Below are 288,358 nucleotides of genomic sequence, written 5' to 3'. Positions count from 1 at the left end.
TCACACATTACAGAGTAATCACACATTACAGAGTATCATCACACATTACTGAGCATTCACACATTACAGCGCAATCACAAAATACAGAGCAATCACACATTACAGAGCATTCACACATTACAGAGTAATCGCACATTACAGAACATTCACACATTACTGAGCAATCACACATTACAGAGCAATCACACATTACAGAATAATCAAATATTATAGAATATTCAGACATTACAGAGTATAATCACACATTAAAGAGGATTCATACATGACAGAGCAATCACACGTTACAGAGCAATCATACATTACAGAGCATTCACATGTTACAGAGCAAATATTACAGAGTATTTACACATTAAAGACCAATCACACATTACAGAATATAAACACACATTACAGAGCATACACACATTACAGAGCAATCACGCATTACAGACTATTAACACACATTACAGAGTATAATCACACATTACAGAGTATAATCACACATTACAGAACATTCACACATTACAGAATATTCACTCATTACAGAATAATCACACATTACAGTGCATTCACACATTATAGAGTATTCACACATTACAGAGCATTCACACATTACAGAGCAATCACACATTACAGAGCAATCACACATTACAGAGCATTCACACATTACAGAGCATTCATACATTGCAGAGTAATGAGATATTACAGAGTATTCTCACATTACAGAGCAATCACAAGTTACAGAGCATTCACACATTACAGAGCAATCAAACATTACGGAGCATTCACACATTACAGAGTAATCACACATTACAGAGTATCATCACACATTAAAGAGCATTCACACATTGCAGAGTAATCAGATATTACAGTGAATTAACACATTACAGAGTTTTCACACATTAGAGAGCATTCACACATTACTGATTAATCAAATATTACAGAGCATTCACACATAATCACACATTACAGAGCAATCACACATTACAGAGCATTCACAAATTAAAGAGCATTCACACATTGCAGAGTAATGAGATATTACAGAGTATTCACACATTAAAGAGCAATCAAATATTACAGAGCATTCACACTTTACAAAGCATTCACACATAACAGAGCAATTACACGTTACAGAGCATTCACACAGAATCACACATTACAGAGCAATCACACATTACAGAGCATTCACACATTACCAAATATTCAGACATTACAGAGTAATAACAAATTACAGAGTAATCACGCATTACAGAGCAATCACAAAATACAGAGCAATCACACATTACAGAGCATTCACACATTGCTGATTAATCAAATATTACAGAGCATTGACACATTACAAAGCATTCACACATTACGGAGTAATCCAATATTACAGAGTATTCACACATTAAAGAGCAATCAAATATTACAGAGCATTCACACTTTACAAAGCATTCACACATAACAGAGCAATTACACGTTACAGAGCATTCACACATTACAGAGTAATGAGATATTACAGAGTATTCACACATTATCGAGCAATCACACATTACAGAGCAATCACACATTACAGAGCATTCACACATTACTGATTAATCAAATATTACAGAGCATTGATACATTACAAAGCATTCACACACTTCAGAGTAATCATTCATCAGATTATTCGCATATTACAGAGCAATCACACATTACAGAACAATCACACAATAGAGAGCATTGACATATTACAGAGCATTCACACATTATGGAGTAATCAATAATTACAGAGTATTCACACATTAAAGAGCAATCAAATATTAAAGAGCATTCACACTTTACAAAGCATTCACACATAACAGAGCAATTATACGTTACAGAGCATTCACACAGAATCACACATTACAGAGCAATCACACATTACAGAGTATTCACACATTACTGAGCCTTCACACATTACAGCGCAATCACAAAATACAGAGCAATCACACATTACAGAGCATTCACACATTACAGAGTAATCGCACATTACAGAACATTCACACATTACTGAGCAATCACACATTACAGAGCAATCACACATTACAGAATAATCAAATATTATAGAATATTCAGACATTACAGAGTATAATCACACAGTACAGAGGATTCATACATGACAGAGCAATCACACGTTACAGAGCAATCATACATTACAGAGCAAATATTACAGAGTATTTACACATTAAAGACCAATCACACATTACAGAATATAAACACACATTACAGAGCATTCACACATTACAGAGCAATCACACATTACAGACTATAAACACACATTACAGAGTATAATCACACATTACAGAGTATAATCACACATTACAGAACATTCACACATTACAGAATATTCACTCATTACAGAATAATCACACATTACAGTGCATTCACACATTATAGAATAATCACACGTTACAGAGCATTCACACATTAAAGAGCATTCACACATTGCAGAGTAATCAAATGTTACAGAGTATTCACACATTACAGAGCATTCACACATTACTGATTAATCACTCATTAGATTATTTGCATATTACAGAGCAATCACACAATTCAGAGCAATCACACATTATAGAGCAATCACACATTACAGAGTAATCAAATATTACAGAATATTCACACATTACAGAGGATTCATACATGACAGTGCAATCACACATTACAGAACAATCACACATTACAGATCATTCACACATTGCAGAGTAATCAAATGTTACAGAGTATTCACACATTACAGAGCAATCACACATTACAGAGCATTCACACATTACAGAGCATTCACACATTACAGATCATTCACACATTGCAGAGTAATGAGATATTACAGAGTATTCTCACATTACAGAGCAATCACAAGTTACAGAGCATTCACACATTACAGAGCAATCAAACATTACGGAGCATTCACACATTACAGAGTAATCACACATTACAGAGTATCATCACACATTAAAGAGCATTCACACATTGCAGAGTAATCAGATATTACAGTGAATTAACACATTACAGAGTTTTCACACATTACAGAGCATTCACACACTACAGAGTATTCACACATTACCGAGCATTCATACATTACTGAAAAGTAACACATTACATAGCATTCACACTTTAGAGAGTAATCACACATTACAGAGCATTCACACATTACAGAGCAATCACACATTACAGAGTATCATCACACATTACAGAGCATTCACACATTAAAGGGAATTCACATATTGCAGAGTAATGAGATATTACAGAGTATTCACACATTATGGAGCAATCACACATTACAGAGCAATCACACATTACAGAGTAATCATACATTACAGAACAATAACGCATTACAAAGCCTTCACAAATTATACAGCATTCAAACATTACAGAGCAATCACAAATTACAGAGTATCATCACACATTACAGAACATTCACACATAACAGAACATTCACACATTACAGAACATTCACATATTACTGAGCAATCACTCATTACAGAGCATTCACACATAATCACACATTACAGAGCATTCACACAATACTGATTAATCAAATATTACAGAGCATTGACACATTACAAAGCATTCACACACTTCAGAGTAATCATTCATTAGATTATTCACATATTACAGAGCAATCACACATTACAGAACAATCACACAATAGAGAGCATTGACATATTACAGAGCATTCACACATTATGGAGTAATCAAATATTACAGAGTATTCACACATTAAAGAGCAATCAAATATTACAGAGCATTCACACTTTACAAAGCATTCACACATAACAGAGCAATTACACGTTACAGAGCATTCACACAGAATCACACATTACAGAGCAATCACACATTACAGAGCATTCACACATTACTGATTAATCACTCATTAGATTATTTGCATATTACAGAGCAATCACACAATACAGAGCAATCACACATTATAGAGCAATCACACATTACAGAGTAATCAAATATTACAGAATATTCACACATTACAGAGGATTCATACATGACAGTGCAATCACACATTACAGAACATTCACACATTACAGATCATTCACACATTGCAGAGTAATCAAATGTTACAGAGTATTCACACATTACAGAGCATTCATACATTACAGAGCATTCACACATTATAGAGTAATCACACATTACAGAGTATCATCACACATTACAGAGCATTCACAAATTAAAGAGCATTCACACATTGCAGAGTAATGAGATATTACAGAGTATTCACACATTAAAGAGCAATCAAATATTACAGAGCATTCACACTTTACAAAGCATTCACACATAACAGAGCAATTACACGTTACAGAGCATTCACACAGAATCACACATTACAGAGCAATCACACATTACAGAGCATTCACACATTACTGATTAATCACTCATTAGATTATTTGCATATTACAGAGCAATCACACAATTCAGAGCAATCACACATTATAGAGCAATCACACATTACAGAGTAATCAAATATTACAGAATATTCACACATTACAGAGGATTCATACATGACAGTGCAATCACACATTACAGAACAATCACACATTACAGATCATTCACACATTGCAGAGTAATCAAATGTTACAGAGTATTCACACATTACAGAGCATTCACACATTACAGAGCATTCACACATTACAGAGTAATCACACATTACAGAGTATCATCACACATTACTGAGCATTCACACATTACAGCGCAATCACAAAATACAGAGCAATCACACATTACAGAGCATTCACACATTACAGAGTAATCGCACATTACAGAACATTCACACATTACTGAGCAATCACACATTACAGAGCAATCACACATTACAGAATAATCAAATATTATAGAATATTCAGACATTACAGAGTATAATCACACATTAAAGAGGATTCATACATGACAGAGCAATCACACGTTACAGAGCAATCATACATTACAGAGCATTCACATGTTACAGAGCAAATATTACAGAGTATTTACACATTAAAGACCAATCACACATTACAGAATATAAACACACATTACAGAGCATACACACATTACAGAGCAATCACGCATTACAGACTATTAACACACATTACAGAGTATAATCACACATTACAGAGTATAATCACACATTACAGAACATTCACACATTACAGAATATTCACTCATTACAGAATAATCACACATTACAGTGCATTCACACATTATAGAGTATTCACACATTACAGAGCATTCACACATTACAGAGCAATCACACATTACAGAGCAATCACACATTACAGAGCATTCACACATTACAGAGCATTCATACATTGCAGAGTAATGAGATATTACAGAGTATTCTCACATTACAGAGCAATCACAAGTTACAGAGCATTCACACATTACAGAGCAATCAAACATTACGGAGCATTCACACATTACAGAGTAATCACACATTACAGAGTATCATCACACATTAAAGAGCATTCACACATTGCAGAGTAATCAGATATTACAGTGAATTAACACATTACAGAGTTTTCACACATTAGAGAGCATTCACACATTACTGATTAATCAAATATTACAGAGCATTCACACATAATCACACATTACAGAGCAATCACACATTACAGAGCATTCACAAATTAAAGAGCATTCACACATTGCAGAGTAATGAGATATTACAGAGTATTCACACATTAAAGAGCAATCAAATATTACAGAGCATTCACACTTTACAAAGCATTCACACATAACAGAGCAATTACACGTTACAGAGCATTCACACAGAATCACACATTACAGAGCAATCACACATTACAGAGCATTCACACATTACCAAATATTCAGACATTACAGAGTAATAACAAATTACAGAGTAATCACGCATTACAGAGCAATCACAAAATACAGAGCAATCACACATTACAGAGCATTCACACATTGCTGATTAATCAAATATTACAGAGCATTGACACATTACAAAGCATTCACACATTACGGAGTAATCCAATATTACAGAGTATTCACACATTAAAGAGCAATCAAATATTACAGAGCATTCACACTTTACAAAGCATTCACACATAACAGAGCAATTACACGTTACAGAGCATTCACACATTACAGAGTAATGAGATATTACAGAGTATTCACACATTATCGAGCAATCACACATTACAGAGCAATCACACATTACAGAGCATTCACACATTACTGATTAATCAAATATTACAGAGCATTGATACATTACAAAGCATTCACACACTTCAGAGTAATCATTCATCAGATTATTCGCATATTACAGAGCAATCACACATTACAGAACAATCACACAATAGAGAGCATTGACATATTACAGAGCATTCACACATTATGGAGTAATCAAATATTACAGAGTATTCACACATTAAAGAGCAATCAAATATTAAAGAGCATTCACACTTTACAAAGCATTCACACATAACAGAGCAATTATACGTTACAGAGCATTCACACAGAATCACACATTACAGAGCAATCACACATTACAGAGTATTCACACATTACTGAGCCTTCACACATTACAGCGCAATCACAAAATACAGAGCAATCACACATTACAGAGCATTCACACATTACAGAGTAATCGCACATTACAGAACATTCACACATTACTGAGCAATCACACATTACAGAGCAATCACACATTACAGAATAATCAAATATTATAGAATATTCAGACATTACAGAGTATAATCACACATTACAGAGGATTCATACATGACAGAGCAATCACACGTTACAGAGCAATCATACATTACAGAGCAAATATTACAGAGTATTTACACATTAAAGACCAATCACACATTACAGAATATAAACACACATTACAGAGCATTCACACATTACAGAGCAATCACGCATTACAGACTATAAACACACATTACAGAGTATAATCACACATTACAGAGTATAATCACACATTACAGAACATTCACACATTACAGAATATTCACTCATTACAGAATAATCACACATTACAGTGCATTCACACATTATAGAATAATCACACGTTACAGAGCATTCACACATTAAAGAGCATTCACACATTGCAGAGTAATCAAATGTTACAGAGTATTCACACATTACAGAGCATTCACACATTACTGATTAATCACTCATTAGATTATTTGCATATTACAGAGCAATCACACAATTCAGAGCAATCACACATTATAGAGCAATCACACATTACAGAGTAATCAAATATTACAGAATATTCACACATTACAGAGGATTCATACATGACAGTGCAATCACACATTACAGAACAATCACACATTACAGATCATTCACACATTGCAGAGTAATCAAATGTTACAGAGTATTCACACATTACAGAGCATTCACACATTACAGAGCATTCACACATTACAGAGTAATCACACATTACAGAGTATCATCACACATTACTGAGCATTCACACATTACAGCGCAATCACAAAATACAGAGCAATCACACATTACAGAGCATTCACACATTACAGAGTAATCGCACATTACAGAACATTCACACATTACTGAGCAATCACACATTACAGAGCAATCACACATTACAGAATAATCAAATATTATAGAATATTCAGACATTACAGAGTATAATCACACATTAAAGAGGATTCATACATGACAGAGCAATCACACGTTACAGAGCAATCATACATTACAGAGCATTCACATGTTACAGAGCAAATATTACAGAGTATTTACACATTAAAGACCAATCACACATTACAGAATATAAACACACATTACAGAGCAATCACGCATTACAGACTATTAACACACATTACAGAGTATAATCACACATTACAGAGTATAATCACACATTACAGAACATTCACACATTACAGAATATTCACTCATTACAGAATAATCACACATTACAGTGCATTCACACATTATAGAGTATTCACACATTACAGAGCATTCACACATTACAGAGCAATCACACATTACAGAGCAATCACACATTACAGAGCATTCACACATTACAGAGCATTCATACATTGCAGAGTAATGAGATATTACAGAGTATTCTCACATTACAGAGCAATCACAAGTTACAGAGCATTCACACATTACAGAGCAATCAAACATTACGGAGCATTCACACATTGCAGAGTAATCAGATATTACAGTGAATTAACACATTACAGAGTTTTCACACATTAGAGAGCATTCACACATTACTGATTAATCAAATATTACAGAGCATTCACACATAATCACACATTACAGAGCAATCACACATTACAGAGCATTCACAAATTAAAGAGCATTCACACATTGCAGAGTAATGAGATATTACAGAGTATTCACACATTAAAGAGCAATCAAATATTACAGAGCATTCACACTTTACAAAGCATTCACACATAACAGAGCAATTACACGTTACAGAGCATTCACACAGAATCACACATTACAGAGCAATCACACATTACAGAGCATTCACACATTACCAAATATTCAGACATTACAGAGTAATAACAAATTACAGAGTAATCACGCATTACAGAGCAATCACAAAATACAGAGCAATCACACATTACAGAGCATTCACACATTGCTGATTAATCAAATATTACAGAGCATTGACACATTACAAAGCATTCACACATTACGGAGTAATCCAATATTACAGAGTATTCACACATTAAAGAGCAATCAAATATTACAGAGCATTCACACTTTACAAAGCATTCACACATAACAGAGCAATTACACGTTACAGAGCATTCACACATTACAGAGTAATGAGATATTACAGAGTATTCACACATTATCGAGCAATCACACATTACAGAGCAATCACACATTACAGAGCATTCACACATTACTGATTAATCAAATATTACAGAGCATTGACACATTACAAAGCATTCACACACTTCAGAGTAATCATTCATCAGATTATTCGCATATTACAGAGCAATCACACATTACAGAACAATCACACAATAGAGAGCATTGACATATTACAGAGCATTCACACATTATGGAGTAATCAAATATTACAGAGTATTCACACATTAAAGAGCAATCAAATATTAAAGAGCATTCACACTTTACAAAGCATTCACACATAACAGAGCAATTATACGTTACAGAGCATTCACACAGAATCACACATTACAGAGCAATCACACATTACAGAGTATTCACACATTACTGAGCCTTCACACATTACAGCGCAATCACAAAATACAGAGCAATCACACATTACAGAGCATTCACACATTACAGAGTAATCGCACATTACAGAACATTCACACATTACTGAGCAATCACACATTACAGAGCAATCACACATTACAGAATAATCAAATATTATAGAATATTCAGACATTACAGAGTATAATCACACATTACAGAGGATTCATACATGACAGAGCAATCACACGTTACAGAGCAATCATACATTACAGAGCAAATATTACAGAGTATTTACACATTAAAGACCAATCACACATTACAGAATATAAACACACATTACAGAGCATTCACACATTACAGAGCAATCACGCATTACAGACTATAAACACACATTACAGAGTATAATCACACATTACAGAGTATAATCACACATTACAGAACATTCACACATTACAGAATATTCACTCATTACAGAATAATCACACATTACAGTGCATTCACACATTATAGAGTAATCACACGTTACAGAGCATTCACACATTAAAGAGCATTGACACATTGCAGAGTAATCAAATGTTACAGAGTATTCACACATTACAGAGCAATCACACATTACAGAGCATTCACACATTACAGAGCAATCACACATTACAGAGTATCATCACACATTACAGAGCATTCACACATTAAAGGGAATTCACATATTGCAGAGTAATGAGATATTACAGAGTATTCACACATTATGGAGCAATCACACATTACAGAGCAATCACACATTACAGAGTAATCATACATTACAGAACAATAACGCATTACAAAGCCTTCACAAATTATACAGCATTCAAACATTACAGAGCAATCACAAATTACAGAGTATCATCACACATTACAGAACATTCACACATAACAGAACATTCACACATTACAGAACATTCACATATTACTGAGCAATCACTCATTACAGAGCATTCACACATAATCACACATTACAGAGCATTCACACAATACTGATTAATCAAATATTACAGAGCATTGACACATTACAAAGCATTCACACACTTCAGAGTAATCATTCATTAGATTATTCACATATTACAGAGCAATCACACATTACAGAACAATCACACAATAGAGAGCATTGACATATTACAGAGCATTCACACATTATGGAGTAATCAAATATTACAGAGTATTCACACATTAAAGAGCAATCAAATATTACAGAGCATTCACACTTTACAAAGCATTCACACATAACAGAGCAATTACACGTTACAGAGCATTCACACAGAATCACACATTACAGAGCAATCACACATTACAGAGCATTCACACATTACTGATTAATCACTCATTAGATTATTTGCATATTACAGAGCAATCACACAATACAGAGCAATCACACATTATAGAGGAATCACACATTACAGAGTAATCAAATATTACAGAATATTCACACATTACAGAGGATTCATACATGACAGTGCAATCACACATTACAGAACATTCACACATTACAGATCATTCACACATTGCAGAGTAATCAAATGTTACAGAGTATTCACACATTACAGAGCATTCACACATTACAGAGCATTCACACATTACAGAGTAATCACACATTACAGAGTATCATCACACATTACAGAGCATTCACAAATTAAAGAGCATTCACACATTGCAGAGTAATGAGATATTACAGAGTATACACACATTAAAGAGCAATCAAATATTACAGAGCATTCACACTTTACAAAGCATTCACACATAACAGAGCAATTACACGTTACAGAGCATTCACACAGAATCACACATTACAGAGCAATCACACATTACAGAGCATTCACATATTACTGATTAATCACTCATTAGATTATTTGCATATTACAGAGCAATCACACAATACAGAGCAATCACACATTATAGAGCAATCACACATTACAGAGTAATCAAATATTACAGAATATTCACACATTACAGAGGATTCATACATGACAGTGCAATCACACATTACAGAACAATCACACATTACAGATCATTCACACATTGCAGAGTAATCAAATGTTACAGAGTATTCACACATTACAGAGCATTCACACATTACAGAGCATTCACACATTACAGAGTAATCACACATTACAGAGTATCATCACACATTACAGAGCATTCACACATTAAAGAGCATTCACACATTGCAGAGTAATGAGATATTACAGAGTATTCACACATTAAAGAGCAATCAAATATTACAGAGCATTCACACATTACCAAATATTCAGACATTACAGAGTAATAACAAATTACAGAGTAATCACGCATTACAGAGCAATCACAAAATACAGAGCAATCACACATTACAGAGCATTCACACATTGCTGATTAATCAAATATTACAGAGCATTGACACATTACAAAGCATTCACACATTACGGAGTAATCCAATATTACAGAGTATTCACACATTAAAGAGCAATCAAATATTACAGAGCATTCACACTTTACAAAGCATTCACACATAACAGAGCAATTACACGTTACAGAGCATTCACACATTACAGAGTAATGAGATATTACAGAGTATTCACACATTATCGAGCAATCACACATTACAGAGCAATCACACATTACAGAGCATTCACACATTACTGATTAATCAAATATTACAGAGCATTGACACATTACAAAGCATTCACACACTTCAGAGTAATCATTCATCAGATTATTCGCATATTACAGAGCAATCACACATTACAGAACAATCACACAATAGAGAGCATTGACATATTACAGAGCATTCACACATTATGGAGTAATCAAATATTACAGAGTATTCACACATTAAAGAGCAATCAAATATTAAAGAGCATTCACACTTTACAAAGCATTCACACATAACAGAGCAATTACACGTTACAGAGCATTCACACAGAATCACACATTACAGAGCAATCACACATTACAGAGCATTCACATATTACTGATTAATCACTCATTAGATTATTTGCATATTACAGAGCAATCACACAATACAGAGCAATCACACATTACAGAGTAATCAAATATTACAGAATATTCACACATTACAGAGGATTCATACATGACAGTGCAATCACACATTACAGAACATTCACACATTACAGAGCATTCACACATTACAGAGCATTCACACATTACAGAGTAATCACACATTACAGAGTATCATCACACATTACAGAGCATTCACAAATTAAAGAGCATTCACACATTGCAGAGTAATGAGATATTACAGAGTATTCACACATTAAAGAGCAATCAAATATTACAGAGCATTCACACTTTACAAAGCATTCACACATAACAGAGCAATTACACGTTACAGAGCATTCACACAGAATCACACATTACAGAGCAATCACACATTACAGAGCATTCACACATTACTGATTAATGACTCATTGGATTATTTGCATATTACAGAGCAATCACACAATACAGAGCAATCACACATTATAGAGCAATAACACATTACAGAGTAATCAAATATTACAGAATATTCACACATTACAGAGGATTCATACATGACAGTGCAATCACACATTACAGAACAATCACACATTACAGATCATTCACACATTGCAGTGTAATCAAATGTTACAGAGTATTCACACATTACAGAGCATTCACACATTAAAGAGCAATCAAATATTACAGAGCATTCACACTTTACAAAGCATTCACACATAACAGAGCAATTACACGTTACAGAGCATTCACACAGAATCACACATTACAGAGCATTCACACATTACTGATTAATCACTCATTAGATTATTTGCATATTACAGAGCAATCACATAATACAGAGCAATCACACATTATAGAGTAATCACACATTACTGAGTAATCAAATATTACAGAGCATTCACACATTAAAGAGCATTCACACATTGCAGAGTAATCAGATATTACAGTGAATTAACACATTACAGAGTTTTCACACATTACAGAGGATTCATACATGACAGTGCAATCACACATTACAGAAAATTCACACATTACAGATCATTCAGACATTGCAGAGTAATCAAATGTTACAGAGTATTCACATATTACAGAGCATTCACACATTACAGAGCATTCACACATTACAGAGTAATCACACATTACAGAGTATCATCACACATTACAGAGCATTCACAAATTAAAGAGCATTCACACATTGCAGAGTAATGAGATATTACAGAGTATTCACACATTAAAGAGCAATCAAATATTACAGAGCATTCACACTTTACAAAGCATTCACACATAACAGAGCAATTACACGTTACAGAGCATTCACACAGAATCACACATTACAGAGCAATCACACATTACAGAGCATTCACACATTACTGATTAATCACTCATTGGATTATTTGCATATTACAGAGCAATCACACAATACAGAGCAATCACACATTATAGAGCAATCACACATTACAGAGTAATCAAATATTACAGAATATTCACACAATACAGAGCAATCACACATTATAGAGCAATCACACATTACAGAGTAATCAAATATTACAGAATATTCACACATGACAGAGGATTCATACATGACAGTGCAATCACACATTACAGAACATTCACACATTACAGATCATTCACACATTGCAGAGTAATCAAATGTTACAGAGTATTCACACATTACAGAGCATTCACACATTACAGAGCATTCACACATTACAGAGTAATCACACATTACAGAGTATCATCACACATTACAGAGCATTCACAAATTAAAGAGCATTCACACATTGCAGAGTAATGAGATATTACAGAGTATTCACACATTAAAGAGCAATCAAATATTACAGAGCATTCACACTTTACAAAGCATTCACACATAACAGAGCAATTACACGTTACAGAGCATTCACACAGAATCACACATTACAGAGCAATCACACATTACAGAGCATTCAAACACATTACTTATTAATCACTCATTGGATTATTTGCATATTACAGAGCAATCACACAATACAGAGCAATCACACATTATAGAGCAATCACACATTACAGAGTAATCAAATATTACAGAATATTCACACAATACAGAGCAATCACACATTATAGAGCAATCACACATTACAGAGTAATCAAATATTACAGAATATTCACACATTACAGAGGATTCATACATGACAGTGCAATCACACATTACAGAACAATCACACATTACAGATCATTCACACATTGCAGAGTAATCAAATGTTACAGAGTATTCACACATTACAGAGCATTCACACATTAAAGAGCAATCAAATATTACAGAGCATTCACACTTTACAAAGCATTCACACATAACAGAGCAATTACACGTTACAGAGCATTCACACAGAATCAAACATTACAGAGCATTCACACATTACTGATTAATCACTCATTAGATTATTTGCATATTACAGAGCAATCACACAATACAGAGCAATCACACATTACAGAGCATTCACACTTTACAGAGCAATCACACATTACAGAGTATCATCACACATTACAGAGCATTCATACATTAAAGGGCATTCACATATTGCAGAGTAATCAGATATAATAGAGAATTCACACATTACAGAGTATTCACACATTACAGACCAATCACACATTACAGAGCATTCACACATTACAGAGCATTCACACACTACAGAATATTCACACATTTCTAAGCATTCATACATAGAACAATCAAACATTACAGAGCATTCAAACTTTACAGAGCAATCACACATTACAGAGTATCATCACACATTACAGAGCATTCACACATTACAGAGCAATCACACATTGCACAGTAATCAGATTTTACAGAGTATTCACACATTACAGAGTATTCATATATTACAGGGCAATCACACATTACAGACCATTCACACATCACAGAGTAATCACACATTACAGAGCATTCACACACTACAGAGTATTCATGCATTACAGAGCATTTATACATTACTGAACAATCACACATTACAGAGCATTCACACATTACAGAGCATTCACACATTACAGAGCAATCACACATTACAGAGTATAATCTCACATTACAGAGCATTCAAATCTGATGGAGCAATCACACATAACAGAACATTCACACATTACAGAGTATTCACTCATTACTGAATAATCACAAATTACAGAGCATTCACACATTACTGAGCATTCACACATTACAGAGCATACACACATTACAGAGCAATCACACATTACAGAGCATACACACATTATAGAGCAATCACACATTACAGAGTATTCACACATTATAGAGCAATCACACATTACAGAGCATTCACAAATTACAGAGCATTCACACATTGCAGAGTAATCAGATATTACAGAGTATCATCACACATTACAGAGCATTCACACATTAAAGGGCATTCACATATTGCAGAGTAATCAGATATAATAGAGAATTCACACATTACAGAGTATTCACACATTACAGACCAATCACACATTACAGAGCATTCACACATTACAGAGCATTCACACACTACAGAATATTCACACATTTCTAAGCATTCATACATAGAACAATCAAACATTACAGAGCATTCAAACTTTACAGAGCAATCACACATTACAGAGTATCATCACACATTACAGAGCATTCACACATTACAGAGCAATCACACATTGCACAGTAATCAGATTTTACAGAGTATTCACACATTACAGAGTATTCATATATTACAGGGCAATCACACATTACAGACCATTCACACATCACAGAGTAATCACACATTACAGAGCATTCACACACTACAGAGTATTCATGCATTACAGAGCATTTATACATTACTGAACAATCACACATTACAGAGCATTCACACATTACAGAGCATTCACACATTACAGAGCAATCACACATTACAGAGTATAATCTCACATTACAGAGCATTCAAATCTGATGGAGCAATCACACATAACAGAACATTCACACATTACAGAGTATTCACTCATTACTGAATAATCACAAATTACAGAGCATTCACACATTACTGAGCATTCACACATTACAGAGCATACACACATTACAGAGCAATCACACATTACAGAGCATACACACATTATAGAGCAATCACACATTACAGAGTATTCACACATTATAGAGCAATCACACATTACAGAGCATTCACAAATTACAGAGCATTCACACATTGCAGAGTAATCAGATATTACAGAGTATCATCACACATTACAGAGCATTCACACATTAAAGGGCATTCACATATTGCAGAGTAATCAGATATAACAGAGAATTCACACATTACAGAGCATTCACACTTTACAGAACATTCACACATTACAGAACATTCACACATTACAGATTATAATCACACATTACAGAGCATTCCCACATTACAGAGTAATCATATATTACAGAGTATTTACACATTACAGACCAATCACACAGTACAAGTAATCAAATATTACAGAGTATTCACACATAACAGAGCAATTACACGTTACAGAGCATTCACACATTACAGAGTAATGAGATATTACAGAGTATTCACACATTATCGAGCAATCACACATTACAGAGCAATCACACATTACAGAGCATTCACACATTACTGATTAATCAAATATTACAGAGCATTGACACATTACAAAGCATTCACACACTTCAGAGTAATCATTCATCAGATTATTCGCATATTACAGAGCAATCACACATTACAGAACAATCACACAATAGAGAGCATTGACATATTACAGAGCATTCACACATTATGGAGTAATCAAATATTACAGAGTATTCACACATTAAAGAGCAATCAAATATTAAAGAGCATTCACACTTTACAAAGCATTCACACATAACAGAGCAATTACACGTTACAGAGCATTCACACAGAATCACACATTACAGAGCAATCACACATTACAGAGCATTCACATATTACTGATTAATCACTCATTAGATTATTTGCATATTACAGAGCAATCACACAATACAGAGCAATCACACATTACAGAGTAATCAAATATTACAGAATATTCACACATTACAGAGGATTCATACATGACAGTGCAATCACACATTACAGAACATTCACACATTACAGAGCATTCACACATTACAGAGCATTCACACATTACAGAGTAATCACACATTACAGAGTATCATCACACATTACAGAGCATTCACAAATTAAAGAGCATTCACACATTGCAGAGTAATGAGATATTACAGAGTATTCACACATTAAAGAGCAATCAAATATTACAGAGCATTCACACTTTACAAAGCATTCACACATAACAGAGCAATTACACGTTACAGAGCATTCACACAGAATCACACATTACAGAGCAATCACACATTACAGAGCATTCACACATTACTGATTAATGACTCATTGGATTATTTGCATATTACAGAGCAATCACACAATACAGAGCAATCACACATTATAGAGCAATAACACATTACAGAGTAATCAAATATTACAGAATATTCACACATTACAGAGGATTCATACATGACAGTGCAATCACACATTACAGAACAATCACACATTACAGATCATTCACACATTGCAGTGTAATCAAATGTTACAGAGTATTCACACATTACAGAGCATTCACACATTAAAGAGCAATCAAATATTACAGAGCATTCACACTTTACAAAGCATTCACACATAACAGAGCAATTACACGTTACAGAGCATTCACACAGAATCACACATTACAGAGCATTCACACATTACTGATTAATCACTCATTAGATTATTTGCATATTACAGAGCAATCACATAATACAGAGCAATCACACATTATAGAGTAATCACACATTACTGAGTAATCAAATATTACAGAGCATTCACACATTAAAGAGCATTCACACATTGCAGAGTAATCAGATATTACAGTGAATTAACACATTACAGAGTTTTCACACATTACAGAGGATTCATACATGACAGTGCAATCACACATTACAGAAAATTCACACATTACAGATCATTCAGACATTGCAGAGTAATCAAATGTTACAGAGTATTCACATATTACAGAGCATTCACACATTACAGAGCATTCACACATTACAGAGTAATCACACATTACAGAGTATCATCACACATTACAGAGCATTCACAAATTAAAGAGCATTCACACATTGCAGAGTAATGAGATATTACAGAGTATTCACACATTAAAGAGCAATCAAATATTACAGAGCATTCACACTTTACAAAGCATTCACACATAACAGAGCAATTACACGTTACAGAGCATTCACACAGAATCACACATTACAGAGCAATCACACATTACAGAGCATTCACACATTACTGATTAATCACTCATTGGATTATTTGCATATTACAGAGCAATCACACAATACAGAGCAATCACACATTATAGAGCAATCACACATTACAGAGTAATCAAATATTACAGAATATTCACACAATACAGAGCAATCACACATTATAGAGCAATCACACATTACAGAGTAATCAAATATTACAGAATATTCACACATGACAGAGGATTCATACATGACAGTGCAATCACACATTACAGAACATTCACACATTACAGATCATTCACACATTGCAGAGTAATCAAATGTTACAGAGTATTCACACATTACAGAGCATTCACACATTACAGAGCATTCACACATTACAGAGTAATCACACATTACAGAGTATCATCACACATTACAGAGCATTCACAAATTAAAGAGCATTCACACATTGCAGAGTAATGAGATATTACAGAGTATTCACACATTAAAGAGCAATCAAATATTACAGAGCATTCACACTTTACAAAGCATTCACACATAACAGAGCAATTACACGTTACAGAGCATTCACACAGAATCACACATTACAGAGCAATCACACATTACAGAGCATTCAAACACATTACTTATTAATCACTCATTGGATTATTTGCATATTACAGAGCAATCACACAATACAGAGCAATCACACATTATAGAGCAATCACACATTACAGAGTAATCAAATATTACAGAATATTCACACAATACAGAGCAATCACACATTATAGAGCAATCACACATTACAGAGTAATCAAATATTACAGAATATTCACACATTACAGAGGATTCATACATGACAGTGCAATCACACATTACAGAACAATCACACATTACAGATCATTCACACATTGCAGAGTAATCAAATGTTACAGAGTATTCACACATTACAGAGCATTCACACATTAAAGAGCAATCAAATATTACAGAGCATTCACACTTTACAAAGCATTCACACATAACAGAGCAATTACACGTTACAGAGCATTCACACAGAATCAAACATTACAGAGCATTCACACATTACTGATTAATCACTCATTAGATTATTTGCATATTACAGAGCAATCACACAATACAGAGCAATCACACATTATAGAGTAATCACACATTACAGAGTAATCAAATATTACAGAGCATTCACACATTAAAGAGCATTCACACATTGCAGAGTAATCAGATATTACAGTGAATTAACACATTACAGAGTTTTCACACATTACAGAGCAATCACACATTACAGAGCATTCACACTTTACAGAGCAATCACACATTACAGAGTATCATCACACATTACAGAGCATTCATACATTAAAGGGCATTCACATATTGCAGAGTAATCAGATATAATAGAGAATTCACACATTACAGAGTATTCACACATTACAGACCAATCACACATTACAGAGCATTCACACATTACAGAGCATTCACACACTACAGAATATTCACACATTTCTAAGCATTCATACATAGAACAATCAAACATTACAGAGCATTCAAACTTTACAGAGCAATCACACATTACAGAGTATCATCACACATTACAGAGCATTCACACATTACAGAGCAATCACACATTGCACAGTAATCAGATTTTACAGAGTATTCACACATTACAGAGTATTCATATATTACAGGGCAATCACACATTACAGACCATTCACACATCACAGAGTAATCACACATTACAGAGCATTCACACACTACAGAGTATTCATGCATTACAGAGCATTTATACATTACTGAACAATCACACATTACAGAGCATTCACACATTACAGAGCATTCACACATTACAGAGCAATCACACATTACAGAGTATAATCTCACATTACAGAGCATTCAAATCTGATGGAGCAATCACACATAACAGAACATTCACACATTACAGAGTATTCACTCATTACTGAATAATCACAAATTACAGAGCATTCACACATTACTGAGCATTCACACATTACAGAGCATACACACATTACAGAGCAATCACACATTACAGAGCATACACACATTATAGAGCAATCATACATTACAGAGTATTCACACATTATAGAGCAATCACACATTACAGAGCATTCACAAATTACAGAGCATTCACACATTGCAGAGTAATCAGATATTACAGAGTATCATCACACATTACAGAGCATTCACACATTAAAGGGCATTCACATATTGCAGAGTAATCAGATATAATAGAGAATTCACACATTACAGAGTATTCACACATTACAGACCAATCACACATTACAGAGCATTCACACATTACAGAGCATTCACACACTACAGAATATTCACACATTTCTAAGCATTCATACATAGAACAATCAAACATTACAGAGCATTCAAACTTTACAGAGCAATCACACATTACAGAGTATCATCACACATTACAGAGCATTCACACATTACAGAGCAATCACACATTGCACAGTAATCAGATTTTACAGAGTATTCACACATTACAGAGTATTCATATATTACAGGGCAATCACACATTACAGACCATTCACACATCACAGAGTAATCACACATTACAGAGCATTCACACACTACAGAGTATTCATGCATTACAGAGCATTTATACATTACTGAACAATCACACATTACAGAGCATTCACACATTACAGAGCATTCACACATTACAGAGCAATCACACATTACAGAGTATAATCTCACATTACAGAGCATTCAAATCTGATGGAGCAATCACACATAACAGAACATTCACACATTACAGAGTATTCACTCATTACTGAATAATCACAAATTACAGAGCATTCACACATTACTGAGCATTCACACATTACAGAGCATACACACATTACAGAGCAATCACACATTACAGAGCATACACACATTATAGAGCAATCACACATTACAGAGTATTCACACATTATAGAGCAATCACACATTACAGAGCATTCACAAATTACAGAGCATTCACACATTGCAGAGTAATCAGATATTACAGAGTATCATCACACATTACAGAGCATTCACACATTAAAGGGCATTCACATATTGCAGAGTAATCAGATATAACAGAGAATTCACACATTACAGAGCATTCACACTTTACAGAACATTCACACATTACAGAACATTCACACATTACAGATTATAATCACACATTACAGAGCATTCCCACATTACAGAGTAATCATATATTACAGAGTATTTACACATTACAGACCAATCACACAGTACAAGTAATCAAATATTACAGAGTATTCACACATTACAGAGCAATCACACATTACCAAATATTCCGACATTACAGAGTAATAACAAATTACAGAGTAATCACACATTACAGAGCAATCACAAAATACAGAGCAATCACACATTACTGAGTAATCAAATATTACAGATAATTCACACATTACAGAGTACTCACACATTACAGAGCAATCATCCATTAATGAGCATTGACACATTGCAGAGCAATAACACATTACAGAGTAATCACACATTACAGAGCATTCACAAATTACGGAGTACTCACACATTGCAGAGCAATCACAAATTACAGAGTAATCACACATTACAGAGCAATCACACATTATAGAGTAATCAAATATTACAGAATATTCACACATTACAGAGTATAATCACACATTACAGAGGATTCATACATGACAGAGCAATCACACATTACAGAACAATCACACTTTACAGAGCATTCACACTTTACAGAGTAATCAAATATTGCAGAGAATTCACACATTAAAGAACATTCACATATTACAGAGTAATCACACATTACCGAGTAATCAAATATTACATATTATTCACACATTACAGAGTAATCACACAGTACAGAGCATTCACACATTACAGAGCATTCACACATTACAGATCATTCACACATTGCAGAGTAATGAGATATTACAGAGTATTCTCACATTACAGAGCAATCACAAGTTACAGAGCATTCACACATTACAGAGCAATCAAACATTACGGAGCATTCACACATTACAGAGTAATCACACATTACAGAGTATCATCACACATTAAAGAGCATTCACACATTGCAGAGTAATCAGATATTACAGTGAATTAACACATTACAGAGTTTTCACACATTACAGAGCATTCACACACTACAGAGTATTCACACATTACCGAGCATTCATACATTACTGAAAAGTAACACATTACATAGCATTCACACTTTAGAGAGTAATCACACATTACAGAGCATTCACACATTACAGAGCAATCACACATTACAGAGTATCATCACACATTACAGAGCATTCACACATTAAAGGGAATTCACATATTGCAGAGTAATGAGATATTACAGAGTATTCACACATTATGGAGCAATCACACATTACAGAGCAATCACACATTACAGAGTAATCATACATTACAGAACAATAACGCATTACAAAGCCTTCACAAATTATACAGCATTCAAACATTACAGAGCAATCACAAATTACAGAGTATCATCACACATTACAGAACATTCACACATAACAGAACATTCACACATTACAGAACATTCACATATTACTGAGCAATCACTCATTACAGAGCATTCACACATAATCACACATTACAGAGCATTCACACAATACTGATTAATCAAATATTACAGAGCATTGACACATTACAAAGCATTCACACACTTCAGAGTAATCATTCATTAGATTATTCACATATTACAGAGCAATCACACATTACAGAACAATCACACAATAGAGAGCATTGACATATTACAGAGCATTCACACATTATGGAGTAATCAAATATTACAGAGTATTCACACATTAAAGAGCAATCAAATATTACAGAGCATTCACACTTTACAAAGCATTCACACATAACAGAGCAATTACACGTTACAGAGCATTCACACAGAATCACACATTACAGAGCAATCACACATTACAGAGCATTCACACATTACTGATTAATCACTCATTAGATTATTTGCATATTACAGAGCAATCACACAATACAGAGCAATCACACATTATAGAGCAATCACACATTACAGAGTAATCAAATATTACAGAATATTCACACATTACAGAGGATTCATACATGACAGTGCAATCACACATTACAGAACATTCACACATTACAGATCATTCACACATTGCAGAGTAATCAAATGTTACAGAGTATTCACACATTACAGAGCATTCATACATTACAGAGCATTCACACATTATAGAGTAATCACACATTACAGAGTATCATCACACATTACAGAGCATTCACAAATTAAAGAGCATTCACACATTGCAGAGTAATGAGATATTACAGAGTATTCACACATTAAAGAGCAATCAAATATTACAGAGCATTCACACTTTACAAAGCATTCACACATAACAGAGCAATTACACGTTACAGAGCATTCACACAGAATCACACATTACAGAGCAATCACACATTACAGAGCATTCACACATTACTGATTAATCACTCATTAGATTATTTGCATATTACAGAGCAATCACACAATTCAGAGCAATCACACATTATAGAGCAATCACACATTACAGAGTAATCAAATATTACAGAATATTCACACATTACAGAGGATTCATACATGACAGTGCAATCACACATTACAGAACAATCACACATTACAGATCATTCACACATTGCAGAGTAATCAAATGTTACAGAGTATTCACACATTACAGAGCATTCACACATTACAGAGCATTCACACATTACAGAGTAATCACACATTACAGAGTATCATCACACATTACTGAGCATTCACACATTACAGCGCAATCACAAAATACAGAGCAATCACACATTACAGAGCATTCACACATTACAGAGTAATCGCACATTACAGAACATTCACACATTACTGAGCAATCACACATTACAGAGCAATCACACATTACAGAATAATCAAATATTATAGAATATTCAGACATTACAGAGTATAATCACACATTAAAGAGGATTCATACATGACAGAGCAATCACACGTTACAGAGCAATCATACATTACAGAGCATTCACATGTTACAGAGCAAATATTACAGAGTATTTACACATTAAAGACCAATCACACATTACAGAATATAAACACACATTACAGAGCATACACACATTACAGAGCAATCACGCATTACAGACTATTAACACACATTACAGAGTATAATCACACATTACAGAGTATAATCACACATTACAGAACATTCACACATTACAGAATATTCACTCATTACAGAATAATCACACATTACAGTGCATTCACACATTATAGAGTATTCACACATTACAGAGCATTCACACATTACAGAGCAATCACACATTACAGAGCAATCACACATTACAGAGCATTCACACATTACAGAGCATTCATACATTGCAGAGTAATGAGATATTACAGAGTATTCTCACATTACAGAGCAATCACAAGTTACAGAGCATTCACACATTACAGAGCAATCAAACATTACGGAGCATTCACACATTACAGAGTAATCACACATTACAGAGTATCATCACACATTAAAGAGCATTCACACATTGCAGAGTAATCAGATATTACAGTGAATTAACACATTACAGAGTTTTCACACATTAGAGAGCATTCACACATTACTGATTAATCAAATATTACAGAGCATTCACACATAATCACACATTACAGAGCAATCACACATTACAGAGCATTCACAAATTAAAGAGCATTCACACATTGCAGAGTAATGAGATATTACAGAGTATTCACACATTAAAGAGCAATCAAATATTACAGAGCATTCACACTTTACAAAGCATTCACACATAACAGAGCAATTACACGTTACAGAGCATTCACACAGAATCACACATTACAGAGCAATCACACATTACAGAGCATTCACACATTACCAAATATTCAGACATTACAGAGTAATAACAAATTACAGAGTAATCACGCATTACAGAGCAATCACAAAATACAGAGCAATCACACATTACAGAGCATTCACACATTGCTGATTAATCAAATATTACAGAGCATTGACACATTACAAAGCATTCACACATTACGGAGTAATCCAATATTACAGAGTATTCACACATTAAAGAGCAATCAAATATTACAGAGCATTCACACTTTACAAAGCATTCACACATAACAGAGCAATTACACGTTACAGAGCATTCACACATTACAGAGTAATGAGATATTACAGAGTATTCACACATTATCGAGCAATCACACATTACAGAGCAATCACACATTACAGAGCATTCACACATTACTGATTAATCAAATATTACAGAGCATTGATACATTACAAAGCATTCACACACTTCAGAGTAATCATTCATCAGATTATTCGCATATTACAGAGCAATCACACATTACAGAACAATCACACAATAGAGAGCATTGACATATTACAGAGCATTCACACATTATGGAGTAATCAAATATTACAGAGTATTCACACATTAAAGAGCAATCAAATATTAAAGAGCATTCACACTTTACAAAGCATTCACACATAACAGAGCAATTATACGTTACAGAGCATTCACACAGAATCACACATTACAGAGCAATCACACATTACAGAGTATTCACACATTACTGAGCCTTCACACATTACAGCGCAATCACAAAATACAGAGCAATCACACATTACAGAGCATTCACACATTACAGAGTAATCGCACATTACAGAACATTCACACATTACTGAGCAATCACACATTACAGAGCAATCACACATTACAGAATAATCAAATATTATAGAATATTCAGACATTACAGAGTATAATCACACAGTACAGAGGATTCATACATGACAGAGCAATCACACGTTACAGAGCAATCATACATTACAGAGCAAATATTACAGAGTATTTACACATTAAAGACCAATCACACATTACAGAATATAAACACACATTACAGAGCATTCACACATTACAGAGCAATCACGCATTACAGACTATAAACACACATTACAGAGTATAATCACACATTACAGAGTATAATCACACATTACAGAACATTCACACATTACAGAATATTCACTCATTACAGAATAATCACACATTACAGTGCATTCACACATTATAGAATAATCACACGTTACAGAGCATTCACACATTAAAGAGCATTCACACATTGCAGAGTAATCAAATGTTACAGAGTATTCACACATTACAGAGCATTCACACATTACTGATTAATCACTCATTAGATTATTTGCATATTACAGAGCAATCACACAATTCAGAGCAATCACACATTATAGAGCAATCACACATTACAGAGTAATCAAATATTACAGAATATTCACACATTACAGAGGATTCATACATGACAGTGCAATCACACATTACAGAACAATCACACATTACAGATCATTCACACATTGCAGAGTAATCAAATGTTACAGAGTATTCACACATTACAGAGCAATCACACATTACAGAGCATTCACACATTACAGAGCATTCACACATTACAGATCATTCACACATTGCAGAGTAATGAGATATTACAGAGTATTCTCACATTACAGAGCAATCACAAGTTACAGAGCATTCACACATTACAGAGCAATCAAACATTACGGAGCATTCACACATTACAGAGTAATCACACATTACAGAGTATCATCACACATTAAAGAGCATTCACACATTGCAGAGTAATCAGATATTACAGTGAATTAACACATTACAGAGTTTTCACACATTACAGAGCATTCACACACTACAGAGTATTCACACATTACCGAGCATTCATACATTACTGAAAAGTAACACATTACATAGCATTCACACTTTAGAGAGTAATCACACATTACAGAGCATTCACACATTACAGAGCAATCACACATTACAGAGTATCATCACACATTACAGAGCATTCACACATTAAAGGGAATTCACATATTGCAGAGTAATGAGATATTACAGAGTATTCACACATTATGGAGCAATCACACATTACAGAGCAATCACACATTACAGAGTAATCATACATTACAGAACAATAACGCATTACAAAGCCTTCACAAATTATACAGCATTCAAACATTACAGAGCAATCACAAATTACAGAGTATCATCACACATTACAGAACATTCACACATAACAGAACATTCACACATTACAGAACATTCACATATTACTGAGCAATCACTCATTACAGAGCATTCACACATAATCACACATTACAGAGCATTCACACAATACTGATTAATCAAATATTACAGAGCATTGACACATTACAAAGCATTCACACACTTCAGAGTAATCATTCATTAGATTATTCACATATTACAGAGCAATCACACATTACAGAACAATCACACAATAGAGAGCATTGACATATTACAGAGCATTCACACATTATGGAGTAATCAAATATTACAGAGTATTCACACATTAAAGAGCAATCAAATATTACAGAGCATTCACACTTTACAAAGCATTCACACATAACAGAGCAATTACACGTTACAGAGCATTCACACAGAATCACACATTACAGAGCAATCACACATTACAGAGCATTCACACATTACTGATTAATCACTCATTAGATTATTTGCATATTACAGAGCAATCACACAATACAGAGCAATCACACATTATAGAGCAATCACACATTACAGAGTAATCAAATATTACAGAATATTCACACATTACAGAGGATTCATACATGACAGTGCAATCACACATTACAGAACATTCACACATTACAGATCATTCACACATTGCAGAGTAATCAAATGTTACAGAGTATTCACACATTACAGAGCATTCATACATTACAGAGCATTCACACATTATAGAGTAATCACACATTACAGAGTATCATCACACATTACAGAGCATTCACAAATTAAAGAGCATTCACACATTGCAGAGTAATGAGATATTACAGAGTATTCACACATTAAAGAGCAATCAAATATTACAGAGCATTCACACTTTACAAAGCATTCACACATAACAGAGCAATTACACGTTACAGAGCATTCACACAGAATCACACATTACAGAGCAATCACACATTACAGAGCATTCACACATTACTGATTAATCACTCATTAGATTATTTGCATATTACAGAGCAATCACACAATTCAGAGCAATCACACATTATAGAGCAATCACACATTACAGAGTAATCAAATATTACAGAATATTCACACATTACAGAGGATTCATACATGACAGTGCAATCACACATTACAGAACAATCACACATTACAGATCATTCACACATTGCAGAGTAATCAAATGTTACAGAGTATTCACACATTACAGAGCATTCACACATTACAGAGCATTCACACATTACAGAGTAATCACACATTACAGAGTATCATCACACATTACTGAGCATTCACACATTACAGCGCAATCACAAAATACAGAGCAATCACACATTACAGAGCATTCACACATTACAGAGTAATCGCACATTACAGAACATTCACACATTACTGAGCAATCACACATTACAGAGCAATCACACATTACAGAATAATCAAATATTATAGAATATTCAGACATTACAGAGTATAATCACACATTAAAGAGGATTCATACATGACAGAGCAATCACACGTTACAGAGCAATCATACATTACAGAGCATTCACATGTTACAGAGCAAATATTACAGAGTATTTACACATTAAAGACCAATCACACATTACAGAATATAAACACACATTACAGAGCATACACACATTACAGAGCAATCACGCATTACAGACTATTAACACACATTACAGAGTATAATCACACATTACAGAGTATAATCACACATTACAGAACATTCACACATTACAGAATATTCACTCATTACAGAATAATCACACATTACAGTGCATTCACACATTATAGAGTATTCACACATTACAGAGCATTCACACATTACAGAGCAATCACACATTACAGAGCAATCACACATTACAGAGCATTCACACATTACAGAGCATTCATACATTGCAGAGTAATGAGATATTACAGAGTATTCTCACATTACAGAGCAATCACAAGTTACAGAGCATTCACACATTACAGAGCAATCAAACATTACGGAGCATTCACACATTACAGAGTAATCACACATTACAGAGTATCATCACACATTAAAGAGCATTCACACATTGCAGAGTAATCAGATATTACAGTGAATTAACACATTACAGAGTTTTCACACATTAGAGAGCATTCACACATTACTGATTAATCAAATATTACAGAGCATTCACACATAATCACACATTACAGAGCAATCACACATTACAGAGCATTCACAAATTAAAGAGCATTCACACATTGCAGAGTAATGAGATATTACAGAGTATTCACACATTAAAGAGCAATCAAATATTACAGAGCATTCACACTTTACAAAGCATTCACACATAACAGAGCAATTACACGTTACAGAGCATTCACACAGAATCACACATTACAGAGCAATCACACATTACAGAGCATTCACACATTACCAAATATTCAGACATTACAGAGTAATAACAAATTACAGAGTAATCACGCATTACAGAGCAATCACAAAATACAGAGCAATCACACATTACAGAGCATTCACACATTGCTGATTAATCAAATATTACAGAGCATTGACACATTACAAAGCATTCACACATTACGGAGTAATCCAATATTACAGAGTATTCACACATTAAAGAGCAATCAAATATTACAGAGCATTCACACTTTACAAAGCATTCACACATAACAGAGCAATTACACGTTACAGAGCATTCACACATTACAGAGTAATGAGATATTACAGAGTATTCACACATTATCGAGCAATCACACATTACAGAGCAATCACACATTACAGAGCATTCACACATTACTGATTAATCAAATATTACAGAGCATTGATACATTACAAAGCATTCACACACTTCAGAGTAATCATTCATCAGATTATTCGCATATTACAGAGCAATCACACATTACAGAACAATCACACAATAGAGAGCATTGACATATTACAGAGCATTCACACATTATGGAGTAATCAAATATTACAGAGTATTCACACATTAAAGAGCAATCAAATATTAAAGAGCATTCACACTTTACAAAGCATTCACACATAACAGAGCAATTATACGTTACAGAGCATTCACACAGAATCACACATTACAGAGCAATCACACATTACAGAGTATTCACACATTACTGAGCCTTCACACATTACAGCGCAATCACAAAATACAGAGCAATCACACATTACAGAGCATTCACACATTACAGAGTAATCGCACATTACAGAACATTCACACATTACTGAGCAATCACACATTACAGAGCAATCACACATTACAGAATAATCAAATATTATAGAATATTCAGACATTACAGAGTATAATCACACATTACAGAGGATTCATACATGACAGAGCAATCACACGTTACAGAGCAATCATACATTACAGAGCAAATATTACAGAGTATTTACACATTAAAGACCAATCACACATTACAGAATATAAACACACATTACAGAGCATTCACACATTACAGAGCAATCACGCATTACAGACTATAAACACACATTACAGAGTATAATCACACATTACAGAGTATAATCACACATTACAGAACATTCACACATTACAGAATATTCACTCATTACAGAATAATCACACATTACAGTGCATTCACACATTATAGAATAATCACACGTTACAGAGCATTCACACATTAAAGAGCATTCACACATTGCAGAGTAATCAAATGTTACAGAGTATTCACACATTACAGAGCATTCACACATTACTGATTAATCACTCATTAGATTATTTGCATATTACAGAGCAATCACACAATTCAGAGCAATCACACATTATAGAGCAATCACACATTACAGAGTAATCAAATATTACAGAATATTCACACATTACAGAGGATTCATACATGACAGTGCAATCACACATTACAGAACAATCACACATTACAGATCATTCACACATTGCAGAGTAATCAAATGTTACAGAGTATTCACACATTACAGAGCATTCACACATTACAGAGCATTCACACATTACAGAGTAATCACACATTACAGAGTATCATCACACATTACTGAGCATTCACACATTACAGCGCAATCACAAAATACAGAGCAATCACACATTACAGAGCATTCACACATTACAGAGTAATCGCACATTACAGAACATTCACACATTACTGAGCAATCACACATTACAGAGCAATCACACATTACAGAATAATCAAATATTATAGAATATTCAGACATTACAGAGTATAATCACACATTAAAGAGGATTCATACATGACAGAGCAATCACACGTTACAGAGCAATCATACATTACAGAGCATTCACATGTTACAGAGCAAATATTACAGAGTATTTACACATTAAAGACCAATCACACATTACAGAATATAAACACACATTACAGAGCAATCACGCATTACAGACTATTAACACACATTACAGAGTATAATCACACATTACAGAGTATAATCACACATTACAGAACATTCACACATTACAGAATATTCACTCATTACAGAATAATCACACATTACAGTGCATTCACACATTATAGAGTATTCACACATTACAGAGCATTCACACATTACAGAGCAATCACACATTACAGAGCAATCACACATTACAGAGCATTCACACATTACAGAGCATTCATACATTGCAGAGTAATGAGATATTACAGAGTATTCTCACATTACAGAGCAATCACAAGTTACAGAGCATTCACACATTACAGAGCAATCAAACATTACGGAGCATTCACACATTGCAGAGTAATCAGATATTACAGTGAATTAACACATTACAGAGTTTTCACACATTAGAGAGCATTCACACATTACTGATTAATCAAATATTACAGAGCATTCACACATAATCACACATTACAGAGCAATCACACATTACAGAGCATTCACAAATTAAAGAGCATTCACACATTGCAGAGTAATGAGATATTACAGAGTATTCACACATTAAAGAGCAATCAAATATTACAGAGCATTCACACTTTACAAAGCATTCACACATAACAGAGCAATTACACGTTACAGAGCATTCACACAGAATCACACATTACAGAGCAATCACACATTACAGAGCATTCACACATTACCAAATATTCAGACATTACAGAGTAATAACAAATTACAGAGTAATCACGCATTACAGAGCAATCACAAAATACAGAGCAATCACACATTACAGAGCATTCACACATTGCTGATTAATCAAATATTACAGAGCATTGACACATTACAAAGCATTCACACATTACGGAGTAATCCAATATTACAGAGTATTCACACATTAAAGAGCAATCAAATATTACAGAGCATTCACACTTTACAAAGCATTCACACATAACAGAGCAATTACACGTTACAGAGCATTCACACATTACAGAGTAATGAGATATTACAGAGTATTCACACATTATCGAGCAATCACACATTACAGAGCAATCACACATTACAGAGCATTCACACATTACTGATTAATCAAATATTACAGAGCATTGACACATTACAAAGCATTCACACACTTCAGAGTAATCATTCATCAGATTATTCGCATATTACAGAGCAATCACACATTACAGAACAATCACACAATAGAGAGCATTGACATATTACAGAGCATTCACACATTATGGAGTAATCAAATATTACAGAGTATTCACACATTAAAGAGCAATCAAATATTAAAGAGCATTCACACTTTACAAAGCATTCACACATAACAGAGCAATTATACGTTACAGAGCATTCACACAGAATCACACATTACAGAGCAATCACACATTACAGAGTATTCACACATTACTGAGCCTTCACACATTACAGCGCAATCACAAAATACAGAGCAATCACACATTACAGAGCATTCACACATTACAGAGTAATCGCACATTACAGAACATTCACACATTACTGAGCAATCACACATTACAGAGCAATCACACATTACAGAATAATCAAATATTATAGAATATTCAGACATTACAGAGTATAATCACACATTACAGAGGATTCATACATGACAGAGCAATCACACGTTACAGAGCAATCATACATTACAGAGCAAATATTACAGAGTATTTACACATTAAAGACCAATCACACATTACAGAATATAAACACACATTACAGAGCATTCACACATTACAGAGCAATCACGCATTACAGACTATAAACACACATTACAGAGTATAATCACACATTACAGAGTATAATCACACATTACAGAACATTCACACATTACAGAATATTCACTCATTACAGAATAATCACACATTACAGTGCATTCACACATTATAGAGTAATCACACGTTACAGAGCATTCACACATTAAAGAGCATTCACACATTGCAGAGTAATCAAATGTTACAGAGTATTCACACATTACAGAGCAATCACACATTACAGAGCATTCACACATTACAGAGCAATCACACATTACAGAGTATCATCACACATTACAGAGCATTCACACATTAAAGGGAATTCACATATTGCAGAGTAATGAGATATTACAGAGTATTCACACATTATGGAGCAATCACACATTACAGAGCAATCACACATTACAGAGTAATCATACATTACAGAACAATAACGCATTACAAAGCCTTCACAAATTATACAGCATTCAAACATTACAGAGCAATCACAAATTACAGAGTATCATCACACATTACAGAACATTCACACATAACAGAACATTCACACATTACAGAACATTCACATATTACTGAGCAATCACTCATTACAGAGCATTCACACATAATCACACATTACAGAGCATTCACACAATACTGATTAATCAAATATTACAGAGCATTGACACATTACAAAGCATTCACACACTTCAGAGTAATCATTCATTAGATTATTCACATATTACAGAGCAATCACACATTACAGAACAATCACACAATAGAGAGCATTGACATATTACAGAGCATTCACACATTATGGAGTAATCAAATATTACAGAGTATTCACACATTAAAGAGCAATCAAATATTACAGAGCATTCACACTTTACAAAGCATTCACACATAACAGAGCAATTACACGTTACAGAGCATTCACACAGAATCACACATTACAGAGCAATCACACATTACAGAGCATTCACACATTACTGATTAATCACTCATTAGATTATTTGCATATTACAGAGCAATCACACAATACAGAGCAATCACACATTATAGAGGAATCACACATTACAGAGTAATCAAATATTACAGAATATTCACACATTACAGAGGATTCATACATGACAGTGCAATCACACATTACAGAACATTCACACATTACAGATCATTCACACATTGCAGAGTAATCAAATGTTACAGAGTATTCACACATTACAGAGCATTCACACATTACAGAGCATTCACACATTACAGAGTAATCACACATTACAGAGTATCATCACACATTACAGAGCATTCACAAATTAAAGAGCATTCACACATTGCAGAGTAATGAGATATTACAGAGTATACACACATTAAAGAGCAATCAAATATTACAGAGCATTCACACTTTACAAAGCATTCACACATAACAGAGCAATTACACGTTACAGAGCATTCACACAGAATCACACATTACAGAGCAATCACACATTACAGAGCATTCACATATTACTGATTAATCACTCATTAGATTATTTGCATATTACAGAGCAATCACACAATACAGAGCAATCACACATTATAGAGCAATCACACATTACAGAGTAATCAAATATTACAGAATATTCACACATTACAGAGGATTCATACATGACAGTGCAATCACACATTACAGAACAATCACACATTACAGATCATTCACACATTGCAGAGTAATCAAATGTTACAGAGTATTCACACATTACAGAGCATTCACACATTACAGAGCATTCACACATTACAGAGTAATCACACATTACAGAGTATCATCACACATTACAGAGCATTCACACATTAAAGAGCATTCACACATTGCAGAGTAATGAGATATTACAGAGTATTCACACATTAAAGAGCAATCAAATATTACAGAGCATTCACACATTACCAAATATTCAGACATTACAGAGTAATAACAAATTACAGAGTAATCACGCATTACAGAGCAATCACAAAATACAGAGCAATCACACATTACAGAGCATTCACACATTGCTGATTAATCAAATATTACAGAGCATTGACACATTACAAAGCATTCACACATTACGGAGTAATCCAATATTACAGAGTATTCACACATTAAAGAGCAATCAAATATTACAGAGCATTCACACTTTACAAAGCATTCACACATAACAGAGCAATTACACGTTACAGAGCATTCACACATTACAGAGTAATGAGATATTACAGAGTATTCACACATTATCGAGCAATCACACATTACAGAGCAATCACACATTACAGAGCATTCACACATTACTGATTAATCAAATATTACAGAGCATTGACACATTACAAAGCATTCACACACTTCAGAGTAATCATTCATCAGATTATTCGCATATTACAGAGCAATCACACATTACAGAACAATCACACAATAGAGAGCATTGACATATTACAGAGCATTCACACATTATGGAGTAATCAAATATTACAGAGTATTCACACATTAAAGAGCAATCAAATATTAAAGAGCATTCACACTTTACAAAGCATTCACACATAACAGAGCAATTACACGTTACAGAGCATTCACACAGAATCACACATTACAGAGCAATCACACATTACAGAGCATTCACATATTACTGATTAATCACTCATTAGATTATTTGCATATTACAGAGCAATCACACAATACAGAGCAATCACACATTACAGAGTAATCAAATATTACAGAATATTCACACATTACAGAGGATTCATACATGACAGTGCAATCACACATTACAGAACATTCACACATTACAGAGCATTCACACATTACAGAGCATTCACACATTACAGAGTAATCACACATTACAGAGTATCATCACACATTACAGAGCATTCACAAATTAAAGAGCATTCACACATTGCAGAGTAATGAGATATTACAGAGTATTCACACATTAAAGAGCAATCAAATATTACAGAGCATTCACACTTTACAAAGCATTCACACATAACAGAGCAATTACACGTTACAGAGCATTCACACAGAATCACACATTACAGAGCAATCACACATTACAGAGCATTCACACATTACTGATTAATGACTCATTGGATTATTTGCATATTACAGAGCAATCACACAATACAGAGCAATCACACATTATAGAGCAATAACACATTACAGAGTAATCAAATATTACAGAATATTCACACATTACAGAGGATTCATACATGACAGTGCAATCACACATTACAGAACAATCACACATTACAGATCATTCACACATTGCAGTGTAATCAAATGTTACAGAGTATTCACACATTACAGAGCATTCACACATTAAAGAGCAATCAAATATTACAGAGCATTCACACTTTACAAAGCATTCACACATAACAGAGCAATTACACGTTACAGAGCATTCACACAGAATCACACATTACAGAGCATTCACACATTACTGATTAATCACTCATTAGATTATTTGCATATTACAGAGCAATCACATAATACAGAGCAATCACACATTATAGAGTAATCACACATTACTGAGTAATCAAATATTACAGAGCATTCACACATTAAAGAGCATTCACACATTGCAGAGTAATCAGATATTACAGTGAATTAACACATTACAGAGTTTTCACACATTACAGAGGATTCATACATGACAGTGCAATCACACATTACAGAAAATTCACACATTACAGATCATTCAGACATTGCAGAGTAATCAAATGTTACAGAGTATTCACATATTACAGAGCATTCACACATTACAGAGCATTCACACATTACAGAGTAATCACACATTACAGAGTATCATCACACATTACAGAGCATTCACAAATTAAAGAGCATTCACACATTGCAGAGTAATGAGATATTACAGAGTATTCACACATTAAAGAGCAATCAAATATTACAGAGCATTCACACTTTACAAAGCATTCACACATAACAGAGCAATTACACGTTACAGAGCATTCACACAGAATCACACATTACAGAGCAATCACACATTACAGAGCATTCACACATTACTGATTAATCACTCATTGGATTATTTGCATATTACAGAGCAATCACACAATACAGAGCAATCACACATTATAGAGCAATCACACATTACAGAGTAATCAAATATTACAGAATATTCACACAATACAGAGCAATCACACATTATAGAGCAATCACACATTACAGAGTAATCAAATATTACAGAATATTCACACATGACAGAGGATTCATACATGACAGTGCAATCACACATTACAGAACATTCACACATTACAGATCATTCACACATTGCAGAGTAATCAAATGTTACAGAGTATTCACACATTACAGAGCATTCACACATTACAGAGCATTCACACATTACAGAGTAATCACACATTACAGAGTATCATCACACATTACAGAGCATTCACAAATTAAAGAGCATTCACACATTGCAGAGTAATGAGATATTACAGAGTATTCACACATTAAAGAGCAATCAAATATTACAGAGCATTCACACTTTACAAAGCATTCACACATAACAGAGCAATTACACGTTACAGAGCATTCACACAGAATCACACATTACAGAGCAATCACACATTACAGAGCATTCAAACACATTACTTATTAATCACTCATTGGATTATTTGCATATTACAGAGCAATCACACAATACAGAGCAATCACACATTATAGAGCAATCACACATTACAGAGTAATCAAATATTACAGAATATTCACACAATACAGAGCAATCACACATTATAGAGCAATCACACATTACAGAGTAATCAAATATTACAGAATATTCACACATTACAGAGGATTCATACATGACAGTGCAATCACACATTACAGAACAATCACACATTACAGATCATTCACACATTGCAGAGTAATCAAATGTTACAGAGTATTCACACATTACAGAGCATTCACACATTAAAGAGCAATCAAATATTACAGAGCATTCACACTTTACAAAGCATTCACACATAACAGAGCAATTACACGTTACAGAGCATTCACACAGAATCAAACATTACAGAGCATTCACACATTACTGATTAATCACTCATTAGATTATTTGCATATTACAGAGCAATCACACAATACAGAGCAATCACACATTATAGAGTAATCACACATTACAGAGTAATCAAATATTACAGAGCATTCACACATTAAAGAGCATTCACACATTGCAGAGTAATCAGATATTACAGTGAATTAACACATTACAGAGTTTTCACACATTACAGAGCAATCACACATTACAGAGCATTCACACTTTACAGAGCAATCACACATTACAGAGTATCATCACACATTACAGAGCATTCATACATTAAAGGGCATTCACATATTGCAGAGTAATCAGATATAATAGAGAATTCACACATTACAGAGTATTCACACATTACAGACCAATCACACATTACAGAGCATTCACACATTACAGAGCATTCACACACTACAGAATATTCACACATTTCTAAGCATTCATACATAGAACAATCAAACATTACAGAGCATTCAAACTTTACAGAGCAATCACACATTACAGAGTATCATCACACATTACAGAGCATTCACACATTACAGAGCAATCACACATTGCACAGTAATCAGATTTTACAGAGTATTCACACATTACAGAGTATTCATATATTACAGGGCAATCACACATTACAGACCATTCACACATCACAGAGTAATCACACATTACAGAGCATTCACACACTACAGAGTATTCATGCATTACAGAGCATTTATACATTACTGAACAATCACACATTACAGAGCATTCACACATTACAGAGCATTCACACATTACAGAGCAATCACACATTACAGAGTATAATCTCACATTACAGAGCATTCAAATCTGATGGAGCAATCACACATAACAGAACATTCACACATTACAGAGTATTCACTCATTACTGAATAATCACAAATTACAGAGCATTCACACATTACTGAGCATTCACACATTACAGAGCATACACACATTACAGAGCAATCACACATTACAGAGCATACACACATTATAGAGCAATCACACATTACAGAGTATTCACACATTATAGAGCAATCACACATTACAGAGCATTCACAAATTACAGAGCATTCACACATTGCAGAGTAATCAGATATTACAGAGTATCATCACACATTACAGAGCATTCACACATTAAAGGGCATTCACATATTGCAGAGTAATCAGATATAATAGAGAATTCACACATTACAGAGTATTCACACATTACAGACCAATCACACATTACAGAGCATTCACACATTACAGAGCATTCACACACTACAGAATATTCACACATTTCTAAGCATTCATACATAGAACAATCAAACATTACAGAGCATTCAAACTTTACAGAGCAATCACACATTACAGAGTATCATCACACATTACAGAGCATTCACACATTACAGAGCAATCACACATTGCACAGTAATCAGATTTTACAGAGTATTCACACATTACAGAGTATTCATATATTACAGGGCAATCACACATTACAGACCATTCACACATCACAGAGTAATCACACATTACAGAGCATTCACACACTACAGAGTATTCATGCATTACAGAGCATTTATACATTACTGAACAATCACACATTACAGAGCATTCACACATTACAGAGCATTCACACATTACAGAGCAATCACACATTACAGAGTATAATCTCACATTACAGAGCATTCAAATCTGATGGAGCAATCACACATAACAGAACATTCACACATTACAGAGTATTCACTCATTACTGAATAATCACAAATTACAGAGCATTCACACATTACTGAGCATTCACACATTACAGAGCATACACACATTACAGAGCAATCACACATTACAGAGCATACACACATTATAGAGCAATCACACATTACAGAGTATTCACACATTATAGAGCAATCACACATTACAGAGCATTCACAAATTACAGAGCATTCACACATTGCAGAGTAATCAGATATTACAGAGTATCATCACACATTACAGAGCATTCACACATTAAAGGGCATTCACATATTGCAGAGTAATCAGATATAACAGAGAATTCACACATTACAGAGCATTCACACTTTACAGAACATTCACACATTACAGAACATTCACACATTACAGATTATAATCACACATTACAGAGCATTCCCACATTACAGAGTAATCATATATTACAGAGTATTTACACATTACAGACCAATCACACAGTACAAGTAATCAAATATTACAGAGTATTCACACATAACAGAGCAATTACACGTTACAGAGCATTCACACATTACAGAGTAATGAGATATTACAGAGTATTCACACATTATCGAGCAATCACACATTACAGAGCAATCACACATTACAGAGCATTCACACATTACTGATTAATCAAATATTACAGAGCATTGACACATTACAAAGCATTCACACACTTCAGAGTAATCATTCATCAGATTATTCGCATATTACAGAGCAATCACACATTACAGAACAATCACACAATAGAGAGCATTGACATATTACAGAGCATTCACACATTATGGAGTAATCAAATATTACAGAGTATTCACACATTAAAGAGCAATCAAATATTAAAGAGCATTCACACTTTACAAAGCATTCACACATAACAGAGCAATTACACGTTACAGAGCATTCACACAGAATCACACATTACAGAGCAATCACACATTACAGAGCATTCACATATTACTGATTAATCACTCATTAGATTATTTGCATATTACAGAGCAATCACACAATACAGAGCAATCACACATTACAGAGTAATCAAATATTACAGAATATTCACACATTACAGAGGATTCATACATGACAGTGCAATCACACATTACAGAACATTCACACATTACAGAGCATTCACACATTACAGAGCATTCACACATTACAGAGTAATCACACATTACAGAGTATCATCACACATTACAGAGCATTCACAAATTAAAGAGCATTCACACATTGCAGAGTAATGAGATATTACAGAGTATTCACACATTAAAGAGCAATCAAATATTACAGAGCATTCACACTTTACAAAGCATTCACACATAACAGAGCAATTACACGTTACAGAGCATTCACACAGAATCACACATTACAGAGCAATCACACATTACAGAGCATTCACACATTACTGATTAATGACTCATTGGATTATTTGCATATTACAGAGCAATCACACAATACAGAGCAATCACACATTATAGAGCAATAACACATTACAGAGTAATCAAATATTACAGAATATTCACACATTACAGAGGATTCATACATGACAGTGCAATCACACATTACAGAACAATCACACATTACAGATCATTCACACATTGCAGTGTAATCAAATGTTACAGAGTATTCACACATTACAGAGCATTCACACATTAAAGAGCAATCAAATATTACAGAGCATTCACACTTTACAAAGCATTCACACATAACAGAGCAATTACACGTTACAGAGCATTCACACAGAATCACACATTACAGAGCATTCACACATTACTGATTAATCACTCATTAGATTATTTGCATATTACAGAGCAATCACATAATACAGAGCAATCACACATTATAGAGTAATCACACATTACTGAGTAATCAAATATTACAGAGCATTCACACATTAAAGAGCATTCACACATTGCAGAGTAATCAGATATTACAGTGAATTAACACATTACAGAGTTTTCACACATTACAGAGGATTCATACATGACAGTGCAATCACACATTACAGAAAATTCACACATTACAGATCATTCAGACATTGCAGAGTAATCAAATGTTACAGAGTATTCACATATTACAGAGCATTCACACATTACAGAGCATTCACACATTACAGAGTAATCACACATTACAGAGTATCATCACACATTACAGAGCATTCACAAATTAAAGAGCATTCACACATTGCAGAGTAATGAGATATTACAGAGTATTCACACATTAAAGAGCAATCAAATATTACAGAGCATTCACACTTTACAAAGCATTCACACATAACAGAGCAATTACACGTTACAGAGCATTCACACAGAATCACACATTACAGAGCAATCACACATTACAGAGCATTCACACATTACTGATTAATCACTCATTGGATTATTTGCATATTACAGAGCAATCACACAATACAGAGCAATCACACATTATAGAGCAATCACACATTACAGAGTAATCAAATATTACAGAATATTCACACAATACAGAGCAATCACACATTATAGAGCAATCACACATTACAGAGTAATCAAATATTACAGAATATTCACACATGACAGAGGATTCATACATGACAGTGCAATCACACATTACAGAACATTCACACATTACAGATCATTCACACATTGCAGAGTAATCAAATGTTACAGAGTATTCACACATTACAGAGCATTCACACATTACAGAGCATTCACACATTACAGAGTAATCACACATTACAGAGTATCATCACACATTACAGAGCATTCACAAATTAAAGAGCATTCACACATTGCAGAGTAATGAGATATTACAGAGTATTCACACATTAAAGAGCAATCAAATATTACAGAGCATTCACACTTTACAAAGCATTCACACATAACAGAGCAATTACACGTTACAGAGCATTCACACAGAATCACACATTACAGAGCAATCACACATTACAGAGCATTCAAACACATTACTTATTAATCACTCATTGGATTATTTGCATATTACAGAGCAATCACACAATACAGAGCAATCACACATTATAGAGCAATCACACATTACAGAGTAATCAAATATTACAGAATATTCACACAATACAGAGCAATCACACATTATAGAGCAATCACACATTACAGAGTAATCAAATATTACAGAATATTCACACATTACAGAGGATTCATACATGACAGTGCAATCACACATTACAGAACAATCACACATTACAGATCATTCACACATTGCAGAGTAATCAAATGTTACAGAGTATTCACACATTACAGAGCATTCACACATTAAAGAGCAATCAAATATTACAGAGCATTCACACTTTACAAAGCATTCACACATAACAGAGCAATTACACGTTACAGAGCATTCACACAGAATCAAACATTACAGAGCATTCACACATTACTGATTAATCACTCATTAGATTATTTGCATATTACAGAGCAATCACACAATACAGAGCAATCACACATTATAGAGTAATCACACATTACAGAGTAATCAAATATTACAGAGCATTCACACATTAAAGAGCATTCACACATTGCAGAGTAATCAGATATTACAGTGAATTAACACATTACAGAGTTTTCACACATTACAGAGCAATCACACATTACAGAGCATTCACACTTTACAGAGCAATCACACATTACAGAGTATCATCACACATTACAGAGCATTCATACATTAAAGGGCATTCACATATTGCAGAGTAATCAGATATAATAGAGAATTCACACATTACAGAGTATTCACACATTACAGACCAATCACACATTACAGAGCATTCACACATTACAGAGCATTCACACACTACAGAATATTCACACATTTCTAAGCATTCATACATAGAACAATCAAACATTACAGAGCATTCAAACTTTACAGAGCAATCACACATTACAGAGTATCATCACACATTACAGAGCATTCACACATTACAGAGCAATCACACATTGCACAGTAATCAGATTTTACAGAGTATTCACACATTACAGAGTATTCATATATTACAGGGCAATCACACATTACAGACCATTCACACATCACAGAGTAATCACACATTACAGAGCATTCACACACTACAGAGTATTCATGCATTACAGAGCATTTATACATTACTGAACAATCACACATTACAGAGCATTCACACATTACAGAGCATTCACACATTACAGAGCAATCACACATTACAGAGTATAATCTCACATTACAGAGCATTCAAATCTGATGGAGCAATCACACATAACAGAACATTCACACATTACAGAGTATTCACTCATTACTGAATAATCACAAATTACAGAGCATTCACACATTACTGAGCATTCACACATTACAGAGCATACACACATTACAGAGCAATCACACATTACAGAGCATACACACATTATAGAGCAATCACACATTACAGAGTATTCACACATTATAGAGCAATCACACATTACAGAGCATTCACAAATTACAGAGCATTCACACATTGCAGAGTAATCAGATATTACAGAGTATCATCACACATTACAGAGCATTCACACATTAAAGGGCATTCACATATTGCAGAGTAATCAGATATAATAGAGAATTCACACATTACAGAGTATTCACACATTACAGACCAATCACACATTACAGAGCATTCACACATTACAGAGCATTCACACACTACAGAATATTCACACATTTCTAAGCATTCATACATAGAACAATCAAACATTACAGAGCATTCAAACTTTACAGAGCAATCACACATTACAGAGTATCATCACACATTACAGAGCATTCACACATTACAGAGCAATCACACATTGCTCAGTAATCAGATTTTACAGAGTATTCACACATTACAGAGTATTCATATATTACAGGGCAATCACACATTACAGACCATTCACACATCACAGAGTAATCACACATTACAGAGCATTCACACACTACAGAGTATTCATGCATTACAGAGCATTTATACATTACTGAACAATCACACATTACAGAGCATTCACACATTACAGAGCATTCACACATTACAGAGCAATCACACATTACAGAGTATAATCTCACATTACAGAGCATTCAAATCTGATGGAGCAATCACACATAACAGAACATTCACACATTACAGAGTATTCACTCATTACTGAATAATCACAAATTACAGAGCATTCACACATTACTGAGCATTCACACATTACAGAGCATACACACATTACAGAGCAATCACACATTACAGAGCATACACACATTATAGAGCAATCACACATTACAGAGTATTCACACATTATAGAGCAATCACACATTACAGAGCATTCACAAATTACAGAGCATTCACACATTGCAGAGTAATCAGATATTACAGAGTATCATCACACATTACAGAGCATTCACACATTAAAGGGCATTCACATATTGCAGAGTAATCAGATATAACAGAGAATTCACACATTACAGAGCATTCACACTTTACAGAACATTCACACATTACAGAACATTCACACATTACAGATTATAATCACACATTACAGAGCATTCCCACATTACAGAGTAATCATATATTACAGAGTATTTACACATTACAGACCAATCACACAGTACAAGTAATCAAATATTACAGAGTATTCACACATTACAGAGCAATCACACATTACCAAATATTCCGACATTACAGAGTAATAACAAATTACAGAGTAATCACACATTACAGAGCAATCACAAAATACAGAGCAATCACACATTACTGAGTAATCAAATATTACAGATAATTCACACATTACAGAGTACTCACACATTACAGAGCAATCATCCATTAATGAGCATTGACACATTGCAGAGCAATAACACATTACAGAGTAATCACACATTACAGAGCATTCACAAATTACGGAGTACTCACACATTGCAGAGCAATCACAAATTACAGAGTAATCACACATTACAGAGCAATCACACATTATAGAGTAATCAAATATTACAGAATATTCACACATTACAGAGTATAATCACACATTACAGAGGATTCATACATGACAGAGCAATCACACATTACAGAACAATCACACTTTACAGAGCATTCACACTTTACAGAGTAATCAAATATTGCAGAGAATTCACACATTAAAGAACATTCACATATTACAGAGTAATCACACATTACCGAGTAATCAAATATTACATATTATTCACACATTACAGAGTAATCACACAGTACAGAGCATTCACACATTACAGAGCATTCACACATTACAATGCAATCACACATTACAGAGCAATCACACATCACAGAGCATTCAGACATTACAGAGTAATCACATATTACAGAGCATTAAAACATTAGAGAGTAATCAAATATTACAGAATATTCTCACATGACAGGGTATAATCACACATTACAGAGGATTCATACATGACAGAGCAATCACACATTACAGTGCAATCACACATTACAGACCATTCACACATTACAGAGTAATTTTATTTTACAGAGTATTTACACATTACAAACCAATCACACATTACAGAGTATAATCTCACATTACAGAGCATTCAAACCTGATGGAGCAATCACACATAACAGAACATTCACACATTACAGAACATTCACACATTCCTGAGCAATCACATTACAGAGCATTCACACATAATCACACATTACAGAACATTCACACATTGCAGAGCAATCACACAATTCAGAGCATTCATAACTTACAGAGCAATCACACATTACAAAGCAATCACACATAACAGAGCATTCAGACATTACAGTGCAATCACAAATTACAGAGTATTCACACATTACAAAGCATACACACATTACAGAGTAATCAAACTCATTAGATTATTCACATATTACAGAGCAATCACACATTACAGAGCATTCGGACATTACAGAGCATTGACACATTACAGAGCATTCACACATTACAGAGTATTCACACATTACAGAGCAATCATCCATTACTGAGTATTTACACATTACAGAGCAATAACAAATTACAGAGTAATCACACATTACAGAGCATTCACAAATTACGGAGAACTCACACATTGCAGAGCAATCACACATTACAGAGCAATCACACATTATAGAGTAATCAAATATTACAGAATATTCATTCACACATTACAAAGCATACAAACATTACAGCATAATCACTAATTAGATTATTTGCATATTACAGAGCAATCACACATTACAGAACATTCAGACATTACAGAGCAATCACAAATTACAGAGTAATCACAAATTACAGAGCAATCACACAATACAGAGCAATCACACATTACTGAGTAATCAAATATTACAGATAATTCACACATTACAGAGTACTCACACATTACAGAGCAATCATCCATTACAGAGCATTGACACATTATAGAGCAATCACACATTGCAGAGCAATCACACATTAGAGAGCAATCACACATTACAGAGCATTAACAAATTACAGAGCATTCACACATTACGGAGTAATCAAATATTACAGAGTATTCACACATTACAGAGCAATCACACATTACAGAGCAATCACACATTACAGAGCAATCACACATTATAGAGTAATCAAATATTACAGAATATTCACACATTACAGAGTATAATCACACATTACAGAGGATTCATACATGACAGAGCAATCACACATTACAGAACAATCACACTTTACAGAGCATTCACACTTTACAGAGTAATCAAATATTACAGAGAATTCACACATTAAAGAACATTCACATATTACAGAGTAATCACACATTACCGAGTAATCAAATATTACATATTATTCACACATTACAAAGCACAAAACAATCACACATTACAGAGTATAATCTCACATTACAGAGCATTCAAACCTGATGGAGCAATCACACATTACAGAGCATTCACACATAATCACACAATACAGAGCATTCATAACTTACAGAGCAATCACACATTACAAAGCAATCACACATAACAGAGCATTCAGACATTACAGTGCAATCACAAATTACAGAGTAATCACACATTACAAAGCATTCACACATAACAGAGAAATGACACATTAAAGAGCATTCACACATAATCACACATTACAGAGCAATCACACAATACAGAGCAATCACTCATTACTGAGTAATCAAATATTACAGATTATTAACACATTACAGAGTAATTACACATTACAGAGCAATCTCCCATTACAGAGTATTCACAAATTACCGAGCAATCACACATTACAAAGCATTAACACATTACAGAGCATTAACACATTATAGAGAATCAACAAATTACAGAGAGATCACACATTATAGAGCATTCACACATTGCAGAGACATCACATATGACAGAGCATTCACACATTTCAGAGCAATCACACATTACAGAGCATTCACACATTACAGAGCAATCACACATTACAGAGCATTCACACATTACAGAGCAATCAAACATTACGAAGCATTAACACATAACAGATTATAATCACACATTACAGAGAATACATACATGACAGAGCATTCATAACTTACAGAGCAATGAGACATTAAAGAACTTTCACACATTACAGAGCAATAACACATTACTGAGCATTCACACATTACAGAGCATTCACACATTACAGAGTAATCACACATTACAGAGCATTCACACACTACAGAGTATTCACATATTACCGAGCATTCATACAAAGAACAATCACACATTACAGAGCAATCACACATAACAGAGCTTTCAGACATTACAGTGCAATCACAAATTACAGAGTAATCACACATTACTGATTAATCAAATATTACAGAGTATTCACACTTTACGGAACAATCACACATTACAGACTATCATCACACATTACAGAGCATTCGCACATTACAGAACAATCACACATTACAGAGCATTCAGACATTACAGAGCAATTGCAAATTACAGAGTAATCACACTTTACAGAGCAATCACACAATACAGATCAATCACACATTACTGAGTAATCAAATATTACAGAATATTCACACATTACAGAGTAATTACACATTACAGAGCAATCATCCATTACAGAGCATTCACACATTACAGAGCATTCACACATTACAGAACAATCACACATTACAGAGCATTCACACTTTACAGAGCAATCACACATGACAGAGCAATCACAAATTACAGAGTAATCACACATTACAGAGCAATCACACAATACAGAACAATCACACATTACTGATTAATCAAATATTCCAGTGTATTCACACAATACAAAGCATTCACACATTACAGTGTAATCACTCATTAGATTATTCGCATATTACAGAGCAATCACACATTACAGAGCATTCAGACATTACAGAGCAATTGCAAATTACAGAGTAATCACACTTTACAGAGCAATCACACAATACAGATCAATCGCACATTACTGAGTAATCAAATATTACAGAATATTCACACATTACAGAGTAATCATCCATTACAGAGCATTCACACATTACAGAGCATTCACACATTACAGAGCATTCACACATGACAGAGTATTCACACATTAGAGAGTAATCACACATTACAGAGCATTCACACATTACAGAGCAACCACACATTACAGAGCATTCAGGCATTACAGAGCATTCAGGCATTACAGTGAAGTCATGCATTACAGAGTATAATCACATATTACAGTGTATAAGCACACATTACAGAGCATTCACAGATTACAGAGCATTCACACTTTACGGATCAATCACACATTACAGAGTATCATCACACATTACAGAGCATTCACACATTACTGATTAATCAAATACTACAGAGTATTCACACATTACGAAACATTCACGTATTACAGAGTAATCATTCATTAGATTATTCGCATATTACAGAGCAATCACAGAATACAGAGCAATCACACATTACAGAACAATCACACATTACAGAGCATTGACACATTACAGAGCATTCACACATTACAGAGTAATCAAATATTACAGAGCATTCACACATTACAGAGCGATCACACATTACAGAGCAATCACACATTACAGAGTAATCAAATATTACAGAATATTCACACATTACAGAGGATTCATACATGACAAAGCAATCACACATTACAGAACGATCACAAATTACAGAGTATAATCACACATTACTGAGCATTCACACTTTACGGAGCAATCACACATTACAGACTATCATCACACATTACAGAGCATTCGCACATTACAGAACAATCACACATTACAGAGTATCATCACATATTACAGAGCATTCACACATTAAAGAGTATTGACACATTGCAGAGTAATCAGATATTACAGAGTATTCACACATTACAGAGTATTCACACATTACAGACAATTCATGCATTACAGAGTAATCACACATTACACAGCATTCACACACTACAGAGTATTCACATATTACCGAGCATTCATACATTACAGAACAATCACACATTACAGAGCATTCACACTTTACAGAGCAATCACACATTACAGAGCAATCACAAATTACAGAGTAATCACACATTACAGAGCAATCACACAATACAGAACAATATCACATTACTGATTAATCAAATATTCCAGTGTATTCACACATTACAGAGCATTCACACATTTCAGAGCATTCATAACTTAAAGAGCAGTCACACATTACAGACTATCATCACACATTACAGAGCATTCGCACATTACAGAACAATCACACATTACAGAGTATCATCACATGTTACAGAGCATTCACACATTAAAGAGTATTGACACATTGCACAGTAATCAGATATTACAAAGTATTCACACATTACAGAGCATTCACACATTACAGATCATTCATGCATTACAGAGTAATCACACATTACAGAGCATTCACACACTACAGAGTATTCACACATTACCGAGCATTCATACATTACAGAACAATCACACATTACAGAGCTTTCACACTTTAAAGAGCAATCACACATTACAGAGCATTCAGACATTACAGAGCAATTGCAAATTACAGAGTAATCACACTTTACAGAGCAATCACACAATACAGATCAATCACACATTACTGAGTAATCAAATATTACAGAATATTCACACATTACAGAGTAATCACACATTACAGAGCAATCATCCATTACAGAGCATTCACACATTACAGAGCATTCACACATTACAGAGCATTCACACATGACAGAGTATTCACACATTAGAGAGTAATCACACATTACAGAGCATTCACACATTACAGAGCATTCACAAATTACAGAGCATTCACACATTACAGAGCAACCACACATTACAGAGCATTCAGGCATTACAGAGCATTCAGGCATTACAGAGAAATCATGCATTACAGAGTATAATCACATATTACAGTGTATAAGCACACATTACAGAGCATTCACAGATTACAGAGCATTCACACTTTACGGATCAATCACACATTACAGAGTATCATCACACATTACAGAGCATTCACACATTACTGATTAATCAAATACTACAGAGTATTCACACATTACAGAGCATTCACACACTACAGAGTATTCACACATTACCGAGCATTCATACATTACAGAACAATCACACATTACAGAGCTTTCACACTTTACAGAGCAATCACACATTACAGAGCATTCAGACATTACAGAGCAATTGCAAATTACAGAGCAATCACACAATACAGATCAATCACACATTACTGAGTAATCAAATATTACAGAATATTCACACATTACAGAGTAATCACACATTACAGAGCAATCATCCATTACAGAGCATTCACACATTACAGAGCATTCACACATTACAGAGCATTCACACATGACAGAGTATTCACACATTAGAGAGTAATCACACATTACAGAGCATTCACACATTACAGAGCATTCACAAATTACAGAGCATTCACACATTACAGAGCAACCACACATTACAGAGCATTCAGGCATTACAGAGCATTCAGGCATTACAGAGAAATCATGCATTACAGAGTATAATCACATATTACAGTGTATAAGCACACATTACAGAGCATTCACAGATTACAGAGCATTCACACTTTACGGATCAATCACACATTACAGAGTATCATCACACATTACAGAGCATTCACACATTACTGATTAATCAAATACTACAGAGTATTCACACATTACGAAGCATTCACATATTACAGAGTAATAATTCATTAGATTATTCGCATATTACAGAGCAATCACACAATACAGAGCAATCACACATTACAGAACAATCACACATTACAGAGCATTGACACATTACAGAGCATTCACACATTACAGAGTAATCAAATATTACAGAGTATTCACACATTACAGAGCAATCACACATTACAGAGCAATCACACATTACAGAGTAATCAAATATTACAGAATATTCACACATTACAGAGGATTCATACATGACAAAGCAATCACACATTACAGAACGATCACAAATTACAGAGTATAATCTCACATTACAGAGCATTCACACATTACTGAGCATTCACACATTACAGAGCATTCACACATTACTGAGTAATCACACATTACTGAGCAATCACACTTTACGGAGCAATCACACATTACAGACTATCATCACACATTACAGAGCATTCGCACATTACAGAGCATTGACACATTACAGAGCATTCACACATTACGGAGCAATCATAAATTACAGAGGAATCACACATTACAGAGCAATCACACATTACAGAGCAATCATAAATTACGGAGTAATCACACATTACAGAGCAATCACACAATACAGAACAATATCACATTACTGATTAATCAAATATTCCAGTGTATTCACACATTACAAAGCATTCACACATTACATAGTAATCACTTATTAGATTATTCGCATATTACAGAGCAATCACACATTACAGAGCATTCAGACATTACAGAGCAATCACACATTACAGAGCAATCATCCATTACAGAGCATTCACATATTACCGAGCATTCATACATTACAGAACAATCACACATTACAGATCATTCGCACTTTACAGAGCAATCACACATTACAGAGCAATCATAAATTACAGAGTAATCACACATTACAGAGCAATCACACAATACAGAACAATATCACATTACTGATTAATCAAATATTCCAGTGTATTCACACATTACAAAGCATTCACACATTACATAGTAATCACTCATTAGATTATTCGCATATTACAGAGCAATCACACATTAAAGAGCATTCAGACATTACAGAGCAATCACACATTACAGAGCAATCATCCATTACAGAGCATTCACACATGACAGAGTATTCACACATTAGAGAGTAATCACACATTACAAAGCATTCATACATTACAGAGCATTCACAAATTACAGAGCATTCACAAATTACAGAGAAATCACACATTATATAACCTTCACACATTACACAGCAATCACACATTACAGAGCATTCACACATTACAGAGCAACCACACATTACAGAGCATTCATGCATTACAGAGCATTCAGGCATTACATAGAAATCATGCATTACAGAGTATAATCACATATTACAGTGTATAAGCACACATTACAGAGCATTCACAGATTACAGAGCATTCACACTTTACGGATCAATCACACATTACAGAGTATCATCACACATTACAAAGCATTCACACATTACAGAGCAATCACACATTACAGAGTATCATCACACATTACAGAGCATTCACACATTACAGAGCATTCACACATTACAGAACAATCACACAGTACAGAGCATTCACACTTTACGGAGCAATCACACATTACAGAGCAATCACAAATTACAGACCAATCACACATTACAGAGCAATCACAAATTACAGAGCAATCACACATTACAGAGCAATCATCCATTACAGAGCATTCACATATTACCGAGCATTCATACATTACAGAACAATCACACATTACAGATCATTCGCACTTTACAGAGCAATCACACATTACAGAGCAATCATAAATTACAGAGTAATCACACATTACAGAGCAATCACACAATACAGAACAATATCACATTACTGATTAATCAAATATTCCAGTGTATTCACACATTACAAAGCATTCACACATTACATAGTAATCACTCATTAGATTATTCGCATATTACAGAGCAATCACACATTAAAGAGCATTCAGACATTACAGAGCAATCACACATTACAGAGCAATCATCCATTACAGAGCATTCACACATGACAGAGTATTCACACATTAGAGAGTAATCACACATTACAAAGCATTCATACATTACAGAGCATTCACAAATTACAGAGCATTCACAAATTACAGAGAAATCACACATTATATAACCTTCACACATTACACAGCAATCACACATTACAGAGCATTCACACATTACAGAGCAACCACACATTACAGAGCATTCATGCATTACAGAGCATTCAGGCATTACATAGAAATCATGCATTACAGAGTATAATCACATATTACAGTGTATAAGCACACATTACAGAGCATTCACAGATTACAGAGCATTCACACTTTACGGATCAATCACACATTACAGAGTATCATCACACATTACAAAGCATTCACACATTACAGAGCAATCACACATTACAGAGTATCATCACACATTACAGAGCATTCACACATTACAGAGCATTCACACATTACAGAACAATCACACAGTACAGAGCATTCACACTTTACGGAGCAATCACACATTACAGAGCAATCACAAATTACAGACCAATCACACATTACAGAGCAATCACAAATTACAGAGTAATCACACATTACAGAGCAATCACACATTACAGAACAATCACACATTACAGAACATTCACACATTACAGAGTAATCACTCATTAGATTATTCGCATATTACAGAGCATTCACACATTACAGAGCATTCAGACATTACAGAGCATTCACACATTACAGAGTGTTCATCCATGACAGAGTATTCACACATGACCCAGCATTCACACATGACAGAGTATTCACATATCCACAGTAATCCTCTTTCCCAGAGTAATCACTAGTCCACTGTATATTCATTCACCAGAGTATTTGCACCTCTGCTGATTCATCACACAATGGCAGAATACACTACTCTCCATAAAGTTTGGGACGAAGACACTTTTATCTTTATTTGCCCCCTCTTCTTCACAGTTTTAAAACTATAATCAAACAATTCACACATAATTAGAGTGCATTTAAGATTTTTTTCAAGGTTATTTGTATACTGTTTGGTTTGACTATGCATAAATTATGCATTGAAACACTAAATTCTGCAGACACTAGTAAAAACACACCAAAATGCTGGATGAACTCACCTGGTCTTTTCAGCATCCATAAAAATCAAAGATATATTGCCGACTTTTTGGTCCTGAGTTGCAAGCTCTCCACTGGCCACCGTGACAGAGGTGCACCAAAGAAAAGGTACAAGGACTGCCTAAAGAAATCTCTTGGTGCCTGTCACATTGACCACCGCCAGTGGGCTGATCTCACCTCAAACCGTGCATCTTGGCGCCTCACAGTTTGGCGGGCAGCAACCTCCTTTGAAGAAGACCGCAGAGCCCACCTCACTGACAAAAGGCAAAGGAGGAAAAACCCAACACCCAACCCCAACCAACCAATTTTCCCCTGCAACCGCTGCAACCGTGTCTTCCTGTCCCGCATCGGACTTGTCAGCCACAAACGAGCCTGCAGCTGACGTGGACATTTACCCCCTCCATAAATCTTCGTCCGCGAAGCCAAGCCAAAGAAAGAAAGAAAGCACCTATTACACAGTTCCCCTATTTCAAGGCACCGTAATGTTTGGGGACATTTGGCTTCACAGGTGTTTGTGCATACTCAGGTATGTTTGATTGCTTTGTTTGTGCAGGTATAAGAGAGTGAACCTTCAAAGATTTTGATCACCTTTGGCGTCTGTAGCTATCGTTTTTCAACATGAAGACCAGAGTTGCGCCAATGAAAGTCGAAGAAACCTTTGGGTGACCTAGTAAGCTCAGTAACTGCAAAAAGACTGGTAGGCCAGGGAAGACCTTCACTGTTGATGACAGAAGAATTCTCATAATGAATAAAATTCCCCAACCCTCTTCAGAAAGCAGGTTTGGATACATCAGTGACTACTGCTCACAGAAAACTTCATAAACAGAAATACAGAGGCTCCATACAGTATGCAAACCACTGGTTCGCCACAAAAACAGGGTGGCCAGATTACAGTTTGCCAAGAAGTATTTAAAGGCCCTGAAGAATTCTAGAAAAAGGTCCTGTGGATGGATGAGACCATGATTAACGTGTATCGGAGTGATGGCAAGAGCAAAGCGTGGAGGCGTAAAGCAACTCCCCAAGATACAATGTGCACCACCTCATCTGTGAAACATGATGGTGGGAGGGTTATGGCCCGGGCATGTATTGCTGCCACATGTACTAGCACCCTTATGTTCATTGATGAATTCTGAGGTACATAGAAACATCTTATCTGCTCTAGTCCGAGTAAATGCCCCCAAACTCATTGGACGGCGCTTTATCCTACAGCAAGACAATGATCCTAAACACTCTGCTAAAGCAACAGAGGAGTTTTTTTAAACCTAAAAATGGGAAAATTCTTGAATGGCCAAGTCAGTCACCTAATCTAAATCTAATTGAGCAGATGAGTATTTCATCTGCTGAAGAGAAAACCTAATGGGACAAACTCTTGAAACAAGCAGAAATTAAAGATGTTGTAGTTGAGGCCGGGCAGAGCTCTGGGAAGATACTCAGCACCTGGTGATGTCAATGAATCACAGACTTCAAGCCATCATTGCCTGAAAGGGGTATGCAACAAAGTAGTGAACATGATGACTTTAATAGGCATCCCATCGCTATGTCCTAGACATCATGGTGCCCTAAAATGAGGGGACGATGTATTGAAAAGTGCTGTAATTTCTACATGGTCAAACCAAAATGTCTACAAATAACCTTTAATAAAATTTGGAATGTTCACTTTATTCACATGCGGATTGTTTGATTAGAAATTTAAAACCGTGGAGCACAGGGGCAAATAAAGGAAAAAAATGTATTATGGAGGTCAGTGTACCTGTCCATCCGCTGAGTAATGGTGCTGGAGTGAAAGCATTCGGCAGCTATCACGCAGGCTGAGTTATCACGTTCTCTAGAGAAGTCACACCACCCTGATCGAACATCCTGATTAATCATCTTTCACAGAGAAATCATATTCACAAGAGTTGTCGAAACTCTACCGAATAATTACCCTTCCATAATCATTCCATTCCCCAGAACAATCCTACGTCCCCTGAATAATCACTTTGTGCCGAATCATCACATCTACTGATGATAATCTTACTCCTTAGAACAAGAGGATTTGCTGAATGATCACACATTGACCTGGGTTATGTAAGGTAAAACATCATGAGATGGGAATGTGTAGGGAGTTACCCTGTACAGGGCAGTAACAAGAAGGGGAGGTGTCCTTGTACTCCTGTTAGGTAAAACATCATGAGATGGGACCGGAGAAGGAGTCACCCAGTACTAAGGAGTAACAGAATGCATCCTTGTACTTACAAGATAAGAGAGACATTGATGGATTGAGAGGCAGGAAGCTAGCAGGGAAAGGATAGCAACAGTTTAAGAGAGACATTGATGGATTGAGAGGCAGGAAGCTAGCAGGGAAAGGATAGCAACAGTTTTAGTCATTGGACAAGTAATGATATGATGATGTTCTAAGCATGTATCCAAGGGTATAAAAAATCACCATTTTGCTGATAACGGCAGAATGCATTCTCCGACTAACCTGGTTGGTCGCAAGTGTTACAATCCGGTAATAAAGAACAAAGAACCCTGATTTCGACTCAGTCTGGTGTTTGTCTCACTCATTCATGAACAATGCAGACCTAACAGTTATCAGGATGATAATGTACAGCACATTATTGACATGTCCCCAGAATAGATATATTAGACAGAATAATCAAATATGCCAGAATAATCATGTTACCCCAACACATCCGCATGAGTACTGACGTTCCACAGAGCAGGGAACATCGGCAAAGTGTTCACATTTGTCAAATGGATCACATATAGAGTAATCACTTTTGCTCAATAATCACAGAATTTTTCACATTCCACGGTTCTCACAAATCTGAGCGATCAGATCGAGAGTAATAAACATCCCAAGATTAATCATGTCAATCAATCAACATTCCTCAGTGTACTGCATCATTCACAGAGTCAGCACTTTCTCTGCAGAGTTCACTTTTCACACAGTAATTAAAAATCCTCAGAGCACTTACAAGAGAAATCACCGGTTCACCAATTCACATTTCTCAAAATAATTGCACAAGCAGGGTAATCATGTGAACGTTAAGAAATCCCACAGCAAGTAATTGTGTCCCCTGGAGTAATCATCTCCAGAGTACTCAAACTCAGTTGAGAAACTTCAAATCTAGAGTCATCACATTCGCTGGAGTATCACATCTCAGATAAATCACATCTCCCCGATTAATCACACTTTCAAGTCCTCTCATGGCCAGAGTATTTACACATCAACAGGGGAATTATATTCAGCAGAATGATCCCATTTTTCTGATGCAGATTTCCAGAGCATTCACACGATCCAGAGAAACACCTTCCCAGAGCAATCACACGATCCAGCGTAATCACACCCCCAGAGTAATCACACCACCAGTAATCACATCCCCATGAGTGATCACACCTCCCAGATTAATCACATTCCCAGAATAATTACATGCCCAGAGTAATCACATCTCCCAGAGTAATCACACACCCAGAGAAAAAAACATTCCCCAGAGTAATCACACCCGAGTAATCACATCCCCCCAGAGTAATCACACCCCAGAGTAATCACATCCCCCCAGAGTAATCACATTCCCCTGAGTAATTACATCCCCCAGAGTAATCACATCCCCAGAGTAATCACACACCCAGAGAAAAAAACATTTCCCAGAGTAATCACACCCAAGTAATCACATCCCCCCCAGAGTTATCACACACCCCCAGAATAATCACACATCCTATGAGTGATCACACCTCCCAGAGTAATCACATCCCCAGAATAAATACATGCCCAGAGTAATCACACCCAAGAGTAATCACATCCCCAGAGTAATAACATCCCCAGAGTGATCACATCTCCCAGAGTTATCACATGCCCAGAGTAATCACATCCACAGAGTAATGGCACCTCCAGAGAAATAACATTCCCTAGAGTAATTACACCCCAGAGTAATCACATCCCCCATAGTAATTACATCCCTAGAGTAATTACACCCCAGAGTAATCACATCCCCCATAGTAATTACATCCCCAGAGTAATTACACCCCAGAGTAATCACATCCCCCATAGTAATTACATCCCTAGAGTAATTACACCCCAGAGTAATCACATCCCCCATAGTAATTACATCCCCAGAGTAATTACACCCCAGAGTAATCACATCCCCCATAGTAATTACATCCCCAGAGTAATTACGCCCCCAGAGTAATCACATCCCCCATAGTAATTACATCCCTAGAGTAATTACACCCCAGAGTAATCACATCCCCCATAGTAATTACATCCCCAGAGTAATTACGCCCCAGAGTAATCACATCCCCCATAGTAATTACACCCCTAGAGTAATTACACCCCAGAGTAATCACATCCCCCATAGTAATTACATCCCCAGAGTAATTACGCCCCCAGAGTAATCACATCCCCCATAGTAATTACACCCCTAGAGTAATTACACCCCAGAGTAATCACATCCCCCATAGTAATTACATCCCCAGAGTAATTACGCCCCCAGAGTAATCACATCCCCCATAGTAATTACATCCCCAGAGAAATTACGCCCCAAGAGTAATCACATCCCCCATAGTAATTACATCCCCAGAGTAATTACACCCCAGAGTAATCACATCCCCCATAGTAATTACATCCCCAGAGTAATTACACCCCAGAGTAATCACATCCCCCATAGTAATTACATCCCCAGAGTAATTACACCCCAGAGTAATCACATCCCGCATAGTAATTACATCCCCAGAGTAATTACGCCCCCAGAGTAATCACATCCCCCATAGTAATTACATCCGCAGAGTAATTACACCCCAGAGGAATCACATCCCCAGAGTAATTACACCCCAGAGTAATCACATCCCCCATAGTAATTACATCCCCAGAGTAATTACACCCCAGAGTAATCACATCCCCCATAGTAATTACATCCCCAGAGTAATTACGCCCCCAGAGTAATCACATCCCCCATAGTAATTACACCCCTAGAGTAATTACACCCCAGAGTAATCACATCCCCCATAGTAATTACATCCCCAGAGTAATTACACCCCAGAGTAATCACATCCCCCATAGTAATTACATCCCCAGAGTAATTACGCCCCCAGAGTAATCACATCCCCCATAGTAATTACACTCCTAGAGTAATTACACCCCAGAGTAATCACATCCCCCATAGTAATTACATCCCCAGAGTAATTACGCCCCCAGAGTAATCACATCCCCCATAGTAATTACATCCCCAGAGTAATTACACCCGAGTAATCACATCCCGCATAGTAATTACATCCCCAGAGTAATTACGCCCCCAGAGTAATCACATCCCCCATAGTAATTACATCCCCAGAGTAATTACACCCCAGAGGAATCACATCCCCAGAGTAATTACACCCCCAGAGTAATCACATCCCCTGAGTAATTACACCCCAGAGTAATCACATCCCCTGAGTAATTACACCCCAGAGTAATCACATCCACCAATGTAATCACATCCCCCAGAGTAATCACATCCCCCCCCCCCAGAGTAAGCACATTGCCCAGAGTAAGCACATCCCATAGAGCTATCACTCGTCCCCAGAGTAACTGTACTTTCCCTGATCCATCACCTTCCCCATAGTGATCTTATTCCACAGCCATCACATTTCCTAGAGTTAATTGCTAATGGGCAAATAATCAAAACCCCGGTCCACTGTCCCCTGCTGAGTATTGATTTAGTCTCCAGGGTCATTCGATCATCACACTGGAATTCAGAATGTAATCACGCATCACAGATTAGGCGTCACCAACTGTGAGTCGTCATACTTCCACAATGGCACCGCCTTGGGCTTAGTTATCTTTGATCCCATTACAGAAAAACACACATCAATGCGATGTTTCAGTGCCTGATCTCCTGTATTACGTGTCTCTCTGGACATGACAGTCATGCCGCTGGGAGAGTTGCTGCCTCTCAGCTCCAGGCATTCTGATCATTGACCAGAGTAATTGCATTGATCCCTGCCGCTGCCCAAGAGGAGTTTGCATGTTCTCCCTGTAAACCCCACCCTGCATTCCCCACTTTTGGGTGCTCTGTTTTTATCCAACAGCCCAAACACTAGTGGGCTGCTGGGTTAATTGGTCATTGTTAATGACTCTCCATGGGTGGGTGAGGGTTTGAATCTGTGGGGGGAAACTGGTGGGAACATGGGTCAGTGTGACTCAGTGGGGTTGTTTCCTTCCCATATGATTCGGAAAAGGTCACGAAGGGAATGCCCATTGTAGAGAGGATGCCACTTCAGAGGTTGATTGGAGATATTGCAAGAGTAATTGCACTGTCCCACCAAACGTAGCCCAATTTAGAGTATTGCGCGCAGTTCTGGTCACCTCATTACAGGAAGGATGTAGAAGCTGTGGAGAGGGGGCAGAGGAGATTCACCAAGTTGTTGCCTGGATTATGAGGCAAGGTTATCAGAGCTGGGACCTTTCTCTTTGGAGGAAAGAATATTGAGAGGTCTACAAAATTCTGAGAGGCATAGATAAGGTAGACTGACAATGCCTGTTTCCCAAGGCAGGTGCAGCAAACACCAGAGGACATCTGTACAAAGTGAAGGGAAGGAAGTTTAGGGAAATGCCAGGGGTAAATTTTTTCACAAAGAATTGTGGGGGCCTGGAATGCATTGCCAGGGGTGGTGGTGGAGGCTGAACATTAGGGACATTTAAGAGACTCTTAGACAGGCACATGGATGGAAGAGAAGAGGGTTACGAGATAGGAAGAGCTTGGATTTTTATTTGGAGGAATGTATAGTTCAACACAACATCGAGGGCTAGAGAGCCTGTACTATGCTGTAATGTTCTATGAACCATGTCATATACAGCAATCCATCCCATTAGTGTAATCACCTAACCCAGAGTTAAAGCCATGAAGCACACCACCACACACTGGCTAATTAATAACCTCACACACCAGAGGGACTGCATATCCCATGGTGTACAGACAATACAGATTCTGTTGGTAGCATATTTCACAAGGCAGTCACATATCTCCTCAATTGGATGTCTAATCTGGCAACGATTACATCCCCAGGGAATTACATACTTCATAGACTAACATGTATCCCACAGAGTAATCAGAAATGCTCAAAAAGTAATTTCTAATGAGTGCAAATAAATTCAAGATTCCTTTTTTTGTCATATAATAGTACAGGTTATGTGATATTACACAAAATCACCTTCTGCCTGCCACAAAGTGTTGCCCAGCATCCCTTACAGTATGAGAGAAAGAAAGCCCCTTCTGTCTTCCACTGAGTCACATAGTGGAACAAGGACATATCGTTTACGGGAGATAATCCAAATCCCACAGGGTACCAAACACCAAGTTACCCTCGAACCCGGCAGGGTACCAGATCAGAAAATCACTCAATATTCTCTAGAATAACCACATTTTCCAGGGGAATCTCCAGGATACACAGACAACTCACCGTGTATCTTTACACCAGACAATAATCAGAAACCCATTGGTGACCTGCACGGACAAATCCAAAGCCCATTATTTCACAGAATAATCACATTGTACACTTCCCTTGGAGAAGCATCAAGAAGATAAGATCTTACAGCAAAAGATATAGAACTTCAGAATGGTCAAATGCCTCAGATGGTATAAATAATTGTTCCAAAGATCTGTCACAAACTCAATAAATATTCTGTGGAGTGTACTCACACCCCAAGGTCAGAGTAATAACGTATCTCTAAAAGTTATATAAAGTACTGTACTTTTGGGGTAAATTCTGCTGACCAGACCAAACCTGGAGTCATTATGGAACTTCAGAATAATTGTGCACTTCCACAGAGCCACTACACATAACCCCAAAATAATTATATTTCCCTAAACATTCACAGAATCACCACATGAATTATACAGTTCTTAAGTAATTACATGCCACTAAATAGCCATCAGGTTACTCCAGAATTCACTCAACCAAGAAATTCACAGGTTAATGATTTCACTCTGCAACCAAGCACAACATCCATTGCCATTGGAGTAGAATTGGACAGCACAAATCCTAACCTTGTCCTGGGCAACAATTCGATTTCAGGTTTATTGTCAGAGTACATACACAACATCACATACATCACAACGTCACATGAGATTCTTTCTCCTGAGGGCCAGGCAGAATGACCACTTATTGCTAGTTCAAAAAAAAATCAACGCACACATGTAAAGAAATGTAAACAAACTGACTGCAATATATAGAGAAAAAAAATCAATAAAGTGCAAGAGTGCAATAAAGTGCAGGAGTCTGGTGGTGGAGGGGGGACGGCTGTTCCTGAGCCTGGTGGTGCGAGTCTTGTGGCACCGATACCTCTTTCCTGACGGCAGCAGCGAGAACCTTCCCTTCAAACCCTCCCAGATTCTACCCCTCACCCACACATGAGAGGGCAATTTCCAATGGCCACCCTGCTAGAGAAAGGAACTAATTACATTGGAATGGGTTCCAAAAAATACATGAGGATACTGCAGGAACTGGAAAGCTTAAGTTATAAGGAGGTGGGTATGTTGATTCTTCGTTTCCCAGAGCGCAAGGGACTGAGGGGGTGAACTTCTCAAAGTTTATAAAATCATGAGGGGCATACATAAAGTGACTCTCTTCCCCCCAGTAGAGAGTCCAACATGTCAGGATATCGGTTGAAGGTGAGGGGAGTGAGATTTAATTGAGTTCTAAAGAGTAACTTCAAACAGAGGGTATTGGGTACATGGAGGAACTCAGCCAGACTTGCAGCATCCTTGGGAGGTAAAGGTATATCACCCATGTTTCGGACCTGAGGTCTTTTTCAACGTGCAAAGAACAGCAAGGCATCTGAATAAAGACTGGGTGGGGGGGACGAGTCCAGACCAATTAAAGGTGTTAATTGGATATGATAAAAGGAGAGGTGAGAATTGACTTTGGGTCTGTGAAAGGAGACCGAGGGAAAAGGAAAGGGGAGTGAGAGCGTGTGCGCTGGGGGAAAGGGGATGGGAGATTAACAGAAACCGAGTACCCATCCAGATGGAAGATGAGGTATTGTTCCTCCAATTTGCACAGTCTCAGTCTGGCAGTGCATGACGACATGGACAGATATATCAGCATGAGAATGGGGCAGGGTTGGTCTAGCTCTGGATTCCTCTCCTGGCCAGTCTTCAGTCTCTATTCTGACACCTATCTAATCTTCGCTTATACCTTGAGGAAGGGCTCAGGCCCAACATGTTGGTAATATATCTTTACCTCCTGTGGACGCTGTGAGGCCGGCTGAGATCCTCCAGCATTTGTGTATTTTTACTACAAGCACAGCATCTGCAGACTTCTATAGCCCCTTTCACACATACATCCCACTAACTGGCCGTTCAGTGTCCTGGAATACACTTTCGCTGTTCGCACTTGACCACTCTTAACTGGGACGCTGCACACGTTCACATTTGCAAGGAGCCATCCCCGGGGTTAGAACTGTTCTACCTTCTACTGGTGAAGTCATGAAGCATTAAGCAATGGTGGACCTGCCCTAAATCCTGATCAATGTATTAAGATCTTATTTTTGAACAAAATTAATCATGCCTATTTATATAATTAAGCTTTATGCTCAGCACAGAAGGAGCCCTTCAGGCCCTGTTGTTGTTGCGCTGACCTATTAAATCTTTCTAAGGGACCGTGAGAAAGTGCTTGCAATAAACAGCACTAGTGGACAATTTTTAACCAGCATGGGAAAGTTGGTAGTGTTATTGCGTACAATTTAAACAGTGTGGGAAAGTTGGCTGCGTTATAGCACACAATATAGAAATACCGTGGGAAAAAACCGATGGCAGACCTGCCCTCCCAGAATGCCATGCGGCAGAGAAAGGGCTGTATGCACAGCTGCACGCTTGGAGCATTCATGGAGGGGGTTTCTCTGCTGCACGGCATTCTGGGAAGTCAGGTCCACCATCGCTTTTTCCCCCAGTCTTTATAAATTGTGCACTATGGCACTACCAACTATCCCACACGATGTTTATAAATTGTCTGCTATTAGTATTTATTGCTATTTATTTCCTCTCTCTCACTGCGGCAAAGTTTACACCTTCATTTTAATCTTTTCTTCCCTCACGTTCCTGCACTCCTGCAAAAAACAGGTAATTTCTATCCCAGAATGCATTTGCCCATTCTACACTTGCCTGATTGCAACGCTGGCATCTGGAGATGGCGGGGCTTGTACTAACGGTACTAATGTCATCTCATGCCAGCACTGAGAAGATTTTGCTTTCACACTAGACTCTCTTTCGGCCAATTGGCCGTTAATTCCTGGGACCACTTGCAAGTGTGAAAAGGGTTTATTTTTCACCGGTGGGTATATGGAACAAGCTGCCAGAGGAATTGGTAGAGGAGGGGACATTTCTAACATTCAAAAGACATTCAGACAGGTGCATGGAAAGGTTTAGAGGGATACGGGCAGATCGCAGGCAAATGGGGCTCACTCAGTAAGCTCAGGTCATCAGCACTTGGTTGAGACGTGCCAAAGGGATTTCTAATTGTGGAACGTAGCCACTGATCTCTGTGGGAGAAGCTTGAAACAATGACCCTGCGATGAATAGAAATGCTTCTTGCCCCCACACCCCAAACAAAGTCATCATTGATGGAGTGAAAGGTGGAGGCAGAGGACGACAGGGAGAAAGTTTCAGGGAATGATTCTACTGGGAGTGAGAGAAACACTGGCTTCATTAATGGACTGTAAGCATAAGTCAGAGGCATGGTCTGGGTGGATGGGGGAATTATTCTGCGTCTGACCTGTGCTGGCCCTGCCCTCAGATTGCGTGATAGGTACATACATTCCCGACAACAGTGACGATCTTACTGGAGCAAGATCAAGAGGCAGTTAGCCTACCCCTGCTTTTAATTCTCATGTTCTTATAAGCAAGGGGGTGAAACTAAGAGGGAGTAGGGAAGGCAGAATTGAGGTACAGGGCTCAATATTTTAGCAGTCAAGGGGGAGGGTAGAGTTGTAAAAACACCAGGCTGGGGAAACTCAGCAGGTCAAACAGTGAACTTGATGGAGCAAAGATAAAGATACAGAACCAACGTTTTGGGCTTGAGCCCTTCATTGAGAGATGAGCAAAATGTCAGCAGGCACCCGAACAAAATGGGGAGGGATGGAGGAGCAGGGTCCCATAGGGAGGAGGTAAAAGGTGGATAAGGGAGGGAGGGCACAGCAGCAAACATGGGGAGGGGGGATAGATGTGAATGGAGAAGGAAGGGGTGATTTTTTATTGAATGACAACATTGTTTGACTGGTTTAATGTATCCTAGATTTTGTACTTTAAATGGATGGGAGGGGGGAAGTAGGGAGGGTGGGATGGGAGGAGGGAGGGGGGAAAATGGCACTGTATATATTTGAAAAGGAAAAAGTATGTATCATGGTTAATGTGGTTTATGGTGTGAAAAATAAAAAAATTTTAAAAAAAAGAGAAGGAAGGGGTGGAGGGCTGGAGGAAAGGAGACAGGGGGAAGGGGAACGGGAAGGAGTCCGGTGAAGTCAATGTTAATCCCCACACGGAATATGAGGTGTTGCTCCTCCAATTTATGGGTGGCCTTGATTTGGCGGTGCACGAGGCTACAGAGAGACATGTCGGTGTGAGAGTGAGGTGCAGAATTGAAATGGTTAGCCACTAGGAGATCCCGGTTACTGATGTACAGTTGATCCCTGTTACTGATGTACAGTTGATCCAGAGAGGTTCGATCCAATACACTCACACCTTTAGGTTGTAATCACATACAGCGATATCTGTGACATACAAATTCAACTTGCAATGCAGGATCCTAGCCAATGGATCCGTAACTTCAACTCCAGATTTCCACCAAGCCAGGTAACCTTTCACCCCCTTCCTCTCTCTCTCTCCCCTCTGCCTGAGAAAGACTCTGCTTCCAGAAGAAGAGAGTTCTAAAGATTCTTTGACATCTCAGAGAAAAAGTGTCTTTCTTGTGGGCCAGCCCTTCTTTTTAAGAGGTGAGATTTCTCCCTCCCTGTCCCTCTCACCCCTTCTCTCTCTCCTGTCCCCCTCTCTTTCACTCTCCTCCTCTTTTCTCTCTGGCCTTCATCCATTCTGAAATTTTGCAGCCCGTCTTTATCAAACTGGAGGAACAACACCTCATCTTCCATTTGGGCTCCCTCCAACTGGATGGCATTAACATCAACTTCATTGTTTTCTGTTAACCTCCTCCCCTCTGTCACATTTCCCCCTGCTCTCTCTCCCCTTTTTCCCTGGGTCCCCTTTTACAGACCCAAAATCAATTCTCACCCTTCCTCTTAACATATCCAATAAACACCTTTAGTTGGTCTGGACTCCTGCCCCATCCAGTCTTCAGCCTTTATCCTGACACCTTCCTGTTCTTTGCTTATCCCTTGAAGAAGGGCTCAGGCCTGAAACGTCAGTAATATATCTATCCCTCCCACAGATGCTGCGTGGCCGGCTGAGTTCCTTCAGCATTTCTATGTATTTTTATTCAGTGAATAGACAAACAGCCAACCCCTGTGTGAATGAGTAAATAGGACTGCTCGGAAGTCTATCTGCGATCAGAACCAATGATACTCCTTCATCATGATCTCTTCTTTGCTCCCCACATTGTAGTCTGGCTGCCTTGGATCAGTCTCCTTGGCTACCACTCGCCCAGCTATACTTCCCCATTTCACTCCACTCTCTGCCCACTGGTCCATCGATGGCAGGAGAGTTACACAGTGAGACACAGAGAGCTGGGAAGTATACATGAGGATTACATTCCACTGATGCATGGGATGTGATACAATATTGACCACGATTATCTCACTGTTCAGGAATAGAGAGGTCATATTGCAGCTCCACATATCTCTGGTGAGTGTTCATTTCTGGTCGCTTCATTACAGGAAGGATGTGGAAGCTACGGAGAGGGGGCAGAGGAGATTCACCAGGATGTTCCTGGATTGGAAAATGTATCTTATGAGGCAAGATTAGCAGAGCTCAGACTTTTCTCTTTGGAGCAAAGAAGGATGAGAGGTGAATTCATAGAGGTCCACAGGATTCTGAGAGGCACAGATAGAGTGGACGGCCAGCACCTTTCTCCCAGGGCAGGAGTGGAAAATACCAGAGGACAAAGTGAATGGGAGGAAAGTTTAGGGGAGACATCAGGGGTAAGTAAGTTTTTTCTTTACACAGAGCTGTGGGTGCCTGGAATGCATGGCCACGAGTGATGGTGGTGGGGGCTTGTACAATGGAGACATTTAAAAGAAGCTTAGAAAGAAAAATAGATTATAGGTGTGAGGGAGGGAAGATTTAGATTGTTGAGTAGGTTTACATAGGTCGCCACAACATCAAGGGGCAAAAGGCAGACCTCATGTAGGAGCCTTAAGGGAAACTTGCAGGTTTGGTCGGTGGTGAAGAAGGCAAATGTAAAGCTGGCATTCATTTCAGGAGGAATAGAATCTAAGAGCAGGGATGCGCTGTTGCTGGAGAGGGTTCAAAGTTTTGTTGAACTCGGTGTTACAATCCCTGAAGTTTCAGTATTGTTTACACTGATCCTCTCTCATCGAGTTAGTACGGTCGATTGCCTCAATTACAATCACGGAGTTTGAACTCAAGGGAATATTATCTGGTATCGGACACATCTTCAGATGGATTCCTTGATGTCATTGGGTGTTTCGGCCTTTTAAATACCAGACATCCTCTGCCTACCACAGGCTGATCAGACCTAGGCAGGTGTCCCATATCCGTTTCTCCTTGTGGTCATTGGGAGCCCAGATAGGACCCCTCCTTATTAGCCAGAGTCAGTGACTGCTTGGTTCAGCTGAATCAGAGAGGGATTTAATTCCACGTCGGCTCCTTTAACGGGCCGTTCAAAGCTTGTGCAGACCTGATGGAAGTTGACTGGGTGGTTGGACCCCATGGGAGCACTGTATCTCCGCTCCTCACACCCCGCGGATCCGCACCAGCGTCAGCGCTGCCATCACAGCGGCTCCGGCAATGCTGCCACTTTCTTACTACTGGCAAGAGGGCCCTCAGCCAGCCGCTCTGTTACAGGCTTATGGTCATCAGTGCAACAGGAGCGTCCAATTTCAGCAGAGAATGTGTAATTCCAACGAGCACAGGCCAAGAGCCATCAAACGCTCCTCGTACAATAACCCTTTCATTCCCATAATCCTCCTTGTGAGCCTCCTCTGAACCCTCTCCAACGTCAGCACATCCTTTCTTAAACAAGGAGCCCAAAACTGCTCAAAATTCTCCAAGTGAGGTCTCTCCAGGGCCTTAGAAAGCCTCAACATCACATCCCTGCCCTTAGATTCTATTCCTCTTGAAATGAACGGCAGCTTTGCATTTGCCTTCTTAATCACTGACTGAAGCCGCAAGTTTACCTTCAGGCCATCCTGAACGAGGACTCCCAGGTCCCTTTGCACCTGGGGATTTTAAATATTCTCCCCATTAAAAAAATAGCCTGCAATCTACACAGGAATACTGTCCCCTGTAACAAACTGAGTGTTATATCATACATAGACGGATGCAAAACAGGGGGTCACAACTCCATAATACTCCTGTAATGAAGTGTGACCCTAATACTCCTGTAGTAATAATTATACATGTAACAATAATATACACACATACGATACACACAGGTCTTTAATAATAAAGTAAAAATAGTGGTTGCTTAGAATACTCAGCAGGTCAGGTCAAATCTGTGGGAAGAGAAATGGTCGTTTCAGTTTGAAGACACTTCGTTGGAACTCCATGGAAACGGTATCTTGGGATCATACTATCAATCACGCATTTACACAAATCCCATTTCAATCTCCTCACATTCCTACATTCTACCACTCACCTTCACACCAGGGGCAGTTTACAGCAGCCAATTAGCCCTCCGAGCCTTTGGGAGGCAGGAAAAAACAGCACAGGGAGGACCAAAGCAGTCACGGGGGAAGGTGCTGACACTACGCGGTCTTCACCCAAAGTCAGGATTGAATCCGGCTCTCTGGCCTTTCTCCCACCGGTCCCGCCAGCCTCTTACCTTGTTTCAGTCCCTCATCTACTTTGTAGCCCGGTTACGGGCCCTATTGGCCCATGAGTCCATGTCACCCAATTACACCCAAATGACCAACAACCCCCACAGGTTTTGAAGGATGGGAGGAAACCAGAACATCCGGGGAGAATGTGCAAACTCCTTACAGACAGCGCAGGAATCAAAAGCTGGCCGCTACTGCTGTAACAGCGTTGCGCTAACTGTTACGCTAGCCGTGCAGCCCCACGGTTTCATCTGTCCTACTTTCAATGAAATGTTTCTTTCCCAATGTCATCAGGCTCTTGAATAGAGGTCACTCTGGCAAAAGATGATGCCCTTACCCTGTCATTTTTTCCACTTCCCTCCTCTGTTTTGGTTCTTTTCTCCACACCCATCACGACTTGACCACTGCAGCGCTACTCCTCGCGCCCAGCAATACTCCCCGCGCCCAGCACTACTCCCCATGCCCAGCGCTACTCCCCGTGCCCAATGCTACTCCCTGTACCCAGCGGTACTCCCTGCACCCAGCGCTACTCCCTGCGCCCAGCACTACTCTCCGCGCCAAGCACTACTCCCCGCACCCAGTGCTACTCCCCGCACCAAGTGCTACCCCTGCGCCCTGCGCTACCCCCTGCACCCAGCGCTACCCCAGCACTACCCCCCGCGCCCAGTGCTACACCCCGCGCCCAGCGCTACTCCCCGCACCCAGCACTACCCCCGCCCCCAGCGCTACCCCCCGCACCCAGCGCTACTCCCCTTGTCCAGTGCTACTCCCCGCGCCCAATGTTACCCCTGCGCCCAATGCTACTCCTGTGCCCAGCGCTACTCCCCGCACCCAATGCTTCTCCCCACACCCAGCGTTACTCCTGCACCCAGCGCTACCCCCTGCGCCCAGCGCTACCCCCAGTGCTACCCTCCGCGCCCAGTGCTACCCCCATGCCCATCGCTACTCCCCGCGCCCAGTGCTACCCCTGCGCCCAGCGCTACCCCCCGCACCCAGTGCTACTCCCCGCGCCCAGCGCTACCTGACCATTTCATCACTACTATCTCTACCTTTCTGTTACTTATTATTGCACATCCTGATCTGCACGTTAGATTTGCTGGATAGCACACAAAACAAAGCTCTCACTCTCTTTTTGTGCACGAGACAATATAACAGTGTAATTCCACAACCAGAAGATGTAGGAGAATTAGGCCATTTTGTCCATTGTCCATGGGGTCTGCACTCAAGATCGGCAGTAGCCATGAGGGTCTGCAGACTTCAGGGTAATGGAGGACTGACGTAGGGCAGCAGAAAAAGGGGAAAACACTCCCACGTGAGGGGACTCTGTGGCTGAAAGACCAACACATGCAGCAGGTTGCCGGCAACTTGAGGCGAGGAACTCACAGAGGCTGTGGGAGACTGCTGTTGGGGGTCTTGCGCTGGACCGTGGACTGCTGGAGTCTGGCTCAAAACTGGCTGAAGGGGAACCATTTATTGGAACTGGGATGTGAGAGGGTGCCAAGGAATTCTGAAGGGTTCCTGACCATGTTGGAGGTTTGGATCTGGAGCTCAGGTGCCAATGGTTTAGACTGGACTCTGTGTGGCTGCAGAACTGCTGGAGGTGAATTTACGGGCACTCAGTGACTCTGGGAGGACTCTCTTTTACTAACCCATTTCACATATCCCACTAAATTGGTGTTCAGTGTCCTTGGATAGGAATGGAGGTTTGGGTTTTCACACTTGACCACTCATAACTGGAGACTTACACATTTGCAAAGAGCCATCCCCAGGGTTAGGACTGTTCTATCTTCTACCGGTGACATCATGACTTATCGAGCGATGGTGGACCTGCCCAATGTATTATCATGCCTAATTATAACATAATTAAGCTTTAGATACAGCCCATAGCCGATGAGCCGACCTATATAAACATTTATAAGGGACTGTGCTAGCAATAAATAGCAGTAGCGGACAATTTTTAAACAAGGTGGAAAAGCTGGTAGCGCTGTAGCGCACAATTTATATAGCGTGTGGAAGTTGCATACAATTTATAAATACCTGTCCTCCCAGAATGCCTTGTGGCAGAGAAAGTGCTGTATGCCTGGCTGCATGCTTGGAGCATTCATAGATGGGTTTCTCTGCCACATGGCATTCTGGGAGGCAGGTCCACCATTGCTTTATCCCCCACAGCCTTTATAAATTGTGCAATATAGTATGACCAATTTAAATTGTCCATCTCTCTCCCCCTACGACTTTCGCACGGCAAAGTTTATACCTTCATTTTAATCTTTTCTTCCTTTGTGTTCCTGCACTCATGTAAAAACTTGGGTCATTTCAATCCTACAATCCAATTACCCGTTTCACACTTGCCTGATGCAACGCTGGCATCTGCAGACACCGACCGGGCACTGTACTAAGGGTTGAGGCTGTCAATCCCCGGCGGGGATGACATAATCTGACGCCGGCATTGAGCTGATTTTGCTTTCACACTAGACACTTTAAAGACCAATTGGCGTTTGATTCCTGGGATCACTTGCAAGCGTGAAAGGGACTTCTAACTGTAAGAGACGTTTCAGGAAATTACTGCCAATGGTGAATCTGTCTGCCTTTCAACAGACAAAAGCAATTTCGTGTAATATGACCGTTTGTTTACATGACAATAAATTGAATCTTCAATCTTGATTCTGCTCCACCATTTGAATCATGTAATTTTCCTCTCAAACACATTTTCCTGCCAAAGCCTTTGACACCCTCACTACTCAAGAACCTATCAACCTCCGGTTTTAATTGACCCAGTGACTTGACCTTCATAGCCGTCTGCAACATTGAATTCCAAAGGTTTGATATAGTATTGGAGACCCTGGCAAATTTCTACACATGTGACCGGCTGCATCATGGTCTGGTACAGGGACACCAATACCCTTGACTATAAACCCCTGCAAAAGATAGTGGACACAGCCCAGAACATCACAGGCAAAACCCTCCCCACCTACATCTATAGGGAATGCTGCTGTCAGAGAGCAGCTCCAGTCATCAAGGGTCCACTCCACACCATCCAGCACATGCTCTGTTTCACAGGGAAGAGGTTTAGGGGACACAAGACTCGCACCACCAGGTTCAGGAACAGCTGCTACCCCTCCACCATCAGACCACTCAATGACAAACTCAATCAGGGACTCATTTAAGGACTCTGACTTGCACACTTTATTGATTTCTTTTCTCTGTATTGCAGTTTGTTTACAGTTCTTTATTTGTTTACATGTACACTGTGAACATTTTTTTTCCACTCCCAATAAGAGGTAATTCTGCCTGGCCCCCAGGAAAAGGAATCTCAGGGTTGTAGGTGATGTCATGTACGTACTCTGGCAATAAATCTGAACTGAAATCCTCTGGCTTAAGAAATTTCTCCACATCTCTGTTCGAAAGAGTTTCTGAGGCCATGTCCTCTGGTGCCAGACTCTCTCAATTCAATTAGAATCATATCCAGTAACCAGGGCCTGAGCCCAACACTGCTCACATCCAAGCTCCTTTCCCCTCAAACTGAATGAAAATGGTCAGCTTCCCATTTAAATATTTGTCATTGTGTTTCTCCGGTGCCATAAATTAAATCTGTTTTTGGATGAGGCTCTTAATATTAATGAGCTCTGTGAATGGGTGCTTTGTAATTGTGTAACAGCAGAATAAAGGAGTGAATTGGGTAACTTGGGGAAGGGGGTATGAATTCTGTTACCATGGCAGCACAAAAAAACCATGTAAATAGCTTTTAGTGCTGTTTCCATGGTTATTGCAGGCTGGGAAGATAAGGTAGGTTGATAACATGAAAGGGAGTTGGTTAGATTTGAACTGCTGAAAAAATGGTTGATTTTGATGACAATATTGTTGGGTTTATGCTGCCAATAAGTTTTGATACCTGGGCAGCACAATAACATCCTCAAGCTTCTCTAGATGTCAAGACGGAGTCAAGGATCAGAAAGACCTGCTTTGCCTTTGGCAGGCTGAAAGAGTGGGTTGGGTCACAGAACATCAGGTTGGCCACCAAGTGTAAGGTGTACAGCGCTGTTGTCACGTCATCCTTGCTCTATGGATGAGAGATGTGGTGCCCATATCAGAATCCCATACGTCAGCTTGACCGACTGTGGCAGAGTCACCTGCATTCCCTGATGAAGATCACCTGGCGAGACAAGGTCTCCAATGTCAAGGTATTTTCTCGAGATGGAACGCCAGCAGTTTTAACCTTGGGGATGCAGCCCCACTGCACTGGGCAGGACATGTCAGAAAGACTGAAGAAAGACTGCCCATGGACATCTCGTATGGCCAACTGTCCAGTGTAACAAGGATATTCTGCACAGGAGCCGACATTGCCCCATCGACGCAGGAGGATCCGGCTCAAGATTGGTCACAGTGGAGGGACACCATCAGAAAAGGTGTGGACGCTGCTGAGAACAAGCTCAAAGAGGAAACAGAGGAAAAGTACAGGAAGCCCCACAACAGAACTTCTGCCCCTGCTGCCCCTCCAGGTCTCACCTGCCAAGTCTGTGGCAAACAGTGCCAGTCAAGAATCGGCCTGTACAGCCACTCCAGGACGCAAATATCAAACCCCACAAACTGACTGAAAGGAACCATCATCATCCTTCGGGATGGAGAGTCAGAAGAAGAAGGGATCAGCAAGTGTGCAGATGACACTAAGATTGGGGGTTTAGGGGCAATGAGGAAGGCTTTCAAAGCTCGCAAAGGGATCTGGACCAGCTGGAGAAAAAGGGCTGAAAAATGGCAGATGGAATTTCATGCAGACAAGTGTGAGGTGTTGCATTTTGGAAGGACAAACCAAGAAACGGACATATTTGGTAAACACTAGGAGGCGGAGGAGTGAGATAAAACAGAGGGAACTGGGAATATATCATAATTCCCTGAAAAAGGCATCACAGATAGATAAAGGGAGAGTAAATAGAGTTTGTAGGATGATGGCCTTCATAAATTCGAGTTTTGAGTACAGGAGATGCTACGTTATGGAGAAGTTGGAGTTCAGACTACTTTGGGATAGTCAGCATGGCACTGTGAAGGGGAGGTCGTGCAAAGTGTATGCATTGGCTCACCTTCTCGCCTGAGCCTAACATTGCAGTGAGTGGCTACTCTGTCCTCGAGCTGGTGTCAAGAAGGCCAACCTGAGCTTAATTGAGTTTGTTGAAGAGGTTAACAAAATAAATTGATGAGGGTAGATGTGATCTACATGGATTTTTAGTAAGGCATCTGACAAGGTCCTCCATGGGAGACTCATTCAGAAAGTCGTGGGGCATGGGATCTGCGAAACCTTGGTTGTGTGGATTAAAAGTTGGCTTGCCTGTAGAAAGCAGAGGAAGTAATGGAAGGAAAGTATTCTGGCTGGAAGCCAGTGACTAGTGGAGTTCCGCAGGGATCTGTTCTGGGGCCCTTGCTCTGTAATTTTTATAAATGACCTTGATGAAGAAGCTGAAGGATAGGTCAGTAAGTTTGTGGATGATATGAAGGTTGGAGGAGTTGTGGATGGAGATGAAGGTTGTTGTAGGTTACAACAGCATACAAACAGGATGCAGAGTTGGGCAGAAAAGTGGCAGATGGAGTTCAATCGGATAAGTGTGAGGTGATGCATTTTGGAAGGTCAAAACAGACAGCTGAGTATCTGGTCAATGATCAGATACTTAACAGGGTGGATGAAAAAGGGTCCTTGGGGTCCAAATCCATACATCCCTCAAGGTCGCTGCGCAGGTTGATCGGATAGTTAAGAAGGCCTATGGGATGCTGAGATTCATTAATAGGGGGACTGAGTTCAAAAGTCAAGAGGTCATGTTGCAACTCTACAAATATCTGTTGAGACCACCTTTAGAGTATTGTGTTCAGTTCTGGTCACCTCATTATAGAAAGGATGTGGAAGCTCTGGAGAGGGGGGCAGAGGGGATTTACCAGGATGTTGCCTGGATTGGAAAATAAATCTTATGAGGCAACGTTACCAGAGCTGGGACTTTTTTCTTTGGACCGAAGAAGGATGAAAGGAGACTTAAGGATTCTGAGAAGCATAGATAAGGTGGACAGCCAGCACCTTTTACCCAGGGCAGGATTAGCAAACACCAGAGGACATCTGTACAAAGTGAAGTTTAGGGGAGAGTTCAGGGGTACCTTTTATTTACTCAGAGAGTTGTGGGGGCCTGGAATGGTGGTGGAAACTGGAACATTAGGAGCACGTAAGAGACTCTTTGACAGGCACATGGTTGGAAGAGAAATAGAAGGTAACGAGATAGGGAGGGTTCTGTATTTTTTTGGTAGGAATATATGGGTCTGCACAACATCGACGGCCAAAGGGCCAGTACTGTGCTGTAATGTTATATGTTCTAAGGCATTGGTGAGGCCACATTTGGAGTATTGTATTGCTACGGTGCCATTTTTCCTGCTTCTATGTTTGGTCTTATATATGATATTATTATGGTGTTTTGTTATTAAGTAACACCTTGTCCTGAAGAAACGCAATCTCATTTTTATGGCTGTTTTACGGTCTTAAAAATAACAATAAACTCTGATTGATTCAGTTTTGATCACATAACTACAGGAAAGATAGCAAAAAGACTGAAAGAGTGTGGAGAAGATTTACAAGGATTTGGCCAGGACTTGAGTGATTTATAAGGAAACACTGAATAGGTTGAGGAGCACTGGAGAAAAAGGGGAGATTTGATGGAGGTATGCAAAATTATGAGGGGAACAAACAGAAGGCTTTTTCCTCCAAGGTTGGGTGACACAAGAACTAGAAGACATAGGTTATGGGTGAAAGGTGAAATGGTTAAGAAGAACGAGGGGGAACCTCTTCACACAGGGGGTATTGAGAATGTGGAACGTGCCATCAGAGAGGGTGGATGAGGGTTCCATTTCAATGTTTAAGAGGTTTGGACAGGTACATCGATGGGAGGGGTATGGAGGGATAGGGTCCGGTGCAGGTCAGTGGGACCAGGCTCCATCGAGGGCACCCCGGCCGGCTGCATCACTGTGCAGTATGGTTGCTGCAGGGGAATAGATTAGAGGTCAATCCACAGGACAATTAGAGTGGCAGAGAGGACCACTGGGGTTTCCCTCTCCCCTCCATTGACGTGATCTCCTGGGGTCGTTATCTGAAGAGGGCGTGCAAAATCATTGAGGATCCCTTCCACCTCACACACAGCATCTTTCAGCTGCTCCCATCAGTGAAGAGATACAGGAGGATCAGAGCCAACACCACCAGCTCTGATACTCACAGCCTGGTCTCGCATTGTCATCGCTGGAGGGTGGGATGCCCCTTAAGATCCTGAGTTGCAGAATTACCCGCAAATAATGGTGCGGTGTGAAAGGCTCTTGGGGTCAGCTTGCCCTGCAGATTTTCCCATTTCCTAGTCGGGTTGGCAGTGAGAAAGGGGCTTGTGTCTATCTCATGCTGTCTCCAATCTCGGTCTGTGATGGGGCAGAGTAGAAGGAGCTTTACACTGTATTTAACCTGTGTTATATGGCGAGCTCTCCACTGGCCACCGTGACAGAGGTGCACCAAAGAAGAGGTACAAGGACTGCCTAAAGAAATCTCTTGGTGCCTGCCACATTGACCACCGCCAGTGGGTTGATATCGCCTCAAACCGTGCATCTTGGCGCCTCACAGTTCGGCGGGCAGCAACCACCTTTGAAGAAGACCGCAGAGCCCACCTCACTGACAAAAGACAAAGGAGGAAAAACCCAACACCCAACCCCAACCAACCAATTTTCCCCTGCAACCGCTGCAACCGTTTCTGCCTGTCCCGCATCGGACTTGTCAGCCAAAAACGAGCCTGCAGCTGACGTGGACATTTACCCCTCCATAAATCTTTGTCCGCGAAGCCAAGCCAAAGAAGATTCCTGTCAAACAAGTCATGGTGACTCAATCTGAAGAAAGTCGTGTTACATAAGTTAACACTATCCACAGTAACATACGGAGGCCATGGAAATAATTTCTTCACTCTGTGACATCCACTGCCTGGAGGTCTTTGGCATCTTAAGTCAGTGCCACATCAGGGCTTGTGGCTTGAGTTGAAGGACAGAAGGAAGCAAATTTGCATCCTTCCCTCAGCGGGAACACTCAGTGGTAGTTAGTGAGTGCCAGTCAGTTCATACGGTGCATCGGCAGGAACTGTGCACAGTGAGGACACAGGAACCTGACCCAGGGGGAGTCAGGGAGCAAGCACCGTGGTAGGGGAAGGAGGTGGGGGGGTGGAAGAGGGTGTGGAAACCTAACGATGTGGGGAGGGTAGCCAGGTGGTGAGGGGAATAGGTGGTGGGATGGGGAACCAGGTGGTGAAGGGGGGGGGGTGGAAGGGGGTGAGGAGGTGAGGGGGTGAGGTGGGGGGTGAGGAGGTGGGGGGGGTGAGGAGGTGGGGGATTAAAAATTAATAGAGGGAAGCAGCAGTGCAGCAGGTAGTGGCGCTCTCTCAAGGTGCTAGTGACCCTGGTTCAATCCGGACCACTGGCGCTGTTCATGTGGAGTTTGCTAGATTGCTCAGTTGCCATGTGGGCTCTCCCATCCACCCCAAGGTTGGCCAGTATCCTCCTGCATCCAAACATCATGTGGGACAGGGGGTTAATTAGTTGCTGTAAAAGGACCCCAGAGTGTGGGTGAAGTGGGGGGGGGGGGTGGAGAGTGGAGATTATGCACACTTGTGTAAACAAGTGGTTGGTGCATAGTGGTGACTCAATGGGCCAAAGGGCTGTTTTTGTTCAGCAAGAAACTCATACATTCCCATATTAACTCACACACATGTATTCACTCGCACACACACAAAAAAGGTGAGTGGGATAGTGAGAAGGGGGAGATGGGGTATGTTGGGGAGGGGGAAGAGGGCAGGGGAGAGAGTGGGAGGGGAGAGAGTGGGATGTCATGATGAGGAACTAAAGCCGGCAGGAGTCGAGCACTGAATGCCTGGGATTTGAGGAAAGCACAATGCTATCAGTGGGGTTAGTCGTGGAACTACCAGGCGAAGAGTCATGTGCAAGATCGCAGCGACAGAACACGGGAATGGCCCCAGTGCTGGAACCACCTCCTTTACTCGGAATCAGATTCCCAGCCCCAAGGGCTGGGGAGGGGAGGATTCTGCCTATCAACTCTTTCCCAACCATCCCTGACGAGGTATGGTCAATTGCCATGACCCCACAAGACCTTACCTCAGGATGGGTCCAATCCTCAGGTGATCGCACGTCTCTCTCCAGTACTGGCCTGCAGAGTCCAGGAGTGGTGGACAGAGAGGTAGTGGGAGAGGAATCAGGTGTCGAAGTCCTGGAACAACCAGTCCTCTTCTCTGTTGACAAGCCCCGCTTCCCACCCTCTTTTGGGCGTTCAACAGCTGTAGAGTCAACCACCAAGCTCCATTGGAGAAAACCATTGGTCTTCGCTCCAAACCTCCTCAATCTCTCCAGCCTTCTCTTGCTCGTTACTTCAATGTCAAAGTAAGGCAGGGATTTTTAATCTTCCCTGCAAATCAGGTTGGCTTTCTTGACGCCAGCTCGAGGACAGAGTAGCCGCTCACTGCAATGTTAGGCCCAGGCGAGAAGGTGAGCCAATACATACGTCTTGCAGACAAGGTGGTACTGAGCTTCCTCACTGGAAACCCGGAGGCAGAGAGGGAGAATGAGGGAAAGAGAAAGGAAATAAGAGAGAGAGAGAAGCAACAGTTCCTGGCCCTTCTCTGCTCATTTCCCTCATCAAAACTGTAGACCGGTTGCCATGGTTTCCAATTATTTCAGAGAGAGGAGAGAGAACGCCTGGGATGACGTTTGGATTTTAATGACACATCAGAAGGAGTGTGTGCAATCTGCTAGGGCCTCTCTCTTGCTCTCTCTCTCTCTCTCTGGCAAGGTGTGGAGAGATCCGGAAGAGGCCCAACCTGTTTGGGCCGGTCTCAGAGCAGCCCTGCCCAAATCCCAGGAGCCTGCACAGTGGGGTGCATTCCCAATGTAACGCATTCCATGTGGAGGAGCGGTGGTCAGGTCCCAATAAAATGGGGGAGGGGTGGAAGGGAAGACCAGGGGAGGCACAGGGAGGGGTAGAGGGAGAAGAGGGGAGGGGTGGAGGGATGTGAGGGAGATGGGGGAAGGGTGAAGTAGGAGGGAGATGAGGAGGAATGTAGGGTGGGGGGATGGGAAACGAAAGGAGGGGTGGATGACGTATGAGGATGAGCTGTCGTTGTCCAGGAACCAGAATCGCCCATCTCCCCAATCAGGGTCACTCAAAGTGCAAAGCCATCAGCTGGGAAGAGACGATCTGGCCATTTGGTCCCTTGAACCTGTGCTGTCATTCAGAAGATTACAGCTGGAACCTTAACTCTGCGCTCCTGCATAACCCTGCGGCCCTAGACCAGGGACCTGCCCATCCCGTACTCCCACATGGGACCAGTCCCCCCAGGCTGCTCTGACAGCACATTGTAAACCCACGACCACGGGGAAGCTCCAGGACATCCAGCACAGGGGGGGGTGTCAACCCCCCCCCCCACCCCCACAAGTTCTCCCAGTTCATGCACCAAGCTGCCATTGGTATCTATTATCGTCATTGGACTAACTCACTCCCCAACCATTCACCAGGACAGCGACAGGAGGTGTCAAATCGCTCAAGGGCAGAGGGATGGCCAATAAACTAACAGGATTAACTACAAGGGCTGCAGCCAGAGAGACGACAACCTCACGTCACCATCCTGCAAGTGAGCAGGAACATACATAACTGAACCAAAGTGAAGGGAGGGAAGTTTAGGGGAGACGTCAGAGGTAAGCTTTTTTACACACAGTCATGGGAGCCTGGAATACTTTGCCAGGAGTGGTGGTGGAGGCTGGAACATTAGGGACATTTGAAAGAGACAGGCACATGGATGGAGGAAAAATAGAGGGTTGCAGGGTAGGGAGGGTGTAGTACACTTTTTTTAAGGAACATATGGGTCATCACAACATCAAGGGCCCAAGGGCCTGTATTGTGCTGTAGTGTTCTATGTTCTAAACCTCCTGAGGAGGCAGCTGTCAAATCCCTACTTCTCCGTGACAAGCCTGCTTTTATCCACAACTTCAGATAATGATTCCTCTGCAACTCTCCACGAAGACTGATGCCCAGATGGTTTTCACCTCACTCCCTGTCAGACCCTCTTGGTGGAGTGCTGGTGCAGTTAGGTTACACACAGAGAGGGGCCGAAGAGGTAAGTCATCGGCTCCCCCCATCGTACAGGAGGGTGAGGGTTAGTCCCACCTCCGTGTCACTGGGGATGAGGCTGTTCCCCAGAAGTAGCCTTGGGCATGTATCCCAACCTGTCCATCATTGGTGATATACTGCCCTGTGGTGAGCGCTGCCCTTCCTGGCAGAGCAGGGCACCCACATCCGTGGGACTCAGGAGATGTCCCAGTACAAGGTGACATGCCAAAGTCCCGACTGAGGTCCAACCCCACGTACACGTCCAATTGGTTCATTCCCATGGTCAACAAGGACAACTACAGCAGCGTGAGAGGGAGGGGGATATTGGCAGGAGCAAGGGGGCAGGTGAAGACATCACCATGGTCCTACCGTGGTCGGCGTGTCTCCCTTCCACTGGGACGCTGACGGTCCGACGGAGCAGCTTAGACCTCGAGGAAGGCACGTGCCTTCGTTCCCGAAGCAACAACGGGTGGACCTGTAAAACAGAGCCCATGTCAGGACAGGAAGGGTGGGACCAAGCTGCACAGGGCAGTGGCCAGGGTAAGGGAGGGACTCAGATGCAGAATAAAGCTCTCCTGACATTGTCCTATCGCACTCTCCCAGGGTAGTGTCAGCACAGGTTAGATACAGAGTGAAACTCCCTCTACACTGTCCCATCACACTCTTGCAGGATCAGAAGGGTTTGATACAGAGTGAAACTCCCCGTTCCCTGTCCCACCACACTCCCAGGGCAGGGCGAGAGGGGGTTTGATACAGAGTGAAGGTCTGTATATTTGACCTACTGGACTTTGATGCTGGGTAAATGAGACCAGATGAGAGTTCAGGTTCGATTGGGGATACGGTTTCTCCCAAGACCTCCATTTCCTACCATATGCCTAAAATGTATGGGTCAATTAAACTAGCTACTGTAACCTACACCTAGTGTGGAGGGAGAATCTGGGGAGTGTTGACCAGGGTTGGGGGGGTGGTGGGGTGGAGGGCAGTAAAATGGGCCAAGCAGCCTGTTTATATAGTGGAACTCTGGGAAGTGATGGGTTGGGTGTGGAGGTCACCATGTCGAGCTCTCCACAGGGTCTGAAACACACCTCGGGGTCAATGGTGCCCCTGACATTTGAAATGGTGCTGAAGGTATTTGGCACAGATGAAGTTGGATCTTCAGGAAGAGTTTGCCAAGAGGTCAGGCAGTTGCATATTGTAGTGTTGCAGAGTGGGAGTGAATAACGCCGGTGGTGACCAGATGTGCTCCATTACCCAATGCCAATGTGCAGGAGAATCCTCACAATCATTCAAACCATTGCTGTCCCAGACTGTTCTGAGTTCTCCGGGGAGGCATGGAAATGTGGGAGGTGGGTCTTGATTCTTGCAAGGAACTTTCCTTGAGGAAGGACATACTGGCTTTGGAGGCTGTGCAGAGGAGGTTCACCAGGTTGATCAGAGATGAGGGGGTTGACTATGAGGACAGATTGAGTCATCTGGGACTGTACTCACTGGGATTTAGAACACTGAGAGGGTATCCTATAGAAATATATAAAATTATGAAAGGCATAGATAAGATAGAGATGAGTAAGTTGTTCCCATTGGTGGGGGAGACCAGAACTAGAAGACATAGCCTCAAGATTCAGGGGAGTAGATTTAGGATGGAGATGAGGAGGAATTGCTTTTCCTCGGGGGGGGGGGGAGGGGGAATCTGTGGAATTCACTGCCCATTGAAGCAGTGGAGATGACCTCAGTAAATATATTTAAGACAAGGATGGATAGATTTTTTTACATCGTAGGGTAATTAAGGGATATGGGGAAAAGGTAGGTGGGCGGAGATGAGCCCACCATCAGATCAGCCATGATCACATTTGAATGGCGGAACAGGGCTCAATGGGCCAGACGCCCGACTCCTGCTTCGGTTTCTTATGTTCTTAAATGAGAGACTAAAGATGAGTGAACATAGGCCCCAAGGAACTCTGTCTACATATCGGCATAAAATATTTCCTACTACAACCTCACATCCAACAAACTTCCAGCTAGACTGAAGCTAACCTCATGACATGTTTGGTCTCCGGTGATGGCATTCCTGATCTAGGTCACTTCACCCTGGCTGGTCAAGGATTGAATTTCCTTGTGCTTGGACATTGAGCACCAAAGAATGTGAGGATGGGCCTTACAGTCGTCATCAGCAAGACCGAGGTGGCCTGGCCCACTCTACCTCACTGCCCTCCGATGGTAAAGGAGACCCAGAAAAACGTGGGCCAGTTCCAGAGCAGCCACTCCTAAGTCCTGGGACAGGAAACCTTGAACCCGTTTTATTCCCCCAAGATTCCAATCAACTCCCCCCCCCCAGATTCTATCCCGTGGTCACACACAATTGGCCTGATCGTCTGTGGGATGTGGGAAGTCGACCCAGTCACAGCGAGAGTGTGCAAACTCCCCACAATCAACACCAGAGGTCAGAGGCAAACCTGGATGGCTGGAACTGTGAGACAATAGCTCTACTCACTGCAATGTGGATCTATTCTCTTCAGCTGATGGTGATAGTGGGAAGTGGGATGATCCCAGATCAAATGGAAGGTCCCTTCCACCCTCTACTTCCTCCCCTCTGTCCACATCCCCTCCTTGCTCCAAACCCCACTGTACCTCTTCTTCGTCTAACATAAGAAGCTGATTTCCGGAGATGACGCAGAATTTGGGGTTCCAGATGGGACGCTCGTAGGGTAACTGGTTGTAGGAGATTCGATGGCCTGGAGTCCCTCGCACATCTGGAAGACAATTAAATCAATGTTAAATCACTCATTGTGGGTACCAGCCATCACACTCCCCCAGAGATTTCCCTTCCCCTGCTCTTTCACGCAAGAACTCTCCCACTGACCCACTCCCAGTGTCCCTGCCAGTTCTCCCCTCTCGACCAATTTCACATTATCCCATTCCTTTTGTAGAAGCTTTGCTGTGCACAATCTGGAATCCTAGCATGCTTGCAGCATAGAAGGCCATTGGGCCCATCTTGTCTGTGCCAGCTCGCTTCTGGATCAACTTGCCAATTCCAAGTCTGACAAATGAGCCAATTTCCTTTCTCTTCCCACAGATGCGACCTAAACTGCTGTGTGTTTCCAGCATTTTCTGTTTGCCAATCCAACCTCTGTAGCCTTGTAAATTCCCCCCACCAATTATTCTAATTCCTCGATGAAACCTACACACATCACTTGCGTGGACAGTAAGTACCCAATCATACTACAGATCGAAATTTCAAATTATATTCTGAATTTTCTTTCCCTCTTGCTTCTCCTCGTCCTGGATCCCTCCACTAACAGGAAACGTTCCCACTATCTTCTCATTGTGGCATCACAGGATGGTGAAAAGGCATTTGGCACGAGAGCCTTATCAGTCAGGTCACTGAGTACAGGAGTTGGGATGTCACATCACAACAGTACAGTTTTTGGCCTGTTCTCTTTGGAATTTAGGAGAATGAGGGGGAAGTTTCATTGAAACATTATGAATGTTGAAAGGCATAGTCAGAGTAGATGTAGAAAGATTGTTTCCCATGGTGGGAGAGCCTAGGACAATTTCAGGACTTAAGGGTGTCCGCTTAGAACAGAAATAGCAGGAATTTTGAGCCAGAGGGTGGTGAATCTGCAGTTGAGGAGGCCGAATCATTGGTGTATTTAAGGCAAGGATTGATTAGCCAGGGCATCAAATGTTGTGGGGAAATGGATCAGCTCATGATTAAATGTTAGGGGAGACTCGATGGGCTGAATGATCTACTTTTTTACCTCTAATGTCTTATGGACATGTGAGACATTGGTGAGCCCACACTTGGAGTAATGTTTGGAGTCCCGGTCACTCTACTATAAGAAGCTGGAAAGGGTACAGAAAAGATTTGCAAGGATGTTACCGGGGTTTAGAGTGAGAGACTGGATGGGCTGGGTCTTTTTATCTCGAAGTGCAGGAGGCTGAGTGTACTTTTTAAAACCAGAAAGGACATAGAAAAGGCAAATAATCATGGTCTTTTCCAAAGGGTTGGGGAGTCTAAGGTGAGAGGGGAAAGATTTAATGTTTTCCAACACAGAGAGGTGGGGGGGTGTGGAACAAGTAGCCAGAGGATGTAGTGGAGGTGGGTAGACATTTAGATAGGTGCAAGGATAGGAAATGTTTAACGCGATACACTATGAGCCAAATGTGGGCAAATGGGCCACATTCATGTTGGCATCCTGGAATTGGGCTCTTTCTGTGCTCTAAGATTCTACCTCTATTGAAGAAGAGGCTCTTTCACCCATCCTTACAACTGTGGTCCATCTTCCCTTGAAGTGCCGTCAAGAAATTTTCTTTAATGCCCTTACATCCTTTTCGAAATGAGATGAGCAGAGTTGAATGCAACACTTCAGTGGAGGCCAGATCAGGGTTCCACCAAAGCTCACAATGACTGCCTTTCGAAGGAAGCCGACTCCTTTCGAAGGAAGCTGACTGTCTCATGAACCTCCCTCTCTCCACAGTGTTCCCAGAGCAAAAGGACTTCACTTGGCAGGATGCAGGGTTTCGCAAGGAAGCAGGAGTCGCTGCAAACATGCCAAATGGTCACGTGACTTGGTTTTGGTAAAACTGTTCCCCGATTGGAATCCACACCCCAGCACCGGGCTGTGGCCGTGGAAGGAAATGGGAAAGGCTGCAGGTGTTGCGGGGCCCCAGACCATGCTTAGCCCAGAATCACTGACAACAGATGACTGGGTTGTACTGGTAATCTGGGATCTTGCTCGACTCACTTTGATCCCTCCCTCCCAATTCACATCGAGATACCCCAAAACCTCACTGGGTTTGAAAGCATGAGAGAGATTCTCTAAGGTATAGGAGAGGTTATTCTTCCCGTTAAACCTGTTTAATTTAATTTTAATTTAGACATACAGCACGGTAACAGGCCCATTCTGCACATGACCCTGTGCCGCCCAATTACACCCAATTGACCTACAACCCCCCCAGTACATTTTAAAGGGTGGGAGGAAACCGGAGGCCCCGAAAAAAACCCACACAGACACGGGGAGAATGTACAAACTCCTTACAGGCAGCGCCAGATTTGAACCCCGGTCGCTGGAGTTGTAACAGCGTGGCGCTAACCGCCATGCTAACCGTGCCACCCCTGCAGAGAAATCACATCCCTCGCTAATTTTCCATGACATTTGCCAGCAGCTCTCCCATACACCTACGCACCAGGAACAATTCATTCCCATGGGGCGCACAGGTGAGCAAATTGTCCTGCCCCTCCGCACGTCTTTGGAATGCGGGAGGGAACCACGCGGCCACAAGGAGAACATGTGAACTCCTCGCAGGCAAGCGGTGGGAGTTCTAGATCCAATCCGGGCTGCTGGTACTGCGAGACTGCAGCTCTACCCATTGTGCCACCTGACCACACCGTCCATCCCCTGAAGTACCGAAGGTTGGGTTTGTGCCTCAGTTACCTCTTCCGGGCGTCCAATGTCCTTGCGCTGGTCGCTGGTCAGAAGATGGGTGGGGTTGGTCACTGAACCTGGCCCTTCCCTTCCTGATACGCATGTGAGGAGGTCCTGGGTGTGGTGTCTGTGGACCAGGGTGCAGTTGCTTCTTGGGCACCTGGATGGGGACCGCAAACTCCTGCCAGCCTCGCACACCAGATCCCGACTGGCCACTCAAACCAGCTGTGTCGACAGACAAAATGGAGGCAACTAGTGTCCTGATGATGGTTCCTACAGATGCCCTGCCTCTGGGGAATGGGGAGCTGACTAACATCTGGTGAGAACCGGGTGGGAGCGAGGCGGCATTGCATTTGTACTTTTAAAGTCTTTACACTTCCTGCCTGGAAGATCCAGCTGTTTTGGGAAGTGCCTCTGAATCCCAACAGATGTGCATGGACACCATGTGTCCCATCAAGGTGCGTGTGGCTCACTCCCATGTCCAGTTCCCCTGCATGAGACGCAGTTGGGCACATACCTAGTGTAACCCCCATCCATCCAGCAGGTGCCCTGTGCACCCTTGGACAGATGTTTGTACTTCATCCAGGTGTGCATATATCCACTGCATCCCCTCCAGATCTGCAAATGCCACACAGCTGTGCATATACCAGCGGGTGGCACAGTTAGCGCAACACTATTACAGCGCCAGCGACCCAGGTTAGAATCCGGCACTGTCTGTAAGGAGTCTAGACCCATTTCTGCGTGGGTTTCCTCTCACCCTTCAAAATGCACCGGGGTTGTAGGTGAATTTGTGTGCAATTGGGCGGCACGGGTTTAAATGGCCGGAATCGGCCTTTTTCCGTGCTGTAAATAAAATTTAAAATATAAGCTCGTCAAACCGTGCATTGTTCATCATGGGATGCTTGCTTCATACCAGCTATGTAGGCATGTTGGTGAGGTACTACACTTGGAGCATTGTGCGCAGTTCTGGTCCCCAGATTCCCAAGGATGTTCCCGAAACTGGAATTATAAGGAGAGGTTGGATAGGATGGGAGTGCAGGAAGCTGAGAGGGATCTTCTTGAAGATTACAAAACTATGAGGGGAATAGGTGAATGGTCACAATATTGTTCCCATTTGTGGTAAGACTAAAATCAAATGGCGTAGACTTAAGGTGAGAAAAAAAACCAAAGACCACCTTTTCACACACAGAGTGGTGGATTTGTGGAACAATGCCAGAAGTAGCAGTTGAGGCATTTGGAGAGGTACATGGATAAGGATGGCCCAAATGGAGGTAAATTGGACCTGCAATGGGTAGACACTTCAGTGGATAAGGACATGGTGCCTATTGGCCTGACATGTGGTTCATTAAAGGTGTGTGTATCCACCACCCAGATGTGCATTTGTCCAGAGGGAGAAGGGAAATTGCTGGAACACGTAATGAAAGTTGTGACAAGACACTTTGAAAATAATACTAGGATTGAGCTGGGTTATCCCAGATCGATGAGAGGGAAGTCACGTGACCACTAGAATATATGAGGGAGGCGGGTAGGGGTGAGATACATGGGCTCTCCCAGGATACAAAGGACCTGATCTTCAGAAATCACACAATTTCTCCCATGAAGCCTTTTTCAAGATGTTGCTAACGTTGGAGAGGGCTCAAAGGAGGTTAACTAGGCCGATTCTGGGAACGTAAGGGTTATCTTGTGAGGAACATTTGACAGCTCTTGGCTGAACTCCTTGGAATTTAGAAGAATGAGGGGAATCTCATTGAAATGTTTTGAACATTGAAAGGTGAGGACGGAGTAGATGTAGAAAGGTTGTTTCCCCACGGTGGGAGTGTCTAGGACGAGAGGGCACAACTTCAGGATTGAAGGGCGTCCACTTAGAACAGAGATGTGGAGGAATTTAGGTCTTTATTCCTTGGAGCAGGCGGGGGGGGGGGGAGGGGTGGGATTTGATAGAGGTCTTTAAAATTTTGAGGGGGATAAATAAAGTAGATGTGGATAGACTTTTTCCATTGAGAACAGGAGATTCAAACAAGAGGACATGAGCTGAGAGTTAGGGGGAAAAACAACAGGAAGCTTCTTTCTCAGAGAGTGGGGTCTTTGTGAAACAAGCTTCCGTTGGAGGTGGTGGAGGCAGGTACAATATTATCTTCTAAGAAAAATTTGGATAGGTATGTGGATTTAAAAGGTGTGGAGGGTTATGGGCAGAATGCAGATCAGTGGGACTAGGAGAGTATAAGTGTTTCTGCACGGACAAGAAGGGCCATGATGGCCTGTTTCCGTGCTGAAATTGTTATATGGTTATATGAATTTCTTGCACAGTTGGATGGGCTTTACACAGCTGGATGGTCCAATCTGTGGAACTTGTTGCCACAGGTGGTTATGGAGACCAGGCCATTGGGTGTATTTAAGGCAGAGATTGATCAGTTCTTGATTATCCAGGGCATCAAAGGTGTTGGGGAGAAGGCCGAGCAGTGGGGCTGAGTGGGGAAATGGATCAGCTCATGATTGAATGGCGGGGCAGACTGGATGGGCTGAATGGCCTATTTTCTGCTCCTATGTCTTATGTTAATAATAATAATAAATGTTCATGATGATTGGATGCAGAATAAATCGCACTTGTCTAATTTTGGATGTTATGGCAATTAGACATTGAAATGAAAATATGATGGCAAGATGTGTTGAGCCAATATGGATTACTGTATTTTTATTGGGATATAGTATGACTTTTGGAGAAATTGGCATACTGGTAGTTCTTCAGCAAGCATCCCAAGGACTGCCTGTATTTGGATCATGACATTTCCAGAAAGTTCCATATAGACGACTGGTTAACAATGTGGAATTGGGGTAATATGATGATGCGGGTTGAGAGTTGATTAACAGATGGAAGACAGTAAGTGGAAATAAAGGAGTCTTTCCGTGGTTGGTAGGCTGTGATCAGTGAGGAACCACAGGGATCAGAGCTCGAATTCCAACCAGCCACAGTCATCCCAACAATGCCGGAAGAGATGAGATTACAAATCTGATGTTGAACTCAAACTAAGTGGGAATGTGAGGATGGAGGATGATAAGGGCAGTTTCAGAATTAGAATCAGGTTAATTATCATGAACATGTTGTGAAATTTGGAGTTTTGCAGTGGGAGTTATGGTGTTAAAATTACTATAAAATTACAATTAAGCAAGTAAAAAAAAAACTATCTCATGCATAAAAAAAGTGAGGTAGTGCCCATGGGCATCTCATCTGTTCAAAACTCTGACGGTGGAGGGGGAAGAAGCTGTTTTTGTACCATTGGGTGTGTGTCTTCAGGCTCCTGCACCTCCTTCGTGATAGTAGAAGTGAGAAGAGGGCATGACCTGGCTGGTGCAGGTCCTTGAGGACAGTGGCGGCTTTCTTGAGACACCACCTCTTAAAGATGTCCTCGAAGGAATGAAGATTGATGCCCATGATGGCACTGGTTGAGTTCACAACCCTCTGGAGCCTGTTCCTGTCCTGTGCATTGGCTCCTCTCTACCAGAGAGTGATGCAACCAGCCGGAATGCTCTCCAATCCCTAACCCTAATGACAATATCCAGCTGTGTAAAACCCATCCAACTGTACATAACCCCAGCAAGCCTGGGGGTAATAGCAGAAACATCAGGAGGTGAGACAGTCACATACCCCTCCTGACCACACTGCCCCTTTGTTGAAGTAAACACAATGCACAGCAAGCTCCCACGCATATTGGCCAGATGGGAGACAGATAAGTTTGAGGTCACGAAGGGAAGTTAGGAACAAGGGATTGGCTCAGGGAGGTGGTGCTGTTGGATGGCCTGATTAGTGGAGCAGATTCACGGGGCTGACTTCTTCTGTCAGGGCACTCTCCTCCCAGCAGTGGCAAACCAGGTTTTACCTTCTCCCCTTGAACACTCCCCTGGGCTCTGCTTTGTCTCAGGCGGCACTCCCTCAGGGCTGGAGGGTGGTAGCTCTCAGGAATCTCCATCCCAGCTTGGGACCAGGGAGGGGCCTGGGAGGAGGTCAGCAACTGAGAACCCGTTGTCCCCAAGGATTGGGGGAAGGGAGGTTGGGCCCGGACGGCAGGGAAGGAGAGAGACTCACCCCACTTGTACTGTGGCTCTGGCTGACCGATCATGGAGCAGCGCTGGTGTCGATTGTGAAGGACTCCTCGTCCCAGGCCTTCCCAACCTCCGGGCTGGAGGACACGTGGAGGAGAGCGGCCTGCAGAGGAAGAGAGAAAGAGAGAGAGAGATGGAAGGCAGACGTGAGACAGGGAAAGCGAGGGGAGAGGGAGGAGGAGATAGAGAAGGGAAGAGATGTGAGACAGAGAGTGAGAAGGAAGGGAGAGAGAGAGGTAGAAAGAGAGAGAAAGAGGACAGTTGAGAGAGAGGGATAGTGAGAAAAGGGGAAAGGGAGAGCAGAAAGAGAGAGGGAAAGAGAGGAAGTGCAAAGAGAGAGAATAATGAAAGTGGAGGGAGGAGAGAGGCGGGGAAAGCAATGAGAGTAGAGAGAGAGAGTAGGACAGAGGGAGGAGAGTGGAGAGAGAGAGAGAGAGAGAAAGAGCAAGAGGGAGAAACCCAGCCTTTCACCCACCAAAGCCAAGGAGAAGGATGTAAGAATCTAGTACGCACAAGCACCAACCATTGGGTCGCTGGAAACCTCAATAAACCATGGACCTCCTCACAATCTCTGGACCCAAGGAAGCTCTCATGACTATCTGTTGAGCTAATGGCACAATTCACTGGGCCCCAGGCATGGCGGAACAAACTGACACCTGGACACTTCCCTGATCAATCCAGTGAACCCCAGAGACCCAGAGGAATCCAATGGGCCCCAGTTACTCCCTTATCTATCAGGGCCCAAGGCCCAGTTACACCCCCATTCACCAGGGTCCAGTTATATCCCATTCACCTGCCCAGTCACAGCCCTATCCACCAGGGCCCAGTTACACCCTATAGAGTGCGTCGAAAGAATCAAAGGCTCGTTGATCCAAACCAAGGCTTTTATTAACTAGAAGACTGGAACGTATCACATGTAGGTCGACCAGTCCAGAATGACCTGGTCTGGCTAGGAGCAACCCTTTAAGACCTGCCAGTAGGCATGGCAGCCAATCACAATCATCCTACAGTACAATCTATACATATACACATTGGTGATAAAATCTGTACTATCACACACCCCCATCCACCTGGGCCCCCATGTTCCCCAGATACCCCTAAACAATCTTCCAACACACGTGACTAATGTGTGATAATTTTATAACAGGTCAAATCTGAATACACACGACTGAACAGTGTATGATTATGCAAACACAAAATCCCAGCACCATCTACTGGCAGTTCTGGAGACAATAAGACATCAGATCACCCCTGCACAAAAAAAGACCCCGTGAGTGACAGATAAATCCCAGCATAAATCTTTGTGTGACTGATTCCGACAGTATCCCACCCACACAATCCCCGACAGTATGCAACCCCCACACTCGCCGACAGTATCCCACCCCCAAACTCCCCGACAATATCACATCTCCACACTCCCCGACAGTATCCTACGCCCACACTCCCCGACAGTATCACATCCCCACATCCCCGACAGTATTCCACCCCCACACTCCCCGACAGTATCACATCCCCACACTCCCCACAGTATCCAACCCCCACACTCCCTGACAGAATCCCACCCCCATACTCCCCGACAGTATCCCACCCCCACACTCCCTGACAGAATCCCACCCCCACACTCCCCGACAGAATCCCACCCCCACACTCCCCGACAGTATCACATCCCCACACTCCCGACAGTATCCCACCCCCACACTCCCTGACAGAATCCCACCCCCACACTCCCCGACAGAATCCCACCCCCACACTCCCCGACAGTATCCCACCCCCACACTCCCTAACAGTATCGCACACCCACACTCCCCAACAATATCACACCCCCACACTCCCCGACAGTATCACACCCCCACACTCCCTAACAGTATCACACCCCCACACTCCCTAACAGTATCCCACCCCCACACTCCCCGACAGTATCACACCCCCACATTCCCCGACAGTATCCCACCCCCACACTCCCCAACAGTATCACTCTCACACTCTCTGACAGTATCACACCCCCACATTCCCCGACAATATCACATCCCCACACTCCCCGACAGTATCCCACCCCCAAGCTCCCCGACAATATCACATCTCCACACTCCCTGACAGTATCCTACGCCCACACTCCCCGACAGTATCACATCCCCACACCCCCGACAGTATTCCACCCCCACACTGCCCGACAGTATCCCACCCCCACATTCCCCGACAGTATCCCACCCCCACACTCCCCGACAGTACCCCACCCCCACACACCCCGACAGTATCACACCCCCACACTCCCTGACAGAATCCCACCACCACACTCCCCGACAATATCACATCCCCACACTCCCCGACAGTATCCCACCCCCAAACTCCCCGACAGTATCCCACCCCCACACTCCCTGACAGTATCACACCCCCACATTCCCCGACAGTATCACACCCCCTCACTCCCCAACAGTATCCTACCCCCACACTCCCCGACAGTATCACACCCCCACATTCCCCGACAGTATCCCACCCCCACACTCCCCGACAGTATCCCACCCCCACACTCCCTGACAGTATCACACCCCCACATTCCCCGACAGTATCACACCCCAACACTCCCCGACAGTATCCTACCCCCACACTCCCTGACAGTATCACACCCCCACATTCCCCGACAGTATCCCACCCCCACACTCCCCGACAGTATCCCACCCCCATACTCCCTGACAGAATCCCACCCCCACACTCCCCGACAGTATCACACCCCCACATTCCCCGACAATATCACATCCCCACACTCCCTGACAGTATCCCACCCCCACACTCCCTGACAGAATCCCACCCCCACACTCCCCGACAGTATCCTACCCCCACACTCCCCGACAGTATCCCACCCTCACACTCCCTAACAGTATCGCACCCCAACACTCCCCAACAATATCACACTCCCACACTCCCCGACAGTATCACACCCCCACACTCCCCAACAATATCACATCTCCACACCCCCAACAGTATCACACCCCCACACTCCCTGACAGAATCCCACCCCCACACTCCCCGACAATATCACATCCCCACACTCCCCGACAGTATCCCACCCCCACACTCCCCGACAGTATCCCACCCCCACACTCCCCGACAGTATCACACCCCCACATTCCCCGACAGTATCCCACCCCCACACTCCCCAACAGTATCACTCTCACACTCTCTGACAGTATCACACCCCCACATTCCCCGACAATATCACATCCCCACACTCCCCGACAGTATCCCACCCCCAAGCTCCCCGACAATATCACATCGCCACACTCCCTGACAGTATCCTACGCCCACACTCCCCGACAGTATCACATCCCCACACCCCCGACAGTATTCCACCCCCACACTGCCCGACAGTATCCCACGCCCACACTCCCCGACAGTATCACATCCCCACACTCCCGACAGTATCCCACCCCCACACTCCCCGACGGAATCCCACCCCCACACTCCCCGACAGAATCCCACCCCCACACTCCCCGACAGTATCACACCCCCACAATCCCGACAGTATCCCACCCCCACACTCCCTGACAGAATCCCACCCCCACAATCCCCGACAGTATCCCACCCCCACACTCCCCAACAATATCACCCTCACACTCTCTGACAGTATCACATCTCCACACTCCCCGACAGTATCCTACGCCCACACTCCCCGACAGTAAAACATCCCCACACCCCCGACAGTATTCCACCCCCACACTCCCCGACAGTATCCCACCCCCACACTCCCCGACAGAATCCCACCCCCACACTCCCCGACAGTATTGCAGTCCCCACATTCCCAATGCCAGCAATCTCTTGAGGAGACAGGCTAGAGGGAATGGTGTGTCAAGCAGCCTAATGATTGCAACTTGGAATATCTGAGTGTGTGGAGTGATGTAGTGATGTGTCGAGGCTGCCCAGATGGTCACTGAGGGATGTGAGATTAGGAAGCAGCAAGGCGTGTGGGATAATGTAATGTAGATCAATTGGTCTGTGAAATGTGCACAGTGCGCAGAACTCAGGGGTGTGAATGGTGCCTCTTGGAGAGCAGTGAGCTCGTCAGTGGTGGAATCTTCATCCCATTCTGTCCCCTCGAGGATCATTAATTTCCTTTCTCCAACCTGCCATATGTCCCAACTCAGGGGAACTGTAAACATATGGAGAGAAATTCAATTTTAAACCTAGACCATGTGAATACAAAGAATCGGAGTGATGCCAAAGAAGGCTTTTCACAATGGAGAAGTTTTTTTCCAGAAACCCTGCTGCTCCCAGTCTGCACACAGGGTGCCGGCTACAGCAGCCATTAACCTCTGCTCATTGTGGGAAGGAGCACATGCAAACTCCACACACACTACACCCGAGGTCAGGATCAAACCTGGGTCCCTCATGCCCCTCTGAGTTAGCCCACAAAGGTGGGGATTCAGACCAACATGTCCATGGAATCTCCTCTTCCTCAAACTGCCCAGCCAAGCATTGTAAACATCTACACCAGTGACCTTGTTACTTCACTTGTTAAGTGGATTCGAACCACTGAAAACCATTTTTGGAAAAGAATTCTCTTCTACAGATTTGATTCAAATTTGCGTCTCAACGAGGGTTGACCTGCAGTGATAAAAACATACAGAAATGCTGGAAGAACTTAACTAAGCCGGACATGCAGTGCCCATAGGAGGTAATATTTGAGATGTTTTCGGCCTGAGCCCTTCTTCAATGGGTCAGCAAAGAACAGGAAGGTGTCAGAATACTTGAGACCAGCTGGGGAGGAGGCCAGACCTAAAAAAGGTGTTAATTGGAGGAAGGGTGAGAAGTGATTTTGGCTCTGTGAAAGGAGGCAGAGAGAAATGGGGAAGGGAGAGAGCTGGGGTAAAGGTGATGGGGGAAGAAGGGGGTGGGGTGGTGTGGAGGATTGATGGAAACTGGAGAGTTTAATGCCATCCGGTTGGAGGGTTTCCCAGACAAAATATGGTGACGTTGGTTGTGGTGAACCTGTCCATGTGAGCTGGGAGGCACATCATTCACCTCCTGCCCTTGGGCCAGGTTCTATTGCAGAGAATGCACAGGCAAGATGCCATGCAACATGTCTGTCCATAACCTCATGCACTGCCAAAATGAGGCTACCAGCAGATTGGAGGAAGAACACCTTACACTGGGTCTGGGTACTTTCCAACTAGACAGATATCTCCCATTTCTGTTCAGCCCTTTTCCTGTTTCTCCCTCTCTTGCCGACCCTCTGCCTCTTTTTCTCCATCTCCCTACCCTCTTCCCTTTTCATTCAGTGATCCACACTCACCCCTCACCTCTCAGCTTTCTTCTCTTCAATACATTTGATCATTGCGACCCCACCATGAAGAACACCTATCGAGCCATCCCACGACTGAACTTCGGCAAGTCTAATCACCTGGCTGTACTTTTACTCCCAGTGTACAAGCAGTGACTGAGGACCACAGCACCAGGATGTTGAAAATATGGTTGAGTGAGGCAGAGGAGCACCCGCAGGACTGCTTTGAATCAATGGACTGGACCATATTCAAGGACTCATCCCCAGACTGGAATGAATATGAAACAAGTGTCACCGACTCCATCAAGACCTGAATGGATGGAGGATGTCCCCAACCAGATCTCTAGAGGAAGTCCAGTTATGATCTGTGGAAGGTTATCAAGGAAAGCTGGAGACAGACAGACACTCACCAGTTGTGTCAGGGATGGGAGGACATTATATCCTACAAAGTGAGGCTGGACACCATCAATGTAGAACATCATTCAAGAGGGTGACCTTTTGCAAGGTGTCAGGAAGAGGGTGACCCTTTGCAAGGTGTCAGGCCCTGATGGCAAATCTGGAATCTGTGCCAACCAACTAATCGGAGAGTTCACGGACATTTTCAATCTCTCACTGCTATAGCCAGATGTTCCCATCAATCATCCTGGTACTCAAGAAGAGTAGAGTGAGCTGCCTCAATGACTATCACCCAGTAACACTCACATCTACTGTGATTAAATGTTTTGAGAGGTTCGTCATGGCCAGAATCAATATGGACTCAAGTAAAGATGTGGACTCACTGGAATTCGCCTACCGCCACAATTGCTCCACAGCAGATGCAATGTCACTGGTTCACCACTCGGCTCTGGATCACCTGGATAACACATACATTCATCGACTACAGGTCAGCTTTCAGACCCTGGGCCTCTGCAACTGGTTCTCGACTTCCTCAGCGTGGTCACAGGGGGAACAGGCCAACTCCATTCAAACAGCACCTGAGGTCAGGGTCGGACTCTGACCCTGTGTGGAGCTGGGAGGTAGCCGTACTAACACACTGCCACGCCTGACTCTCACCTGCATATCAAGGCGTGCGATGATGACCTTCTGGAAGGAACTGTCCAAGATATTGGGAGTTCAGCTCAACCCAGAAATGAGTTGCATTTCGTAGTTTACTGCCACATGCACCGAGATCCAGTGAAAACCCTTTGTCTTGTGCACTAGTCAGTCAAATCAGTCTCTCTTTGTAACAGATAGAGTAAATGAAAGTGCAGAGTATGGTGGTACAGTAAAGGCTAAAAATAACCAGCAGGTCAGGCAGCATCTATGGGGAGAGAAGCAGAATCCCCAAATCGAAGGGTTAATGCTGTTTCCCTTTGCACGAATAGGGAGGTTGGGAATCGAACCGTGGTCACAGGAGTTGTGAGTCAGTAGCACCACCCATTGCTCCACTGCGCTGCTTCCTTGCTCCCATTGAGATCTGTTACATGTTTCATCTGGGTCTAGATGCTTAACAGATGGCCAACTCTCTGAACTCCATACTTTCCTCCTATCAGAATACGTCTCCATCAGCCTCTGCCTCTTCTTCCTGTCACCTCCTGGATTCTTCCCATTTCATCCCCCTCCCACCTGCATTCACCAGACCCCTCCCAGTTCTGTGCTCCCCCTCTTCCCCATCCCTTTTATTCGGTGTCTGTCCGTTTCTTACATCACCCGACAAAGAGTTTGGTCTGAAAAATTTCTTTCCATGGGTATTGCCTGAGCCAATAGGACGGGCCCTTCGGCCCTTCTGGTCTATGCCAAATGATTATTCTGCCTAGTTCCTAAGCAGGCACAGGACTGGTCTGTACTTGGAGGGGAGACTGCCGAGGAACACCAGGTGCTGTAGGTTTCTGTGAGGAGCACTGGACAAAGCGGTGACTCTCTATCTGCCTTACAGTAGACAAAAGTATTTCATGTGTTACATTCTAAATGTAGTATTACATGACAATAATGGAACCTTTACCTGCACCTAGTCCAAATCCCTCCATACCCCCCCCACCCCCATCCACATACCTGTCCAAATATTTCTTAATTGTAAATATTGAGCACATATTCACCACTTCAGCTCATTCCACACTCCCACCTCTCTCTGTGTGAAGAAGTTCCCCCTAAACTGTTCACTTTTCACCTTTAACCCATGCTCTCTGGATTGTATCTCACCTACTCTCAGTGGAAAAAGCCGACCTACATTTACTCTGTCGATCCCCCTCAATTTTAAATACTATACCTCTATCAAATCTCCCCTCATTCTTCCAGGGAATAAAGTCCTAACCTGCTTAACTTTTCCCTGTAACTCAGTTCGTGAAGACCCGGCCACATCCTAGTAAATCTTCTCTAGACTCTTTCTATCTTATTGATACCTTTCCTGGAGTTAGGAGATCAAAACTGCACACAAACTTCTCCATCCTCCTTCTCAATGTCCATGCCTGCATGAGCTCTCTATTTAATAGAAGCAGGTGCACAAATTCTCTTTGAACTCGATAGGTCTCTCACCTCAACAGGTAGTTTGAGGCACGAGAGAGCGCAGACGCTGCAATCAGGGCAAAACACATCTGTTGGAGAAACTCAGCCAATCGAACAACATTGGTGGAGGTGGTAGTTGAAGGAATTGTTGACTTTCAGGCTGAATGCTTCATTGACACAGGTTGCTGTTGGTCTTTGTTTAATAAAGGAATGAAAGGAGAATGTGTGTCTAATTAAAATCAGAATCAAACCTGGGCTGTTGGAATTCTGAGGGGGAAACATGAAAGTCTGCAGACGCTGTGATTATAGGAAAAACTGGAGGAACTCAACCAGTTTCATAATGTCTATAGAAGGTATAGATATATTACTGACGTTTCAGGCCTGAGAACTTCTTCAATGTATAAGCAAAGAACAGGGAGGTGTCAGAATAAACACTGAAGACTGGCTGGGGCAGGAGTGCAGACCAACTAAAGGTGTTAATTGGATGTGATAAGAGGAGAGGTGAGAATTGATTGTGGCTCTGTGAAGGAATTGTGAACCTCTCAGCCATCACTGTTTTGGGTCAGGATCCTTTACAAGTCCCCACCAGAAACTCTTACGTTTTTTAACATGGAAATTACGTGATTTTTCCGTTATGAAATGTCTCCCTACCCTCCCGGAGTGGCCGTTCACACAGGAATGAACAAAACCACAAATATCCATTTCATACTGCGAGTTTAGACAGAGTGCAGTATTTTTGTAGGTTGGACATCCTATTCATTAGCCCGTTGTTTACAGATCGCCTGCAGTTCAGTTTAGACTGCAGGTGTTCCGTAAAAATATCTGGGGGTCGAGGACGTAAAATTTCAGATCGGGAATGAATCCTTATTCTTGTTCCGATCTTTTTTGCAAAGACTGCATTCCGGGAAATTGAGAATTATTTCCTGGAACACAGCAGCTGTATAAAAATCATGACTGACCATTTCTGTCCACGAGTAGTGCCTGACCTTCAGAGTTCATCCAGAAGATCATTGTTTTCTCCAGATTTAAGAGCCAAGCACAGGCAAATGGGACATAGCTTCGGCAGACACTAAGTTGGCGTGGATAAAAGGGACTTTTTCCATGTGCCTACCTCTAATTACTCTATAGTCACAACTATACAACTGTTTTCATAAATTATGTTGTAAAATAAATAAAATAAATTTATTTGCTCATTTAAAAAATAAACTGAAATTAAATTAGGTTTAATTTAGATGTACAGCACAGTAACAAGCCCTTTCGGCCCACGAGCTTGTGCCGTCCAATTATACCCAGTTGACCTACAACCCATGTATGTTTTAAAGGGTGGGAGGAAACCAGAATACCTGAGGAAAACCCACACAGAGACGGGGAGAACGTATACACTCCTTACACACAGCGGACCTGAGCTGCTGGCGCTGTAACAGCATCATGCTATCCGCGACGTTAAAGGTGTTGAACTTGAAGTAAGATCGCATAAATCTTTCATAGGTCACTGAGACATCATGTTTATTTAATCCCTCATTTCTTCAAAATTGGTGTTGCTGCGATAATGGCAGCTCTGCCACTGGTGCAGACCCAGGAGAACTCGGAGCAGAGACACAGTGCTGCTCTGCAGGGTACCACTGCCTGGTTCTGATTATGAGAGTTCCTCACAGGCTTTCAGCAGCCTGTTAAAGGAGCAGATGGTGTTTTTAAAAAAAAATCCTGCAACCACAGAGGTCTGCACCCAAGATGGTGGCACCTGTGTTGGGCAACGTTCTATAAGGAGTTGCAGTCTCTGGGCACACAGGGCAACAGAAACAGAAGGAACACTCCCCGTGGGAGACGACCCTACAGGAAGGTGACCATGGTAGTGGGCTTGTGTGGGGCTCAGCGGCTGAAGGACTCACACAGGCTGTGGGCTGCTGGTGACTTCCAGTCGATGGACCCAGCAGGCTGCAGGAGACTGGGTTCATAGCAACCATGGCATGGTTGGCCTAGCGGTTTGTGCAGTGCCTTTACAGCGCCAGTGATTGGGATTGGGGTTCGAATCCAGTGCTGTCTGTAAGGAGTGGATACGTTCTCCCGGTGTCTGCATGGGTTTTCCCCAGGTGCTCCGGTTTCCAACCACCGTTCGAAATGTAACGGGGGTTGTAAGTTAAGTGGGTGTAATTGGGTGGCACGGGCTCGTGGGCTGAAATGGCCTGTTACTGTGCTGTTTGTCTAAATTTAAAAAAGATTAAACGAGGTTTTAGAATTGGGATTCAAGAGGGCGTTGAGGACAAGAAGGGCTCCCAAAATACTCTAATAATTCTGATCATATTGGAGGTTTGGATCTGGAGCTCAGCTGCAGAGATCCTGGAGGGACTCTCTTTTGCTTCTCTTTCTCTTACTGTTAGGGTCACTGGGCAATGCTCATGGTGACTTTATTTGCCTTATTGCAGACATAAGTGAAGTACATCATGTATTTTACATTTTTATGTATTACTACTTGACAATAAAAGGAACCTTGAATGTTGAGCCAAGTTGTGCTGTATTTACACCTTCTGCCCCCATGGTGGCGCCAGTGCCCCTCTGTCTCATCCACTTTACAAAGATGGACTTCATTTGCCTAGCACCTTTCAATCCCCTTTCAAAACATCACAAGGTGTAAGAAATAAACAAGCTGATCTACACAGAGCGACCACATGCGCTCATAATGAGAAAAAAAATCATTAAATGAGGGAAATTTGAAATAAAAAAAAACAGAAAATGGTGGGAACACTCACTAGTTCATGCAGGTTGTATGGAGAGAGAAAAAGTTAATGTTTTCAGGCAGAAGACCGCTTCCCACCCCGGACAACCACTCAGAAGAGAGAAAGCAAGTAGTGACGGGGGGGGGGGGGGGGGGGGGGTGGGTGGGGGGGGGTGTGGGAGAGTGGAAAGGAATTAGTGAGTCTTTGGAAAGAGGAAAGGAGTCAGGTAACAGGACAACTGTTGCATGGGAGAGCCTTTTCCCCCCTTCACCTCCACAACCTCTGCAACTTAATTTAATACCAACTATCATTTTCACTTTCCCGATTCTGACTAAAAGGTATTTGTCTGAAACATTAACTTGATTCTTTTAAAATTTAGACATAGAGCACGGTAACAGGCCCTTCCGGCCCACAAGCCGGTGTCACCCAAAAATCTCACACTTTCCACTACACATCTGCTCTCTGAAGGGCTGTATGTGAATTGGTGGGTTAATTGGACTGTAAATTGCCCTGTATGTGTGTGTAGGTGATGAGTAGAATTTGGAGAAGTGGTGACAGGAGTATTGGGAGAATAAGACAATCACACAGCAAAGAAGCAGGCCCTTCCACCCCCATGGTAATACCTATCATCAATGATCCCATTCACCAGGTCTTAAGCCATAGCTCTCTGCACTTTGGCAGCTTGTCCAGATAATTAAATGTTGTGAAATCCTGCCTCCACCACCCCCGCAAGCAGCAAGTTCCTGATTTCAATCAGCTCTGGCTGAAAGAGCCCTTTCTCCATTCCCATTTCAGCTTGTTCTCGTCACCTCAAGGCCATGCCCTTTAGCCACAGACATTTCTGTCATGGGAAAAATGTCCCACAGTATGTCCATGCCATCTCCACCCCCCATAATTTGATATGCTTCTATCCCAGTTCTACACTTGTCATTTTCCAGCATTGATCAGGCTCTTGAACCTACCAGTCCAACCCGAACTAAAACAGACGAGCAAAGATCCATTTGCACGACTCACAACACATTTTTGCACAATAACCAATCATCTAATGATTTATTCCTTCGTACTGATGAGAGGTGTACGATCCAGTGATTATTGTGGGATCAGAGGTGGATAGAGTGAGCAAATACAAGTTCTTTGGAATCACCATCTTGGAGGAGCTTTCCTGGACCCAACACACAAGTGGCATCATGAAGAAAGCACGTCAGCACCTCTACTTTCTCAGGAGTTTGCGGAGGTTTGGTATGACATCAAAAGCCCTGGCAAATTTCCACAGAAAGTGTGCTGACCGACTGCATCATGGCCTGCACCAATGCCCCTGAGTGGAAAGCACTGCAAAAGGAAGTGGACACAGCCCAGGCAAACCCCTCCCCACCATCAAGAACATCTACAGGGAACGCTGCCGTCAGAGAGCAGCAGCGATCATCAAGGATCCACACCCCCCGGCACTCGCTCTGTTCTCACTGCTGCCACCTGGAAAGAGGTATCGGTGCCACAAGACTCACACCCACCAGGTTCAGGAACAGCTGCTCCTCCTCCACGACACACTCATTTAGGGACTCATTTAAGGACTCTTACTTTTGCACTTTATTGAATTTTTTTCCTCTGGATTGCAGTTTGTTTACATTTCTTTATTTTTTTTACATGTGTATATTGAGTGCAGTTTTCTTTTCACTAACTGTAATGTTGGACAACAAAGATTTTACTTCCTGAACACTTTTGGGTGTACTTCATGGATTTTGGGCTGCTGATCACGAAAATCCCTTAACATTTCTCTATCATGTACCTTTATTAAATATCACTCATTTTTGTGATTTCATGTCCTATTTTAAGTCCATTTCAAACTACAAATCCATGAAATGCAACATGTCGTTGAAAATTCATTTCCTGCATTCGGACTTGGATGCCTTTCCCGCTGATCTCGGTGCCGTCAGTGACGGACATGGTGAAAGGTTTCACCAGGACATTACGACCCTGGGAAAGGGGGAATCAGGGCAACAGGAATCCATCAACGCTGGCCGACTATTGGGCAATGACAGGAGAGGCATCAGATGCTCAGTGCAAATGAAAATCAGCGGCAAAATATTTTTAGGTCAGTTTAACTAATGCAATGTGTCAGCCTCGTTATGCGATTAAACAGGCTAAATTCAATAAAAAAAAGTTAATTTAATGCTTCTCCGACTTCCTACGTGATTTAGCAAATCTGGTTATCTTTATGTTCGGCTTGAAATTGTCTATCAGAAGCCCCAATATGTTTTCAAGAAGCGAACCTTTTTTTAAAAAAAAAATTGTTGTCCATTGTAAGTGGTGATTCTGCCATGTCCGCAGGGAAAAAGGATCTCAGGGTTGTATGTGATGTCATGTACGCACCCTGACAATAAATCAGAAATCTGAATTTTTTACTCTTTGTTTGAAGGCTTAACGTATCTGTGAAGCTGCAGCAAGCAAGGCTGTCATTGCAACTGGAGATTATACTTGGGTTCATGTCAAATCATGTAATTTATTCAGTCTCATCCAAGCTTGATGATCTGAATGGAGATGATGGGCCAGTTCCTCTGCTCTACGTCTCCATCTCTCAGCCCCCTCCAGCCTGCTCACCACATGCAAAAATATCACAGTTGATTGAATCTTATTGCAACTCTGCCTTCCCGTCCCTTACCTCTCAGGAATCTCTCTCCCTCTGCCTTGGGTTCTGCTTCCACCACCTTTTCACTCTCGATAGAAACTCAGAATAGTGCAGATGCTGTGATTGGAGTAAAAACACAGGAATGCTGGAGGAACTCAGCCAGTCATTACCGATGTATCGGCCCTGAGCCCTTCCTCGAGGAATAATGAGCTCAGGCCTGAAATATTGTTTATGTATCTTCACCTGTGGATGTTGTTGTGAGACTGGCCAAGTTCCTCCAACATTTCTGTATTTTTACATTTTTGACTCTTGCCCAGGAATGCATCAATTTCATCAGATCGAATCAACCCTTGGACGAAGAGGTGGGTGCTCCTCATCATCGATGGAACGTGGAAATTGGGAGAATAGAACAGAATTAGAAGGGGAACAATGTAAATGGGGGGAGGGGTGGTCTGATCCAATGGATCAATAGATTAAGCTGGGCAGCTCATCAACTAGGATTTAATTTGATGGTGGGAGAGGTTCAAAAAAGCTGAAAGGCCTTGTTTCTGCCGATAAACTTGATCTCCTCTGGTAAGGGGTGGGAAGGACATCCATGCCAAGAGTACCATGGATTTCACTCTTTGAGAGCTTTGTACTGCATGATGTTCTTATCCTGGGAGTGTGTGATGGGACGGAGTAGGAGGAGTTTCTCTCTATATCTAACCTGGGATGTCTTTGTCCAGGGAGTGTGTGATGGAATGGAGAAGAGGCAGCTTCTCTCTATATCTAATCTGGGATGTCTTCGACCAGGGAGTGTGCGATGGGATGGAGTAGAGCCAGCTTCTCTCTATATCTAACTTGGATGTCTTTGTCCAGGGTGTGTGTGATGGGACGGAGTAGAGGCAGCTTCTCTCTATATCTAACCTGGGATGTCTTTGTCCAGGGAGTGTGCGATGGGACAGAGTAGAGGCAGCTTCTCTCTATATCTAACCTGGGATGTCTTCGACCAGGGAGTGTGCGATGGGACGGAGTAGAGGCAGCTTCTCTCTATATCTAACCTGGGATGTTTTGTCCAGGGAGTGTGCGATGGGACGGAATAGAGGCAGATTCTCTCTATATCTAATCTGGGATGTCTTTATCCAGGGAGTGTGTGATGGGATGGAGTAGAGGCAACTTCTCTCTGTATCTAACCTGGATGTCTTTGTCCAGGGAGTGTGTGATGGAATGGAGTAGAGGGAGCTTCTCTCTCCATATCTAACCTGAGATGTCTTTGTCCAGGGAGTGTGTGATGGGATGGAGTAGAGGCAGCTTCTCTCTATATCTAACCTGGGATGTCTTTGTCCAGGGAGAGTGCGATGGGACAGAGTAGAGGCAGCTTCTCTCTATATCTAACCTGGGATGTCTTCGACCAGGGATTGTGCGATGGGACGGAGTAGAGGCAGCTTCTCTCTATATCTAACCTGGGATGTCTTTGTCCAGGGAGTGTGTGATGGAATGGAGAAGAGGCAGCTTCTCTCTATATCTAATCTGGGATGTCTTCGACCAGGGAGTGTGCGATGGGACGGAGTAGAGGCAGCTTCTCTCTATATCTAACCTGGGATGTCTTCGACCAGGGAGTGTGCGATGGGACGGAGTAGAGGCAGCTTCTCTCTATATCTAACCTGGGATGTCTTTGTCCAGGGAGTGTGTGATGGAATGGAGAAGAGGCAGCTTCTCTCTATATCTAATCTGGGATGTCTTCGACCAGGGAGTGTGCGATGGGACGGAGTAGAGCCAGCTTCTCTCTATATCTAACTTGGATGTCTTTGTCCAGGGTGTGTGTGATGGGACGGAGTAGAGGCAGCTTCTCTCTATATCTAACCTGGGATGTCTTTGTCCAGGGAGTGTGCGATGGGACAGAGTAGAGGCAGCTTCTCTCTATATCTAACCTGGGATGTCTTCGACCAGGGAGTGTGCGATGGGATGGAGTAGAGGCAGCTTCTCTCTATATCTAACCTGGGATGTTTTGTCCAGGGAGTGTGCGATGGGACGGAATAGAGGCAGATTCTCTCTATATCTAATCTGGGATGTCTTTATCCAGGGAGTGTGTGATGGGATGGAGTAGAGGCAACTTCTCTCTGTATCTAACCTGGATGTCTTTGTCCAGGGAGTGTGTGATGGAATGGAGTAGAGGGAGCTTCTCTCTCCATATCTAACCTGAGATGTCTTTGTCCAGGGAGTGTGTGATGGGATGGAGTGGAGGCAGCTTCTCTCTATATCTAACCTGGGATGTCTTTGTCAAGTGAGTGTGTGATGGGACAGAGTAGAGGGAGCTTCTCTCTATATCTAACCTGGGATGTCTTTGTCCAGGGAGTGTGTGATGGGACAGAGTAGAGGCAGCTTCTCTCTATATCTAACCTGGGATGTCTTTGTCCAGGGAGTGTGTGATGGGATGTTGTGCAGGGAGCTTCTCTCTATATCTAACCTGGGAAGTCTTTGTCCAGGGAGTGTGTGATGGGATGGAGTAGAGGGAGCTTCTCTCTCCATATCTAACCTGAGATGTCTTTATCCAGGGAGTGTGTGATGGGATGGAGTAGAGGCAGCTTCTCTCTATATCTAACCTGGGATGTCTTTGTCAAGTGAGTGTGTGATGGGACAGAGTAGAGGGAACTTCTCTCTATATCTAACCTGGGAAGTCTTTGTCCAGGGAGTGTGTGATGGGATGGAGTAGAGGGAGCTTCTCTCTATATCTAACCTGGGATTTCTTTGTCCAGGGAGTGTGTGATGGGATGTTGTGGAGGGAGCTTCTCTCTATATCTAATCTAGGATGTCTTTATCCAGGGAGTGTGTGATGTGATTGAGTAGAGGCAACTTCTCTCTATATCTAACCTGGATGTCTTTGTCCAGGGAGTGTGTGATGGAATGGAGTTGTAACCTGAGATGTCTTTGTCCAGGGAGTGTGTGATGGGATGGAGTAGAGGCAGCTTCTCTCTATATCTAACCTGGGAAGTCTTTATCCAGGGACTGTGTGATTGGACGGAGTAGAGGGAGCTTCTCTCTATATCTAACCTGGGATGTCTTTGTCCAGGGAGTGTTTGATGGGATGCTGTGGAGGAAGCCGCTCTCTGTATCAAACTCTTACTATCCCCACGTGGGAGTGTGTGATGGGACAACTTTAGACTGCATCCAGTCCCTGCTGTCCCTGATCTGGGTGAGTGCAGCATTAAATAAAGGTCCCTAGTTGTCACATTTCTATGTTAAGGTTATTTTGGAAATGGAAAACAGTAAAATTACAAGGGAGAATGAGAAAGCCCAGTACCAGGAGCCTGTTCAGGAGCAGATCCTGGGGAACTAAAGGTCAGACCCTTGTTGAGCACCTGTGATTACAGTGAAGGCAAGAGAACAGAAAGACCAGTCTGCCAAAACAGGACTGATATTCTGACTCTGAGTCAGTCAAGCAGACGCAAAGGAGCAAAGATTAGAGAGAGGGAAGGAAGAGAAAATGAAGAGGGAGGTAGGGGGGACTGTAGAGGTGAATTGATTGTAAGGAAGGAATAAAGAGAGAGAGCGAGATTGGGAATAAAGGAAAGACAGGGACAGAGAGGGATCCCCCTCCCTCTCTCAGCAACCCCCACCACCCTTCCGACTAGCAGGCAGAGGCTGCATTCCACCTCGCATGGCAAGGATTGTTCCTGATGCCACGACAACCATTGCTTGTCCCAGCAGGCAGCTCAAATGTCATTTGAAGGAAGGAGAATTTGCCATAGAAAGACAGCACCAGGGTGCCATGTGCCTGCCAACTGTTACCATGGGAATGTGACAGTGAGGAGGGAAGGGAGTCAAGGGTACAGGAGAGCCAGGCTTCTGCTCACCAACAGTTACTCTCTCCTTCCTCCCAGTCCCCCACCCCCTCCTCCACTGCGTCTCCAACTCCACACAACATCCTGTTTCAACGAGCCCAATGCTGCTCACCTCCACACCACCTCTGCAATCTTCACTGCCACAATCTTGCTCATGAACTACATCACTCGATGTGTGATCTTCCCGCAATTCCCATAAGTGATGTACTCTCTCACTATTACATCTGTATATCACATATTATCTGTAAAGGCATATACGCCCGACGCTCCCTCGTGGCCCCACAATGCCTGACACTCTCCCCCACTATGTCCGACACTCCCTCGTATCCCCTACTACGCCTGATGCTCCCTCATGGCCCCACTACGCCTGACACTCCCTCGCAGCCCCACTACACCTGACGCTCCCTCGCGGCCCCACTACGCCCGATGCTCCCCCACTATGCCCGACGTCCCCTCACTACGCCTTAACACGCTGTGCACATCTTTCTCTTTCTCCTACTGCACCCAACGTTCATGCTCTCTTCCTCTCTCCATCCCTCCCTCGACAACTGAGGCCCAAATTACATCGAATTCTGATGTACTGATTCTGCCTTGCATCCATCACCTAATGTGCTCTCTCCATTTACACGGACCTTCTAAATGATTGTCAGATGAAAATGCAGTGATATATTCTTCCCCTGACTGCATCTATGCTGATGCATAGAAACCCTCTCACTCCATCCCATTAGATTTCCTGACTATAATGCTTGCTTTATTTACTCTCTCTATAACTGCACCTGCTTGTCTCACCACATTGGCATCTCATAGATACTCTGCATCTGCACCTATACTGGATTTCTCTCTTTGCATCTGGATCTGATATAGCTGTCTGTAACTGTATTATCTCTTCGTCACTTGCTAACTGCCCCCTGATCTAACGTAATTACTCTCTCTCTCTCTCTCTCTCTGTAATGGCATGTTTCAATCATACACACTGATGCAGTATGTGCCTTCTGCAAAATGCCTTGTTGTTACAAACCCAGAAATGCATGAATTGCATCCATTCCTCATGTAGTCTCTCTCTGCTACATCATCTGGATCTGATGTATTCTCTCCTTATAACTGGATCAATATTGAATGCAGTGTTCCACAGTGGGATTATGAACAGCCAGCTATACTGGAAAATTGTCATCAACAGTGTGGAAGAAGAGGTCCAAATCCTTACAGCCCTCAAGGTTTCCACACAGATGATAGGATAGTTAAGAAGGCCAATGGGACGCTGGGCTTCGTTAATAGGGGGATTGAGTTCAAGAGTCGAGCGGTCATGTTGCAAATCTACCATATCTGGTGAGACCACCCTTGGAGTATTGTGTTCAGTTCTAATCACCTCATTACAGGAAGGATGTGGAAGCTGTGGAGATGGGGCAGAGGAGATTCACCAGGAAAATAAGTCTTATGAGGCAAGGTTAGCAGAACTGGGACTTGTCTCTTTGGAGGGGAGAAGGATGAGAGGTGACTTAATAGAGGCATAGATAAGGTGGACAGCCAGTGCCTATTTCCCAGGGCAGGAATAGCAAACATCTGTACAAAGTGAAGGGAGGAATGTTTAGGGGAGACATCAAAGGTAAGTTTTTTTCACAGGAGGTTGTGGGTGCCTGGAATGCCTTGCTGGGGCTGGTGGTGAAGACTGGAACATTAGGGGCATTTGAGAGACTCAGACTGGCACATGGAAGAAAGGAAAATAGAGGATTACAAGGAAGGGAGGGGTAAGTTTTTATTTGTTGGAGTATATAGGTTGGCACAACATCGTGGGCTGAAAGGCCTATACAGTGCTGTCGTATTCTATAATTCCATAATTTATAAGGCCCAACAGATTCACAAGAATATTATGGGATTGGAGAGCTGGATGGACAGGGTCTTTACTCCTTGGAACCCAAGAGACTGAAGGTCAAGGCTGGTAAGTTTTTAGGAATCCTGGGTGATAAGGGTCGGATAAAGGAGATTTAGAGCAGAGTTCAAGAATCCTGCCTGACGAACACCAAACTCAACACTCCCTCCCATCACCACCAGCGCACAGTGGCTATCGTGTGTAGCATCTGCACCAGCCATTCTCAATAACATCCACACCCTAGGGGCCACAGCACATTTATGGGGAGGCCACAGACCAACTACACTTGGCTACTTCCCAGGGAAGTGGCCACATAAACTGAGCAGAGTTCTAACTAAAGATTGAGAAAGGCTGGTCTACTCAATGCACTATGTAGCCTCCCCAGGCTACTCTGACACCATCTCTCCCACCATGAACAGGTGCAGGGGAAACTCATTGCCTGCAGCTACCCCCTCATGAACACAAAGATGTATCACTGGGTCCAAATCCAGGAACTCCCTCCTCCTGTACCCATCTGCACTCATCTCATTTGCCTGCATTGTTCCTGACCTTGCTGTTTTGGTGTCTGTTTGAATGCTTCTTTACATCACAGTTAGTATAGCGGTTAGTATGGCATTATTACAGACCCAATAGCCCAGGTTCAAATCCGGAGCTGTCTGCGAAGAGTTTGTACATTCTCCCTGTGTCTGCATCGGTTTTCCCTAGGTGCTCCGGTTTCCTCCCACCGTTCAAAAAGTATGAGGTTGTAGGTAAATTTGGGTCTAATTGTGGAGGAAACGAATTTAAAAGGCTGGAATCAGCTTCTACTCTACTATACTGCAAATTAAAATAGCATCTGCTCTGTATGTGTTGCCTTTCCTGGGCACCACAACAAAGGTTCGCACTGCATTTTAGAACACGTGGCACAAAACCTTTCATTCCTGTACCTCCTGTGGAGAACGCTCCAGGTACCAGCCACTCTCTGTGCAAGAAATTTTCCCCTCCCGTCCCCTAAACAATTCCTTCCTCTCACCTTAATCCTCTGCCTTATTTTTCTAATATACCCCCAATCACGGGAAGAGACCTTGACTGTCCTACCTCCTGTAATATGGCATTCCTCTGTCAGGTCAGCCCTCAGGTTCCTTTTCTGTCCAATCTCTGCCCAAAGGGTGGCACGGTTAGGGTCGATGTTAGTGCAATGTTATTTCAGTGCCAGCAACCCATGTTCCAATCAGGTGCTGTCTGTGAGGAGTTTGTATGCTCTCCCTGTGTCTGCATGGGTTTTCCCCGGATGCTCCAGTTTCCTCCCTCTGCTCAAAATATATACCTGGGTTTGTACGTTAATTGGGTGCTCATGGACCTCCAGGGCACTGTATGTCTAACTTAAAAATATTTAAAATTAAAAACAACGAAAGTTCTGGTGAACCGGTAAGGACTAGAAGGGCCGACATGGCCTGTTTCCGTGCCATAAACGGTTTTATGGTTAAAGTCCTCTCATCCGGCAACAGCATGCTGAATTTCTTCCACACTCTCTCCTGTGCAACTGGGACAGCGGGCATCACTCCGAGTGTTGACTAAGCAGAGTTCTGTAAATTTGCAGTCAACAGGAACAGACACCGGCCCCTCAGCCCAGAGTCCACCACTGAGCATCAACCACACATTTGCATTAATCCGACATGAATCCCATTTTATTTTCCTCACATTCCCTGTAAAGCTCCTCCCTCCCTTCCCCCCCCACCACCCAACTCTACCCCTCACCCACACACCACCAACCCAGACATCTTTGGGGTGCAGGAGCACCCGGGAGGAAGCCCATCAGTCACTGGGAAGAGTGCAAGCTCCACACAGGGAGCGGCAGCAGTGGGAATTGAACCTGGGTCACTATAGCAGCATCGGTTTGACAAGCTGCTGCCGTACGATCCTCTCGTGCAGACCCCAGTACTGGGGGAGGTTGACGAGAATACAGGGAGAATGCGAGAGGGGTCAGTGTGAGGAGGTGTTGGGTTGATGGGTCACTTTCTGAAACTGTGCTGCAGGAGTACTATACCACGACTTGGCAGCAGTGAATGAAACAAGAGCTAACAGCTCCAATTAGGTTTTATGGGACTTGCACGGTGGCTTGTGCACTGAAATAGAACAGAGTGACAGCTGTGAAACTGGGTTTCCAGGCCACAGCCCGGCAGTAACCTCCTTATGACAGTGTGGTGTTGCCCTGGACAACTGCGGCATTCCGTCCTGACTGTGTCCCTTGGGCAGGTGAGCGAGATTCCCCTTTCCCAGCCCCATCGCCGGCTGTCATCCCAGGTGAAATCGGCACTAGTGTGAAGCTCTCTCAGCCAGGACCAGCCCATTTGTACAGGAAAAGGTCACATCGCAGGGAAATGGGCTCTATGGCCCATATAACCGGTGATAACTATGCCCATTATGTTTAAAGTTCAGATTCATCGTCAGAGTGCAAAGGTACATGACATCACATGCAACCCTGAGATTCCTTTTCCTGCAGGCCAGACAGGATTTCTACTCACTGGCAGTGGTCCCACATTCCGTCACCTCTACCCCTCATCTACACACTTGGGGTAATGTTCAGCAGACAATTTACCCACAGACCCTGCACACCTTTAGGGGTGTGGGAAGATACCAGAGAACCCAGGAGAAAACTGCACAGTCACGGGGATAACATGCAAACTCCACAGGGAGTGGTGGGAGAGTGGAATGTGCCGTCAGCTGAAGTGGTGAATGTAGGGTCAATTTTAACACTTAAGAAGAATTTGGACAGGTACATGAATGGGAGAGGTATGGAGGGCTATAGACTGGATGCAGGTCAGAGGGGCTAGGCCGAAAAATAGTTTGGCACAGACTAGAAGGGCTGAAAGGCATGTTTTTCTGTGCTATAATGTTTTATGGTTCTATAGTTCAAGATTCCAATACCCACAGACTCTCTTCTGCATTATGCTGCATACATTGGGAGTCATGGTTAGCATATGGCTTAGCACAATGCTGTTACCAATACCAGCGACCCAGGTTCAAATCCAGCCAGGGTGTCTGTCAGGAGTTTGTAGATTTTCCCCTTGTCTGAATGAGTTTGCTCCAGGTGCTCTGGTTTCTTCCCACCCTCTTTCCTGGATCCAACACACTAATGGCATCGTGAAGCAAGCACACCCGTGCCTCTACTTCCTCAGGAGTTTGTGGAGGTTTGATATGACATCGGAAACCCTGGTAAATTTCTACAGATGTGTGGTGGAAAGTGTGCTGACCGGCTGCATTATGGTTTTGTATGGTGACACCAATACCCCTGAATGTAAAGCCCTAGAAAAGGTAGTGGACAGAGCGCACCATCAAGAATATTTACAGGGAACGCTGGTGTCAGAGAGCAGCCCCAATCATCAAGGGTCCACTCCACACCACCCAGCATATGCTCTGTTTCACAGGAAAGAGGTGTCGGGGCCACAAGACTCGCACCACCAGGTTCAGGAACAGCTGCTCCCCCTCCACCATCAGACCACTCAACGACAAGCTCAATCAGGGACTCATTTAAGGATTCTTACTTTTGCACTTCAATTATTTTTTTTCTCTCTGTATTGCACAGTTGGTTTAATTTTTTTAATTGGTTTACTTGATAACTTTCAGTCAGTTTTTTTTAATACTGCTAGTCAGTGGTAATTCTGTCTTTCATAGGAAAAAGAATCTCAGGGCTGTATGTGATGCCATGTACGTACTCTGACAATCAATCTGAAATCTGTCTGGGTGAAGGAGTTTCTTATCTCAGCCGCCCAGTGGCTGATACCCTGACGGAGGACTCAATCTAAAACCAATGGTTATCTATCTTCACTTTTGCAATACTGTATAAAGTCCACTGTTTGACTCACTGAGTTTCACCAGTATTGTGTTTCTACTTTAATCACAGTGTCTGCAGACTTTTGCATTTTATTCCAATGGCTGAAGTTTTATTGTGGAGACTTTGACTCTGCTTTGGGACACACCAGCCAAGGGAAATGTCACTCTTCATCGAGCCTGTCAGGCCCCAGGAGTAGTTTCCCTCTCCTGGGAATTTAGGTTTCCTCTATGCGCCTATAGCATCAGTTTTTGACCAAGTGTCAATCTGAAATCATACTCATGCACATCTTTTATACAGATGCACAAATAGCTCGAGAGTCACATGCTTATTTGTAGCATCCTCAAAGCACGAAAGCTACTACCTCGACACAAATGTTCACAGGGACAGAATTTATTTTGAATGTCCATATGGCTCAAACCAGTGTGTTACTGACATGTCCATTTATAGATACATGCAATTTACCAACATGCATAATCATAGATTTCCACACCTGTTTATTGCTATGCCTAACTTAATGTGATCCCCATCGGTTTTTACGCTTGTCCATCTGTACATACACGTTCTACAAATGTGTCCACCAGCATGGGTTACACGTCTGCAATCTGTGTCAGAAAGTATGGGATTTATTACTTTTATACCTCGTCTGTGTAGATGGGGGTTATATTCTGACATACACCTTTGCCCAGGTATTTTGACAGAGATTTCACATGAATGCAATGTCAAGAAGTACCTTCTGAACTGAGCCGGAAATGAAAATGTAGCGAGTGCGGTCAGAGGTCAGAAGCCTCTCATTCATTGATGCTAGAAAAGCATGAGGGCAGGATGAGGCCTAATGTAGCTGATATCATCCAATTTGGGACAGAGACAGAAGGGGAACAGAGAACGTGGATCAACACAGCAATCACCACCTGGAGGTTTAGACCAGAAAGCCTCAGGTGTCCTGGTGAGGGAAGAGGAAACATCTTGTGTGTGGTGTGTGGTCCTCTGGAAAACAGGCTGACTGGAAGTCTGAGCCCTTGACTGTGCTCTCCATGATATACGTAGGTGGCAACAGGGACCTCTCACCCCAGGGACATGACCCTTCAGCAGGGGGGGGGTCAGTGTACTGATGCAAACTCTCCAATGAGGTCACGTCCATTACCCAGTGTGGCTGTAGCCTCTCCTCATCCCAATCCCTTTCAAACTCAACTTTATTTCCCTCCTCAAAACATGAAGAGAACAAAAATAAACCCGTGCTTTCAGGTTGTCAAGAACGTGCTCTCAATATGTACAGAGTATAGGCATGGTTGTTATAGCAACAAACAAAGCAGCCATTTTGAACCTCAAAGAGACAGAAGATTGTTCATGTTGTTCTGGCAGGCAATGGTTGGGGCAGGTAATGTAGTGCCCTAATCCTCACTGTCCACACAGGCCTGTGCAGGCCCAGCCAGCTCTTCCAAATTCACAGCATCCTCACAAGGCTCAACTCACATCAGAATTCCACATAAACCTCCTGAAGCACAAGAGCAGACTCCAGCTTATAATCACACTGGGTATGTATTATTCCGCATAATCATCTCAACCCCCTCCATCAGCATGTGCAAAGTGGCTCTGACGAAGTATTGTCAAATCCTGCTAGCTCCTCACAGATCCTCTCTCATAACTATTCTACTCTCCAAACTCCAGCACTTTTGATGTTAGTAATATTTCTCTTTTAAATCTTCTTTTAGGTTTGACTTTCATTTACATTGTAATCCTATACTCTGTGGACTGTGCTCTATACATGGCTACATGTAATGCTTGAGATAACCTGTTCATCTGTTCGCCAAAGAACCATTCTCACTGTACTTGGCACTATGTGATAAATGATCTTGAACAGATTCCAGCCTGAACCCACTCCCAGTAATGCATTATTCTACATGTAATTATAGAACACTACAGCACAGAAATAGGCCCTTCATTTGTCCCAAACTATTATTCTCCCCAGTCCCAGTGACCTGTCCACAGCACTCCAAACCCCTCTCATCCATGTACCTTTCCAAATTTCTCTTAAATGTCAAAACAGAGCCCACTTTCACTACTTCAGCTAGTAGCTCATTCCATACTCTGCATGAAGATGTTCCCCCTAATGTTCCCTTTAAACATTCCCCCTTCCACCCATAACTTATGTCCTTGTGTCACCAAACCTCAGTGGAAAAAGTCTACTTGTATTTACTCTGCCCATTCCCCTTATGTACCTGTACTCCCAGATACTTCTGTTCTACCGCACTCCCCAATGCCTGAATATATATTCCTTCATTCTTCTTCGCTCAGGCAATAAAGTCCTAACCTGTTTATCCTTTCCCTGTGACTCAGTTCCTCAAATCCTGGAAACATCCTAGTAAATCTTCTCATTGATTTTAGGCAACTCAAACTGCGCACAATACTCCAAATGTGGCCTCACCAATGTCTTGGACAACTTTACCCTAACATCCCAACTTCTGTACTCAAAGGCCAATGTGCATAGAAGTTTTCTTTATGTCTCTATCTACCTGTGAACCTGTGACCCAACAAAGGATACCTGACAGCTGTGGCAAGGCCTATAAATGACACAACAGCAAAGCTTCACTCCCCAGATGAGCTCAATACCTTCTTTGCCTGATTTGACCTCTCGAACAAGGCAGAGCCACTGAGCCATCGAGTCCCCTGATGATCTTCTACTCTCAGTATCCAAAGATGACGTGTGGGCTACTTTTAGGAGGAGTGAATCTGAGGAAAGCATCCGGACTGGATGGAGTACCTGGCCAGGTACTGAAAACCTATGCTAACTTACCAACTGGCATGTGTATTCACAAACATCTCACTCTGACAGGACATGCACCCACCTGTTTCAAATGGGATTCAATCATAAGGGTGCCCAAGAAGCGTACGGTAACCTGCCAAAATGACTTACGACCAGTGGTACTCACGTCCACGGTAATGAAGTGTTTTGAAAGGCTGGTGTCAAAGCACATCACCTTCTGTCAGAGTGGGGACATGGATTGGGTCCAATTTGTCTACCGCAGGAGAGGTCGACAGCAGATGCCATCTCAGTGGCTCCACACAAAACCCTGGAACATCTGGACATCATTTATTAACTACAGTTCAGCAGTGAACACCATCATCCACTCAAAATCGATCAGCAAATTCCAAGATCTGGGCCTCAACACCCCATTGTGTAAGTGGATCCCGGATTTCCTCATCTCTAGACCACAATCGGTGAAGGTTGGCAAGAACATCTCTTCCTCATTTTCCATCAGTACAGGGCTGCGTCCTTAGCCTCCTGCTCTACTCAATATACAGTACACATATGACTGTGGCTTAGAATGACAACACCATCTACAAATTCACTGATGGTTGTGGGCTGTATGAAAAGGGGTGGTGAGCCAGCTTTCAGGAGGGAGATTTAAAATATGGCTGAACAGAGGATTAACAACAACTTCTCACTCAGTGTCACCACCAAGGAGCCGATTGTAGGGCTTTAGGAAAGGAAAACCAGGGGTGTATGATCCAGGGATCATTGGGGGGTGGGGTTAGAAGAGTAGATGGTGAGCAAATTTAAATTCCTGTGAATCACTCTTTTGGAGGACCTTTCCTGGACCCAACATACTAATACTATTGTGAAGAAAGCACATCAGTACCTCTACTTCCTCAGGAATTTGCAGAAGTTTGGAATGTGACAGATGTGTGGTGGAAAGTGCGCTGACCGGCTACATCACGGTCTCCTATGGGAATGCCAATACCCATGAGCGGAAAGCACTGCAAAAGGTAATGGACACAGCCCAGCACGTTACAGGTAAAACCCTCCCCACCAGCAGCGATCATCAAGGACTCACACTGCCCCCCCCACCCCCCCACCCCCAGCACATGCTCTGTTATCGCTGCTGCCATCAGAAAAGAGGCGTAGGTGCCACAAGACTCCCACCATCAGGTTCAGGAACAGCTGCTCCCCCTCCAAGAGCAGTCTCTCAGAACACAGTTTATTTACCGATAATTAGAAATTCTGCCAGGCTCGCAGGAAAAAGTATGGTCTCATTATTGTATTCTGACAATAAATGTGAACTTTGAACCCCCTGCGATGTCACGTTCAGCAAATGATGTACCTGTACTCCCAGATCCTTCTGTTCTACCACACCCCTCAATCCCCGCATATATATCGCGTATGTCCTACCTTGGTTAGTCTGTCATGGCTACACACTCAGGTGTGTTTGGCCTCTGATGACTCACGAGAGGAGACACTTGGGCGTATAATTGTGTCTGCCTGGGCCAATAAGGCGAGAAGGGATGTTGGGGTCACGTGCGGGAAGCAGCGAATGGGGTGGCGTGGGGCAAGTCCTCCCAAAGGGCAACATCTCACACTTGTCTCCATTAAATTCTATCTGCTATTTAGCAGCCGGTTTTTCCAACTGGTCTAGATCCCTCTGCAAGCCTTCCTTGCAGTTCACAACACTTCCAATCTTTGTGTCACCTGTCAACCTGCTGATTCAATTTACCACATCATCATCCAGATCATTGATTCAGACCATTCCAACCTCCTGGATTAAATTCCAACCTGCGATCACTCCTGGGTATGCATCATTCCACATGGAGACAACCTGAATCCCTTGATTCGATCCTTCCCTGTAATCACTCCTGAGAATCCATGATTCAGTACTAGGAATCCATCCAACCCGACCCACGAAGCATTATGTACAATATAGCACAACTTCGATATAGTTCCAGTTATTTCACTAGCTTTGTCTCCTTGTCATTCTTCTCAGGTACTCAAAGAAGGCGTTGAACTCATCTGGGAGTGAAGCTTTGTTGTTGCTGACTGCACCACATTTGTTTTCCAAGCAGATTATGTCACTTAGGTCTTGACTTAAGAACTCAAGCAATTTGATTTGGGCAGCACGTTTGGCATAGCAGTTGGAGCAATGCCTTTATAGCGTCAGCGATCGAATCTGGGTTTGAATTCTGTGCTGTCGGTAAGGAATTTGTACGTTCTCCCCACGTCTGTGAGGCTTTTCACCAGGGGCTTCAGTTTCTTCCCACCTTTCAAAATGTATCAGGGGTGTAGGTAAATGGGGTATAAGTTGGGTGGCACAGACCTGAGGGGCTGAATTGGCCTGTTACAGTGCTCTATGTCTAAGCGTAAAATTTAAAAAATTCCTGACGTCAACATAGGAGGTAGGAACAGGAGTAGGCCAAAAATGGCCCATCGAGCCTGCTCCGCCATTCAATACGATCATGGCTGATCTAATTTCTGACCTAACTCCCCCTACCTGCCTTCTCCCCATAATCCCCTAATTCCTCTATCATGTAAAATCATGTACAATCAACTTTGATTGTAGAAATGTGCACAATTTTAGGAGCTCAACTGAGCAAGTGGCAAGAATTCTGTCGCACTCCAAACTGGTCCCTTGCATTTGGTGGGTATCAGTGGGGGAGTTACTCGCTTCTGGATTTGATCGCAAGAAAGAGGGAACGCGCCGAATGTCTAGGAGATGGATTTTCAGAGCAGCTTATTGATGGATGTTTAGAAATGATGAAAGGGCTTATAGTAAAGGAAGCATTACAGGCAGTAGAGCACAATATGACTGAGTTCAATGTGAGATTTAACAAGGAGAAACTAAAGTCAGATGTGTGAGTGTAATAAAGGGAATTACAGCAGCATGAGAGAGGAACTGGACAAAGTAGATTGGAAGGGGGCATTAGAAGGGAGGATAGCACAACAGCAATGGATGGAGTTTCTGCAAGAAATGGGAAAGGTGCAGGATAAATACACACCGAAAAAGGAGGAAAATATTCAAAGAGTAAAATGTCACAACTGTGGCTGGCAAGGGAAGCCAAAGTCAATGTAAAAGCAAGAGGGCAGACAAGGAACCAAAAATTAGTGGGAACAAATGACTGGGAAGTTTTTAAAAACCCTCAAAAGGAGGGAGTAGATGAAGTAGGCTAGCAAATAACATCAAAGAGGATACAAAAAACTCCTTCAAGTATGTAAAGAGTAAAAGGGAGGTGAGAGGAGACATAGTACCACTAGAAAATGACGCTGGAGAAATAATAATGGGAGACAAGGAGATGGCAGAGAAACTAAATGAGTATTTTGCATTAGTCTTCACAGTGGGAAGGGAACTGAGTACAGTTACTATTTCAAGGGAGAAGGTGCTCAGAAAACTGAATGGACTAAGGGTGGATAAGTCTTCCGGACTATATAGATCACACCGTCGGGTTCTGAAAGTAGTAGTGGAGACATTGATAATGATCTTTTGGGTATCATCAGATTCTGGCATGGTCCCAGAATACTAGAAAAATCCTACTGTTCAAGAAATGAGGAAGGCAACAGAAACAAAATTATAGGCCGGTTAGCCTGACGTCAGTCATTGGGAAGATGTTAGAGTCGATTGTCCAGAATGAGGTTACGGAGTACTTGGAGGCACATGGCAAGATAGTTCCTTAAGGGAAAATCTTGCTTGACAAACCCATTGGGAGGTGACCAGCCGGCTGGATAAGGGAGATGCAGTGAATGTTGTGTACTTGGATTTTCAGAAGGCTTTCAACAAGATGCTGTGCATAAAGCTACTTAACAAGATGAGAGCCCATAGTATAACAGGAAACATACCAGCGTGGGTAGAGCATTGGCTGATTGGCAGGAAGCAGAGAGTCAGAATGCAGGGATCATGTTCTGGTTGGGCTGCCACTTGCTTGTGGGGTTGGAGCCACTACTTTTTATGTTGTATATCAATGATTTGGATTGTGGAATGAATGGCTTTGTGGCCAAGTTTGCAGATGATATGAAGGTTGGGGGAGGAATGGGTAGTGTAGAGGAAAGAGGGGGGCTGCAGAAGGAGATTAGGAGAATGGGCAATCAAGTGCCAAATGAAATACAATTTTGGAAAGTGTATGGTCATGGACTTTGGTGGAAAAAAAAATAAACGGGTGGGCTGAGTAGTAGTATTTCTGCTCTTATGTATTATGGACTTGGGACACCGAACTCTGATTTGCTCTTGTTGCCACAGGATTTCTGAGGCTGGTTCAGTCGAGTTTCTCCTCTGGCAACCCTCAGAGTATTGGTTTCATCTGCTTGACTTCAAAGTGGATGCTGGCCAACTATTGCCCACTTTAACCAAAACTCATGATCCTTCCTCATCTCTTTGACAGATGGCTTAAAAAAAACCTGCAGGTCAAGAACCACTGGTCAGATGTGGTAATGAGCAATAAGATTACCCAGAAACAAAATGCTTACATAGGACATGAACGACACATGTCCAGTGGCATAGTGGGATTAGTGGTAAAACCATGGTCTCTGTGCAAGAGCCGAGGGAATGTGAAAAGCACAGGAGACAGATGGGATTAGTGCAGATGGGTGATTGATGGTTGGCATGGATTCACTAGGCCAAAGGACCTCATTCTCTCCATTGAATCAATTGATTTCCAAAAGATTTAAGGCAGTCTGGATCAGAGGAGAGCTCTCCCTGGAGATTTTGGAGAGAGGGCTGTGAATGAAAGGTGGCACCAATCTAAGGAAGGAACATTTCGGGGTGGGGGGGGGGGGTGGCGGTGAGCAAAACATTATTTTCAGAGAAAATGAACAGAAAAGAGGGAGGGAGATTCAATTCACGTCAGGTTTATTGTCATCTGATTGTACAAGTACAACCCAATGAAACAGTGTTCTACAGTCCTCAGTGCAAAACACACAGTCACACAGCCAGACATAACACTCATACAGACAAACAATACAAATGTGGGACAAGTATATCACATATACAAATATAAGGAGTTTTGGAGAGAGCGAGTGCGGGCGGTTCCTTTGGTCGTTCAACATCCTCACTGCCCATGGGAAGGAGCTGTTCCTCAGCCTGGTGGGGCTGGCTCAGATCCTCCTGTATCTCTTCCCCGACAGGAGTAGCTGAAATATATTGTGTGCGGGGTGGAAGGGGTCCTCATGATTTTGCACTCCTTCTTCAGACAACAATCCCAGTAGATTACATCAATGGATTGGTGGATGGTGGGGGGAGGAGGGGGGAGGGAGACACCAGTGATCCTCTCTGCCACTCATGGTCCTGTGGATTGACCTCCGCTCCATTTCTCTGCAGCACCCGTCCCCACACTGTGATGCAGCCAGCCAGGACGTTCTCAATAAAGCTCCTGTGGAAGGTTGTTATGATGGTGGCCGGAAGCCTCACTCGTTTCCGTTTTCTCAGGAAGTGCAGTCTCTGTTGCTCCTTTCTGACAAGTGAGGAGATGCTGAGTGTCCACGATAGATCACTAGTTAAGTGAACTCCAAGGAACTTGGTGTCTCCACTCTCTCCACGACAGAGTTGTTGATGTGCAGTCATACCTAGTCCTCCTGAAGTCCACGATCATCTCCTTCATCAGGAAAGGAAGTGAAATGGTCAAGGCCCTTAGCAATGATTGGAAAGCACATGCAGATGGGCCAATGACTCCAATCCCCTCTGACCTCCCCTCATCTAATTGGGCCATCATTCCCTGATCTCCTCACCTTTATCTTTTTGGAAGGACACAAGATTATTTGAGAGTCCATAAAAGATATACAATGATCCCTCATGGGGCCAACATTATAAGGATAGATTAGAGAGAAATGGAACTAATTACTTCAGGGAAGACTGAGTGTTGATGGTATACAAAACGAAAGGGGGGGGGGTGCAGTTTGGGGAAAAGTCAGGGTGAATAACTGGAGGCTGTTCCTGTTAGTCGAGGAGCCAAAGTCCAGAGATCCGAGGGGTAGTATAAGCAGAAAGAGAATTGAGGGAGGTTGGGCAAAGCTACTTTATGCAGTGCGTGCATCTGCATAAATGGAGGAAGCAGATGATATTTTGGCCCTCCAGAGGGAACTGGATTAACACATGGTCAGAGAGAGTGGCTGCATGGAAACAGGCTCTTCAGTCCTCTGAGAGCAGAAACATCAACCATCCCCTTATCCCATCCCATTTTTAATGATTCTACCACAACTGCACAAGAGAGCATTTACAGCAGACAACTAACCCACCAAGCCACACGACTTTGGGGTATGGGAGGAAACCAGAGCAAGGAAGAACTTGGAAACTCCACACAGATAGCACACAATGATTGAATTATAGAGTTCTATGCAGCAGGGAAATAGCCCTTTGGCCCAAGTAGCCATGTTAACCAGGTGCCCCTCTGCAATTGTTCCCTTTGCCTGCTTCATGACTCATATCCCTGTATGTGTCCATGTACCTGCCCAAATGTCCTTTACGTGTCATAATTGTACTTGCCTCCACTACCATATCTGGCAGCTCATATCACACACACACACCACCCTCACACTGGGAAAAAAACCTCTTATCCCTTTTACATCTATCCTCCCTCACCTTAAGCCTCAAGTCTGGCAAAAAGGCCATGACCATTTACCTTGGCTGCTCGTGACTTTATAAACCTTGACAAAGGTTGAGGGAGAAAAGTCCCATCCTTTCCTCATAACTCAAACCCTCCAGTCCTAGTAACATCCTCAAAGTTATTTTTAAATCCTTTCTAGTGTAAAGATGTAATTCCTGTGGTTAAACAATCAGAACTGCTCCTACCTAGTATTCGGAATGTAATCTGACAAATGTCACATACACCCAATAGACAAAAAAATGGACCCCAGAATCTTCTAAATTAATAAAATGTATATTCTCCTCAAATTGAGTGGTGCCTCAATAGTCCAGATGTTCTTGTATTAAAACCACAAGAAGTCAAGTTTATTGTCATCTGATTACACAATACAACCCGATGAAACAGCGTTCTCTGGTCCTCTATGCGAAACATGTGGACACACAACCAGAATACAGAACAGACAATAAATACAGAAGCAGGACAAGTACTCATCTATACAAATAAATAAATACTTTTTCATGAATAGGAGAGTCTCGGAGGGTCAGTGTGGGCGGTTCCTTTGGTCGTTCAGCGTCCTTGCTGCCCGTGGGAAGAAGCTGTTCCTCAGCCTGACAGGGCTGGCTCTGATCCTCCTGTATCTCTTCCCTGCTGGAAGCAGCTGAAGATGCTGGGTGGGGGTGGGCAGGGGAAGGGGTCCTAAATGATCTTACACTCCCTCTTCAGACAATGATCCCTGTAGATCACGTCAGTGGAGGGGAGGGATCTATTCTGCCACTCTTATGGTCCTGTGGATTGACCTCCAACCCATTTCTCTGCAGCAACCTGACCGCACTGTGATGCAGTCGGCCAGGATGCTCTCGATGGGGCTCCGTATAAGGTTGACATAACGGTGGCTGGTATCTTTCCCCACTTCAGTCTTCTTAGGAAGTGCAATCACCGTTGAGCCTTCCTAACAAGTGAGAAGATGTTGAGTGTCCATGATAGGCCACTAGTTAAGTGAACTCTAGAAAATTTGGTGCTCTCCACGACAGAGTTGTTGGTGTGCAGTGGAGGGTGGTAATTCCTTGTCCTCCTGAAATCGTCATTGTTGCTGATGAGGCCAATTAATGTTGTGTCTCTTGATGACACTGTTGGAACTGGATCTGGTGATGCAGTCATGGGTCAATAGCATGACAAGGAGCAGGCTGAGCACACAGCCGAGGGGCACCAGGGCTCATGACAAGTCCTGGCATTTGTACACCTGATATTTTCTCCTATGTCAAAGCATAGAACACTGCAGCACAGTACAGGCTCTTTGGTCCTCGATGTTGGGTCGACCCATATATTCCTTAAAAAAAAGGTTCTGTACTAAACCCTCCCTACCCATAACCCTCTATTTTTCTTCCATCCATGTGTCTGAGAGTCTCTTAAATGCCCCTAATGCTCCAGCCTCCACCACCATCCCTGGCAAGGAATTCCAGGCCCCCACAACTCTCTGTAAAAAAAAAAACTTACCCCTAACATCTCCCCTAAACTTCTCTCCTTCACTTAGTACATATTACAGAGAGTTGTGGGGGCCTGGAGGGCCTTGCCAGGGGTGGTGATGGAGACTGAAACATTGGGTCATTTAAGAGACTCTTAGGCACATAGACGAAAGAACCATAGGGTTATGGGGTAGGAAGGGATTAGTGCTTTTTTATAAAGGAAGGAATATATGGGTCAGCACAACATTGAGGGCCAAATGGCCTGTACTGTGCTGTACTGTCCTATGTTCTATGTCCTTTGGTGTTTGCTAATCCTGCCGTGAGAAAAGGTGCTGGCTCTCCACCCTATCTCTGCCTTTCATAATTTTGTAGAGATTTATCAAATCATCTCTCATCTTTCTTAGCTCCAAAGAGAAAAGTTCTTTGCTTCATAAGGCAACATCCTGGTGAATCGCCTCTGCACCCTCTCCACAGCTTCCTCATGCTTCCTGTAATGAGATGACCAGAACTGAACACAATCCTCTGTGTGGTCTCACCAGAGACTTGTGGAGTTGTAGATAGAATCAATATCAGGCACCCACAATTTTGTGTAAAAAAAATCAAACCCCTAAACTAGAGGTCTCCCCTAAACTTTCCTCATTTCACTTTGTACTCTTACATGAATATATAAACCTGAAAGTATTTTATTTTATTTTCAATAACATTCTTTGAAAACATTTATCCTTCACTGTATCTGCTGGAGTCACCTGAAAGATGAACAATGACATTATAGATAATTAACACCCTCTCCCCCAAGTTTAGAGATAAAGCCTTACTAATATACTTAATAATTAACTAATCTTAAGCAGAGATAAGGAAACACTTGAAGAGGATCATTCTAACAGCCCGTGGCATCAACCAGCTCTTCATCCTGGGCGATGCCATTTTATTCAAACACAACTTTATTCCAACAGCTGCTACGAGCAAAGGCCGACCAAGGCCCTCCCTCCTCTGGCTGAATATTTACTCCCATCTTCACCAAAGGTTTATGTGTTACTTCAGAGAACATTTATTTTGACAATTTTAAACTTTTATTTTAATTTTTATTTATTCTTATTTATCTTAAATTGTTTATTTATTTTCCTTGACCTTTTTGGCAGTTCCTAGAGGTTGCCGGTTGCTTGAACTCTGGATACCAGCTGTTCTACTGTAATAACATTGGAGGGAACACAAAGGAAATTCAGCAGGTTTAATTCCTCAACTACGCAAGACTAAATCATTTGAATCTGTATTCCTTGCCATTTAGAAGAATGAAGGGTGACCTAGTTAAACTGAAGATCATGAGGTGACTAACAGGATCGAGGTTAGGATGTTTTTACCTCTCAGATAAAAGGACAATACTACATAACTACAAGAGAACCAATCATTTTAGACTGGGGCATGTCAAAATTTCTTAGAACCATAGAACACTAAAGCTCAGAAATAGGCCCTTTGGTCTTTCTAGTCTATGCCAAATCATTTCTTTTAACCTAGTCCCACTGACCTGTACCCAGTCCATACCCCTCTCATCCATATTCCTGTCCAACCAAATTCTTCTTAAGTGTTAAAATTGAGCCCACATTCACCACTTCAGCTGGCAACTCATTCCACACTCCCACCAGTCTATGTGAAGAAGTTCCCCCTAAACCTTTCCCCTTTCATCCTTAACCCATGTCCTCCAGTTTGTATCTCACCCACCATCAGTGGAAAAAGCCTATCTCTTGCAGTCAGTGGAATTCAGCGCTCCTGGAAAGGTTGAGGGGAGTATGGGGTGGGGTGGTGCTTGTAGTGGAGCAGCATGGTCAGAGTTAACACACTGTTATAGCGCCAGTGACCTTGGTTCAAATCCAGAGCTCTCTGTAAGGAATGTGTACATTCTCCCTGTGTCTGCATGGGTTTCCTCCCACCCTCCAAAATGGACCAGGCTAGTAGGTTAATTTGGGTGCCATTGAGTGGCGTAGGTTTAAATGATCAGAATCAGCTTCTTTGGTACTGTAAATGTTTTTTAAAATATTTTAATAGATCAAAGATTACAGGGGTATGTTTTATTGTTTAAAAAAGGTTCCAAAAGTAACCCTGGAAATTATAGGCTGGTGAGCCTGACGACAGTAGTAGGTAAATTATTGGAAGTTGTTCTAAGTCATCGGATATACAATTATTTTGACAGCCAGAAACTGATTAGGGATAGGCAACATGGCTTTGTGCGTGGTAGGTGGTGTTTAACCAATCTTAGAGGTATTTGAAGAGGTTATTAGGAAAGGCTGTAGATGTTGTCTACATGGACTTTGACAAGGTCCCACATGGGAGATTAGTCAGGAAGGTTCAGGCACTCGGTGTTCATTGTGAAGTAGTGAGCTGGATTCAACAATGGCTGGATGGGAGAAGCGAGAGAGTAGTGGTGGATGATTGCATCTCAGACTGGAGGCCTGTGATGAATGGTGCCTCAGGAATCGGTGCTGGGACCATTGCTGTTGGTCATCTAGATCAATATTCTGGATGATAGTGTGATAAACTGGATCAGCAAGTTTGCAGATAACACTAAGATTGGAAGCACTTTGGACAACAAAGAAGTTTTCAAAGTTTGCAGAGGGACCTGCACCAGCTGGAAAAAATAGGATGAAAAATGGCAGATGGAATCTAATGCAGACAAGTGTGAGGTGTTGCATTTTTGAAGGACAAACAAAGGAAGGACGAACCAAGAAAGGACATACACGGTGAATGGTTGGGAACTGAGGAGTGCGGTAGAACACAAGGATCTGGGAATACAGATACATAATTCCCTGAAAGCGATGTCACGGCTTTTTCCACTGATGGTGGGTGAGATACAAACTGGAGGACATGGGTTAAGGATGAAAGGGGAAAGGTTTAGCGGGGAACTTCTTCACATAGACTGGTGGGAGTGTGGAATGAGTTTTGGCATTTTGGCCTTCATAAATCAAAGTACCAGTGTTGAGTATAGGTGCTGGGGGATGTTATGGTAAAGTTGTACAAGACATTGGTAAGTCCAAATTTGGAGTATTGTGTGCAAGTTTGGTCACCAAACTACAGGAAAGATATAAATAAGTGGAAAGAGGGCAGAGAAGATTTACTAGAATGTTGCTGGAACTTCAGGAACTGAGTTTGTGGAAAAGGTTAAACTTTATTCTCTGGACTGTAGAAGAATAAAGAGAGATGGAAGTGTATAAAATGAGGAAGTGAATAGATAGAGTAAATGCAAGAAGCTTTTTTCCACTGAGTTTAGGAGAGATACAAACCAGAGGACATGGGTTAAGGTAAAATGGGAAAATTTTAGGGAAACATTAGGGGGAATATCTTCACAGAGAGAATAGTGGGAAGGTGGAACGAGCTGCCAGCTGAAGTGGTGAATGTGGGCTCTTAAATAACATTTAAGAAAAATTTGGACAGATAAATGAATGGAGAGCTATGGACTGGGTGCAGGTCAGTGGAATGAGGCAGGGTAATAGTTCAGCACAGACTAGAAGGACCAAAGGGTCTGTTTTCTGTGCTGTAATGCTCTATGATCCCAAGGCATGCTGTTAGACACTCCACCAGGTTGGAAACCCATCTGGCGTGTGTCTCCCTACTTCAAAGACGTGATGGCTATAAACTACCGCTTCCTAATCTGGGTCATTTATATATAGCGAGGAGAACAACGCTCCTTATTCTAACTCCTCTGGTTATTTGCTGCATACCTTCTCACAGGTCAGAAATATATCCATTCACTGGCAACCCACTCCCCATCTCCAACCTTTACATAGTTACACAACCACCGGCCTTTCAATGGTTCCAGTCACAAAGACACTTGTCAAATGACCCTTGAACATCCACATCAGTGGCATCAGTTACTTCTGAATGAACTGCTCTTTATTAAACAATATTTACTTGTCTTTATATACCGTACTGCATATAGATTGGTTGTCTGTATGTAGGTTAAGGAAGTAAAACACGAAAATCAGCTGACATTGTGGTTGACGTAAAACTCAATACTGGAGAAACTCAGCAGGTCAAACAGCATACAGTGTGCTTCCCTGTATACAAAATGCTTGGGACCAGATGTTATTCAGTTATTGGACCTGCTGACTTCCTCCAGTCACTCACTGATGGCTCCAGATTCCTGCCTGCTTCTCTGAGCCAACATCCAGCCGTTCAGCGTCTGTCTTCCCGGCTGGTTCTGAGCTCTGTTGTCACCAAACTGATGCCAACAGAGCGTCAGAACCCTACATGGGCAAGACGGGTGATAAATTGTTTTCCCGACTTGTAATGTCACGTTGGTGCCACAAAAAAGTTTGGTTAATGCATCTTTTTGGTATTCAGAACTTCAGATAAGTGGAAACATATACTTTATGTAGCAAAGATAAAGAGGTATAACCAATGTTTCAGGCTTGAGCCCTTCATCAAGGGATGTGTGTCATGTCTGATTGTGTGTTTGTATGTTTGGAGGACTGAGGATCGGAGAACACTCTTTCACCGGGTTGTACTTGTACAATTGAATGATAATAAGCTTGAATTTGAACTTCATTCAAGGAGCTCAGTCGGGGGAATTGACATACAGTAGTTGGCAGCCCACAGAGGTGCAGGCCCCATCAAACACTGAGGTGAGCTGGGCAGCCCCATTTTCTGGGTCAAGTTCCCTGCCCTTTTCCTCAAACAGGTGCCACCTTTCTAGAGGGCTGAGTGAGACCTCCTCTCAGTTGTCCAGCACACCGACCACCACACAACCTCCAGTGACATCAATACCGTTAGCAGCTCTTTTAAAAAAAATCTTGGACAATAACCTGGTGATTTCCTGAGATGAGGCAGGGACATCCTTTTCAGTTTATGTTCTGTGGCTTGGGACCAGGGCAACAACCTATCCTTCAATGTCAGCAAGACTAAGGAGTAAAACACAAAAGTCTGCAAACTCCGTCATTGAAGTAAAAATTCATCGCTGGAGAAACTCAACAGGTCAAACAGTGTACTTCATATAGCAAAGGTTAAGATGTATGACCAACATTTCAGGCTTGAGCCCTTCATCAAGGTAAGGCAAGACTAAAGAGTTGGTTATAGACTTCCAGAAGTTGGTTGAGCTCACTCCCTGGTTCCCATCAGCAGAGAGTAGACAGTTTTAAGCTCCTGGAAATAAATATCTCATCCATAATTCTGCAGTGTCTGGTGTGTAATTTGACAAGGGACATGGTTCGAGGTGATCAAACAGAGAGGGCAGAGGTTTAACATGAGGAGCAAGGATGAAGAATTTTGTACACTTGGAGAACAATTCCTGATGTGAAAGTGGAGGCAGAGATTCTCACAGCATTTAATATGTGGATGGGCACTTGAATCACCAGGGCAGAGAGAACTACAGGCCGTACCAGCAAATGGGATGAATAGATGGGCAATTAGTGACCAATTTGATCATGCTTGGGTGTAAAGCTTGCTTCAGTACTCTGCGACTCGGAATTCTTGATCCTCCTTACCTCTTGACCCGTTTTGCTTCCAAACTACACATAGATAATTGGAATTCTCTATTTTTTCCACCATTACTCCAAAATATTATCTATGCAGATGTTCCCCCCCCCCCCCCCGCCCCTCCACCTCTCCTCTTTAATGCCTACCAGATTCGGTTGTTGAGGCTTTTTGTGGAGTGTCCCTCTGCAGAAACGAGCCAATTATATTTCTTCTAAAAACACAACGCTGGAGAAAGTCAGAAGGTCAAACAGTGCCCTTTATATAGCAATGGTGGAGATACACAACCAACGTTCCAGGCTTGAGCCATTCCTCACTGTCCACAATGCCTCCAATCTTAGTGTCATTTGCAAAATTGCTGATCAAGTTTACCACAATATCATAAGCCATAATGGTCCCAGCACCGATCCCTGAGGCACACAGACTAGTCACAGGCCTCTAGACTGAGAAGCACCACTTTCTGGCTTCTGTATAAGCCAAAGTCGAATCCAGTTTACTAACTTCCCCATGAATACCGAGTGTCTGAACCTTCCCATGGAGAACTTTGTCAAAGGCCCTACTAAAGTCCACGTAGACAACATCCACAGCCTTTTCCTGGTACACTCCTTGGAAAACTCCGATTGGTTAAACAGTGCTCCTCATCCTGGTGGAGCTTCCACAACGGGAGTAGCTGGATCATGCTTCGTGTGTAGTGGTAGGTATCCTCACAGATTTTGCACATCCTCTTTAAACAACTTTTATGTGCTCACCAAGAGAAATTCATCCAACATCTGGACACTCACTGGGATTTGCCATCCTTCATTGTACATCAAAAGACTGCTCCGCACACTTAAATGACCTTTCCTCTTAGACAGAGGTCTGGTTTGGCATTAAAGGTCTCAATCCTCCTTTAGCCTCAGGAACTGACTTGCAATGTTACAGGAGGCCACTCAGCCCTTTAGACCCATGCTAGCACCCAGAGAACAAATCTCTTTTGTTCTCTTTTCCACTCAGCTGTGACCAGAATCTCCTTTTTCTAAAAAGCAGACCGACCCATTGCTTCATTTTACTATTAAACCATCCTAATGCATCGGAACACCTGGAGGAAACCCACGTGGTCACAAGAGGAGCGTGCAAATTCCACATAGACAGCACCCAAGGTCAGGATTAAACTCATCTTTGGATCTGTGAGGCCGTTACACTAACCACAGCGCTATTGTAGCATGGACAATGTTGTCAAGGTCCTATGGATCTCTCTCTATCTCTCCTCACATAGATACTCCCTAGCTACTGGATGCTCCTCTCAGCCCAAACTATTTCCTAAACCTCTCACCCATCCTACTACTGCAATGTTTAAAATAAATTAGACAGGTACTTGGATAGGACAGGTTTAGAGGGAAATGGGCCAAATACAGGGCAGGTGGCTGCCAGTGGAGGAGGAACTAAGTTCAAAAGTGGATAAATACCAGATTAACTTAGATCTCCCAATTGTTTCCGTGCTTAGGGTTGTACAGCAGAAGATGACAAGGGTTCAGAAAATTAAGTCGGGATTATTACTTTGCTAGGAATCAATGGAAATCAGCTAACACATGGAGGATATGTGAAGGGGACATTAGGCAGCTGCGACTTGGATGATGTTAGGTTGCAGAAGAGCAATACAGGGAAGACAGGTCGAGGCGTCACTGTTTAATCATGAGGGATCACCCATCTTAGTCAGAAATGAGGTGGAATGTCTTCTCAGAGGGTCTTAAATGAAGGGCCTGGAAGCAGAGCTTTTGAATACATAAAAGGCAGAGGTTGGTAGATTCTAAGAAAAGCAAAAGGGTGCAGAGGGTGAGAAAATTTAAGTTCTTGGGAGTCACCATCTTGGAGGATCTTTCCTGGACCCAGCACACTAATGGCATCGTGAAGAAAGGACGTCAGCATCTGCACTTCCTCAGTAGTTTGTGGAGGGTTGGTATAACATTGAAAACTTTAGCAAATTTTCTCAACAGCCGCGTCATGGACTGGTACAGGGACACCAATACCCTCAAGTGTAAAGCCCTGCAAAAGGTCGTGGACACAGCCCAGGACATCACAGGCAAAACCCTCCCCACCATTGAGAACATAGACAGGGAACGCTGCCATCAGAGAGCAGCCGCAATCATCAAGGATCCACACACCTGCCCCCCCCAGCACATGCTCAGTTCTTGCTGCTGCCATCAGGAAAGAGATTTCGGTGTCACAAGACTTGCACCGCCAGGTTCAGGAACAGCTGCTCCCCCTCCACCATCAGACTCAACAACAAATTCAATCAGGGACTCATTTGAAGACTCGGACGTGCACTTTATTGATTTTCTTCTCTCTGTATTGCACAGTCCATTTGTTTACATTTCTTTCTTTGTTCACATGTATATGTTGAGTAGTTTTTTTTTTACACTACCAAAAAATGATAATTCTGCTTGGCCCACAGGAAAAAGGATCTCAGGATTGCAAGTGATGTCATGTATGTACCCTGACGATAAATCTGAAATCTAAAAATCTGAAAGATTACTGGGGTTGAGGGTGGAGGGAGGCGGGATGCAAAATTGAGGTTACAATCAGAGCAGCCATGATATTATTGAGTAGCGGAGATGTCTTGAGGGGCTTTGGCTTATCCTTGCTGCAATTTTCGATGTATACTCAACTATAGAATATTTTTTTATAAATCTAGCGGTAAAGAAAACAGAACAGACATCTTTAAACAAACGCAAGCAGTGATTTTCAGAAGCAATGTGGTTTAAACCCTGGCTTTTGGGAAGCTTCTTCCTTCCTTGCAGATTCAATGAAGTTAAAAAAGAAAAAAGTCCCGCTGTTTGAAATATGTTAACTGGCAAGCTGGTTTACAGAAGTGTTGTTCTTTATGTAGTGCACTTCCAAAGCACATCATCAATCAGATAAAATCCACAAAGCCTGCTTTTTCTATGCAGCGTAATACACGGAGGGTTTCCTGGACTTCTGCTTCCCCTGTTTGAATGTATTCTTGCATATTTCCAGAGCCATTTGCAACCATGGCTGCTCCAGATGGATCGAAAGAAATGGTTCAGGATGAGGGGTGTCTTAATAGAGGTCTACAAGATTCTGTGAGGCAGAGATAGGGTAGGCACCTATTCCCTTTCTTCCAGGGCAGGACTAGCAAACACCAGGGGACGTCTATACAAAGTGAAGGGAGGGAAGTTTAGGGGTAGGTTTTTAAAAAAAAAAAATAGTTGTGGGTGTCTGGAATCCCTTTCCAGGGATGGTGGTGGATGCCCTAACATTAGAGGCATTTAAGAGATTATTTTTCTACTGGTTTAATTGGCACACCGGCATCAGCTGACACCAGGGATTTGAGGAGGGGTCGAGGCCATTAATCCCAGTGTGATTTGACGTCATTTGATGCCGGTGTGGCGATTGAATTGGCTTTTCCACTGGACTCTTAACCTGTAAATTGGCAATCAATTCCTGACACAAGTACTAGTGGAAAAGGGGCTTGTGATTCTAAAAACTGCAAAACTGGCTCATAAATTGGACCAGGACATTCTGCAGGGCAGGAGACCACTGGAGATTTGAGTTGCAATCTCACCCGTCTGGAGAGCTGCAGAGCTCCCCACTGGATTCCTGGCCACCACTCAACGATGAACTGAAAGGAGATTAATCTGGTCAACCTGTGTGCATGTGTGTGTGTCTCTCTCTTCCAATGTGTGTGTACTTGCAGTTTTCCAGTCTCAATCCTTACACGACAATCAACTGCTTTTGTCTGAAAAGGACACTCATTGGATGGAGGCCTTTGTGAGTGGCCCTGAGATTGTCCAATATAAATAAACCACGTCTTGCCGTCATTCATAGTTTTGCCCATTGATTTTGTGTCACCTCAGTAAATAGACAAGGTTGGATAGATTTTTACACAGTAGGAGAATTAAGGGATATGGAGTAAAGGCAGGTGGGTGGAGATGAGTCTATCATCAGATCAGCCACGATCTCATTGAATGGCGGAGATGGCTTCACAAGCTGGATGGCTGACTCCTGCTTCTTATGACCATCAGCCAGCCATTTACACACATCTCAGTTATTCATCCCACATTCCCATCAATTCCCACCAGTCTGCACTGCCCAGGGGCGAACCGGGGGCAACAATTAACCTGCCGAACTGCACACCTTTGATGACGTGCGAGGAAAGTGGACCGTCCAAGGAGAAAAATGCCTGATCGCAGGGAGAACATGCAAGCCCAACATCGGCAGAACAGGCAGCCAGGACTGAACCCAGGTCTCTGGTGCTCTGTTCAGTTTCCTGCAAATAAAATCTTTCTCTGCTCCTGCATCCAGTTGAATTGCTCAGGAGCACTGCATCGTTATGCTAATAAAGCAACCCCTCTGAACAGCGTGTTTCAAGCGGGCTAACAAGCTTTTAGCTCATTTAAACGTGACGCATTCTAACACAGGAATCAGCGCCTCATGCAAGACTGCACACCATCCTGCAGTTAAAACCCAAAGAGGACCAACACTCTCCTAGCAATTCTTCCAGTCATCAAAATAAGAAAATAAAGTGACTGCTTCGCACATTAAACATCAGTGTTTTCCCTGAACACCGCAGGCGTCCCTGCGGTAGAGTTGATATCAACACATTCACTCTCCATTTTTCAGTGCATGGGCAAGAGTAAATCACGGGGGGTGCTGGGAAAAGGCCATGCGTGGGTTTACCTGTAGAAGATAGCGAGGGCAAGGATAAAGGACTCGTGTCCAAGGTCACATGCTTGTGCAAGTTGGACCAAGGGAAATGATTTACAATAACGAACAAAATCAGCACAACTGAGAGAATGCACGAACATCTGCCGAGGGTTCGAGAGCAGGTGCCCAGGAGAAAATGAGGCAGTTAGTGTTCACGTGCTAATAAATGAGGGTACAAGAGATTCCACGCACAAGGATCTGTGCACAAAGTAATAGGTTAAGAATAGGTGTGCAGATTGAATGTGAATAAGGCATGACATAGCTGTGGCATACTTGCACAGCAACTTGCACATACAGTTAAAACGGTTACACATAAAATCACTTGTTAGCAGGTATAGAAGATTTAAATAGACAATCATCTCAAACACCAGCAGAATAAATACAAATTAATTTTAATAAATTATTGCTAAAGCAAGGCGTAACATTGGTGGGAAATTGATTGTGTCGAGGGGAAAGGAGAGAAAATGTAATCTTCGACAGAGCATCGATGTAAATACACACAGGGACAAATCAACTGAGTGAGTGCCTGGGCAATAGGTTCCACTCGTTTGGTTCAATTCAAAAACAACGTTTCGCTGTGGAGATCAGGATCATTCAATCCTGCAGCAGATGCATGTGAAATGTTGCCTGCCTGTCCTGGCATACATCTTTTCATCCTGACACATGTGGTTGGCATTTGTCCCAGAATTTTCACCAACCAACATGGAATTGGAAAGGCAGCAAACCTGATATTGCAAAGGCTGCAGTAATATCCACGAGGACCATGCATTTGTGCTGCATTACCTCATCCGGCCAAACACTGGATGACATTCCGAGAGTCTGCATCATGTTGCAAACAATCTTTGATCAGCCTGCAACTTTACATCACCAACCCCCCTCCCCCCCCCTCCTCCCCAGTTATCCAGTATACCGTATCAACTATCCCAAATCCTGTGATTAGGTTCAGCCTGTAACTCATTCCCAGGTTCCCATTATTCCAAATGGAAACCACCTAAATCCCTCAATTAAAGCCCAGCCTCTATCTCAGCATGGACATCCATTATTTGATACAATAACCACCCAAATTCCTTGATTAGGTTCCAGTTTTTAACTCATTCCAGGCCTCCATAAATCTTTGTGTAATGGTCACAACCAGCCCCATTTCAGGCATGAGTCTCCATTCCATCGAGGACATCTACAAGAGGCGGGGGTCTAAAGAAAGCAGCCTCTATCCTCAAGGACCCCCACCACCCAGGCCGTGCCCTCTTCACACTGGAAGGAGGTCCAGGAGTCTGAAGACGAGCACCCAGCAGCACAAGGACGGCTTCCTTTATGCCATTAATTCCTGAATGAACCGCACTTTCTCTTCCTTCGCACTCATTTATTTATTTTTAAATTTAATTTGATAACAATATTTGCTCCTGGTAATGCTGCACAAAACAACAAATTTTGAGACACGTTCATGACAAAAAATTCTGATTCTGTTTTTTATGTAATTCACCACACCATTCATACGCGTGCATATAAATTGCAAATTCTTTGACCAGATTTCAATATTTTAAATGAATATTTTGAATTATATTTGGTTTGAAAAGCTCCCTACTATGCTTTACAATATGAGAGTATCCAGTCGATAATGGAAGTATAGAACGTTGGGTGAATCTTCCAAATTTTATAGATTACATGCAAGTTCACCTGGGAATCAGATTTGGAAAATCAGCACCTTAGCATAGATAGGAACGTCAACAATATTCAAAACATCTGTTCAGGAACAGGTATCGTCGTCACTTTTGGACAAACAAGAACTCAAGTGTATTTTAACAGAACCAGGAGACAGAGCCTTGAGATTCAGGGGAGTAGATTTAGGACAGAGATGAGGAGGAACTGCTTTTCCCAGATTGGTGACCTCCATGAGTATATTTAAGACAAGGTTGGATAGATTTTTACGTAGTGGGGGAATTAAGGGATATGGGGAAAAGGCAGGTGGGTGGAGATGAGCCATGATCACATTGAACGGTGGAGCAGGCTCGACGGGCCGGATGGCCGACTCCTGCTCCAGTTTCTGATGTTCTTGCAGTAACATTTACAGATCCACATTAAGCAGTCACGTAAATATTCAGCATGTTGATTGAATGCTTCCTTTCCGAATATGAAATGGAAGAAATTTTCTCAATTTCATACCTTAGCCTAGAGTACTGTGTCCATTTGCGGGGGCAAGTACTTAAAAAGAGGAAAGAGTCATAGCTGGTTTGCACCCACAGGGTCTATTCGGGGAGTCAAGGTTGAACAAGAAACAAAGAAATGGGAGATGCTCTGCCAAAACCACAAGAAACTGCAAAGAGTTGTGAACCAAGGTCAGATCACAAATGAACCCTTTCGTCCATTGACTGCCTTGGGAAATCTGCATAACCCCTGTCACACACTTCCCCCCCACCCGCCACTTCAGATAAGGGATCCACAGGCTTGAACTTTCAGAAATAGTTTCTTTCCCTCTGTTCCCATCCTCTTGAGCACGTGATCACAAGAAAAAGGAGCAGGAGTCAGCCATTTGGCCTGTCGAGCCTGCTCTGTCATTCAATGTGATCACGGCTCATCTCCACCCACTCTGCCTTTTCCCCCATACCCCTTAATTCCCCCTACTATGTAACTTTGCCTTAAATAGATTTATTGAGCTAGCATTCACTGCCATTGCACTAACTGGACCTTTTCCCTCCATCCTGAACTTTGTCCTGGTAACACCATACCTGCACTGCTTGACTTATTGCAACACTACACCCTGCACTTACATTATTGAACAACCTTCTGCAATTAATATGGGCCAACTTGCATGAATAGAGTTCTTTTCATTTTATCTTGGAGCAATGTACAAGAAAGCAATTGAATTTAATCTTCCCTGAACTATGAAAAATTGGACCATGGCTGATCTTCCACCTCAGCAGTTTCCTGCCCAGTCTCCACATCCCTGATCCCCTCAGTGCCCTGAAATCTGTTGATCTGTTTTGAATGAACCCAGCAACAGAACCCCTCAGCCCTTCAGGATAGAGAATTCCACAGCCTCACTATCCTTAGTGTGAAGACATTTCTTCTCCTCTGCTTCAAATGGCCTGCACCTTATTCAAAAATGCAACCTCCCATTTCTGCCTTCCCCTTCCAGGGGAAACTATCCATCTTGTTACACTTCACCACATTTTGAAAAGATAGATTGACAGGGTAGAAAGGAGAAGCTTTTAAAATAAATCAAGGATGTTATGGTAAAAATTAGAAAACAAATGAGAGGTAGAAAAGACATAGATGATATCTCAATAAATATACATGTTAATTCATCAATCTGAGAGCAATTACCATAACTAGACTGAGCTATGGTGAATGGGGTAAAGGAGTTCAAGGATCGATCAACCATGAATTTATTTGGGTTGGAAGGCCTCTGGCTGCTAATTATATTTCAACCACCCAAAACCCTCAATTAAATTCCGGCATATTACTTACTCCTGGATCTCCATGGATGTGCAAAACTCAGTGCAGTCCATCCATAGATAAACCTTTTACCTTCAATCAACACCACAGCAATAATAAATCATCTGTTTCCCCTCAATAACATTCCTTGCTTGGTGTCACTAATTTAAATCATTCTTTTATCTCTTTATGGTGAGGGTAGTGGGAGGGGGGGGGGGTGTAATTATTTAACATAAATATATAGTCATTAAAATAGGTACAAATAACTGCAATTTTTAATGAAATGTTTCATGGGCCTGCCAATCTGCTGACTCACATTGTACAAACCACCAGCACAAAATCCTATCCCATATGCAATCTACATGGCCTTGTGTTCCGCACACCTGATAATCTGTCCCATGTGTGCAACAGTTCCACATTTTGCAGATTTAATCCATGTTTGAATATCTCAACCTGCAGATTCCACCCACCATCGTCCCACACATGAATCACTTGAAATCCTCAGAAGAACTCAAGACACAAGGTCATTTGGCCCCTCAAGCCTGTCTCACCATTTAACATCATCTTGATTGATTTGGTCCAGGCCTCTGCACCAGGTCCCCAGAGCCCTCAATGGCCCGGTTATCTACCTGCATTTTTGCTGCTTCCATTGATCCAGTCTCCACGATTCTCAGAGACAGAGAATTACAAAAATTCACTAACCTTCTTGCAGAGAAGAAATTTCAACACATCTCGCTTTTAAATGACTGCCCCTTCTATGTAACTATGTCCCCTGCTTCAAGGTTCTCCTGGAGTGGAAACATCTCGACATCTGCCCATTGTTTTAAACTCAACATTTAGATTCCAGCTTGTAACTCATTGCGGGGTCACCATTAACCTCACATATGCTCGAGATTAGGTATTCGCCGCTCTACCTATGAACCTCCCTTACCCCTAGATCAGATTCCGGATCCCACTCACTCCCGGGTATCCATTAATCCACCCGAATTAAAGTCCAGCCTGGAACTCATTTCCCACGATTCCAAATATAATCTATTTGAATCGTTTGATGTGGTTGGCCAGAGGTTCCCGCTACCGGGGAAAGGGGAGGCGACATTCAGTATCAGAGCAAACCGAGGAAGCGCAGCAGTGAACTTGGAGTCCAGGCCTCGGGAATACACGTGCCCTGCTCCTTCCAGCGCTGGAAGCCAGTTTCACAGAGAGCAGGAGTGTTCCGCAGCAGTGTTTATGATCATGCAGACTCACTGGAACCAGGCTCGGTAAGCAAAGCACGGGTTAATACTGCCCGTCTCTCGGTAGCGTGTTTCCTGGCCGTGGTTAAACGTCTACGTTAATGCCCCCACCTCCAGCCACTCGCAGTAAGACCCACGCTTCCCCCCGCCTCTCCCCCGGTGATCCTTGTCACTCTTAACACCTGTACAAACTCCAACTCTGCCTCCCCGCCACCAACCCCCTCCTGGAGGGACCGGCGCCCAGGTACTTGAGCAACCCTGCTTGGCAGAAGAGGACACATATCCAAAGTCCCAGTGTTGCCTGGATACCGACTCTCCGTCACTCTCGTACAAACACTGGGACTTCAACCCCACCCCCATCTCCTGGCAAGAGGGGAGGGGGAGAGAGCCACCCGGCCCATCGTCCTACTACCCGCAACCTGAATGACCATCCTTTTGGGTTACATAAGACGAAACGCTCTCGCTGCCATCAACAGCCGTGCATGCACTCGCGAAATAAAACTGTGCATCGAGGAGCATTTGAGCTCATGTGCGAAGACCGAACAACCAAAAAAAAACCGAAGCATCAATTTCCCCTCCAACGCCGAGACCACGGGCCATCTGCGTTCGGAGCTGTTCGTGGTGCTGAAACACCCAACTCCGGCCAACCAGGCGCCGGACCCAATGCGCCGGGCTGGTCAACGGCCAATGCGTTATTTTACCAAAGATAGTAGACGGGCTGGTTCCCAGTTCCGAGATCCACCACTCCAAATCTCAGCTACCGCGCGGGAAGGAAAATTATAAAACCAAGGACCTGCGTCATTGCAAAAAAGAAAAGGCATCATTCTAGTTTTCCTTTAAAAATCCGACCGAATAGCAAGTAAAATCAGATTAAAATTAAGCAGCAATTGAGTGCTGAAGCCACCTCGCTCTCCCCCTTCGTATCGACACACAACCCTTGTAGGAATAGAATTAACATTTACCTCGAAAGGAGGCATAAGACATCCTTCCTCCGGGCCCCGTCTGGTAGGGTATTTTTGGGGGGGGTTGCAATTGATCCGGAGCTTGATCATAGGCGGCGGTGTGAGGGGGGGGGGGGTGGGAGGTGGGTGGTTGGGGGGGGGGGGGAAATGGATGCTGCCACTGGGACCAATTAAAGGCGACGCGGCTGTGGGGAGCGAGCGAACCACCTCGAAGAGTGACTCACCCAGTACCGCATCGTCAAGCGGTCCGGTGGAACCTCCAACTTGCCTCTAATCTTTCTCTCGCCCGAAACACCCCCCCTCCCCCCGGAGGCTCTGACCGCCCTCACCTCACTCCTGGGAGGGCTGCGGGAATGGAGCCCTTAAAGGTTCAAGCCATCTTTTATTTTTGGTTAAAACCCGCCGACGTAAAATGAACGCCTCTCTGCGCACACACACACACAGGCAAATGGAAGCGGTGGCGCCTCCCCTTTAAGAATGGAGATCCGCCAACGTACCTGAGGAACTTTGGGATAATTCCCTCTGGATTGGATCCACGGCCAAATTGCAGGTGGGTTCCCCTGAAGAGGCCTCGGGGGGCACCACTGCCCGAGTGTGCCCACCTTCCCACCCACCGGACGATGCCACCGGCGCTGCTGGCTCGCTCGGCACTGACCAAGCGAGCGTGTTCCCAGGCTCCGAGCTGCTAACGTGCGGCGCCTCACTCAACGTTTGACGCACCTCCCAAATTCCTCCTGTATTTTTTAAAGGAGGCGACGATCACTTTTCCTGCAACCGAATTAATTCAGTGTGAATTTATTTTGGGATGAGCCAACAGGCACGGCGATTAAAATTGCATTAGCATGGCGCCCTGTTGGGGTGGGGGGGAGGACGTCCGCGGGCAAAAAAAAATGCTTCGGGAGCAAAGATTTCCAATGCAAAGCTGTGGCTGTTTCTATACAGAGCAAGGGCCAGGTGGCCTTTGTCTGGGTGGTTAGATACTGGGCAGATCCTCTCCAACCTAACTTTCCTTAAAAGATTTCCCGGGAAATTAAATGGAACCCACAAGGAACAGAAGATGGGAATTCAGCCTGGGTTCCTGAACTGAAGAAATATCTGAGTGACTGCTTATCTGGCCACGACGTCTCCTCGTTCAGACTCTTCAGGTGGAAATATTTTACCCCCCCCCCCCCCTCCCAGATCTTACAAGCTTCAAGATCTCCCCAAATTATCTGAGCTGCTAAGAGTTCACTTAACTAGTGGCCTTTAGGGGACTCACAACATCTTCTCACTTGTCAAGAAGGTGAAACATCCACTGCACTTCCTGAGAAGACTGAAGTGGGCGAGGCTACCGGCCACCATTATATGTCAACCTTTTATAGGAGCTCCATCGAGAGCGTCCTGGCCGACTGCATCACAGTGCGGGGACGGTCACTGCAGAGAAATGGATTGGAGGTCAATCCACAGGATCATAAGAGCGGCAGAGAGGAGCATTGCAGTCTCCCCCCCCCCCCCCCCACCTCATCAAAGTGATCTACCAAGATCGTTGTCTGAAGAAGGCATGCAAAATTGTTGAGGACCCTTCCTCCCAGCACACAGCATCTTTCAGCTACTCCCTAGGAAAGAGATACAGGAGGATCAGAGCCAAGACCACCAGGCTGAGGAACAGTTTCTTCCCACAGGCAGTGAGGATGACGAATGAACAAAGGAACTGCTCCCACTGACCCTTCAAGACTCTCATTCCTAAACAATATTTATTAATTTATTGTATCAAGAATACTTGTCCTGCAAATGTTTTGCACCAAGGACCGGAAAACACTGTTTCGTCAGCTTGTACTTGGTAACAAACTTATTATCAGATGATAACAAACTTGTGACTTGACATGAATACAGACCCAACCTCAAGGCCTCCAAATGGAAAGTTCTGGGTTCAAGAGTCTCTGTAAAGGCAAGATGGCCACCTGTGATGAGCTAATGCCACTTGTGGGGCCTTGGCTCCTTGCCCAATATTAAATGTATTGAGTTGTATTTACTGATGCATGCTGGACTTGCAGACAGGGCATTTCCTTTTGGAAGTCATCAGCACATTTACCAACCCAGAGAAGCTAAAGTCCACAGACCATTCTGACCATTAATTTCACCAGAGATCGATGATCAGAATTTCTACTTGATAATTTTTGACCCTGGTGCTAACTCAGGTCAGGTTCATTTACAAGAGAAGCATATGTAGAATTGTGAATAATGTTGTTTTGTCCCAGCAGGAAGCTATGAGGATCCTCTTGTCATATGTCAATTCCTCCCATCTCCTCTTCATTCTCCCTATCACCATTTCACCATCTTCCTCGCCATCCTCTATATCTCACCAGCTCTCCCAATCATCTCATCGTTCTCCTCCCCCCCCAGCTCTTGCCTCTCCATTTCTCTCCAGGTTTCTCCATCTTCCCCATCTCCCAATCTATCCCCCTTTCTCTATAAATATATATATATAGATATATATATATATATATATATCTATATATATGTATATATTTTTTTTTGGGAGATAAATTGAGGCAGGTTTTTTAGTGTAGGTCACATACAAACAGTTTAAAACAGATTTTATTTAAAATACTGGAGCTCTACTCATGCTAGACATGTCGGCCCCAGAGCATTTGCAAAAGCTTTGGAGAGTCCCCAAGAGACTTCACTAATGGAATGTTGTTTACAAAAAGGCAACAGATGAAAAAATTTGTCAGAGCTGCAGACTGTCTGGAGAGGAACTTGCTGTTCTAGGAGGGCCATGTGGTTTTGCAAGCAGAGAGAGTAAAACAGGTTTTCTCTCTGAGAGAAAGAGAGATTGGTTCCACAATTTTACAGTCAGCAGCAGCACCTGGGACTGGAACAGGACAAGCTGGCAAGCTTGTGAAAAACCCCATTTGGAAGACGAGTCGTGAGTGCTTAGTTCAGCCTGGTCAAAGCCCTTGTGGTTCGTGCAAGAGGAGAGGACTGACTGTGTTTCACATCTAATGTCTAATGTTTCACTTGAAGTAAGGGAAACAAAAAAGAACTCTGTGGTAACCTGAAAGAAAGAGGTTATCATTTGGAGAACCCCAAGGGGGCAAGTTTCTTTGGCAAGACACTGAAGTGGCTGATTAAAAAGGAATCAGTTGTGGGTGTCCAGTGTACAACAGATCTCTCTGAAAACTGACAAGAACCTTCCTGAGCCATAACCATTTACCTTTCAAGCACCAAAGCCTGGTGAACTTTATAAATATTATATTCTGTGCACAGTATAAAAATTGCCTGCAACCAGTGAACTCGGAGAAATGAGAAATGAGACTGGACTGTGAATGAAAGAACTTTTCTGAACTTACACACACATATACATGCACTTAGAATTAGAAGGGGGTTAAGTTAGGTTAGTTAAGTCAATAGTGATAAGTTAAAGTTTGATCCTGTGTCCCGTTTTCATGTTAAAAGATAATTAAAAGCAACTTTTGTTTAAGTAATCATTTGTCTTGGTGAATATCTATGGCTGATGGGTTTTTGGGTCCTCTGGGCTCATAACACTCGAATCAACCTGGTAAACCTCCTCCGTACTGCCTCCAAAGCCAGTACATCCTTCCTCAAATAAGGAGTCCAGAACAGCATGCAGTTCTCCAGATGCAGCCTGACCAGGACCTTATACAGTTGCAGCATAACCTCACATCTCCTAAATTCCATCCCTCCAGCACTGAAGGCCAACATTCTATTTGCCCTCTTGATAACCTGCTGCACCTGCAAATCAACCTTATGCAATTCATGCACAAGCTCTCCCAGATCCTTCTGCACGTCAGCAGGCTGCATTCGCTTGCTATTTAAATAATAATCTGATCTTCCAAAGTGGATAATCTCACATTTGCCAACATTGTCCTCCATCTCCCAGACCCTTGCCCACTCACTCAACCTATCTATATTTGCAGACTCTCCATCTCCTCTTCACAATTTGCTTTTCCACTGTTATCAGCAAATTTAGATGCACTACCCTCTCCTCTTCCAGATTGTTAATGTGTATCATGAACAGTTATGAGCCCAGCATTGACCCCTATGGCACCCCACTCACCACTGATTGCCAACCAGAAAAATACCTCTGCACCCCAACTCTCTGCCTTCTATTGGTTAACCCATCTTCTATTCATCCTAATACATCCTCCCATCTCCATGCATCCTTATCTTATGCAGAAGTCTTTTATGCAGCATCTTATCGAACACCTTCCGGAAATCCAGATAGACAACGTCCATCTGCTCCCCTGTATCTACTGTGCTCATTATATCCTCAAGGTACTCCAGTAAATTTGTCAAGCAAGACCTGCCTTTCCTAAACTCATGCTGCTTCTGCCTGATGGATCCATTGCATCCAGATGCCTCGCTATTTCTTCTTTATTGATAGCTACAAGCCTTTTCCCAAGTACAGATGTAAAATTAACTGGCCTACAGCTCCCTGCCTTTTGCCTATATACTGTTTTGAATAGTGGTGTGACATTCAACATCTTCCAATCTGCTGAGACCAGCCCAGAGTCTCAACACTCTCCTTATTGCTTCTTAGCTCTACCCATCCTCCAAATTTTGGATCCCTCCCATCTCTCTCCCCCACTCCACATTTTCCTCATTTACTCATCTCCCCCATCTCATTTCTTCCCATCTACCTCCACCTTTTATGCTCTCACTGGGTTAACAATTTAAATAAAATGTTAATTTGTGAAGACCGGTCCCACCAGTTCATCTCCTAGGGATGATTCAATTGAGGTCTCCATAATGGCAAATGGATTTGACAGGCTAAATACAGAAAACCTGCTTCCTCTGCACAAGACTACGAATAAGGTTGTGCACGTGTCTGGAAAATTGGCTTTGAATGTAACTGTGGATCTGGACTTGGTGTTTGCTTTCAACCATGGGCAGTAGATTTGATTTGATGAGGACATTATCAAGAGATGCAGTGTCCAGGGGCCCAGAGGAACTGGTGTGCAGTTAGTGACAGAACTGGATTGAGTGGCTGAATGGCCCTCTATCCAAATGGAAAACAGTACTGTTTGAAAGCTCACTGGAAATTGATTGTGGAGGATGTGGAATCTCAAACAGGCTCTGAGCCAAAGAAAGATGATGCGGGAAGAAGGTGACTTGAATTCCCACTAGCTGTAGTTTGCAAACGGTTGTCAAGAGTAATGTCTCAATGCATCGGAGGTGGCTGTCAACAGTGCCTTGCCTGGCATCTTTTGCTGAGGAGGTACAAAGGTATGGGAGTGTGAGGACATTCTCCCTATCTCCTTCTCCTCCCCATGTAAGTGGCTGATAGAATTCTGGGAGGTGAGGGGGAAGAGTTTGGAATGTGGGAACATTAAAATTCATATAAATTTGTGCTTGATGGTCAGCACAGGGTTGATGAGCTAAAGGACATTTTTCTGTACTGTATAATTCTGTGAGTTAAGAGTGACCTGCACTGTTCCGGATGGGAGAAAATATATTTCAAAACCTGACATAATTGAAACCAGGTATTTGAAAAGTGGAGCCAGTGATAGAGCCCACAACGCAAACTTCCTTCATGGTCGGGTGGTTTGATAGCCTGGAAGTGTCTCATGGACTAGTGAGATTTATGGCAAATGTTTACATACAATTTATAGCATGGATACAAGCAATGTGGCTCATATGATGTACACTCCAAACATCCATAAACCTTTCAAAGTAACTTCTGTTCTTAGGCATACATGAGGAAGCAGGTCAAACAGTCTACTTCATATAGCAAAGATAAAGATACATAACCAACGATTACATTGATGAAAGGCTCAAGCCCGAAATGTTAGTTGCATATCTTTATCTTTGCTACGTAACATACTCCCATGTGACCAATTAACCTATCAACCCTGTTCATCTTTAGAACATGGAAGGAAACCAGAGCACCCAGAGGAAACCCACGCAGTTACGGGGAAAACATACAAACTCCTTATAGGCAACGTTGGGTTTGAACCCGGGTCGCTGGCGCTGCAACAACGTAACAACATTACGCTAATTGCTATGCTAACCGCAGATGGAACTTGCAGATAGAATCCAAGCAAGAAAACATTAGTTTAATTAATTCCTTGGATAATGTGTCTGTCTTTGTGAATGAGAAGCATTCTCAAATAGTTATCTTGTCAGATGGCATTTCACAAGCAAAGACAATGGGAGTAGAGAGCACTAAGTTCCTTGGAGTTCACTGAACCAGTGACCGAACGTGGGTACTTGACATCTCCTCACTTGTCAGGAAGGCGTGACAGCGACTACACTTCCTGAGAAGAGTGAAGTGGGGAAGGCTACCGGCCACCATCAGGTCAATCTTCTTCAGGAGCTCCATCAAGAGCGTCCTGGCCGGCTGCATCATGGTGTGGGGCCGGTTGCTGTGAAGAAATGGATCGGAGGTCAACCCACAGGACCATAAGAGTGGCAAAGAGGATCACTGGAGTCTCCCTTCACACACCCCCAACCCCCCCATTGACGTGATCTATCATTTTTTGAAGAGCATATGCAAAATCATTGAGGACCCCTTCCACCCCTGCACACAGCATCTTTCATCTGCTTCCTTCGGGAAAAAAGATAGAGGAGGATCAGAGCCAGCCCCACCAGGCTGAGGAACAGCTCCTTCCCATGGGTAGTGAGGACACCAAACGACCAAAGGAACTGATCACACTCACCCTCCGAGACTCTCATATTCACGGAACAATAATTATTTATTTGTTTGTATTTACACTATGAATATGTATTGTTTGTCTGTATGTGTTATGTCTAGTTGTGTATCTGCATGTTTTGCACTGAGGACTGGAGAACTCTGCTTTGTCGGGTTGTACTTGTGTAATCAGATATCAATAAACTTGATGTGTTTAAATAAATAACAGAAACAGTTTGGAAAACTCAGCAGGGCAGGCAGCATCTGTGGACAGAGGAATGTGTGGCAGCAGCATTTATGGAAGATGGCATTTGTGTACAGTTCTGGTCACCCAATTATCGTAAGGATGTCATGAAACTGAAAAGGGTGTTGGAAGGACTTGAGAGCATCATTTCAAAGATCACAAGAAAAGGGGAACTAAGGTTTACAATATATAGGAGCAGAAGGAGGCCCATCGGCCCATTGAATCTGCTCTGCCATTCTAATCAGGAGCTGGTCCACCCTCCCACTCAGCCCCACTCCCCGACCTTCTCCCCGTAACCCTTGATGCCCTGACTAATCAAATACCTGTCGATCTCTGCATTAAATATAGCCAACAACCTCTTTTCCACGGCTGCCTATGGGACTCACCACCCTCTTGCTAAAGAATGTTTTTCACATCTCTGTTTGAAATTGATGTCCTTTAATCCTGAAATTTCGGTGAAAAGATTGGTAGTTATGATTAGGATGAAGGATTAGGATTTGGGTTTGGGAAGATTCCAAGGAGATTCAGTCGGTCAAGATTGCAAGGGATTTTGATGGTAAATTTTGACCAGTAAGTTTAAGATCATCAATGTTGATGGGAAAGATGGCAGAATGTACATTCAACTGGAAAGCAAAAAAAAAATGGAAAATGGAATTGAAATAAAGCACAGTAAGTATATCAGGAATCAATACAGCCACCGTGGGTCTAACATCCTCCTCATGTACTGTGCCATTTGATACTGCAATGATATAACCATTGGTAATTATTTCCTTGGCTACTTGCCAAGACAAAACAGAAAATGTGGGTTATTTTTAGATGAAGAAATTTGGAAGCCAAGTTGTTATTTTATCTCATAATTCACATTTGCATCTGTACAATTTTACACCTTACAATAAATTCCAGTTGGTATTGTCAACCTGTGTATGTGACTGGGTGGACAATTGAATTTTTGTTCACTGAAGGGATGGGAAGATCAGGTGTTTCCAAGCACAGAACTTTCTTATCAGAGACCCAATCCAGTTCCAAAGCAAGATCACAGTATTCCCTCCAACTCTGGTCTCTCATGAACCCCCTCCCTTCCCTGGCCCTCCTGGAATGGCAGTGCCTTCTGTTGCTCTGGCATTAATATCTGGAGTTCTCTCTGTTCACTATTTTTTTCAGAAAATCTCTCCTACCTTGAAAAAGTACCACTACTCCAAGCTGTTAGTCACCCTGTCACCTTTCCACCAGGTCTGACTCTCTCTCTCTCTTCCCTTTTCCCTCTGCCTCCTTTCACAGAACCAAAATCAAATCTGACCTCTCCTCTTCTCATAATCCAATGAACACCTGTTGTCGGTCTGCACTCCTCCCCCTCCCATTCTTCAGTCTTTATTCTGACACCTTCCTGTTCTTTGCTTAAACCTTGAAGAAGGGTTCAGGCCCGAATTACCTCCTGTGGACACTCCAAAACCGGCTTTCTCAGAATTTCTGTGTGTTTTTACTACAATCACAGCGTCTGCAGACTTTTGTGTTTCACTCTCTGTCAAACACCTTGCCATTTGATTGGATGTCGATTAACTTGCCGTGTGATGTGAACGGTGCTATATAAAAGCAAGAAATGCTCTTTCCTAAGTTTTAAGTTTTGGTTGTTTTTGCGTTAACCCATTAAGAACAATACTAGGTATGTAAGTCCCCACTGTAAAAAAAAATTCTATGGAAAAATTGTCCTGTAGTAAAATGAAACAGCAGTTTGTTTTTAAGGGTGTGGAGCAATCTTTGTGTGTAACCCACGTTGTGCCTGCCTTGTGAGTGTGTGATGGGACATTGTGGAGGGCACTTTACTCTTGTGTTAAATCTACACTGCCGGTTCCCTGGAAGTGTGTGATGCGACAGGGAACTACACACACTATATCTAACTTGTTTGTCCATGCTCTGGACTGTGTGACAATGCAGGGCAGAAAGGAATTTTCTTTATAGATGTAGGAGTATTCATCCACATTCCCTCAAATAGTCTCCTAACATGCCCAGGCCAGACTGGGAGAGGACTCCTCAAAGTACAGCATGGTTAGTGAGGCAGTAAGCACGCTACTATTAGAACGCCAGTGACCCGGGGTTCGAATCCAACGCTATTAATGTGCCAGCGACCCGGGGTCTGAAACCAACGCTGTTACAGTGCCAGCGACCCAAGGTTCGAATCCAGCACTGTTACTGTGCCAGCGACACGGGGTTCGAATCCAATGCTGTTACAGTGCCATGTGACCCGGGGTTTGAAACCAACGCTGTTACAGTCCCAGCGACACGGGGTTCGAATCCAATGCTGTTACAGTGCCAAGTGACCCGGGGTTTGAAACCAACGCTGTTACAGTGCCAGCGACCCAGGGTTCGAATCCAACGCTGTTACAGTGCCAGCGACCCAGGGTTCGAATCCAGCGCTGTTACAGTGTCAGCGACCCAGGGTTCGAATCCAGCACTGTTACAGTGCCAGCGACCCAGGGTTCGAATCCAGCGCTGTTACAGTGCCAGCGACCCGGGGTTCGAATCCAATGCTGTTACAGTGCTAGCGACCCAGGGTTCGAATCCAACGCTGTTACAGTGCCAGCGACCCGGGGTTCGAATCCAATGCTGTTACAGTGCCAGCGACCCAGGGTTCGAATCGAATGCTGTTACAGTGCCAGCGACCCGGGGTTCGAATCCAATGCTGTTACAGTGCCAGCGATTTGGGGTTCGAATCCAGCGCTCTTACAGTGCCAGCGACCCGGGGTTCGAATCCAGCGCTGTTACAGTGCCAGCGACCCAGGGTTCGAATCCAGCGCTGTTACAGTGCCAGCGACCTGGGGTTCGAATCCAGCACTGTTACAGTGCCAGCAACCCGGGGTTCGAATCCAGCGCTGTTACACTGCCAGCGACCCAGGGTTCGAATCCAGCGCTGTTACAGTGCCAGTGACCCGGGGTTCGAATCCAGTGCTGTTACAGTGCCAGCGACTCTGGGTTCGAATCCAATGCTGCTGTTACAGTGCCAGCGACCCGGGGTTCGAATCCAACGCTGTTACAGTGCCAGCTACCCGGGGTTCGAATCCAACGCTGTTACAGTGCCAGTGACCCGGGGTTCGAATCCAACACTTTTACAGTGCCAGCGACCCGGGGTTCGAATCCAACGCTGTTACAGTGCCAGCGACCCGGGGTTCGAATCCAGCGCATTTACAGTGTCAGCGACCCAGGGTTCGAATCCAGCGTTGTTACAGTGCCAGCGACCCGGGGTTCGAATCCAGCGCATTTATAGTGTCAGCGACCCAGGGTTCGAATCCAGCGCTGTTACAGTGCCAGTGACCCGGGGTTCGAATCCAGCACTGTTACAATGCCAGCCACCTGGGGTTCGAATCCAGCGCTGTTACAGTGCCAGCATCCCAGGGTTCGAATCCAACGCTGTTACAGTGCCAGCGACCTGGGGTTCGAATCCAGCGCTGTTACAGTGCCAGCGACCCGGGGTTCGAATCTAGCACTGTTACAATGCCAGCGACCCGGGTTTCGAATCCAACGCTGTTACAATGCCAGCGACCTGGGGTTCAAATTCAATGCTGCCTTTATGGAGTTAGTATGCTCTCCCCATGTCTATGTGGGTTTTTTCAGGCTGCTCTGGTTTCCTTCCACCCTTCAAAAATGTGCCGGGGGTTGCAGTTTAATTGGGTGTAATTGGGCCCAGTGGCTCATGGAATGTAAGGGCCTGTTACCATGCTGTATGTCTAAATTTTTTAAAAATTCCAATTCCTGAAGAATTCTGAGTTGAGTCATACAGGATCTTCAGCCCATCAAGTTCCTGCTGACCCCCAAACACCTATTTAAATAATGGCATTTTACTCTCTCTACATACATCAACTCACCTACATACTGAGGACAATGTAGAGCAGCCAACGTTTAGAATATGGAAGGAATTTAGAGCACCCAAGAAAACAAGGAATTGGTAGCACGGGAAACTGGCACAGAGGTGGATGAACCAGTGGGAGGAACCAAATTTCTGATGCTTGCTTGCTGCCCCTGGGTGCTCAGACAATTGGCTAGGAAGGTCATCAGGTGAAACCGGTGCCAGCCGACAATGCGTGGGAGAAGATTTGCTCTCAGCTCGCTTCCTCCCTTCCCCCTCAATCGCGTCAAGGCCAGGGCTGTGCGCCAATGAACTAGGCCAGGAACACAGCCAGGAAGCAATGGGAGGCTGTCAGCAAATCTGTGCGTTGGGAGCTGATTACTGTGCTGGTGAAGAGAGTACTGAGGAGAGAGTAGTGGGAAGATAGGGAGAGAGAGGGCAGTGATGAGCCTGTCCTGCTCTCTGCTCCTTATTCACTTTGACATTGTTTCAATGACAGCTTTTTATCCTTGAAAGACATTGGGGAACGGTCTAATTTATCTTTTGGATAACATCCCTACATCAGTGAGTGAGAGCTCAGGGTGTACTCCTACAAAGAGAATGGATCTGATCATAATATCACACACACACCCTCGCCGCCCCCCCCCCCCCCACCACCACCATGGCATGTGGAATTTAACTGTCACCTGGTTCATCAATGTCCTTCAGAGTGCATGTCTTATGCCCTTCCCAGAGTAAAACAGGCCCTTGAGCCCTTCTAGTCTGTGCCAGACTATTATTTTGCTCAATTCCACTGATCTCCACCCAGTCCATAGCTCTTCATTCTCCTCCCTCCCTGTTAAAAATTGAGCCCGCATTTACCACTCCAGCTGCCAGCTCGTTCCACACTCTGAGTGAAGAAGTTCCCCCTCAACATTTCCCCTTTCACCCTTAACCCACATCATCTGGTTTGTATCTCACCAACCCTCAGTGGAAAAAGCTGACCTACATTTACTCTGTCTATAACCCTCATTATTTTAAATACCTCTATCAAATCTCCCTCTTCTTCTATGCTCCAGGAAATAAAGTCTGAACCTGTTTACTCTTTCCCTGTGACTCAGTTCCTGAAGTCCAGGCAACATCCTAGTAAATCTTCTCTGCCCTCTTTCCATCTTATTGAGATCTTTCCTGTTGTTAAATGATATACTGTAGGTGTAGTTGGGATAATTGGCCATTGTAAATTTCTCTCCCCCCACCCCCCCACACCTAACTGTGTGCAGGTTAGGGGTAGAGTGTGGGGGCAGTTGATGGGAGCATGGGAAGAATGGGGGATTGAGGGGGAAATGGGATTGTTTAAAGAGCTGGCACCAACTCAGTGGGCTGAATGGCCTCTGATGTAGAGAAACACAGTAATGAGCTGATCGGCTTATGCATGACTCTGGCTTGGGTTGTCTCATGCACCTTCTCAAGAAAGAATTGGAGATAGGTATTAAATTTTGGCAAGGCTGCCATTTCCACATCCTAGACAAAAGTGCTGACAAAATATCTTACCGATCTTGAAGTTCATTGAAAGTAAATAGCCGATATGGTGATGTTTAAAGGTATGCTCCCCAACACCCACCACTGTGTAATTTACATTCAGTTCAAATTTCTCCCCAGCCCATGACCTTTGTGTTCACATTTATTTGTCAGATCAAGGCATCTGCTAGCATTTATTGCACACCCCTGCTTGCCCTTTAGAGTTGAGCACTTTGTTGGAATGCTGCAGTTCTGATGAAGGTGTTTCAGAGTGCTGTTCCAGGTTCAAGATCCCCTTATTGTCATGTAAAATACAGAACATGTAATATTTCACAAAATTGCCTTCTGCCTGACATTAGGGAGACAAGGAGTCGCCATTAGTGTCACCTGGCGCTCCTTAGACAGAGATGGAAACATAAGGAGCCCTTCGTGCCCTCGGTACCCTCTTCAATTCTGGTTGGTGAGGGAGTCCTTGGATTTAGACCCAGCCATGATAAAGGGCTGTCGATAAATATCCAGGTCAGTACGAGTAGAACCTGTGGGCGATGGTGTACCTGCTGCTTAGGGGTTGTGGATTTGGGAGACGGTCACAGTAGCCTGGGCAAATGCATTTTGTGCATGGTGCACACTGCATCCTCTGAATAGGTGTGATAAGGGAATGGGTGTGATAAGGGAATGACCGTCAGGTTGGTGGATGGGGTGTGAATCAATGGGTCCTGCTTAGTCTGGGATGAAGACCTATATCTCATTCACCTTCATCAATCCACTGATATCTGTGGGACTGACAGCTACCTGATATCAAGCAAGTGACTTATGATAACATAAGTAAAAGGAGCCGAAGTCAGCCATCCGGCCCGTCGAGCCTGCTCCGCCATTCATTCAGATCATGGCTGATCTGATAATGGGCTCATCTCCACTCACCGGCCTTTTCCCCATATCCCTTAATTCCCCAACTATGTAAAAATCTATCCAACCTTGTCTTAAATATATTTACTGAGATCGCCTTCACTGCTTCAACGGGCAGTGAATTCTGAAGTTTTGCCCCCCCCCCCCCACCACCCCCATCTGGGAAAAGTAGTTCCTCCTAATCTCTGTCTTAAATCTACTACTCTGAATCTTGAGGCTATGTTCCCTAGTTCTGGTCTCCCCCACCAATGGAAACAATCTATCCACCTCTATCATGATGTTTATACGTTTCTATAAGATCCCCTCTCGTTCTTCTAAATTCCCGCGAGTACAGTCCCAGGTAACTCAATCTCATCTCTGGAATCCACCTGGTGAACCTCCTCTGCACCCCCTCCAAAGCCAGTCCGTCACCAACACAAGGACAGCTTCTTCCCCGAGGCCATCAATGAACCAAAGACACTGCCTTACTTTTCTTGCACTAATATTTGACATTTTTTATAGTAATGTGGTAAGATGGTTATAATATGAATTTTGCACCATGATAAATTTCATGACCTGTCATGGCAATAAATTCTGATTCCTTCTTCATGTAAGGAGACCAGAACTGCACGCATTTCTCCAGATGCAGCCTCACCGGGACCTTGTACAGTTTCAGCAGAAATTCCATCCCTCCAGCAGCGAGGGCCAACGTTTCATTTGCCTTCTTGATAACCTGCTGCACCTCTTGCGATTCATGCACAAGCTCTCCCAAGCTTTTAACATTTAAATAATAACCTGATCTTCTCTTTTTCCTTCCAAAGTGGATAACCACACATTTACCAACAATCTACTCCATCTGCCAGACCCTTGCCCACTCGGGGTCGCAAATTCGAGGTATTGTATTTGCCCAAAATGATGAAATAATGATCTCTTTTCCGTGAATAGCGAGAAAGAAAATGGGAGCAAACAGATCTAAGGTACCAGAGGCAGGAAACAGGTGTAGGTCAGAGCCTCTCTGATTGGATGATGAAAGTTTGTCTCTTGGCACCGTGCTGCCATTTGCAGAAGGTCAATGAGAGAGAGCTCCAGTAACATAGGCAGAAGGGTCACGGCCACTGATATGAGCACAACTGGCAGTGACACAGAGCAGAATCCTGCCTCTAAAAAATAAAGAACCCGGTTCCGGATAACCATGGAGCTACAACTCGACGTGTATCCTGATGTAGTCATGGTAATACCCCTTTGTCTAATGTAATGATAATGTAGAGTAGGTCACTTCTCCTGAATCCAAACTGGCTGTTGTAGATTTAATTGAGTTGTAATATTCCACTGAAATCCATCCCCTTGCAGCATACCTTACTTTGTCCCCATTGCTTTGGGGCCATATATTCTACATTCTGGTTTTAAAATCACTGTTTACTGATGAGGCTTTACAACATTGATGGCTCCCAGTTATACCCACTGACACACAGCTGACAGAGGGCACAGTTAGCAGTTCATGTGACGCTGTTACAGTGCCAGCAACTCGGGTTTGAATCCGATGCTGTCTGTAAGGCATTTGTACATTCTTTGAATATCTGTGTGGGTTTTCCCTGGGTGCTCCGATTTCCTCCTACCCTCCTAAATGTACCGGGTTGTAGGTTAATTGGGTGGCACAGTTTTAAATGGCCAGAATTAGCTTCCACTGTGCCGTAAATAAAATTTAATTAAAAATATAAGTACTGAGGGCTGAGATATTGGAGGTGCTGAATGAGGCATTAAACAAAGGACTCATTGGCTAACTGAGAGTAAAGAGTGAACCCAAAGGATTTATGCCCTTTCCCGAGAGGTTGGGTGGTACAGTGGTACAGCTATGGGAACTACCATCCTGACCTCTGGTGCAGTCTGTGGAGTTTGCCCTTCCTCTGTATGGCCAAATGGATTTCTCCCTTGGGTGCTCATTCCTGGGGGTTGGGGGTTTAACTGGTTGCTGAAAATGGCCGTCTGTCTGGAGTTCAGGGGTAGAATCTGATTGGGGAACATGTGAGAAAGAATAGTTTACAAGAAAATAAGTGGGCAATGGATTGTTCCAAAAGCTGGAGAAGATTCAATGGGCTGAATGGCCTCTTCCAATGTCATATGAGAAACACCTGATTTCCTCGAACAAACTTGAACATCAGTCACGGTGTGGGTTTTACCAACATTTCCACATGGGTGTGATTAATCTATTCCCACAAGAACTAAATACCAACAGTAAAACATGGAAGTCTGTCATGCCTTGATGAGGGACTCAACCCCGAAACATCTGCTATATAAAATACGCTGTTTGACCTGCTGATTTTCTCAAGCATTGAGCTGTTACTAAACATCAAATGAAATAGGTCCTATTCAAAATTAAAACAGAATGAAGACTCTGTTTCTCTCTCCTCAAATACTGTCTGACTGATTAAGTGTTACCCCTTTCACCTGAGACATGAACTCCGTTTCACTCTCCATGGTTGCTGTTTGACCAATGGGTGTTTCCAACAGTTTCTAATTCAAAATACTTTAGCTGGCGGAATGAAAGTCTGTCTTCAAATGTTATTGAATGTGCCTGGGTGCCTTGTGGGAGTGTAGATAGAATTTGATTGGTGAACATGTGAGAAAGAGACACTGAATGACCTTGCAGCAAAGAAAAGGTAAGGTATATCATGTATTTGGGTCTACCCCACTTTACGAAACTAGAGTGTTCCTATGAAACCTTTTGTAAGCTGATATGGCATAAAGCGAAGACCTAGTCACTGCTATTGAAGCCTATTTTTGTAAAAGCAAATTTGCGTAAAACAAGTATTCATAAAGCGGGGTATACCTGAATTACATTTTTAATGTCTTATTATGTGACCATGTAATGAACCATTGAACCTTGTAGGGCATATGAGTGGGGCAGAGAATTCAAGTCCTTGGCAACTAAGACTGGTCAGCTTGCAAACCAAGGTCTGCAAAGTGATCACCCAAACTGCTTTGGGTTCCTCCAGAATAGAGAAGACCACCTTGTGGGCACCAAATACAGTTCACTAGATTCAAGGAAGTGAATTGCTGCTTCACATGTAGGCACGGCTTGGATCTCTGTAAGAGGAAATGGTGCAGCCATTGTGCGTCCTGCAGTGGGTTGGGAACATGCTTGAGCCAGTCTCACAGTGTCCATAAAAGGCAAAGCTATATTGGCAGTGTTTCGAGCCTGAGCCCTTCCTCAAGGAATAAGCAGAACGAGTCAGAAGCAGGAAGTCTCAGGATTCAGACAGTGCCGGCTGGGGGAGGGCTCCAGACCCACAACAGGTGGTAATTGGATATGGTGAGAATTGATCATGTCTCTGCAAAAGGAGTCGGAAAAGGGAGAGACAGCGATAGGGGAAAGCGACTTGGGGGTGGGTTTAACAAAGCCAGAGGTCGATATTAATACCATCCGGTTGGAGAGGACCCAGGCAGAAGGTGAGTGGTGTCAGTCTGGCCGTGCATGAGACCATGGAAGGACATGTCAACGAGGGAATGGGACGTGGAATTGAAATGGGTGGCTACTTGGAGATCAACGCTATTGAGGTGGACAGAGCTGAGATGCTCAACAAAGCAATCCCCCAGTCTGCGCCCAGTCTCTCCGATGTAGAGGAGACCACAATGGGAGATGGGATTGCATGGGACACCTTTTACCTTTGCTGGAGGTAGCAGGAAGGCAATGGAAGAGTCAGAAATGGGAAAGTGAGTGTCAGGTGGGAAAGTGGCAGAGAAACATGAGTTCCGCGGAGTGTATGGAGAGCAGCAGTGAAACTGTGAAAAGACTGTCAATGCACTGGAAATAGAGGTGAGTGAGAGAGCCTGAGTGGCAAAGAGAGGCAGCCACCTCTCTGAAATAGGTGGGTAAAGCTGGGCCCAAGCATGTTCCCATGACTACACAATGTGTGAACAACGTTTCCTGCACCTCCATTCACTTCCTCTGACTCGACAATGTAGCTATGGGAACCAGCATTCTCCGTTTCTATTCCAGATTTCCTTGGAATTTCCCAGTTCCAGTATCGTTTCAGAGTGTCTGAGGTTCTAATCTGGAGCTCAGGTTTGTACAGGACTTTGTGGCGGCTGCAGGAGGCAAATCTGTGGAGACTCGGGGACTCTGGGGGGACTCTTTTTTGCTCCTCTTTTTCTGACTGTAAACTGTAAGAGGCGCTTAGGCAATTCCTGCCAGTGGCGAATCTGTCTGCCTTGCAGCAGGCGAAAAGGAATTTCATGTAATATTACACTGTTTTATTACTAGGACAATAAATCTTGAATCATCTGATTTCCTCTGCTCGCACGTGGACACCTCCTGCAGGCTGATTGCCCTTTACTACCCTCTCCTTGCCACCACTGCCTATGTCATTCAGCACCTTTCAGTCCCCACACAATCTCTAGACCTCCCCCATTTCCAGTTTCCTTGGAAATGGAAACGAGCTTCGCTCCACAGATGCTGCCCAGTTTCCAGAGAATCTATTTTTATTTCAGATTTCCATCATCTGTAGTTTGTTGCTTCTGAAGTACTTTAGAAACTATTGTCATTGGTGGAAACAGTCACAGGACACTAGAACTTCCCACATCAGTAATGCAACAATGACATGAGTACAGAGACCCTGGGATAGCTGCATAGGACAGTTCACCTTGGTTGTTGTCCCAACACAGTACTCTCAAATCAGGAAGCCAACTTGAAGTGTGTGAAGGGAAGAGATCATCAGGGCAACAGACGAAAAGTGAAGGACATGCTTAAAGCTTCCTTGAAGAAATGCTTGAATGCTGCTCAAAGGAGCATCAGCATGGTCAGAGACTCCAGACTACATGCAGTAGAGGTCTCAGAAGCCCTGTGCATGCAGCGAAATAGCAGATCATCTCACAAACTATTCAACTGCCATTCCTGTCAACCACCGCCTCCCCCACCCGTGGAGATCTCGATGGAACCTACAAAGGCCTCTTCAACTAGCACCTTGCTCCCAAGGGACTGCGTAAAACCCAATAACGACCGGGTACTTTCTATTGATTTATTCCCCCCTAATTGTACTTGACCAGAATAGATTGACAGGATATTTATGAGTTAACATTATTGGTAGATCAGGGTCGCCTATAGGCCGGACAGCATAAGGATTCCCTGTACAAAGGAAAGTTAGGGGAGACATCAGAGCTAAGTTTTTTTTTACACAGAGAGTTGTGAGTCCCTGGAATGCTTTGCCAGGGGTGGTGGTGGTGGACATCAGAGGCATTTAAGAGACTCTTAGGTGCATGGATGGATGAGAAAGAGAGGGTTATGAGATAGCGAGGGTTTAGATATTTTTTTGGTAGGAGTATAGAGATTGGCACAACATCAAGTGCTGAAGGGCCTGTACTGGGCTATGGCTCTCTCCTGAAGGATATTATTGAGCAGGCTAATTTTTATGGGAGGCATAAGTAAGATCATTTTTTAAAAATATCTGATTATTAATTTAAATTTAGTTGTACTGCTTCCATGGTGGCAATTGAACTTGGATCTCCAGATTTCTAGAATCATAGAGAGATCGAGGGGAAACAAGCCCTCTGCCACCCATTCTATTCTAAGCAACTCTCATCCATTTCCCCTAATCCCATTCCATTTTTTCTAGATTTCCATCAGGACTCCCCAGATCCTGCCACGCACCAGGGGGTGACTTACGGTGCCCACGTAACTGACTGACCTGCAGGCCAAAGCTGGAGTCCACAAAGGAAATGCACAGGGAGCATGTATGACCTCCTGCACCAGAAGTCAGGATTCAAGTCAAGTTTATTGTCATCCGATTGCACAAGTGCAACTCAATGAAAGAGCGTTCTCCAGTCCTCGGTGCAAAACACACACAACTAGACATAGAACAAATACAGACAAACAAGAAATGTATTTATATAGACAAATCAATAAATAAATATTGTTTCATGAATTTGAGAGTCATGGATGGTGAGTGCGAGCAGTTCCTTTGGTTGTTCAACATCCTCACTGCCCGTTGAAAGAAGCTGTTCCTCAGCCTGGTGGTGCTGGCTCCGATCCTCCTGTATCTCTTTCCCAATTGGAGTTGCTGAATGATACTGTGCGCAGGGTGGAAGGGATCCTCAATAATTTTGTGCGCCCTCATCAGTCAAATGATCCAGGTAGATCACATCAATGGGTGGGGAGGGAGACCCCATTGATCCTCTTTGCCACTCTTATGGTCCTGTGGATTGACCTTCGAACCATTTCTCTGCTGCATCCATACCACTGGGATTGAACGTGTTGCCAGATCAATGAGGCAGTGGCTCTACCAGCTGTGCCAGTGTGTCCCTCTTATAATTGGGAGTTAGGTCGACACCTTCTGAAGGGAGGGTGTGTATTGGCGCACTGCAGAGAGAGAAAGCCAGCTCTGTTGACTTTGCAGAGTCTAACCAGGCTTCCTTTTGTTTGTGTGAACTGTGAATAAGATGTGGGTATTTATATCGTGCTCCCTCACACTGAGATCTCTCTGAGTGTTCCATTCAATGCATTACTTTGAAGGCCAGTGATTATTGTTCTGTCAGAAAATATGACAGTTATTCTGTGCCAGGAACAGCCCACAGCCCTGGGTCCTTGCCTGGTCTGTATATTGTTTTATTTTGCTAATCATGTTTGAAGAATGGGGTTCTGCCTTGGCCCAACCTGGGATTATTGGTTTCTTCCTTCCCCCTTTGCCGTACATTTGATCCACCTTAGTTGATCTACCTCCCTCGTAATCCTCACAGTGCCAGGAAAGGATGGGACAGGGCCCCCTGTACTCAACTGGGAGTTCTCCCATTTTAGGTCATTTGCTCTCTCTTTCTATCTGTATCTGATTGGTCAGTTATCCGTCTGTGATTTAGACTCACTTTATCTCTCGACTCATTTAGTTTGGTCTGCTGGGCATGCCCCACAGCCCTGCAATTACAACACAAAACATGGACAAAGAAGCACAATGCACTCCCAACCATAGGATGAACCCATGTGGTCTTATCCTCACAAAAATATATTTATTTTGTTCTCCCCACCCCCCCACCTTGATACTACTGAATGCTAATTTGTTGCCAATTTAACGGGTAAAGACTGTCTAGATCAGTGACACAACGTCAAGCACTGTCACACTGAGCACTGGCACACCTCTGGGCTGTGTGCACAGCCCTCTCCTATTCATGCCACTGACTCATGACGGCATTGCCAGATCCAGCTCCAATGGTGTCCTCGAGTTTGCAGATGATGCCACAATAGTCGGCATCTACAGAGAAGAGGTGGAAAATCTTGTGGTATGGTGCAAGAATAACAACCTGACTCTCAACATGAACAAGACAAAGGAGATAATCATGGACTTCAGGAGGACCACTACACATCAATAACTTTGTATTAGAGAGAGTAGAGTGCACCAAATTCCTTGGAGTCCCCTTAACCAGTGATCTATCTATTATTTGTCAGGAAGGCACAACAGCATCTGGCCCAGATGCATCACGGTGTGGGGACGGTTGCTGCAGAGAAATGGATCGGAGGTCAATCCACAGGACCATAAGAGTGGCAAAGAGGATCAATGGGGTCTCCCTCCTCACCCATTGATGTGATCTACCTGGATCATTTGACTGATGAGGGTGCACAAAATTATTGAGGACCCCTTCCACCCTGCGCACAGGGGACTCCCCCTCCCCCCCCACCACCACCCCACCAACATCAATTGATCTACCAGGATTGTTGTCTGTCTGAAGAGGGTGCACAAGATCATCGAGGACCCCTTCCAACCCCCAACAGGATCTTTCAGCTGGTCCCGTTGGGGAAGAGATACAGGAGGATCAGAGCCAGTCCCACCAGGCTGAGGAACAGCTTCTGCCCACGGTCAGTGAGAACGTCCAAAGGAACAGCTCACACTGTCCCTCCGAGACTCTCATATTCACAAAACAATATTTATTTGTATATATGAATACTCGTCCTGCATATGTATTATTTGTCTGGATGTGTGTTATGTCTGGTTGTGTGTCTGTGTGTTTTGAACTGAGGTCTGGAGAACACTGTTTTGTCGGGATGTACTTGTGCAACCATTTGACATACACTTGACTTAGTCAACATTATGGAGCAATTTATTGAACTAATTAACCTTGCAACACCAACAACTTTAAGATATGGCACGAGTTTCCTCAGCTGCTGTGACTTTCTCCCACGTCATCAAAGCATGCAGGACGGTGGTTTAATTGTCCACTGTAATTGGCCTTAACGTGCAGGTCAGTGGCAAAAGAATCAAAGGGGAGTAGAGGAATATGCAAGAGAGAATACATTGCTGCACGACAGGTCAAGGGTACTGGGCTGATGAGAGCTGGAATAATGATGGTGGGCTGAATGGCCTTCTTCTGTGTTGCAACAAGGAAACGGTGAAAGGGGAAGAAGTTTCACTCATCTTTAGTATCATGGGAATCTTGTAGGTCTGTGTCAGCTCCTGAACATGTGCATGGGACTACAGGAGGCACAATGAGTGAGGGGGAAGATTTTGTACAGGGACATTGTGTGTCTGGGTTAGCTCCTGAACATGGGGGTAAATGCAGGGTCAATGCACATCTCAGCTCTACCTCTCATACACACCATCCCTGAGTGGGAATGATTTACACTGGTAGCCTGTATTTCTCTTACCCTGCTTTGACACTGTGCCAGCACCAAACACAAAACATGTCAGTGGCGCTGACAGTTGTGGGAAGGTGAGGTTAGAAAAGCCCGATGGCAGGGAATTAGACAAGTGCGGACTGTGTCAAGGACAAAGCTGCCCTTGTTGTTGAAAAGAAGCAAAGCTTTGCACATAACTCATTGTTACTCAGTGAGAGAGCCAGCAACTGTTAACCTTCTGATCCCAGAGTGGGAACACTGCAGCCTTCTCCGTGATGGGCCGTGCTTTTCTGAGGATGCCATTATGTCTGCTTATCCACTCAATACAGACATAGAGTCATACAGCACAGAAGTGGGCTCCTCAGTCCACTAAGTGCATGCAACCTATTTGCCTATCCAGACAAATCCCACTTGCTTGCATGAGTTCCATATCCTTCTATGCCTTGCCTATCTTGGCATCTGTGTAAATGTCCTTCAACGGGATTATTGTGTCTGATTTCACCACAGAAGGATGAGAGGTCTACAAGATTCTGAGAAGCATGGATAAGGTAGACAGTCAGCACTTTTCCCCAGGGTGGGAAAAGCAAACACCAGAGGATGTCTGCATGGAGGAAAGTTTAGGGAAGATGTTGGGTAAGTTTTTTTACACAGAGAGTTAAAGGTACCTGGAATGCCTTGCCAGGGGTGCTGGAGGAGGCTGAAACATTAGGGGCATTTAAGAGGCTTTTAGACAGGCATGTGGATAAAAGAAAAATAGGTTACAAGGTAGGGAGGGTTTACTTTTTTTTGTTATGAATATCTAGGTTGGTACAACTTTGAAGCCAAAGGGCCTGTACTGTGTTGTGGTGTTCTATGCTCTATGTTCACCTCTTCTGGCAGCACATTTCAGATATCAGCCATTCTTTATGTAAAGTATTTTCCTCTCAGATTCCTTTTCAAACTCCTTCCACAAACCAAAGGAAATTGAGAGTCTAGAAGAGTTGCCAGGATAACTCTCTCAATAAAACAAAGGAGCTGATCATTATCTCCAAGAGGTGGGATAGAGACCATTCCCTGTCCACATCAATGACACTGAAGTGGAGACAGTAGGTAACTTTGTTCCTGGGAGTAAACATTGATGTTTACTGGACCAATGCAATGGTCAAGAAAGCCCACAAATGTCTCTCTTAGACAACTAAAGAAGAATGATGTGTCCATAGTGTCCCTCAACAACTTCTAAAGGTGCAAGTTGGATCCATCCCAGTATAGCATGGAGCTGTTCTGCCCAAGATTGGAAGTGACAGAAGATGGTGAATGAATTTCGGAACTTCATGGTAACTTCCTCCCTTCCATCTCCTCCTGCACTTTCTGCTGCTGAGGTAAAGGTGCCAATATGCCAAAGGACCCATCCTACCTCGGGCACACTCTCAAGAATATGAAATCACACACCAACAGGCTTATTAATCTTATTGCACTTATTGATCTTTCTCATTGTAACCCTATGCTCTGTAACTGTGCTCTTGCCCTGCTATCTCACTTCCCAATCCCATCTATCTCTTACTATATCAAGTCCAGAATGCACTGCAGTCAAACTCCAGTGACACTGGACAACAAATCTTGTTGTGAGTCTGAAGGGAGTGCAGAAAACAGGGCTGAGGTGAGTTTGAAAGAAATATGTGAAGCAGATGGTGAACTACAGATTTATTAAAAATTGGATAGTGTACCATCGGAGCTTTGCTGTTCTCTCAGTGAGCCTCCTGTATCTCTCTATCTCAAGGTTCACTCTACTTGGTTGTCCATTTCCTTGGAATATTATAAAGGAAACAAGTGAAACCAATAAATGATACTGCATCTCATTTATAAATGGAGAATAAATTCGCTTGAGTTGCTATTGCATTTTATAACCTAGTATTTATTTTGTGGCCTGGTAGGAATTCATTCATCAGACTATGTTCCTCGAGATGAACCTGTTCGCCCGTCTGGAGGAGAAAGAAGTCTACCCACCATTGAGGTTGTGGAAAGCATTTTTTTGATCTCATGCTCTAACAGCATCTTCTATTGATCTGATGGTCACAGCCAATCAAATCTCCTTTTTTGGTGCAGGACCCCTGGTGATCAAGTCACCCATATAATTAGCACCTTGATGAGTGCATATTACATTGTTCTTTAAGTTTTTCAGGATCTGGGTCTTGCTGGCAATGACAGCGTTTATAGTCCATCTATAATTGCACTTGATGTGACTGGCTCATATTAAAAGGTTAACCATGTGGACCAGGTCTGGAGTGATAGACTGGCTAGGAGCAACATGAGGCCAGCAGAGCTGCTTCCTGGCAAGGCCAGAGACCTGGGTTTAATCCTGACCTCCAGCACCATCTACGTTGAGTTTGCCTGTTCTCCCTGTGACTACATGGCTTTCCCCCAGTTCTCCAGTTTCATCCAATATTCCAAAGACTTATTGGCTGGTCGGCTGATTAGTCACGGCAACTTGCCCCTGTTTGTAGGTGAGTGGTAGAATTGGAAGTGGAAGTGGAGGGGGGGGGGGTTGTTGATGAAAATGTGGGGGAATAAAATTGAGATTTATGTTAAGAGAACGGGTGACAGTCAACATGGAGATGGGCCAAAGGAGCTCTTTCTGCGCTGTATCCCTGTGACTCTACCCAGAATGCTGAAGGTTGGCAGGTTTCTTCACGTGAACCACATGGGTTTATTTTACAGAAAGCAGTAGTTGTCACTCTTGATAAATTTGTTTTGTGTCACTTCCAGATTATTCACCAAATTTAAACTCACATCAGCTGTGAAGGGATTTGAACACTCTAGATTGATAGTTGAGGTCACTGGTTTACCAGTCCAGTAGATTAACCACTGACCCATCACCATATCCACATATCACTGACGATGTCCCAAGGCATATCGGAAAGTCGTTATCACATAGAATCTGGCACCAAGGCATGCATGGAGATGTTAGTCCAAGGGCCTGAGAGTGTATGTGAAGAGGAAGGTTTTAGGGACCACAAGATGGAGAGGTTCAGGCAAGGATTTTTGAAAGTAATGTGCAGGTAACTGATGATGCACATCAGCGATGGAGTCTTTAAAACCATAGACATACAAGAGGCTAGAACCAGAACACCTGAAGAGTTCATAGAACATAGAACACTGCAGCACAGTACAGGCCCTTCAGCCCTCAATGTTGCGCTGACTTTTATATTCCTACCAAAAAATACAAAACCCTTCCTACCTTTTTCTTTCATCCATGTGTCTAAGAGTCTCTTAAACACCATTAATGTTCCAGTCTCTACCACCATCCCTGGCAATGCATTCTAGGCGCCCACTACTCTCTGTGTCCCAAAACATACTCCTGATATCTCCTCCAAATTTCCCTCCCTTCACTTTGTGCAGATGTCCTCTGGTGTTTTGTATTCCTGCCCTGGGAAAAAGGCGCTGGCTTCCCACCTTATCTATGCCTCTCATAATCTTGTAGACCTTGATTAAGTGTCCTCTCATCCTTCTTCGCCCCAAAGGGAAAAGCCCCAGCCCTGCTAACGTTGCTTCATAAGACTCATTTTTCAATCCCAACATGCTGGTAAATCTCCTTGACACCATCTCCATAGCTTCCACATCCTTCATATGATGAGGTGGCCAGAAATGAACAAATATTCTGAGCTGGGGCAGGTCACTGGGACGATGATGAAGGGGTGGGAATGCTAAAACTTAAGATTCAAGAGTCATTTATTGTCATGTAATATAACACAAAACTGCGTTTAGTCTGCCGCAAGGCAGAAAATGGTTTGCCATCAGCAGAAATGGCCTGGTGCCCCTTACAATCAGAGAAAGAGAAGCAAAAGAGAGTCCCTTTAGAGCAGGGGTGTCAAACTCATATTCACAGAGGGCCAAAATTAAAAACTTGGACTAAGTCATGGGCCAAACTAAATATTTATTGAAAATTTTCAACATCTGCATGTTTTCTCTTCTTTCAACATCTGTAATGTTAAACTTTTTCTTATTAAAATAAATGTTTAATAATAGTTTTGGTTAAACTCTTTCCAGAAGAAGCATTAACAAATGAGAAATAAAATATTCAATAAATATTTCTCTCTAGCCTTTAAGCTCCTTTTAAATGTATTTTTTTTCACAAGCCAACAAGTCAAAAAAATAACAACTTGCCTCAATGAAAATCCAATCTTTCAACTATGAACAGTCCAAAGTTAACCAAAGAAAATATTAATCCAAGCTTAGCTTGGATTTACTCTGATGCACCTGGGTCTAAATCAGATACTTGGCATCTCTTCTTAGAGTTTGGGTCAGAGTTTGCCTCCCACCTGTCTTGAAAGGTCTTGTTTTCTGTCTTTCGTTTGGCCATTTTTCGTGAGGGGTTTATTACATGTGAGTTGGGCGACAGGTCACAGATGCTAATTAAAGTAAAGAGAGGAGGTGAGGGCGATTAATGGGCTGACGGGCCGGCGCCAACGCATTTGCAAAGCATTCTGGGATTTGTAGTATTAGCTGTGCATGCGCTATACTGGCGCGGCGGCCAGCGGGCCAGCTCTAATACATATTTGATATGATCTTGCGGGCCAAATATAATTATATCACGGGCCTTTGGCCCGCGGGCCTGAGTTTGACATGTGTGCTTTAGAGTAACCGAGAGTCCATGGATTTGGCAAAAGTGCTCCTGCAGACACACAGATCAGTCCAAAGCATCAGCAACCCGAGCTTTAGATCCAAACCTTCAGGAAGCCTTCAGTGCCCAAGGCCCCTTGGGAGTCCTTCCAGCCTTCAGCACCCTCACATGTCCCAGTTCCGACACCTGGTACCCTTTCAGCCAGTTCTGAGCCACTGTCCAGCAACTCACAGCCTGGTGTGAGTTCTTCGACTGCAAGTTGCCCGCAACCTGCAGCCTGTGTGTTCCTTAGCTGCAGAGCCCCTCACTGGTCCACAACCCTGATCACCACAGGGGTGGTGTTGGTAAACAGCAGAGGGTTTGCGAGGTTTGAGAAGAGGAAGAGTAAGAATTTGGTGAGTCTTGAAGAGCCATTTCTGCAGGTGTGTGAAATTCTGTAATGGGCAACACATCAACAATGGAAACGCTCTGATGGGAGGGATGAGCTTTGTCCCCTGAGATCACTCAAAATTCTGGCGAATGGGATGAAACTCCAGGAAGCATTTCTTTCCATACAACATAAAAGGAGGCTATTCAGCCCATCAGATCTATGCTAGCTCACAGTGCAATCCCATTTCCCCACATGTTTTCTCTGTAGCTAACTCTTTCTCACATTCACATTGAATCCCCTTAGATTCTGGAGGCCAGTTAACACTCAACCTGCATGGCTTTGGGTTGTTCAAGGAAAGCAGAGCACCCAAGGGAAATCCAGGCGGTCAGTGGGAAAATGTCCACCAGATAGCATCAGAGGCCAGAATCAAACCGGGGTTGTAGGAGCTGTGAGGCAGGGGCTGCACCAGCTACAACTTTTTGCCTCCCATTGCTTGCAGTTCTAACGACTAGGAGCCGATGGAATTGGAATAGCAGGGATTGGGTTGGGTAAGAAGCTAAAACATTAACCATCTGAAGCAGGAGACACAGCTATGTCCAGTGCACCCATTTCACCAGGAAATTAACATAAGATATCTGAAAAAGAAATTGAGAATGTTGGAAACACTCAGTGGATCAGGCAACGACTATGGAGAGAGAAACAGGGTTAACATTGCAGGCTGAAGACCATGGCTCTCACACCCTCTCAGCAAAACTGACTTTCTTCCCCTTTTATTTTTCATTTCTGATGACCTTCTCCTCAAATCATAACTCCATTTTTCTGATGCTGCTGGACTCGTGGAGAGTTTCCGCATTTATTGTTTTTGTTTCTGACTTTAGAAAACCTGGTCTGATGAGCAAACATCATGGTTCTAGTTCTTGAACCATTCATTTGAAGATCTTTCCCTGCCCCCCCCCCACATCATACCATCCAGTCTCTCTTTCCTTTCCAACCTTTGCTCTTTGCTTCCCATATCCTCTGTCTGTCTCTCTGCCTCTGTCACCATTCCCTGCTCCAAACCACTGCTACACCCACCACTCTAGCTCTTTGCTCCATTTTGCCTTCTTCAATGCCTTCCCTATCAAATAGCCTGCCTGCACTTTGCTGAGCTGGGTAACAATTGGAGGGGATGATGGAGCTATGGAAGGGATCTGCACATTATCCTGGCAAAGTACATTGCCATTGAGAAAAGTTGACTAGAATCAAATTTTTGTCACATAGAACTGGTGTGAAGTCAAAGTGTGTAACTACCTAAATTCATGGACACAACATCGAGTAATTGGCACTGTTCTATACTTAGGGCTGAGCTAAGTGCCTATAGGATTGTGTGTGCCTATATTTAGATTGCTACAGCTATTTCTGAGCCAGCTGTATTCATTGAGTCAGTGCGCATCGTATGGTAATGAGTGCACAGCAGTGAGCAGTGGGTTGGTACATTAACTCTCTCAATGCAAAATTAGGGAGGGGAAAGGGTGTCACAATCTTACACAGAGACCCAGTCAGGGCCAGAGGAGCAGAAACCCTCACTCGCAAACAAAATCAGATTAACTTCTTCAGTCCTAGATTAAAAAGTGTCAGTTCCTGAGCACTGGACACAGGTACTGTATTAACCTTTTCAGTACAAGATTAGAAAATGTGTGCCAGATACGGACTCCAAGTACTGCATTAATCGTTTCAGTATGAAATCAGAATACGCCAGTTCTCAGTGCCAAACACAGACCCTCGCCACTGCCTTAATCCTTTCAATCCAAATTGGGAAACACCAATGCCTCATCCTTGAATGCATGTGGTATGGATATTGGCTGAACCCTTTCAGTAACTGGGAAATTATCAAAGTCTTTGCCACCCAGAGTACCTGGTTGGTGCACTTGGACTGTGTTATCTTCCCACAGTCTCATGGGCAATGGGGCAATAAGCTGTATGTTGGGACCAGTGTGCTGTCAATCCTTTGGTCTGTTTACCAACCTCCCTCCTCCAAGAAGCTCATCAAAAACACTCGACTCAGGAAAATGAGAAGACTTTTGAGGTTCTTTGAGCAAAGAAACAAATTCGGAGCAGGAGTAGAGCAACGCCCCTGGAGCCAGTTGGTGGCGAGCTGTGTTCTTGATCCTCTGCAGTCCTGGGATGCTGTTGTGGTTAGATTTACAGGATCTGGAAGGGACTCCGAAGGACTGACTTGATACTTCCACGTCAAGATGGTGCGCAATTTGTAGGGTAATCTGTAGACGGTGGTGTTGATCTACCCCTGTTGCCCTTGTTCCCCTTGGTGGAAGAAGTGATGGGCTTGGGAAGTGGTGTCAGAATAGCCTGGGAATAACTGCAGTGCCAATGGTGGAGGGAGTGACTGGACCTTAACTCTGCATTTCTCCTGGTTCACAGTAAACTTGACCTGTTTGCTTCTCAACATTCATTCTCTCTCTGCCTTTAATATAATCAAAGGTGCTGTTTCCGATTTTCAAAAGATCACCACCCTCTTAGAGAAAAAAAAAGCCTAATTTCTGTCTTAAATTTGCACCCACTTATTTTTGATCAGTAACTCCCAGTTTGAGATTCTCGCACTAGAGGAGGAATCCATCCTGTCAAGGTCCTTCAGGACTTTGATGTCCCAACTTGACCACTGGTGTTACTGAAGGTTTTTTCCTCCTTCGGTGCTCCCTTGGGATTGAAGATGTCCGACGGTGACAGAGCAGGGGATCTTTCAATGTGGATGTCTTCAATTGAGAGCCTCCTAACAGAATGAGGTCTCAGTCCAATGGTCAGGGGATTTAATGGGACCAGAGATTGGGCTTTGTTCCATGGTCGCAGCACTTTCCCACTCATGGGAATACCCGCAGACCACAAAGGGAACTCATTTCTTTATTTTTCACAATCTAAAACCACCCTTTTACAAAAGGTGCTGGGTGTGTGGAACAAGCTGCCAGAGGAAATGGTGGAAGTGGGGATATAGAACATGGACTACTACAGCACTGTACAGGCCCTTTGGCCCCCGATGTTGTGCCGACCTATACATCCCTACCAAAATTTTTAAAATTGCAATTTTAAATAAATATTTTGACAGGTGCACAGATGGGAAAGGTTGTAAATAATATAGGCCAAACAGAGGCAAGAAGAACTAGCTCACGCAGACAACCAGATCAGCATGAATAAGTTGGGCTGAAGGGCCTGTCAGTCCTGTAACACTCTATGACTTTGTGATCTTACACCTCTCTGTGGAATTTATTCTAGTCTTTCATTGTCCTGTCAGTTCCTGCAGCTGAAATCCCTTATCCTGGAACCTTTCTGATAGATAAGCTTACTGGAAACACTGACCAGGAAATCATTTGGTGAGGCATACCATATGGAGATTGATTCTCAGGGCCACCATGTCTTTTCCGAACATCAAGCATTCATCCACACTAATCCCTTTTTATTCTCCCACCATTCCTATCAACGTCCCCTGGATTCTACACTCACCTGTATATTGGGCTCAACTTACAGTGGTCAATTAATCTATGGATGTGCACAGCTTTGGGAGAGAAGTGGAGCACTTGGGGGAGCTCACGCAGTCAGAGAGATCATGCAAACTCCTGTCATGCAGAAGGTCATGTGGACCCCCCACCCCACCCATGGCAGGAACCTGGTCAGAAGCCACCACATCTGTCAATCAAGGTTAAGACCACCTATGCTGAGCACTCACCTTTCCATTGGGCCTTTTAAAAGAACACACTAGTCGTCATTGGCTCTGTAAATCACCTGCCCTAGTTTCAGCATACCTAGGCCAGCAGGGGGTATAAAGCCCAACACATAAAGCTGCCAGGTCTCTTTTGCCCTGAGGAAATGACCTAAGCTCTATTCCAGGTCACAAGGCAGAGAGCCAACACAGGAGAATCAGTCCCAAGGTGTGAGCCAGTAACAGGTGTGGGGCTTACTGTGGGGCACTCTAAATGTTGTAATGTGTTTCTCCTCTCCAATTAATCATGGTGCTGTACCTGCAGCAGGTCTAGGGGAGGTCTAGACAGGTACTGTTGTTGTCTTACGTCTGCACTATATTTAACGCAGTTTGTAATGATTATCGGTTTACTTGCCTGATATGCCTGTATTGCCAGTGCCTTGTCTGTGCGTGTGTGAGTGCATGCGCATGTGTATGTGTGTGTGTGCGTGTGTGTGCATGCAAGTGTGTGGGCGTGATAGTGTGTGAGTGTGTGCATATGTGTATGTGTGTGTGTGCATGTGTGGATACGCACGTGTGCATGTGTGTGTGTAATCCCTGTGATGACTTTGCCTTGCAGGCAAATAAAGCTCTTTTGTTATAATCAATTTGTGGCCTGCCCCGGATCCGCTGAACTTGTTCCTCGCATCACACTCCACACAAAGGTCAGAACTGAACCCTGGTCTCTGGGGCTGCAAGGCAGTAGCAACATCGCGCAGGTCAAGCAATTTTGGGGTCTTTGATGTTCACCTAGGATGGCTCAGGGCATCAGAAACCATCTTGGCTGAGACACAACACTTTGGGCAATGCAGCACTCCCTGAGCTCTGCCTCAGGAGTTTCCTCCCAAACCCATCCCATGTTGACTCAGAAGGAAGTGTGCCGGCCTTTGAGCCAGACTGTCAGCTTGTCTCTCTGCTCATGTAAACACCAGTCTCATGTGGCAGTTAGTGTCTGCATTAAAACAACAGCCGACATTATTTAAATATATCATTTGTTTCTGATTTCTTCAAGTTAAGAAAGGGAGGCCAACAGGGATTGGGAGAGAGGGGGGTTGTTGAAGGAAGGATTTAGAGGGGGTAGATTTTTGCATGCTATCAACTCACCACAAACGTGCTTCCAGCCCTGGTTCAGGCAGGCAACCAGACACCCCGGTGATTCAACCTCCCTCGTTGCCCTGCTCTCCATGTGCGCCATGGCCAGAAAGATGGGCTGCCCTGGCAAACTCCACCGCCCGAGGAAGCGAGTCCTACAGGCCTTGTCCAGTGAATACCAACTGTCCCCCTGGCTTTTTTGTAATGGGCACAAGAATTCAACCCATCACCTCAGTGGAACCTAGTCCATTGGAAATACCCCAACCTCAAGCACTAGTGTCATCCTCCAGGAAGTAAATCCTGCTTTTCGTTTCGCTGGCATCAAAACACAGAGGAGTAAAAGGTTTGCTTCTCATTTCAGCCCAGTAATCTCGGGCACTGAGCGTTCTCTCCCTCTGAAAGAGATCTATATATATATATATATATATCTGTGTGTTAGCAGGATTGCTTGGAGCTGGTGACTGGTCTTGTCCTTGGATTTTGTATACGAGTCGCGGGTGGCATCTCCTCTGTCTCCCAGCTTCTGATAAACAGAAGTACGAGGCTGCTCCCAGCTTCCTGTTCAGAGTGACATTCAGCTACGACCCCACTTTCAACTGAGCTTTCACCTCAGCGGGTGAGTTAAAAATAGAACCACAACAATTGACTCATTCATGCAGAGCTTCTTTCTGCCCTAACCCACTCTTCTTGGGTTTTCCATTTCCCTTTATTAAGCAGAACAGAACTTGAAGGAAATTTGGACCTCAGAAGGAGGCCATTCGACCATCAAACCTGTTCAAACCCCATTTTATCTGTTCATAATCAGGATTGAAACACCATTGGCAAGAACTTCCAAAACCCATGACATCTACCAGCTACAAAGACAAGGGCAGTAAAAGCATGGGAAGATCTCCACCATCTAGAAGTTGTCCTCCAGGGTACACACCATCCTGACATGGAAATATATCGCTGTCACTTGGTCAAAAACATGGAACTCCCTCCCAGACAGCATTGTGGGCACACCGCACTTTGAGGACTACAGGAGTTCAAGAAGACAGCCCCATAACTTCCTCAAGGTCAACTAAATTTTAAATTCTATTTACCACATGGTAGAAGCCAATTCTGAGCCACTTATACCCGTGCTGCTCAATTATACCCAATTAGCTTACAACCCCTTATGTTTTGGAGGTCGGGAGGGAACCAGAGCACCCAGAGGAAACCCATGCAAGTCATGGGGAGAATGTACAAACTCCTCACAGACAGCGCCTCGGGCGATTTGAACCCTGGGTTGCTGGCGTTATAAAAGTGTTGCGCTAAATGCTATGCTAACCGTGCTGCTAAATGCTGGCTCAACCTGCAAAGCCCATATCTCCTGATGAATAATGAAAAAAGCCTAGTGTTTACTGCCAATTGTGGATTGACTTGAGAAGTTTGGGGATGAGCCACCTTCTTGCACCACTGAAATCCTTCTGGTACAGGTGCTTCCACAGAGTTCCTAGGAAAGGGGTGGGGGTGGGGGGGGTGCTCTCCTTCATGCAGCACCTTCTTGATGCACATCACAGAGAATTATTTCTGAAATAGATAATCTGCAAGAAACAGGAAGGTGAAATATGTCATGATAGACTTCTTCAAAATACATGACATGATAAGCCTGGCCAAGGGATGCCCAAATGAAGATCACTATATTTTCTCTCCCACCAAAATAGCAGGCAGAGCGTCCGTTTAATTTCTCATCTACAGTCCAGTCATTGGTGGAACTTCAACGGGAAGATGGTACCAGCGGGTAGGCAGTGGACATCAAAGTAGAGGGGTTGCTGGTTAATATTCCCTGAGGAATGTTATAGATTCATGTCATTATAACAGCACAGAAACAGAGCATGTCTACTTGGTCTAGTCCCATTTGCCTGTGCTTGGTCTAAATCCAGCTTATACAAATGTCTTTTAAACACTGTAATCAAGACCACAAGATCTAGGAGCAGAAATAGGCTATTCAGCCCATCGAGTCTGCCCAACATTCAATCATGAGCTGATCCATTTCCCCATTCAGCCCCACAGCCCGGCCTTTGCCCCATAACCTTTAGTGCCCTGACTAATCAAGAACCTGTCTTAAATACACCCAATGACTCGGCCTCCACAACCACCTGTGGCAACAACTTCCACTGATTCATCACCCTCTGGCTGAAGAAATTCCTCCACATCTCTGTTCTAAGTGGACGCCCTTCAATCCTGAAGTTGGGCTCTCTCGTCCTAGACTCTCCCACCATGGGAAACAATCTTCCTACATCTACTCTGTCCATGCCTTTCAATGTTCAAAATATTTTAGAGTTCCTCCTCATTCTCCTAAATTCCAACGAGAACAGTCCAAAAGCTGTCAAACGCTCCTCATATGATGACCCCCGGAATCCTCCTTGTGAACCTTGTGTACCTGCTTCTGCTTATTCCATAGACCCCCTCATGTCACGTCAAGTTTGGTGTCATTTGATTGCACAAGTAGAACCCGACGAACAGCGTTCTCCGGTCCTCAGTACAAAACAGACACACAACCAGACATAACACATATACAGACAACCAATACACATGCAAGACAGGTATTCATATATAAAAATAAATAAATACTGTTTCATGAATCGGAGGGCCAGTGGGAGCAGTTCCTTTGGTCGTTCAGCAACTTCACTGCCTATGGGAAGAAGCTGTGCCTCAGCCTGGTGGTCCTGGCTCTGATCTTCCTGTATCTCTTTCTCAATGGGAGCAGCAGAAAGATGCTGTATGTATGGGGTAGAAGCCCCACAGTCATCCCACAGCCTCCAATCCTCTCAGGGAAAAAGTCCCACCCTATCCAGCCTCTCATTACAGGTGAAGCTGTCCATACTTGTGAGACTTGCCTGCACATCTGTGTGACACTGGCAACACGAGGCAAAGGATCAAGACTATTATGGATCACAAGTCAACCTTGTGAATTAAGAACAATGACGCCTCCCTTCCGGACAGACTGAATAACTTACGGCTTGATGAAAAGAACAGATGATGCCAAAGAAAGTTCCATGTCCCCTGATGAACAAGTCCCCCCCTCCCCCTGCAGAGCCAAGGTGAGGAGAACCCTATCTGTGGTGAACCCATACAAGGTGAAGGGACCGACAACGTACTTGGCCAGGTATTGAAGGACTGCGTAGACCAGTTGACAGAGGTCTTCACGGACACCTTCAAGACCTCACTGCAGCAGTCCATCATTCCCTCAGGGCTCAGGACAGCCACCATCATGGTGGCACCCAAGAGGGCGACAATTACAGGCCCCAATGACTACCTCCCTGTTGCACTGACCTCCACCATACTTTGAGCATCTGGTGATGGAACATATCAAAGCACACCTCCCAGAGATGCCAGATCCATTTCAATTTACCTATAGAAGAAACTGTTCCACAGATGATGCTACAGCCTTGTTGCTTCACTCCATCCTTGCCCACCTGGCGAACAGTGCCTCATGCACCAGGCTGCTGTTCATTGACTTCAGCATGGTGTTTAATACGATCATTCCCCAGAGGTTGATAGAGAAGCTATCCTTGCTGGGATTCAACACTTTCTCCATAACTGGATCGTGGACTTCCTAAAGGAAAGACCAGTCTGTCCGTGTCAGTAGCAGAATATTGAGCACCGTCACACTGAGTTCAGCCCACACTTGTTCACAACTGCATCACCAGATCCAGCTCCAACAGTGTCAACGTTTGCGGATGACACAACAGTCATCGGCCTCATCTGCAACCACAATGAGTTGCACTACAGAGGTGTAAAACTTTGTGAAATGATGTGAGAATAACAATCCGAGTTTCAACATGTACAAGATGAAAGAGATGATCGTGGACTACAGGAGGACCAGGAGAGACCACCCTCCACTACACTCAGTAGTTGAAAGAGTGGAGAGCACCAAGTTCCTCAGACTCCACTTAACCAGTGACCTACTGCGGACTCTCAACATCTCCTCACTTGTCAGGAAGGCGCAACAGAGACTGGACTTCCTGAGAAGACTGAAGTGAGCAAGGCTACCGGCCACAATCACGTCAACCTTCTATGAGAGCTCTATTGAGAGCGTCCTGGCCGGCTGCATCACAGTGTGGTATGGTTACTGCAGAGAAATAGATCAGAGGTCAATCCACAGGACGATAAGAGCAGCAGAGAGGATCACTGGAGTCTCCCTCCCCCCCCACCCCCCATCAACGTGATTTTCCCATATGTCAGCTAAAGAGGGTGTGCACCCTGTCCACCCCGCATGCAGCATCTTTCAACTGCTCCCAACGGGGGAGAGATACAAGAGTACCAGAGCCGGCATCACCAGGCTGAGGAACATCTTCCCACAGTCAGTGAGAATGCTGAATGACCAAAGGAACTGCTCACACTGACCATCAGAGACATTAATTTATACAAAATAATGTTTATTTATTTTTATAGATAAAAATACTTGTACAGCATATGTACTATTTGTCTGTATGTGTGTTATGTCTGGTTGGGTGTCTGCATGTTTTGCATCGAGGACCAGAGAATACTGTTTCATTTTGTTGACCTTGTGTCATCAGAGGAGAATAAACTTGATAACACTCTTTCAGCTGACTGTCATCCTTCCCACAGCTTGGCAGCCAGAGGCTGAGAAGGAACACTTCCATACCAGACCCCAAGGTGAACTGTGCCTTGGGATCACAGAACCAAAGTGTCGGATATGTGTCTTTAATGCCAATGGAGTGTTCCTCCAGAATCTCTGGACTGATGCTTGGGATCTCTCTGCCTCCACACAGCTGTCCTTTAAAATCAAAAGACATCTTCTCCATCCTTTGAACAGTCACAGTGAAATAAAATTGACTCTGTAATTCTGCCCTCTAATGTGTTTTTACTCCTGTTACTTTGTACTGATTGACCGGCTGGAAAATGAACTCTCTTGCTGCACATTGCTTGATGGGGGGTGGGGGGGGAGGGAGACTCCAGTGATCCTCTCTGCTGCTCTTATCGTCCTGTGGATTGACCTCTGATCTATTTCTCTGCAGTAACCATACCACACTGTGATGCAGCCGGCCAGGACGCTCTCAATAGAGCTCTCATAGAAGGTTGACGTGATGGTGGCTGGTAGCCTTGCTCACTTCAGTCTTCTCAGTCTTCACAATAAACTCAAATATGCCTCCAGGACTTGACTACATGCTCAGCTAGATTACGTGCCTCAGCAGAGAAGTGCAAATATATCTTACTACTATCCCCTTGAGCCAAACTCAGGGGTTGATCACATTATCCACACAGAGAAGTCCAGAGTACAGGCTACACATGAATAGCCTCCAAAAGGAATAAAGTCAAAGAGGCTGATGGAATTTACTGATGTGGATTAATATGACGAAGGAAGGAAGGAAGGGAACAAACAAATTATCACCGATTGATGTCACTTCTACTCTGTTAAATTTCTGTAACCTCCAAGTTTCAAGCTATCAACTTGGTTGAAAAGGTCTCAATTAAACTAGAAGAGAAATTAATAAAAAATTTGTGCTCAGAAATATTTTAAAACTCAACATTGTAAATTGTGGGTATCTGTTTAAACCTCGGTTCAGCAGTGTTTATATTTATGGGTGCATACATATGTGGATATTTGTATGTGTGGAGTCGATGTCAAAGCGTGCACAAATCGGAGGGTGTCTGTATCTCCACATCTTCTGTGTGCCTGTATATCTGGAAATATGTATCTCTACACCATTATAACTGCATATCTGTATTACTGAGTGTTGGTATCACTGGGTGTTCTGGCTATTGGTATTACTGTGTGTACTGGGAATCAGAATTACTGCGTGTTCTGGGTATCGGTATTATTGGGTGTGCTGTGTATCGGTATTACTGGGTGTACTGAGTATCGGTTTAACTGGGTGTACTGGGTAGCGGTATTACTGGATGTACGGTGTAACGTTATTACTGGAAGTGCTGTGTATCGGTATTACTGGCTTTACTGCGTATCAGTATTACTGGGTGTTCTGGGTAATGGTATTATTGGGTGTATGGTGTAACATTATTTCTGGGTGTTTGGGGTATCGCTACTACAGGGTGTGTTGGGTATCAGTATTACTAGTTGTTCTGGGAATCGGTATTACTGGGTGTGCTGTTTATCGGTATAACCGGGTGAAGTGGGCATCGGTACTACTAGGTGTACTGGGTATCGGTATTACTGGGTGTACTGTTTAACATTACTGGGTGTACTGGGTATCGGTGTTACTGGGTGTACTGTATAACTTTATGACTGGGTGTACTGGGAATCGGTATTACTGGGTATATGGGAATTGGTTTTGCTGGGTGTACTGGGTATCGTTATTACTGAGTGTACTGGATATCGATATTGCTGGGTGGTCTGCGTATGGTATTACTGGGTGTACTGTGTATCGGTATTACTGGGTGTTCGGGATATCGGTATTACTGGGTATACTGTGTATCAGTATTACTGGGTGTTCTGTGTATCTGTATTAGAGGGTGTACTGTGTGTCAGTATTACTGGGTGTTCTGGGTATCTGTATTACTGGGTATACTGTGTATCAGTATTACTGGGTGTACTGGGTATTGGTATTACTGGGTGTTCTGGGAATCTGTATTACTGCGTGTTCTTGGTATCTCTATTACTGGGTGTCCTGTGTTTCGGTATTACTGGGTGTACTGGGTATTGGTATTACTGGGTCTTCTCGGTATCGGTATTACTAGATATTCTGGGTATCTGTATTACTAGGTGTATGGTGTAACTTTATTACTGGGTGTTCTGTGTAACATTATTACTGAGTGTTTTGTGTATCGGTATTACTGCGTGTTCTGTATAACATTATTACTGGGTGTACTGGGAATCAGTATTACTGGGTGTACTGGGTATCGGTTTTACTGGTTGTACGGTGTAACTTTATTACTGGGAGTACAGTGTAACATAATTACTGAATGTTCTGGGTATCTGTATTACTAAGTGTATGGTGTAACTTTGTTACTGGGTGTTCTTTGTAACGTTTTAACTGAGTGTTTTGTGTATCGGTATTGCTAGGTGTACTGTGTAACGTTATTACTGTGTGTTCTGGGTATCGATATTGCTGGATGCTCTGTGTATCGTATTACTGGGTGTACAGTTTATCCGTATTACTGGGTGTACTGGGTATTGATATTGCTGGGTGCTCTGTGTTTCGATATTACTGGGTGTTCTGGGTATCTGGATTACTGGGTGTCCTGTGTATTGGTATTACTGGGTGTACTGCGTATCGGTGTTACTGGGTCTTCTGGGTATCGGTATTTCTGGGTGTTCTGGACATCGGTATTACTGGGTGTACTGGGTATCAGTATTACCGGGTGTACTTTGTATTGGTATTACTGGGTGTACTGTGTAACGTTATTGATGTGTTTTTAATGTATTGGTGTTACGGGTGTACTCGGTATCGAATTACTGGTTGTACTGTATATCAGTACGTCTGGGTGTTCTGGGTAACGGTATTACTGTTTGTACTGTATAACATTATTCCTAGTGTTCTTGGTATCAGAATTACTGGGTGTTCTGGGTATCGGTATTACGGGTGAACTTGGAATCGGTATTAATGGGTGTACTGTGAATCGGTATGACTGGGTGTACTGGGTATCGGTTTTACTGGGTTCACTGGGTATCTGTATAACTGGGTGTTGTGGGTATCGGTATTACTGGGTGTTCTGGGCATTGGTATTACTGGGTGTACTGTGTATCATTATTACTGGGTGTACTGTGGAATGTTAAAACTGGCTGTTCTGGGTATCGGAATTACTGGTGTAATGGGGATCAGTATAACTGAGTGTTCTGGGTATCTGTATTACTAGGTGTATGATGTAACTTTATTACTGGGTGTTCTGTGTAACGTTATTACTGTGTTTTCTGTGTATCGGCATTGCTGGTTGTACTGTGTAACGTTATTACTGGGTGTTCTGGGTTTCAAAATTACTGTTTGCACTGGGTATCGTTATTACTGGGTGTTCTGGGTATCGCTTTCACTGGGTGTATGGTCTGACGTTATTACTGGGTGTTCTGGTTATCAGTATTACGGGTGTACTGGCTATTATGATTACTGGGTGTACTGTGTAACGTTATTACTGTGTGTTCTGGGTATCGGTATTATGGGTGTACAGACTATCAATATTACTGGGTGTACTGAGTAACATTTTTTCTGGGTGTTCTGGGTATCGGTATTACTGTGTGTACTGGGTATCGGTATTACTGGGTGTTCTAGGTATCAGTAGTACTGAGTGTACGGGGTATCGGTATTATTGGGTGTTCTGGGTATCGGTATTACTGGGTGTACTGTGTATCGGTATTACTGGGCCTTCTGGGTATTGTTATTACAGGGTATACAGTGTATCGGTATTACTGTTGTATTGGGGATCAGTATTATTAGGTGTTCTGGGTGTTTGTATTACTAGGTGTACAGTGTAACTTATTACTGGGTGTTCTGTGTAACGATATTACTGTGTTTTCTGTATATCGGCATTGCTGGTTGTACTGTGTAACGTTATTACTGGGTGTTCTGGGTTTCAAAATTACTGTTTGTACTGGGTATCGTTATTACTGGGTGTTCTGGGTATCGCTATCACTGGGTGTATGGTCTAACGTTATTACTGGGTGTTTTGGTTATCGGTATTACGGGTGTACTGGCTATCAGGATTACTGGGTGTACTGAGTAACGTTTTTTCTGGGTGTTCTGGGTATCGGTATTACTGTGTGAACTGGGTATCGGTATTACTGGGTGTTCTAGGTATCAGTAGTACTGAGTGTACGGGGTATCGGTATTATTGGGTGTTCTGGGTATCGGTATTACTGGGTGTACTGTGTATCGGTATTACTGGGCCTTCTGGGTATTGTTATTACAGGGTATACAGTGTATCGGTATTACTGTTGTATTGGGGATCAGTATTATTAGGTGTTCTGGGTGTTTGTATTACTAGGTGTACAGTGTAACTTATTACTGGGTGTGCTGTGTAACGATATTACTGTGTTTTCTGTATATCGGCATTGCTGGTTGTACTGTGTAACGTTATTACTGGGTGTTCTGGGTTTCAAAATTACTGTTTGTACTGGGTATCGTTATTACTGGGTGTTCTGGGTATCGCTATCACTGGGTGTATGGTCTAACGTTATTACTGGGTGTTTTGGTTATCGGTATTACGGGTGTACTGGCTATCAGGATTACTGGGTGTACTGAGTAACGTTTTTTCTGGGTGTTCTGGGTATCGGTATTACTGTGTGTACTGGGTATCGGTATTACTGGGTGTACTGTTTAACATTACTGGGTGTACTGGGTATCGGTGTTACTGGGTGTACTATATAACTTTATGACTGGGTGTACTGGGAATCGGTATTACTGGGTATATGGGAATTGGTTTTGCTGGGTGTACTGGGTATCGTTATTACTGAGTGTACTGGATATCGATATTGCTGGGTGCTCTGCGTATGGTATTACTGGGTGTACTGTGTATCGGTATTACTGGGTGTTCGGGATATCGGTATTACTGGGTATACTGTGTATCAGTATTACTGGGTGTTCTGTGTATCTGTATTAGAGGGTGTACTGTGTGTCAGTATTACTGGGTGTTCTGGGTATCTGTATTACTGGGTATACTGTGTATCAGTATTACTGGGTGTACTGGGTATTGGTATTACTGGGTGTTCTGGGAATCTGTATTACTGCGTGTTCTTGGTATCTCTATTACTGGGTGTCCTGTGTTTCGGTATTACTGGGTGTACTGGGTATTGGTATTACTGGGTCTTCTCGGTATCGGTATTACTAGATATTCTGGGTATCTGTATTACTAGGTGTATGGTGTAACTTTATTACTGGGTGTTCTGTGTAACATTATTACTGAGTGTTTTGTGTATCGGTATTACTGCGTGTTCTGTATAACATTATTACTGGGTGTACTGGGAATCAGTATTACTGGGTGTACTGGGTATCGGTTTTACTGGTTGTACGGTGTAACTTTATTACTGGGAGTACAGTGTAACATAATTACTGAATGTTCTGGGTATCTGTATTACTAAGTGTATGGTGTAACTTTGTTACTGGGTGTTCTTTGTAACGTTTTAACTGAGTGTTTTGTGTATCGGTATTGCTAGGTGTACTGTGTAACGTTATTACTGTGTGTTCTGGGTATCGATATTGCTGGATGCTCTGTGTATCGTATTACTGGGTGTACAGTTTATCCGTATTACTGGGTGTACTGGGTATTGATATTGCTGGGTGCTCTGTGTATCGATATTACTGGGTGTTCTGGGTATCTGGATTACTGGGTGTCCTGTGTATTGGTATTACTGGGTGTACTGCGTATCGGTGTTACTGGGTCTTCTGGGTATCGGTATTTCTGGGTGTTCTGGACATCGGTATTACTGGGTGTACTGTATAACATTATGACTGGGTGTTCTGGGAAACGGTATTACTGGGTATATGGGTATTGGTTTTGCTGGGTGTACTGGGTATCATTATTGCTGAGTGTACTGGATATTGATATTGCTTGGTGCTCTGTGTATCGTACGACTGGGTGTATTGTGTATCGGTATTACTGGGTGTTCGGGATAGCGGTATTACTGGGTGTACTGGGTATCTGTATTACTGGATGTTCTGTGTATCTGTATTAGAGGGTGTACTGTGTGTCAGTATTACTGTGTGTTCAGGATATCAGCATTATTGGGTGTACTGTGTATAGGTATTACTGGGTGTACTGGGTATCAGTATGACTGAGTTTTCTGGGTATCTGTATTATGGGTGTACTGTGTATCGGTATTACTGGGTGTACTGTTTAACATTACTGGGTGTACTGGGTATCGGTATTACTGGGTGTACTGTATAGCATTATGACTGGGTGTACTGGGAATCGGTATTAATGGGTATATGGGTATTGGTTTTGCTGGGAGTACTGGGTATCGTTATTACTGTGTGTACTGGATATTGATATTGCTGGGTGCTCTGTGTATCGTATTACTGGGTGTATTGTGTATCGGTATTACTGGGTGTTCGGGGTATCGGTATTGCTGGGTGTACTGGGTATCTGTATTACTGGGTGTTCTGTGTATCTGTATTAGAGCGTGTACTGTGTGTCAGTATTACTGGGTGTTCGGGATATCAGTATTATTGGGTGTACTGGGTATCTGTATTACTGGGTGTTCTGGGTATCTGTATTACTGCGTATACTGTGTATCGTTATTACTGCGTGTACTATGTAACATTATTACTGGGTGTACTGGGAATCAGTATTACTGGGTGTACTGGCTATCGGTTTTACTGGTTGTACGGTGTAACTTTATTACTGGGAGTACAGTGTCACATAATTACTGGGTGTTCCGGGTATCTGCATTACTAAGTGTATGGTATAACTTTATTACTGGGTGTTCTTTGTAACGTTATTACTGAGTGTTCTGTGTATCGGTATTGCTGGGTGTAGTGTGTAACATTATTACTGTGTGTTCTGGGTATCGATATACTGCTGGATGCTCTGTGTATCGAATTACTGGGTGCACTGTTTATCAGTATTACTGGGTGAACTGGGTATTGATATTGCTGGGTGCTCTGTGTATCGTATTACTGGGTGTACTGTGTATCCGTATTACTGGGTGTACTGGGTATCGATATTACAGGGTGTTCAGGGTATCTGGATTACTGGGTGTCCTGTGTATTGGTATTACTGGGTGTACTGCGTATCGGTATTACTGGGTCTTCTGGGTATCGGTATTTCTGGGTGTCCTGGACATCGGTATTACTGGGTGTACTGGGTATCAGTATTTCTGGGTGAACTGGGTATTGATATTGCTGGGTGCTCTGTGTATCGTATTACTGGGTGTACTCTTTATCTTTATTACTGGGTGCACTGGGTATCGATATTAATGGGTGTTCTGGGTATCTGTATTACTGGGTGTCCTGCGTATTGGTATTTCTGGGTGTACTGCGTATCGGTATTACTGGGTCTTCTGGGTATCGGTATTACTGGGTGTACTGGGTATCTGTATTACTGGGTGTATGGTGTAACTTTGTTACTGAGTGTTCTGTGTAACGTTATTACTGTGTTTTCTGTGTATCGGCATTGCTGGTTGTACTGTGTAACGTTATTACTGGGTGTTCTGGGTTTCAATATTACTGTTTGTACTGGGTATCGATATTACTGGGTGTTCTGGGTATCGCTATCACTGGGTGTATGGTCTGACGTTATTACTGTGTGTTCTGGATATCGGTATTATGGGTGTACTGGCTATCAATATTACTGGGTGTACTGAGTAACGTTTTTTCTGGGTGTTCTTGGTATCGGTATTACTGTGTGCACTGGGTATCGGTATTATTGGGTATTCTGGGTATCGGTATTACTGGGCCTTCTGGGTATTGTTATTACAGTGTGTACTGCGTATCGGTATTACTGTTGTATTGGGGATCAGTATTATTAGGTGTTCTGGGTGTCTGTATTACTAGGTGTACAGTGTAACTTATTACTGGGTGTTCTGTGTAACGATATTACTGCGTGTTCTGTATATCAGTATTACTTGGTGTACTCTGTAACCTTATTACTGGGTGTACTGGGAATCGGTAATACTGGGTGCACTGGGTATCGGTTTTACTGGGTGTACTGGGTATCAGTATTACTGGGTGTACTGGATATTGATATTGCTGGGTGCTTTGTGTATCGTATTACTGAGTGGACTGTTAACCTCATTATTGGGTGCACTGCGTGTCTGTATTACTGTGTGTTCTGGGTATCTGTATTACTCGGTGTACTGTGTATCGGTATTACAATATGTACTGGGTATCGATATTACTGGGTGTTGTGGGTATCTGTATTACCCGGTGTTCTGGGTATCTGTATTACTGGGTGTTCTGTGTATCGGTATTACTGGGTGTACTGTTTAACATTACTGGGTGTACTGGGTATCGGTATTACTGGGTGTACTGTATAACATTATGACTGGGTGTTCTGGGAAACGGTATTACTGGGTATATGGGTATTGGTTTTGCTGGGTGTACTGGGTATCATTATTGCTGAGTGTACTGGATATTGATATTGCTTGGTGCTCTGTGTATCGTACTACTGGGTGTATTGTGTATCGGTATTACTGGGTGTTCGGGGTAGCGGTATTACTGGGTGTACTGGGTATCTGTATTACTGGATGTTCTGTGTATCTGTATTAGAGGGTGTACTGTGTGTCAGTATTACTGTGTGTTCAGGATATCAGCATTATTGGGTGTACTGTGTATAGGTATTACTGGGTGTACTGGGTATCAGTATGACTGAGTTTTCTGGGTATCTGTATTATGGGTGTACTGTGTATCGGTATTACTGGGTGTACTGTTTAACATTACTGGGTGTACTGGGTATCGGTATTACTGGGTGTACTGTATAGCATTATGACTGGGTGTACTGGGAATTGGTATTAATGGGTATATTGGTATTGGTTTTGCTGGGAGTACTGGGTATCGTTATTACTGTGTGTACTGGATATTGATATTGCTGGGTGCTCTGTGTATCGGTATTACTGGGTGTTCGGGGTATCGGTATTGCTGGGTGTACTGGGTATCTGTATTACTGGGTGTTCTGTGTATCTGTATTAGAGGGTGTACTGTGTGTCAGTATTACTGGGTGTTCTGGATATCAGTATTATTGGGTGTACTGGGTATCTGTATTACTGGGTGTTCTGGGTATCTGTATTAATGGGTGTACTGTGTATCGGTATTACAGGGTGTACTGGGTATCTGTATTACTGGGTGTTCTTGGTATCTCTATTATTGGGTGTCCTCTGTTTCGGTATTACTGGGTGTACTGGGTATTGGTATTAATGGGTCTTCTCAGTATCGGTATTACTAGATATTTTCGGTATCTGTATTACTAGGTGTACGGTGTAACTTTATTACTGGGTGCTCTGTGTATCGGTATTACTGGGTGTACTGTTTAACATTACTGGGTGTACTGGGTATCGGTATTACTGGGTGTACTGTATAACATTATGACTGGGTGTTCTGGGAAACGGTATTACTGGGTATATGGGTATTGGTTTTGCTGGGTGTACTGGGTATCATTATTGCTGAGTGTACTGGATATTGATATTGCTTGGTGCTCTGTGTATCGTACTGCTGGGTGTATTGTGTATCGGTATTACTGGGTGTTCGGTGTAGCGGTATTACTGGGTGTACTGGGTATCTGTATTACTGGATGTTCTGTGTATCTGTATTAGAGGGTGTACTGTGTGTCAGTATTACTGTGTGTTCAGGATATCAGCATTATTGGGTGTACTGTGTATAGGTATTACTGGGTGTACTGGGTATCAGTATGACTGAGTTTTCTGGGTATCTGTATTATGGGTGTACTGTGTATCGGTATTACTGGGTGTACTGTTTAACATTACTGGGTGTACTGGGTATCGGTATTACTGGGTGTACTTTATAGCATTATGACTGGGTGTACTGGGAATCGGTATTAATGGGTATATGGGTATTGGTTTTGCTGGGAGTACTGGGTATCGTTATTACTGTGTGTACTGGATATTGATATTGCTGGGTGCTCTGTGTATCGTATTACTGGGTGTATTGTGTATCGGTATTACTGGGTGTTCGGGGTATCGGTATTGCTGGGTGTACTGGGTATCTGTATTACTGGGTGTTCTGTGTATCTGTATTAGAGGGTGTACTGTGTGTCAGTATTACTGGGTGTTCTGGATATCAGTATTATTGGGTGTACTGGGTATCTGTATTACTGGATGTTCTGGGTATCTGTATTAATGGGTGTACTGTGTATCGGTATTACAGGGTGTACTGGGTATCTGTATTACTGGGTGTTCTTGGTATCTCTATTATTGGGTGTCCTGTGTTTCGGTATGACTGTGTGTACTGGGTATTGGTATTAATGGGTCTTCTCAGTATCGGTATTACTAGATATTCTCGGTATCTGTATTACTAGGTGTACGGTGTAACTTTATTACTGGGTGCTCTGTGTATCGGTATTACTGGGTTTATTGTGTAACCTTATTACTGGGAGTACTGTGTATCGGTATTACTGCGTGTACTATGTAACATTATTACTGGGTGTACTGGGAATCAGTATTACTGGGTGTACTGGCTATCGGTTTTACTGGTTGTACGGTGTAACTTTATTACTGGGAGTACAGTGTAACATAATTACTGGGTGTTCCGGGTATCTGTATTACTAAGTGTATGGTATAAGTTTATTACTGGGTGTTCTTTGTAACGTTATTACTGAGTCTTCTGTGTATCGGTATTGCTGGATGCTCTGTGTATCGTATTACTGCGTGCACTGTTTATCTGTATTATTGGGTGAACTGGGTATTGATATTGCTGGGTGCTCTGTCTATCGTATTACTGGGTGTACTGTTTATCCGTATTACTGGGTGTACTGGGTATCGATATTACAGGGTGTTCAGGGTATCTGGATTACTGGGTGTCCTGTGTATTGGTATTACTGGGTGTACTGCGTATCGGTATTACTGGGTCTTCTGGGTTTCAGTATTTCTTGGTGTCCTGGACATCGGTATTACTGGGTGTACTGGGTATCAGTATTTCTGGGTGAACTGGGTATTGATATTGTTGGGTGGTCTGTGTATCGTATTACTGGGTGTACTGTGTATCTTTATTACTGGGTGCACTGGGTATCGATATTACTGGGTGTTCTGGGTATCTGTATTACTGGGTGTCCTGTGTATTGGTATTACTGGGTGTACTGCGTATCGGTATTACTGGGTCTTCTGGGTATCTGTATTACTGGGTGTACTGGGTATCTGTATTACTGGGTGTATGGTGTAACTTTGTTACTGGGTGTTCTGTGTAACGTTATTACTGTGTTTTCTGTGTATTGGCATTGCTGGTTGTACTGTGTAACGTTATTACTGGGTGTTCTGGGTTTCAATATTACTGTTTGTACTGGGTATCGATATTACTGGGTGTTCTGGGTATCGCTATCACTGGGTGTATGGTCTGACGTTATTACTGTGTGTTTTGGGTATCGGTATTATGGGTGTACTGGCTATCAATATTACTGGGTGTACAGAGTAACGTTTTTTCTGGGTGTTCTTGGTATCGGTATTACAATGTGCACTGTGTATCGGTATTACTGGTTGTTCTAGGTATCAGTAGTACTGTGTGTACGGGGTATCGGTATTAATGGGTCTTCTCAGTATCGGTATTTCTAGATATTCTGGGTATCTGTATTACTAGGTGTACGGTATAACTTTATTACTGAGTGTTCTGTGTATCGGTATTACTGGGTTTATTGTGTAACCTTATTACTGGGAGTACTGTGTATTGGTATTACTGCGTGTACTATGTAACATTATTACTGGGTGTACTGGGAATCAGTATTACTGGGTGTACTGGCTATCGGTTTTACTGGTTGTACGGTGTAACTTTATTACTGGGAGTACAGTGTAACATAATTACTGCGTGTTCCGTGTATCTGTATTACTAAGTGTATGGTATAACTTTATTACTGGGTGTTCTTTGTAACGTTATTACTGAGTGTTCTGTGTATCGGTATTGCTGGGTGTACTGTGTAATATTATTACTGTGTGTACTGGGTATTGATATTGCTGGGTGCTCTGTGTATCGTATTACTGGGTGTACTGTTTATCTGTATTACTGGGTGTACTGGGTTTCGATATTACAGGGTGTTCAGGGTATCTGGATTACTGGGTGTCCTGTGTATTGGTATTACTGGGAGTACTGCGTATCGGTATTACTGAGTCTCTGGGTATCGGTATTTCTGGGTGTCCTGGACATCGGTATTACTGGGTGTACTGGGTATCAGTATTTCTGGGTGAACTGGGTATTGATATTGCTTGGTGCTCTGTGTATCGTATTACTGGGTGTACTGTTTATCTTTATTACTGGGTGCACTGGGTATCGATATTACTGGTTGTTCTGGGTATCTGTATTACTGGGTGTCCTGTCTATTGGTATTACTGGGTGTACTGCGTATCGGTATTACTGGGTCTTCTGGGTATCGGTATAACTGGGTGTACTGGGTATCTGTATTACTGGGTGTATGGTTTAACTTTGTTACTGGGTGTTCTGTGTAAGGTTATTACTCTGTTTTCTGTGTATCGGCATTGCTGGTTGTACTGTGTAACGTTATTACTGGGTGTTCTGGGTTTCAATGTTACTGTTTGTACTGGGTATCGATATTACTGGGTGTTCTGGGTATCGCTATCACTGGGTGTATGGTCTGACGTTATTACTGTGTGTTCTGGGTATCGGTATTATGGGTGTACTGGCTATCAATATTACTGGGTGTACTGAGTAACATTTTTTCTGGGTGTTGTTGGTATCGGTATTACTGTGTGCACTGGGTATCGGTATTACTGGGTGTTCTAGATATCAATCGTGTCTGCCTGTCCCGCATCGGACTTGTCAGCCACAAACGAGCCTGCAGCTGACGTGGACTTTTTTACCCCCTCCATAAATCTTCGTCCGCGAAGCCAAGCCAAAGAAAAAAAAAGGTATCAGTAGTACTGTGTGTACGGGGTATCGGTATTATTGGGTATTCTGGGTATCGATATTACTGGGTGTACTGTATATCGGTATTACTGGGCCTTCTGGGTATTGTTATTACAGGGTGTACTGCGTATCGGTATTACTGTTGTATTGGGGATCAGTATTATTCGGTGTTCTGGGTGTCTGTATTACTAGGTGTACAGTGTAACTTATTACTGGGTGTTCTGTGTAACGATATTACTGGGTGTTCTGTATATCGGTATTACTTGGTGTACTGTGTAACCTTATTACTGGGTGTACTGGGAATCGGTAATACTGGGTGCACTGGGTATCGGTTTTACTGGGTGTACTGGGTGTCGGTATTACTGGGTGCACTGTGTATCGGTATTACTGGGTGTTCGGGATATCGGTATTACTGGGTGTACTGGGTATCTGTATTACTGGGTGTTCTGTGTATCTGTATTAGAGGGTGTACTGTGTGTCAGTATTACTGGGTGTTCTGGGTATTGTTATTACAGGGTGTACTGCGTATCGGTATTACTGTTGTATTGGGGATCAGTATTATTAGGTGTTCTGGGTGTCTGTATTATTAGGTGTACAGTGTAACTTATTACTGGGTGTTCTGTGTAACGATATTACTGGGTGTTCTGTATATCGGTATTACTTCGTGTACTGTGTAACCTTATTACTGGGTGTACTGCGAATCGGTAATACTGGGTGCACTGGGTATCGGTTTTACTGCGTGTACTGGCTATCGGTATTACTGGGTGTACTGGATATCGATATTGCTGGGTGCTTTGTGTATCCTATTACTGAGTGGACTGTTAACCTCATTATTGGGTGTACTGGGTGTCTGTATTACTGTGTGTTATGGGTATCTGTATTACTAGGTGTACTGTGTATCGGTATTACAATATGTACTGGGTATCGATATTACTGGGTGTTGTGGGTATCTGTATTACTGAGTGTACTGTGTATCGGTATTAATGGGTGTTCGGAGTATCGGTATTACTGTGTGTAGTGGGTATCTGTATTACCCGGTGTTCTGGGTATCTGTATTACTGGGTGTTATGTGTAACGTTATTACTGTGTCTTCTGTGTATCGGCATTGCTGGTTGTACTGTGTAACGTTATTACTGGGTGTTCTAGGTTTCAATATTACTGTTTGTACTGGGTATCGATATTACTGGGTGTTCTGGGTATCGCTATCACTGGGTGTATGGTCTGACGTTATTACTGTGTGTTGTGGGTATCGGTATTATGCGTGTACTGGCTATCAATAGTACTGGGTGTACTGAGTAACGTTTTTTCTGGGTGTTCTTGGTATCGGTATTACTGTGTGCACTGCGTATCGGTATTACTGGGTGTTCTAGGTAACAGTAGTACTGTGTGTATGGGGTATCGGTATTATTATGTATTCTGGGTATCGGTATTACTGGGTGTACTGTGTATCGGTATTACTGGGCCTTTTGGGTATTGTTATTACAGGGTGTACTGCGTATCGGTATTACTGTTGTATTGGGGATCAGTATTATTAGGTGTTCTGGGTGTCTGTATTACTAGGTGTACAGTGTAACTTATTACTGGGTGTTCTGTGTAACGATATTACTGGGTGTTCTGTTTATCGGTATTACTTGGTGTACTGTGTAACCTTATTACTGGGTGTACTGGGAATCGGTAATACTGGGTGCACTGGGTATCGGTTTTACTGGGTGTACTGGGTATCGGTATTACTGGGTGTACTGGATATCGATATTGCTGGGTGCTCTGCGTATGGTATTACTGGGTGTACTGTGTATCGGTATTACTGGGTGTTCGGGATATCGGTATTACTGGGTGTACTGGGTATCTGTATTACTGGGTGTTCTGTGTATCTGTATTAGAGGGTGTACTGTGTGTCAGTATTACTGGGTGTTCTGGGTATCTGTATTACTGGGTGTACTGTGTTTCGGTATTACTGGGTGTACTGGGTGTCTGTATTACTGGGTGTTCTGTGTATCTGTATTAGAGGGTGTACTGTGTGTCAGTATTACTGGGTGTTCTGGGTATCTGTATTACTGGGTGTACTGTGTTTCGGTATTACTGGGTGTACTGGGTGTCTGTATTACTGGGTGTTCTGGGTATCTGTATTACTGGGTATACTGTTTATCAGTATTACTGGGTGTACTGGGTATTGGTATTACTGGGTGTTCTGGGAATCTGTATTACTGCGTGTTCTTGGTAACTCTATTACTGGGTGTCCTGTGTTTCGGTATTACTGGGTGTACTGGGTATTGGTATTACTGCGTGTTCTGTATAACATTATTACTGGGTGTACTGGGAATCAGTATTACTGGGTGTACTGGGCATCGGTTTTACTGGTTGTACGGTGTAACTTTATTACTGGGAGTTTTTTTTTCTTCTTTGGCTTGGCTTCGCGGACGAAGATTTATGGAGGGGGTAAAAAGTCCACGTCAGCTGCAGGCTCGTTTGTGGCTGACCAGTCCGATGCGGGACAGGCAGACACGATTGCAGCGGTTGCAAGGGAAAATTGGTTGGTTGGGGTTGGGTGTTGGGTTTTTCCTCCTTTGCCTTTTGTCAGTGAGGTGGGCTCTGCGGTCTTCTTCAAAGGAGGCTGCTGCCCGCCAAACTGTGAGGCGCAAGATGCACGGTTTGAGGCGTTATCAGCCCACTGGCGGTGGTCAATGTGGCAGGCACCAAGAGATTTCTTTAGGCAGTCCTTGTACCTTTTCTTTGGTGCACCTCTGTCACGGTGGCCAGTGGAGAGCTCGCCATATAATACGATCTTGGGAAGGTGATGGTCCTCCATTCTGGAGACGTGACCCATCCAGCGCAGCTGGATCTTCAGCAGCGTGGACTCGATGCTGTCGACCTCTGCCATCTCGAGTACCTCGACGTTAGGGGTGTGAGCGCTCCAATGGATGTTGAGGATGGAGCGGAGACAACGCTGGTGGAAGCGTTCTAGGAGCCGTAGGTGGTGCCGGTAGAGGACCCATGATTCGGAGCCGAACAGGAGTGTGGGTATGACAACGGCTCTGTATACGCTTATCTTTGTGAGGTTTTTCAGTTGGTTGTTTTTCCAGACTCTTTTGTGTAGTCTTCCAAAGGCGCTATTTGCCTTGGCGAGTCTGTTGTCTATCTCATTGTCGATCCTTGCATCTGATGAAATGGTGCAGCCGAGATAGGTAAACTGGTTGACCGTTTTGAGTTTTGTGTGCCCGATGGAGATGTGGGGGGGCTGGTAGTCATGGTGGGGAGCTGGCTGATGGAGGACCTCAGTTTTCTTCAGGCTGGGAGTACAGTGTAACATAATTACTGAATGTTCTGGGTATCTGTATTACTAAGTGTATGGTGTAACGTTGTTACTGGGTGTTCTTTGTAACGTTTTAACTGAGTGTTTTGTGTATCGGTATTGCTAGGTGTACTGTGTAACGTTATTACTGTGTGTTCTGGGTATCGATATTGCTGGATGCTCTGTGTATCGTATTACTGGGTGTACTGTTTATCCGTATTACTGGGTGTACTGGGTATTGATATTGCTGGGTGCTCTGTGTATCGATATTACTGGGTGTTCTGGGTATCCGTATTACTGGGTGACCTGTGTATTGGTATTACTGGGTGTACTGCGTATCGGTGTTACTGGGTCTTCTGGGTATCGGTATTTCTGGGTGTTCTGGACATCGGTATTACTGGGTGTACTGTGTATCAGTATTACCGGGTGTACTTTGTATTGGTATTACAGGGTGTACTGTGTAACGTTAAAGCTGTGTTTTTAATGTATTGGTGTTACTGGTGTACTCGGTATCGAATTACTGGTTGTACTGTATATCAGTACGTCTGGGTGTTCTGGGTAACGGTATTACTGTTTGTACTGTATAACATTATTCCTAGTGTTCTTGGTATCAGAATTACTGGGTGTTCTGGGTATCGGTATTATGGGTGAACTTGGAATCGGTATTAATGGGTGTACTGTGAATCGGAATGACTGGGTGTACTGGGTATCGGTTTTACTGGGTTCACTGGGTATCTGTATAACTGGGTGTTGTGGGTATCGGTATTACTGGGTGTTCTGGGCATCGGTATTACTGGGTGTACTGTGTATCATTATTACTGGGTGTACTGTGGAACGTTAAAACTGGCTGTTCTGGGTATCGGAATTACTGGTGTAATGGGGATCAGGATAACTGAGTGTTCTGGGTATCTGTATTACTAGGTGTATGGTGCAACTTTATTACTGGGTGTTCTGTGTTACGTTATTACTGTGTTTTCTGTGTATCGGCATTGCTGTTTGTACTGTGTAACGTTATTACTGGGTGTTCTGGGTTTCAAAATTACTGTTTGTACTGGGTATCGTTATTACTGGGTGTTCTGGGTATCGCTTTCACTGGATGTATGGTCTGACGTTATTACTGGGTGTTCTGGTTATCGGTATTACAGGTGTACTGGCTATTATGATTACTGGGTGTACTGTGTAACGTTATTACTGTGTGTTCTGGGTATCGGTATTATGGGTGTACTGGCTATCAATATTACTGGGTGTACTGAGTAACATTTTTTCTGGTTGTTCTGGGAATCGGTATTACTGTGTGTACTGGGTATCGGTATTACTGGGTGTTCTAGGTATCAGTAGTACTGAGTGTACGGGGTATCGGTATTATTGGGTGTTCTGGGTATCGGTATTACTGGGTGTACTGTGTATCGGTATTACTGGGCCTTCTTGGTATTGTTATTACAGGGTGTACAGTGTATCGGTATTACTGTTGTATTGGGGATCAGTATTATTAGGTGTTCTGGGTGTCTGTACTACTAGGTGTTCAGCGTAACTTATTACTGGGTGTTCTGTGTAACGATATTACTGTGTTTTCTGTTGTAGGCATTGCTGGTTGTACTGTGTAACGTTATTACTGGGTGTTCTGTGTTTCAAAATTACTGTTTGTACTGGGTATCGTTTTTACTGGGTGTTCTGGGTATCGGTATTACGGGTGTACGGGCTATTATGATTACTGGGTGTACTGTGTAACGTTATTACTGTGTGTTCTGGGTATCGGTATTATGGGTGTACTGGCTATCAATATTACTGGGTGTACTGAGTAACATTTTTTCTGGGTGTTCTGGGAATCGGTATTACTGTGTGTACTGGGTATCGGTATTACTGGGTGTTCTAGGTATCAGTAGTACTGAGTGTACGGGGTATCGGTATTATTGGGTGTTCTGTGTATCGGTATTACTGGCTGTACAGTGTATCGGTATTACTGGGCCTTCTTGGTATTGTTATTACAGGGTGTACAGTGTATCGGTATTACTGTTGTATTGGGGATCAGTATTATTAGGTGTTCTGGGTGTCTGTATTACTAGGTGTACAGTGTAACTTATTACTGGGTGTTCTGTGTAACGATATTACTGTGTTTTCTGTATATACGCATTGCTGGTTGTACTGTGTAACGTTATTACTGGGTGTTCTGGGTTTCAAAATTACTGTTTGTACTGGGTATCGTTTTTACTGGGTGTTCTGGGTATCGCTATCACTGGGTGTATGGTCTGACGTTATTACTGGGTGTTCTGGTTATCAGTATTACGGGTGTACTGGCTATTATGATTACTGGGTGTACTGTGTAACGTTATTACTGTGTGTTCTGGGTATCGGTATTATGGGTGTACAGACTATCAATATTACTGGGTGTACTGAGTAACATTTTTTCTGGGTGTTCTGGGTATCGGTATTACTGTGTGTACTGGGTATCGGTATTACTGGGTGTACTGTATATCGATATTGCTGGGTGCTTTGTGTATCGTATTACTGAGTGTACTGTTAACCTCATTACTGGGTGTACTGGGTGTCTGTATTACTGTGTGTTCTGGGTATCTGTATTACTAGGTGTACTGTGTATCGGTATTACAATATGTACAGGGAATTGGTATTACTGGGTGTTCTGGGTTTCGGTATTACTGGGTGTACTGGGTAGCGATATTACTGGGTGTTGTGGGTATCTGTATTACTGAATGTATTGTGTATCGGTATTAATGGGTGTTCGGGGTATCGGTATTACTGTGTGTACTGGGTATCTGTATTACGGGGTGTTCTGTGTATCTGTATTAGAAGGTGTACTGTGTGTCAGTATTACTGTATTTTCGGGATATCAGTATTATTGGGTGTACTGGGTATCTGTATTACTGTGTGTTTTGGGTATCTGTATTATTGGGTGTACTGTGTATCGGTATTACTGGGTGTACTGTTTAACGTTATTTGGTGTACTGTGTATCGGTATTACTGGGTGTTCGGGGTATCGGTATTGCTGGGTGTACTGGGTATCTGTATTACTGGGTGTTCTGTGTATCTGTATTAGAGGGTGTACTGTGTGTCAGTATTACTGGGTGTTCGGGATATCAGTATTATTGGGTGTACTGGGTATCTGTATTACTGGGTGTTCTGGGTATCTGTATTACTGGGTGTACTGTGTATTGGTATTACTGGGTGTTCTGGGTATCTGTATTACTGGGTGTTATTGGTATCTCTATTACTGGGTGTCCTGTGTTTTGGTATGACTGTGTGTACTGGGTATCGGTATTAATGGGTCTTCTCAGTATCGGTATTACTAGATATTCTGGGTATCTGTATTACTAGGTGTACGGTGTAACTTTATTACTGGGTGTTCTGTGTATCGGTATTACTGGGTTTATTGTGTAACCTTATTACTGGGAGTACTGTGTATCGGTATTACTGCGTGTACTATGTAACATTATTACTGGGTGTACTGGGAATCAGTATTACTGGGTGTACTGGCTATCGGTTTTACTGGTTGTACGGTGTAACTTTATTACTGGGAGTACAGTGTAACATAATTACTGGGTGTTCCGGGTATCTGTATTACTAAGTGTATGGTATAACTTTATTACTGTGTGTTCTTTGTAACGTTATTACTGAGTATTCTGTGTATCGGTATTGCTGGGTGTATTGTGTAACATTATTACTGTGTGTTCTGGGTATCGATATTGCTGGATGCTCTGTGTATCGTATTACTGGGTGCACTGTTTATCTGTATTACTGGGTGTACTGGGTATCGATATTACAGGGTGTTCAGGGTATCTGGATTACTGGGTGTCCTGTATAATGGTATTACTGGGTGTACTGCGTATTTGTATTACTGGGTCTTCTGGGTATCGGTATTTCTGGGTGACCTGGACATCGGTATTACTGGGTGTACTGGGTATCAGTATTTCTGGGTGAACTGGGTATTGATATTGCTGGGTTCTCTGTGTATCGTATTACTGGGTGTACTGTTTATCTTTATTACTGGGTGCACTGGGTATCGATTTTACTGGGTGTTCTGGGTATCTGTATTACTGGGTGTCCTGTCTATTGGTATTACTGGGTGTACTGCTTATCGGTATTACTGGGTCTTCTGGGTATCGGTATTACTGGGTGTACTGGGTATCTGTATTACTGGGTGTATGGTGTAACGTTGTTACTGGGTGTTCTGTGTAAGGTTATTACTGTGTTTTCTGTGTATCGGCATTGCTGGTTGTACTGTGTAACGTTATTACTGGGTGTTCTGGGATTCAATATTACTGTTTGTACTGGGTATCAATATTACTGGGTGTTCTGGGTATCGCTATCACTGGGCGTATGGTCTGACATTATTACTGTGTGTTCTGGGTATCGGTATTATGGGTGTACTGGCTATCAATATTACTGGGTGTACTGAGTAACATTTTTTCTGGGTGTTCTTGGTATCGGTATTACTGTGTGCACTGGGTATCAGTATTACTGGGTGTTCTAGGTATCAGTAGTACTGTGTGTACGGGGTATCGGTATTATTGGGTATTCTGGGTATCGGTATTACTTGGTGTACTGTGTATCGGTATTACTGGGCCTTCTGGGTATTGTTATTACAGGGTGTACTGCGTATCGGTATTACTGTTGTATTGGGGATCAGTATTATTAGGTGTTCTGGGTGTCTGTATTACTAGTGTACAGTGTAACTTAATACTGGGTGTTCTGTGTAACGATATTACTGGGTGTTCTGTATATCGGTATTACTTGGTGTACTGTGTAACCTTATTACAGGGTGTACTGGGAATCGGAAATACTTGGTGCACTGGGTATCGGTTTTACTGGGTGTACTGGGTATCGGTATTACTGGGTGTACTGGATATCGATATTGCTGGGTGCTTTGTGTATCGTATTACTGAGTGGACTGTTAACCTCATTATTGGGTGTACTGGGTGTCTGTATTACTGTGTGTTCTGGGTATCTGTATTACTAGGTGAACTGGGTATCGGTATTACAATATGTACTGGGTATCGATATTACTGGGTGTTGTGGGTATCTGTATTACTGAGTGTACTGTGTATCGTTATTAATGGGTGTTCGGAGTATCGGTATTACTGTGTGTAGTGGGAATCTGTATTACCCGGTGTTCTGGGTATCTGTATTACTGGGTGTTCTGTGTATCGGTATTACTGTGTGTACTGTTTAACATTACTGTGTGTACTGGGTATCGGTATTACTGGGTGTACTGGATATCGATATTGCTGGGTGCTTTGTGTATCGTATTACTGAGTGGACTGTTAACCTCATTATTGGGTGTACTGGGTGTCTGTATTACTGTGTGTTCTGGGTATCTGTATTACTAGGTGAACTGGGTATCGGTATTACAATATGTACTGGGTATCGATATTACTGGGTGTTGTGGGTATCTGTATTACTGGGTGTACTGAGTAACATTTTTTCTGGTTGTTCTGGGAATCGGTATTACTGTGTGTACTGGGTATCGGTATTACTGGGTGTTCTAGGTATCAGTAGTACTGAGTGTACGGGGTATCGGTATTATTGGGTGTTCTGTGTATCGGTATTACTGGGTGTACTGTGTATCGGTATTACTGGGCCTTCTTGGTATTGTTATTACAGGGTGTACAGTGTATCGGTATTACTGTTGTATTGGGGATCAGTATTATTAGGTGTTCTGGGTGTCTGTACTACTAGGTGTTCAGCGTAACTTATTACTGGGTGTTCTGTGTAACGATATTACTGTGTTTTCTGTTGTAGGCATTGCTGGTTGTACTGTGTAACGTTATTACTGGGTGTTCTGTGTTTCAAAATTACTGTTTGTACTGGGTATCGTTTTTACTGGGTGTTCTGGGTATCGGTATTACGGGTGTACGGGCTATTATGATTACTGGGTGTACTGTGTAACATTATTACTGTGTGTTCTGGGTATCGGTATTATGGGTGTACTGGCTATCAATATTACTGGGTGTACTGAGTAACATTTTTTCTGGGTGTTCTGGGAATCGGTATTACTGTGTGTACTGGGTATCGGTATTACTGGGTGTTCTAGGTATCAGTAGTACTGAGTGTACGGGGTATCGGTATTATTGGGTGTTCTGTGTATCGGTATTACTGGCTGTACAGTGTATCGGTATTACTGGGCCTTCTGGGTATTGTTATTACAGTGTGTACTGCGTATCGGTATTACTGTTGTATTGGGGATCAGTATTATTAGGTGTTCTGGGTGTCTGTATTACTAGGTGTACAGTGTAACTTATTACTGGGTGTTCTGTGTAACGATATTACTGCGTGTTCTGTATATCAGTATTACTTGGTGTACTCTGTAACCTTATTACTGGGTGTACTGGGAATCGGTAATACTGGGTGCACTGGGTATCGGTTTTACTGGGTGTACTGGGTATCAGTATTACTGGGTGTACTGGATATTGATATTGCTGGGTGCTTTGTGTATCGTATTACTGAGTGGACTGTTAACCTCATTATTGGGTGCACTGCGTGTCTGTATTACTGTGTGTTCTGGGTATCTGTATTACTCGGTGTACTGTGTATCGGTATTACAATATGTACTGGGTATCGATATTACTGGGTGTTGTGGGTATCTGTATTACCCGGTGTTCTGGGTATCTGTATTACTGGGTGTTCTGTGTATCGGTATTACTGGGTGTACTGTTTAACATTACTGGGTGTACTGGGTATCGGTATTACTGGGTGTACTGTATAACATTATGACTGGGTGTTCTGGGAAACGGTATTACTGGGTATATGGGTATTGGTTTTGCTGGGTGTACTGGGTATCATTATTGCTGAGTGTACTGGATATTGATATTGCTTGGTGCTCTGTGTATCGTACTACTGGGTGTATTGTGTATCGGTATTACTGGGTGTTCGGGGTAGCGGTATTACTGGGTGTACTGGGTATCTGTATTACTGGATGTTCTGTGTATCTGTATTAGAGGGTGTACTGTGTGTCAGTATTACTGTGTGTTCAGGATATCAGCATTATTGGGTGTACTGTGTATAGGTATTACTGGGTGTACTGGGTATCAGTATGACTGAGTTTTCTGGGTATCTGTATTATGGGTGTACTGTGTATCGGTATTACTGGGTGTACTGTTTAACATTACTGGGTGTACTGGGTATCGGTATTACTGGGTGTACTGTATAGCATTATGACTGGGTGTACTGGGAATTGGTATTAATGGGTATATTGGTATTGGTTTTGCTGGGAGTACTGGGTATCGTTATTACTGTGTGTACTGGATATTGATATTGCTGGGTGCTCTGTGTATCGGTATTACTGGGTGTTCGGGGTATCGGTATTGCTGGGTGTACTGGGTATCTGTATTACTGGGTGTTCTGTGTATCTGTATTAGAGGGTGTACTGTGTGTCAGTATTACTGGGTGTTCTGGATATCAGTATTATTGGGTGTACTGGGTATCTGTATTACTGGGTGTTCTGGGTATCTGTATTAATGGGTGTACTGTGTATCGGTATTACAGGGTGTACTGGGTATCTGTATTACTGGGTGTTCTTGGTATCTCTATTATTGGGTGTCCTCTGTTTCGGTATTACTGGGTGTACTGGGTATTGGTATTAATGGGTCTTCTCAGTATCGGTATTACTAGATATTTTCGGTATCTGTATTACTAGGTGTACGGTGTAACTTTATTACTGGGTGCTCTGTGTATCGGTATTACTGGGTGTACTGTTTAACATTACTGGGTGTACTGGGTATCGGTATTACTGGGTGTACTGTATAACATTATGACTGGGTGTTCTGGGAAACGGTATTACTGGGTATATGGGTATTGGTTTTGCTGGGTGTACTGGGTATCATTATTGCTGAGTGTACTGGATATTGATATTGCTTGGTGCTCTGTGTATCGTACTGCTGGGTGTATTGTGTATCGGTATTACTGGGTGTTCGGTGTAGCGGTATTACTGGGTGTACTGGGTATCTGTATTACTGGATGTTCTGTGTATCTGTATTAGAGGGTGTACTGTGTGTCAGTATTACTGTGTGTTCAGGATATCAGCATTATTGGGTGTACTGTGTATAGGTATTACTGGGTGTACTGGGTATCAGTATGACTGAGTTTTCTGGGTATCTGTATTATGGGTGTACTGTGTATCGGTATTACTGGGTGTACTGTTTAACATTACTGGGTGTACTGGGTATCGGTATTACTGGGTGTACTTTATAGCATTATGACTGGGTGTACTGGGAATCGGTATTAATGGGTATATGGGTATTGGTTTTGCTGGGAGTACTGGGTATCGTTATTACTGTGTGTACTGGATATTGATATTGCTGGGTGCTCTGTGTATCGTATTACTGGGTGTATTGTGTATCGGTATTACTGGGTGTTCGGGGTATCGGTATTGCTGGGTGTACTGGGTATCTGTATTACTGGGTGTTCTGTGTATCTGTATTAGAGGGTGTACTGTGTGTCAGTATTACTGGGTGTTCTGGATATCAGTATTATTGGGTGTACTGGGTATCTGTATTACTGGATGTTCTGGGTATCTGTATTAATGAGTGTACTGTGTATCGGTATTACAGGGTGTACTGGGTATCTGTATTACTGGGTGTTCTTGGTATCTCTATTATTGGGTGTCCTGTGTTTCGGTATGACTGTGTGTACTGGGTATTGGTATTAATGGGTCTTCTCAGTATCGGTATTACTAGATATTCTCGGTATCTGTATTACTAGGTGTACGGTGTAACTTTATTACTGGGTGCTCTGTGTATCGGTATTACTGGGTTTATTGTGTAACCTTATTACTGGGAGTACTGTGTATCGGTATTACTGCGTGTACTATGTAACATTATTACTGGGTGTACTGGGAATCAGTATTACTGGGTGTACTGGCTATCGGTTTTACTGGTTGTACGGTGTAACTTTATTACTGGGAGTACAGTGTAACATAATTACTGGGTGTTCCGGGTATCTGTATTACTAAGTGTATGGTATAAGTTTATTACTGGGTGTTCTTTGTAACGTTATTACTGAGTCTTCTGTGTATCGGTATTGCTGGATGCTCTGTGTATCGTATTACTGCGTGCACTGTTTATCTGTATTATTGGGTGAACTGGGTATTGATATTGCTGGGTGTTCTGTGTAACGTTATTACTGTGTTTTCTGTGTATTGGCATTGCTGGTTGTACTGTGTAACGTTATTACTGGGTGTTCTGGGTTTCAATATTACTGTTTGTACTGGGTATCGATATTACTGGGTGTTCTGGGTATCGCTATCACTGGGTGTATGGTCTGACGTTATTACTGTGTGTTTTGGGTATCGGTATTATGGGTGTACTGGCTATCAATATTACTGGGTGTACAGAGTAACGTTTTTTCTGGGTGTTCTTGGTATCGGTATTACAATGTGCACTGTGTATCGGTATTACTGGTTGTTCTAGGTATCAGTAGTACTGTGTGTACGGGGTATCGGTATTAATGGGTCTTCTCAGTATCGGTATTTCTAGATATTCTGGGTATCTGTATTACTAGGTGTACGGTATAACTTTATTACTGAGTGTTCTGTGTATCGGTATTACTGGGTTTATTGTGTAACCTTATTACTGGGAGTACTGTGTATTGGTATTACTGCGTGTACTATGTAACATTATTACTGGGTGTACTGGGAATCAGTATTACTGGGTGTACTGGCTATCGGTTTTACTGGTTGTACGGTGTAACTTTATTACTGGGAGTACAGTGTAACATAATTACTGCGTGTTCCGTGTATCTGTATTACTAAGTGTATGGTATAACTTTATTACTGGGTGTTCTTTGTAACGTTATTACTGAGTGTTCTGTGTATCGGTATTGCTGGGTGTACTGTGTAATATTATTACTGTGTGTACTGGGTATTGATATTGCTGGGTGCTCTGTGTATCGTATTACTGGGTGTACTGTTTATCTGTATTACTGGGTGTACTGGGTTTCGATATTACAGGGTGTTCAGGGTATCTGGATTACTGGGTGTCCTGTGTATTGGTATTACTGGGAGTACTGCGTATCGGTATTACTGAGTCTCTGGGTATCGGTATTTCTGGGTGTCCTGGACATCGGTATTACTGGGTGTACTGGGTATCAGTATTTCTGGGTGAACTGGGTATTGATATTGCTTGGTGCTCTGTGTATCGTATTACTGGGTGTACTGTTTATCTTTATTACTGGGTGCACTGGGTATCGATATTACTGGTTGTTCTGGGTATCTGTATTACTGGGTGTCCTGTCTATTGGTATTACTGGGTGTACTGCGTATCGGTATTACTGGGTCTTCTGGGTATCGGTATAACTGGGTGTACTGGGTATCTGTATTACTGGGTGTATGGTTTAACTTTGTTACTGGGTGTTCTGTGTAAGGTTATTACTCTGTTTTCTGTGTATCGGCATTGCTGGTTGTACTGTGTAACGTTATTACTGGGTGTTCTGGGTTTCAATGTTACTGTTTGTACTGGGTATCGATATTACTGGGTGTTCTGGGTATCGCTATCACTGGGTGTATGGTCTGACGTTATTACTGTGTGTTCTGGGTATCGGTATTATGGGTGTACTGGCTATCAATATTACTGGGTGTACTGAGTAACATTTTTTCTGGGTGTTGTTGGTATCGGTATTACTGTGTGCACTGGGTATCGGTATTACTGGGTGTTCTAGATATCAATCGTGTCTGCCTGTCCCGCATCGGACTTGTCAGCCACAAACGAGCCTGCAGCTGACGTGGACTTTTTTACCCCCTCCATAAATCTTCGTCCGCGAAGCCAAGCCAAAGAAAAAAAAAGGTATCAGTAGTACTGTGTGTACGGGGTATCGGTATTATTGGGTATTCTGGGTATCGATATTACTGGGTGTACTGTATATCGGTATTACTGGGCCTTCTGGGTATTGTTATTACAGGGTGTACTGCGTATCGGTATTACTGTTGTATTGGGGATCAGTATTATTCGGTGTTCTGGGTGTCTGTATTACTAGGTGTACAGTGTAACTTATTACTGGGTGTTCTGTGTAACGATATTACTGGGTGTTCTGTATATCGGTATTACTTGGTGTACTGTGTAACCTTATTACTGGGTGTACTGGGAATCGGTAATACTGGGTGCACTGGGTATCGGTTTTACTGGGTGTACTGGGTGTCGGTATTACTGGGTGCACTGTGTATCGGTATTACTGGGTGTTCGGGATATCGGTATTACTGGGTGTACTGGGTATCTGTATTACTGGGTGTTCTGTGTATCTGTATTAGAGGGTGTACTGTGTGTCAGTATTACTGGGTGTTCTGGGTATCTGTATTACTGGGTGTACTGTGTTTCGGTATTACTGGGTGTACTGGGTGTCTGTATTACTGGGTGTTCTGTGTATCTGTATTAGAGGGTGTACTGTGTGTCAGTATTACTGGGTGTTCTGGGTATCTGTATTACTGGGTGTACTGTGTTTCGGTATTACTGGGTGTACTGGGTGTCTGTATTACTGGGTGTTCTGGGTATCTGTATTACTGGGTATACTGTTTATCAGTATTACTGGGTGTACTGGGTATTGGTATTACTGGGTGTTCTGGGAATCTGTATTACTGCGTGTTCTTGGTAACTCTATTACTGGGTGTCCTGTGTTTCGGTATTACTGGGTGTACTGGGTATTGGTATTACTGCGTGTTCTGTATAACATTATTACTGGGTGTACTGGGAATCAGTATTACTGGGTGTACTGGGTATCGGTTTTACTGGTTGTACGGTGTAACTTTATTACTGGGAGTTTTTTTTTCTTCTTTGGCTTGGCTTCGCGGACGAAGATTTATGGAGGGGGTAAAAAGTCCACGTCAGCTGCAGGCTCGTTTGTGGCTGACCAGTCCGATGCGGGACAGGCAGACACGATTGCAGCGGTTGCAAGGGAAAATTGGTTGGTTGGGGTTGGGTGTTGGGTTTTTCCTCCTTTGCCTTTTGTCAGTGAGGTGGGCTCTGCGGTCTTCTTCAAAGGAGGCTGCTGCCCGCCAAACTGTGAGGCGCAAGATGCACGGTTTGAGGCGTTATCAGCCCACTGGCGGTGGTCAATGTGGCAGGCACCAAGAGATTTCTTTAGGCAGTCCTTGTACCTTTTCTTTGGTGCACCTCTGTCACGGTGGCCAGTGGAGAGCTCGCCATATAATACGATCTTGGGAAGGTGATGGTCCTCCATTCTGGAGACGTGACCCATCCAGCGCAGCTGGATCTTCAGCAGCGTGGACTCGATGCTGTCGACCTCTGCCATCTCGAGTACCTCGACGTTAGGGGTGTGAGCGCTCCAATGGATGTTGAGGATGGAGCGGAGACAACGCTGGTGGAAGCGTTCTAGGAGCCGTAGGTGGTGCCGGTAGAGGACCCATGATTCGGAGCCGAACAGGAGTGTGGGTATGACAACGGCTCTGTATACGCTTATCTTTGTGAGGTTTTTCAGTTGGTTGTTTTTCCAGACTCTTTTGTGTAGTCTTCCAAAGGCGCTATTTGCCTTGGCGAGTCTGTTGTCTATCTCATTGTCGATCCTTGCATCTGATGAAATGGTGCAGCCGAGATAGGTAAACTGGTTGACCGTTTTGAGTTTTGTGTGCCCGATGGAGATGTGGGGGGGCTGGTAGTCATGGTGGGGAGCTGGCTGATGGAGGACCTCAGTTTTCTTCAGGCTGGGAGTACAGTGTAACATAATTACTGAATGTTCTGGGTATCTGTATTACTAAGTGTATGGTGTAACGTTGTTACTGGGTGTTCTTTGTAACGTTTTAACTGAGTGTTTTGTGTATCGGTATTGCTAGGTGTACTGTGTAACGTTATTACTGTGTGTTCTGGGTATCGATATTGCTGGATGCTCTGTGTATCGTATTACTGGGTGTACTGTTTATCCGTATTACTGGGTGTACTGGGTATTGATATTGCTGGGTGCTCTGTGTATCGATATTACTGGGTGTTCTGGGTATCCGTATTACTGGGTGACCTGTGTATTGGTATTACTGGGTGTACTGCGTATCGGTGTTACTGGGTCTTCTGGGTATCGGTATTTCTGGGTGTTCTGGACATCGGTATTACTGGGTGTACTGTGTATCAGTATTACCGGGTGTACTTTGTATTGGTATTACAGGGTGTACTGTGTAACGTTAAAGCTGTGTTTTTAATGTATTGGTGTTACTGGTGTACTCGGTATCGAATTACTGGTTGTACTGTATATCAGTACGTCTGGGTGTTCTGGGTAACGGTATTACTGTTTGTACTGTATAACATTATTCCTAGTGTTCTTGGTATCAGAATTACTGGGTGTTCTGGGTATCGGTATTATGGGTGAACTTGGAATCGGTATTAATGGGTGTACTGTGAATCGGAATGACTGGGTGTACTGGGTATCGGTTTTACTGGGTTCACTGGGTATCTGTATAACTGGGTGTTGTGGGTATCGGTATTACTGGGTGTTCTGGGCATCGGTATTACTGGGTGTACTGTGTATCATTATTACTGGGTGTACTGTGGAACGTTAAAACTGGCTGTTCTGGGTATCGGAATTACTGGTGTAATGGGGATCAGGATAACTGAGTGTTCTGGGTATCTGTATTACTAGGTGTATGGTGCAACTTTATTACTGGGTGTTCTGTGTTACGTTATTACTGTGTTTTCTGTGTATCGGCATTGCTGTTTGTACTGTGTAACGTTATTACTGGGTGTTCTGGGTTTCAAAATTACTGTTTGTACTGGGTATCGTTATTACTGGGTGTTCTGGGTATCGCTTTCACTGGATGTATGGTCTGACGTTATTACTGGGTGTTCTGGTTATCGGTATTACAGGTGTACTGGCTATTATGATTACTGGGTGTACTGTGTAACGTTATTACTGTGTGTTCTGGGTATCGGTATTATGGGTGTACTGGCTATCAATATTACTGGGTGTACTGAGTAACATTTTTTCTGGTTGTTCTGGGAATCGGTATTACTGTGTGTACTGGGTATCGGTATTACTGGGTGTTCTAGGTATCAGTAGTACTGAGTGTACGGGGTATCGGTATTATTGGGTGTTCTGGGTATCGGTATTACTGGGTGTACTGTGTATCGGTATTACTGGGCCTTCTTGGTATTGTTATTACAGGGTGTACAGTGTATCGGTATTACTGTTGTATTGGGGATCAGTATTATTAGGTGTTCTGGGTGTCTGTACTACTAGGTGTTCAGCGTAACTTATTACTGGGTGTTCTGTGTAACGATATTACTGTGTTTTCTGTTGTAGGCATTGCTGGTTGTACTGTGTAACGTTATTACTGGGTGTTCTGTGTTTCAAAATTACTGTTTGTACTGGGTATCGTTTTTACTGGGTGTTCTGGGTATCGGTATTACGGGTGTACGGGCTATTATGATTACTGGGTGTACTGTGTAACGTTATTACTGTGTGTTCTGGGTATCGGTATTATGGGTGTACTGGCTATCAATATTACTGGGTGTACTGAGTAACATTTTTTCTGGGTGTTCTGGGAATCGGTATTACTGTGTGTACTGGGTATCGGTATTACTGGGTGTTCTAGGTATCAGTAGTACTGAGTGTACGGGGTATCGGTATTATTGGGTGTTCTGTGTATCGGTATTACTGGCTGTACAGTGTATCGGTATTACTGGGCCTTCTTGGTATTGTTATTACAGGGTGTACAGTGTATCGGTATTACTGTTGTATTGGGGATCAGTATTATTAGGTGTTCTGGGTGTCTGTATTACTAGGTGTACAGTGTAACTTATTACTGGGTGTTCTGTGTAACGATATTACTGTGTTTTCTGTATATACGCATTGCTGGTTGTACTGTGTAACGTTATTACTGGGTGTTCTGGGTTTCAAAATTACTGTTTGTACTGGGTATCGTTTTTACTGGGTGTTCTGGGTATCGCTATCACTGGGTGTATGGTCTGACGTTATTACTGGGTGTTCTGGTTATCAGTATTACGGGTGTACTGGCTATTATGATTACTGGGTGTACTGTGTAACGTTATTACTGTGTGTTCTGGGTATCGGTATTATGGGTGTACAGACTATCAATATTACTGGGTGTACTGAGTAACATTTTTTCTGGGTGTTCTGGGTATCGGTATTACTGTGTGTACTGGGTATCGGTATTACTGGGTGTACTGTATATCGATATTGCTGGGTGCTTTGTGTATCGTATTACTGAGTGTACTGTTAACCTCATTACTGGGTGTACTGGGTGTCTGTATTACTGTGTGTTCTGGGTATCTGTATTACTAGGTGTACTGTGTATCGGTATTACAATATGTACAGGGAATTGGTATTACTGGGTGTTCTGGGTTTCGGTATTACTGGGTGTACTGGGTAGCGATATTACTGGGTGTTGTGGGTATCTGTATTACTGAATGTATTGTGTATCGGTATTAATGGGTGTTCGGGGTATCGGTATTACTGTGTGTACTGGGTATCTGTATTACGGGGTGTTCTGTGTATCTGTATTAGAAGGTGTACTGTGTGTCAGTATTACTGTATTTTCGGGATATCAGTATTATTGGGTGTACTGGGTATCTGTATTACTGTGTGTTTTGGGTATCTGTATTATTGGGTGTACTGTGTATCGGTATTACTGGGTGTACTGTTTAACGTTATTTGGTGTACTGTGTATCGGTATTACTGGGTGTTCGGGGTATCGGTATTGCTGGGTGTACTGGGTATCTGTATTACTGGGTGTTCTGTGTATCTGTATTAGAGGGTGTACTGTGTGTCAGTATTACTGGGTGTTCGGGATATCAGTATTATTGGGTGTACTGGGTATCTGTATTACTGGGTGTTCTGGGTATCTGTATTACTGGGTGTACTGTGTATTGGTATTACTGGGTGTTCTGGGTATCTGTATTACTGGGTGTTATTGGTATCTCTATTACTGGGTGTCCTGTGTTTTGGTATGACTGTGTGTACTGGGTATCGGTATTAATGGGTCTTCTCAGTATCGGTATTACTAGATATTCTGGGTATCTGTATTACTAGGTGTACGGTGTAACTTTATTACTGGGTGTTCTGTGTATCGGTATTACTGGGTTTATTGTGTAACCTTATTACTGGGAGTACTGTGTATCGGTATTACTGCGTGTACTATGTAACATTATTACTGGGTGTACTGGGAATCAGTATTACTGGGTGTACTGGCTATCGGTTTTACTGGTTGTACGGTGTAACTTTATTACTGGGAGTACAGTGTAACATAATTACTGGGTGTTCCGGGTATCTGTATTACTAAGTGTATGGTATAACTTTATTACTGTGTGTTCTTTGTAACGTTATTACTGAGTATTCTGTGTATCGGTATTGCTGGGTGTATTGTGTAACATTATTACTGTGTGTTCTGGGTATCGATATTGCTGGATGCTCTGTGTATCGTATTACTGGGTGCACTGTTTATCTGTATTACTGGGTGTACTGGGTATCGATATTACAGGGTGTTCAGGGTATCTGGATTACTGGGTGTCCTGTATAATGGTATTACTGGGTGTACTGCGTATTTGTATTACTGGGTCTTCTGGGTATCGGTATTTCTGGGTGACCTGGACATCGGTATTACTGGGTGTACTGGGTATCAGTATTTCTGGGTGAACTGGGTATTGATATTGCTGGGTTCTCTGTGTATCGTATTACTGGGTGTACTGTTTATCTTTATTACTGGGTGCACTGGGTATCGATTTTACTGGGTGTTCTGGGTATCTGTATTACTGGGTGTCCTGTCTATTGGTATTACTGGGTGTACTGCTTATCGGTATTACTGGGTCTTCTGGGTATCGGTATTACTGGGTGTACTGGGTATCTGTATTACTGGGTGTATGGTGTAACGTTGTTACTGGGTGTTCTGTGTAAGGTTATTACTGTGTTTTCTGTGTATCGGCATTGCTGGTTGTACTGTGTAACGTTATTACTGGGTGTTCTGGGATTCAATATTACTGTTTGTACTGGGTATCAATATTACTGGGTGTTCTGGGTATCGCTATCACTGGGCGTATGGTCTGACATTATTACTGTGTGTTCTGGGTATCGGTATTATGGGTGTACTGGCTATCAATATTACTGGGTGTACTGAGTAACATTTTTTCTGGGTGTTCTTGGTATCGGTATTACTGTGTGCACTGGGTATCAGTATTACTGGGTGTTCTAGGTATCAGTAGTACTGTGTGTACGGGGTATCGGTATTATTGGGTATTCTGGGTATCGGTATTACTTGGTGTACTGTGTATCGGTATTACTGGGCCTTCTGGGTATTGTTATTACAGGGTGTACTGCGTATCGGTATTACTGTTGTATTGGGGATCAGTATTATTAGGTGTTCTGGGTGTCTGTATTACTAGTGTACAGTGTAACTTAATACTGGGTGTTCTGTGTAACGATATTACTGGGTGTTCTGTATATCGGTATTACTTGGTGTACTGTGTAACCTTATTACAGGGTGTACTGGGAATCGGAAATACTTGGTGCACTGGGTATCGGTTTTACTGGGTGTACTGGGTATCGGTATTACTGGGTGTACTGGATATCGATATTGCTGGGTGCTTTGTGTATCGTATTACTGAGTGGACTGTTAACCTCATTATTGGGTGTACTGGGTGTCTGTATTACTGTGTGTTCTGGGTATCTGTATTACTAGGTGAACTGGGTATCGGTATTACAATATGTACTGGGTATCGATATTACTGGGTGTTGTGGGTATCTGTATTACTGAGTGTACTGTGTATCGTTATTAATGGGTGTTCGGAGTATCGGTATTACTGTGTGTAGTGGGAATCTGTATTACCCGGTGTTCTGGGTATCTGTATTACTGGGTGTTCTGTGTATCGGTATTACTGGGTGTACTGTTTAACATTACTGTGTGTACTGGGTATCGGTATTACTGGGTGTACTGGATATCGATATTGCTGGGTGCTTTGTGTATCGTATTACTGAGTGGACTGTTAACCTCATTATTGGGTGTACTGGGTGTCTGTATTACTGTGTGTTCTGGGTATCTGTATTACTAGGTGAACTGGGTATCGGTATTACAATATGTACTGGGTATCGATATTACTGGGTGTTGTGGGTATCTGTATTACTGGGTGTACTGAGTAACATTTTTTCTGGTTGTTCTGGGAATCGGTATTACTGTGTGTACTGGGTATCGGTATTACTGGGTGTTCTAGGTATCAGTAGTACTGAGTGTACGGGGTATCGGTATTATTGGGTGTTCTGTGTATCGGTATTACTGGGTGTACTGTGTATCGGTATTACTGGGCCTTCTTGGTATTGTTATTACAGGGTGTACAGTGTATCGGTATTACTGTTGTATTGGGGATCAGTATTATTAGGTGTTCTGGGTGTCTGTACTACTAGGTGTTCAGCGTAACTTATTACTGGGTGTTCTGTGTAACGATATTACTGTGTTTTCTGTTGTAGGCATTGCTGGTTGTACTGTGTAACGTTATTACTGGGTGTTCTGTGTTTCAAAATTACTGTTTGTACTGGGTATCGTTTTTACTGGGTGTTCTGGGTATCGGTATTACGGGTGTACGGGCTATTATGATTACTGGGTGTACTGTGTAACATTATTACTGTGTGTTCTGGGTATCGGTATTATGGGTGTACTGGCTATCAATATTACTGGGTGTACTGAGTAACATTTTTTCTGGGTGTTCTGGGAATCGGTATTACTGTGTGTACTGGGTATCGGTATTACTGGGTGTTCTAGGTATCAGTAGTACTGAGTGTACGGGGTATCGGTATTATTGGGTGTTCTGTGTATCGGTATTACTGGCTGTACAGTGTATCGGTATTACTGGGCCTTCTTGGTATTGTTATTACAGGGTGTACAGTGTATCGGTATTACTGTTGTATTGGGGATCAGTATTATTAGGTGTTCTGGGTGTCTGTATTACTAGGTGTACAGTGTAACTTATTACTGGGTGTTCTGTGTAACGATATTACTGTGTTTTCTGTATATACGCATTGCTGGTTGTACTGTGTAACGTTATTACTGGGTGTTCTGGGTTTCAAAATTACTGTTTGTACTGGGTATCGTTTTTACTGGGTGTTCTGGGTATCGCTATCACTGGGTGTATGGTCTGACGTTATTACTGGGTGTTCTGGTTATCAGTATTACGGGTGTACTGGCTATTATGATTACTGGGTGTACTGTGTAATGTTATTACTGTGTGTTCTGGGTATCGGTATTATGGGTGTACAGACTATCAATATTACTGGGTGTACTGAGTAACATTTTTTCTGGGTGTTCTGGGTATCGGTATTACTGTGTGTACTGGGTATCGGTATTACTGGGTGTACTGTATATCGATATTGCTGGGTGCTTTGTGTATCGTATTACTGAGTGTACTGTTAACCTCATTACTGGGTGTACTGGGTGTCTGTATTACTGTGTGTTCTGGGTATCTGTATTACTAGGTGTACTGTGTATCGGTATTACAATATGTACAGGGAATTGGTATTACTGGGTGTTCTGGGTTTCGGTATTACTGGGTGTACTGGGTAGCGATATTACTGGGTGTTGTGGGTATCTGTATTACTGAATGTATTGTGTATCGGTATTAATGGGTGTTCGGGGTATCGGTATTACTGTGTGTACTGGGTATCTGTATTACGGGGTGTTCTGTGTATCTGTATTAGAAGGTGTACTGTGTGTCAGTATTACTGTGTTTTCGGGATATCAGTATTATTGGGTGTACTGGGTATCTGTATTACTGTGTGTTTTGGGTATCTGTATTATTGGGTGTACTGTGTATCGGTATTACTGGGTGTACTGTTTAACATTATTTGGTGTACTGTGTATCGGTATTACTGGGTGTTCGGGGTATCGGTATTGCTGGGTGTACTGGGTATCTGTATTACTGGGTGTTCTGTGTATCTGTATTAGAGGGTGTACTGTGTGTCAGTATTACTGGGTGTTCGGGATATCAGTATTATTGGGTGTACTGGGTATCTGTATTACTGGGTGTTCTGGGTATCTGTATTACTGGGTGTACTGTGTATTGGTATTACTGGGTGTTCTGGGTATCTGTATTACTGGGTGTTATTGGTATCTCTATTACTGGGTGTCCTGTGTTTTGGTATGACTGTGTGTACTGGGTATCGGTATTAATGGGTCTTCTCAGTATCGGTATTACTAGATATTCTGGGTATCTGTATTACTAGGTGTACGGTGTAACTTTATTACTGGGTGTTCTGTGTATCGGTATTACTGGGTTTATTGTGTAACCTTATTACTGGGAGTACTGTGTATCGGTATTACTGCGTGTACTATGTAACATTATTACTGGGTGTACTGGGAATCAGTATTACTGGGTGTACTGGCTATCGGTTTTACTGGTTGTACGGTGTAACTTTATTACTGGGAGTACAGTGTAACATAATTACTGGGTGTTCCGGGTATCTGTATTACTAAGTGTATGGTATAACTTTATTACTGGGTGTTCTTTGTAACGTTATTACTGAGTGTTCTGTGTATCGGTATTGCTGGGTGTATTGTGTAACATTATTACTGTGTGTTCTGGGTATCGATATTGCTGGATGCTCTGTGTATCGTATTATTGGGTGCACTGTTTATCTGTATTACTGGGTGTACTGGGTATCGATATTACAGGGTGTTCAGGGTATCTGGATTACTGGGTGTCCTGTATAATGGTATTACTGGGTGTACTGCGTATTTGTATTACTGGGTCTTCTGGGTATCGGTATTTCTGGGTGACCTGGACATCGGTATTACTGGGTGTACTGGGTATCAGTATTTCTGGGTGAACTGGGTATTGATATTGCTGGGTTCTCTGTGTATCGTATTACTGGGTGTACTGTTTATCTTTATTACTGGGTGCACTGGGTATCGATTTTACTGGGTGTTCTAGGTATCTGTATTACTGGGTGTCCTGTCTATTGGTATTACTGGGTGTACTGCTTATCGGTATTACTGGGTCTTCTGGGTATCGGTATTACTGGGTGTACTGGGTATCTGTATTACTGGGTGTATGGTGTAACGTTGTTACTGGGTGTTCTGTGTAAGGTTATTACTGTGTTTTCTGTGTATCGGCATTGCTGGTTGTACTGTGTAACGTTATTACTGGGTGTTCTGGGATTCAATATTACTGTTTGTACTGGGTATCGATATTACTGGGTGTTCTGGGTATCGCTATCACTGGGCGTATAGTCTGACATTATTACTGTGTGTTCTGGGTATCGGTATTATGGGTGTACTGGCTATCAATATTACTGGGTGTACTGAGTAACATTTTTTCTGGGTGTTCTTGGTATCGGTATTACTGTGTGCACTGGGTATCGGTATTACTGGGTGTTCTAGGTATCAGTAGTACTGTGTGTACGGGGTATCGGTATTATTGGGTATTCTGGGTATCGGTATTACTTGGTGTACTGTGTATCGGTATTACTGGGCCTTCTGGGTATTGTTATTACAGGGTGTACTGCGTATCGTTATTACTGTTGTATTGGGGATCAGTATTATTAGGTGTTCTGGGTGTCTGTATTACTAGTGTACAGTGTAACTTAATACTGGGTGTTCTGTGTAACGATATTACTGGGTGTTCTGTATATCGGTATTACTTGGTGTACTGTGTAACCTTATTACAGGGTGTACTGGGAATCGGAAATACTTGGTTCACTGGGTATCGGTTTTACTGGGTGTACTGGGTATCGGTATTACTGGGTGTACTGGATATCGATATTGCTGGGTGCTTTGTGTATCGTATTACTGAGTGGACTGTTAACCTCATTATTGGGTGTACTGGGTGTCTGTATTACTGTGTGTTCTGGGTATCTGTATTACTAGGTGAACTGGGTATCGGTATTACAATATGTACTGGGTATCGATATTACTGGGTGTTGTGGGTATCTGTATTACTGAGTGTACTGTGTATCGTTATTAATGGGTGTTCGGAGTATCGGTATTACTCTGTGTAGTGGGAATCTGTATTACCCGGTGTTCTGGGTATCTGTATTACTGGGTGTTCTGTGTATCGGTATTACTGGGTGTACTGTTTAACATTACTGTGTGTACTGGGTATCGGTATTACAGGGTGTACTGTATAACATTATGACTGGGTGTTCTGGGAAACGGTATTACTGGGTATATGGGTATTGGTTTTGCTGGGTGTACTGTGTATCGTTATTGCTGAGTGTACTGGATATTGATATTGCTGGGTGCTCTGTGTATCGTGTTACTGGGTGTATTTTGTATCGGTATTACTGGGTGTTCGGGGTATCAGTATTGCTGGGTGTACTGGGTATCTGTATTACTGGATGTTCTGTGTATCTGTATTAGAGGGTGTACTGTGTGTCAGTATTACTGGGTGTTCGGGATATCAGTATTATTGGGTGTACTGGGTATCTGTATTACTGGGTGTTCTGGGTATCTGTATTACTGGGTGTACTGTGTATCGGTATTACTGGGTGTACTGGGTATCTGTATTACTGGGTGTTCTTGGTATCTCTATTACTGGGTGTCCTGTGTTTCGGTATGACTGTGTGTACTGCGTATCGGTATTAATGGCTCTTCTCAGTATCGGTATTACTAGATATTCTGGGTATCTGTATTACTAGGTGTACGGTGTAACTTTATTACTGGAAGTTCTGTGTATCGGTATTACTGGGTGTTCTGGGAATCTGTATTACTGCGTGTTCTTGGTAACTCTATTACTGGGTGTCCTGTGTTTCGGTATTACTGGGTGTACTGGGTATTGGTATTACTGCGTGTTCTGTATAACATTATTACTGGGTGTACTGGGAATCAGTATTACTGGGTGTACTGGGTATCGGTTTTACTGGTTGTACAGTGTAACTTTATTACTGGGAGTACAGTGTAACATAATTACTGAATGTTCTGGGTATCTGTATTACTAAGTGTATGGTGTAACTTTGTTACTGGGTGTTCTTTGTAACGTTTTAACTGAGTGTTTTGTGTATCGGTATTGCTAGGTGTACTGTGTAATGTTATTACTGTGTGTTCTGGGTATCGATATTGCTGGATGCTCTGTGTATCGTATTACTGGATGTACTGTTTATCCGTATTACTGGGTGTACTGGGTATTGATATTGCTGGGTGCTCTGTGTATCGATATTACTGGGTGGTCTGGGTATCCGTATTACTGGGTGTCCTGTGTATTGGTATTACTGGGTGTACTGCGTATCGGTGTTACTGGGTCTTCTGGGTGTTCTGGACATCGGTATTACTGGGTGTACTGGGTATCAGTATTACTGGGTGTACTTTGTATTGGTATTACAGGGTGTACTGTGTAACGTTATTGCTGTGTTTTTAATGTATTGGTGTTACTGGTGTACTCGGTTTTGAATTACTGGTTGTACTGTATATTAGTACGTCTGGGTGTTCTGGGTAACGGTATTACTGTTTGTACTGTATAACATTATTCCTAGTGTTCTTGGTATCAGAATTACTGGGTGTTCTGGGTATCGGTATTATGGGTGAACTTGGAATCGGTATTAATGGGTGTACTGTGAATCGGAATGACTGGGTGTACTGGGTATCGGTTTTACTGGGTTCACTGGGTATCTGTATAACTGGGTGTTGTGGGTATCAGTATTACTGGGTGTTCTGGGCATCGGTATTACTGGGTGTACTGTGTATCATTATTACTGGGTGTACTGTGGAACGTTAAAACTGGCTGTTCTGGGTATCGGAATTACTGGTGTAATGGCGATCAGTATAACTGAGTGTTCTGGGTATCTGTATTACTAGGTGTATGGTGTAACTTTATTACTGGGTGTTCTGTGTAACGTTATTACTGCGTTTTCTGTGTATCGGCATTGCTGGTTGTACTGTGTAACGTTATTACTGGGTGTTCTGGGTTTCAAAATTACTGTTTGTACTGGGTATCGTTATTACTGGGTGTTCTGGGTATCGCTTTCACTGGGTGTATGGTCTGACGTTATTACTGGGTGTTCTGGTTATCGGTATTACGGGTGTACTGGCTATTATGATTACTGGGTGTACTGTGTAACGTTATTACTGTGTGTTCTGGGTATCGGTATTATGGGTGTACTGGCTATCAATATTACTGGGTGTACTGAGTAACATTTTTTCTGGGTGTTCTGGGAATCGGTATTACTGTGTGTACTGGGTATCGGTATTACTGGGTGTTCTAGGTATCAGTAGTACTGAGTGTACGGGGTATCGGTATTATTGGGTGTTCTGGGTATCGGTATTACTGGCTGTACTGTGTATCGGTATTACTGGGCCTTCTTGGTATTGTTATTACAGGGTGTACAGTGTATCGGTATTACTGTTGTATTGGGGATCAGTATTATTAGGTGTTCTGGGTGTCTGTATTACTAGGTGTACAGTGTAACTTATTACTGGGTGTTCTGTGTAACGATATTACTGTGTTTTCTGTATATAGGCATTGCTGGTTGTACTGTGTAACGTTATTACTGGGTGTTCTGGGTTTCAAAATTACTGTTTGTACTGGGTATCGTTTTTACTGGGTGTTCTGGGTATCGCTATCACTGGGTGTATGGTCTGACGTTATTACTGGGTGTTCTGGTTATCGGTATTACGGGTGTACTGGCTATTATGATTACTTGGTGTACTGTGTAACCTTATTACTGGGTGTACTGGGTATCGGTAATACTGGGCATATTGTGTAACATTATTACTGTGTGTACTGGGAATCGGTAATACTGGGTATACTAGGTATCGGTTTTACTGGATGTACTGGGTATCGGTATTACTGGGTGTACTGTGTAACCTTATTACTGGGTGTACTGGGTATCGGTAATACTGGGCATATTGTGTAACATTATTACTGTGTGTACTGGGAATCGGTAATACTGGGTGTACTAGGTGTCGGTTTTACTGGGTGTACTGGGTATCGGTATTACTGGGTGTACTGGATATCGATATTGCTGGGTGCTTTGTGTATCGTATTACTGAGTGTACTGTTAACCTCATTACTGGGTGTACTGGGTGTCTGTATTACTGTGTGTTCTGGGTATCTGTATTACTAGGTGTACTGTGTATCGGTATTACAATATGTACAGGGAATTGGTATTACTGGGTGTTCTGGGTTTCGGTATTACTGGGTGTACTGGGTAGCGATATTACTGGGTGTTGTGGGTATCTGTATTACTGAATGTATTGTGTATCGGTATTAATGGGTGTTCGGGGTATCGGTATTACTGTGTGTACTGGGTATCTGTATTACGGGGTGTTCTGTGTATCTGTATTAGAAGGTGTACTGTGTGTCAGTATTACTGTGTTTTCGGGATATCAGTATTATTGGGTGTACTGGGTATCTGTATTACTGTGTGTTTTGGGTATCTGTATTATTGGGTGTACTGTGTATCGGTATTACTGGGTGTACTGTTTAACATTATTGGGTGTACTGTGTATCGGTATTACTGGGTGTTTGGGGTATCGGTATTGCTGGGTGTACTGGGTATTTGTATTACTGGGTGTTCTGTGTATCTGTATTAGAGGGTGTACTGTGTGTCAGTATTACTGGGTGTTCGGGATATCAGTATTATTGGGTGTACTGGGTATCTGTATTACTGGGTGTTCTGGGTATCTGTATTACTGGGTGTACTGTGTATCGGTATTACTGGGTGTACTGGGTATCTGTATTACTGGGTGTTCTTGGTATCTCTATTACTGGGTGTCCTGTGTTTTGGTATGACTGTGTGTACTGGGTATCGGTATTAATGGGTCTTCTCAGTATCGGTATTACTAGATATTCTGGGTATCTGTATTACTAGGTGTACGGTGTAACTTTATTACTGGGTGTTCTGTGTATCGGTATTACTGGGTTTATTGTGTAACCTTATTACTGGGAGTACTGTGTATCGGTATTACTGCGTGTACAATTGTTAGGTCTGCTTTGTTCATGAATGAGTGTGACAAACACCAGACTGAGTCGAAATCAGGGTTCTTTGTTCTTTATTACCGGATTGTAACACTTGCAACTAACAATTTTAGTTGGAGAATGCATTCTGCCGTTATCAGGAAAATGGTGATTTTTTATACCCTTGGATACGTGCTTAGAACATCATCATATCATTACTTGTCCAATGACTAAAACTGTTGCTATCCTTTCCCTGCTAGCTTCCTGCCTCTCAATCCATCAATGTCTCTCTTATCTTGTAAGTACAAGGATGCATTCACATCTTGTTACAGCCCTGCACAGGGTAACTCCTTACACATTCCCATCTCATGATGTTTTACCTTACAATCCCTCCTTTGTCCTCTTTAGAGGACAATCTCGCCCTGACCATGCTACCACCGCGTTACATTAGTTCGCCTATTATTGCCAAGCTCTATACGGGTTCTGTTCACAGGGTAGTTCGGCTGGTGGGCGAGGGCTCCCCCAACCCTCCTTTGCGTACACCCCCCATCCGTCACCCCGATCCCATTGCCCGTTTACAAGTTTCATCCCATTTGCCCCCAAGCAAAAAACTAGCTAACCCCCCGTACATTAGTAAATTCCCAAGTTAACATATGGTCTACAATCTAATTCATAATACTTGTTCTACAATCTGATTAATAATGTTTGTGTTACAATCAATGTTATAATATTTGTTCTTCTATCAAGGTTATAATATTTAGGTTACAAGCAAGGTTAAAATTATATGTGTAACAATCTAATTCACAATCCCTCCTTCCCATCACATTCCCCTTCAGACTCCAGATCGATCTCAGCAACTTTCTCCGCCTCCTGTAATGTGAGATAGTCTTGCTCCACAGCCTGCACAGCTTGATATTTCGGAGGCAGTTCATCACGGTCATCAAAGGCTCTCTCTATGGTCCTCGTGACCAGCGTTCGAATGCATGGAATACAACAACAGCCACAAGTGATAAAAATTGATACAGAAATGAACAAACCCAGCAAAAGTTGTCCTAACAATGTGCTCCATCTCCCAAACACTTCCCTGTAACCAGGATAAAACAGGATTGGAGACTCCAGACTGGGCTTTTAATTCTTTCGCCAATGCCCTAAGTTTCGTTAACCCCTTAGTGAGTGATCCATCTGGCCCTGTGTTATTAGAGATAGAAGTGCAGCATAGATCTCCAAACATAGCACACACTCCACCTTTCTCTGCCAGGACCATATCAATCGCTATCCTATTCTGAAGTGTCATAAGGGAAGTTTCTGACAGTTGTTGATGTATTGCCTCAACAACGTCCCTGGTCAAATTTGCAAGGCGCTGGACATTATAGTGAATAAGGTTGATCCTATTAACATTTTTATTTACAGTGATGGGAAAAATTGCACTAAAAACAGGAAAACTTTCAAACCCAGCTGCAATCTCATCGGCTAATTTAAATTCGTCCGGAATATTCCGGGCTTGGCCAATGGCATCAATCCATACCCCATCAGGGTTCCTTCCTCCCGGCCCCAAGAGTCCAACACTCCTCCTTTTTCTCCACAGCCAACTCTCTGTGTGGCGCAATTCTAGGGAATCCTCGTCTCCCTCCTGCCTTTTGACAATCAGCACTGGCGCATTAAGGGTTACTAGAGCACACCGACCATCCCAGTTAGCGGGGAGCCAGTTGTACAGCACTCTTCCTCCACAAAACCACCAAATATCCGCCCTAGCCTGGGTCAAGCGGGTTGCACTACTGCTATGTGAGAGATCAACATGAGTCCTGCACGAGTCGCTGGGCAGCCAACCCACATGGAAAACGTGCGCTGCTGTGTTGTTGTTGGCAAAACAAGTAACATTAGTTATGCCTGTGGATCTAAGACAGGGGGAGCTACATTAGCCGGAGCTATGGGAAACGTCTGTTCCCATATCAGACACCTATTCAGTGGGTTGGATTCTGACATTAGGTTCAAGGCGCAGTCCATAGCATCTGTCTCCTCAAAAATTGATCTGCTCATCCGTAATAATGGCCTTCCTCGGGCACAGACCCAGCAGTTCCCATACCCTGCTTGGTCCGCATATTTACCCATCTGATCTATCCAGGAGTTTGACTCATCAATACCTGTCTCAATTGCTATCTTCTCTCCCCTGGACATCTTCGTACTGTCGAATTTTCTCACTTCCCCCTCTTTCGAAGTGGGTTTAATTATGTCCTTTGTGCATGTTTGTAAGTCGAACCTCACCACTCCCCAAGGATCTTTTCCATTAATAGACACTCCAATCATTAGATAGAAGAGGTCTCCGACACCATGTTCTCTCCCTGTGCCCCCCTCGCATGTCTTAGAGCTCCATCCCTTCATATTCCACGGGTTGCGCAGCCCCGCCTTTACTGTCAAAATCAGGGGATTCTCTCCTTTCATTGAATAGGTCACAGCACCACGTATCAGGGAGATTTTAGTGAAAAAATTATAATAAGGTTTGCTGGACCCTTTGTTAAGGGGTTTTCTTATCCATCTAGTGTCGGGTCCTGTCCACCACCAAACCTCACCCCAAGACGGACAGACATGTAGACCCCATTTAGGATATCCTATTTGAAAGGCACACATGTAAACATCATATCCTCTCCAGGACGCCTCATTCTTACCACACGCTATTATACTGCATAGATCGAACTGGAAGGTGTTATCCCTGTCTTTGTCTACCTTTAGAATAACTTTGGCCCCGCAGGAATCCGAGCTATTCTGCTGACTTATCTGGCATCCCATTAGTAGTACTGCCCATAGGGCCCCCGGTATCGTCTGCATGAGTCTCATCAATTCTATCAAGGCTGGCTACGTGCTGTTTTGCCTTGGAACAGTAGGCAAAATGATGCCAATTATGATCCCCTGGTTTGTCAATTCTTACCGACCTATCTGTTACGGCGGTAACAGTGTATGGTCCAGACCACCTAAATTCAGTCCAATGTACTTTACCTGGTTTACGGATATACACCAGGTCTCCCTCCTTTACTGGAACTCCTTCGGTGTCCGGGTTCTCCTTACTAGCATTCGCCACCTGTTGTGAAACTAAAGCAACCATATTACCCAGCATCTGCATATAATGATCTAGTTCCACTTCCCTTTCTTCCCACAACTTAACCCATGCTGGATCAGTCTTTGGACCGGGCATGGGTCGACCCGTTAGAATCTCATGCGGTGACAGGAAGGTATCTTTGGCCTTCTCTTGTCGCATAGACATCAGTACTAATGGCAATGCCTCAACCCAATTCATCCTGGTCCCCCCTAAAACTTTCCCTAATTTAGATTTTATCGTTCTGTTTGCCCTTTCTACTAACCCCTGGCTCTCAGGCCTATAGACACTACCAAAACGGTGTTTGATCCCTAGGTATTCTTCAACCTGTCGGATCAGCTCATTCTTAAAATGAGACCCATTATCAGAGCATATCCTGCTGGGGACTCCATAGCGGGGTATTAACTCTCGCGTTAGCCAGCCTATTACACTATCCGCATCTTCTTTCTTTGTTGGAATAGCCTCCACCCATCGTGAGAACCTATCTACTGCCACTAAAAGATATCGGTAACCCTCCTTTGTCCTAAGGTCAGTACCCATATCTGTATTGTCAATATAGATCTCTTTCCACGGGGCTGTCGTTACTGGAAATCGTAAAAGCGGGTGGGGTAAGGTGATCCTTTGGTTATGCCCGTTGCAGATAGTACATTCAGCTCTAAAGTTGTCAATGTGCTCGCGTAAGTGGGGATTCCACCAATGTTGTTTAAGCGTATTATAAGTTTTGGTGGCGCTAATGTGAGTCGGCCCATGTGCTTCTTCAAATAATAGTGGGAGTAATTGACGAGGGGCAACTATCGTACCTATAGGGGAGCGCCAAACATGTACTGTCTGATTTTCATAGCTGATCTCCTGTCGAGTGGCACCGCGTTTCATCCATTCCTCTTTCTCACTTGGGCTAGCTTTTTCCTGTATTTCTATTAGGTGCTCAATATTCGGTGGAGGTCCCTCTCCCTTCTCATCTGTGTAGTCATTCAATCTGCTACAAGTCTCCTTAGTTTCAGATTCATTTTTTTTGTTATGGGACCTCAAAATCATCCCCTGTATATGTTCATGATAACCAGTAACCTGTTTGGCTGCCCTGTCAGCCGCCGTGTTTCCCTTCCCTTCCTTTGTGTTATCTGGGGAATGGCCCGCCACCTTAATTAGGCTCAGAGCCCGGGGAAGCATGACCGCCCTGACCAGTCTCCGTAAAACCAGATCATGACGGACGTTTTGTCCGGCAGCAGTCCGAAAATCCCTTCTTAGCCAGCCTGGTGCTTCAATATGTACTGCACTCCAAGCATATGCAGAGTCAGTATAAATATTAACTGTTTTACCTTCGCTAAGCTCCAATCCTCGTATGAGCCCTATCACTTCTGCTAACTGAGCTGATGCCGGTTGGGGAATGATAGAGGACTCTACTAGATAGGGTGCCTCATCCTCCCATCCTACCACTGCATAACCCGCCACATTACCCTCAGAATTTTTATGGCAACTTCCATCTGTAAATAACTCCCAGTCCACCTCCTCCATGGGTTCCTCAAATAGCTTTTCCCTCAGCTTGGAATCTACCTTGACTCTTGCTACACAGTCATGCGTCTCCATAAACCCCGAGTTCAATCCTCTAGCCATGTTGGAATAGTTGTCCCTGGGTGACCTGAAGGTGATGTGAGGACCCTTAAGGGCGTCCTCCATCTTAATGGATCTGTTGGCCGAAAAGCTGAAAGCATTAGACATTAAAAGGGCTGAGACACTGTGGTCTGCATTAACAACTAGGGGATGACAGAGAACAATATGCGCGGTTTTTTGTATCGTTCTAGCTACTGCTGCGAGGTAACGGAGACATGGGGCTTTTCCTCTCTCTACATTATCCAGTCTGCAACTATAGTAACTTAGTACTTTCCTTCTTCCTCTATCTCTCTGATACAGTACTGAGCTAACAATGCTCTCAGTTTCAGCCACGTCCAAGTAGAATTCTTTACTGTAATCTGGATTAGCCAGGCTGATCGTTCTTCCCAGTTCTTGTTTGACACGCAGAAAAACCGCTTCACGTTCTACATTCCACCTGACTGGTTCTTTAAGCCTCCGGTGACCTATCTCTGTGACCATTTCCCTCAGACTTTGGGTCAGACTCACATATCCTGGGACATATGTTCGACTATACCCGCAAAGCCCCAAGAATGCCAGCATGTCTTGTACTGTAGTAGGTTTTCGATACCCTAGTATCGTTTCTCTATGTGCCTCAGACATGGCCGTACCGTTTTTACCCACGAGTCTTCCTAGGAAAGTTACCACCCTCCTTCCGATCTGACATTTCGACCTTTTTACTTTAAATCCAGCCTCGCCTAACCCCTTGAGTAAAACTGTTGTCCCTGTCAGGCACTCATGTGGCGTTTTCCCTGCTAATAGTAGGTCGTCTACATACTGAATCAGTGTAACATCTTCCGGGAGCTTTAATTTCATTAGGATTTCGCTAAGGGCCTGATTGAACAGTCCTGGACTGTCCTTATAACCCTGAGGTAATCTAGTGTATGTGTACCGATGTGCTTGGTAAGTGAAAGTGAACCAGTCTTGGCATTCCTCAGCTAATTTCAAGCAGAAGAATGCATTTGCCAGATCAATGACAGTATAGTATTCGTGCTCCGGACTCAGAGCCCTAAGTGCTACATATGGGTCTGGGACTGGTCTCCCGATGGTCTTGGTAGCCAAGTTAATCTCCCGGAGGTCGTGTACCATCCTCCAGTCTTTTCTACCCGGTTTGGGAACAGGCATGATGGGCGTGTTCCACATACTGTCAGGTGCCGCCCTTAAAACCCCTGACTCCATTAACCCTTCTATCGTTCCTTTAATACCCTCCTCCTGACTGGGCGACAAGCGGTATTGTTTTCTCCATATTGGTTTCTGCCCAGGGTTGGCCAATTCTAGAAATACCTCTCCTTTTATTACTCCCACATCATAGGGCCCCGTTGTCCATATATGTGGACTCAGATTAGAAAGATATTTGTCTGAGTCTCTGTGATCAATATTTTCTCCTTCTATGGCTCGGTCTCTTTCTACTTTCTCATTCACTACCTGGTCCCATGCTTCAATATTCAGTCTGACAAATTTTCCTCCCTCCGAGGTGGAATATCCCGGGATTTCTGTCTGCCTGTATTCACACCCTATCGCTTCCTTTACCATCGGACCCAGCTGTCGAGCGTGATGATCTTTGGCAATACCCAAGGTCACATGAGGCACACTTTCTACTCCTAAGCAGAACCACTCCATTTGTTCTTCTGTCATGACAACCATAGCAGCTATTCCCTCCTTACCTACAAAGATAAATGGACAATGTATCGTTTCTGTCTTCCCTTCTTTTAGAGAGTCCCACCTCTCCTCATATTCCTGGTCCGGGTGGATGGTGTAGTTTAATGTAACATGCATAGGATCTAGTGGATAATGGTAATCCCCATACCGAGGAATACTGGCCCTCCACTCAAAAAACTGTTTAATCAGCCCTGGGCCTGGTTCATCATACAATAGCCGACTCCAGAAAATACTAACCTCCACAGAGTCTTCTGAAGCATTAGATGGGGTCATTACTATAAACTGTCCTCCCCTTCTTATTGTATCCCCTGGGTATGTTAACCGAAGGCCCTTCTCAGAACATTGTATGGTTATTCCTAGTTTGGTAAGAATGTCCCTTGCTAATAAATTAATGGGGCAACTTGGCACAACCAGGACAGGCGTTTTAACCCTTTGTCGTCCAAATGTCATGTCGATGTTATCTGTATAGGGCTGTGTTTCCCTTATCCCGGAGAATCCTATTGTAGATAATGTTTTGCCCGAAAATGTGCTCCCTGGGGGTTTTTTAATCACTGTCGTAACTGCTGCCCCTGTGTCAACCATAAATTCAATTTTTTCTCCATTTACCGTCCCCCAAATTTTTGGTGGCTCCCAGGGAGGCGTGATTTTTGATTCTCCAGGGCACCTTCAATAATCAAATTCAGCACCTTCCTCAATATAGTCATTACACTGAGGTGCCTGGACTTGTTGATCACTCTGCCACCCCCCGATTCTCTGGGGCCCATCAATGTGTCCACCCCTACCCCTTGCTTGTCCTCTTAAGTTTCCTCCTCTTCCCCGATAGCCTCTAATAGAGGGTAATCTTTTTCCCCTTGCTCTCCCAGCCTCCGGACAGTTCCGCTGGTAGTGTCCAGGATTTTGGCAGTACCAGCATACTGCATGTTCCCCTCTATACATTGTACCTAGCTGTCTTTCCCAACCATTTCTTACTTGGGGTCCCGGATTTATCACTGGCCCCATGACCTGTGGGACTATCTGTTGGGCCGCTAATTTAACCCCTATATGTTCTATGGCTCTCACCAATTTATCGGTTGTCTTGTCCACCTCCTTCTGGGACGCACTTTCTGACTTAGCATGCTCTGATTGACGATGTCGTTTGATTGCATGTGTCAGGTGTCTTTTCCACAAATCCTCTGACATTGTCTCTAATCCCACAATGTCCCTTAATTTTGCTTGAACCGTAGCAGGTAGTCCGTTTATTATCCCATTACGAAAGTGAGCCCTTCCTAAGGGGCTGTGGTCGGGTCTTTCTCCAGTCCCTGTTTCCCATAAGTCCCATGCTCGAGTGAAATACTCGTGTGCAGTCTCTCCTTCCTTTAGTTGAAGGGTTACCAAGGCATCCAAACTATAGGTGTAGGAAATGTTTCTCTAAGTGCTTCCCAAAATTTATTCTGAAGTGGGTTAAATTCTATTTCATCCCCCAATTTACTGCTTCTTACAATTCTCTCTATTTGCTTCAGGGCCCCTTCTGCCTTTAATTTTATCATGATAGTTCTGACATCTGCGAGTGCTAATTGTTCTTGGCAGGTTTCTCGCTCAAAACAAGAAATCCATGGACTAGCCCCATTACTCAACGGAGGTAGTTTTTTCATTAAACTCTCTAAGTCCATTCGTGACCAGGGTACATATTTTTGAGTTCCCCGTCCCGTGATCAGTAATGGGCATTGATATCTCAATTTTGGGGATTTCTGCTCCTTCTTTACTCTTGGCATGCATTTATTTATCCCACCTTGTTCTGACTCTTCTTCGTCACTGTCACTGTCCCTATCAGCTTCCAATGTCTCAGGGTCAAAGGTATATTGGTCACGTTCATCTCTAAGATAATCTTTTCGGCCATAGTTTAGTTGTTTCACATCTTTCTCTTTTGTCCTAACTATGTCCAGGTAGGCATGTCTATTTTTCTCCCTCCCGAGTCTTTTCCTTTTACTTTCCTCCCATGGTGGATCGTATCTCGTTTCCTCATCTGTACTACACTTTTCGTCCTTTACTCCTATTACCATTCCTTCAACCTTAATTTCTCCTGACAGTGTTGTAGTTATCTTTTCCACTTCCTTCAATACACCTACCATTAATTCTTTTTGATCCTCACTGATCTGCCCCAGCACATTAATATCTCTGTTTAAGTTTTTAATGTTATCCTGAACCTTTTTCATGTTCCATTTCTGTATCTCTAACTCCTTTTCTATTTTCTTGGACTCCAGAGGGGTCTCCACATCTATTACTCCCCCTTCTATTTTTATTAAAGGGGCCTGTACCTCGTCTGATGTGTCCCTATTCCCGAGGTTCTTGTCACACCCCAGTGTCTCAATATCTGAATATAAGGGATGTGACTCCAGGATCCCATCTGGGGTGCCAGGGGCATCTTTTGACTCCACATATGTATAGGGCGGGGGTCTACAAGCTATTTCTACAGGGGAAGTAACAGGTGGGTTACCAGGGAGACCAAATTCTTCAAATAGAGCTAGGACATCGCGGTACTGAATCTCCTTTTCTCTCACCCTCTTTTTTGTTTTCTGTGTCCCGTTTTGTTTCTTCCAGCTTGCCTAAGACTCTACATTTTAAAATTTTGTTTCCCTCACCTGTCAGGAACATCTCAGTGCCCCCGGGTAACCAACCCCTCTTCCTCCAGCGGTCTACACATTTTCGGAGCATTTTTTGTTTTTCCAATGCCGCATTACTGGTATTTCGCTCCTCTAATTCCTGATTAATTTCCTTAATAACTTGGTCAAAAGTCTTAGCAGGCAACTGTACAGCCATAGCTGCGGGACCGCTTTCTAATGCCTGTTTTAATTTAGGTTCTTGTCCGTTTAGGGGATCTATGTCAACGAAAATTGCTTTTAAAAATGTCTCCTTGCAAGCTGGATGACTAATATCTTTTAAAGGAACAGTCTCTAAGTCTTGTCCTCCAATTGACTTCAGACTGTCCTGTATACTCTGATTTGCTCGTTTTCCACTCTCTGTTTTCCCAAAGGGGTCTGAAAGTTAAATTACAACTAGAAAACCAAATATTTGGGCTATACTTTTGTCCTGTTTCCCTGTACCAATCTATGAATTTACGTAACTTTATCTCCTTGGTGATGTTGGGAATACCCTCATTTAACTTATCAAAAGTATTTCGAATAAACCGGGTGTCTCTTAGGAGTTTATCAACTTTTTCATTAATATCTCCTACCTGATCCGGACACAGCTGTCGCAGCCTTCTGTCGTCGTTCTTGTTCACCAGGCAGGCGTCCCTGAGTACTTTTTTTGTTGTCTCAAGGTCTCTAGTGTCTGCTGTGGTATTCCACCACGGCGAATTGGGGAAATAAATTCTTAACTTCTCAAGTGTACAGACATTATCATACCTACCGGACATTTATAAGTCAGTCTCTCAGATACAATTGAGGCCAATAAGCCTGAACCTTTGTTTTCTTTCAAAGCCCAACCTTCACGTGGGAGATTTCTCCTCTTAATAACCAGTTTAGGGCAGAAAACTCAGGTCCTCAATTGTTTATAGACCACCTTCTCACTCTATTGGACTTTGCAACGACACAATAAAGACTTTTAAACTCTAGTAGTTTCTTGCGAAGCACTTAATAAATGTCATTCAAACACCTTAAGGACTTTTATCTTGTCTGTAATCACTTACGTGTTACAATCCTGGCATGCGACCTTCAATTGTGGTCGTCTAATATGTCCGATCTCCAGTTCTTACTGACAATCATAAAGATTTAAAAAAAAAGAGAATTTTGTTAAAACAGGCTTCTCTGGACCTTTTTATCAGCCGGCTGAGATGATTGTCAGAAAAAACAGAAACCGTCGTCCAGTGTTCACTCACCCATCACGTCGGGGTCACCAAATTGTTAGGTCTGCTTTGTTCATGAATGAGTGAGACAAACACCAGACTGAGTCGAAATCAGGGTTCTTTGTTCTTTATTACCGGATTGTAACACTTGCAACTAACAATGTTAGTTGGAGAATGCATTCTGCCGTTATCAGCAAAATGGTGATTTTTTATACCCTTGGATACGTGCTTAGAACATCATCATATCATTACTTGTCCAATGACTAAAACTGTTGCTATCCTTTCCCTGCTAGCTTCCTGCCTCTCAATCCATCAATGTCTCTCTTATCTTGTAAGTACAAGGATGCATTCACATCTTGTTACAGCCCTGCACAGGGTAACTCCTTACACATTCCCATCTCATGATGTTTTACCTTACACTATGTAACATTATTACTGGGTGTACTGGGAATCAGTATTACTGGGTGTACTGGCTATCGGTTTTACTGGTTGTACGGTGTAACTTTATTACTGGGAGTACAGTGTAACATAATTACTGGGTGTTCCGGGTATCTGTATTACTAAGTGTATGGTATAACTTTATTACTGGATGTTCTTTGTAACGTTATTACTGAGTGTTCTGTGTATCGGTATTGCTGGGTGTATTGTGTAACATTATTACTGTGTGTTCTGGGTATCGATATTGCTGGATGCTCTGTGTATCGTATTACTGGGTGCACTGTTTATCTGTATTACTGGGTGTACTGGGTATCGATATTACAGGGTGTTCAGGGTATCTGGATTACTGGGTGTCCTGTATATTGGTATTACTGGGTGTACTGCGTATTTGTATTACTGGGTCTTCTGGGTATCGGTATTTCTGGGTGACCTGGACATCGGTATTACTGGGTGTACTGGGTATCAGTATTTCTGGGTGAACTGGGTATTGATATTGCTGGGTTCTCTGTGTATCGTATTACTGGGTGTACTGTTTATCTTTATTACTGGGTGCACTGGGTATCGATTTTACTGGGTGTTCTGGGTATCTGTATTACTGGGTGTCCTGTCTATTGGTATTACTGGGTGTACTGCTTATCGGTATTACTGGGTCTTCTGGGTATCGGTATTACTGGGTGTACTGGGTATCTGTATTACTGGGTGTATGGTGTAACGTTGTTACTGGGTGTTCTGTGTAAGGTTATTACTGTGTTTTCTGTGTATCGGCATTGCTGGTTGTACTGTGTAACGTTATTACTGGGTGTTCTGGGATTCAATATTACTGTTTGTACTGGGTATCGATATTACTGGGTGTTCTGGGTATCGCTATCACTGGGCGTATGGTCTGACGTTATTACTGTGTTTTCTGGGTATCGGTATTATGGGTGTACTGGCTATCAATATTACTGGGTGTACTGAGTAACATTTTTTCTGGGTGTTCTTGGTATCGGTATTACTGTGTGCACTGGGTATCGGTATTACTGGGTGTTCTAGGTATCAGTAATACTGTGTGTACGGGGTATCGGTATTATTGGGTATTCTGGGTATCGGTATTACTGGGTGTACTGTGTATCGGTATTACTGGGCCTTCTGGGTATTGTTATTACAGGGTGTACTGCGTATCGGTATTACTGTTGTATTGGGGATCAGTATTATTAGGTGTTCTGGGTGTCTGTATTACTAGTGTACAGTGTAACTTAATACTGGGTGTTCTGTGTAACGATATTACTGGGTGTTCTGTATATCAATATTACTTGGTGTACTGTGTAACCTTATTACTGGGTGTACTGGGAATCGGTAATACTGGGTGCACTGGGTATCGGTTTTACTGGGTGTACTGGGTATCGGTATTACTGGGTGTACTGGATATCGATATTGCTGGGTGCTTTGTGTATCGTATTACTGAGTGGACTGTTAACCTCATTATTGGGTGTACTGGGTGTCTGTATTACTGTGTGTTCTGGGTATCTGTATTACTAGGTGTACTGTGTATCGGTATTACAATATGTACTGGGTATCGATATTACTGGGTGTTGTGGGTATCTGTATTACTGAGTGTACTGTGTATCGGTATTAATGGGTGTTCGGAGTATCGGTATTACTGTGTGTAGTGGGTATCTGTATTACCCGGTGTTCTGGGTATCTGTATTACTGGGTGTTCTGTGTATTGGTATTACTGGGTGTACTGTATAACATTATGACTGGGTGTTCTGGGTATCGGTATTACTGGGTGTACTGTATAACATTAAGACTGGGTGTTCTGGGAAACGGTATTACTGGGTATATGGGTATTCGTTTTGCTGGGTGTACTGGGTATCGTTATTGCTGAGTGTACAGGATATTGATATTGCTGGGTGCTCTGTGTATCGTATTACTGGGTGTATTGTGTATCGGTATTACTGGGTGTTTGGGGTATCGGTATTACTGGGTGTACTGGGTATCTGTATTACTGGATGTTCTGTGTATCTGTATTAGAGGGTGTACTGTGTGTCAGTATTACCTGTGTGTTCAGGATATCAGCATTATTGGGTGTACTGTGTATCGGTATTACTGGGTGTACTGGGTATCTGTATGACTGAGTTTTTTGGGTATCTGTATTACTGGGTATTCTATGTATAGGTATTAATGGGTGTACTGTTTAACATTACTGGGTGTACTGGGTATCGGTATTACTGGGTGTACTGTATAGCATTATGACTGGGTGTACTGGGAATCAGTATTAATGGGTATATGGGTATTGGTTTTGCTGGGAGTACTGGGTATCGTTATTACTGAGTGTACTGGATATTGATATTGCTGGGTGCTCTGTGTATCGTATTACTGGGTGTATTGTGTATCGGTATTACTGGGTGTTCGGGGTATCGGTATTGCTGGGTGTACTGGGTATCTGTATTACTGGGTGTTCTGTGTATCTGTATTAGAGGGTGTACTGTGTGTCAGTATTACTGGGTGTTCTGGATATCATTATTATTGGGTGTACTGGGTATCTGTATTACTGGGTGTTCTGGGTATCTGTATTAATGGGTGTACTGTGTATCGGTATTACTGGGTGTACTGGGTATCTGTATTACTGCGTGTTCTTGGTATCTCTATTACTGGGTGTCCTGTGTTTCGGTATGACTGTGTGTACTGGGTATCGGTATTAATGGGTCTTCTCAGTATCGATATTACTAGATATTCTGGGTATCTGTGTTACTAGGTGTACGGTGTAACTTTATTACTGGGTGTTCTGTGTATCGGTATTACTGGGTTTATTGTGTAACCTTATTACTGGGAGTACTGTGTATTGGTATTACTGCGTGTACTATGTAACATTATTACTGGGTGTACTGGGAATCAGTATTACTGGGTGTACTGGCTATCAGTTTTACTGGTTGTACGGTGTAACTTTATTACTGGGAGTACAGTCTAACATAATTACTGGGTGTTCCAGGTATCTGTATTACTAAGTGTATGGTATAAGTTTATTACTGGGTGTTCTTTGTAACGTTATTACTGAGTGTTCTGTGTATCGGTATTGCTGGAAGCTCTGTGTATCGTATTAGTGGGTGCACTGTTTATCTGTATTACTGGGTGAACTGGGTATTGATATTGCTGGGTGCTCTGTCTATCGTATTACTGGGTGTACTGTTTATCCGTATTACTGGGTGTACTGGGTATCGATATTACAGGGTGTTCAGGGTATCTGGATTACTGGGTGTCCTGTGTATTGGTATTACTGGGTGTACTGCATATCGGTATTACTGGGTCTTCTGGGTATCGGTATTTCTGGGTGTCCTGGACATCGGTATTACTGCGTGTACTGGGTATCAGTATTTCTGGGTGAACTGGGTATTGATATTGTTGGGTGCTCTGTGTATCGTATTACTGGGTGTACTGGGTATCGATATTACTGGGTGTTCTGGGTATCTGTATTACTGGGTGTCCTGTGTATTGGTATTACTGGGTGTACTGCGTATCGGTATTACTGGGTCTTCTGGGTATCGGTATTACTGGGTGTACTGGGTATCTGTATTACTGGGTGTATGGTGTAACTTTGTTACTGGGTGTTCTGTGTAACGTTATTACTGTGTTTTCTGTGTATCGGCATTGCTGGTTGTACTGTGTAACGTTATTACTGGGTGTTCTGGGTTTCAATATTACTGTTTGTACTGGGTATCGATATTACTGGGTGTTCTGGGTATCGCTATCACTGGGTGTATGGTCTGACGTTATTACTGTGTGTTCTGGGTATCGGTGTTATGGGTGTACTGGCTATCAATATTACTGGGTGTACTCAGTAACGTTTTTTCTGGGTGTTCTTGGTATCGGTATTACTGTGTGCACTGGGTATCAGTATTACTGGGTGTTCTAGGTATCAGTAGTACTGTGTGTACGGGGTATCGGTATTATTGGGTATTCTGAGTATCGGTATTACTGGGTGTACTGTGTATCGGTATTACTGGGCCTTCTGGGTATTGTTATTACAGGGTGTACTGCATATCGGTATTACTGTTGTATTGGGGATCAGTATTATTAGGTGTTCTGGGTGTCTGTATTACTAGGTGTACAGTGTAACTTATTACTGGGTGTTCTGTGTAATGATATTACTGGGTGTTCTGTATATCGGTATTACTTGGTGTACTGTGTAACCTTATTACTGGGTGTACTGGGAATCGGTAATACTGGGTGCACTGGGTATCGGTTTTACTGGGTGTACTGGGTATCGTTATTACTGGGTGTACTGGATATCGATATTGCTGGGTGCTTTGTGTATCGTATTACTGAGTGGACTGTTAACCTCATTATTGGGTGTACTGGGTGTCTGTATTACTGTATGTTCTGGGTATCTGTATTACTAGGAGTACTGTGTATCGGTATTACATTATGTACTGGTATCGATATAACTGGGTGTTGTGGGTATCTGTATTACTGAGTGTACTGTGTATCGGTATTAATGGGTGTTCGGAGTATCGGTATTACTGTGTGTAGTGGGTATCTGTATTACCCGGTGTTCTGGGTATCTGTATTATTGGGTGTTCTGTGTATCGGTATTACTGGGTGTACTGTATAACATTATGACTGGGTGTTCTGGGAAACGGTATTACTGGGTATATGGGTATTGGTTTTGCTGGGTGTACGGGGTATCGTTATTGCTGAGTGTACTGGATATTGATATTGCTGGGTGCTCTGTGTATCGTATTACTGGGTGTATTGTGTATCGGTATTACTGGGTCTTCGGGGTATCGGTATTACTGGATGTACTGGGTATCTGTATTACTGGATGTTCTGTGTATCTGTAGTAGAGTGTGTACTGTGTGTCAGTATTACTGGGTGTTCAGGATATCAGTATTATTGGGTTAACTGGGTATCTGTATTACTATGTGTTTTGGGTGTCTGTTTTACTGCGTGTACTGTGTATCGGTATTACTGTGTGTACTGGTTATGTGTATTACTGGGTGCAATGTTTATCCGTATTACTGGGTGTACTGGGTATTGATATTGCTGTGTGCCCTGTGTATCGTATTACTGGGTGTACTGTTTATCCGTATTACTGGGTGTACTGGGTATCGATATTACAGGGTGTTCTGGGTATCTGGATTACTGGGTGTCCTCTGTATTGGTATTACTGGGTGTACTGCGTATCGGTATTACTGGGTCTTCTGGGTATCGGTATTTCTGGGTGTTCTGGACATCGGTATTATTGGCTGTACTGGGTATCAGTATTACCGGGTGTACTTTGTATTGGTATTGCTGGGTGTACTGTGTAACGTTATTGCTGTGTTTTTCATGTATTGGTATTACGGGTGTACTCGGTATTGAATTACTGGTTCTACTGTATATCAGTACGTCTGGGTGTTCTGGGTAACGGTATTTCTGTTTGTACTGTATAACATTATTCCTAGTGTTCTTGGTATCAGAATTACTGGGTGTTCTGGGTATCGGTTTTACTGGTTGTACGGTGTAACTTTATTACTGGGAGTACTGTGTAACATAATTACTGGGTGTTCTGGGTATCTGTAGTACTAAGTGTATGGTGTAACTTTATTACTGGGTGTTCTTTGTAACGTTGTTACTGAGTGTTCTGTGTATCGGTATTGCTGGGTGTACTCGATATCTGTATTACTGGGTGTTCTGGGTATCTGTAGTACTAAGTGTATGGTGTAACTTTATTACTGGGTGTTCTTTGTAACGTTGTTACTGAGTGTTCTGTGTATCGGTATTGCTGGGTGTACTCGATATCTGTATTACTGGGTGTTCTGGGTATCTGTATTACTGGGTGTACTGTGTATCAGTATTACTGGGTTTACTGGGTATTGGTATTAATGGGTGTTCTGGGAATCTGTATTACTGGGTGTTCTCGGTATCTCTATTACTGGGTGTCCTGTGTTTCGGTATTACTGTGTATACTGGGTATCGGTATTAATGGGTCTTTTCAGTATCGGTATTACTAGATATTCTGGGTATCTATATTACTAGGTGTACGGTGTAACTTTATTACTGGGTGTTCTGTGTATCGGTATTACTGGGTTTATTGTGTAACCTTATTACTGGGAGTACTGTGCATCGGTATTACTGCGTGTACTATGTAACATTAATACTGGGTGTATTGGGAATCAGTATTACTGGGTGTACTGGATATCAGTTATACTGGTTGTATGGTGTAACTTTATTACTGGGAGTACAGTGCAACATAATTACTGGGTGTTCTGGGTATCTGTATTACTAAGTGTATGGTGTAACTTTATTACTGGGTGTCCTTTGTAACGTTATTACTGAGTGTTCTGTGTATCGGTATTGCTGGGTATACTGTGTAAAATTATTACTGCGTGTTCTGGGTATCGATATTGCTGGATGCTCTGTGTATCGTATTACTGGGTGTACTGTTTATCCGTATTACTGGGTGTACTGGGTATCGATATTACAGGGTGTTCAGGGTGTCTGGATTACTGGGTGTCCTGTGTATTGGTATTACTGGGTGTACTGCGTATCGGTATTACTGGGTCTTCTGGGTATCGGTATTTCTGGGTGTCCTGGACATCGGTATTACTGGGTGTACTGGGTATCAGTATTTCTGGGTGAACTGGGTATTGATATTGCTGGGTGCTCTGTGTATCGTATTACTGGGTGTACTATTTATCTTTATTACTGGGTGCACTGGGTATCGATATTACTGGGTGTTCTGGGTATCCGTATTACTGGGTGTCCTGTGTATTGGTATTACTGGGTGTACTGCGTATCGGTATTACTGGGTCTTCTGGGTATCGGTATTACTGGGTGTACTGGGTATCTGTATTACTGGGTGAATGGTGTAACTTTGTTACTGAGTGTTCTGTGTAACGTTATTACTGTGTTTTCTGTGTATCGGCATTGCTGGTTGTACTGTGTAACGTTATTACTGGGTGTTCTGGGTTTCAATATTACTGTTTGTACTGGGTATCGATATTACTGGGTGTTCTGGGTATCGCTATCTCTGGGTGTATGGTCTGACGTTATTACTGTGTGTTCTGGATATCGGTATTATGGGTGTACTGGCTATCAATATTACTGGGTGTACTGAGTAACGTATTTTCTGGGTGTTCATAGTATCGGTATTACTGTGTGCACTGGGTATCGGTATTACTGGGTGTTCTAGGTATCAGTAGTACTTTGTGTACGGGGTATCGGTATTATTGGGTGTTCTGGGTATCGGTATTACTGGGTGTACTGTGTATCAGTATTACTGGGCCTTCTGGGTATTGTTATTACAGTGTGTACTGCGTATCGGTATTACTGTTGTATTGGGGATCAGTATTATTAGGTGTTCTGGGTGTCTGTATTACTAGGTGTACAGTGTAACTTATTACTGGGTGTTCTGTGCAACGATATTACTGGGTGTTCTGTATATCGGTATTACTTGGTGTACTGTGTAACCTTATTACTGGGTGAACTGGGAATCGGTAATACTGGGTGCACTGGGTATGGGTTTTACTGGGTGTACTGGGTATCAGTATTACTGGGTGTACTGGATATCGATATTGCTGGGTGCTTTGTGTATCGTATTACTGAGTGGACTGTTAACCTCATTATTGTGTGCACTGGGTGTCTGTATTACTGTGTGTTCTGGGTATTTGTATTACTAGGTGTACTGTGTATCGGTATTACAATATGTACTGGGTATCGATATTACTGGGTGTTGTGGGTGTCTGTATTACTGAGTGTACTGTGTATCGGTATTAATGGGTGTTCGGAGTATCGGTATTACTGTGTGTAGTGGGTATCTGTATTACCCGGTGTTCTGGATATCTGTATTACTGGGTGTTCTGTGTATCGGTATTACTGGGTGTACTGTTTAACATTACTGGGTGTACTGGGTATCGGTATTACTGGGTGTACTGTATAACATTATGACTGGGTGTTCTGGGAAACGGTATTACTGGGTATATGGGTATTGGTTTTTCTGGGTATACTGGGTATCGTTATTGCTGAGTGTACTGGATATTGATATTGCTGGGTGCTCTGTGTATCGTATTACTGGGTGTATTGTGTATCGGTATTACTGGGTGTTCGGGGTATCGGTATTACTGGGTGTACTGGGTATCTGTATTACTGGATGTTCTGTGTATCTGTATTAGAGGGTGTACTGTGTGTCAGTATTACTGTGTGTTCAGGATATCAGCATTATTGGGTGTTCTGTGTATCGGTATTACTGGGTGTACTGGGTATCTGTATGACTGAGTTTTCTGTGTATCTGTATTACTAGGTGTTCTGTGTATCGGTATTACTGGGTGTACAGTTTAACATTACTGGGTGTACTGGGTATTGATATTACTGGGTGTACTGTATAGCATTATGACTGGGTGTACTGGGAATCGGTATTAATGGGTATATGGGTATTGGTTTTGCTGGGAGTACTGGGTATCGTTATTACTGAGTGTACTGGATATTGATATTGCTGGGTGCTCTGTGTATCGTATTACTGGGTGTATTGTGTATCGGTATTACTGGGTGTTCGGCGTATCGGTATTGCTGAGTGTACTTGGTATCTGTATTACTGGGTGTTCTGTGTATCTGTATTAGAGGGTGTACTGTGTGTCAGTATTACTGGGTGTTCTGGATATCAGTATTATTGGGTGTACTGGGTATCTGTATTACTGGGTGGTCTGGGTATCTGTATTAATGGGTGTACTGTGCATCGGTATTACTGGGTGTACTGGGTATCTGTATTACTGGGTGTTCTTGGTATCTCTATTACTGGGTGTCCTGTGTTTCGGTATGACTGTGTGTACTGGGTATCGGTATTAATAGGTCTTCTCAGTATCGGTATTACTAGATATTCTGGGTATCTGTATTACTAGGTGTTCGGTGTAACTTTATTACTGGGTGTTCTGTGTATCGGTATTACTGGGTTTATTGTGTAACCTTACTACTGGGAGTACTGTGTATCGGTATTACTGCGTGTACTATGTAACATTATTACTGGGTGTACTGGGAATCAGTATTACTGGGTGTACTGGCTATCGGTTTTACTGGTTGTACGGTGTAACTTTATTACTGGGAGTACAGTGTAACATAATTACTGGGTGTTACGGGTATCTGTATTACTAAGTGTATGGTATAAGTTTATTACTGGGTGTTCTTTGTAACGTTATTACTGAGTGTTCTGTGTATCGGTATTGCTGGATGCTCTGTGTATCGTATTACTGGGTGCACTGTTTATCTTTATTACTGGGTGAACTGGGTATTTATATTGCTGGGTGCTCTGTCTATCGTATTACTGGGTGTACTGTTTATCCGTATAACTGGGTGTACTGGGTATCGATATTACAGGGTGTTCAGGGTATCTGAATTACTGGGTGTCCTGTGTATTGGTATTACTGGGTGTACTGCGTATCGGTATTACTGGGTCTTCTGGGTATCGGTATTTCTCGGTGTCCTGGACATCGGTATTACTGGGTGTACTGGGTATCAGTATTTCTGGGTGAACTGGGTATTGATATTGCTGGGTGCTCTGTGTATCGTATTACTGGGTGTACTGTTTATCTTTATTACTGGGTGCACTGGGTATTGATATTACTGGCTGTACTGGGTATCTGTATTACTGGGTTTATGGTGTAACTTTGTGACTGGGTGTTCTGTGTAACGTTATTACTGTGTTTTCTGTGTATCGGCATTGCTGGTTGTACTGTGTAACGTTATTACTGGGTGTTCTGGGTTTCAATATTACTGTTTGTACTGGGTATCGATATTACTGGGTGTTCTGGGTATCGCTATCACTGGGTGTATGGTCTGACGTTATTACTGTGTGTTCTGGGTATCGGTATTATGGGTGTACTGGCTATCAATATTACTGGGTGTACTGAGTAACGTTTTTTATGGGTGTTCTTGGTATCGGTATTACTGTGTGTACTGGGTGTCGGTATTACTGGTTGTTCTACGTATCAGTAGTACAATGTGTACGGGGTATCGGTATTATTTTGTATTCTGGGTATCGGTATTACTGGGTGTAATGTGTATCGGTATTACTGGGCCTTCTGGGTATTGTTATTACAGGGTGTACTGCGTATTGGTATTACTGTTGTATTGGGGATCAGTATTATTAGGTGTTCTGGGTATCTGTATTACTGGGTGGTCTGTGTATCTGTATTAATGGGTGTACTGTGCATCGGTATTACTGGGTGCACTGGGTATCTGTATTACTGGGTGTTCTTGGTATCTCTATTACTGGGTGTCCTGTGTTTCGGTATGACTGTGTGTACTGTGTATCGGTATTAATGGGTCTTCTCAGTATCGGTATTACTAGATATTCTCGGTATCTGTATTACAAGGTGTACGGTGTAACTTTATTACTGGGTGTTCTGTGTATCGGTATTACTGGGTTTATTGTGTAACCTTACTACTGGGAGTACTGTGTATCGGTATTACTGCATGTACTATGTAACATTATTACTGGGTGTACTGGGAATCAGTATTACTGGGTGTACTGGCTATCGGTTTTACTGGTTATACGGTGTAACTTTATTACTGGGAGTACAGTGTAACATAATTACTGGGTGTTACGGGTATCTGTATTACTAAGTGTATGGTATAAGTTTATTACTGGGTGTTCTTTGTAACGTTATTACTGAGTGTTCTGTGTATCGGTATTGCTGGATGCTCTGTGTATCGTATTACTGGGTGCACTGTTTATCTGTATTACTGGGTGAACTGGGTATTGATATTGCTGGGTGCTCTGTCTATCGTATTACTGGGTGTACTGTTTATCCGTATTACTGGGTGTACTGGGTATCGATATTACAGGGTGTTCAGGGTATCTGGATTACTGGGTGTCCTGTGTATTGGTATTACTGGGTGTACTGCGTATCGGTATTACTGGGTCTTCTGGGTATCGGTATTTCTGGGTGTCCTGGACATCGGTATTACTGGGTGTACTGGGTATCAGTATTTCTGGGTGAACTGGGTATTGATATTGTTGGGTGCTCTGTGTATCGTATTACTGGGTGTACTGTTTATCTTTATTACTGGGTGCACTGCGTATTGATATTACTGGGTGTACTGGGTATCTGTATTACTGGGTGTATGGTGTAACTTTGTTACTGGGTGTTCTGTGTAACGTTATTACTGTGTTTTCTGTGTATCGGCATTGCTGGTTGTACTGTGTAACGTTATTACTGGGTGTTCTGGGTTTCAATATTACTGTTTGTACTGGGTATCGATATTACTGGGTGTTCTGGGTATCGCTATCACTGGGTGTATGGTCTGACGTTATTACTGTGTGTTCTGGGTATCGGTATTATGGGTGTACTGGCTATCAATATTACTGGGTGTACTGAGTAACGTTTTTTATGGGTGTTCTTGGTATCGGTATTACTGTGTGTACTGGGTATCGATATTACTGGTTGTTCTAGGTATCAGTAGTACTGTGTGTACGGGGTATCGGTATTATTTTGTATTCTGGGTATCGGTATTACTGGGTGTACTGTGTATCGGTATTACTGGGCCTTCTGGGTATTGTTATTACAGGGTGTACTGCGTATTGGTATTACTGTTGTATTGGGGATCAGTATTATTAGGTGTTCTGGGTGTCTGTATTACTAGGTGTACAGTGTAACTTATTACTGGGTGTTCTGTGTAACGATATTACTGGGTGTTCTGTATATCGGTATTACTTGGTGTACTGTGTAACCTTATTACTGGGTGTACTGGGAATCGGTAATACTGGGTGCACTGGGTATCGGTTTTACTGGGTGTACTGGGTATCGGTATTACTGGGTGTACTGGATATCGATATTGCTGGGTGCTTTGTGTATCGTATTACTGAGTGGACTGTTAACCTCATTATTGGGTGTACTGGGTGTCTGTATTACTGTATGTTCTGGGTATCTGTATTACTAGGAGTACTGTGTATCGGTACTAATGGGTGTTCGGAGTATCGGCATTACTGTGTGTAGTGGGTATCTGTATTACCCGGTGTTCTGTGTATCTGTATTACTGGGTGTTCTGTGTATCGGTATTACTGGGTGTACACTTTAACATTACTGGGTGTACTGGGTATCGGTATTACTGGGTGTACTGTATAACATTATGACTGGGTGTTCTGGGAAACGGTATTACTGGGTATATGGGTATTGGTTTTGCTGGGTGTACTGGGTATCGTTATTGCTGAGTGTACTGGATATTGATATTGCTGGGTGCTCTGTGTATCGTATTACTGGGTGTATTGTGTATCGGTATTACTGGGTCTTCGGGGTATCGGTATTACTGGATGTACTGGGTATCTGTATTACTGGATGTTCTGTGTATCTATATTAGAGGGTGTACTGTGTGTCAGTATTACTGGGTGTTCAGGATATCAGTATTATTGGGTTAACTGGGTATCTGTATTACTATGTGTTTTGGGTGTCTGTATTACTGGGTGTACTGTGTATCGGTATTACTGGGTGTACTGGTTATGTGTATTACTGGGTGCAATGTTTATCCGTATTACTGGGTGTACTGGGTATTGATATTGCTGGGTGCTCTGTGTATCGTATTACTGGGTGTACTGTTTATCCGTATTACTGGGTGTACTGGGTATCGATATTACAGGGTGTTCTGGGTATCTGGATTACTGGGTGTCCTGTGTATTGGTATTACTGGGTGTACTGCGTATCGGTATTACTGGGTCTTCTGGGTATCGGTATTTCTGGGTGTTCTGGACATCGGTATTATTGGCTGTACTGGGTATCAGTATTACCGGGTGTACTTTGTATTTGTATTGCTGGGTGTACTGTGTAACGTTATTGCTGTGTTTTTCATGTATTGGTATTACGGGTGTACTCGGTATTGAATTACTGGTTCTACTGTATATCAGTACGTCTGGGTGTTCTGGGTAACGGTATTTCTGTTTGTACTGTATAACATTATTCCTAGTGTTCTTGCTATCAGAATTACTGGGTGTTTTGGGGATCGGTTTTACTGTTTGTACGGTGTAACTTTATTACTGGGAGTACTGTGTCACATAATTACTGGGTGTTCTGGGTATCTGTAGTACTAAGTGTATGGTGTAACTTTATTACTGGGTATTCTTTGTAACGTTGTTACTGAGTGTTCTGTGTATCGGTATTGCTGGGTGTACTCGATATCTGTATTACTGGGTGTTCTGGGTATCTGTATTACTGGGTGTCCTGTGTTCCGGTATTACTGTGTATACTGGGTATCGGTATTAATGGGTCTTCTCAGTATCGGTATTACTAGATATTCTGGGTATCTGTATTACTAGGTGTACGGTGTAACTTTATTACTGGGTGTTCTGTGTATCGGTATTACTGGGTTTATTGTGTAACCTTATTACTGGGAGTACTGTGTATCAGTATTACTGCATGTACTATGTAACATTAATACTGGGTGTACTGGGAATCAGTATTACTGGGTGTATTGGATATCAGTTTTACTGGTTGTACGGTGTAACTTTATTACTGGGAGTACAGTGCAACATAATTACTGGGTGTTCTGGGTATCTGTATTACTAAGTGTATGGTGTAACTTTATTACTGGGTGTTCTTTGTAACGTTATTACCGAGTGTTCTGTGTATCAGTATTGCTGGGTATACTGTGTAACATTATTACTGCGTGTTCTGGGTATCGATATTGCTGGAATCTCTGTGTATCGTATTACTGGGTGCACTGTTTATCTGTATTACTGGGTGTACTGGGTATTTATATTGCTGGGTGCTCTGTGTATCGTATTACTGGGTGTACTGTTTATCCGTATTACTGGGTATACTGGGTAAAGATATTACAGGGTGTTCTGGGTATCTGGATTACTGGGTTTCATGTGTATTGGTATTACTGGGTGTACTAGGTATCTGTATTACTGAGTGTTCTGGGTGTCTGTATTACTGGGTGTTCTGTGTTTCGGTATTACTGGGTGTACTGTTTAACATGACTGGGTGTACTGGATATCGGTATTACTGGTTGTTCTGGTAATCTGTATTACTGGGTGTTCTTGGTATCTCTATTACTGGGTGTCCTGTGTTTCGGTATTACTGGGTGTAATGGGTATCGGTATTACTGGGTCTTCTCGGTGTCGGTATTACTAGATATTCTGGGTATCTGTATTACTAGGTGTACGGTGTAACTTTATTACTGGGTGTTCTGTGTAACGTTATTACTGAGTGTTTTGTGTATCGGTATTACTGGGTATACTGTGTATCGGTATTACTGCGTGTTCTGTATAACATTATTACTGGGTGTACTGGGAATCAGTATTACTGGGTGTACTGGGTATCGGTTTTACTGGTTGTACGGTGTAACTTTATTACTGGGAGTACAGTGTAACATAATTACTGAATGTTCTGGGTATCTGTATTACTAAGTGTAGGGTGTAACTTTGTTACTGGGTGTTCTTTGTAATGTTTTTACTGAGTGTTTTGTGTATCGGTATTGCTAGGTGTACTGTGTAACGTCATTACTGTGTGTTCTGGTTATCGATATTGCTGGATGCTCTGTGTATCGTATTACTGGGTTTACTGTTTATCTTTATTACTGGGTGTACTTGGTATCGATATTACTGGGTGTTCTGGGTATCTGTATTACTGGGTGTCCTGTGTATTGGTATTACTAGGTGTACTGCGTATCGGTATACTGGGTCTTCTGGGTATCGGTATTTCTGGGTGTTCTGGACATCGGGATTACTGGGTGTACTGGTTATCAGTATTACCGGGTGTACTTTGTATTGGTATTACTGGGTGTACTGTGTAACGTTATTGCTGTGTTTTTCATGTATTGGTGTTACGGGTGTACTCTGTATCAAATTACTGGTTGTAGATTATATCAGTACGTCTGTGTGTTCTGGGTAATGATATTAATGTTTGTACTGTATAACATTATTCCTAGTGTTCTGGTATCAGGATTACTGGGTGTAGTGGGTATCGGTATTACTGGGTGTTCTGGGCATCGGTATTACTGGGTGTACTATGTATCATTATTACTGGGTGTACTGTGGAACGTTAAAACTGGCTGTTCTGGGTATCGGAATTACTGGTGTAATGGGAATCAGTATAACTGGGTATCTGTATTACTAGGTGTATGGTGTAAATTTATTACTGGGTGTTCTGTGTAACGTTATTACTGTGTTTTCTGTGTATCGGCATTGCTGCTTGTACTTGCAACGTTATTACTGGGTGTTCTGGGTTTCAATATTACTGTTTGTACTGGTTATCGTTATTACTGGGTGTTTGGGTATCGCTATCACTGGGTGTATGGTCTGACGTTATTACTGGGTGTTCTGGTTATCGGTATTACGGGTGTACTGGCTATCAGGATTACTGGGTGTACTGAGTAACGCTTTTTCTGGGTGTTCTGGGTATCGGTATTACTGTGTGTACTGGGTATCGGTATTACTGGGTGTTCTAGGTATCAGTAGTACAGAGTGTACGGGGTATCAGTATTATTGGGTGTTCTGTGTATCGGTATTACTGGGTGTACAGTGTATCGGTATTACTGGGCCTGCTGGGTATTGTTATTACAGGGTGTACTGTGTATCGGTATTACAGTTCTATTGGGGATCAGTATTATTAGGAGTTCTGGGTGTCTGTATTACTAGGTGTACAGTGTAACTTATTACTGGGTGTTCTGTGTAACGATATTACTGAGTGTTCTGTATATCGGCATTACTTGGTGTACTGTGTAACCTTATTACTGGGTGTACTGGGTATCGGTAATACTGGGCGTATTGTGTAACATTATTACTGGATGTACTGGGAATCGGTAATACTGGGTGTACTGGGTATCGGTTTTACTGGGTGTACTGGGTATCGGTATTACTGGGTGTACTGGATATCGATATTGCTGGGTCCTTTGTGTATCGTATTACTGAGTGGACTGTTAACCTCATTACTGTGTGTTCTGGGTATCTGTATCACTAGGTGTACTGTGTATCGGTATTACAATATGTACTGGGTATCGATATTACTGGGTGTTGTGAGTATCTGTATTACTGAGTGTACTGTGTATCGGTATTAATCGGTGTACTGTGTATCGGTATTACTGGGTGTACTTGGTATCTGTATTACTGAGTGTTCTGAGTATCCATATTACTGGGTGTTCTTTGTATAGGTATTACTGGGTGTACTGTTTAACATTACTGGGTGTACTGGATATCGGTATTACTGGGTGTTCTGGTAATCTGTATTACTGGGTGTTCTTGGTATCTCTATTACTGGGTGTCCTGTGTTTCGGTATTACTGGGTGTAATGGGTATCGGTATTACTGGGTCTTCTCGGTATCGGTATTACTAGATATTCTGGGTATCTGTATTACTAGGTGTACGGTGTAACTTTATTACTGGGTGTTCTGTGTAACGTTATTACTGAGTGTTTTGTGTATCGGTATTACTGGGTATACTGTGTATCGGTATTACTGCGTGTTCTGTATAACATTATTACTGGGTGTACTGGGAATCAGTATTACTGGGTGTACTGGGTATCGGTTTTACTGGTTGTACGGTGTAACTTTATTACTGGGAGTACAGTGTAACATAATTACTGAATGTTCTGGGTATCTGTATTACTAAGTGTAGGGTGTAACTTTGTTACTGGGTGTTCTTTGTAATGTTTTTACTGAGTGTTTTGTGTATCGGTATTGCTAGGTGTACTGTGTAACGTCATTACTGTGTGTTCTGGTTATCGATATTGCTGGATGCTCTGTGTATCGTATTACTGGGTTTACTGTTTATCTTTATTACTGGGTGTACTTGGTATCGATATTACTGGGTGTTCTGGGTATCTGTATTACTGGGTGTCCTGTGTATTGGTATTACTGGGTGTACTGCGTATCGGTATACTGGGTCTTCTGGGTATCGGTATTTCTGGGTGTTCTGGACATCGGGATTACTGGGTGTACTGGTTATCAGTATTACCGGGTGTACTTTGTATTGGTATTACTGGGTGTACTGTGTAACGTTATTGCTGTGTTTTTCATGTATTGGTGTTACGGGTGTACTCGGTATCGAATTACTGGTTGTAGATTATATCAGTACGTCTGTGTGTTCTGGGTAACGATATTAATGTTTGTACTGTATAACATTATTCCTAGTGTTCTGGTATCAGGATTACTGGGTGTAGTGGGTATCGGTATTACTGGGTGTTCTGGGCATCGGTATTACTGGGTGTACTATGTATCATTATTACTGGGTGTACTGTGGAACGTTAAAACTGGCTGTTCTGGGTATCGGAATTGCTGGTGTAGTGGGAATCAGTATAACTGGGTATCTGTATTACTAGGTGTATGGTGTAAATTTATTACTGGGTGTTCTGTGTAACGTTATTACTGTGTTTTCTGTGTATCGGCATTGCTGCTTGTACTTGCAACGTTATTACTGGGTGTTCTGGGTTTTAATATTACTGTTTGTACTGGTTATCGTTATTACTGGGTGTTTGGGTATCGCTATCACTGGGTGTATGGTCTGACGTTATTACTGGGTGTTCTGGTTATCGGTATTACGGGTGTACTGGCTATCAGGATTACTGGGTGTACTGAGTAACGCTTTTTCTGGGTGTTCTGGGTATCGGTATTACTGTGTGTACTGGGTATCGGTATTACTTGGTGTTCTAGGTATCAGTAGTACAGAGTGTACGGGGTATCGGTATTATTGGGTGTTCTGTGTATCGGTATTACTGGGTGTACAGTGTATCGGTATTACTGGGCCTGCTGGGTATTGTTATTACAGGGTGTACTGTGTATCGGTATTACTGTTTTATTGGGGTTCAGTATTATTAGGAGTTCTGGGTGTCTGTATTACTAGGTGTACAGTGTAACTTATTACTGGGTGTTCTGTGTAACGATATTACTGAGTGTTCTGTATATCGGCATTACTTGGTGTACTGTGTAACCTTATTACTGGGTGTACTGGGTATCGGTAATACTGGGCGTATTGTGTAACATTATTACTGGATGTACTGGGAATCGGTAATACTGGGTGTACTGGGTATCGGTTTTACTGGGTGTACTGGGTATCGTTATTACTGGGTGTACTGGATATCGATATTGCTGGGTCCTTTGTGTATCGTATTACTGAGTGGACTGTTAACCTCATTACTGTGTGTTCTGGGTATCTGTATCACTAGGTGTACTGTGTATCGGTATTACAATATGTACTGGGTATCGATATTACTGGGTGTTGTGAGTATCTGTATTACTGATTGTACTGTGTATTGGTATTAATCGGTGTACTGTGTATCGGTATTACTGGGTGTACTTGGTATCTGTATTACTGAGTGTTCTGAGTATCCATATTACTGGGTGTTCTTTGTATAGGTATTACTGGGTGTACTGTTTAACATTATTGGGTGTACTGGGTATCGATATTGCTGGGTGTACTGTATAACTTTATGACTGGGTGTACTGGGAATCGGTATTACTGGGTATATGGGTATTGGTTTTGCTGTGTGTACTGGGTATCGTTATTACTGCGTGTACTGGATCTCAATATTGCTGGGTGCTCTGCGTATGGTATTACTGGGTGTTCTTGGTATCGATATTACTGGGTGTTCTGGGTGTCTGTATTACTGGGTGTCCTGTGTATTGGTATTACTTGGTGTACTGCGTATCGGTATTACTGGGTATTCTGGGTATCAGTATTTCTGGGTGTTCTGGACATCGGTATTACTGGGTGTACTGGTTATCAGTATTACCTGGTGTACTTTGTATTGGTATTACTGGGTGTACTGTGTAACGTTATTTCTGTGTTTTTCATGTATTGGTGTTATGGGTGTACTCGGTATCGAATTACTGGTTGTTCTTTATATCAGTACATCTGGGTGTTCTGGGTAACGGTATTAATGTTTGTACTGTATAACATTATTCCTAGTGTTCTTGGTATCAGAATTACTGGGTTTTCTGGGCATCGGTATTACGGGTGAACTTGGAATTGGTATTAATGGGTGTACTGTGAATCGGTATTACTGGGTGTACTGGGTATCAGACTTACTGGGTTCACTGGCTATCTGTATAACTTGGTGTAGTGGGTATCGGTATTACTGGGTGTTCTGGGCATCGGTATTACTGGGTGTACTGTGCATCATTATTACTGGGTGTACTGTGGAACGTTAAAACTGGCTGATCTGGGTATCGGAATTACTGGTGTAATGGGGATCAGTATAACTGAGTGTTCTGGGTATCTGTATTACTAGGTATATGGTGTAACTTTAGTACTGGGTGTTCTGTGTAACGTTATTACTGTGTTTTCTGTGTATCGGCATTGCTGGTTGTTTTGTGTAATGTTATTACTGGGTGTTCTGGGTTTCAATATTACTGTTTGTACTGGGTATCGATATTACTGGGTGTTCTGGGTATCGCTATCACTGGGTGTATGGTCTGACGTTATTACTGTGTGTTCTGGGTATCGGTATTATGGGTGTACTGGCTATCAATATTACTGGGTGTACTGAGTAACGTTTTTTATGGGTGTTCTTGGTATCGGTATTACTGTGTGTACTGGGTATCGATATTACTGGTTGTTCTAGGTATCAGTAGTACTGTGTGTACGGGGTATCGGTATTATTTTGTATTCTGGGTATCGGTATTACTGGGTGTACTGTGTATCGGTATTACTGGGCCTTCTGGGTATTGTTATTACAGGGTGTACTGCGTATTGGTATTACTGTTGCATTGGGGATCAGTATTATTAGGTGTTCTGGGTGTCTGTATTACTAGGTGTACAGTGTAACTTATTACTGGGTGTTCTGTGTAACGATATTACTGGGTGTTCTGTATATCGGTATTACTTGGTGTACTGTGTAACCTTATTACTGGGTGTACTGGGAATCGGTAATACTGGGTGCACTGGGTATCGGTTTTACTGGGTGTACTGGGTATCGGTATTACTGGGTGTACTGGATATCGATATTGCTGGGTGCTTTGTGTATCGTATTACTGAGTGGACTGTTAACCTCATTATTGGGTGTACTGGGTGTCTGTATTACTGTATGTTCTGGGTATCTGTATTACTAGGAGTACTGTGTATCGGTACTAATGGGTGTTCGGAGTATCGGTATTACTGTGTGTAGTGGGTATCTGTATTACCCGGTGTTCTGTGTATCTGTATTACTGGGTGTTCTGTGTATCGGTATTACTGGGTGTACACTTTAACATTACTGGGTGTACTGGGTATCGGTATTACTGGGTGTACTGTATAACATTATGACTGGGTGTTCTGGGAAACGGTATTACTGGGTATATGGGTATTGGTTTTGCTGGGTGTACTGGGTATCGTTATTGCTGAGTGTACTGGATATTGATATTGCTGGGTGCTCTGTGTATCGTATTACTGGGTGTATTGTGTATCGGTATTACTGGGTCTTCGGGGTATCGGTATTACTGGATGTACTGGGTATCTGTATTACTGGATGTTCTGTGTATCTATATTAGAGGGTGTACTGTGTGTCAGTATTACTGGGTGTTCAGGATATCAGTATTATTGGGTTAACTGGGTATCTGTATTACTATGTGTTTTGGGTGTCTGTATTACTGGGTGTACTGTGTATCGGTATTACTGGGTGTACTGGTTATGTGTATTACTGGGTGCAATGTTTATCCGTATTACTGGGTGTACTGGGTATTGATATTGCTGGGTGCTCTGTGTATCGTATTACTGGGTGTACTGTTTATCCGTATTACTGGGTGTACTGGGTATCGATATTACAGGGTGTTCTGGGTATCTGGATTACTGGGTGTCCTGTGTATTGGTATTACTGGGTGTACTGCGTATCGGTATTACTGGGTCTTCTGGGTATCGGTATTTCTGGGTGTTCTGGACATCGGTATTATTGGCTGTACTGGGTATCAGTATTACCGGGTGTACTTTGTATTTGTATTGCTGGGTGTACTGTGTAACGTTATTGCTGTGTTTTTCATGTATTGGTATTACGGGTGTACTCGGTATTGAATTACTGGTTCTACTGTATATCAGTACGTCTGGGTGTTCTGGGTAACGGTATTTCTGTTTGTACTGTATAACATTATTCCTAGTGTTCTTGCTATCAGAATTACTGGGTGTTTTGGGGATCGGTTTTACTGTTTGTACGGTGTAACTTTATTACTGGGAGTACTGTGTCACATAATTACTGGGTGTTCTGGGTATCTGTAGTACTAAGTGTATGGTGTAACTTTATTACTGGGTATTCTTTGTAACGTTGTTACTGAGTGTTCTGTGTATCGGTATTGCTGGGTGTACTCGATATCTGTATTACTGGGTGTTCTGGGTATCTGTATTACTGGGTGTCCTGTGTTCCGGTATTACTGTGTATACTGGGTATCGGTATTAATGGGTCTTCTCAGTATCGGTATTACTAGATATTCTGGGTATCTGTATTACTAGGTGTACGGTGTAACTTTATTACTGGGTGTTCTGTGTATCGGTATTACTGGGTTTATTGTGTAACCTTATTACTGGGAGTACTGTGTATCAGTATTACTGCACGTACTATGTAACATTAATACTGGGTGTACTGGGAATCAGTATTACTGGGTGTATTGGATATCAGTTTTACTGGTTGTACGGTGTAACTTTATTACTGGGAGTACAGTGCAACATAATTACTGGGTGTTCTGGGTATCTGTATTACTAAGTGTATGGTGTAACTTTATTACTGGGTGTTCTTTGTAACGTTATTACCGAGTGTTCTGTGTATCGGTATTGCTGGGTATACTGTGTAACATTATTACTGCGTGTTCTGGGTATCGATATTGCTGGAATCTCTGTGTATCGTATTACTGGGTGCACTGTTTATCTGTATTACTGGGTGTACTGGGTATTTATATTGCTGGGTGCTCTGTGTATCGTATTACTGGGTGTACTGTTTATCCGTATTACTGGGTATACTGGGTAAAGATATTACAGGGTGTTCTGGGTATCTGGATTACTGGGTTTCATGTGTATTGGTATTACTGGGTGTACTAGGTATCTGTATTACTGAGTGTTCTGGGTGTCTGTATTACTGGGTGTTCTGTGTATCGGTATTACTGGGTGTACTGTTTAACATGACTGGGTGTACTGGATATCGGTATTACTGGGTGTTCTGGTAATCTGTATTACTGGGTGTTCTTGGTATCTCTATTACTGGGTGTCCTGTGTTTCGGTATTACTGGGTGTAATGGGTATCGGTATTACTGGGTCTTCTCGGTGTCGGTATTACTAGATATTCTGGGTATCTGTATTACTAGGTGTACGGTGTAACTTTATTACTGGGTGTTCTGTGTAACGTTATTACTGAGTGTTTTGTGTATCGGTATTACTGGGTATACTGTGTATCGGTATTACTGCGTGTTCTGTATAACATTATTACTGGGTGTACTGGGAATCAGTATTACTGGGTGTACTGGGTATCGGTTTTACTGGTTGTACGGTGTAACTTTATTACTGGGAGTACAGTGTAACATAATTACTGAATGTTCTGGGTATCTGTATTACTAAGTGTAGGGTGTAACTTTGTTACTGGGTGTTCTTTGTAATGTTTTTACTGAGTGTTTTGTGTATCGGTATTGCTAGGTGTACTGTGTAACGTCATTACTGTGTGTTCTGGTTATCGATATTGCTGGATGCTCTGTGTATCGTATTACTGGGTTTACTGTTTATCTTTATTACTGGGTGTACTTGGTATCGATATTACTGGGTGTTCTGGGTATCTGTATTACTGGGTGTCCTGTGTATTGGTATTACTGGGTGTACTGCGTATCGGTATACTGGGTCTTCTGGGTATCGGTATTTCTGGGTGTTCTGGACATCGGGATTACTGGGTGTACTGGTTATCAGTATTACCGGGTGTACTTTGTATTGGTATTACTGGGTGTACTGTGTAACGTTATTGCTGTGTTTTTCATGTATTGGTGTTACGGGTGTACTCTGTATCAAATTACTGGTTGTAGATTATATCAGTACGTCTGTGTGTTCTGGGTAATGATATTAATGTTTGTACTGTATAACATTATTCCTAGTGTTCTGGTATCAGGATTACTGGGTGTAGTGGGTATCGGTATTACTGGGTGTTCTGGGCATCGGTATTACTGGGTGTACTATGTATCATTATTACTGGGTGTACTGTGGAACGTTAAAACTGGCTGTTCTGGGTATCGGAATTACTGGTGTAATGGGAATCAGTATAACTGGGTATCTGTATTACTAGGTGTATGGTGTAAATTTATTACTGGGTGTTCTGTGTAACGTTATTACTGTGTTTTCTGTGTATCGGCATTGCTGCTTGTACTTGCAACGTTATTACTGGGTGTTCTGGGTTTCAATATTACTGTTTGTACTGGTTATCGTTATTACTGGGTGTTTGGGTATCGCTATCACTGGGTGTATGGTCTGACGTTATTACTGGGTGTTCTGGTTATCGGTATTACGGGTGTACTGGCTATCAGGATTACTGGGTGTACTGAGTAACGCTTTTTCTGGGTGTTCTGGGTATCGGTATTACTGTGTGTACTGGGTATCGGTATTACTGGGTGTTCTAGGTATCAGTAGTACAGAGTGTACGGGGTATCAGTATTATTGGGTGTTCTGTGTATCGGTATTACTGGGTGTACAGTGTATCGGTATTACTGGGCCTGCTGGGTATTGTTATTACAGGGTGTACTGTGTATCGGTATTACAGTTCTATTGGGGATCAGTATTATTAGGAGTTCTGGGTGTCTGTATTACTAGGTGTACAGTGTAACTTATTACTGGGTGTTCTGTGTAACGATATTACTGAGTGTTCTGTATATCGGCATTACTTGGTGTACTGTGTAACCTTATTACTGGGTGTACTGGGTATCGGTAATACTGGGCGTATTGTGTAACATTATTACTGGATGTACTGGGAATCGGTAATACTGGGTGTACTGGGTATCGGTTTTACTGGGTGTACTGGGTATCGGTATTACTGGGTGTACTGGATATCGATATTGCTGGGTCCTTTGTGTATCGTATTACTGAGTGGACTGTTAACCTCATTACTGTGTGTTCTGGGTATCTGTATCACTAGGTGTACTGTGTATCGGTATTACAATATGTACTGGGTATCGATATTACTGGGTGTTGTGAGTATCTGTATTACTGAGTGTACTGTGTATCGGTATTAATCGGTGTACTGTGTATCGGTATTACTGGGTGTACTTGGTATCTGTATTACTGAGTGTTCTGAGTATCCATATTACTGGGTGTTCTTTGTATAGGTATTACTGGGTGTACTGTTTAACATTACTGGGTGTACTGGATATCGGTATTACTGGGTGTTCTGGTAATCTGTATTACTGGGTGTTCTTGGTATCTCTATTACTGGGTGTCCTGTGTTTCGGTATTACTGGGTGTAATGGGTATCGGTATTACTGGGTCTTCTCGGTATCGGTATTACTAGATATTCTGGGTATCTGTATTACTAGGTGTACGGTGTAACTTTATTACTGGGTGTTCTGTGTAACGTTATTACTGAGTGTTTTGTGTATCGGTATTACTGGGTATACTGTGTATCGGTATTACTGCGTGTTCTGTATAACATTATTACTGGGTGTACTGGGAATCAGTATTACTGGGTGTACTGGGTATCGGTTTTACTGGTTGTACGGTGTAACTTTATTACTGGGAGTACAGTGTAACATATTTACTGAATGTTCTGGGTATCTGTATTACTAAGTGTAGGGTGTAACTTTGTTACTGGGTGTTCTTTGTAATGTTTTTACTGAGTGTTTTGTGTATCGGTATTGCTAGGTGTACTGTGTAACGTCATTACTGTGTGTTCTGGTTATCGATATTGCTGGATGCTCTGTGTATCGTATTACTGGGTTTACTGTTTATCTTTATTACTGGGTGTACTTGGTATCGATATTACTGGGTGTTCTGGGTATCTGTATTACTGGGTGTCCTGTGTATTGGTATTACTGGGTGTACTGCGTATCGGTATACTGGGTCTTCTGGGTATCGGTATTTCTGGGTGTTCTGGACATCGGGATTACTGGGTGTACTGGTTATCAGTATTACCGGGTGTACTTTGTATTGGTATTACTGGGTGTACTGTGTAACGTTATTGCTGTGTTTTTCATGTATTGGTGTTACGGGTGTACTCGGTATCGAATTACTGGTTGTAGATTATATCAGTACGTCTGTGTGTTCTGGGTAACGATATTAATGTTTGTACTGTATAACATTATTCCTAGTGTTCTGGTATCAGGATTACTGGGTGTAGTGGGTATCGGTATTACTGGGTGTTCTGGGCATCGGTATTACTGGGTGTACTATGTATCATTATTACTGGGTGTACTGTGGAACGTTAAAACTGGCTGTTCTGGGTATCGGAATTACTGGTGTAATGGGAATCAGTATAACTGGGTATCTGTATTACTAGGTGTATGGTGTAAATTTATTACTGGGTGTTCTGTGTAACGTTATTACTGTGTTTTCTGTGTATCGGCATTGCTGCTTGTACTTGCAACGTTATTACTGGGTGTTCTGGGTTTTAATATTACTGTTTGTACTGGTTATCGTTATTACTGGGTGTTTGGGTATGGCTATCACTGGGTGTATGGTCTGACGTTATTACTGGGTGTTCTGGTTATCGGTATTACGGGTGTACTGGCTATCAGGATTACTGGGTGTACTGAGTAACGCTTTTTCTGGGTGTTCTGGGTATCGGTATTACTGTGTGTACTGGGTATCGGTATTACTGGGTGTTCTAGGTATCAGTAGTACAGAGTGTACGGGGTATCGGTATTATTGGGTGTTCTGTGTATCGGTATTACTGGGTGTACAGTGTATCGGTATTACTGGGCCTGCTGGGTATTGTTATTACAGGGTGTACTGTGTATCGGTATTACTGTTTTATTGGGGATCAGTATTATTAGGAGTTCTGGGTGTCTGTATTACTAGGTGTACAGTGTAACTTATTACTGGGTGTTCTGTGTAACGATATTACTGAGTGTTCTGTATATCTGCATTACTTGGTGTACTGTGTAACCTTATTACTGGGTGTACTGGGTATCGGTAATACTGGGCGTATTGTGTAACATTATTACTGGATGTACTGGGAATCGGTAATACTGGGTGTACTGGGTATCGGTTTTACTGGGTGTACTGGGTATCGTTATTACTGGGTGTACTGGATATCGATATTGCTGGGTCCTTTGTGTATCGTATTACTGAGTGGACTGTTAACCTCATTACTGTGTGTTCTGGGTATCTGTATCACTAGGTGTACTGTGTATCAGTATTACAATATGTACTGGGTATCGATATTACTGGGTGTTGTGAGTATCTGTATTACTGATTGTACTGTGTATCGGTATTAATCGGTGTACTGTGTATCGGTATTACTGGGTGTACTTGGTATCTGTATTACTGAGTGTTCTGAGTATCCTTATTACTGGGTGTTCTTTGTATAGGTATTACTGGGTGTTCTGTGTATCTGTATTACTGGGTGTCCTGTGTATTGGTATTACTGGGTGTACTGCGTATCGGTATACTGGGTCTTCTGGGTATCGGTATTTCTGGGTGTTCTGGACATCGGGATTACTGGGTGTACTGGTTATCAGTATTACCGGGTGTACTTTGTATTGGTATTACTGGGTGTACTGTGTAACGTTATTGCTGTGTTTTTCATGTATTGGTGTTACGGGTGTACTCGGTATCGAATTACTGGTTGTAGATTATATCAGTACGTCTGTGTGTTCTGGGTAACGATATTAATGTTTGTACTGTATAACATTATTCCTAGTGTTCTGGTATCAGGATTACTGGGTGTAGTGGGTATCGGTATTACTGGGTGTTCTGGGCATCGGTATTACTGGGTGTACTATGTATCATTATTACTGGGTGTACTGTGGAACGTTAAAACTGGCTGTTCTGGGTATCGGAATTACTGGTGTAATGGGAATCAGTATAACTGGGTATCTGTATTACTAGGTGTATGGTGTAAATTTATTACTGGGTGTTCTGTGTAACGTTATTACTGTGTTTTCTGTGTATCGGCATTGCTGCTTGTACTTGCAACGTTATTACTGGGTGTTCTGGGTTTTAATATTACTGTTTGTACTGGTTATCGTTATTACTGGGTGTTTGGGTATCGCTATCACTGGGTGTATGGTCTGACGTTATTACTGGGTGTTCTGGTTATCGGTATTACGGGTGTACTGGCTATCAGGATTACTGGGTGTACTGAGTAACGCTTTTTCTGGGTGTTCTGGGTATCGGTATTACTGTGTGTACTGGGTATCGGTATTACTGGGTGTACTGGGTATCGGTTTTACTGGTTGTACGGTGTAACTTTATTACTGGGAGTACAGTGTAACATAATTACTGAATGTTCTGGGTATCTGTATTACTAAGTGTAGGGTGTAACTTTGTTACTGGGTGTTCTTTGTAATGTTTTTACTGAGTGTTTTGTGTATCGGTATTGCTAGGTGTACTGTGTAACGTCATTACTGTGTGTTCTGGTTATCGATATTGCTGGATGCTCTGTGTATCGTATTACTGGGTTTACTGTTTATCTTTATTACTGGGTGTACTTGGTATCGATATTACTGGGTGTTCTGGGTATCTGTATTACTGGGTGTCCTGTGTATTGGTATTACTGGGTGTACTGCGTATCGGTATACTGGGTCTTCTGGGTATCGGTATTTCTGGGTGTTCTGGACATCGGGATTACTGGGTGTACTGGTTATCAGTATTACCGGGTGTACTTTGTATTGGTATTACTGGGTGTACTGTGTAATGTTATTGCTGTGTTTTTCATGTATTGGTGTTACGGGTGTACTCTGTATCAAATTACTGGTTGTAGATTATATCAGTACGTCTGTGTGTTCTGGGTAATGATATTAATGTTTGTACTGTATAACATTATTCCTAGTGTTCTGGTATCAGGATTACTGGGTGTAGTGGGTATCGGTATTACTGGGTGTTCTGGGCATCGGTATTACTGGGTGTACTATGTATCATTATTACTGGGTGTACTGTGGAACGTTAAAACTGGCTGTTCTGGGTATCGGAATTACTGGTGTAATGGGAATCAGTATAACTGGGTATCTGTATTACTAGGTGTATGGTGTAAATTTATTACTGGGTGTTCTGTGTAACGTTATTACTGTGTTTTCTGTGTATCGGCATTGCTGCTTGTACTTGCAACGTTATTACTGGGTGTTCTGGGTTTCAATATTACTGTTTGTACTGGTTATCGTTATTACTGGGTGTTTGGGTATCGCTATCACTGGGTGTATGGTCTGACGTTATTACTGGGTGTTCTGGTTATCGGTATTACGGGTGTACTGGCTATCAGGATTACTGGGTGTACTGAGTAACGCTTTTTCTGGGTGTTCTGGGTATCGGTATTACTGTGTGTACTGGGTATCGGTATTACTGGGTGTTCTAGGTATCAGTAGTACAGAGTGTACGGGGTATCAGTATTATTGGGTGTTCTGTGTATCGGTATTACTGGGTGTACAGTGTATCGGTATTACTGGGCCTGCTGGGTATTGTTATTACAGGGTGTACTGTGTATCGGTATTACAGTTCTATTGGGGATCAGTATTATTAGGAGTTCTGGGTGTCTGTATTACTAGGTGTACAGTGTAACTTATTACTGGGTGTTCTGTGTAACGATATTACTGAGTGTTCTGTATATCGGCATTACTTGGTGTACTGTGTAACCTTATTACTGGGTGTACTGGGTATCGGTAATACTGGGCGTATTGTGTAACATTATTACTGGATGTACTGGGAATCGGTAATACTGGGTGTACTGGGTATCGGTTTTACTGGGTGTACTGGGTATCGGTATTACTGGGTGTACTGGATATCGATATTGCTGGGTCCTTTGTGTATCGTATTACTGAGTGGACTGTTAACCTCATTACTGTGTGTTCTGGGTATCTGTATCACTAGGTGTACTGTGTATCGGTATTACAATATGTACTGGGTATCGATATTACTGGGTGTTGTGAGTATCTGTATTACTGAGTGTACTGTGTATCGGTATTAATCGGTGTACTGTGTATCGGTATTACTGGGTGTACTTGGTATCTGTATTACTGAGTGTTCTGAGTATCCATATTACTGGGTGTTCTTTGTATAGGTATTACTGGGTGTACTGTTTAACATTACTGGGTGTACTGGATATCGGTATTACTGGGTGTTCTGGTAATCTGTATTACTGGGTGTTCTTGGTATCTCTATTACTGGGTGTCCTGTGTTTCGGTATTACTGGGTGTAATGGGTATCGGTATTACTGGGTCTTCTCGGTATCGGTATTACTAGATATTCTGGGTATCTGTATTACTAGGTGTACGGTGTAACTTTATTACTGGGTGTTCTGTGTAACGTTATTACTGAGTGTTTTGTGTATCGGTATTACTGGGTATACTGTGTATCGGTATTACTGCGTGTTCTGTATAACATTATTACTGGGTGTACTGGGAATCAGTATTACTGGGTGTACTGGGTATCGGTTTTACTGGTTGTACGGTGTAACTTTATTACTGGGAGTACAGTGTAACATATTTACTGAATGTTCTGGGTATCTGTATTACTAAGTGTAGGGTGTAACTTTGTTACTGGGTGTTCTTTGTAATGTTTTTACTGAGTGTTTTGTGTATCGGTATTGCTAGGTGTACTGTGTAACGTCATTACTGTGTGTTCTGGTTATCGATATTGCTGGATGCTCTGTGTATCGTATTACTGGGTTTACTGTTTATCTTTATTACTGGGTGTACTTGGTATCGATATTACTGGGTGTTCTGTGTATCTGTATTACTGGGTGTCCTGTGTATTGGTATTACTGGGTGTACTGCGTATCGGTATACTGGGTCTTCTGGGTATCGGTATTTCTGGGTGTTCTGGACATCGGGATTACTGGGTGTACTGGTTATCAGTATTACCGGGTGTACTTTGTATTGGTATTACTGGGTGTACTGTGTAACGTTATTGCTGTGTTTTTCATGTATTGGTGTTACGGGTGTACTCGGTATCGAATTACTGGTTGTAGATTATATCAGTACGTCTGTGTGTTCTGGGTAACGATATTAATGTTTGTACTGTATAACATTATTCCTAGTGTTCTGGTATCAGGATTACTGGGTGTAGTGGGTATCGGTATTACTGGGTGTTCTGGGCATCGGTATTACTGGGTGTACTATGTATCATTATTACTGGGTGTACTGTGGAACGTTAAAACTGGCTGTTCTGGGTATCGGAATTACTGGTGTAATGGGAATCAGTATAACTGGGTATCTGTATTACTAGGTGTATGGTGTAAATTTATTACTGGGTGTTCTGTGTAACGTTATTACTGTGTTTTCTGTGTATCGGCATTGCTGCTTGTACTTGCAACGTTATTACTGGGTGTTCTGGGTTTTAATATTACTGTTTGTACTGGTTATCGTTATTACTGGGTGTTTGGGTATCGCTATCACTGGGTGTATGGTCTGACGTTATTACTGGGTGTTCTGGTTATCGGTATTACGGGTGTACTGGCTATCAGGATTACTGGGTGTACTGAGTAACGCTTTTTCTGGGTGTTCTGGGTATCGGTATTACTGTGTGTACTGGGTATCGGTATTACTGGGTGTTCTAGGTATCAGTAGTACAGAGTGTACGGGGTATCGGTATTATTGGGTGTTCTGTGTATCGGTATTACTGGGTGTACAGTGTATCGGTATTACTGGGCCTGCTGGGTATTGTTATTACAGGGTGTACTGTGTATCGGTATTACTGTTTTATTGGGGATCAGTATTATTAGGAGTTCTGGGTGTCTGTATTACTAGGTGTACAGTGTAACTTATTACTGGGTGTTCTGTGTAACGATATTACTGAGTGTTCTGTATATCGGCATTACTTGGTGTACTGTGTAACCTTATTACTGGGTGTACTGGGTATCGGTAATACTGGGCGTATTGTGTAACATTATTACTGGATGTACTGGGAATCGGTAATACTGGGTGTACTGGGTATCGGTTTTACTGGGTGTACTGGGTATCGTTATTACTGGGTGTACTGGATATCGATATTGCTGGGTCCTTTGTGTATCGTATTACTGAGTGGACTGTTAACCTCATTACTGTGTGTTCTGGGTATCTGTATCACTAGGTGTACTGTGTATCGGTATTACAATATGTACTGGGTATCGATATTACTGGGTGTTGTGAGTATCTGTATTACTGATTGTACTGTGTATCGGTATTAATCGGTGTACTGTGTATCGGTATTACTGGGTGTACTTGGTATCTGTATTACTGAGTGTTCTGAGTATCCTTATTACTGGGTGTTCTTTGTATAGGTATTACTGGGTGTACTGTTTAACATTATTGGGTGTACTGGGTATCGATATTGCTGGGTGTACTGTATAACTTTATGACTGGGTGTACTGGGAATCGGTATTACTGGGTATATGGGTATTGGTTTTGCTGTGTGTACTGGGTATCGTTATTACTGCGTGTACTGGATCTCAATATTGCTGGGTGCTCTGCGTATGGTATTACTGGGTGTTCTTGGTATCGATATTACTGGGTGTTCTGGGTGTCTGTATTACTGGGTGTCCTGTGTATTGGTATTACTTGGTGTACTGCGTATCGGTATTACTGGGTATTCTGGGTATCAGTATTTCTGGGTGTTCTGGACATCGGTATTACTGGGTGTACTGGTTATCAGTATTACCTGGTGTACTTTGTATTGGTATTACTGGGTGTACTGTGTAACGTTATTTCTGTGTTTTTCATGTATTGGTGTTATGGGTGTACTCGGTATCGAATTACTGGTTGTTCTTTATATCAGTACATCTGGGTGTTCTGGGTAACGGTATTAATGTTTGTACTGTATAACATTATTCCTAGTGTTCTTGGTATCAGAATTACTGGGTTTTCTGGGCATCGGTATTACGGGTGAACTTGGAATTGGTATTAATGGGTGTACTGTGAATCGGTATTACTGGGTGTACTGGGTATCAGACTTACTGGGTTCACTGGCTATCTGTATAACTTGGTGTAGTGGGTATCGGTATTACTGGGTGTTCTGGGCATCGGTATTACTGGGTGTACTGTGCATCATTATTACTGGGTGTACTGTGGAACGTTAAAACTGGCTGATCTGGGTATCGGAATTACTGGTGTAATGGGGATCAGTATAACTGAGTGTTCTGGGTATCTGTATTACTAGGTATATGGTGTAACTTTAGTACTGGGTGTTCTGTGTAACGTTATTACTGTGTTTTCTGTGTATCGGCATTGCTGGTTGTTTTGTGTAATGTTATTACTGGGTGTTCTGGGTATCAATATTACTGTTTGTACTGGGTTTCGTTATTACTGGGAGTTCTGGGTATCGCTATCACTGGGTGTATGGTCTGACGTTATTACTGGGTGTTCTGGTTATCGGTATTATGGATGTAGTGGCTATCAGGATTACTGGGTGGACTGAGTAACGTTTTTTCTATATGTTCTGGGTATTGGTATTACTGTGTGTACTGGGTATCGTATTACTGGGTGTTCTACTTATCAGTAGTACTGAGTGTACGGGGTATCGGTATTACTGGGTGTACTGTGTATCGGTATTACTGGGCCTTCTGGGTATTGTTATTACAGGGTGTACTGTGTATCGGTATTACTCTTGTATTGGGGATCAGTATTATTAGGAGTTCTGGGTGTCTGTATTACTTGGTGTACAGTGTAACTTATTACTGGGTGATTTATGTAACGATATTACTGAGTGTTCTCTATATCGGTATTACTTGGTGTACTGTTTAACCTTATTACTGGGTGTACTGGGTATCGGTATAACTGGGCGTATTGTGTAACATTATTACTGGATGTACTGGGAATCGGTAATACTGGGTGTACTGGGTATCGGTTTTACTGGGTGTACTGGGTATTGGTATTACTGGGTGTACTGTATATCGATATTGCTGGGTGCTTTGTGTATCATATTACTGAGTGGACTGTTAACCTCATTACTGGGTGTACTGGGTGTCTGTATTACTGTGTGTTCTGGGTATCTGTATTACTAGGTGTACTGTGTATCGGTATTACAATATGTACTGGGAATTGGTATTACTGGGTGTTCTGGGTTTCGGTATTACTGGGTGTACTGGGTATCTATATTACTGGGTGTTGTGAGTATCTGTATTACTGAGTGTACTGTGTATCGGTATTAATGGGTGTTCGCGGTATCGGTATTACTGTGTGTACTGGGTATCTGTATTACTAGGTGTATGGTGTAAATTTATTACTGGGTGTTCTGTGTAACGTTATTACTGTGTTTTCTGTGTATCGGCATTGCTGCTTGTACTTGCAACGTTATTACTGGGTGTTCTGGGTTTTAATATTACTGTTTGTACTGGTTATCGTTATTACTGGGTGTTTGGGTATGGCTATCACTGGGTGTATGGTCTGACGTTATTACTGGGTGTTCTGGTTATCGGTATTACGGGTGTACTGGCTATCAGGATTACTGGGTGTACTGAGTAACGCTTTTTCTGGGTGTTCTGGGTATCGGTATTACTGTGTGTACTGGGTATCGGTATTACTGGGTGTTCTAGGTATCAGTAGTACAGAGTGTACGGGGTATCGGTATTATTGGGTGTTCTGTGTATCGGTATTACTGGGTGTACAGTGTATCGGTATTACTGGGCCTGCTGGGTATTGTTATTACAGGGTGTACTGTGTATCGGTATTACTGTTTTATTGGGGATCAGTATTATTAGGAGTTCTGGGTGTCTGTATTACTAGGTGTACAGTGTAACTTATTACTGGGTGTTCTGTGTAACGATATTACTGAGTGTTCTGTATATCTGCATTACTTGGTGTACTGTGTAACCTTATTACTGGGTGTACTGGGTATCGGTAATACTGGGCGTATTGTGTAACATTATTACTGGATGTACTGGGAATCGGTAATACTGGGTGTACTGGGTATCGGTTTTACTGGGTGTACTGGGTATCGTTATTACTGGGTGTACTGGATATCGATATTGCTGGGTCCTTTGTGTATCGTATTACTGAGTGGACTGTTAACCTCATTACTGTGTGTTCTGGGTATCTGTATCACTAGGTGTACTGTGTATCAGTATTACAATATGTACTGGGTATCGATATTACTGGGTGTTGTGAGTATCTGTATTACTGATTGTACTGTGTATCGGTATTAATCGGTGTACTGTGTATCGGTATTACTGGGTGTACTTGGTATCTGTATTACTGAGTGTTCTGAGTATCCTTATTACTGGGTGTTCTTTGTATAGGTATTACTGGGTGTTCTGTGTATCTGTATTACTGGGTGTCCTGTGTATTGGTATTACTGGGTGTACTGCGTATCGGTATACTGGGTCTTCTGGGTATCGGTATTTCTGGGTGTTCTGGACATCGGGATTACTGGGTGTACTGGTTATCAGTATTACCGGGTGTACTTTGTATTGGTATTACTGGGTGTACTGTGTAACGTTATTGCTGTGTTTTTCATGTATTGGTGTTACGGGTGTACTCGGTATCGAATTACTGGTTGTAGATTATATCAGTACGTCTGTGTGTTCTGGGTAACGATATTAATGTTTGTACTGTATAACATTATTCCTAGTGTTCTGGTATCAGGATTACTGGGTGTAGTGGGTATCGGTATTACTGGGTGTTCTGGGCATCGGTATTACTGGGTGTACTATGTATCATTATTACTGGGTGTACTGTGGAACGTTAAAACTGGCTGTTCTGGGTATCGGAATTACTGGTGTAATGGGAATCAGTATAACTGGGTATCTGTATTACTAGGTGTATGGTGTAAATTTATTACTGGGTGTTCTGTGTAACGTTATTACTGTGTTTTCTGTGTATCGGCATTGCTGCTTGTACTTGCAACGTTATTACTGGGTGTTCTGGGTTTTAATATTACTGTTTGTACTGGTTATCGTTATTACTGGGTGTTTGGGTATCGCTATCACTGGGTGTATGGTCTGACGTTATTACTGGGTGTTCTGGTTATCGGTATTACGGGTGTACTGGCTATCAGGATTACTGGGTGTACTGAGTAACGCTTTTTCTGGGTGTTCTGGGTATCGGTATTACTGTGTGTACTGGGTATCGGTATTACTGGGTGTACTGGGTATCGGTTTTACTGGTTGTACGGTGTAACTTTATTACTGGGAGTACAGTGTAACATAATTACTGAATGTTCTGGGTATCTGTATTACTAAGTGTAGGGTGTAACTTTGTTACTGGGTGTTCTTTGTAATGTTTTTACTGAGTGTTTTGTGTATCGGTATTGCTAGGTGTACTGTGTAACGTCATTACTGTGTGTTCTGGTTATCGATATTGCTGGATGCTCTGTGTATCGTATTACTGGGTTTACTGTTTATCTTTATTACTGGGTGTACTTGGTATCGATATTACTGGGTGTTCTGGGTATCTGTATTACTGGGTGTCCTGTGTATTGGTATTACTGGGTGTACTGCGTATCGGTATACTGGGTCTTCTGGGTATCGGTATTTCTGGGTGTTCTGGACATCGGGATTACTGGGTGTACTGGTTATCAGTATTACCGGGTGTACTTTGTATTGGTATTACTGGGTGTACTGTGTAATGTTATTGCTGTGTTTTTCATGTATTGGTGTTACGGGTGTACTCTGTATCAAATTACTGGTTGTAGATTATATCAGTACGTCTGTGTGTTCTGGGTAATGATATTAATGTTTGTACTGTATAACATTATTCCTAGTGTTCTGGTATCAGGATTACTGGGTGTAGTGGGTATCGGTATTACTGGGTGTTCTGGGCATCGGTATTACTGGGTGTACTATGTATCATTATTACTGGGTGTACTGTGGAACGTTAAAACTGGCTGTTCTGGGTATCGGAATTACTGGTGTAATGGGAATCAGTATAACTGGGTATCTGTATTACTAGGTGTATGGTGTAAATTTATTACTGGGTGTTCTGTGTAACGTTATTACTGTGTTTTCTGTGTATCGGCATTGCTGCTTGTACTTGCAACGTTATTACTGGGTGTTCTGGGTTTCAATATTACTGTTTGTACTGGTTATCGTTATTACTGGGTGTTTGGGTATCGCTATCACTGGGTGTATGGTCTGACGTTATTACTGGGTGTTCTGGTTATCGGTATTACGGGTGTACTGGCTATCAGGATTACTGGGTGTACTGAGTAACGCTTTTTCTGGGTGTTCTGGGTATCGGTATTACTGTGTGTACTGGGTATCGGTATTACTGGGTGTTCTAGGTATCAGTAGTACAGAGTGTACGGGGTATCAGTATTATTGGGTGTTCTGTGTATCGGTATTACTGGGTGTACAGTGTATCGGTATTACTGGGCCTGCTGGGTATTGTTATTACAGGGTGTACTGTGTATCGGTATTACAGTTCTATTGGGGATCAGTATTATTAGGAGTTCTGGGTGTCTGTATTACTAGGTGTACAGTGTAACTTATTACTGGGTGTTCTGTGTAACGATATTACTGAGTGTTCTGTATATCGGCATTACTTGGTGTACTGTGTAACCTTATTACTGGGTGTACTGGGTATCGGTAATACTGGGCGTATTGTGTAACATTATTACTGGATGTACTGGGAATCGGTAATACTGGGTGTACTGGGTATCGGTTTTACTGGGTGTACTGGGTATCGGTATTACTGGGTGTACTGGATATCGATATTGCTGGGTCCTTTGTGTATCGTATTACTGAGTGGACTGTTAACCTCATTACTGTGTGTTCTGGGTATCTGTATCACTAGGTGTACTGTGTATCGGTATTACAATATGTACTGGGTATCGATATTACTGGGTGTTGTGAGTATCTGTATTACTGAGTGTACTGTGTATCGGTATTAATCGGTGTACTGTGTATCGGTATTACTGGGTGTACTTGGTATCTGTATTACTGAGTGTTCTGAGTATCCATATTACTGGGTGTTCTTTGTATAGGTATTACTGGGTGTACTGTTTAACATTACTGGGTGTACTGGATATCGGTATTACTGGGTGTTCTGGTAATCTGTATTACTGGGTGTTCTTGGTATCTCTATTACTGGGTGTCCTGTGTTTCGGTATTACTGGGTGTAATGGGTATCGGTATTACTGGGTCTTCTCGGTATCGGTATTACTAGATATTCTGGGTATCTGTATTACTAGGTGTACGGTGTAACTTTATTACTGGGTGTTCTGTGTAACGTTATTTCTGAGTGTTTTGTGTATCGGTATTACTGGGTATACTGTGTATCGGTATTACTGCGTGTTCTGTATAACATTATTACTGGGTGTACTGGGAATCAGTATTACTGGGTGTACTGGGTATCGGTTTTACTGGTTGTACGGTGTAACTTTATTACTGGGAGTACAGTGTAACATAATTACTGAATGTTCTGGGTATCTGTATTACTAAGTGTAGGGTGTAACTTTGTTACTGGGTGTTCTTTGTAATGTTTTTACTGAGTGTTTTGTGTATCGGTATTGCTAGGTGTACTGTGTAACGTCATTACTGTGTGTTCTGGTTATCGATATTGCTGGATGCTCTGTGTATCGTATTACTGGGTTTACTGTTTATCTTTATTACTGGGTGTACTTGGTATCGATATTACTGGGTGTTCTGTGTATCTGTATTACTGGGTGTCCTGTGTATTGGTATTACTGGGTGTACTGCGTATCGGTATACTGGGTCTTCTGGGTATCGGTATTTCTGGGTGTTCTGGACATCGGGATTACTGGGTGTACTGGTTATCAGTATTACCGGGTGTACTTTGTATTGGTATTACTGGGTGTACTGTGTAACGTTATTGCTGTGTTTTTCATGTATTGGTGTTACGGGTGTACTCGGTATCGAATTACTGGTTGTAGATTATATCAGTACGTCTGTGTGTTCTGGGTAACGATATTAATGTTTGTACTGTATAACATTATTCCTAGTGTTCTGGTATCAGGATTACTGGGTGTAGTGGGTATCGGTATTACTGGGTGTTCTGGGCATCGGTATTACTGGGTGTACTATGTATCATTATTACTGGGTGTACTGTGGAACGTTAAAACTGGCTGTTCTGGGTATCGGAATTACTGGTGTAATGGGAATCAGTATAACTGGGTATCTGTATTACTAGGTGTATGGTGTAAATTTATTACTGGGTGTTCTGTGTAACGTTATTACTGTGTTTTCTGTGTATCGGCATTGCTGCTTGTACTTGCAACGTTATTACTGGGTGTTCTGGGTTTTAATATTACTGTTTGTACTGGTTATCGTTATTACTGGGTGTTTGGGTATCGCTATCACTGGGTGTATGGTCTGACGTTATTACTGGGTGTTCTGGTTATCGGTATTACGGGTGTACTGGCTATCAGGATTACTGGGTGTACTGAGTAACGCTTTTTCTGGGTGTTCTGGGTATCGGTATTACTGTGTGTACTGGGTATCGGTATTACTGGGTGTTCTAGGTATCAGTAGTACAGAGTGTACGGGGTATCGGTATTATTGGGTGTTCTGTGTATCGGTATTACTGGGTGTACAGTGTATCGGTATTACTGGGCCTGCTGGGTATTGTTATTACAGGGTGTACTGTGTATCGGTATTACTGTTTTATTGGGGATCAGTATTATTAGGAGTTCTGGGTGTCTGTATTACTAGGTGTACAGTGTAACTTATTACTGGGTGTTCTGTGTAACGATATTACTGAGTGTTCTGTATATCGGCATTACTTGGTGTACTGTGTAACCTTATTACTGGGTGTACTGGGTATCGGTAATACTGGGCGTATTGTGTAACATTATTACTGGATGTACTGGGAATCGGTAATACTGGGTGTACTGGGTATCGGTTTTACTGGGTGTACTGGGTATCGTTATTACTGGGTGTACTGGATATCGATATTGCTGGGTCCTTTGTGTATCGTATTACTGAGTGGACTGTTAACCTCATTACTGTGTGTTCTGGGTATCTGTATCACTAGGTGTACTGTGTATCGGTATTACAATATGTACTGGGTATCGATATTACTGGGTGTTGTGAGTATCTGTATTACTGATTGTACTGTGTATCGGTATTAATCGGTGTACTGTGTATCGGTATTACTGGGTGTACTTGGTATCTGTATTACTGAGTGTTCTGAGTATCCTTATTACTGGGTGTTCTTTGTATAGGTATTACTGGGTGTACTGTTTAACATTATTGGGTGTACTGGGTATCGATATTGCTGGGTGTACTGTATAACTTTATGACTGGGTGTACTGGGAATCGGTATTACTGGGTATATGGGTATTGGTTTTGCTGTGTGTACTGGGTATCGTTATTACTGCGTGTACTGGATCTCAATATTGCTGGGTGCTCTGCGTATGGTATTACTGGGTGTTCTTGGTATCGATATTACTGGGTGTTCTGGGTGTCTGTATTACTGGGTGTCCTGTGTATTGGTATTACTTGGTGTACTGCGTATCGGTATTACTGGGTATTCTGGGTATCAGTATTTCTGGGTGTTCTGGACATCGGTATTACTGGGTGTACTGGTTATCAGTATTACCTGGTGTACTTTGTATTGGTATTACTGGGTGTACTGTGTAACGTTATTTCTGTGTTTTTCATGTATTGGTGTTATGGGTGTACTCGGTATCGAATTACTGGTTGTTCTTTATATCAGTACATCTGGGTGTTCTGGGTAACGGTATTAATGTTTGTACTGTATAACATTATTCCTAGTGTTCTTGGTATCAGAATTACTGGGTTTTCTGGGCATCGGTATTACGGGTGAACTTGGAATTGGTATTAATGGGTGTACTGTGAATCGGTATTACTGGGTGTACTGGGTATCAGACTTACTGGGTTCACTGGCTATCTGTATAACTTGGTGTAGTGGGTATCGGTATTACTGGGTGTTCTGGGCATCGGTATTACTGGGTGTACTGTGCATCATTATTACTGGGTGTACTGTGGAACGTTAAAACTGGCTGATCTGGGTATCGGAATTACTGGTGTAATGGGGATCAGTATAACTGAGTGTTCTGGGTATCTGTATTACTAGGTATATGGTGTAACTTTAGTACTGGGTGTTCTGTGTAACGTTATTACTGTGTTTTCTGTGTATCGGCATTGCTGGTTGTTTTGTGTAATGTTATTACTGGGTGTTCTGGGTATCAATATTACTGTTTGTACTGGGTTTCGTTATTACTGGGAGTTCTGGGTATCGCTATCACTGGGTGTATGGTCTGACGTTATTACTGGGTGTTCTGGTTATCGGTATTATGGATGTAGTGGCTATCAGGATTACTGGGTGGACTGAGTAACGTTTTTTCTAGATGTTCTGGGTATTGGTATTACTGTGTGTACTGGGTATCGTATTACTGGGTGTTCTACTTATCAGTAGTACTGAGTGTACGGGGTATCGGTATTACTGGGTGTACTGTGTATCGGTATTACTGGGCCTTCTGGGTATTGTTATTACAGGGTGTACTGTGTATCGGTATTACTCTTGTATTGGGGATCAGTATTATTAGGAGTTCTGGGTGTCTGTATTACTTGGTGTACAGTGTAACTTATTACTGGGTGATTTATGTAACGATATTACTGAGTGTTCTCTATATCGGTATTACTTGGTGTACTGTTTAACCTTATTACTGGGTGTACTGGGTATCGGTATAACTGGGCGTATTGTGTAACATTATTACTGGATGTACTGGGAATCGGTAATACTGGGTGTACTGGGTATCGGTTTTACTGGGTGTACTGGGTATTGGTATTACTGGGTGTACTGTATATCGATATTGCTGGGTGCTTTGTGTATCATATTACTGAGTGGACTGTTAACCTCATTACTGGGTGTACTGGGTGTCTGTATTACTGTGTGTTCTGGGTATCTGTATTACTAGGTGTACTGTGTATCGGTATTACAATATGTACTGGGAATTGGTATTACTGGGTGTTCTGGGTTTCGGTATTACTGGGTGTACTGGGTATCTATATTACTGGGTGTTGTGAGTATCTGTATTACTGAGTGTACTGTGTATCGGTATTAATGGGTGTTCGCGGTATCGGTATTACTGTGTGTACTGGGTATCTGTATTACTGGGTGTTCTGGGTATCTGTATTACTGGGTGTTCTGTGTATCGGTATTACTGGGTGTACTGTTTAACATTACTGGGTGTCCTGGGTATCGGTATTACTGGGTGTATTGTCTTCTTTGGCTTGGCTTCGCGGACGAAGATTTATGGAGGGGGTAAAACGCCCACGTCAGCTGCAGGCTCGTTTGTGGCTGACAAGTCCGATGCGGGACAGGCAGACACGATTGCAGTGGTTGCAAGGGAAAATTGGTTGGTTGGGGTTGGGTGTTGGGTTTTTCCTCCTTTGCCTTTTGTCAGTGAGGTGGGCTCTGCGGTCTTCTTCAAAGGAGGTTGCTGCGCGCCAAACTGTGAGGCGCCAAGATGCACGGTTTGAGGTGTTATCAGCCCACTGGCGGTGGTCAATGTGGCAGGCACCAAGAGATTTCTTTAGGCAGTCCTTGTACCTTTTCTTTGGTGCACCTCTGTCACGGTGGCCAGTGGAGAGCTCGCCATATAACACGATCTTGGGAAGGCGATGGTCCTCCATTCTGGAGACATGACCCATCCAGCGCAGCTAGATCTTCAGCAGCGTGGACTCGATGCTGTCGACCTCTGCCATCTCGAGTACTTCGACGTTAGGGGTGTAAGTGCTCCAATGGATGTTGAGGATGGAGCGGAGACAACGCTGGTGGAAGCGTTCTAGGAGCCGTAGGTGGTGCCGGTAGAGGACCCATGATTCGGAGCCGAACAGGAGTGTGGGTATGACAACGGCTCTGTATACGCTTATCTTTGTGAGGTTTTTCAGTTGGTTGTTTTTCCAGACTCTTTTGTGTAGTCTTCCAAAGGCGCTATTTGCCTTGGCGAGTCTGTTGTCTATCTCTTTGTTGATCCTTGCATCTGATGAAATGGTGCAGCCGAGATAGGTAAACTGGTTGACCGTTTTGAGTTTTGTGTGACCGATGGAGATGTGGGGGGGGCTGGTAGTCATGGTGGGGAGCTGGCTGATGGAGGACATCAGTTTTCTTCAGGCTGACTTCCAGGCCAAACATTTTGGCAGTTTCCGCAAAGCAGGACGTCAAGCGCTGAAGAGCTGGCTCTGAATGGGCAACTAAAGCGGCATCATCTGCAAAGAGTAGTTCACGGACAAGTTTCTCTTGTGTCTTGGTGTGAGCTTGCAGGCGCCTCAGATTGAAGAGACTGCCATCCGTGCGGTACCGGATGTAAACAGCGTCTTCATTGTTGGGGTCTTTCATGGCTTGGTTCAGCATCATGCTGAAGAAGATTGAAAAGAGGGTTGGTGCGAGCACACAGCCTTGCTTCACGCCATTGTTAATGGAGAAGGGTTCAGAGAGCTCATTGCTGTATCTGACCCGACCTTGTTGGTTTTCGTGCAGTTGGATAATCATGTTGAGGAACTTTGGGGGACATCCGATGCGCTCAAGTATTTGCCAAAGCCCTTTCTGTGTACTGTATAACATTATGAATTGGTGTTCTGGGAATCGGTATTACTGGGTATATGGGTATTGGTTTTGCTGAGTGTACAGGGTATCGTTATTACTGAGTGTACTGGATATCGATATTGCTGGGTGCTCTGTGTATCGTATTACTGGGTGTACTGTGTATCGGTTTTACTGGGTGTTCAGGGTATCGGTATTACTGGGTGTAATGGGTATCTGTATTACTGAGTGTTCTGGGTATCTGTATTATTGGGTGTACTGTGTATCGGTATTACTGAGTGTTCTGGGTATCCCTATTACTGGGTGTTCTGGGTATCTGTATTACTAAGTGTATGGTGTAACTTTATTACTGGGTGTTCTTTGTAACGTTATTACTGAGTGTTCTGTGTATCGGTATTGCTGGGTATACTGTGTAACATTATTACTGCGTGTTCTGGGTATCGATATTGCTGGATGCTCCGTGTATCGTATTACTGGGTGCTCTGTTTATCTGTATTACTGGGTGTACTGGGTATTTATATTGCTGGGTGCTCTGTGTATCGTATTACTGGGTGTACTGTTTATCCGTATTACTGGGTATACTGGGTAAAGATATTACAGGGTGTTCTGGGTATCTGGATTACTGGGTGTCATGTGTATTGGTATTACTGGGTGTACTAGGTATCTGTATTACTGAGTGTTCTGGGTATCTGTATTACTGGGTGTTCTGTGTATCGGTATTACTGGGTGTACTGTTTAACATTTCTGGGTGTACTGGATATCGGTATTACTGGGTGTTCTGGGAATCTGTATTACTGGGTGTTCTTGGTATCTCTATTACTGGGTGTCCTGTGTTTCGGTATTACTGGGTGTACTGGGTATCGGTATTACTGGGTCTTCTCGGTATTGGTATTACTAGATATTCTGGGTATCTGTATTACTAGGTGTACGGTGTAACTGTATTACTGGGTGTTCTGTGTAACGTTATTACTGAGTGTTTTGTGTATCGGTATTACTGGGTATACTGTGTATTGGTATTACTGCGTGTTCTGTATAACATTATTACTGGGTGTACTGGGAATCAGTATTACTGGGTGTACTGCGTATTGGTATTACTGGGTCTTCTGGGTATCGGTATTTCTGGGTGTTCTGGACATCGGTATTAATGGGTGTACTGGTTATCAGTATAACCGTGTGTACTTTGTATTGGTATTACTGGGTGTACTGTGTAACGTTATTGCTGTGTTTTTCATGTATTGGTGTTATGGGTGTACTCGGTATCGAATTACTGGTTGTAGTTTATATCAGTACGTCTGGGTGTTCTGGATAACGGTATTAATGTTTATACTGTATAACATTATTCCTAGTGTTCTTGGTATAAGGATTACTGGGTGTAGTGGGTATCGGTATTACTGGGTGTTCTGGGCATCGGTATTACTGGGTGTACTATATATCATTATTACTGGGTGTACAGTGGAACGTTAAAAATGGCTGTTCTGGGTATCGGAATTACTGGTGTAATGGGGATCAGTATAACTGAGTGTTCTGGGTATCTGTATTACTACGTGTATGGTGTAACTTTATTACTGGGTGTTCTGTGTAACGTTATTACTGTGTTTTCTGTGTATCGGCATTGCTGGTTGTACTTGTAACGTTATTACTGGGTCTTCTGGGTTTCAATATTACTGTTTGTACTGGGTATCGTTATTACTGGGTGTTCTGGTTATCGGTATTACGGGTGTACTGGCTATCAGGATTACTGGGTGTACTGAGTAACGCTTTTTCTGGGTGTTCTGGGTATCGGTATTACTGTGTGTACTGGGTATTGGTATTACTGGGTGTTCTAGGTATCAGTAGTACTGAGTGTACAGGGTATCGGTATTATTGTGTGTTCTGGGTTTCGGTATTACTGGGTGTACAGTGTATCGGTATTACTGGGCCTTCTGGGTACTGTTATTACAGGGTGTACTGTGTATCGGTATTACTGTTCTATTGGGGATCAGTATTATTAGGAGTTCTGGGTGTCTGTATTACTAGGTGTACAGTGTAACTTATTACTGGGTGTTCTGTGTAACGATATTACTGAGTGTTCTGTATATCGGCATTACTTGGTGCACTGTGTAACCTTATTACTGGGTGTACTGGGTATCGGTAATACTGGGCGTATTGTGTAACATTATTACTGGATGTACTGGGAATCGGTAATACTGGGTGTACTGGGTATCAGTTTTACTGGGTGTACTGGGTATCGGTATTACTGGGTGTACTGGATATCGATATTGCTGGGTGCTTTGTGTATCGCATTACCGAGTGGACTGTTAACCTCATTACTGTGTGTTCTGGGTATCTGTATTACTAGGTGTACTGTGTATCGGTATTACAATATGTACTGGGTATCGATATTACTGGGTGTTGTGAGTATCTGTATTACTGATTGTACTCTGTATCGGTATTAATCGGTGTACTGTGTATTGGTATTACTGGGTGTACTTGGTATCTGTATTACTGAGTGTTCTGAGTATCCTTATTACTGGGTGTTCTTTGTATAGGTATTACTGGGTGTACTGTTTAACATTATTGGGTGTACTGGGTATCGATATTACTGGGTGTTGTGAGTATCTGTATTACTGAGTGTACTGTGTATCGGTATTAATGGGTGTACTGTGTATCGGTATTACTGGGTGTACTTGGTATCTGTATTACTGAGTGTTCTGGGTATCCTTATTACTGGGTGTTCTTTGTATAGGTATTACTGGGTGTTCAGTTTAACATTATTGGGTGTACTGGGTATCGATATTGCTGGGTGTACTGTATAACTTTATGACTGGGTGGACTGGGAATCGGTATTACTTGGTATATGGGGATTGTTTTTGCTGGATGTACTGGGTATCGTCATTACTGAGTGTACTGGATATCGATATTGCTGGGTGCTCTGTGTATCGTATTACTGGGTGTACTGTGTATCGGTTTTACTGGGTGTTCGAGGTATCGGTATTACTGGGTGTACTGGGTATCTGTATTACTGGGTGTTCTGGGTATCTGTATTATTGGGTGTACTGTGTATCGGTATTACTGGTTGTACATGGTATCTGTATTACTGAGTGTTCTGGGTATCTCTATTACTGGGTGTTCTGTTTATCGGTATTACTGGGTGTACTGTTTAACATTATTGGGTGTACTGGGTATCGGTATTACTGGGTGTACTGTATATCATTATGACTGGGTGTACTGGGAATCGGTATTAATGGGTATATGGGTGTTGGTTTTGCTGGGTGTACTCGGTATGGTTATTACTGAGTGTACTGGATATCGATATTACTGGGTGTACTGTGTATCGATTTTACTGGGTGTTCGGGGTATCGGTATTGCTGGGTGTACTGGGCATCTGTATTACTGGGTGTTCTGTGTATCTGTATTAGAGGGTGTACTGTGTGTCAGTATTACTGGGTTTACTGGTTATCAGTATTACTGGGTTTACTGGGTATTGGTTTTACTGGGTGTACTGGGTATCAGTATTACCGGGTGTACTTTGTATTGGTATTGCTGGGTGTACTGTGTAATGTTATTGCTGCGTTTTTCATGTATTGGTATTATGGATGCACTCGGTATCGAATTACTGGTTGTACTGTATATCAGTACGTCTGGATTTTCTGGGTAACGTTATTACTGTTTGTACTGTATAACATGATTCCTAGTGTTCTTGGTATCAAAATTACGGGGTGTTCTGGGTATCGGTATTTTGGGTGAATGTGGAATCGGTATTAATGAGTGTACTGTGAATCGGTATTACTGGGTGTACTGGGTATAGGTTTTAGTGGGGTTTCTGGGTATCTGTATTACTAGGTATACGATGATACTTTATTACCGGGTTTTCTGTGTAACGTTATTACTGAGAGTTCTGTGTATCGGTATTACTGGGTGTACTGTGTATCGTTATTACTGGGTATTCTGGTTATCGGTATTACGGATTTACTGGCTATCAGTATTAGTGGGTGTACTGTGTAACGTTATTACTGTGTGTTCTGGGTATCGGTATTACGTGTGTACTGGCTATCAATATTACTGGGTATACTGAGTAATTTTTTTTCTGGGTGGTCTGGGTATCGGTATTACTGTGTGTACCTGTTATCGGTATTACTAGGTGTTCTAGGTATCAGTAGTACTGCGTGTACAGGGTATCGGTATTATTGGGTGTTCTGGCTATCGGTATTACTGGGTGTACTGTGTATCGGTATTACTGGGCCTTCTGGGTATTGTTATTATAGGGTGTACTGTGTATCGATATTACTGTTGTACTGGGGATCAGTATTACTGAGTGTTCTGGGTATCTGTATTACTAGGTGTACAGTGTAACTTATTACTAGGTGTTTTGTGTAACGATAGTACTGAGTGTTCTGTGTATCGGTATTACTTGGTGTACTGTGTAACCTTATTACTGGGTGCACTGGGTATCGGTATACTGGGTGTATTGTGAAACATTATTACTGTGTGTACTGGGAATCGGTAATACTGGGTGTACTGGGTATCGGTTTTACTGGGTGTACTGGGTATCGGTATTACTGGGTGTACTGGATATCGATATTGCTGGGTGCTTTGTGTATCGTTTTGCTGAGTGGACTGTTAACCTCATTACTGGGTGTACTGGGTTTCTGTATTAATGTGTGTTATGGGCATCTGTATTACTAGGTGTACTGTGTTTCGGTATTACAATATGTACTGGGAATTGGTATTGCTGGGTGTTCTGGGTTTCGGTATTACTGGGTGTACTGGGTATTGATATTAGTGGGTTTTGTGGGTATCTGTATTACTGAGTGTACTGCGTATCGGTATTAATGGGTGTTCGGGTTATCGGTATACTGTGTGTACTGGGTATCTGTATTACTGAGTGTTCTGGGTATCTGTATTACTGGGTGTTCTGTGTATCGATATTACTGGGTGTACTGTTTAACATTACTGGGTGTACTTCGTATCGGTATTACTGGGTGTACTGCGTATCGGTATTACTGTGTATTCCTGGTATTGGTATTTCTGGGTGTTCTGGGTTTCGGTATTACTGGGTGTACTGGGTATTCATATTACTGGGTGTTGTGGGTATCTGTATTACTGAGTGTACTGTGTATCGGTATTAATGGGTGTTCGGGTTATCGGTATACTCTGTGCACTGGGTATCTGTATTACTGAGTGTTCTGGGTATCTGTATTACTGGGTGTTCTGTGTATCGATATTTCTGGGTGTACTGTTTAACATTACTGGGTGTACTGTGTATCATATTACTGGGTGTACTGTGAATCGGTATTACTGGGTGTTCTGGGTATCGGTATTACTGGGTGTACTGGGTATCTCTATTACTGGGAGTTCTGTGTATCTGTATTAGAGGGTGTACTGTGCGTCAGTATTACTGTGTGTTGAGGATATCAGTATTATTGGGTGTACTGGGTATCTGTATTACTGGGTGTTCTGGGTATCTGTATTATTGGGTATACTGTGTATCGGTATTACTGGGTGTACTGGGAATCTGTATTACTGAGTGTTCTGGGTATCTATATTACTGGGTGTTCTGTGTATCGGTATTACTGGGTGTACTGTATAACATTATGACTGGGTGTTCCGGGGAATCTGTATTACTGGGTGTTCTCGGTATCTGTATAACTGGGTGTCCTGTGTTTCGGTATTACTGTGTGTACAGGGTATCGGTATTAATGGGTCTTCTTGTTATCGGTATTACTAGATATTCTGGGTATCTGTATTACTAGGTGTACGGTGTAATTTTATTACTGGGTGTTCTGTGTATCGGTATTACTGGGTTTATTGTGTAACCTTATTACTGGGAGTACTGTGTTTCGGTATTACTGCGTGTACTGTGTATCGGTATTACTGGGACTTCTGGGTATTCTTATTATAGGGTGTACTGTGTATCGATATTACTGTTGTATTGGGGATCAGTATTACTGAGTGTTCTGGGTATCTGTATTACTAGGTGTACATTGTAACTTATTACTAGGTGTTCTGTGTAACGATAGTACTGAGTGTTCTGTGTATCGGTATTACTTGGTGTACGGTGTAACCTTATTACTGGGTGCACTGGGTATCGGTAATACTAGGTGTATTGTGTAACATTATTACTGGGTGTACTGGGAATCGGTAATACTGGGTGTACTAGGTATCGGTTTTACTGGGTGTACTGTGTAATGTTATTGCTGCGTTTTTCATGTATTGGTATTATGGGTGTACTCGGTATCGAATTACTGGTTGTACTGTATATCAGTACGTCTGGATGTTCTGGGTAACGGTATTACTGTTTGTACTGTTTAACATGATTCCTAGTGTTCTTGGAATCAGAATTACGGGGTGTTATGGGTATCGGTATTTTGGGTGAACGTGGAATCGGTATTAATGAGTGTACTGTGAATCTGTATTACTGAGTATTCTGGGTATCTGTATTACTGGGTGTTCTGTGTATCGGTATTACTGGGTGTACTGTTTAACATTACTGTGAGTACTGGGTATCGGTATTACTGGGTGTACTGTATAACATAATGAGTGGGTGTACTGGGAATCGGTATTAATGGGTATATGGGTATTGGTTTTGCTGGAGTACTGGGTATTGTTATTACTGAGTGTACTGGATATCGATATTGCTGGGTGTTGTGAGTATCTGTGTTACTGAGTGTACTGTGTATCGGTATAAATGAGTGTTCGCGTTATCGGTATTACTGTGTGTACTGGGTATCTGTATTACTGGGTGTTCTGGGTGTCTGTATTACTGGGTGTTCTGTGTATCGGTATTACTGGGTGTACTGTTTAACATTACTGGGTGTCCTGGGTATCTGTATTATTGTGTGTACTGTGTATCGGTATTACTGGTTGTACATGGTATCTGTATTACTGAGTATTCTGGGTATCTCTATTACTGGGTGTTCTGTTTATCGGTATTACTGGGTGTACTGTATATCATTATGACTGGGTGTACTGGGAATCGGTATTAATGGGTATATGGGTGTTGGTTTTGCTGGGTGTACTGGGTATGGTTATTACTGAGTGTACTGGATATCGATATTGCTGGGTGTCCTGTGTATCGTATTACTGGGTGTACTGTGTATCAGTATTATGGGTGTTCGGGGTATCGGTATTGCTGGGTGTACTGGGCATCTGTATTACTGGGTGTTCTGTGTATCAGTATTAGAGGGTGTACTGTGTGTCAGTATTACTGGGTGTACTGGTTATCAGTATTACTGGGTTTACTGGGTATTGGTTTTACTGGGTGTACTGGGTATCAGTATTACCGGGTGTACTTTGTATTGGTATTGCTGGGTGTACTGTGTAATGTTATTGCTGCGTTTTTCATGTATTGGTATTATGGGTGTACTCGGTATCGAATTACTTGTTGTACTGTATATCAGTACGTCTGGATGTTCTGGGTAACGGTATTACTGTTTGTACTGTATAACATGATTCCTAGTGTTCTTGGTATCAGAATTACGGGGTGTTCTGGGTATCGGTATTTTGGGTGAACGTGGAATCGGTATTAATGAGTGTACTGTGAATCGGTATTACTGGGTGTACTGGGTATAGGTTTTAGTGGGGTTTCTGGGTATCTGTATTACTAGGTATACGATGATACTTTATTACCGGGTTTTCTGTGTAACGTTATTACTGAGAGTTCTGTGTATCGGTATTACTGGGTGTACTGTGTATCGTTATTACTGGGTATTCTGGTTATCGGTATTACGGGTTTACTGGCTATCAGTATTAGTGGGTGTACTGTGTAACGTTATTACTGTGTGTTCTGGGTATCGGTATTACGTGTGTACTGGCTATCAATATTACTGGGAATACTGAGTAATTTTTTTTCTGGGTGGTCTGGGTATCGGTATTACTGTGTGTACCTGTTATCGGTATTAGTAGGTGTTCTAGGTATCAGTAGTACTGCGTGTACAGGGTATCGGTATTATTGGGTGTTCTGGCTATCGGTATTACTGGGTGTACTGTGTATCGGTATTACTGGGCCTTCTGGGTATTGTTATTATAGGGTGTACTGTGTATCGATATTACTGTTGTACTGGGGATCAGTATTACTGAGTGTTCTGGGTATCTGTATTACTAGGTGTACAGTGTAACTTATTACTAGGTGTTTTGTGTAACGATAGTACTGAGTGTTCTGTGTATCGGTATTACTTGGTGTACTGTGTAACCTTATTACTGGGTGCACTGGGTATCGGTATACTGGGTGTATTGTGAAACATTATTACTGTGTGTACTGGGAATCGGTAATACTGGGTGTACTGGGTATCGGTTTTACTGGGTGTACTGGGTATCGGTATTACTGGGTGTACTGGATATCGATATTGCTGGGTGCTTTGTGTATCGTATTGCTGAGTGGACTGTTAACCTCATACTGGGTGTACTGGGTGTCTGTATTACTGTGTGTTATGGGCATCTGTATTACTAGGTGTACTGTGTTTCGGTATTACAATATGTACTGGGAATTGGTATTACTGGTGTTCTGGGTTTCGGTATTACTGGGTGTACTGGGTATTGATATTAGTGGGTGTTGTGGGTATCTGTATTACTGAGTGTACTGCGTATCGTTATTAATGTGTGTTCGGGTTATCGGTATACTGTGTGTACTGGGTATCTGTATTACTGAGTGTTCTGGGTATCTGTATTACTCGGTGTTCTGTGTATCGATATTACTGGGTGTACTGTTTAACATTACTGGGTGTACTGGGTATCGGTATTACTGGGTATTCTGGGTATTGGTATTTCTGGGTGTTCTGGACATCGGTATTACTGCATTTACTGGGTATCAGTATCACCGGGTGTACTTTGTATTGGTATTGCTGGGTGTACTGTGTAACGTTATTGATGAGTTTTTCATGCATTGGTATTACGGGTGCACTCGGTATCGAATTACTGGTTGTACTGTATATCGGTACGTCTGGGTAATGGTATTACGGTTTGTACTGTATAACATTATTGCTAGTGGTCTTGGTATCAGAATTACTGGGTGTTCTGGGTATTGGTTTAACTGGTTGTACGGTGTAACTTTATTTCTGGGATTACTGTGTAACATAATTATTGGGTGTTCAGGGTATCTGTATTACTAAGTGTATGGTGTAACTTTATTACTGGCTGTTCTTTGTAACGTTTTAACTGAGTGTTTTGTGTATCGGTATTGCTAGGTGTACTGTGTAACGTTATTACTGTGTGTTCTGGCTACGATATTGCTGGATGCTCTGTGTATTGTATTACTGGGTGTACTGTTTATCAGTATTACTAGGTGTACTGGGTATTGATATTTCTGGGTGCTCTGTGTATCGGATTACTGGGTGTACCATTTATCTTTATTACTGGGTGTCTGGGTATCTGTATTACTGGGTGTCCTGTGTATTGGTATTACTGGGTGTACTGCGTATCGGTATTACTGGGTCTTCTGGGCATCGGTATTTCTGGGTGTTCTGGACATCGGTATTACTGGGTGTACTGGGTATCAGTATTACTGGGTTTACTTTGTGTTGGTATTATTGGGTGTACTGTGAAACGTTATTGATGTGTTTTTCATGTATTGGTATTACGGTGTACTCGGTATCGAATTACTGGTTTTACTGCATATCAGTATGTCTGGGTGTTCTGGGTAATGGTATTACAGTTTGTACTGTATAACATTATTCCTACTGTTCTTGGTATCAGAATTACTGGGTGTTCTGGGTATCAGTATTACTGCGTGTACTGTATAACTTTATGACTGGGTGTTCTGGGAATCGGTCTTACTGGGTATATGGGTATTGGTTTTGCTGAGAGTACTGGGTATCGTTATTACTGAGTGTACTGGATATCAATATTGCTGGGTGCTCTGTGTATCATATTACTGGGTGTACTGTGTATCGGTATTACTGGGTGTTCGGGGTATCGGTATTACTGGGTGTACTGGGTATCTGTATTACTGGGTGTTCTGTGTATCTGTATTAGAGGGTGTACTGTGTGTCAGTATTACTGGGTTTACTGGTTATCAGTATTACTGGGTTTACTGGGTATTGGTTTTACTGGGTGTACTGGGTATCAGTATTACCGGGTGTACTTTGTATTGGTATTGCTGGGTGTACTTTGTAATGTTATTGCTGCGTTTTTCATGTATTGGTATTATGGGTGTACTCGGTATCGAATTACTGGTTGTACTGTATATCAGTACGTCTGGATTTTCTGGGTAACGGTATTACTGTTTGTACTGTATAACATGATTCCTAGTGTTCTTGGTATCAGAATTACGGGGTGTTTTGGGTATCGGTATTATGGGTGAGCGTGGAATCGGTATTAATGAGTGTACTGTGAATCGGTATTACTGGGTGTACTGGGTATAGGTTTTAGTGGGGTTTCTGGGTATCTGTATTACTAGGTATACGATGATACTTTATTACCGGGGTTTCTGTGTAACGTTATTACTGAGAGTTCTGTGTATCGGTATTACTGGGTGTACCATTTATCTTTATTACTGTGTGTACTGGGTATCGATATTACTGGGTGTCTGGGTATCTGTATTACTGGGTGCCCTGTGTATTGGTATTACTGGGTGTACTGCGTATCGGTATTACTGGGTGTTCGGGGTATCGGTATTACTGGGTGTACTAGGTATCTGTATTACTGGGTCTTCTTTGTATCTGTATTAGAGGGTGTACTGTGTGTCAGTATTACTGTGTGTTCGGGATATCAGTATTATTGGGTGTTCTGTGTATCGGTATTACTGGGTGTTCTGTGTATCTGTATTATTGGGTGTACTGTGTATCGGTATTACTGGGTGTACTGGGTATCTGTATGACTGAGTATTCTGGGTATCTGTATTACTGGGTGTTCTGTGTATCGGTATTACTGGGTGTACTGTTTAACATTACTGGGAGTACTGGGTATCGGTATTACTGGGTGTACTGTATAACATAATGAGTGGGTGTACTGGGAATCGGTATTAATGGGTATATGGGTATTGGTTTTGCTGGGAGTACTGGGTATCGTTATTACTGAGTGTACTGGATATCGATATTGCTGGGTGTTGTGAGTATCTGTGTTACTGAGTGTACTGTGTATCGGTATAAATGAGTGTTCGCGTTATCGGTATTACTGTGTATACTGGGTATCTGTATTACTGGGTGTTCTGGGTGTCTGTATTACTGGGTGTTCTGTGTATCGGTATTACTGGGTGTACTGTTTAACATTACTGGGTGTCCTGGGTATCGGTATTACTGGGTGTACTGTATAACATTATGAGTGGGTGTTCTGGGAATCGGTATTACTGGGTATATGGGGATTGGTTTTGCTGGGTGTACTGGGTATCGTCATTACTGAGTGTACTGGATATCGATATTGCTGGGTGCTCTGTGTATCGTATTACTGGGTGTACTGTGTATCGGTTTTACTGGGTGTTCGAGGTATCGGTATTACTGGGTGTACTGGGTATCTCTATTACTGGGTGTTCTGGGTATCTGTATTATTGGGTGTACTGTGTATCGGTATTACTGGTTGTACATGGTATCTGTATTACTGAGTGTTCTGGGTATCTCTATTACTGGGTGTTCTGTTTATCGGTATTACTGGGTGTACTGTTTATCATTATTGGGTGTACTGGGTATCGGTATTACTGGGTGTACTGTATATCATTATGACTGGGTGTACTGGGAATCGGTATTAATGGGTATATGGGTGTTGGTTTTGCTGGGTGTACTGGGTATGGTTATTACTGAGTGTACTGGATATCGATATTGCTGGGTGTCCTGTGTATCGTATTACTGGGTGTACTGTGTATCAGTATTATGGGTGTTCGGGGTATCGGTATTGCTGGGTGTACTGGGCATCTGTATTACTGGGTGTTCTGTGTATCTGTATTAGAGGGTGTACTGTGTGTCAGTATTACTGGGTATACTGGTTATCCGTATTACTGCGTTTACTGGGTATTGGTTTTACTGGGTGTACTGGGTATCAGTATTACCGGGTGTACTTTGTATTGGTATTGCTGGGTGTACTGTGTAATGTTATTGCTGCGTTTTTCATGTATTGGTATTATGGGTGTACTCGGTATCGAATTACTGGTTGTACTGTATATCAGTACGTCTGGATGTTCTGGGTAACGGTATTACTGTTTGTACTGTATAACATGATTCCTAGTGTTCTTGGTATCAGAATTACGGGGTGTTTTGGGTATCGGTATGATGGGTGAACGTGGAATCGGTATTAATGAGTGTACTGTGAATCGGTATTACTGGGTGTACTGGGTATAGGTTTTAGTGGGGTTTCTGGGTATCTGTATTACTAGGTATACGATGATACTTTATTACCGGGATTTCTGTGTAACGTTATTACTGAGAGTTCTGTGTATCGGTATTACTGGGTGTACCATTTATCTTTATTACTGTGTGTACTGGGTATCGATATTACTGGGTGTCTGGGTATCTGTATTACTGGGTGCCCTGTGTATTGGTATTACTGGGTGTACTGCGTATCGGTATTACTGGGTGTTCGGGGTATCGGTATTACTGGGTGTACTAGGTATCTGTATTACTGGGTCTTCTGTGTATCTGTATTAGAGGGTGTACTGTGTGTCAGTATTACTGTGTGTTCGGGATATCAGTATTATTGGGTGTTCTGTGTATCGGTATTACTGGGTGTTCTGTGTATCTGTATTATTGGGTGTACTGTGTATCGGTATTACTGGGTGTACTGGGTATCTGTATGACTGAGTATTCTGGGTATCTGTATTACTGGGTGTTCTGTGTATCGGTATTACTGAGTGTACTGTTTAACATTACTGGGAGTACTGGGTATCGGTATTACTGGGTGTACTGTATAACATAATGAGTGGGTGTACTGGGAATCGGTATTAATGGGTATATGGGTATTGGTTTTGCTGGGAGTACTGGGTATCGTTATTACTGAGTGTACTGGATATCGATATTGCTGGGTGTTGTGAGTATCTGTGTTACTGAGTGTACTGTGTATCGGTATAAATGAGTGTTCGCGTTATCGGTATTACTGTGTGTACTGGGTATCTGTATTACTGGGTGTTCTGGGTGTCTGTATTACTGGGTGTTCTGTGTATCGGTATTACTGGGTGTACTGTTTAACATTACTGGGTGTCCTGGGTATCGGTATTACTGGGTGTACTGTATAACATTATGAGTGGGTGTTCTGGGAATCGGTATTACTGGGTATATGGGGATTGGTTTTGCTGGGTGTACTGGGTATCGTCATTACTGAGTGTACTGGATATCGATATTGCTGGGTGCTCTGTGTATCGTATTACTGGGTGTACTGTGTATCGGTTTTACTGGGTGTTCGAGGTATCGGTATTACTGGGTGTACTGGGTATCTCTATTACTGGGTGTTCTGGGTATCTGTATTATTGGGTGTACTGTGTATCGGTATTACTGGTTGTACATGGTATCTGTATTACTGAGTGTTCTGGGTATCTCTATTACAGGGTGTTCTGTTTATCGGTATTACTGGGTGTACTGTTTATCATTATTGGGTGTACTGGGTATCGGTATTACTGGGTGTACTGTATATCATTATGACTGGGTGTACTGGGAATCGGTATTAATGGGTATATGGGTGTTGGTTTTGCTGGGTGTACTGGGTATGGTTATTACTGAGTGTACTGGATATCGATATTGCTGGGTGTCCTGTGTATCGTATTACTGGGTGTACTGTGTATCAGTATTATGGGTGTTCGGGGTATCGGTATTGCTGGGTGTACTGGGCATCTGTATTACTGGGTGTTCTGTGTATCTGTATTAGAGGGTGTACTGTGTGTCAGTATTACTGGGTATACTGGTTATCCGTATTACTGCGTTTACTGGGTATTGGTTTTACTGGGTGTACTGGGTATCAGTATTACCGGGTGTACTTTGTATTGGTATTGCTGGGTGCACTGTGTAATGTTATTGCTGCGTTTTTCATGTATTGGTATTATGGGTGTACTCGGTATCGAATTACTGGTTGTACTGTATATCAGTACGTCTGGATGTTCTGGGTAACGGTATTACTGTTTGTACTGTATAACATGATTCCTAGTGTTCTTGGTATCAGAATTACGGGGTGTTTTGGGTATCGGTATGATGGGTGAACGTGGAATCGGTATTAATGAGTGTACTGTGAATCGGTATTACTGGGTGTACTGGGTATAGGTTTTAGTGGGGTTTCTGGGTATCTGTATTACTAGGTATACGATGATACTTTATTACCGGGGTTTCTGTGTAACGTTATTACTGAGAGTTCTGTGTATCGGTATTACTGGGTGTACCATTTATCTTTATTACTGTGTGTACTGGGTATCGATATTACTGGGTGTCTGGGTATCTGTATTACTGGGTGCCCTGTGTATTGGTATTACTGGGTGTACTGCGTATCGGTATTACTGGGTGTTCGGGGTATCGGTATTACTGGGTGTACTAGGTATCTGTATTACTGGGTCTTCTGTGTATCTGTATTAGAGGGTGTACTGTGTGTCAGTATTACTGTGTGTTCGGGATATCAGTATTATTGGGTGTTCTGTGTATCGGTATTACTGGGTGTTCTGTGTATCTGTATTATTGGGTGTACTGTGTATCGGTATTACTGGGTGTACTGGGTATCTGTATGACTGAGTATTCTGGGTATCTGTATTACTGGGTGTTCTGTGTATCGGTATTACTGGGTGTACTGTTTAACATTACTGGGAGTACTGGGTATCGGTATTACTGGGTGTACTGTATAACATAATGAGTGGGTGTACTGGGAATCGGTATTAATGGGTATATGGGTATTGGTTTTGCTGGGAGTACTGGGTATCGTTATTACTGAGTGTACTGGATATCGATATTGCTGGGTGTTGTGAGTATCTGTGTTACTGACTGTACTGTGTATCGGTATAAATGAGTGTTCGCGTTATCGGTATTACTGTGTGTACTGGGTATCTGTATTACTGGGTGTTCTGGGTGTCTGTATTACTGGGTGTTCTGTGTATCGGTATTACTGGGTGTACTGTTTAACATTACTGGGTGTCCTGGGTATCGGTATTACTGGGTGTACTGTATAACATTATGAGTGGGTGTTCTGGGAATCGGTATTACTGGGTATATGGGGATTGGTTGTGCTGGGTGTACTGGGTATCGTCATTACTGAGTGTACTGGATATCGATATTGCTGGGTGCTCTGTGTATCGTATTACTGGGTGTACTGTGTATCGGTTTTACTGGGTGTTCGAGGTATCGGTATTACTGGGTGTACTGGGTATCTCTATTACTGGGTGTTCTGGGTATCTGTATTATTGGGTGTACTGTGTATCGGTATTACTGGTTGTACATGGTATCTGTATTACTGAGTGTTCTGGGTATCTCTATTACTGGCTGTTCTGTTTATCGGTATTACTGGGTGTACTGTTTATCATTATTGGGTGTACTGGGTATCGGTATTACTGGGTGTACTGTATATCATTATGACTGGGTGTACTGGGAATCGGTATTAATGGGTATATGGGTGTTGGTTTTGCTGGGTGTACTGGGTATGGTTATTACTGAGTGTACTGGATATCGATATTGCTGGGTGTCCTGTGTATCGTATTACTGGGTGTACTGTGTATCAGTATTATGGGTGTTCGGGGTATCGGTATTGCTGGGTGTACTGGGCATCTGTATTACTGGGTGTTCTGTGTATCTGTATTAGAGGGTGTACTGTGTGTCAGTATTACTGGGTATACTGGTTATCCGTATTACTGCGTTTACTGGGTATTGGTTTTACTGGGTGTACTGGGTATCAGTATTACCGGGTGTACTTTGTATTGGTATTGCTGGGTGTACTGTGTAATGTTATTGCTGCGTTTTTCATGTATTGGTATTATGGGTGTACTCGGTATCGAATTACTGGTTGTACTGTATATCAGTACGTCTGGATGTTCTGGGTAACGGTATTACTGTTTGTACTGTATAACATGATTCCTAGTGTTCTTGGTATCAGAATTACGGGGTGTTTTGGGTATCGGTATGATGGGTGAACGTGGAATCGGTATTAATGAGTGTACTGTGAATCGGTATTACTGGGTGTACTGGGTATAGGTTTTAGTGGGGTTTCTGGGTATCTGTATTACTAGGTATACGATGATACTTTATTACCGGGGTTTCTGTGTAACGTTATTACTGAGAGTTCTGTGTATCGGTATTACTGGGTGTACCATTTATCTTTATTACTGTGTGTACTGGGTATCGATATTACTGGGTGTCTGGGTATCTGTATTACTGGGTGCCCTGTGTATTGGTATTACTGGGTGTACTGGGTATCGGTATTACTGGGTGTTCGGGGTATCGGTATTACTGGGTGTACTAGGTATCTGTATTACTGGGTCTTCTGTGTATCTGTATTAGAGGGTGTACTGTGTGTCAGTATTACTGTGTGTTCGGGATATCAGTATTATTGGGTGTTCTGTGTATCGGTATTACTGGGTGTTCTGTGTATCTGTATTATTGGGTGTACTGTGTATCGGTATTACTGGGTGTACTGGGTATCTGTATGACTGAGTATTCTGGGTATCTGTATTACTGGGTGTTCTGTGTATCGGTATTACTGGGTGTACTGTTTAACATTACTGGGAGTACTGGGTATCGGTATTACTGGGTGTACTGTATAACATAATGAGTGGGTGTACTGGGAATCGGTATTAATGGGTATATGGGTATTGGTTTTGCTGGGAGTACTGGGTAT

Source organism: Narcine bancroftii, chromosome 2 (genome assembly GCF_036971445.1).
Source record: "Narcine bancroftii isolate sNarBan1 chromosome 2, sNarBan1.hap1, whole genome shotgun sequence".
In the NCBI taxonomy this organism is placed as follows: Eukaryota; Metazoa; Chordata; class Chondrichthyes; order Torpediniformes; family Narcinidae; genus Narcine; species Narcine bancroftii.
This window is presented reverse-complemented; position numbering follows the sequence as displayed.